The sequence below is a fragment of the Chelonus insularis genome, unplaced genomic scaffold (assembly GCF_013357705.1).
Source record: "Chelonus insularis isolate UGA/USDA-ARS -01 unplaced genomic scaffold, ASM1335770v1 contig_85_pilon, whole genome shotgun sequence".
In the NCBI taxonomy this organism is placed as follows: domain Eukaryota; kingdom Metazoa; phylum Arthropoda; class Insecta; order Hymenoptera; family Braconidae; genus Chelonus; species Chelonus insularis.
The window spans coordinates 902,104-1,172,500 of NW_023276773.1; the positions used below are offsets into that span (position 1 = coordinate 902,104).

A 270,397-nucleotide genomic window follows, 5' to 3' on the forward strand; every position below is an offset into this window, starting at 1 on the left:
CATTTCATCACCGATCCATAATCGGCTTAAGTTCCGCTGAAAAGACATAATAAGTGAGCACTTATATAGCCTGTTGTATGTAAAATATTAAATGGAAAATCAGTGATAGATCATATATATTCCTTACAGAAATTTAGGTCAAAACTATAAAACCTTCTATTACGATGGAACCCAGTTGAATTTATACTGACCCAACGACAGTTTAAGCTTTATAATTTGCTTATCGTTTTTTCCCTTACTACAGCAGTTTCATAAATAATCAACTTCAAACCCTAAGTAATAAGCAATAAAACAAAGTTCCTGCTGAGTTAGATATTTTCTGTATAAAAACTCGGCTCTCATTAGGCATTAAAACCTTTATAATATTCGTGAAAAACAGTAAAGATACAAATATTAGCGTTACATTGTGCTTATTCAGAATGTTATTGTATTGAAGAACTGATTTAAAGTTTCAATGGATTCCATTCAAAAGTTGAAAACCTTTGCATCTATAACAAATCTTTGGAGGCATCAGATGAAAGTGTGTGATATAGACTTAGTAAAGTTTTTTAAGATAGAGTCTAGCAACATAAAATCTGGCAAGACTGAAGACCTTGAGCAACTTTAAGCAAGACTCGAGCCATATGGCTTCGTTTTGCCAAACTCTAAGATTTAACGAGTTGCACTGCCACCCCTTTGAAAAAAAAACCATGTAGACACGCATCGTCTTTGTTTAGAAAAAAGAGGCCATCAGTTTTCTAACTTGAAAAGAGCAGACAAAAGTTAGCTTTTGGTGACGATATGATAAAAAGCAATATGTTGATCTTGAGAACAAAATAGGTTCCGTCGATTAATAAAATACTATTTCTTTATATCTTTGTTGAAAGTTAATCCATTTTTCATATCTTTACTTAAATAATTTCAACTCTGGCTCATAGTTTCCTTACCAACAACACACTTTGGTAACAAATGCCCTATTCTGTTCTTTCAGCTATCAACTTACTATTGTCTTTTCCAGATTTATTTAAAATTTTGTTCAGTAGAAATATCTCTCTGGTGAAATTCTCCGAAATATTCAAATAAACTGATTCGAATGGCTCAGTAAACAGTGCTCTATTTAATCTATCAAGTAACAATATGCTATTGTCGCCTTCACATTTGCTTCATTTTCGACTTGATAACAAAATTTAACACAAATTTTTGTACATGATCGTACATGAGAAATCGGCCTTATATGGTTCATATATAAAATGAATTGAATGTTATACAGATTATGTATGAAAACTACTGAAAGGTCAGATATAAATAAATCCCAGGTAAAACAAACTAAAAAGAAGAAGACTGAGAATGATTTTGCAATCATTCAATAAGAATTAATCAGAATTTATGAAAGTGAAGAAACTTTTGGTTGAATTTATAAGTATATGTAAGAACTAGTAGATTCCTAGGACTTCGTCGACAAATAAGTCAATTCGAAATACCTACTGCTGTGTGATAGTATTAATAGAAAAGTAGTATATTCGTAAGTACTGATGAAAAACAGTAAATAATTCGGATTCTATCGGAAGACTCAATTTCGGCTCACATGATGCATAGATCCCGTTTTCAATTGTTTATAACAAATTCAATTGTTATGAACTATTTACATAACTAAGAAGTAGCCTTTAACCTTCCTAACAACCCCTCCCCCGTGTTTCCAAAGCTGGATAGCAGGCAATTGGATTAACCGAATTGGAGATAGAGGCGGATAATACAATAAGTTTTAACAAGAATTTACAGATCAATAATATTTTTCTATTTCTGAATAAGTTTTATAAGAATATATCAGCAAAATAGTGCGAGATACAATGAGAATTTATTGGTAAAAGAGATAACATTGCCTTCGATTTAAATTTTGCAAAAACTATTGCTATAAGACTTTAGAGGAAGTAATAAGCTAATGATATTTTTTAATTTCTGAATTGATTTATAAGGAGTTATCAGACTGTTTTTTATAAGATCCTATAAGCATCTGTCAACTTCCTCTATATAGATCTACCAACACTTAATTCCATTGTCAACAGCCTAAGAAATCCTTCCATTTCCAGTTCCCTTCCGTTTGTAGTCCCAGTAATTTTTGTAATCTTATTCATATTAGCTACTGGGAGAAATAAAAACTCTACTATTTTGTTGATTCCATTTCCCGTATCCATGTTTTGTTTTCATTTCATCTAAATGCAAAAACAACACAGAAGTTTTTATCTTGATGTTTACCTTGAAAATACATTCATTAATGAATTCATAAATATTATTCAATTTCTCTGGCTGAACTGTACATACTCAAAACTGCACATTGACAAATAATCATAAAACATCGACATAGGTAACATCATAAGCTGCAACTATGAAAGAAAATTACACGTTTTTCAGTGGCTTGATTCGTAAATTGGCCCGAAATAACCAATTTTCCAGTTAAATTAAAGCGGATTAAATGAACCAGTTAAATGTTCACTGATTCAATTACAGAGAGTGAGCCTATTTGAATTCTCCGTTTTCTATTGAAATCTTCTAGAAAGTCTATAGGATTCTGCATATTCTAATAGGATAGTTTAAGCGGGGATGTTCCGACGAAATGTGTTACTAGATGACATATTGATATCTCTATACAAGTTTCATTTAACTTTATGAGGAGTGATGTTGGAGCATTATTGATAAATAACACAAGATTGAAATTACACGATAACGGAAACGTGTCATATACTCGACGTATATATAGGGGTAAATTATATGAACGCTGTGTAGAAAGGGAAGTGAAGAAAATAGAAAATACTTTTGTATATTTTGAAGACAATAAAATTGGAAGAACAATGGACTTTTATTTGGAACATAATAAAGCAGATTTGAGTGTTACAATATTTTTATCGGAACCATATGATGATCTATAAACAGAATAAAAAAAAAGAATAATGAAACGACAGTCTTGCCTATAGAAAACTTAAAAGTAAAGTTGAGGAAAATTAAAACAATTAAGTACTTTTCAAGTCCTATTTTCCTTTTCAATTTACTTATTTTCTGTAAAGACTTTGAAAACTTGAAAAATATTTTCAAAGTTGAATTCTTTTTTGAATTTATTGATTTCCGATAGGAATTGTTCTAATGTTCTTCTTTTAAGGAAAATAAAACCCCATCATGGGACATTCATATCATGAGAAAGTCATGTCTTCATGTTTTAGAATAACGCAGAGACCAGCGTACTGGACTGTGGATCCAAGGATGTCAGGATCGAATCTCACTATTAAATTTATGCTTATGAAGTTTTTTTTCATAAGATTATATTGGAATGTTTAGCTAGGAATATGCAACATATATGACCATACACGTGCCATATAAAATCATAGATGTCCCATATAAAACAAAATATAAGATCATTTATGAACCATATAAGCCCAATTTCCTATATGCGATCACATACAAAAACTTTTTCCGGGTTAGTTGTAGAGCTGTTTGTTGGATTAAAAACTTTAAAAAGTAAAGGTATTTCTTACATAGCACTGAAATTAAGAAAAGTCTTGAACAGGTTAAAAAGGTTCACTAGTTTTCGGGAAAAATGAAAAAGAATACCTTATGATTTCAGTCAGTTCTGAGTGCTTCAATAATTTCATCACTTAATGTTGCCACTTTTCGGCACATAAATACTAATTCCGCTTGAAGTCTTTCTTTATCCTGTTTAAGTTTTATTATATATTGTTGATCTTGCGATGAATGTGTCTTCAAATTATCTACTGCCTGTAAATTTTCCAGCTCCTTCCTTAACTTTATAATTTTCTTAGCAATTTTCGAACGGTACTCGCGCGTATTCATCGAGTCCATCGTAACTTTTACGATTTACTTTCAATAAACGTCTGATCGCGGCTCCTGAACTTTACAAATGTATTACTGCCGATACCATCGTACTATTTTATTTTTTCGTTAGCGCATACTTCTGCGCAGATTCAAATTTTATTGGACTTTAATAGGAAAAGTTTTATATGGTTGCAACAGAAGTTAAAAGTATTTAACGAACTCATATATATGATAAAACAAGCTTGTTTCACCCCAGACAGACGGACAAACATTGTAGTAATGACCATTTACGTTTTAACAGCATGTGAATAACCCTTTGAGCATAATTGAAGGTAGCTTTCTTCACATCACAGACAGATACTTCAACTTTGTTTGTATAGATGATTATTTATGGATACACACGACTGATTTGTCGTTATTTGTTTAGGACTGAGTCCAGTACACAGTAGATGTTATATTTCTTGGTCTAAATAAACTCCCGTCATTTTAATGAACGATGTTTTTGAAATTATCCTTGTTGATTTTTTTTATATTTTGAAATGTATGATGGGAGTAAAGGTTAATAAGTAAGTGCGCTGAATTGATTCATCTGTATTATGTCTACGTTATTGTAAGCCTACAAAGATTCGCATTCAACAAGTTGTTATGAAATTCGTTGGAAATCGTTACATTTCCGTCTTATTTTCTTTGAGAAAATCTACAGATGTATAATCAAAGAAAAATATTAGAGTTTTAAAAATAACTATAAGTCAACAATCTCTTTGAAACAAAGAGTCAACATACAATTCGTAATTTAATCAGTACAAATAAACTAACGAACAAGAAAGAAAAATATTCATTTTAAATCAGATACTTAAATAATCTCGATCATAGTTCGGCAATAAAATGTTATTGAATCGAAATTCGACAGTAGATTCATTAGTTTTAATTACGCGCCGAATCAGTGCTTGGCATTTATATTACTTTTTCAATCTGTAAAATGCATTTTTATAACACCCTCCTATTTCTGCCCAACCGAAAAGCTATTACACACAAAGGCTGTCGGGTTTCGTCTGCAGCTGATTTATGGCCGAATGATTAAGTTGCATTTGCACAAGGGGCAAAATGAAACTGCAGAAAACCTGTGTCAATACAGCTAGCCTCATGAAGAGACCTCGTAATGATCGGTAATCTTAAGACCAAGCCATGCTCGGGTTTTTTTCTGATCCGAAAAACCGAACTGGACTATCGAGGTGATTTTACTATAATTCGGCATTCAATGGTGGTATTCAGGATAACACTAGTCAACATTCAGCATTTGTTGAGTCAACACATTTAGTCTGACCAAAACCGTAGTAAACACATGACAATTAGAGTGATGACTGTGAGGGCGCCACAATTCAAATGAATGAAAATTAACTTGATAGTAAAAGTTGAAATTTAGTTCTGTATCTCATGTCATTAATTATTAATATTAATAAAAAAAAAGGTATTTACTGAATAATTAAAAATAATAATTATTAAGTCGTAGTAAATTCGAAATATAATTATTTCTTACCAAACAATGATTTGAATAGGGTCGGTTGCCAATTTTTTAGAAGTCATCCCTAATTTTTTCAGTCAATTTAAAGCTTTTGAACAACAAATTAATTTCTTTACGGTACTGAAACAGCACGCTCATAGTTCTATGTAACAAAAGAATTTCTTAATTAGAAGTTGGTCGTGTTAATACGAAATCTACCGACACCCATTCTTACATTTCGGCTTCATTTTAAAGATATAATATGCAAGCGTTCAAGATTCTAAAGGAACAATTTGTTTAAGCAATCATTTTTCCTTCAACTACTTTATTGTCTGTGAATGTGTTTTTTAAAATAGACATGGTTTTGTCACATGTTGACTGAAAACTTGACTTTAATTTTCTATGTTTCATTGGCTCAATATTCAGCATAGGAATGGTCCATACTAGAGTGTTGTTAAAGTTGGGCTGCACTTAAAATTATTGCCCTACCAGCGGTAGCAGACTCATTTATAAAAGTTTGGAATAAATACATTGAGAAAAATTTTTTTTACATTTTACTAAGCGACATAGTAAATTTTACTGGCACACCTCAGTAATGCGGGTCCATATGCTCTAACGTAGTAAAATGTACTAGAGAACGTAATAAAAATTCGTACGGTAATTCAATAAAATTCCTACAGAGGGAAAATTCTTTTCACCTAGGAATTTGTACTGCGACGTCCAGTAAAATTTACGACGCGTGCGCATGTAGTCCCACATTATTGGATTATCCCTACAAAATTCACTGGGCTGCTCAGTGGAATTTAAAGAAAAATATTCTTAGTGTATGTGAAATGAGGATTATGAAAGGATTTAATCATTATTTAAATACAATATTGAATGAGCTTAAATAATTATTAATCAATATGATATTAACTCAGAATTTGATTTCAACCAATTTCGGCGATTTAGATTTTTTTTCCAGTTTGCTTACGCAGGAGTGCAGATGTGTCATGTTGCACATGGATGGCTTAAGTCAACTGAGAACATTATTTGTCTCCGATTCTCGAAAAAAACACTCCTGTTATGTCAGATACACTATATTATTTATTTTTTCTCCATCACATCAACAAATTTCCCCGAATTTACTCTTTGCTCTTCATTTATACTCCATTCGATCAAAGTAAGGCTCTATAAAATCACTCGAGAACTTCATTCATGAACAAAACTGTAAAAACCTCTAGAATAATGACAAACTCAAAAAGCTGAAATAATAACGTCTTGTATAACTCTTGATCGTCAGAAACTCCACATCAATTACCGATAAACTTGTGACTGTTATTCGAAGCAACCAACCACATGTAATCTGTATGACATCTACTCGTGTTCAATGTTAAACTCTGTGAACAAAATATAGGCTTAAACACGAAAAGATAAACAACAAGTTTAGTTAGATGAACGAAAGACCAATGTAACACGAAAAATTTCGACAAACTGGATTTCTTTGAAAGTTAAATTCCAGTTTGACTTTCAAGCTAAAATTATCAAGTCATCTCGAAAAATCAATCTAAACGTTAATTTAAGTTTTTCACCTGCAAGAACATTGCAACACTAAAATTGCATTAATTTATCAAATTGAGATCGGCTCTCACAATATGATAATTTACATGGGGATAGAAATATAGCACATTATTAACCACGGGAGAAAAGTATAATGTTCTGACCTCGATGTAAAACTGCATCCTGAGCCAAAGGCGAAGCCGGCAAACATCTAGGGAAGGATATCTTACTTCGTTTCCGTGACTAACATACTATTTTTTTATCATACCATTGTCCAAACTTAAAGTTTGTTGTCAGTTTTGAGGTTGGAAAAGTGGCGTTGTCTCTCTGGTAGAAAAAAGACAACAGCCGCCTGGGCATGCGCACACATATTTTTTTTTCTTTTATGCGGGATAGAAAACGTCGCTTTGAGACTTAAAAACAGGGAGCAAACTTTAACTTTCGGCAGAGGTATGAGAAAAAAGGTATTTTCCCAATAGAATGATTGACAAACAAGATTGTCTAAGGGCGAATGGTTCTAGACATTTCGTAATTTACTTAATAACAAAAGTATGAAGAAGAATAACAAAGAAAAACTAACAAAAACATCTTATACACGTTACTTCAAAGTTACAGAACAGCTTATAAGTTTCTTATAATCCTATGTCTCTAAAGTTATGTAATAGCAATTACTAATATATCTAAAAATGTTAAAATAGAAAATACATGAACGCAACTTAATAAAGTCTTTCGTGAGTGAAGATTGAGTATCGACGTGTGATAATCTGAGAACTCAAACACCTTTATACCGACATGATATCAATGAACCGAGTGCTCAAAAAACTTTCTCCTATTATGCGACTCAAAATGGATCAGACATTGTACCTTACTATTATTTTGTTGTCTGAAAACAATATCGGATTACAAATTCTGATTATCCTTGTACGAGCCGCATGACATTAATCTCGGATCTCCATAAGCGAGTTCTTTGAACGCTTTGAGACCCATATTTAGCAAGTTCATTATAACTTTCAATAGTGATACAGAAAGATGACCTTAATTGATAACCCACGCTTTTATTACCTGTTGGAACAAGAATATATCTAATCAATCGCAGACAGAAGAAAGTAAGACGAAAATTTTCTAAGAAATAAATATTGTTTCTAAGTAGATAAACTATATATTTGCCGACGATTTTTTGTGTCTGTCAGGTTTCTTTGCGTGAGACAGACCGTAATCCTTTACACCTGAAGATTGAAGAAATATTTTAGATGGTTATGAAAGAAACATATAGTTCCACCACATTACCAAAAATTAATAAATAATATTTTTTAGACTATAAATATGATGATCCTAATTGTTATTTATTTTTAGAAGTACACTTCTAAGAAATAAATGATGTAATGAATTACGATAATGTTCAATGAATATAAATACATAAATATTCAGGCCATTCTGAAAAAAATATCGCCCGTCGACCTCAACGAAGGTTGTTGCTTACAGCTTCTACAGTTATACTGACGTCATCATGTCTATCTACTTATTGAACCTAAACTATATATCCAAGTTTGATTTTGTATCTTTCAGTCTACTTCGATTGGATATTATCATGTAATAATTAAGAATGTCCTTAATATCCTACTTCGGAAAGTGTGCGGATTCAGGTCTTGTATGTAATGCCATGTTTTGTAGCAATCAGACGGACAGACAGACAGACACTAGAAATTTCTGTAGTAGTGTAAATTAGTAAACAATTAGTGATTGGCAAAGAATAGTGGAGTGTAATCGGCCATTTAAATCAACTGTACTAAAACGATTTTGAATGTTGATTATACTTGTTGAAATATTCTGTGCGGCGAATTAGTCGGCTTAAGAATTGATCGAATTATGAGACAAAAATTTAAAAAAAATTGAACTCATAATGCTGAAGCCAGACGGTTGATTTTTAGGATTCTTTGAATAAAGATACAAAAGTATAAGGTCGCGATCAGATAAACTAAAAAAAATTCACATCGATCTAAAATTAATCCAGGGCTTAAAGAAAGCCGTGTTGTTGGCACGTCTTTTTTACGCTCAATCATTTTTTATCGTTTGTTTTTAAGGCGAAAATATTGGTTGTTTACTTCTCTTTATCTCATAGTTTGGATCGAATTTGAATTGAGGGATATCATTATTCATTCTGAATCATACTTACGTGATCAAAATCATACGAAAAGACTAGTTCAATTTTAATTGCGCAAAGATATAAAGGATAAAGTTTATTCAAGGAAAGTACACATCTTTTACAAAGATTTAAACGTACACGCCATCACAATCCACACTTCTATAATCTAATCCTACTTACCAAGGAGCCATTAACAATGTGACTCCAAGGTTGCGTCTGCAGCCGACTCACCTTCCCTACCTCCTACCCGAACTGTATCGCATTCGCATTGACTGGCACAGGGAAACTGCAGAAGACCTGTGCCAATACAGCCGGCTCTTCGAAAAGGCCTCCTGCTAACGGTGGCCAGAGAAAAAACCATATTAAATTATTTTGTCCCGACCGGGAATCGAACCCGCTACCCATGGCGCGTCAGGCCGACGCTGTACCCACTAGGTCACCGTGTCGGTAATTACACAAAGATAATATTCTTTTAGCTTGAAAGGAAATACCGTCAGAGCATCGGAGTGGAAACAGATAAAATGTTCTGCAGGAAAGAGGGATTAAGATTGAGATATACATGAGTTTGGGATAGCTACAGTTACAGATTCCTGATTTCAAAGTTCTGGAGTCAGCCAACTATTCATTGGAGCTGGAGGCACTCATAGTGTACGGCAGAACCGAGAGAGATAGTCAATCCGGTTATAGAGATATAGGGAAATAACAACACTAAAGAATAATCCTAGACGAATGTGTCAACATTAACGAGCTTCGACTTTCCCAAAATATTGCAACCTAACGAGTAGTCTGCAAGGCTCTCTTCAAAACTCTAACTTACCTGATATAATTTAAAAAACGTGCATAGGATCAAAACTAACTACAAAATTTTAGAAAAAATCATCAAAAGTTAGCAAACCCTTAGTCAATGGTTCTATAAATTTTTTCAATTGGCCATCTCACCCGAACTCACCTCATAAATGTCAACCATTTTATTATTTCACAATCAACTTACTTGTCATTGCGTTACACACGTAGCATTATTGAAGATTTCCAACGGATTTACGTGAGATAAAATATTTTTTGATGGAAATGTCGAATTATTTATAACAGTCAATCGATTTTGTAAATGTAGTGTCAAGACATTTACATTCTAAGTGGAATTAAGTACTTTTCTATCATTATCGTGAGATGCGACAGAATACATAAATAATATTAGATTCTTTTTCACAAAAATACAACAGTGAATTCATTATGTACATAAGAGAATATTTTAGCTTTAGTAATGAATGAAATAAACAAGTTCGTTCTATTTGTATCAAGTGACGCTGTATTTGAGTATTCCAGGTTTCAAAGACGAACTAATAAACCCTAATGACATTAAATGTGAGAAGAAAATATGAGCATTTATAATAATTTATGTTAATTAAAATTAATTATTACTATGTGGTAATTATGGTTAAAATCATAGAATAGTTTGTGTAAACTTCTAATACCATAGCTAACACAACTTAGTTAATATTGATATGCCTTTGTGTTTGATCAGGTGAACGGTCGAGTAGCCATTCAGATAATTAAATTACTTTGAGATAGTTCAAATAAATAATCGCAAAACTAATGTTTATCTAAAATTCAAATTCCTACCTTTGTTCTTGTGATGTGGATGGACAATAACATTTCACCTGTTCGTTTAGATTACTGTACGACTTCCTATAGAATTAGAGAGAATCATTGTAAATGTTGGCCAATGTTAATGTGTATTACATGACAAATTAGTTGATTGTCAAATCGATAAGTCTAAATGGACCACAATGGAAATTCTACAATACAACTATGTTAACTAAAGTTCTTCAAAGTTATTTCCAATATCATTCAGAGATTTATCTAACCATACCGTAACATTAACCTTTCCTATGATATTTCCCCTTTCTTAATAAAGCCATTCCCTAACCTCCTCTATGCTCTCTTCAACTTTATGAAGAAAACAGGATTTAGCGTTTGGTGTAATTTAAAAACTCATAAGTTCGCGCTTCCGTTAGTTCGGATAATGGCCGCAAAGAGCAATAGCGCTGGCACCTAGAATAGAATTATCTAAACATAAATACCAGTTGAGATGAATTCCAACCTATTGGTTTGTCAAAAGTTTTGAAGATTCTTGATCCCATGTTGCCGATAACTCGATGTCAGGTTCAAACTTATTGCTAAACTTGTTTTTCTCCTGAGACCAAAGGCCACACGGGAATCTGGGAGATTGATTAGGAGATTATAATCATCTGTCCTCAAAGATTTTAAGCTAGATACTTGCTTGCTAGATTTGGTTCCAGGCTGTTTTGATATGTTGCTTATAAGCTAGTAAGATGTGCTGGTAGTTCAACCTCACACGAAGCTTATCTGTTTCCTTTTTGCTCTGCTAGTTCAATAACTGATCCGACGCACAGATGGATGATTGATTAGATCACGTGGTAACAGGCTGCTCTGCAATTGGTTAAGCTCTCGAACTAGTCGACAGCTTTCCATGAAAAGTAGCACTGATTCTATTACAGTTGAAGCTCGTTAGTGTTACACTCGCGTTAGTATTGACAGGATAATTTCACTAGTGGCGCTCGTCTTTCACCCCACTCCGATTTCTCTGATAGCCAATAAAATCTTGTATGAATCTCGCGTATTTTGAATGTCCATAAAAAACTATGTTGGATACAGGTTATGTATGACACGTATGTTTGGTTGATCTATTTCATTTCCTGCGCACTATTATGCGCAATGAAGAGAATAAGTTCACGAATAGTGAAGATTTAGGAGGATGACAACACTAACGAATGATCCTAGACGAACGCGTCAACACTAATGAGCTTCGATTGTACCAAAATATTACAACCTAACGAGTAGCCTGCGAGGTTTCCTTCAAAACTTTAATTAAGCTGGCTTGTTTGAAGTCTGGTACTAAGTGTGGGAGCTTCAAATTCTTTATTTATAATCGTTTAATAATAAAATGATTGTGCATAAATCACGTCAAATTAGATTTAAGTTGATATATGGGGTTCAAGAAATACAAGTCTGGAAATTTATAGGTGATTGAGTCTATAAATATTCAGATTAAATTTGATCTGAACGACCTTTATAACCGTTAGAAGGTGGAATATTAAAAAGCAAAACCAAAGTAGCGGAATCAGATGATCAGATTCCACAACATTTCAGACCCAGACGTCTCGACATTGATTTCTCAATTTCCTAAAGTAGAGTTGAGATAAAGGTTTTTATAAATAGAGTAGTCTACACAGCTTTATCTATGTCGTCGTATCATTTTCAGAAAAGCACTTACTCTTTAATACCTTACCTACGTAAGTTCCAAAATAACTGAAGGAATATTAGAATTGTACATCTCCTAACGAAATTCTAGTCCGAACGTTTTTTATAAATCCAACACCTAGGTTATTATTATGTATTCACTCAGCTCAGATGCTTGTTATCGCAAAAGAAGCTTAGAAGATTAAATTCTGTAGGAATCCAACACTCTAGGAGAATTGGGGTAAAACCGTACACTCAGATATTACACGGATTAGATATCGGAAGACAAACGATATTCAATCTCAAAGCTTCAATTCTTAGAATTTTATGTAAATATTTGCTAGTATGCTTTTTTATTTCACCTTTTACGAACGTCAAAATTTTCTAATTTTGAACAGAGTTGGTCGACTCTCAAAGAGATCCATTATAGAGTATGAGTCCATGTTACCCCGGTTTCCCAAATTGATATTAAGCGATTGGTCATATCAATTCAAAGAGTGTTTTGAACATTAACACAGAACTTCTTTTGTTTTTTCTTTTTTTATCTTCGATTAAGTATTTTTTAGCTAAAGAGTAAGAAATAGTATATTACGAGCCAAGGCCAGAAAGTTGAATTTCCCGGCGTGTGTGATATGATGGCCGAGTTCCAGGACTCATTACAGGAAACTCAAATATTAATCAACAATAATACTATTATACTATGTTTATAATCTTGATATAAAATTATTCTACATATTTAACAAAAAAAAATTGAAATTAAAAGTGGAGTAGGCCACAAAAGTCGTTGTTTCGGGAGCGAAATGCGGCCGGGAAGGCTGTACTTTCGGCCAGGGGATCAAGAAAAGGTATTTTTTCAATTTTTTTTAAAAATGATTCAATAATGCATTACGAAAAATGAAGATACCATATGAGTCTAATTCAATACTTTATTATTGGACAAATGTTGTCTGATGAGTCTCCGTTTCCTCAAAATTTTCGGCTCCACCTAAGAAAGGTTTGACCATAAGCTCCTACTATGAAGGCCTGTCAATTCGATTATAATGGTTACCTGATTGTAGCAGAGTTAACTGCGAAGAGCTTTAGCTGTATTCTTTTTGGGATTTTCTTGAAAAGATTTGAAGAAAAAGGACGATTTATGAGTAGTTGAGTTAACAACGTGTAATATATACCTCTTGACCTTATAAAAATAATTTCTGTCTAGGCTTATATTTGATTTAAACTTACTGGATCTTTGAACATTATATTTTAATAATTAATTCTATTGCCATAAGTTTTATAAGATTGCGAAATGGCATGAAGTTGCCCTTAAGCTCTGAGATAATTTATTAGGGTGAGAGCAGAATTGAAAGTAAAGTTCGATTTCTAAAATTAGTGTCTGTTACAATAGTTTGCAGATTAAGAAGCACTTGCTGAAAGTTTTATAATTATTTCTTTGCGTTTTTGCTTGTCAGTCTCTCATTATTACTTGCTGCAAATTAAAATCAAGAAATTGGAAGCAAAGCGAGTTGAAAGTTTATAACCCTTTGATCAATTAAATCGCAAACCATTATATGGTGAGTATCAAGTTAGTTAAAAGGGTGATCGGGTTCTGAATTTAAATTATGGATATACTCTGTCCATAAATGTCTAGACTATGGGATCCGCCCTCTTTTCACACAATCTGGCTGCCAGTATATTTCTCAGAGGCTCCCAATTGCCGAAATTCCCTAACCGAAATTTTACTTAAAAAGATTTCATATAAATTCATCAATTATCATAATTGCATACAAATCAGAAATGTACATTAAATTAAATTCTATTTTTTCTTCCTGAACATCGAATTTCGGAGCAGCATTTCGGAGTTCGTTGGCTCTATGCATTTTCACCTTTATGCAAATAATTAAATTTACCCTTTAAAGTACAAACAAAGTTAAATACAATCAGAGCAAAGAACGCTACTCAGGTATTAAGTTTAATTTTAAGCACGCTCTATTTACTAAACTCCGAAAAGAATGGAGTTAACTCAGAATTTAATACAAGTCACAGCTGAACTTGTTCCAAACATTTACATACATTATGAAATGACATTGAAAGTGAGTACTTTTCACTTTGGACAATTGAGATAACTCGAGGGTACATAAATGGAAGATCATAAATGAGAACAATACAAATGGTAGCCATACAATACAAGAGTAAAACTGTTATGGTACTGGTTATTACTATACATTGAGACATTCCGAACTAAATTGTGGAAGAAGTCTTCACGCTCATTTTTTCATGTAAATATGTTTCATAATTCTGAGGACTCTTATCCTTGATATCACACTTCAATAAAGGTGGTATAGAAGCAATTTCCTTTTTTGCCGAATCGCATGAAAAGACTATCTTTTAGGAGAAATTTCCTGGAATCGTATGATTTCCATGGAAAAGATTCAAAGTAAATTCCCTATCGTATTGAGTTAATTTATCGTCCATGAACTAATAGTAAATTAAATAGAAAACCATTTTCCTAACGCTTAACTGACTTAGTTATGTTTACTACGTTAAAGTTGTGTGTAAATTTACCTTAACAATGTGATTCTAATAACAAAGTAAATGTTTATCTATTTGTTCTTTTGATTTTTATAGTTCAGAAGTTTATTAAAACATTACCGAAAATTAAATTCTTTCTTGATGCATGAAATTGAGGTTTATGTGAAGAAATGTATTTCAAAGTCTACTTGTAATTAATAAAGTAGTTGAGTAACAAAACGTTAGAAAAATGGAATTTGGAACTTTCTTGTAAGCATTTGATTAGCTTGCCGAAATGTATGGTCCAAAATAGAAACTCTCGAGCTTTTATCTATTTTTTCCTCGGTAATAATTCGAGTCTTGCTGATAAGAAGGAAGTTTTGACAAAAAGCTTCTTATATCGGCTTCATATTCGATCATTATATGTACGAGCCGAAATACCCATTATGCCCGAAAATTATGCCTACCAAGTGGCTTTTCGGCTTTCGTAGACTCATGCAAATTAAAGGAAGAGAAATTATTTCCCTAATACTTCTGGTGAAAATTTAGAAAGCAAATGGGTAAACTGTCTTAATAAGTTACCAGCTGTTACTGATTCGGAAATCGATCATATTATTTGTATAAAATAGACTGAGATTTATTAAGTTCCTTACCGAATAAGCTAGATGAATGGTGTGCCCATATTTTTATTAATAAATATACAGTGTCATTATGTGCATTATTTATTTTTATTGCGAAAAAAATCATTAACTGGACCTGTCATAACTCGTAACTTTGGCTAACCCTGTTAGAGAGCACTATAAAAAGAAATATGGCAGAAAATAGCTTGAGCATCATTATGCAACATAATTAAATGTGAAGTGGCCTTTGAAGTATATTTACTACTTAAAATTTGAAGTGATTTCGTATTTCTAAGAATAAGCTAATTTTAAGGGAATATTATTACAAACTCCTTTAGTCCTTTAAATATTACTTATAAATTTGTAAATTTCAGTAATAAACTATTGATGTACTGGACCATTATTTTCGGCTTTCAAATTAGCAAAAAAATTCCTGACTCGTTCATGATTATTTTTGGACCATTTCCAAATGTTCAGAAACAAATGAATTATAATATTGCACTTAATTTATTGATTTCCGAAATCAAACCAATCATTTTTATTATAAATTTATTCCAAATATCCCTGTATGTTAAACATACTTTGATATAAATTCAATACAATATTACCGCGTAGATTCCGCTGGAGCTTTAATTTTCGGCAATATCCGAAGTTGTGGAGATCATCACATCTGACAATTGAATCTGAAAACAAAAAGGAATGTATCTGGGCATTGCAGGATCAAAGGCATATTAAACCTACTCCATATACCTGAAAACAGGGGATGAAATTCTCAGGGGGTGGTAAAATGTTTCTTCGGTCCAAAACAGAAATGGAAATTTTATCATTCAAATTTTTTCGTCGTTCATTCAATCGTAAAATACAGTGAAATTAGAAATAATGAGGTAGACTTCTTTATAATAAATTCCTTTTTAAGAAATATTCCATTTATCGCTACTTCAATTTTTTTTCAAGGATAAAAAGTTAAGATAGTAAAGGTTACCATAGCAACTATTATCCGAGCAACAGGTAGGTAACAGCTGGTATCGAGATGTTATTGATAATCGTCGGAAAAGGAATTTAAGGTAAGATCTAGCCGAAAACTGTTTTCGGTACGGGACTACCTCAAGGAATACATAGTTATGTCACGTCTCAAGACAATCAGACATATAGTTTTGGAGATCTCGTGTTGAATGAGTAAACGAGTAAGAGTGTAGTATTTCAGCAGCATGTCTGTAGGTTTATGTTGTTAAAAACTGAGGTCAAAATCAATTCGATATGATTACTATTAACTTCATATGACTCTCGGCAATTATGTATTGTTTACAACAAAACAAAACTGAGCTGCCGAAATATGAAAAGTTTTCAACATTGTTATGAACACTCGATTGTTTCGATAAGTTTAGAGAAAAGTTGAAATAAATACCTTTTTATCGTACCACAATGCTTCAACCATTCCTTCACTTAACACTACATCTTTACAACGCATGAATTCCAATTCTCCTTCAAGTTTTTCTTTGAAGTGCTGAAGTTTCTCAACATAAGCATGATCACGAACTAAATGTTTGTTTCTCTTATCAGCTGGCTCGTTGTTTAGTTTCGCAAGTTCCTTCTTCATTTTTGCAAGTTTTTCCGCTAATTTTAGACGAAATTCATGAATTTCCTTAGAATCCATTTTCCTTATTGCCGTCTCTTTTAATAAACGACCGGTGGCGACTCCTGAATGTTTGCTCTGTAGCAGTGCTGATCGTACTGATCTTATACCGTCGTGCGTCTTGGGCATCCATCTGCGCAGACAGAGTCTGAAAGTTCATTTCACCTTAATCGATACTTGGAAATCAAATTTGACAGTTAAATATTGAATCCATTAAACTGCGCATAGAGAAGAACATATACTACATACATCCCGCGGCTTCGTCCACATAAGTATTGCCTTGTGATGGTATTAAGGAACCATCCTTTAGGAAAAGACTGCTTTCGCAGTACTCCAATGTATGGATCCCGTTTTCAATTTTTTTATAACAAATGCAGTCGTTTTAAGCAATTTAGATGAACAAAAAGCAGCATATGTTACTCATGACATCCATCACTTCATGTCTGCAAAGTTTCATACAAATCAGACAGACGACAATTCTAACAGTAGTCATCTACGTTTTCACGGCATGTAAACGACCTTATGAGCAGAGAAAATGTACATGTTCTGAATACGACGACAAATTGATTTATCTGATTTGGAAATATCTAACTTTGGTTTAATGTTTTTAGTTAAATCTGAATAAATATATTCAGATTTATTATGAAACCAATTATTTACATATTCATTCATATTCATATACGTTTAGTGATTCGTTGAACTCATTCATGAAGCCTAAAAATTAATTGTTCATTTTAGTCAACATGTTTGATTTATATTCACTAATTACATAACTTAAAGATGAAATGAAAATCGTTACGAAAATTCGTCAGAGCGTAAAATTTTGATTTTATTGAGAATATTTAAGTCAATAAATGAGTATCTGAATTAATGTCGTAAATTGACATTATAAAATATTATTCGAACTTCAACAATTATTGAATGTCGCATAAATTGATCTAGACTTGAACGATATTAACTTGAGTACCCTTCATGAGATTTCACTGAATTTATGAATAAAGAAAATCTAAATAGGTGTATCCAAGCCAATTTCTAGTTTGATGGTATTTCTAGAGTGGAAAACTCATTTTTCTGGCTCGTCGACCGGACACCACACTCTTCGGCATCAAGACGGAGAAAAAAATTGGTTAAACTTGAAAATCAGTCGAAGAGAAAACAAGATATTCGCAAAAATCAGCACTGCCTGAAAGATATGTGCATAACTTCTATGCTAATGATGGTAGGGGGTTGATCGAGGGCTCATATGAAAGATCTGGACCTGAGTAAAAAATTTTATCCCCCCTATAGGATATCCCCGTCAAAAATGCCGTATCTCTCATAGTTTTCGAGTTATGAGCGTTTAAAGGTTTTTCTATGCTTCACTGTAGCATAACTCAGTTTTCTGCTAATAACTCGGGATCTATGGAGCCTATATAGATAATAAGGATATCAATGAATTCGTGAGAATGTCAGCTTTTTATTGCACTAGTCAAAATTATGATTCGAGCATAATTTATGCTGAAATTCAAGCAATTTCCGGTTTTACCCCATTTTAAGAGTAAAATAATTAATTTTTCAAATGTTTGACCGGATTTCGTATTTCTACGCATTGAGACGAAGAGAATGAGTGGTCAAACTTAAAAATCGGATAACTTTGATTTTTCAACCCCAAAAAATGGCAAGTGGTACCCCTTTCCATTTTTTTAGGCTAAAAAATAAAAGTACTCCGATTTTGATGATCGAGGGCTCATTCTCTTCGTCTTGATGCGTAGAAATGCGGAATCGAGGCCCAGCCCAAGAAAATTCACTTTAACACACTTAAAAAGGGGTAAAACTGGATACAAATTACGAATCATCATCCCCTTAACTTTAAACCCTCATAACTCATGAACGGACAGTCCAATCATCTTTTTTAGGGACGTTTTAGAAACTTTAGAATCTAAGCTACAGATATATATCCATGAAAAACGTGTAAAAAATTTCTTTCACCCTTAAAATCGCTAAAATATAAAAAAAAGTCACATTTTTTTAGGAGTTTGCCAAATGTTTTGGCAATTTTGAGGGTAAAGGAATTATTTTAAACATTTTTTATGGATATAAATGTTTAGCTAAGATTCTGAACTTTCCAAATACCTCCTCAAAATCGTTATTCGGAGCTTCGTACAAAAGTTATGGAGGTTAGAAGTCATAGTAAGGGAAAAAAATCATCCATCTTCTGACTTCTAACCTCCATAACTTTTGTACAAAGCTCCGAATAACGATTTTGAGGAGGTATTTGGAAAGTTCAGAATCTTAGCTAAACATTTATATCCATAAAAAATGTTTAAAATAATTCCTTTACCCTCAAAATTGCCAAAACATTTGGCAAACTCCTAAAAAAATGTGACTTTTTTTTATATTTTAGCGATTTTAAGGGTGAAAGAAATTTTTTACACGTTTTTCATGGATATATATCTGTAGCTTAGATTCTAAAGTTTCTAAAACGTCCCTAAAAAAGATGATTGGACTGTCCGTTCATGAGTTATGAGGGTTTAAAGTTAAGGGGATGATGATTCGTAATTTGTATCCAGTTTTACCCCTTTTTAAGTGTGTTAAAGTGAATTTTCTTGGGCTGGGCCTCGATTCCGCATTTCTACGCATCAAGACGAAGAGAATGAGCCCTCGATCATCAAAATCGGAGTACTTTTATTTTTTAGCCTAAAAAAATGGAAAGGGGTACCACTTGCCATTTTTTGGGGTTGAAAAATCAAAGTTATCCGATTTTTAAGTTTGACCATTCATTCTCTTCGTCTCAATGCGTAGAAATACAAAGTCCGGTCAAACATTTGAAAAATTAATTATTTTACTCTTAAAATGGGGTCAAACCGGAAATTGTTTGAATTTTAGCATAAATTATGCTCGAATCATAATTTTGACTAGTGCAATAAAAAGCTGACATTCTCACGAATTCATTGATATCCTTATTATCTATATAGGCTTCATAGATCCCGAGTTATTAGCAGAAAACTGAGTTATGCTACAGTGAAGCATAGAAAAACCTTTAAACGCTCATAACTCGAAAACTATGAGAGATACGGCATTTTTGACGGGGATATCCTATAGGGGGGATCAAATTTTTTACTCAGGTCCAGATCTTTCATATGAGCCCTCGATCAACCCCCTACCATCATTAGCATAGAAGTTATGCACATATCTTCCAGGCAGTGCTGATTTTTGCGAATATCTTGTTTTCTCTTCGACTGATTTTCAAGTTTAAGCAATTTAAATGAAAATCGCAGTCTTCTTTTCGATAACTTAGACGGAGATTACTAGGTATATTATTTGCTTTGTCTTGCTTGCAGCTAATGATTCGGAAATTTGTTAATTTCTTAATGCTCTGCGGCTCTTCCTTTTCAACTCATTCCTATAAATTGTCAATTTCCGAACGATTTCTCTGTTACCTATTCAATTATCTTCGGCCTTCCGCCGCACAACGCAAGGTCGTGAGGTCAACTTAGCGAAACTTTCTGACTTCAGGCCAACTTTAAACTTACTTTGGTTTCTGTCGGTAAAGTAGGAATGCGTTGAACCATCAACCTCAACAATATTTTTGAAGGTTAGAAAACGAACGTCTTTCTATTAAAAAAAAAGTGCTTCACTCATTACTAAATGAATAAGCAAGAACAAAAAATTGATGGAGAATTTTCTTTGTATGCTCATTGAACTTCAAATATTGCTTTTCTTATTTCAATTAATCGAATTGCTCAAGATAATCCTTAATGCTTTTCGGATGTAGTCTATCACCCATCTATCTTCCATGCAATTTGTACAATTCAATGAGCAGCATGAGCAGGGCTTCAATAGAATCTAAGACTAATCGAGAGAATTTTTAGGTTCTCGGTTCAAATTTCGGCATAAGCAGGAAAAAGGTTACATCTTTATATGTCATGAAAATAGTACATTTCACACCTAGGTAGGAAAAGTAATGAAGCTCAAACCAAGTGATAAATTGCCATCCACACTTTCGGCTCAGGTTATAATTCAATACGTAGTTTCGGCTAATGATATTCCTCCTTAGGGTTGAATATAATTTTTAGTCATACTTGCGTGGGAAATTCAACCTCTCTCGCATGGAAGGGTGAACTTTCCGCACGGTTATGACAGAAAAACAATTATTATTAATGGACCTAGACGATAGGCATGTTTTAGAATTCAAGATAAATGGTACGTAATTTATAATTAATGAGTTCATCAACTGTGACAAATTTATTAATAGATTATGTAAAATGAAAGACGATCTTTTACAGTTTACTGAGTTTTATATAGAAATTACTAATAGCTGTTAATAGCTGTAATAAAATAACTCTTTAGTAAATAGCTAGCCTTTCGTGAATAGTCTATTAGTTGTTCAACTTTAATTTGTAAATTCCAACTGTATCGATCACATATTTAACCCTTTACAAGACAAGGTGTATCTCTGTTAGATATTTTCACTGAAACTGTATGGTTACAAAAGAATTCCATCCATTGTAACTGAAAGGCAGCTTTGATTTCTTTTTTAATTTAAATGAGATACTCTTTGCCAAGAAAAGAAGCTGTTCTTGACTGCGGTAACAAAAGTCTGAATGATTGTTTTGTAAAAAAGATATTATCTAGAAGTTTCGTAATCCGAAGTTTTTGTGTTTGATGTAAAAGAAAATTTTACTTTACTTTTCAATTATAACTACATAGAGTGAAAACCCTAGTTCTTGAGACTATTGATAAATAATGCTGCTCTTAATAGAACTTATTTATCTTTTCATTTAATTTCCCAGGGCCCTATATTTGTCAAATAAATAATAAATAATAAATAAACTACTTAGAAAAAATTAATAGCAATAGTAGTTGAGTGATTTTGAGGCGTTAACCCACAAAATCCTTGTCATGACTTTTCAGGTGAGCTAGAGGTCTTATCAAAAGTCAATCCATGCCAACATTGGTTGTCTGACATTCTGCTACGTCAGAAGACAGGTGGTCTTAGTGAAATAATCTGATGGAATTTGACAAAACTCCATAAAAACTAACACACATTTTATAAGAATGTGTCAGATACATGAGACAACCAAGTAAGAGGTAATGACAATCAAAAAATGATTCAAAAACAAGAATCTAAGGCCGAAAGGAGGAGTACTAACAGGAGCAATCACGATGAATGAATTTACATAACGTTTATGACATTCAGATTATCCAAATTTTTAATATGCATGGATTATATTAGGCAAATACATGAATTTATTCATAACATGATCTCTTTTCCTAGTAATTGTAATATTAAGATTGGTATCTAATAAACATAAGTTAAAAATGAAAATTGAGAATTATGAATCCATGTTTATAAATCAAACATTTAATGCAGATTAATTGAAAAAGTTCAATTTGCTTCAAGTTGAGGTGAATTAAATAGAAATCCAAGAAAATTTAAATTTGTTGTGAAAGAATTTGTTGATAAGCATTATTAATAAAAAGTAAATATTGTTTGTAAATAGTTAAATATGCTATGGTTATTGAATGCTTGCAATTATTAAACGATTCAAAGTAAATTTGACTTAAGACACATTTAGAACAATTGCGCATATCTCATGTGTCGTCAGATGCCTTTACACCAAGTTAATTGGCCCACTTCCTTTGATAAATGTTTCCATGAAACAATTATTTCATCACGGACACAGTTTGTTTTCAGTATTTCAATGATCCGAGGAATAAAACTTTTGACACATGATTGAATCACTGTAGAAATAAGATACAGCCTAAAATTCAATATTAGTCATGAGTATTATCTATTCAATTATATATTCTATTACATTATGTAATGTAACTTTTTTTTTTCAATCAACAGAGACTAATCTCGAGATAATGATATTTGGATACAGTTTCTTTCGGAGAGAACCTCTAATTAAGCCCACATGGACCACTCCATGACTACCTCTGGACAATTCTTAGCGAAAAATATATTCTATCAACACTGGAACTCGAATCTGGACCTTCCAGGTACGTGCTGGCTGCTCTACCAGTCAAGCCATCTTACCAGTCGATATAATTCGGCTCAAATGGTATCCGTGTTCATCGTATGTGGCTCCCTCTTCGTTTTGCGCCATCTCTCGTACGGCCTCAATGAATTTATCCACCATCTAAGTATATTTATAGTTAAGAGATACTAGGGGAAGATAATCCTATTGGGAAAGAATGATAAAAAATCCGTACAATTTAGAGATTCGAGCATGAAAAATAGTGAAGTAATACAGTTAACTTAATGCTCTCATAAATTCTTAAGTATTCAAGCTTTGAAGTCATATATAATCTATTCATTGCCTTTTTATGCCTACAGATCAAAAAATTATTAAATAGATCATTTTGGCTCTAGTTTTGGAATGGCTGGTTTCAATAAGAATTATTTTTCCAAAGAAATCTGATCTTTCAATCTATCTTTCCAATTTCAATTGAAATTCACGAGAGCTTTTGAAGTGACATTAATTAACATGGTTCTATGATTGAACCTACCTAACCACGTCCGAATTACTATTCTTCAATAGAAGGTAACTTACTTTAGACCGTACTTTGTTGGAATTATCAATTTGAAACTATTACAAATGCTTGGCCGTAATGACATGAGCGAAATATTGAGATACTATTAAATAAGAATTACAAATTTGTGCCTAGGTAAGTAGAACGAACAGTCGCTTCAAAGGTTTGAGAACCAATCAAGTGGCAAGTTATAAAAGTCTTCAAATATAACCTAATAAATAATTCAATCGAAATCTAATTCTAATACTTCAGCATTGTAGGGAAAAGAGGGGTAAAATAGGCCTGTGGAATAGGATGGATATGTCAGATTTCGGCAACTTGGTGTTTTGCCCGTAGGATCTGTCAGACATATCGTGATATTATCTAAATAATTTATTCATTTATTCACAAAGCAAAAATTATTTTTATTTTTGAATAGTATAGATAAATTTTCATTACATATTATTTGATAGATTCCCATCAAAACTAATGAAAATATTGGCAATAGGAGAATTGCCGAAAATATATAAGGAAAAATAAAGGAAACGATATCCGAAATTGGCATAAAAAAAGATAACGATTTCCATATTTACTCCGAGATAACTAATTATCTTACAAACGTTAACAATAATTGCGACATTTCTTGCTAATGTAAATATTATATAAATAGAAAGAGAGGAAAAATAACGAATAATCAATAGTAAATAATAAATGTAGAGGAAGAAGTAGGATTATAGTCCAGTTTTAAATATGGTCCATTTGTTTTTTATGCAGGCATCATACGTCTTCTATCAGGTAACCTCCAAAGATAAGAATTCAACGAAGGACAATGAAATTGAATAAACACAAAAAGTGATCTATAGTTCTCCCTTCTCCTCTAACCTTCTTTTGATACCAGCCCTAAGAAGATTATATTGAATGATAAACATAGAATAATTATTTGATAAATTTTTTGCTTATCGATTTTTAGTCATGATTGTTTAACCAAGTGGATCAGGAGGAGGAGGTATGATTGAAGATGTAGCATATAAGCTAACTGTAGACATTGTTGTGTAAACATTATGAAAAAACAAAATTGGATACATAATTTTTTACCTGAAGGGTATAGGGGGTATTTCTAAATTTATCGGAGTCCTTTAGAAACCCTTCAAGGCTATCTTAATACTTCAGACAATACTCGATACTTCGGTCTGTCATAAAGTATTGTTCTTTTAGCCATTTCATTTTACTACTCTTTATCATCTTCACTACTCTATCATCAGAGACGTATCATCTAGGGCAGGCATGGGCGATCTTTTTTGAGTCGAAGTCCCTTTTGTTTTTATAACAATACTGAGTCCCATATTCGTGTCTTGATAATGGAAAAATATTGTAATATAATTAATAAATTAAGTTAAAGAAAAAAAAAAACAACTGGCGAGATTCGAACCTGTCGCCACAAAACTCACAGCCAGAGAATTTAACCTCTGAGCTACGGATCCGTTCTTTATCTGTGAAAGTAAACTAATATTTAAATTGTTCACTGAGATGGGCTTGCCCTACGGAACAAATAGGGACAACTGTTTTATTATTTGTCTCACTTCTACCTACTGTGATAGATGGGACTGCTCGAAGTCCCTATTGTGTATGGGATTAAGACTGCTGGGACAATAGGGGTTCTATTGTCCACAACAAAAGTTAGAAAAAGTCACTTCAGGTACGAAGTCCCGGGGACTTCGAGCAGTCCCAATCGCCCATGCCTGATCTAGGGGCATGTATTTCATTTGAAATTTCTCGGAATTTTTTATTTACATCTCCTTGTAAATATCAAAATTCTTTAGATAATGGAGAATCTTTAATTTAAAATAGAGTTCATCCACATTCGAAGTATAATGATATGAATGCTTCATTAACCCATTAGAGATCAAATAAAAAGTACCGATGTTTATACTAAATTTACTTTATTTTCATATTGTAGTTAGAACATAAAAGGAATAATCAGAAAAAAAATTTAAACAAAAATTCCCTTGTAATTATGTTGAATATACTTGAAAAGTGTTATAATAAAGTCAACTAATTAGGTAACCCAAATAAACTTTTCGAGATCTGTAATTAACACTTAAAAACATAGCTGTACTCGATCGAATACAGTGACTTTTAATGGGTTAAAATGCTTTAATTGATCAACACTAGCTTGAAAGAGAAAATAGGTCTTACAAGGATCAAATATTAAATCTCAGACCAATTACATTAATACTTTTCGGCGTTAAATAGTAAAAAGTTAAAATGGAAATTTTAGAGAATTTCAATCGTTTTATGTCTTTCAGAATTATCTTCAAATCCGATTAGATGTTTTATTTAAGAAGCTCTCTTTAGAGTAGTGATCATTTTCATCCTAGAGAACCGAAATTCAAAATAGTGGAGTCCGAGCTAACAATTCGGTGACATAAACTTCACCAGGGCAAGTCGCTCCTAATCGTAATTTCGACGTTGCTATTGGCTAGATGCAGATGTGTCGCAGCATAATTTTTAGGTACCATTTCCATGAAAGCAATCCAAAATGTATTATATATAGACTGCTGAAAAGATCGTGTAGATCGAGTTTTTATTACTGTTTAATTAATTAGTTGCCGGATAATTCAAAGCGTTTATACTCTTTGCTACTTCAATCTAAGCAATCAATTTGAATCCAATCAAATATTTAATCAAAGTAATCGAGGTGTATGAAAGATTTTCCATACTTGATTTGGTAACGGCTCAAGTCAAGGCTGGTTTAGAAAGAACAGTAATTGTACTTCATTCCGTATCGACTTTCATTAACTGGTTCAATTAATTTAAAAGCCAAAACCACACAAATATTATTCTCTACAATTAAATGAATCAAAATGAGGTTCAAACAATCAATCTTGACTCATTTATTTTTAGAAAGCAAATAAGAACATTCAATGATAAGAAATCAAATGTCAAAACGATATCTATTGAACCTACAACAAGCCTTCAAAAAAAGGTGCTTTTTCGGTTAGAGACTCAGATAATATGATTCAATCATAAAAATAAAAACAGTTCGACCAGCGCCCGGTAGAGGGCAAAGAGCGACTTTCTATCTTCTGGAATATTGAGATATTCAATTAATATCAACAATAGGCAATTCATGGATGATATAGAAGTGGTTAGTTTGTGTATACTAAAATGACAAGTTTTAGACGTTAAGGGACTGTGTCAACATGGGTGACATTGAATCTCAGATTATAATCAATTTATGGAATTGTTTCAGTAAATTGAGACGCAGTCTATATGATTCTAACGAACCACTAAAGGCTTTTCATAACAAAACTGTTTCAGTACTACGTGCCAATCTTACTGAATTCTTGTGGATTATTATAATTAATTTTTAGGTGAAGGCAACTTGAATCATAATTCTAGAAACTACGTGAGACCGAGCTTGAGTGTCTTACATCTTCTGAGGGTGGCATACATTTCCACAGCAATAACTGATCATAATGTGTGGCATAATTTTTCTTATATCTGTGCCGAGTTGTGTAGCTTTGTGTCCCACTCGACCGTTCTATTTAGAGACATAATTAAACACATCCGAATATAGACAAACTTTCGAGCTAGATACAAAGCAATTCAATGTGTAACACAACTAGACACCGTGTTGAGTTGTGTTTCTAAGTGGAAAGTACCCACTATCAATGTTAGGCATATAGTCTGAATGTTAATTGCCGATCGACAAAGGGATGTGGAGCAGACAAACCACACAATAAGAATAAACTGTTTTATATGATATAAACTTATTCACAGTATTTGAGCACAATTTATTAGTAACTAAATAATGATTTCAATATAAGTATCTGATAACATTCCACAATTTTATTATTATGCAAGTGGCTGAACACGAGTGAAGCTGGACATCAGATCTGAAACAAAAACAAACATATATATGAGCCATATTTAACCTCTTTCTTTGTTATCATTACTCAAAAAGTACACTGAAAAAACAGTTTCAGTAGGAAACAGCAGAAATTTTTTCCCTACTATCACAAAACTGGTTTTAGCTTATTGACAAAACCGCAGTTTACAGGTATTCACAAAACTTTTTTATGTAGTAAAATAACAAAGTTTTCTTATAGAGGGTAAAAAGAATAACATAACCTCTGCTGTATTACCTTAAATTTTAAATAACATATATTTATAATTTTACAACGGTGTAGAATGAAAATATCTTTATTTTATAATTTTTAGAGGTACGCAATTATTCTCGACACAAAAAATCATTGAAAATTTGTAAAATATGTTGAGTTTAAAAAGTGATAAGATTAACCTCTAAATTACTTCTTCTGCAAAAACCTCTATGACCCTCTTGCTTTAGACATTCTTTAGCTTCAATATTTGAGATTATTTACAATTTTTTTTTGATCTATTTAGTTTTCAAAAATTATAATTAAACAAAAAAAGTAAATAATAATAAGTGTTGATTAAACAAATTTAAGGGCAATTACTTATTAACTTTATCTTTTCTAAAAAATATTTCAATAGATATTCTTACATAATATAAAAATTGAACATAACATAACTAAATTATTATGAATATGAGTGTAATACAATAAACGATTTGTCCAAATCCGTTATTAAACTAGTAGGACGAGGATAAAATAATTTTTCGTAGCTTATTATATTACTAAATCGAGATATTCGCACGTTTCCGTAAACGGTAGATTTTTTACTATAGTACATGCCAGGCTACTATAGTATCGTAAGTAAGTTTTAGTCATATCACAAAACTAGTGTTTACTGCCGGTAAGGATGCGTATTTCTCTAATCAGGTTACCGACTAAGTTACAAAAAAGTTTTCCGGTCCTACGAAAACAGTTTTTTCAGTGTACGATTAAATTCGCAAACTACTTCTGACACGGATTAAAAATGAAACAACTTTGGTAGTTTCGATACAAACAATGAAAGAACCTTCAAACTAGTAATCCAAGTTTAAGTTGGAGAATGTTAGAATAATATATCCCAGGATTTTCAAGGCAAAAATACCCGAAAAAACATTCGTGGTTATGAGAATATTTATAAACTTATTGCACACTTTGAGAAGAAATTTTTTGAAAACTTTCTAAAGAAAAAAAGGTTTTAAAGCAACGTTGAAAAGTTCATCCAAACAATAAATAATACATTTTAAAAAACACAAATAGTCCGAATATTATATTGAATGTATCGAAAATACATATAAGTTAAAGAATTGGACCAATTTATATAATTAGTGTCCAGAGAGATTTAATGTTCTGACAGGAAATGCCATCAAGAATTAAAATCACTGCATTATAAATGACTTTGTCACTGACTAAAGGATGACAAACTATTATTAAATATACCAATAACTCCAATACAGCTGTTAACTGAAACAGAAGGAATTTGATCCGTTTTGGCGGTTTTCTGTTTATTTGTACTGCGCAGTCTCCAACTTTTGGCAGCATCTTTGAATTTGTACCGCTCTTAAGTTGTAACAACTTCCTGATGGGAAGTTAACAAGTGTATATAACCACTGAACTGTCTCTTCAAACAAGTTATCGTTAGGAATTAATTTTACTTCCAAGAAATGATTTTCACCTGAAACGAAGAAAAACATAGCATTTGGAATTTAACACAATAACATATTTCAGATGGAATAAAATCGGTAATAACAACATTTCTTTGAAGTTATTGGAGCATCTAAATTACTTTAAGCCACTTCTGTCAAAGTTTAAAGAAAGTTTACGAAATTACCGAAATTTTAGGCACTTTACAGAAAAATGAAAATAAATACCTTATAATTTTATTAGGGGCTTAGAGCTGCTATGATTTCGTCGTCCAGCATCACAACCTTGGAACACATATGTCGTAGCTCTGCCTGAAGTCTTTTTTTGTCATTCTGAAGTTTTGTTATGAAGTTACGATCAAGATGTAATTGTCTTTTTTGCTCATCCACTGATACTTTATTTCTTTCTTTAAGTTCTTTATTTATTTTTAAAATTTTCTTTGCTATTTTTGCCCGAGATTCACGCGTGTTCATTGAATCCATCCTACTTTATACGGCTTAATATCGATAGGCGACCGGTCGCGACTCTTGAAGGTTTATTTTGAAACAGTGCCGATTATTTTGCTCTGTTTTCGTAGTCTCCGTCGGCGCACCTCTCTGCGCAGCTGAATAATTAGTCTAACATATAGTTCTTAAGAAAAGTTACTGAAAAGACTTTCGCATCCTCTAGTGGAATCCATCTTTTCGTGTTGTTTCTAAGTAATTTATAACGACTTGTAGTATTTATTTAAAAATCTACAATTTATTTCCTGCCAGCAGCATCAAAGTTTTCTTAAGTCAACGGTGGCAAAACTTTTTCGCGCCAATTTTTTCGTCTTTGAATATCCTACCCTTACATTTCTGCGAAAACCAAGATATTGGGGATTTAACGCCCAGCTTTTTGTTTGAATTAAAGCCAACGCTTGTGTTAATATGTTTAAAAGTGATTACATAAGTTTTGATTATTTAAGTTATTATCAAGAGATCAGAGTTTTGGTTAATTTGAAGCTTCAACGGTGAGGTGACATCAAAGCAATAACTTTCGAGAGTTTATAATCTGTTGAATGTTTAGCCTGTCCAGTAATTAATATTGATAGTTTGGAGCCAATGAGGCAATTTTCTTATATCAAGTTCAATGGCAATATGTTTTCAATTTAATCTGTCAGACCAACTATCACTTGTAATGATAAAGATTGAGGAATGATCAAATAAATTCATGTCCATTCTAACGACTTAAAGTGATTATTTGTATGAAGATGAGATGGGTCTCACTTTAGAACAAACTGTCCAAGTTCATAGTAGCAATGTCCAACCGAACGTATGGTGTGATATCTAAATAGCTACGTAGGTACAGGCGTACTATTTTTCAAATTCAGCAATTCCAGGTTCACATGTTCTGTTTTGCATTAGTATTCGTTCACTCACGATTCCTAAAAAAATGTCTCCCCACTGAAAACCTTCTGAAATAGTAAAGTATTTGCATAAAATATTTATGCAATTTGTCTACCAGTTTTTTAATAAAAAATGCACGTAAGATTACGATTGAAGATTTTTTAACTGTATGTACAAATTATCAATTCGTGTGTAGTTTCAAAGGCTTCTTAATAAAATATTTCAATAAAAGTTGTTATTACCCTCTGCTTAACGTCAATTTCAGGTACTATAGAATTGATAAGAGCCAATTACATGAACCATTAACCTTAGGACTCAATTAATTCTGAATGAAGTAAAAACAATCATACCTGTACTTCAAGTCTAGCTTTGTTTAAAGATATCAGAAACTCTTGAAGTTGTTAAGACTGAGCATCTGAGTTAATATAACTCTCATTGTGATTCTGAAACAAACGTAACTCATGCTTAGTCTAGCTCATTTGGAGGAGCAAAAATAATAAGCGAAGAAATGACGTGTAATTTTCGGTAATCCTGGTTTTAACCGAAATATTATCTAATGGATAAGTGTAGGTAATAACATCGGTTATAATTCTCACCTAGAATATTAATTATAAGCTGCCAGAGAGACGGTTGAACACGTATCGTCTGGTGATCGTGAATATTAGATCGAATTAAAAATTTTTCATGTAAATGAGTTAATGATACGTAGAATAAGTAATTGATTATCAATATGACACTCATTTGATTTGTAATCCCCTTTGGAGATATGTACTTGATAAAAGTTTTTATTGACATCTAGAAGTAATGATTTCAGTGGTTAAGTTTTTTTCCGAAAGTTGTAGATAACTCAAACTCAATTAATCCATGAAATCAATAGGTCTAAACAGAGAAAACTTATTAATGAGCTAAGTTTTCTGTCTCAAGAACTGTTAATTCAATTTGTGAAAAGAGTTAGGGAATTGTTGGATTTTGTTCATATTAACAGAGGATGGTGTGAAGGTGGAAAAACGTAGGCTTTTTACAGCCAAAGTCGCTCCCAAGGTAAAATTCTTAAATCTATTGCTCCCGTGAGTACAAATGGGAGAGCAGAAACAGACGTACATAAGTCTGACGAAAATTCTTACGTCAATACTAGCTAACAAGGTTGGTAGATCCTTTTACTGGTGTTCTGTGAATGTCAAAGCGTGCTCATCACTTCTCAAGCTCATGATTTATTAAATACATAAAAATGATTCCACCTCAATGGATTTTTCGGTAATTTAATTATCTTGATCGGGTTGTGGGTAACCCTTCTTCGCATTTATTGGTTTAGTTACTTCAACAGATGGCGCATCTTTATCGACGTACAGATTGCACAGATCAAGATAATGTTCACTTGGTCTTCTGTGGTAAATCTGTGTGTATATGTGATGTCCCTTTGATCTCGTCTACTTAATTATGTGGGTAGTAAACAGCAGTGTTAGCAGCAATAAAGTGAAATTGTAGACGTTAAATATTATTATACTGATATACCGCCATTACTTCAATTTATCATGCCATAAATTACCCGAAATAATGAGTAAAGTCGAAATATACAAGAAATTTTTCATCCGATAATCTAAACTAGTTGAGGCAATGTATATGAGGCAATCATTTATAAGTTAGACGATATGCACGGGTGTAGTAAGATTTACTGAGCCGCTTAGTGGAATTTGAAGAAAATTTCTCTCAATGTATGTGAAAACAATGAGGACTATCAAAGGCTTTAATCATTATTTGAATACAATATTGAATGAGCTTAAATAATTATTAATCAATATGATATTAACTCAGAATTTGATTTCAACCAATTTCGGCGATTTAGATTTTTTTTCCAGTTTGCTTACGCAGGAGTGCAGATGTGTCATGTTGCACATAGATGGCTAAAGTCAACTGAGAACATTATTTGTCTCCGATTCTCGAAAAAAACACTCCTGTTATGTCAGATACACTATATTATGTATTTTTTCTCTATCACATCAACAAATTTCCCCGAATTTACTATTTGCTCTTCATTTATACTCCATTCGATCAAAGTGAGGCTCTATAAAATCACTCGAGAACTTCATTCATAAACAAAACTGTAAAAACCTCTAGAATAATGACAAACTCAAAAAGCTGAAATAATAACGTCTTGTATAACTCTTGATCGTCAGAAACTCTACATCAATTACCGATAAACTTGTGACTGTCATTCGAAGCAACCAACCGCATGTAACCTATGGCACATACAAAGAAAAGATGAATAATAAGTACAAGTAAATAAAAGCAAGATTTATACAGTCAACAAACTTCATACATACTAGATCTTTTTGATTGGTTCGAATCTCGATTTGACTTGCTAATGATAATTTGATAGTGTCAAGTCACGTCAAAAAAGCTATCTTTATTTTAATTTTTAATATGCAACAATACGGCATCACTTGAAAGTTCATTAACTCATCATGTTGAGATTGGCACAATATGATAATTTATATTTGGATGAAAAGGAAAAATATTTTCATCGTACGCCGATTGAAGCATCACATTGTTTAATACTACGTCTTACTTATTAAAAACAAAAATGGTTGATAGGTAATTCTGACAATGAAATTGCTGTAAGAGATTTGAGATAACTTATTCCAATCAATATTTGGTTAATAGAAAAAGGGTAAATAGACAATCTTCAAACACGAGAGATTCGGAAAACTGGATATTTATCAGACGAACAAATCCTAAGACAACAGAATTCCAAGCAATAGAAAAGATCAGATATGAATAATACGATTAAATGAGGTAGAAAATATGCTTAAATCTAGAATGAAATGCTTTGCAGAACTGACCATAGCAGTAGTGTGGAGTCAACAACGAACCCTTGCTAGCCAACACTTGCTCAGACTTTCACCCTTTCTTGCTTGAAGCCAAAGATAGAACTGAGTAAAACTTGAGGGTAAAAGTTAATTTTGTAACCTGAATACCCAGAAAAGCTTGTAACCAAGAGACCTTTGTAATTGTTTTATCACGATATTTATTCAATCAATACACGTCGTCTGGTATCAGCAAATCAAAATTCAACGTGAGTAATTTCATTTATTTACCGACCTATCTGCTTGTTCTTAAGACGTCGTTTTTGTGTAATATGTGAGAATATATCTCCTATAATAGAAAATCGATATCCTGACCTATCTTACGTACGAGACGTAATGATAAAACGGTTTTAAAGCTGCTAAGATAAATGATTGTTTACAAAGCTTTGAAGTAAAGCTTAAGAGGAATCTTGTTAGGCGAGGAATCTAATAATATTTAAACAACATTGGTATGTCTGAATTGTGTATATAGTTATAATGAATGTAGCAAATATAACAATTACTTACTCATGCCAAATAGGAGCTGCAAAGTAGAAAAACGACATGTAGAACCAGGTGCTTTCGGTTGATTGAGGTTGGACTCGTACCCTAGTAGGGTATGCCAGTCTTGCCAGTAAATGAAGTTATCATCCAGTCATGGCTGAGTACAGAACCATTGCTGGATGATGACTTCCTGCCAGTTCCCATACTGGCCCAATAATGGCTCTGTTATATGTTCCTACTAGGGTAGTGGTGTGTTGTGAGGCCTTGGGCTAGATGGGTGTATCCTCGTGCCTTTTTCAAGGCGCGGGAGTATTACATCCTACTAGTAAGTGATGCTATCGCGAAAAGTAGAACTATTCCCAGAGTTATGTCCTATAAGGCGAGATACTCAAATAAAATGTCCTTTTCAGATCAGGGAACAGATCGTTTCCCAAGTTATCTAGGGTAATTTATCTGAATATTATATATGATGGACCATATATCTTTCTGCCAGAAATGTTTGTCAGAAACTATAAAATTTTATTGCAATGCAGGCTATTTGAATTTATGATGATCCTTCTAAAGCTCAGGCTCCATAAGTTGCTTATCGTTTAATCCTTTGCCACAGTAGGTTCATGAATGATGAAAAATCCTGAATAATAAGCAATGAAACTAGGTTCCTACATAATTAGGAGTTATCAACATAAAAACCCGGCTCTCATAAAGCACTAAAAAAGTTAATATCCTTAAAACATACGTAGGCAAGTGTGGCTCTTCAGAGCCAATGTAGCTCTCTAGGTATAACTTTCAAAGCAATTACTCTTGCGACTAAGAGTGAGAAAGGCATAAAATTTTACCTGATAGACCTGTTTATTGGTATTCTACTAAAGTTAATGTTTGTCCACGCCTACCTTGAAGTAAAAGGAAGTTACGAATATGAACTTTACAGTGTCCACATTTGGTATGTAATTGGATTGAATATCTGGAACCAAGTTTTAATGAATTTCATGTAGCAGTTAAAAACATTTGTTTTATGACAAACCTCTGGAGATATTAGATGAGATTTTATGACGTAGGCTGGACTAGTTATATCGCCATGTGTTTTTAACACTCCATTGGGGAATTTAAAGTTTAGTAATCAACAAAACTAACTCCTCTAGCTTTTCCTATCTCTACGGTTCTCACACCGATAGACTCCTCTTCATTAATCCCTTTTTTCCACATACACTGTGTAACATAAATGGTGTCGGACGGTTTTTTTCGGTAATTGCCGAAAATTGAGGTAGATTTTAATGTTAATATTTCAAGGTTCCTCAATTAAAATCCACCTTTTTTCGATATTCGAGTGCTTTTTTTGGTCTAGAATGTTTTAGAACACACCCATATCAATTTCAAACAACGTTTATTTAGTAAGCGACTTTATATAATGAAAACCTGACAGGGGTTACGAAACATTTTTGTTGTAATATAAAAATTAATTAATTCTCTTCAGAATTGGGTTTTTAAGAGTAATCACATCATTAGAATGATTATTTATATCCATACGGTAAATTTATTTAAGCATTCTCTACACCATACGTACCTGGCTATAACTTGCTCCAAACTGCAAATTACTGCAACACCAAAGCACGCACTTCTAACCATCAATTTTCCTATTAATAATGAAAGCTAGACAAGTAAAAAACTAACAAAACATAATCAATTAGCTTTGAATGAACTCAGGTGAACCTATAGAGTACTAGATGTCTAGAATGTTTGCTCTTGAGTGTGTCTGAATGTGTCCCATGTGCGTCACTCAGCCCACAGGTAATGAACCCTTGATGTTAGGGGCTACTCCTGCGACAAGCGTATCGTTAATTACCTGCATTTTTAATTCCAGAAAATTAGCTTCATTCCTAGGAGTGTCAGTAAGAAACTCACACCGACATGCATAAGTCGGCCGTTCGTTTTACGTTGATTTGGCTACTAAGGGTGTCATGTTTGCATTGTTTGTCATGCTAAAATTTAACTAATATTTAGTTTCAATAATTTGATTTCTTTTAACTTGGAATACACGTTTATTAAAAGATGTGTTGCCAAACTGATTGCGCTTCTTTATTTCTACTTTATTTTTGGACCCATTAGACACTATAAGTATCTTTTGAATGAAGGCTAAGACACTTGAAGGGTTTCAATTCTTATATTTTTATCTAACGAGAAATATTAATTCTCAGTTCTTCGAAAAGTAATAGCTCGATCCTAATGAGTGGAAAAATCATATATTGAGTTGGCAAAAAATAATGAAACACTTTCATTATTAAAATATTCTAACATAAAGAGTATTATAATACTAGCCCTATCTTGTCTTTGCCCTCAAGGCAGATACAAGTCATTGATGGACATGGTGACTGCATTGGAGATTAAAGTTTGCAGACTCTTGAATTAATAATAAAATTGGAAGCTGTTTTAAGTGCTTCAGTATTTTCCTGCCAGTCCAATATCAAGGGTTGTGACAAAATTACTGAGATTCCTTCCTGTCAGTAAGAAAAGACAGGATGACATGATATAAAAATAAAGCCTAGATATTCATTAGTTAAAGACTATTAAATGCTAGTGTTTTAATTGAGAGATTAAATAGCTAATATATCTAAAAGTAAAAAAAAAAAGTGCAATGAAAATTAATGCTAGTCAATCAAGAGAGAATTTGTTTCTCTATTTGAATAGATTATTAAAGACATTATTGCTACGAAAAATGCATCCCCACGGAGCCATAGAACCCGAAAACGCTCTAGCCATTGCCATTAGACGCTCGGGTTATTGCACTCCGATCACTGTAACATTCACTACTGAAAAATAGTTTCAAAGTATAATTAACAATATTGAAACCTACTTAAAGCATGCTTGACAATTGTTACTAAATTTTCCGACGAATTGCTACGAAACAATTAGCTACAGTAGTGCTACAGCACACACTATAGGTACGGCTAGAATGGGCACACTATTTCCGCCGTCCCTCTAGCGGCCTAACATTAAAAACTAGTGATCATAAAACCGACTTCTAAAATGGCTGTAAGTACTAGTCACTAGCTACCGTAAACAATCTCATCTTGTTAAACACCTGTTGGTGACTTAGGGCTGCCTCAATCTTGATTTTCTTCGATAGACGATAACCGAAAATGTCATTGTACTGTTGAAGGCGACAGACGTGAGTAATTTTACATAACAGATTCACAGATCCTTAGAAGAGGTTCTATTTCTATACAAAATACTTATTTCGAGCAAATGAGTGAGATACTTATTTATAGCTAAGAATAGATAAATTTAGCTTGTGCGATAAAAAAAGAAATGTTATAGTATTTACAAATAAATTTAAGCAATCAGATGTCCAAAAATAACACTATTATGTTACACCTAATGACGATCATTTTTTTGTTTGTATTAGCCAAGTTATCAAGATCGGTTCATACATAAACAGCACTCTTTAAATAGAAACGTATTAAAGAGGATAATTGTAGGAGTTAAGGATACGCCCACGTTTCACTTCACGCTAATTAATCATCTTAATGTGACCTGAACTTTATTTCAAAGTCATGTGACAATCGGTTTGACTCAGTCACACAGGTAAACAAAAACTGCAGGATATGCAACATGTTTAATGGGGAAATTCGGCTTTCGAATTTGTTTTAAAAAATATTTTGAGCAAACTGTCACAATATGCTTATAAAAGATATTCAGATTGTTAATGTTAAATGTTGCCTGTCTACGCGGCATTTTAGATTACACAGGGAAATATAGATGCAACATTATGAGGTTGTCGTTGCCGAAAATACGAATGAGGGATAAGTATTGAGTCTTTGCATGATATATGCATTTTCTGAAATAAAAGTTAATTACTGAGTTCTTTGATAGCTGTATCATAATTTCGGACATCATATATATTTCGGCAATCTTGTAAAAATGACGTCGTAAATAGAACTTAGTATATTTAATAATAGCTGCATAGCTCTTTATAGTCTTGGGTCAAAAACCTTTCATCTTACTTTACTATTTGTAACTTCTACATTGTGTCAAAATTCTAATATTTATGATTTATGAAATTAGGCTTTACTCAGCGTCAATTAATTACTATTGTATTTGAGTATATTTTTCGGTAAAAATATCATCTAACAGCTCAGACAGTCTTTTAATTATCTTTCGTAAAACCACAGGCCGCGCAACTGTGTTCTAATCCTTCCAATCACAAAAACTCGTAAAAATCTTGACAATTTTTATTATTTGCGCTATTCAAAGATAGTTGGACATTTTTTCAGTCCAATACTTCAGCTTTTAAGAGCTTTAAGTTAAGAAGTTTTTTCTGTCAAAACGAGTGATTCATTGCGAAAAAGACCACTTCTTTTACACGTTCATGTATTTACCAATGAAAAAAGAAGTCTGGTAAAAATGTTTCTCTATAAACACAAATGATACCAAGGGCAACGACGCTACCCTTACGTATCAACAACCGGATAGCCTTGATTGGCAGACATATCTGTGAATTCGGTTATATGTAAAAATATATTCCAAATTAGCCAATCAAAAGAGTATTCACATTTTGTGTATTCAAATTGAGAAACATACCTCTAATATTTTCATCATTTCATTATTTTGCGCATGCTTAACAACACCAGTGAGACAGGCACCTGGAGTGTTTTATTTTCAGTTCATCAATTTAAGTGTGATTACTAAAGGACTAGGCGCCAAGTGGAAAATTAATAAGCTTATTAAACAATACTTCAATCTCCTTTCAATCTGTTATTGCTTATCGATTTAGAGATTAGGCTAACTAATCTACAGATAGCTATTTAAAATGGTCCAATGCATCGAAACTATGTTTCCAAAGTTGATTTAGAAATAAGCAACGGTAGACAAGCAAGACTTGAAATCAATTAAATGTTTTTTAAAAAAAGAAATGGAGATAAATAGAAGAAATCTGCAGGCAATCTAACGTCTGGTTGAGGTTTTACAGTAGAGTTGTAAGCTAGTCGGATTAATCCGCCAGCATTAGTGCCGAAAAACTGTTTAGATAATCGTTTCTAAGCCTCGTACAATGAAGTGCTTGCGAATGCTTTTAATGAAAGCGAATCTTACCATCTAGCCTTAGTAGAGTCAAAGACAGCAATTAAGATCACTTCTGTTCTTAAAAGAAGAATGTATACATAATTAGAATAAAAGCTCTATAAAGATCCGTAATTGCCGAAAATTGAGTAATTCGGTGAGTCTTTTTCAGATAATCTGAGGACTTAAACATCTTTATATCGAAACTAGATCAATGAACCGAGTAGCTATAGAACCTTTTTCCATCATGCCACTCAAAATGGGCCAGACGTGCCTTACTTTCGGATCATTGTGTGAAAACAATAGCAGACTATGAATTCTGATTGCTGTCCTTCCTCAAAGCTATTATTCTTCTAAGAGCTTTCATGATATTAACATCGGATCTAAATAAGCAAGTTCGTTATATTTTCTAATATTAACAAAGAAGGATGAAGTTTATTTAAATCTATGCTTTTACTACCTGTTGAAACAATAACATGTCTCATCTGTCGCAGGCAGAAGAGACAAATACAAGAATTTTCTAAGAAATGAATATTGTTTCTAAGTTAATAAACTATATATTTGCCGACGATTTTTTGTGTCTGTCAGATTTTTTTGTGTGGGACAAGATGTGATCCTTCGCACCTGAAAATTGCAGGAATACTTTAGATAGTTATGACAGAAACGTATGATTCCACCACGTTACCCAAAATTAATAAATAATATTTCTCAGACAATAAATACTATTATAATAATGAAATACACTGAGAATATTATATGTTGTCTGTCAACTACTAGAGATCGAATTCTATATTTTTATACACTACGCAACATCAATGGTGTCTTTATTTGGTATAGGAGGGTATAGGAAATCGCATGTATAACCTCAAAAAAAACTAACAAAATCGGAAACCATTTATGTCGCGCAGTGTATAATCTCTAATAGACAAATCATTCTAACTGATATTCGTTTTCAAAGATACACTTCTAAAAAATAAATGATGTGATGAATTATGATAATCTTCAATGAATATAAATTATTGAATTATGTAACAAAGTAAAATTTCCTAGCCTACATAAATATTTAAGAACGTCTTAAAAAATATTTCATTTCGACCTTAACAAAGGTTGTTGCTTATAGCTTCTATAGTTATACTGGCATCATCATGTCTATCTACTTATTTTACTTAAACTATACATCCAAGTCTGATTTTGTCTCTTTCAAGCTACTTCGGTTGTATATTATCATATAATAATTAAGAATGTTCTTAATATCCTACTTTGGAAAATGTGCGGATTTAGATCTTGTATTTAATGCCATGTTTTGTTGCAATCAGACAGACAGACAGTTGAAATTTCTGTAGTAGTATAGATTAAGTAAGTAGATTATAGCTCAGTCTATATATAAATACAGGGTCCCAGTAATTTTTATTCTTAGAAAAATTAGCCGAATACGTAAGAATCAGAGGTGTTTGACTGTACTGAAGCGATTTTAAATATAGATCATGTTTGTTGAGCTATTTTGTTTGGCCAATTAGTCGACGTGGAAATTCATCGGATTAACAACAAAATATTGGAAAAAAATTAAAATTTTAATATCGAAGCCAGACGGTGGATTTTAGCATTCTCTGAATTGTAAGAGTACAAAGGTATAAGGTCATGACCATAGATAAACTGTAGTATTTTGGTAAAAGGTAAAGAGTATTTGAAAGTCGATTAAAAAATTGCCGAAATTTGTTTATAATGTTTAACATTGCAAACACTTTAAGTGTTTAGTTTCTAAACACTTCAGTTGACTGTCAAATTGATTGGTTTAAATACGTTACTAAGGAAGTTTTATGATACCCGTTAACTGAAGTCGTTCGAAATCATTCCCGATATCATTCAGACATTTATCTGAACATAAATACCAGTTGAAATAAATTCCGACCGACTGGTCTACCAGAACTTTTGAAGATACATGTTCCCATGCTGCCGATTACTTAATGTCAAGTTCAAACTTATTTCTAAACTTCTTTTTTTCATGAGGTGGAAGGCCACACGGGAATTTTGAGAATCGAGTGAGAGATCATAGTCCTCTGTCCACAAACAATGCATTGGGTAAATTCATCTATGTGTTAGGGTATAAGTGTATTTTAATCTCGTTTTTATGATCTGAATTAAATATTCATTGATGACAACATTACAATAACGACTCAGTTGAGCCGAAATTAATAAATGGAATAATTTCAAGAACTAGTGATTATGATGAACAAAATCCTCTCTTATTTTATTCGTGGTATTGTTTAGGCGGATTTGACAGTCAGGATATTTGTTATACATTACAAATTTATTTATTCAATTTTTTCATAACATTACATTTTCATTAATACTGTCAATGACGCTTAGGATACACCCCTTAAACGTCTTACGCGCCATTGACAGTTTTATGGAACGCCCACTAGTCCAAATTCAGCTTGAATTTGGCGCATGAACGCACTTGAGTGATACAATTGGTGTTAAAATTACTTACTAAGAGCCAAAATGATTTTTATCCAAAGATAGCAGGAAAAGGGAAAACATCGATGTGGAATTAATGCTCTGGCACAAAATACATCACCTGGAAAAATGTGTGGTTAAGTATTTGACTGATGACTATAGCATTTTAGGAGTTTTGAGTTCACTTCAATTACCAACAAATGATGGGTTGCCGCAATATCCCCGGAGGGTGATCGGTCTAAACTTCAGAAACTGTTATAATATAACCTCTATAAAACCGTTTTAAGACTTATGGATCTCAATAGAAGGGCATGCAAATATTTAGTTGATCTATGTTCTACCCGCATGTGTACAAACAGAAAATGGGAATTCTCTTGACACATACTGCTGACTTAATTATCTTTGTTTCTAAATTTCGGTTTAGTAGGGTAATGTTGATTTGGATATTGGAATGAATGTTTGCCTAAAGAACTTTGAGTTTCGTTCTCGTTTCCATACTCCTGAACTGTTATATTTTATTCAGAATATTTCAGCCTATAGGTTTTCTTCTATCTGTTAATTTGTCGCATTTACTAGAGATAATTTCTTGATGGTAAAAATACGAGCGTCCTAAAATTAGGAAGAAACAAAATCGTCCTTTCGGCCACAGAAACTATAGGTCGCTAGATTGAGAAAGCCTTAGTTTTTAACCTAAATTAAATCTGAATCTCACCCCAGGACGTCTAAAGAAACGAATCAGGAGTTCAAGATTAAATGAACTTGTTTTTTCAACTTGAGTGACAGAACAAAGCCTTTTTTAGTTGGTGCTAGAACTTTGTGAATCTCATTTGCAGAATGAAGTTTCACGGTGAAAAATTACATTAAAGAAGTTCCTTTATAAAAATTAAATCAGATGGAAATTTATGCAAATATTCATCAAGCAGTACCACCTGCTCATCAGGTATGCACAGTACACCAAACTTGATTGGAGCTAAAAATTAATTAACCCATCATAAGTTTATCGTTCTGTGTACTATGTGCAGAACAAGTTCATTAAAATAGAGAGAAAACAACCATGAGCTGACCATCATCAGAAATTTCGCTTGAAAACACTTAAAGCCTGCAACCCCATCTAGCGAGCGAGCTGCACTGAGTGCGGGGGTTCAAGTTCTTTATCTAAAAGATTTTTTTTTCATCATTCAATGATAAAATTTTTGCACGTAAATCTCGACAAAAAAGTTAGATAATTAAATTCGACAACACTCAAGGCCCAGACATCTCGATGTTAATTTTTAGATTCTCTAAAGTGGAGTTTAGTGAAAAGTTTTCATTAATATATTAGTTAACAAAGTGCTTTATCGTTATATCAGCTCTAAAAGAGCAGAAAGAAATCTCATATGAATGTCATATCTTTAGTCTAAGGTGCATAGACTGAGATTGTTGTTATGCAAAACGTGCAACTGATGTTTTAAAATAAAAGCGAACGTTTTGTACTTGATACTAACCTTCAAAGATTACTGTCATCAACTCTTTTATTATGGAAATGTTTGTCTGCGGTTTTTTTTTTCGTTAAGAAGTGTCTAGACGTTTATTTTAGAATACCACACCCACGTATATGTCAAAATATTACAGTTGTAATTCTTGAACTTTTTTCTAATCCAACATCCAGACACTATTATCATGTTTATACTAAGCTTAGAATCTTAATTGTGACAAAAGAAACCTACGATATCAACTTGATCAGGAATAAAATAGTTTGGAGGTAACTGGAAAATAATAGAATACTACACAAGATTTTGTGAATCGCTAATTTTGACATATCTCCACGTTTTAAGGTCCCGCGAATCCAATACGACCGTTTTCCAGTGGACGTCTGTGTGTGTGTATGTACGTATGTGCGTACGTACGTTCGGAATTATTTTTCGCCTCGATTATCTCGAGAACAAAAAATGATATCGATGTGGGACCAATTGCATTCGACGCGTAATTACGTAACTTAGAACTGAAAAAGTTTTCAGGAAAATCGGTAGAGCCATTTTTTTGGTAGAATCAAAAAACTGGAAAAAAAGGAAATTACCTGAATTTTGCAATTTATAAATTATACCATTTTTTAGACAAAATTTCAAGATCATTGCAGAAATATGAATATTAAATGATTGGAATACTTGTATGGATATATAATGACAATATTTCATCGAAAAAAAAAAATTTAAAAAACAATATCATCAATGAAAGAATTTTAAACTCGTGTCAGGGTTGAGAAAACAGCATTAAAGACGCTATAATAGTCAATAATAATTGTCAATAATATGGAATTGTGTTTATAACAATTGAACATTGTTACTAACAAGTGATTATTGATCATAGTAATATTTAAATAATAAGTTTTAAATTGTTACAAACAATAAAAATAGGGACCCTTTCGATATATAAGAGTACTTTTAACGCATAATTTTTGCGTTTACTAAAAAAATGTTACCAACCGTATGACATAAATGAAAACATACTTTTTTCGTGTATAACAATGAAATTCGTTGTAAATAATGAAAAAAAAGATCTATGAGGTACATTCGAATCCTTCTAACGCACAGTTTTTTCTTTTACTGAAATAAAGTAACTAACCATATCAAATGAATAAAAACAGACTCATTTCGTTTATAACAATTCCATTTGTTATAAAAAATGGAAACGGGTTTTATTCAAATTGTTTTTTTATTTTTTCCACTGGGAAGTTGGTCGTGTGGACCTTTCGGGTCGCACCCAGACCACTGCAGAGCACTGATATTTAAACTTTGAGATATCCTCATCTACACTCATATTTTTTTTTTCTTAATTTACTCAAGAGTATTTCCCTCTCTTTATTTTATAACGGACAATACCATAAGATATGATTAGGATCCTGCACGTGGAATCCACATTTACAACTTGGAGAGTTTATTAAGTGAATGCAAAAAAGTGAGTCAGCTAAACTGTGGTGGTTGGATCTGAGTCTATTAATTGTCACAATCGTTCTCCTATTAAATTTTTAGGAGTTTGTATGATATTTGTCGTACACTTTTTTATTTTACCTTTTTTCTATACTACAATTTTGCACAGTGTTGATCAACTTTCAAAGAGATCCATCATAGACTGTTAATCCATGCGACCCCGGTTTCCCTAATTCATTTTGATCAATTAGTTACATAAAATTAAAAAATGTTTCAGAAATAAACGTAAAATTTTCCCGTTTTATTTATGATTGAGTATTTTTTAGCTAAAAGTCAGAAAAAAGTCTCTATTTTTAATTTTTATTTTATTTTTGCATTAGCAGCTACATCTGAAAGGTAAGCAATTACGAATAGGATGATTCAATTATAAATACCATTTAATAGAAATAGCGTATGTCTCTAATTTAATGTTTCTTCGTTAGATAAATTTTCGGCTAAGAGGTATTTGCTGCGAACACGTCAAAGAAGGTCTATCTGTTAGCTTCCATTTACGTTGGGCTTCTATGGACGCCTGTCTCCTCTGGTACATCCAATTGATAATTAATCAAGCCATTGGACTTAAAAACTCCATTTAAAGGTGTAATAGATCTTTTTGAATGTTTCAAACGTGCGGGTATCTTTGAGCTTACATCAGAATTACGAGACGCTTCATTTATACAATTCAACCACAAATACATTGATACGAAAATAGATAACTTAATCGAACCTGGAATGAAACCGAAAGTTACCTAATCCAATGTCAGACTACTCTACCAATTAAGCTATCCTATCATTGCGAATTTCCAATGTGAAACGATTTTATTTCAATACACTTAAGTAGTTCCAATAAATTGGTATTCTAACCACTCGTGTGATCAATATTGTGGCGATTCATAAAACACTTTTAAGTATATTAAGAGTAACCACTCCAATGAGTTACGTGGTATTAAAATACATTAAGTGCACTCAAATAAAATACTGCTATTCGTAGTAATGTTGGAGTCCATTTTCTCCACTTTTCTCAATAGCTATGGCTTTAATTCATTAATTAATATGTAGTTAAGAGTTGCCTAAGGTATCGTTACCTTCATCTTAATTACATGGTAATTATTGAGGATTGTTATTTAGCTAATCTATGTTTTCTCGTAGTAATTACTTCATTTCTTTTCAAAAAAAAATCATCCATTTCTTTTCAAAAATATCCTTCAATAGTTGAGTTCAAAATATTATGGCTTTATATTAAAATAAATAGAAAAAATTGTTTTGTTGGAATGTAAATAATTATTCAGAGTCTTTTAAATATTAGAGTTCACTGACTGTATATAAATATTTCTACTCATAACAAATATTCCTCTTCCCCTTGTCTAGACTCATGTCGATAAAATAAATAAAGAGGAATGGTTGGATCCTTGTTTGATATTCCAGCAATATTTGTTGACTGTTGTATTTAATCTCCAAGAAAATGGCATCAACTGTACACAAAATGAATGATGTTATACGAGCGCTTCTTTAATACTTTGTAGTTAACAGGTAAATGATGTTTGATATTTAACTGTATAATTATTGCTTACTTTCCTTTACACGTGTTTCGTCATCCTGAAAACCTACAGCCCTATTTCTTCCTTGTGTAAGCTGCCAACAAATAAATACTTTAATTGAATTTTTCATAGAGCAGTTTAGTTGTAGCGATGAGAACATTGTTTTCTCAATGCAATTAAAAGTCAATTTTTCATTAAGTAAGTAGTTCTGTTCTGCATTAGAAAGATAAAGATGAAAATTTTCGGCGCAGATGAATTCGGCTCCCATCCGGGCCGAAATGATTGCTCTAAAATTGAATATCTCGAGCGATCTCGAATAAATTACTGACTATGTTAGTCTTAATTAAATTGATTAGTTTTGCACAAAAGATCATCACTTTAATCACCGACTCATTATATCAATAATTGAAATTTAGTGCACGGAGAAAGAAGTTTAGGACAAGTGACTTGAATTCTAGTAGTAGTCGTAAGGCAAGCGAGTACAATTAGAGGCAGTCAGTCTGTACAGTAAAATTTACTTCACTTTTCCAATTAAAATATTAACGCGATTTGACTTTAATGTGAAGGATAAATTTCCTTACACGCCAAGTCTATTTTAATTTATGCCAATGGAAAATTATATATTCATATATTCCTAAATTTTACTGACACAGGGAACTAATGGGTTGCAGGAGGATCTTTTCGGAGAACCGATTGTATCAGCACAAGTTCTTTGTAGTTTCCCTGTGTCCTTGTGCACATGCGATACAATGGTTAGGGCGTAAGTCGGCTGCAGACGCAGCTAGGCAAACTATGTGTGGAGCAGGTAGGAAAGTGTTGAGGCAAGTAAAGGGGAAAGGAAGTGGAATTAATCATGGGAGTGATGTGGGATGAAGCAGTGGAAGGAGAGGAAAATGGTAATGCGGGTAATGAAAAAGGGACACTTGGATGGAAGTATTGTAAAAAGCCCCAAATGAGGCATACAATTAAAATAAATAAACAAATAAATATACTCCTCAATTTTTTAATTGTTACATTTTTTAGCGTAAATATAATGATGACATTATAATGATGTTGCATTTATTTATTTCATAATATCAAAAATTCTTTAAAGATGATTATAATTCATATAAAATATTTATTATTAAAAGGCATCTGAATACCTTATTTAGATCACCTTGCAATAATGAAAAAAACCTAAAGGACAGAAAGATTAAGGAAAAATAGATTTTATCTCCATTTCTTTTGGGTGTTCCACCCACATCAACGCGCTATACATTCATACATATAAAAATATCTGCCTTCAGTTTATACAATATCATTCAGAAATAATACACATTCATGTACTAAATATATAGCACACTTATTGATTTCTGATGAAGAGAGGAAAACGTTTTACTTTCCGCCCTTGGGGCAAAACATACTATTTTTCCCATGTTATTGCTGCAAGTCAAAGCTCCTTTTCCTGCTGAGCGAATAAAATTGAAGAATACGTGCCCAGACAGGCACTGATGTTATCTATCAAAAAAATAATATCACGAAAAAAGTCCTAGAAAAGTCAAGGAGAAACCTTTTTTTCGACTCATATTTAAGTTTTGTACCCAAATGTAGAGAAGATACAAGGGTACTCAATATTAGACATGAAAGTAATAAGAGAACTTTCATTCATGCCTCATGATTTAATTATAAATTCATCTATTTTAATTCTTAGAGCGTTCTATACTATAATGAACTTTTAAAAGTAAACTTTTCAGACTGTTAGAAACTTTGCTTATTAATAAAAAAACCATTTTAAGATAATTTTAAATTTTTGGCATCACTAAGTCTTGCATGTACCTCTTCGGTATCTCAGAAAATAAAATCTATGAACCGTCAATATTGCGTAGGTTTAGAACTCCTTTACTTTTCGGCTGCGGGGAAATTTCAGTACAAATTGACCTCTCAGAATATATAAGATGTATATATAAGACATCATATCATTGGATATCTCAGATAGAGTCGCTGACCTGACTGCTGGTTCCTACATTGAGCACCCCCGCAGCCGAAAGTTTAAAGCCGAAAATCTAGTCATTTGTTACTGTTGGATACCGAGTGCATCTCCAAGCAGAGTCTCCTAAGTCGGTGATATCATCCAGTCACAGCTCAATCATTTCCTACTACTGGGTCAATGCTGGTCATAGAGACCACTTTTCTCCAGTTAGCAGTTAGAAGCATATACTTGCCATTCACTTCTCAGTCTTCGGATACTGAAGCATTTTAATTGACTTTTTTAGCCAATTAGGAAATCATGTCAATTAGTGAGATTATCTGGCGAATGATGAAGGATATACGCTTAATTGACTTAATCCCTTTATCCAGCAAATTAAGAGGAAAATTTAATCTTCTTAAGCTTTAAAGTGGGTTTTTACTAGATTGTCAATCAGAGTGAACTGAATATTCGATCATAACTGGAATTAATTAGCTGAGGTTATATGAGGCAAAAGAAGGTAACAATAATATGTGCATTATTTACCAAACCTCGAAATAATTAGATTCATTTATAAAACAAACAAGTATGAATATGAACAAATATTATTGAAGAAAAGAAAACTGCATTCAAAGATAACATTTCTCAGACTGGCTTTGTTTATTCAGAGTGACAATACAAACTGTGTTACTAATTGAAGACTCGATCCTGCAATCTTCAGAAAACTCATCTAATTATAGGACGGAAAATAAAACCAATTCTTACGAATTAAAAATGTATTAATAATGCCACAGACATTTATATTTATAATGATGAAAATACGATCAAGAAAGGTATGCAAATATCAAATTGGTAATTAACATTTCAAATGGAATCGGGAAATGCGCATGTTGTCAAGTCTGGTCATCTCATCTGAAACAAAACAAAATTTACATTAGTTACATTCAGTATTTATCTTAGTTTATGGGAAATCAGCTTAATATTACAGAGTGTTTCTTGACTAACATAAGGCTGGAGTAACTTTAATGATTTCAAGAAGATCCGATAATGGAATCTCCTAATTGATGATAACCCTAGTAGCCAAGATCTGATGTCAAAATTGTCGACAGATTTACATACGTCTATTTCCTTTCTGCGGCAGCACCTGACGTATGAGGTTGATCTTACATTAGGAAGCCAACAGACAGCAACATATGTAAGTCTGACAACCGTCTGTTTCCTAATGACAACAAGGGGGGAGGGGGTTCCGGAGACAAGGTCACATATTAACATGCATATGAAAAACGATCATAAGGTAAGAGTCTCAATATTCGGCTATGCACCGATACTCAATTACTTCATGTAGTTTGTATAAAAAACCTTATGTATACAAATCTGTCTTATGTATTATGTGAGGACAGAGAACTGAAAGGCCTTCCCCTTGATTTCCAAAATTTCGGCGTTTGAAATTTTCTGTAAGAAAAAAATGGAGAGTTGATTACAATGTAACAACACTGTGCCCAAGAAGTATGCAGATTCAATGTAACTTTGAAACATCCTTTAAACTATCGGTTTATTCTCGAACAATGCATTGTATAGAAACAATGTCTTTGTAATGTGCAATAGGTATAAGCATACGAAATTTATGCGTGACAGAGGATTCGTTTTGCACTGAATGTTATGTCCCTTACCTCACGTCAACTTGTCAATGCAAATCCGGAATAAATCAAGTGTTTAGTTTCTAAACACTTGGGTTTGCAGTGATATAAATAGGAATATTTCCTGACCCTCTTCCAACGATTATTTTGGAAATATACTTTTCATTTTCCCGACCTAAGGCTATTTATGATCCAAAAAATAAGCGATAAAGCCAGTAATTAACAAAATAAATGAATAAATTTAAATAAATACATTCCGGAAGTAAATATATTCAGGAAATTATCATATTTTCCTGACAATAGTATAGTCTAAATAAACACATGAAAGTGATTGCCAAAATTACGTCAAGTTTTGGCAGTTTTCTGCCCGTTCGTACTGCGCAGACTCGAAACTTTTCGGGGCAATTTCAATTTGTGTTACTGTCTCAAAGTTCACGAGAAAAAGTCTAAATTCAAAGTTTTTTTTTACGGAAAATTGCACTAAATAGGGAACTATTTTCTTATATGATCGTATATAGGAAATTGGTCTATATGGTTTATAGGGAAATGCTATTTTGAATTTTAACGTGACTTAAACATATAATAATATAATTTAAGTGCTAAGCATATTTTCAACTTAATTTTAACTTCCGTATAAACAGCTTTGAGGGATTTTTTTTGCCTTACTCAGTTACCGAAAATCGAAAAAGCCATCTTGCCCCATGGATCCCATATATGCTTCATAATTGACCCTGTATGTAATTTTCGTTAAGACATAATATTTAGAAAAATTTGAAAAAAAATCTACAGACCTTGTAGCTCTATTGGATACTTAGAGCTTCAATTATTTCATCACTCAGCATCACTACCTTTCGGCACATGAATCGCAACTCTGCTTGAAGTCTATTCTTATCATGATTAAGTTTAATAATGTGGTGATTAGTACGGATTGAATGTTCTCTCCACTTATCCGAGGACTGTTCATCGATTGCATCTAACTCTTTTTTAATATTTATAATTTTCCTAGCTATTTTCGTGCGATACTCGCGAGTGTTTTTCGAATCCATCGTCCTAACTAGGGTTCACTTCCAATAAGCGACCGATCGCGACACCTGAAAAGTTTAACTGTAGTATTGTTTGTACAATCCTTCAGTTTTTATAGGTTCGTTTGCGCACGCTTCTGCGCAGATTGTTGTCATAAGCAAAACATTCATGAAACTTTCGTACGTGTTTGATAAAAGTTGAAAGTTTTGTTGTTTGTTTGTTTGTTTTACTTTTTTGAATGCTAACTGCAGTCGTAGCTTTCACGACCGAGGGCTGAATTTATCTAGTCATGTCACTTTTACTTACTCTGTATCTATAAAAGGTTCAATCGGAACTGCTTGGAACTTTTTGCTTTATGGGTGACTGAACTTTGCATAAATTTCAATCTGTTAACCAAACACAAATGTTTATAGAAAACTTTAATACAATTGCTACACCCTCTGTCTGGCTTTGACATCTGTTTGAATCAACTGCACATAGGTAGATTTATTTTCACATTTCGAAGGGACAATAAGTGTTCATTGTTTACCGGTCATTGACGTGTTTTCAGTGAAGGCTGATGTTAATATTATACGTATGAGACGTATCAGGTATCGAACTGGATACAATAGCGCTTAATGGGCCGAAAAAATAATTAAATGCCACTTTTGGTGAGACTCAATTTCAGTAATAGCTCAATTAATTCATATCGATTTCAGCTTCTTAAAATGACTTATTACTACTTTGTTGATCTGTCTACCAATAATAATTCAATGATAAATGAGTCTTAATTTAATGAAGAAATATTGGCTGCATTGATATCGAACGCATTATCATAATCGTTCGATTCGTATTCGGTGTAGTCAAACCGAAATTGATATGGAAACTCAGTTTCCGAAATGCCCTGCAGAGATATAACTTGAGGTTTAATTTCACTTGAATCACAGACATTTCAAACTAAATAGCGTCTGGGAAGTTCAAATTAACTATTCGTATACTCAGTAAATAACACAAGCCACTTTCGTAGACGGCTTAGCGGGTTTTCCTCTTGTTGGGAAACAATGGGTCAATACTCTCGACCTACTGATCGAAATTTGCGATGAACTGGTTCTCTATTATGATAAAGTTACAAGTTTCTTGGATATAATTTAATCATTAGTTTAATGCGATATTGTATGAGCTGTAAGAATAATATACAAACATGACATTTATTCAGAATTTGTTTAGAAATGAATATTGTTTCCTGACCTACAGTTCCAACAGCAATCTGGCATTTCGCATTTTTCTACAAACTACCTCAGAAACCATAAACATCAAACGCTCATCGATATTCAGAACCATTTGATTATTTGTAGGTCTATTTTAGAGATAAGATAAACATGGAGAAGAAAAATCCCCGAAATTTTTGCGGTCAATTTAATGGTTCTAATAACTTATTAATTCCGTGCAAATAATGTATTTATCAATAATTATTAAAGCTTACACACTAAAGAATTCAACTTGTGATTAAATTCTTTCTAAAAAAGGAAGATAATAGAAGATTACAGAAGAAAAAAATAAATCGAGTTATTCCACGAACTGGTGATCACAGATAAATAGGATCTTTTGTTATTTGCTTTTGTCCTCGATTTTGTTGTGGTACACTTGAAATTCAAAGTATTTGTTTTACACTACAGCTGTGCTCATCCAATTTTCGACAGCATTACTTTTTCATTAATACTGTCAATGACGCTTAGGATACACCCCTTAAACGTCTTACGTGCCATTGACAGTTTTATGGAACGCCCACTAGTCCAAATTCAGCTTGAATTTGGCGCATGAACGCACTTGAGTGATACAATTGGTGTTAAAATTAATTACTAAGAGCCAAAATGATTTTTATCCAAAGATAGCAGGAAAAGGGAAGACATCGATGTGGAATTAATGCTCTGGCACAAAATACATCACCTGGAAAAATGTGTGGTTAAGTATTTGACTGATGACTATAGCATTTTAGGAGTTTTGAGTTCACTTCAATTACCAACAAATGATGGGTTGCCGCAATATCCCCGGAGGGTGATCGGTCTAAACTTCAGAAACTGTTATAATATAACCTCTATAAAACCATTTTAAGACTTATGGATCTCAATAGAATGGCATGCAAATACTTAAGTCAAGTTCCGTTCGAGGGAAATCTTCAAGAATAAATTTCCGTGAAGTTGAGTTTTACCTGCATGTGTACGCACAGAAAATAAATATTCTCTTGCAAAATACTGACAATATAATTGTATTTGTTGGTAGATACTAAATTTCGGTCCACCGAGAAAATTTTGATTTGGATATTGTAATAAGTGTTTGTTTTAAGAATTTCAAGGTAAGTTCATGTTTTCATACCTTTGGATTGTTATGTTTTACTCAAAATATTATGTATGATCTTGCTTCAGTCTATAAACTTTGAGCATAATAAACATCAAAAGTTATTCTGTAATAACGAAATATAAAGGTAATCTCAATTGAGAAAGCCTTAGATGTGTCAGAAGAAAACACACAAGTCAGATGATTGAATTCGATAACATTCAAGATTAAAGTCCATGTAGGTATTTCAAAAAAACTATTCTCACAATTTTCATCTGATCAGATTTAGATCGAGTCAGTTCAGACCTGCTTTTACCGTTAGAAGGTGGAATATTGGGTAGAAAACAAAAAAGTCAGATGATTAAATTCAATAACACTCAATCAACAACAATCTTCCAAAGGCTACATTCATGAAATCTTTCATTATGGAAAGGTTTATCTGCAATTTTTTTTCTATTACGAAGTGTCTAGACATTTAATTTTGGATACCACACCCACACATATGTTAAAATATTACAATTGTAATTTTTTTATGTGAGTCAAGTACATGAGTCACTCCAACATCCAATACTCATAATATCATGATGTGGATATAAAGCTTAGGACCTTGGTCCCGACAAATGAAGCCTATAAAATTAAATTTTTCGGGAATCGAACACTTTCATAGTAATGGAAAAAAATAGAATACTAAAAAATTTTGTGAGTCCATAGAAATACAAGAAGCTAATTAGTGTTATATAAAGTTTCATATTATAATTATGTGGAGTTTATGTAATATGAGGCAGTATGCTTTCTTAATTTGCCTTTTTTCTACTCTACGCTTTTACATAGTGATAATCAACTTACAAAGGGATCCATCGTAGACTATAAATCCATGCGACCGTGGTTTACTTGATTGATTTTAATCATTTAGTGACATCAATTCGAAGAGTGTTTTACAAATAAACGTTAACATTTTTCTATTACATCGTTTTATTTTTGATTAAGTTTTTTTTTGAGCTAAGACTTAGAAAAAGGTCTCTATTTTCAATTTTTATTTCATTATTACATTAGCAGCTTATATTTTAAAGGTTAAAGAACGCGAGAAAAGTGATTTAAATTCAATCTAGAGGGTATTTTTTTTTAATCCTGTCCAATTTATTCCATTCTAGGACTTCAATAAATGATTAAACATCTTAGCCACACGTTTCGTTCGGTTGACCATCACCACTATGAACTCAGACAATTCAATCTAAAATCAAGCTCATTTGATCTTCGTATGAATAATTACTTTGAATCGTTGAAATGAGCATGGATTAATTTGACCATTACTCAATTTTTATCATTGCAAATAATAGCTGGTCTCTTTTTTGTCCTGAGGATTCATGTATGGTTTCAACTAAATGCTGGCCGGTAAATAATGAAAGCTGTTCTTTTTGAGTGTGAAGTATACTACTTGATTTATCTTGTATAACAGACAATTACTCTATCAAACAGCACTAGGATTATTAATATTGTTTATCTGACTTCATCACAAAGAAACTGTTTTATCGACTGGGTTTCAAGATGTGAGTGGTCATACAAAAGATATGGGTCTTTGGATACTTGCCGAAAAAGTTTCAGAAATATTAATCTTAATTGGTAGAAAAGCTGAATTATCAACAGATCATAAATTCTTGAAAGTTATTTCAGGAATATTATCTTAAATTTTAAGTCTTAAATAAACGAAAACTCTCAAATCTCTTTATGAAAGTGCAAATAATCAAAGTCTGTATAATTACTTTGAAGCGTGTGAGCTTTAACTTTCGGTTTAATTCACACGAAAAGTTGGACTTCAACTCCTTAGTACCTTGTTTTTTGTAGACGAGTATGGGCGGGAGAATTCAAAGAACTATCCGATGTTGTAGGAAAGAACAAATGACCTCAAAGTTCTTTGATGTTGGAATAAACCGAAAAGTCTACTTAGGTTATTTAATCAATAGTACGAGTCGTTATAAACTGCTTAGTAACAACTTGACCTAAAAAATTCTATTGGTAAATATGAAAATCTCCTTTATAATTTTTTGGAAAAAATATGTGTTATTATTAGTTACCATCTACTCAACTGCGCAGAAACGTGCGCTGACGAAGAATATGGAAACCGAGCAAAATAATCGGCACTGCTTCAAAATAACTTCTCAAGGGCCGTGATCGGTCGCCTATCGATATTAAGCTGTATAAAGTACGATGGACTCAATGAATACGCGCGAATCTCGTATGAGAATAGCAAAGAAAATTTTAAAAATAAATAAAGAACTTAAAGAAAGAAATAAAGTATCAGTGGATGAGCAAAAAAGACAATTACATCTTGATCGTAACTTCATAACAAAACTTCAGAATGACAAAAGAAGACTTCAGGCAGAGCTACGACATATGTGTTCTAAGATTGTGATGCTGGATGACGAAATCATAGCAGCTCTAAGTCCCTAATAAAATTATAAGGTATTTATTTTCACTTTTCTGTAAAGTGCCTAAAATTTCGGTGTTTTCGTAAACTTTCTTTAAACTTTGACAGAAGTAGCTTAAAGTAATTTAGATGCTCCAATAACTTCAAAGAAATGTTGTTATTACCGATTTTATTCCATCTGAAATATGTTATTGTGTTAAATTTCAAATGCTATGTTTTCCTTCGTTTCAGGTGAAAATCATTTCTTGGAAGTAAAATTAATTCCTAACGATAACTTGTTTGAAGAGACAGTTCAGTGGTTATATACACTTGTTAACTTTCCACAATTGGCTCGATTGGCGAAATTTGAATTCTCACTATTATTGGCGTTTTCGCTATCTTAAAGACGTATTGAGATATTGACTTCGACCAAAATTTATTTGAATAAAATTATTACGAAGAAGTTTTAAGTACATGAATTCAGTAAGCTGTTTTCTTTATAAACAAAAACTCATAAATAAATGAGACGATTAGACATTTAAAATACTATAAAGCTGAACAATAACAGTTTCATTTGAGAATTAAGTCGATATTGACTAGACTTTATTGTTCACAACTAAATAAGACTTTAAAGAATGACATATTGTTTGAAAAAACAGGAATTTTAGTATTAATTATTAAGAATCGTAGGGTTATGTTTCTCTTCAAGGAACCATTTTTCTAAAGCACTTAAAAATGTTTTCTTTCAATGGAATGGTTTAACTGAAAGCCATTCCTAAAGTAAACTTTCCCATATGTTGCTCCGAATCGGTGTAACCTAATTATTGTATTAAACTACAGATGATTTTCGTCCTTGGAGAAGGTTCTCGCTAGATCATATTGATTCTTCTACTTTTAGTCATTCTTTTGTTCCTTTAGCTTCCTGTTGGAAGGGGTTAAAATCCGTTCTTTTGTTCCAAACCTAATCAGTTGTATATTATCATATTTATCTAGATACTATTTCCGTAAGAGAGGTATTAGATTTAGAACGTTATTTCCTCTAGCTTAAGGGTGATACAAATTCAAAGTTATAATAAATCTTTGGAGACTGCGCAGTACCAACAAACAGAAAATCACCAGAATGGATCAAATTTCTTCTTTTTCAGCTAGCAACTGTATTTGTCATATTTGTATACTTAATAATAGGCTGTCACCCTTTCGCTGGTCATGAAAGAGCTTCTTATGCAGTGATTTAAACGCTTGATGGCGTTTTAAATACTGCATGAGAACAGTGATAAATATGATTTTTTTTGTTTCAGATCTTATGCTCAACTTCACTCGTGTTCAGTTATTTGTATAATTATGAAACTATGGAATGATAATATGAGATACTTATATTTAAATGTCGACTATTTTACAAATAAATTGTGCTAGAATTTTGTGAACAAATTTATAATCAAATAAAACAATATATTTTCGTGGTATGGTTTGTCTGCTCCTTACTCTTTTGTTCATTAGTAATACCTCCATCAACAGTGGAATTATACGCCCACCATTTGACCTAACAGATTAAGCTCTGATTCCTTGAAATAATTCCATAAATTAAGTACAAGTTGAGTTTAAATGTCGTTTCCATTGACACAGCTCCTGAACAATTATAACTATTGTTGTGACTACGATCGTGAACTAACTACTTCAATGTCGTTCATAAAATGTTCAATGTTGATTTTGAATAAAATATTTTCAATATTTTATTACGTCTTCTCTTGCTTTCTTTTATGGTGCTGGTCATGTTATTATTATTCTTATAATTGAATCATTTTATATTGAATTTCTAACCAAAAAAAGATTTTTTTTTAAGTGTTAGAAAAAGTTTAAGATGTGGTATTTCTAAATTTCATTTTATTTCGTTGAACAATCTTACTTGATATTTCCATTTACTTGGCTTTAAAATAAATTGGAACATTTAATGAAATTCAATAGGCCATAAATAAAACTACAATAACCCGTCTCTCTTACAGAGGTTCAGTTCACCAAGCTAGTTTTGAATTACAGCTGAATCTCGTTAAAATTGACCGAAAATTGACTCTCTCGATACAATATACTGCGCGACACAAGTGGTGTCTCAATTTGGTATAGGAGAGTAAAGGAAATTACATGTATAACCTCAAAAAAAAAAACCAACAAAATCGAATACCATTTATGTCGCGTAGTGTGGACTTTCCCTATTCTCACCTAATTTTTTGTTCGGCCAATCACGTTTATAATAAGATGGCGCGTATTTTTGAAATTGTAACAACAACTGTCATTATATATTCCAATTCACTATTCCAGTGTTTAATCTCGCACGGATGTCACTAAGGCCCGAGTTCACCATTAGCAAACTGCTAATCATAGCTGCCAACTTTTGCCAGACACTGGTACCAACCCAAATAAATTAAAAATTGAAGAACTTATCTAAATATTAACATCACCTTAATAATTTCTTTAATTTATAATTACCTGTTTACACGAATTGCACAATAACTGTGCATTATTTCTTTATAACAAATTTTAGGTTATGTATGTTATGATCGGGTCCTTTAATTTTTTAATTTATTTGGATTGGTACCAGTGTCTGGCAGAAGTTGGCAGCTGTGATTAGCAATTTGCTAATGGTGAACTTGGGCCTAACTATGGTTAGGTTGTCTACGCGAGTGCCTTAACTTTGATCTGCTTACTAAATTCGATTTAAAACCGCATTTAGTAATGCCTTAACTGCAGTTAAGCAACTAATGTTAAGGCTGTTTACGCGCGCTAACTTCGATGTTAACATCAATGTTAAGGAGTCTAACTTCGATGTTAGACTGCACGTAAACATAGCAATAGACTCGTACACATATTACAATCAAGAGGGCACTTGCGTGCTTGAGCAGGAGTGGGGTTGAAGAAGAGGTTCATTACAATAGATGTTAATCTGCCTGAATGGACAATTATAATGAGATTCAACTATACACTGTGGCCAAATCGAGTGTAAAAAATCTTTTATACACGTTGATTTCTTTGATTAAAAATTTTATTGAATTTAAATAAGTTGCTTAAATAAAATTAAACTTGGAAAGAGTTAAAAAATTTGGAATAGGTTTTAGACTTATCAATTGAATAGTATACAGCTTTTCATCAGTAGAAGAAGATTAATTTGGATTTGGTAAATAAATTAACACGTAATAAAATAAAACTACTTACTCATTTATTTATTGAAGAAACTGAGAAAAGATGTCACTTTTTTTTCTTATTTCTCTAATGATGCCAAATTTGATTCATCTTTTCCTTACCAACACAAATCAATGAGCGTTTTCCATTTAGAAAAAAAAGTCGACACAGTGTCGACCATACTATAGCAAAAACCTAATGCCAACTAAAGCTTGGTAACTTTAATACTTTCATTGGCAACACTACTTTTTCACAACGACCAGCAAATTAATGATTGACTTTTAAAAAAAATAATGGATAATACAGGTAAATTGAGAAAATTATCAGATATAAAAGTTTTTCTTTATGAAATTAAGGTAGTATCTTTTATTATTTACACAATGCAATGCTATGTAACACCCAACACTCAACTTTTATTTCAACTCGCCTCCGGTGGAAACTAAACTATAGAAAATACAACAAGGATTGAAAGTCTATTTTTTTCTCCTAGTAACTTTTATAAGCTGCCCTCTATCGAAACACAATAAAAGTAGATGTTCGATTTATAAAATTAGTCGACACAGTGTCAAACACAGAGAGGTTTTCTTTAAATGGAAAACGCCCAATTTGTATTAAAGTATAGTGTTACTACGCATGCGTATTTTTCTCATTGTACGTCCAACAGCTTATACTTTTAATTGTGTGAACATCCCTGGTAACCGTATTTCACTTTCATTTGTCGAACACCACTCGTCTTCCCCCCCCCCTCATATCTGCCGCCGTGTAAATGGCCTCATTTAAATGTGTAAACCCACATGATTTTCCATTTTGGACATGGTAACAACTGTTTCACGTGGAAAGCTATTTTATTAGCAACAGTTATAATATTGTAAAATATTTGTATGTCGTTAGTCTAATGACTATCAGACTAACAACAGTTTGTTAGTTAACGACGATTGCTTGACGATTAGATTGTTTAGAGCAACGAGGGGGAGTTTGTTTATCTCCAGGTGTTGACTGAGACTTGAGTTGACCGCACGGATTCTTGCATTTTGATTAATTGCTGTCATTCTTAAATAAACTTTTCCTTTATTAATTTATGTTCCGAAGTTGTTATTCGGTCTTATTTTACAATATTAACAAAATCAGCCTGACTGTGTCTGTATCTAAATAATAACACAATTCATTAAAATAAGAATTTAAAGCAACTTTTGTTGGTACATTTTATATCTAAAAATTTTGTAAAAAATTCTGCAAATATTCCAAGTTGTTTTTTACTTTATTAGTGAGACGATTTTTACCGTTTTATAATATCACCTCTAATTGTACCCGTATGTATAGAATAAAATGGCTTCCCTCGTCTACATACGTCTCAAATCAATTATATAAAGCCAAACAATTCATTTTTTTTTTTTTTTTAATTTTCTCCAAATGATAATTCGATGCACTTAATATTTTTATTAATTTCTCTATTTAACAGACTTTTTATTGCTTCTATGACAAAGATGTGTAAAAATTATTCTGCAATATATTTATGATTTGAAACTAAATAAGAAAACTGTAAAAAAAACTTTTTGACAAGGATATTATTTACTAACACCACCCTTTTGTGTCTCGGTTGTTTGAGATGAGAGTGTTCATTACTCTGAAAGGAACTCTTATAATTAAACATCAAATTGAACTAAAAAAAAATCCTCAAGGGTATTGTTGATATTTTTAAAACATCCGATGCAATTGAAGCATTTTTTATCAATACATAAACATTAATATACTTTGCATTTAAATAAATTGCAGTTCAAATCAAAGACTATTCATTCTCCAGGGAATTGAAAGATTTACCGGGAAATTTGAATAATGAATTCAAAGAAATATTAAATAAAATTTATGTCCCACACAAAAACCGATAATTTTTGCTGAACAGAGGTACTTAGTATTGTTCGCAATACTTTTAATGCCTTTAAGGGTTTTAAGACCTTCAATACATTTAAATATACCCTATACGCTTCAGGCAAAGATTTTTCCATTAGAATTTTTTTTCTCGAATGTTTACCGAATAATGTTGCCAGCTGCCTTATGTACACAATCGTCAATCATGTCTCCTCCTCCTCCTCCTCCTTCTGATCCACCTGGCTAGACAGTCTTCAATAAAAATTGATAAACAAAAATGTATTGGATAATTGCATAAATAATTATGTACATTTATTAAAGACTATTGGGAACATATTATTATCTAAGGTCATAGTCCAGTAACGGTGCAATTAAAAATAGGGATAGTATAAGATTAACAAAATCTGAAAAAAATTTCAAATAAAAGTCTTTAATTAACAATAAATAATTTAAGACATATGAAAAAAAGAGAAACGATTTTTTTGCCTGCGAATACTGGACGAAAATGAGTTGGCGACTTAAAGCAATAAATGAAGAAAGAAAAATAATTAGTGTTTATTATTCAAAACAATTGGCTGGTGACCTTAGAATCGAAACAAGGCTAGAGAAGGAGGTAACGAAAATAGATTTCTTAGAATGTTGATTAGACTATAGGTTGTTGAAATACTTATGAAGGATGTCGATACTTAGGAAAAATCCCGAGTAGAAGGATAATAAAAATATTTCAGGGAAACCCCTATATATATATATATCTATAAAATCTGTTTGGGATAATAAATTAATTTTAGTCCTGGTAAACATCTGTGGGCTGTACTTAATATTTTCAGCTAAGATAAGTACTTAAGCACAGATATGGGCAACGTTTTTAAAGTCAAAGTCCCTTTCAAGATTAAAAGTACTCATAAAATAAGACCCACAATAAAAATCGTATTAAGTAATCCAGGTACTTCGAGAAGTCCCACTTTCCCATACCTGCTTCAGCATAATTGTCAGTGAGAAAACCCTTGGACGATTACCTTCCTATAGTTCTGATGAAAATGAAGACTTTTCATTATTTAAAATATTAATCCTGAAATGTTATTTAGTAACCCACTGCCCAACAAAGATAGATAGATAGATTTATTTCAAGAAAGGTACATATCCGATCGAGGGAAATTTTTTTTAATATATTTTCCTTACAACCGCACGTCTCTTCTCTACTACTAATTCCCAACTGCCAAGGAGCTACGACCACTTCTAAGCTATACCCTCTGGACCACCGTATCTGTAATTAAATTCTGAATAGTTTCAAAATTTTCATTCTCAAGAATTAATGTAAGTCGATTAAAGAAATACTCACAATTAATATTAAATTAGGCCTTTTCTTATTCTGAAGATGATGAAAAGATGTGTCTGAAGATTCATTCGCTGAATGACATATTGAACTACTTACATACCATATTGATGTATCATTTATTGACTGTTTTTTTAAAAAACTTAATTTCTTTTGAATTTAAATAAAATTTGCCTTGTTTCGATTGATTTTCGTTAAATTCTGGATCTATAAACATGTATTCACAATTTTCAAGTCGTCATATTAACTTATTCTTCGTGGTATGAATAAATTCATATATTTGCCTAATATAATCCATACATATTATAATTTAGATAATCTAAATGTCATAAACGTTATGTAAATTAATTCATCGTGATTGCTCCTGTTATTACTCCTCCTTTCTACCTAAAATTCTTGTTTTTGAATCATTTTTTGATTGTCATTACCCTTACTTGGTCGTCTCATATATCTGACACAGATTATTTCACTAAGACTACCTGTCTTCTGACGTAGCAGAATGTTAGACAACCAATGTTGGCATGGATTAATTTTTGATAAGACCTCTGGCTCATCCGAAAAGTCATGTCAAGGATTTTGTGGATTAAAGCCTTAAAATCACCCAACTACTATAGCTATTAATTGTTACTAAGTAATTCATTTATTATCTATCATTTATTTTACAAATAAAGGATCCTGGGAAACTCTTTAATGGAAAGATAAATAAGTTCCATTAAAACCAGCATTGTCCTTCATTAATAGTCTAAAGCTTTAGGGTTTCCACTTCGCATATTTAAAATTGAAAAGCAATATGAAACAATTTTTTTTCATCGAATACAAAATATTTCAATCACTAAGTTTTAAGAAAAAGTCTTATTTAAAAAACAATCTCTCAGACTTTTGTTCATGTAGTCAAAGAACGATTTTTGTTCGGCACATAGTATCTTACTTCGAATTTGAAATTTTGAATTTTTAAAAATATATTAGTCCCTATAATTATGTCTGCTGGATGGCGTCAGCTTCTTCAATAAAAGTAAAATTAAAGTTGCCTTTTTGTCGCAATGCACAGAATTCTTTCGTAACCATTCTATCTCAATAGCAATATCTGAAAAAGATAAATCTTGTCTTGTAAACGTGAACATGTGACCAATATAATTGGATGTTACCGACTGATGTTAAACTATAAATAGGTTATTCACAAAAAAACCGTTTATCTACTGAAGAATCATTTTATTACGGAAAGCCTTTTTTATAAAACACATTCCATTTATTTCGAACCTCAGACCACACTACCAGTGCGGAAAGTTTACTTTTCCATTAGAGAAATGTTGAACTTTCCGTGCAGATATGATGAACAATTATACTCAGCCCTAAATAGAACAATTAGATTGGCTTAAATTCAACGTTTATCATTCTTGCCTCCGGCTCGGGTTGTTATTTTACATGTAATTTAAGCTGGACAATTTTCCCTCTCTAGATGTGAAATGTACTATTTTCTTAACAGATAAATACGTTATTATCTTTGTTTTTCTGATGCTGAGATTATAAATCTATCGTATAACAAACTAGGATAATACTTAGAAATAATTAAAAAATTCCTTGGAAAATTCTTCATACAAATTCTCTTCGTTGTTCTCAAATTCTTTCGAGATACTGTTTCGGTTACCCATTCAATTGTGCAAATCATACGAAATGTTTATCGGAATTTAATTTATTTAGGTTAATTAATTGTGCTCCGTTTAATATCGTAAAGTTACAAAATATCCGTATATAGTATCAACGGGCTTGTTTGAGTGTTACAATTAATTACTTATTTATATTAAGCTACATTAATTAAGTCTACGACAGCTGTAGACTTTATCAGCGTAATTACTGATAATAACACCAGAGGGTATTAAGATTCAGACATGAGCGCCAACGAAATCCAATGGTCGCAAAAATAAACATAATTCTATAACAAATTCAAGTCTAATTTTTCCAAAAATTATCTCGGAACTAACCTTTTTATAAATAGACTTGAAATTAAATTTATATTGTGTCACAAACAAAATTAAAAGAGAACTCAAAATTTAAACTTTTCAAAACTTACGCACGCTATTTACATAATGACAAGGAAATAATTCCTAAGGTTCCATAAAATAAAAACACATTCAAAGGAATAACTATTTATTGCGGATGAATGAGCTTAGAAAGGTAAATAACGGTAAACATATTTCATAATATCTAAAAAAATTAAACGAGGTGGCGATATCTTTTTTTGAAACTCTTTCATCATTTTCTACTTCAAAAGCATGCCAGTCGTTTTCTTTTATTTATCTTAAAGCCTTAGAAATACATTTTCAGACTCCTCTTATTAAAATATTAAGTGAAACCTCATGAATGGTATTAGAGTCTGCGAAGAATACTAAGACAGTTATTGTTACTAACAGAAATCTTTACATCTATTATTTACCTTTATTAAACATTCAAAACAGTGAAAATACAAAATTATACTTTATTAATTAAGCTTTTTTGAGGCCCACGGCAGTGGCATACGCAGTAGGCCTTACGTAGACTGAATTTAGGCTTAGATTCGAGCGGACGAATAGCACTTGCTTCAGAAATATGGCAAGACAACGCCATATTGCTTGATTCCTGCCTAAAGTCCCATAAGAACTTAAGAGACTTTAGTTCTGCCTGACCCCATCTTGCCAGACCCTAGCTGTTGAGTTTTGGGTGCGCTCTCTATCGGCTTCTGTCTAAGACCTAAGGAAGGGCACCACAAGTTCAAATCCAGCCTAGTTTATTTGACATTCAAAAAAATTTTAAGGCCTCAATAAAGTTTTATTAGGCCACTTCACGACCTCAATTTCGTAAAAACAAATGTGACGGCGAAATTATCAGCAGAAAAAGTTAGACAAGCGATCATAGCCGATTACAACCGAAGCCTGAATTTAAATGGTATGAATTACCGCATTGAAAATTAGAGGTTAGAATGATGAGACTAATAGTTGATTAAACTTTCAATTGAATAATAGTTATTCTTATAACTATTATTTTAAAATAACTAGTTATACTTAAATAATAAAAATACAGTACTGAGAATAAATGCTGTAAATAAATGATGTATTAGAAATCAATCTTCAAGGAACAGGATCCAAGCCTTTCTACTGAAGAGACTAGGGCAATTGGATTAACTCACTTTGATTTCAAGGTACATTTAACTGCCAATTTCTAAATGATACCTACTAAGTGGTTCATATTAATTTCAATAAATGAGTTATAATATCTAATAAATAATCCAATGGTATTGAAAAGCAATCTTTCAAGCGTACCTTCCTGTTAGAACATGCTCGTGTTGTTTAAGTCAGTATACGCTTTTCTTCCATATTTAATTATATAGAATAGAGTAATCCCTTGAAAAAAAATAATGGCTGATTAACTTAAAACGGTTTTGATTAAGTTTTAGCAAAAGTGAATAATCATGAAATATAGCTGAAATTTGGACCATAAAAGCATGCAAATCATTAAAGAGCTTTTAGCGTGAATATAGACCTTTTTTGAACTCTTCTAATATTCCAAAGTTGATTCAATGTTTGAGAAGTTAGTAAAGACATAACTTTTCATTTGAGTCACGTTAATGAAGTCATCTCCTACCGTAAAATCTCGTTTCAACTAGATACCCAAATTGAGTAAATAAATTAAATTACGATTATGGAGTTAATTTATTCAAATCTATGGAAGCTTAAGCAATGTAATATCACTTGCAAACTATTAACACTGCTGATAAATAGTACCAATTTACCGTGAACTCAATTAAGTTCGCTGATGAACCGAAAATTCTATGTATTCAAATTCATAATCGCAGGAAAATCCCTCTAAAAGGATGTTTGTCTGGCATTTTTTTCTTTACTATCGAAATCAATATTTTTTAAATTAGGTCCATGGAATAGGATTGCATAACTGATAATGCAAATATTTAACTGTACTTGCGACTTATCCAGAAACGTTATTACAGTGCACACAATACAATTGGATTTGTTATAAGTAGAAAGAAGAAATTATTCAAGTGTTGACATTCACTGTGGAAATAGACAAAGCAAGTAAGTCGTCAATTTCATTTTATTGACTTAACAACAACGTGTTCGATACTTAGATATACTTAAGATATTCTTTATTGTGCGAAGTAAATGTTTGCGTACAAAGAAACTCTGCAGTAGAAAGGACACGTTGTATTGATAACTCTATATAGATCAGAAATGAGTGGAAATTTTCACTAACAAAAACAAAAAAATAACGAATGGGTTTAAGACTAGACGACTGAAGTAAAACTTCTTTAGCTCTATTTTGTTTTTTTTTATAAAATGAAGAGAAAGGCATGAGATAGTTTTATAAGTTATTAACGTTGCTTGACGATTAGGGTGTTTATAGTAACGAGAGAAGAGTTCGTTTATCTCTAGTTTATGATCGAGATTGGGATTGACAGGAAGTCTTCCCTTTTTAATTTTAATTTTAATAAATGAGATAAAAAATTAATAAACCAACATTTCATAATGATTTTTTTTTTCAAAATGTTTGTTTTTTTTTGTATAGATTGCCGAAAAAAATATATGTACTTCGTTTGATCCTTTGCAAAAAAGTTATGAACGATTATATCTGAAGAAGTGCGTTTATGATCACATTTAAACTCATAAAACTATATGAAATCTTCAAGTAATATATTTCCTATATTTTTTCCTATAAATCCGCTGTAAAAACGTAGATTTGAAAAAAAAAATCATTGAAATCGGATGATTTTTCGATTTTCTAGAGCCAAAAAACGAGGGGACCGCGAAAGTATACAATTACCAAACGCACTATAAAATTACCGGTATATACTAGCTGATTTCGGCGATTTCGTCCGCTTAATTCGTATAATTACATTCCATAGTAATAGATTTCTTTGTGATATGATTAAAAAAAAAGTAATGAATTTTTAAGTATTATTAATGAACGGAAGGAAAATGGAACTTTCTCGTGAACTTAAATTTCTGCTCGTGTAATGATAAAAGTAAAGTTTTACTTTGAAAATTGTCCCACCCATAATTGTCATAAACCCCAACACTCCTTGTCACTAAATCCGTACATTATGACTAGTAATTTCATCCGACATTACTAAATATTCATTACTCTTAAAGAGATGGTAATGAAACAATGTCTAGACTTAAGTGTTGGGACAAATACGAGAGATGACTGGTAATCAGCTGTCCGTTTTATTTAAGGGTAAAGTTTATCTCATTTCAGAATAATCATTTACAACAACCCAAAATTCACTGTTGAACAGAAATATTTTTAAACCTCTAAAAACGTGAGCTTTTCACTTTCTGCTTACAGTTAGTATGAAAAATTCACATTGTGTAGTTACAATAAGAAGAACGATATTTGTTGTATAGTTGATAAATGAATGATATTAAGTTTTTGATGGTAAATGTATGAATAGAGGGTGAACCACTCTTAAAAGAGTAAATAAACGTTAGAAGATGTATAACAATCCATTACCAAGCTTCTAATCTTTTAAAGTTATTACATCAAGAGAATATTTCACACAGGAATAAATCTGTTTATTTTTCTAGCACAGAATAATTATTTGCACAAAATGAGTGAAACCAAGACATACAATTTCAATTAGATGTTTAGCCATGCATAACTCCTGTTTCAGTGGAACTTTTCGGCTTAGGACCTCCCCAATTATATTTTTTTTCGAACATAATTCTAGTTGTTTGTTAATAGATTTTCAGAATGCCTGGCATTTATCACCTTCAAAATAGAATTTATTATTGGGAACGGATTCGTATTCAATTCTAATATCCTAAACTGAAATAAGATATTAAATAAGGCTCACATCGGGAATGTCACGCTTGTTCCCATTGGGCCTTAGTGACGAAAACCTAATTTAGAAAAGTTAAATATAAAAACTTAGTTGTCTAGTTATCTAATTTTGTATTATTTTATATTAGTAAAATACTTTATTCTTGAACGAAAAATCATATGCTAAAATTTGTTCCTGGGAGGATTCGAACCTACGATCGCTAGATGCACGCATCTTGGACCAGTGCCTTAACTCAGTCGATAATTCATACATTTACTATTCTATAATGCGCTACATTTGAGTATAGTTTAATTAATTCTCAGTTGACCGTAATCAGTCACTCCTCATCAATGCCTAACCTTGGCGTGAAGTTTGGTAAGTTAATAAGCTTATCATTCGGAACTCATTCGGTAAAGTGAAATTGAGCAAAATTTGGGTAATTTTAATTACACCTCTATAACAAATTCATTAAACCTAAGTTGGGTATGCCTAATTTAGGTTTATCTAAATAATACCCAACAAAGGCCTAGTGAAACTTTAGGAATGTCTGAGATAAGCTCGACACAGACTTCGCCTTCGGCTCGGGTTGTAATTTCGCACATGGTTTGAGCTAAACTACTTTCCATCCCTAGGCGTTAAATGTACTTTTATCTCCCGTCTTGCACTTATTGCATTCTTTGTAGACATTCAACCAATTTCCATTCAATATCCTTGGAGATTTCTAGTAAATCCGTTTCTCAGTCTAAAGAAGTAAATACACTAAATTCAATTCGATTTAATTTCAATCCGGCATAAACAAATCTATTAAGATGAAACATCCATCATCAAAATGCACTATTAATCTCATCTAATCTGTTAATCCTCTCTTGATAATTGCGAGAGACAATAGTCTCTTACAGGTGTTCATTTTGTTTAGTCAAATACCAAACTAACACCAAATGTTACATCTGTTGTGTAGGCGCAAGGTGCCCGAAAACTTTATATTTTAAAATTTGTCTGAGTTACTTTTTTATTATTAATCAGTTATTTAAAGTTCATAACATTTTCGAAGCAAATATGCAAATAATAACTTAATTATAATATGAAATATCAACTCTTGTTTGAAAAATCATAGCTTCAAGAAGTATTTATCACTACATTTTCAGTTACAGCCATGTTATTTATTCTCTGAAATAATATATTATTATTTCGGCTTTTAAGATTTTTCAGGTATTGATGGGATTTTTATAAGAAGCTTTACACAGATCATTACTTTATGCAGATGTTAAATAAAATCAAAGTAAGAGTCAGAGAAAAGATTAGATCAGTATGAGCGTGTTTAAGTACGATAAGGTGAGCGATCATTGCCGATTGCACTCAAAGTCCAGATCAGAAGGCCAATAATTACGGTTTTGTTTAATCTGTAGCTTAGATTAAGATACTATTAAAGACGGTAAATTAGCCGAAATTTTAAAAACAATTCTTCGGCACATTATAAAATTTATATTTAAATAATTCGAGTGTTTTTGGATTTGTAATTGAATGTTGGATAGAATAACACTCGAATTATTTAAATATAAATTTTATTATGTGCCGAAGAATTGTCTTTAAAATTTCGGCTAATTTACCGTCTTTAATAGCTCCTTAATACTAAATTATATTTTAAATAGAATAATGAATTACACTATTATGATAAAGGTATGTATATCCGAATAACAGATAAGGTATGCTCTAGTAACATTAATAACCGATTTACATGCTTACTACTATAAATAACTATTGTTAACAAAACACTGTTCAACTGGAACAAACTGGCGTCATCTATTATCGGATCTTTTCGTCTGAATTCAGGAGTATCCGGTCGCCTTAACGTGTTGCCGAAAACATTATATATCAGTCATGTGTGAAAATATTTGTGTTTGATAATCTAACCTAACTTAATACCAATTTCCATATGCCAATAAAACCGAAAATCTCTACAAACACACTGATAATATTCATTGCAAAATCACTAACAAATATATTCCACCAATCAATATTCTTGGTTCGCTTATACAAAACTATAAACGACAGTTGCCGAATTATTTTTAATCGCCGAAATAACTAAACTGGCAAAAGTTTAGTTATAAAACATTCTACAATTTTGTCAATCAATTTACTTTTTACTCATCAATAATTCTTTTTCATTAAAACTCTAACATTATCAATTTTCATCCAATAAATTAAATCTCAAATACAATCGTTTTGTCCTATAGTTGACTCTGAAACCCGATGCACAGTCATTATCGCATCAACTTTAATAATCTGTACTGAACTCAATAACTGAACTTAAATCGCGAAAGCAAACCAAGGGTGAAAGACTAACTGCTTAATATTTTTTTCACCATCCACTTTTTATTATAATGATTCTCAACTCTTCAAACTTACTTGACCTTCTCCTTTACTATTCTGCCCTTATAGCGAGTCTTTGGCACCACACAAATTTAATATGCGATCGCCCAACCGTTCCAACCCTCTCGACACTCTTCAAATCATAAATATAAAGATGATAATAATAATGTTCAATATAAGTTAAGTAAAATATGGAATAAAATAATATTCTAAGTAATGTGATAAAAAGTTATTTAAGTTACGAAAAGTTATTATAATAAATGTTTATACCGTTCTTGGGGGCTCAACATAACCAAAAAGATAGATAAAAGTAGTTAGAACAAACTAAGTGCGCTAGAAGTAGCCTAAATTTTAGAATAAGATATTAAAAATAATCTTAAATGGGACATTAGTTAGAAAATAATGTCACAACATCTAGATTAGTTTCTATGCACCGAGTTCATACCGCATTTAGTTCAGACTTGAGCGCCAAATCGTCTTCTAAAGTATCTGTTGAAGTAAGTCAAACTTTCGGCGTTAAAGTTGAGAAAAGTTTGTTTGTTATTGTTCCGAAGTCTCTCTCTGCGCAGACGGGTGCGCTAAAACATTGAGAGAATATTACGATCAGCATTGCCACAGTGCAAATATACAAGAGTCGCCGCCGGTCGTATTCTGAAAGACACTATCTTAAAGACGATGGATTCGATGAATACTCATGAATATCGTATGAAATTAGCAAGAAAAATTATAAGACTGAAGAAGGAACTAGCGGAACGAAATAGCGAGCCGGTTAATAAGTGGGAGAAACATTCAGTTCCGGATCATGCCTACATTAAAAAACTTCAGCACGATAAAGCAAGACTTCAAGCCGAATTACGTTTCATGTGCCGAAAAATTGTGATGTTGAACGAGGAAATAATTGAGGCGTTGGTTGTCGATTAGGATTATAAGGTATTTATTGTAATGTTTTCCTAAACTTTTTAAAACTATTAGGTTTTATAAACAATAGACAATTGTTTATTTACATAATATTTTATTGATATCAACTTTGTTATAATAACTTCCGTACAGGAAGTTAACTAAAAGTGTTTATTCTGTCAACTAAAAAGTAACAGAGATTGAAATAATTGTTTACTTTCGGAGACTGCGCAGTACGCATGAACAGAAAACTGCCAAAATCTAACAAATTTCTTGCAGTCAAGGCTACTTTTCCCATTTGCATCAGAAATTGATTATTACCATTGAAAATGTCATTGTATTTTCATGACCGAATAATCTGTCGGAAAAAGTTCAACAATAGCTAATAAGCCGACTTTATATCCTACAGAATATTCAATGTAAACAAAAGGTAATTTCGGATGCAATTTCGGTGTTAATAATTACCAACGCTTTGTTTAAAATATATTATAAATATATTGACAACTTTAGCCATGCTTGAATAAAATTTCTATTCGGGTATATTCGTAAAAAATAAATAATACAGTGGATTTGATTGTTTTTAAAATAAGGAACCGGAATTTATAATTGCCATCCTAATATGCCCTAATTCGGTTTTTATAAAAATATAAATAAATAAACCATTTAGATTCAACACTTCATCCACAATTGCCATGCTCTTATATTTACAATTATATTATCGTAACGATGGTAGCGAAAGCGGATTAGCTAATAATCTCTCTCATCTTTTTATGTTATGATAATATTAAATTCCTGCCATTCTTACCTTTTTATATATTCAAATCGAATCAACATCAAATGTTCCGATAATTTTTATTTCAATTTAAGATTTGTTTATTGTGAGTTGAACCTTCGAAAAAGTTGAATTTAAGATGAAATTCGGTTATATATTTCGGTTCAGGCTTGTGTTGTTGGAATATTTAATCAATCCCTTCAAAGCAGTATGTAAAACCCTTATAAAAAGTCTTATTGATAGAAACCTTTCATCATAATATAGAAGTACATATGTGCATATGAATCAATCTGAGTAGAATGGAATTCGCAGGCAATCTTTTAACAGATCATTTTCCTACGAGGATGGAATCCTTAAAAGGACGATTTATAGACAAACAAGATACCTATCCACATGATAATTTTCATTTCTGTTTTGAAACGAGATAAACTTTTCCGTTTAATGAGAATTCCCCCCCCCCTCTTGTTTCACAAATATATGAAAGCGGTATAATATGCCTTCGAATATGGTATACTCATATATATTTTGCTTTGTTTCAGATCCAATTGTCAGTTATGGTGATTCTAATGGCTTTAAGTATTGTCCAAAGTTAAATGTTCCGACGGAATCTACGCGGGAATTTTCTATTGAATTTATATTGCAGTATATGTAATGGGAAGAAACAGGTAAAATAAATTTGTACGACGAAAAATTGGTTTTATTTATCGCCCTGTTAGGCAGGAAAATCATCTATCACATCAATAGTTTATTATTGATATTGACAAGTTTATTGGGAATATTTGAAGGACTGCAGGAGTTGGTAACAACAATTCCCTTAAAACATATTTCAAGGACCACTTGACGTTTACTTATGTTACATAATGATGCTCCAATTATTTTCAGCTTACATGAGTGTTATTGAATAAATCTATGAAGTTCACCTGGCATTTCTTTTTACAGTGCTCTCTAACAGGGTTAGCCAAATTTACGAGTTATGAAAGGTCCAATTAGTATTTTTTTTTCATTAAGAATAAATAATGCACATAATAATACTGTGTATATATTAATAAAAATATGGACACAGTATTTGTCTAGCTTATTCGGTTGGGAACTTAATAAATCTCAGTCTATTTTATACAAATAATATGATCGATTCCCGAACCAGTAACAGCTGGTGACTTATTAAGACAGTTTACCCATCTGCTTTCTAAATTCTCAACAGAAGTATCAGGAAAATCATTTCTCTCCCTTCAATTAGCATGAGTCGACGAACGCCGAAAAGTCACTCGATGAGCATAATTTTCGGGCATGCTGGGATTTCATAAAGTATTAACAGCCATCAAAGTCGGCCTGAATTTGAGCCTTAATTTGTTGCTAGCTAAGCAGATAATATCTACGACTGAGGCTCTGATAGCCTTCAACTCCTTACTCACTTCAGAAGATTAGTCTAGACACAACACTCTGCAGGAATAAGGATTTGAATCTTGGGAAATGTGTTTTGCTGACAAGCGAGAGAATAAATTCAACATCTTATGGATGATAACTCGTGAGAGTGAGAAAATGTAAACAAAGGGTGAAAACAGAAAACATAATTCTAACTTTCGGATATCGTAGAGGTTGAGTTACAGTTCACGGATCTAGAGTACCATCAGAAGCTGATAAACTTTTGTTCGTTAACGGAAATATCAATGCTCCGGTGTATTTCGGAAATGCGGTATGGTTTGCATAATCTTTACATTCGGTTTGACTAAATGTCATGAACTAGTTGTGGTACCATTTATAATAGTAAGAGACTTTGGGATAAAAAATATATAGTAATTTCTACGAAAAATCTTTCAAGGCATTCATTTTCACGTCTACCAATCGAGCCTAAGTGTCGTGGTAGCAACTAATAATAAATTTATGAATACACTTTTATTTCTTATATCAATTTTTCGCCAAAATATAAGTGTGGAAAATCAAAATGAGATTACATTTTTTGAGTCACTAAATTGAGATATAAAAAATTGTTTATTGTCCCTAATTTTTCGGCATTTTTTGAATGTAGCAGCAATGAGAAAATTTGACATAATTCCACAGAATCATTTGAAGTAAGTGCTTATTACTCCGTATATTCGTCAGACTTCATTCGACGTCAAGAACATGCTTGTAATTTTTACGGAAATTTTAATTGTATCGGTATGATGAAAATAGGGAATTCGGATAGATTCCTAATAGCACCAAGTTATACATCCGCCTATCGTTGTTAAGAGCGAGAAGGTATTTCCTCAATATGTTACTAATTGGCTATTGTTTATATTGTGAATAATACGATTATTTTCTTCAGAGAGTATAATCCAATTAAGACTAGAATTATTATTTGTAAATAAATAGACAGAAGCTCTACAGTGCCTATTTTAGGCCTTATATATTTCGGCAAACTAATCAAGTATCAATGAAAAAGTTCCAAATTAGTTCTTATGTTCCGAATTTTTTATTACGCATCTACTTTATTAATTAAAAGAAAACTTTGAGATAAATTTTATTACACAAACCTCAAGATCATTTACTTAGAAACAATTTAGTTTTCGGTAATTCTTTAAAGAACTTCTAGAATAAATTTAAAAATAAAGTAATATGAATAGGAACGAGACTTTTAACTTTAATGGAGAATGAATATTTACTTTGATATTAAACACTTATTGTTCAGACTAATACAAATATGACTTCTGCTTACTAAATGTAATTAGGTTGTTTGAACAATAGATTAGTAATTCGAAACCTTTAAAAAAGAAGTTTATTCTATTAGGATCCTAATTATTGAAAACAACTTGTTTTTCGTGTCGTTTAATACTGTATTCAAATACTTGAAACAAGTTTAACTGTGACATAAATTAAATACTCTGGTTGTTTCATTCTCTTCAAATCTTAAGTGAATAAATCATGCTTGAAATCAATCCAAGTACTTGAGTAGCATTCTTTGCCCCAATTGTAATTAACTTTGTTAATACTTCAAAGCGTAAGTTCAATTAATTACATAACAACAAGAATGTATAAAGTTAATGTGCTTCAGAATGTTACTAACAATTTAGCGTTGAGTTATAGTAGTTAGTCTGATTGGGCGAATTCCGAATTTGGGCATGTCTATACGTTTCAAAATCTATAGAGCCGAAAACGATAATTTCCCAGTAGACGTCTGTGTGTGAACAAGAAATTACATTTACATGGAACCGATTTTATTCGACAGGTAATTACATATCTCAGAGCTAATTAGATTTTCAGCAAATCCGGTTTGGCCATTTTCTATACAGATTCAAAAACCTGAAAAAAATGGCGAACTAAGTTACAACTTAGTTACAACATCCTTTCCACTGGGAAATTAGTCGTGTTGGCCTTTCAGGTCGTACTCAAACCACTGCCGAGCACTAATATCCTATATGAAATCTTTTTAAGCGAAATTTCGGTTGGAGACAAGCCGAATTTTAATCGCCGAAATTTGAAATGGAAATCAATTGGCTTGGTGTCTAGTGGGGAGTGTTGGGAAAAGGGTATTGACTCCTGGCATGACGGAGAGGTTAAAGGGAAAGAAGGTAAGTGATTTAGACCAGAAATGGGATAGTTGACGTATGGAAGAAAGTCACGTTGGTGCTAATCAATCATAAAAAGAAGGAAAATTAATGTAAATACAGTATCACTTCTTTAGAACAATTCATTTCAGACAAAAAACCTCCTATTTGCTAGTATTTCCCAGCTTTATTCCTACGTTACCACGTTATGTTCAATCTTGCAACAGAGAGGGTTATTTCCTTGTTTCAAAATGGTTCCCACTGTAGTGGAGCTTCGTAAGATAGAGGTTATACAACAGCTTAGGACAGAATTCCATAAATACAAAATCGATTCTGATGCCCATCAAATGACCCTCTGCTAACAAATGTTCTTTGGTCAGATTGTATAACAAGAGGCCGGATCCCATAGTCTAGACATAATCACACATCAACAAAAAAAAAAGCAATTGTATAAATATTTTTAGATACGTGTCTGTTAATGTCAGGATTCTAATGCCAGACTTTTTATTACCCTAACAAATTATTCTGTTACTTAGGGTGATAGCGTACTATCGCGCTATTCTATGTTATTTGTAGCACATATAATTATTTTTTTAGGTATTATGTTCAAGTACACAACGAATCTAAATAACGGATAAGACTAGACAAAAATTGTTATCACAGGACCAAGAAGTATAATGACACCTCGTTAAGTGAACAAATGATGGAATGAACCTCTTCAAATATTTCGAAGCAAACTATATACCACTGAGTCTACGATATTTTTTAATCTCGGATATCGAACTTTGGTGTTTACTTTCAGACTCCTTTGGTTATACCTCCAGCTATGCATGACAAGACTTTCATCCTAATCTCTAATTTAATTGAAGTCGGGAATATTTGGTATGCTGCTTCTGACTGCTCATTTAACTGCTTATGCTCAAGAGATATGACTTCAATGAAGTCTTTGCCAAGGGCACTTACCTCTATGAATGACTAACCACAATGTACCTCATGTTTGCTTTATTATTGTTTGACTCTTTTCTTCTATTCATGTAAATATTGTTACTACCTACCTATAGCCCTTGTCTGGCTTTGCTGTTGGACCTATGAAAATGTTTAAATAAATAAACAAATAAATGACACTTAGGAACAGCTGATTGTATTGCACTATTTTTCTGCGGTTTACTTTAGTTTTCTAGGATGCATAGATTACAATTGGAGGTAAGGGCGATAAGATAAGCTATAACTGTAGTAGCCTACTGGTTTAGTAGGCGACAAATACTCTATGAGTAAAGAGTCTGAGCAAACTGTGAATGAAAAAGTCAATTCGGAACGGTATGCAAATATTGTAAGGGAGGCAATATTAATATTAAATACAATTTCAACGGTTCTGCATTTTGCTGTGAATGACAAGAAATTCCGAATAATTTGTTGTCATAATATTTATGAGATTTGCAAGGTTCAAAAATGATTTTTTTCACATCAAATTAGACTCACGTAATCCCATAATTAAAACATGCAGCAAAGGTTCAATAAAGAATGGTCGAGTTTCTTCAGCAGCAAAAACTAAATCAGAATTTAATGAATACAATTACAGAGTTCTTTTAAAAAAATAATCACAGTGTCCCGAGAGGTTTATTGGGATAAAGAGAACAACTACAAACTGCTGGAACTTGCTAAAAAAAAAAACAAAACAAAAAGTATATTCATAAATATTTGAAAGGCAGCTTCAATCTAATCGATCCTACGATGGGACACATGTGCTCTTTAAACACAGATAATTATTCTGTCTGACAATGTCAATATTGACAGACGTAAAATAAAATCTAACTGTGGAGAAATGATGGAGGGCACTTAAATTACTCGAATCTTTTAACCTATATAAACAGTTCTACATTTAGTTTAATACAATTCCATGGCAACAATATTATGATGTCCAAATATAAATCCACCCACAACTATTAGAGCTTTAGGCAACAACCTTGCTTGAGGTTGAAGAATAATATTTTTTATATAATGTTCTTTGATATTTATAGAGACAAATAAATCCTCTCTTAGTCCTTCATCATCTTCACTTTCTATTCTTATAAGAGAGTATTATCCTCACCTCTGTGCGCACGCAGAAAAGCGTTACACGCGATTAGTTCGGTCGAACCTGTTGCGTATAGTTACTTAATATTATTCTAGTTCAATTCAGATGTCTATAATAAACAGAGTGTGTGTCTACTAATGATGGTTAACTCTTTGAGTCATACTCTTTTCTACTGCATATTTGGGTCTGAATTTTTGTACTCGATTGTCCTTTCGTGGTGACTAATTACAAATTTGAGGTTAGATGTACAAATTACAAAATGGTGGATCGAAGATGTGTAGTAAATAGGGCTTTAATTATTTATTGAACTTAAATTACTAAATACAAGAACTAATTGGGACTCACGAACAATGTTATACAACAAAATATTTTCAACTAACCACAAATTTACCCTTAAACTCGTTCAAAGTTAATCCTCAATAACTTACAAGGTCTGCAGAGAGCTTTTGATAAGTAAGCTTTTGTCGAACCTAGTCTAGGTTGCCCTGGACGTCCTTCTTCGTTAATTAACAATCATTTCTGGTCTTTATTGATATATATTTATAGCTTAGATTCTTAAATTTCTAAAACGTCTCTGAAAACGATAATTGGACCATCCGTTTATGAGTCATAAGGGTTTAAAGTCAAGGGGATGATGATTCGTAATTTGTATCCAGTTTTACCCCTTTTTAAGGGTGTTAAAGTGAATTTTCTTGGGCTGTGCCCCGATTCCGTGTTTCTACACATCAAGACGAAGAGAATAAGCCCTCAATCATCAAAATCGGAGTACTTTTATTTTTTGGCCCAAAAAAAATGGAAAGGGGTACCACTTGCCATTTTTTGGGGTTGAAAAATCAAAGTAGTCCGATTTTCAAGTTTGACCACTCATTCTCTTCGTCTCAATGCGTAGAATTCCGAAATCCGGTCAAACATATGAAAAATCAATTATTTCACCCCTAAAGTGGGGTAAAACCGGAACTTGCTTTAATTTTAGCATAAATTATGCTCAAATCATAATTTTAACTAGTGCAATAAAAAGATCATATGTATATAAATATAACATAACCTTATATATCATTATTTCATTATATAAAAATCAAAAAAAAAAAAAAATTTGTTCCCCCAATTTCATTTCTCAATGGAACCAGTATGACTGATCTTCTAGTAAACGTCTACCTGGACTACCTAACTGGATAAAGTTTGGAAACCTTGACTAATCCAATTCTATCTAGTAAAATTAGTTGTGATGTACGTCATGCAGAATCTTTAAAACTCTATGTCTAATATTGTTATTCCCAAGATATTCAAGTACAAGTTAATTTTACAAGTAGATTACGCTTTAAAAGGCTTACGGTAATATTTATTTACATTTCATATTATTTCATCAAAATTTCGTATGAAATTTCTCCTCTATATTTAATATAAATATAAGATTGAATTTTCAAAAAATCCCACAACAATTTTGAATCTTTTGGAAAGTTAAAGCCAACATGACCTTAAATTAACCAAATTATTCTTCAAAATTAATTGAAAATATCATTTTGATAATTAGATACTTCAACTACATATAAAGTCTACTAAAAATAGAATCAAATTATACCACACAAAGTACTTGAAAATGACTTGATGGGAGTAATTAATTCTTGCTTTGGATTTAAACTTTGACTTAGTCCTAAAACTGTGGTATTGATTTAGAGATAATCGGGCACTAAGTATTCGATTAACTGTAATCTCTCTGATCTAATTTTACCCATTAATGTTTTGATAAAGTATTCTCTTATTATTTTATTATTCAGATGTAAATCTTTTGTTTATCAAGTGGGTTTACCCCTAAGCAATTAAACAGTCTTCCCTAAACTTTGATGCCGTATATTCTTACCTTTGAAAACATTTTAATATTAATGATTAATTAGGTAAAAGAACAATCTCCGTATCATATTCATGCATCATTACTGAGAATAAGTTTTAGACTTACAGCCGCAATTTCACTCTTCATATCTCCTCTTGATGGTGTGATAAGTCGAGGGATAAGGGAGAGCTAGTGTCGTTATGCACCTCCCGACACTCAAAGATGTCGTCATTAATGTTACATGATTAGTTCTTTTTTGTTTAGTAAAAGAAAAAATCTCGCATTAAAAGAACTCAAACATCTTGCCTAGATCCCTTTTTTCATTATTTATAACAAATTTAAATGTTATAAACAATTTATATGGACAAAAAGTAACTGATGTTACTTCTGATATCCTTTTCTTCATGCCTGCAAAGTTTCATCAAAATCGGTTCAGCTGTTGCCGAAAATACCCCGGACAGACAGACGGACAAAATTCTAAAAATGGTCATTTATATTTTAACAGCATGAGAACAACCTTCTGAGCGTATTTGCAGGTACATTTTACATCACAAATAAAAATTTTCACTCTATATAAATCAGAACGAGCGTTTGATACTTTTGAAATCAAAGACTTGTGTAGTCGCAACCATATAAAGGTATAAAAACAATTAGCGTAACAAAAAAATTCAAATTCAAAGGAGAAGAATCGACTTTGATATTTAAAATATTTTCAAAACCTTCAAAAAATATTTATGGACACGCTACGTTGCTTAATAACTTGAAAATAGAGAACAGACTTCAACTTTGAGCAGGGTTTGAATGTTTCATTTATTTTATCAGGTGACAATGTATTTCAAAGGTATCAAGCATAAAAAGTATCACAAAAAATTCATAGTAGTTTTTAATAAACAAGAACTTAAGGATCAAATCTCTTTACACAACTAAATGGAAAAGCAAATCTTTTTATGCTCAAAATCCTTTCTTGGATTTATTCATTTACATTAGCAACCATCTTTCTTTAGCTAGCAAGCTGTTTTTTTTTTAGGATGAATATTAATTAAGTAGAGGTCGTGCTTATATTCTTTCATGCCTAATGTATTTAAGTGATTTCCAAAAGTAAGTACTGTTAAAAAACGACTTCTTAGCCATTGGGTAAAATTCGGCAATGAGTTTCATTCATATGCATCCTTAATGGCGTCTTCATTCGGTATAGGGGAGTGTAAGGAAATCGTATGTATAACCTTCAGAAGACAAAACGGCATCAATAACCGTGAATGAACATCAATATATTTGTCTGTCTAACATCACTATTATGGTATCCAAGAACCATCTTCTTGCTGTTTAGCAGAAAAGACATAGATATTCTTGGCCATACTTAGCAGTATTTACATTTATACCCCAAACAATATGAAATCATATTTCGGTTCATCTATCTTAATCTCAACTGTCACGTACATTTTAGGTCTAATCACCATCTGTACCAAAGCAAATGAATTAACATAGAGGTTTAATGTAAATCATAGTTCATAGTCCACTACCCCAACATTTTGAATGGATTTGTCAAACCACTAGCATGATGAAGAAAAAACCATCGTTTTCGGTACAGCCATTTGTTACTTTTAATATTATTAATGCAAAAAGCCTTTCAACTTATCGCTAAAACTACACTAACAATTTCACTTCGAAACAACATTTTAATACATGGATTATGAAGTGTCTAATTCGGTTTGTTTAACAGCCAACGAACTTTTCGTAGACAAAACTTAGGTTGTTTTGGTTTGATTAACCTACACGAAGCCAACCTTTATCAAATTGGAAATTGGATAGAGTTTTCCGGTAATTAATAATTCCGTTATAAATGAAATATTATATTCATTCAAGGAAAGGGATGTTAAATAATTTACGAATGTGAAGAAAAGCTCATCTACATTCTTCGAAACTCCTTTCTACACGTGAAGAGGGTTTGTTTCTTAAATGTTGCCATAGTACTGGATATTGGTGATGTATAATTTAGTAAAAAGTAAAATTGTAATACAATTAAAAATGGTAACTGAAGGGACAACTATTGAATAAACCAGCTCTTTCAAATGAGTCGAACTCCAAAGGATTATTTCTAAAAATAGAAACTCTAACCTTCTCTCGAATTATTTTTCACTAAAATGTGTTTCTGAAAAGAATATCAAAAATAGAACTTTTTGAACCTATGTTTTACACATCAAACTTCAACAAAAGGAATAATATTCCAGACTCTATTTACCTGAAGACTAATCATATTCATCATCTCATCAACATGTTATGATATTTGTTTTCAGAACTACTTTAACATTATTCAAAGTATTCGATGCCCAATTAAACTCAAGAAACTTACTATTATCATAGAAACTCAAATTGCATTGAAGGTTCTGATAGCAACCACAACATGCGGTTTAATACCAAGACGTTCAATCACACTTAGGGATTAGATTTCAGAGCTTGTATAATCTTGGTAATGAAACATATTTCAATCAATATTATATACAAGGTGTAAGATAATCGGTTATAAGAAATCATTCTATAAGAAAAAATAAATAGAAACAAATCAGAAAGATTGCTTTTACTATTTCGGCATTCATAGCCAAATTTTCTCTTCCTTCCTCAAAACGTTAAAACGTGGCAACAAAATTCGTAATCAGCTTTAATCTCTTTTTGATGTATAACCTAAAATGATTTAACATTTATAAAAATATTTCGAATTAGTTTCAAGGTTTTCTGATCCATGCTTAACGTTCAGTTGTCATGTGCATGAGATTGATTGGCCGAAACCCTTACCTTACAAAGAAATGTCAATCCTTCCCAATTTGTGCAAGGGTAGTTTCTATCAATATAATTTGGTGTCTGATGCTATTGATGATTCGATACCCTGTATACATGTTGAGCCTCTATTGAAATTGCTATTAGTGACTCTTAACTTATTTTAATTTATGATACTATTGATGTTCTAGAATATTGAATGTCTCATTAGGCAAAACAATTAGAAGATTATACAAATACTACACCACGACACTAAATACAACAAGAGAATAATCGAAAATGTCTGCACAGTAAGATGATAGTTTGAGAAGCCAATCTTAGATTTCTAGAAATCAAGATTCCAGACAGATTGCTTTGTGATGGTGTCAAAAGAAAAGTAATGAATTCGTAGGTATTGATAATAGACGGAAAGAATTCGAATTTTATCGTGGGATTCAACAATAAACACTCGATCTATTGTCTTAACACTTCCTAGTTGATATAATGGGCAGGCCCATCCTTTCCGGGTCCCGAATTCTTTGTGCACGTGTCGTTGTCTCATTTCTCGCATAATCGTTACGTCGCATGACAAGACATAGACAAGAATATATTCATTTAATTATGGCCGATAAAATGTGGGTTTACAGAAAACATTCATGTTCATTCGAATGAACAAACCTTGAGATAATTTCCTTAATCAAAATATTATAAGCCGAAACCATTCATCAAATCAATTACTTTTCAAGGATTTTCAATAATTATCAGTTCTTCTCATCTTCAATGGTCCATATTTAGATTATTTGGATGTTTGAGTGGTCTTTATGTTGATATTAATTCTTTACCTACATTTGAACTTTATTAAATTAAGGTTATTGAAAAAACAACAAACCTTCTCTTTATTGGAAATTCGGATCATAGCATGTAATATCATCTTACCCGTATATGTATTCATTTATTACTCTATAAAACATATTTTTACTGTAAATTTACCATGTATTACAATACACGTGTACACATGTACACGTAATTCACATTAAATCCCACACATAAATTTTTGATTCCAACGTATAACACGCTAACGTATGTTAATAAAGATCAAAAAGCTTAGTAGTCATACAGTATTAGAGAGCTAATATTCCTGAATAAGAATATATATATACATGTTGAGTACAAAAAATATTCTTTAATATAATTCTGAATTTATTACACGAAGTACATTTGCACTATTTTTTGTTTCCCCTGCACTTAACCACAGGGCCTTTGTACAGGGTCTGTTTGCACAGTAAAGGCGGTCGTCTTATGTCTTAGGCCTGCAGGTTCCCTAGGTTCCCAAGTTGCCTTGGTTCCCTTCTGAGCCCCGAAACAGTCCTTGTCGATTTCCAATATATATATATATTATGGTGGTACGAAAGAACGTTATTTCTGCCTTTGGAGATTCCGCTAAGCCCCATGGGTCCCCCGGTTTCCTCAGCCTTAGGTAGGCAAGATCTATAGGCCTGGTGTCAACCTAAGAGGTCGTCCCAGTTCCACAAGAAATCGTCCTACCCTCGGAGATTCTACCGGTTACCTCAAGGGTCCTGGTTCCAGACTCAGCATCAGCAAGGCTGTACTACAATGGGGTGTCGCCTGGTTCCCCAAGGGCATCGTGGCGGCAATAGCACTTTTTGTACTATTCAGTCATCAGCACGATAGCTTACGCCCTTGACTGCCCTCTGAGAGGCCTCCCGCTCATCGTGGTCAGAGAAAAGACTATATTATAAATGGGTCTTGTCTCAGCCGGGAATCGAACCCGCTACCCATAGTGCGCTAGGCTGGCACCTTACCACTTAGGCCACGATGTCGGTACATTTGCACTATTGGTAAAATACTACATGAATGAATAAATAGATATAGGAGCAATGAGGTTCGCTGGGGCAGAGGGTAATAATTCAAAAGAATATTGGCAAGAAATAAAATACAATTCTTTAGAATAGGTTTTTTGCTTCCATTTCTAATTTATTTTCTCGTCAATAACAGCAAAAAACGATATCTCTCTTTGATTTTTACACCGTGTAAATCGTCAAGGGCACAAACTATTTCATCTTCAAAGGAATCGAAACTGATGGAGTAATACTATATAATTACCCAAAGCTCAATATTTATGTGTATGACATTAAAACTATTCACACTTAAAATGTATTATCTTGACACACTTCAAATTTACAGTGTAACAATTAAGAAAACAAACCTCCATGGTTTAATTAACGTCAGGATTGTTGTGTACATTGTAGTAATCAACAATTAACTTGCTCAATGAGACTTGGCTCAACCAGGTCGGTACTGGATAATTAACTTCCCAGTAGGGAGTTACTTTTTTAGAGTTTGGGATCCAATTCAGAGAACAAGTCTGGCCTACGGCCATCATTACTTGATAATATCTAGGACCGAATTAAGGCTGGATTCCAAGCCATGCCCACATTTGATAAAAATTGGCATTGGTTTAAAGTACGCCGAATTTTAGGTGATTTTATTTAGTGGTCGTAGGAAAAGGTGAAGTATGACACAGTGGTTAAGGTTCGATGATGAAAAAACCCAAGGTTTGTGTTATCAACTTTTGTTTCAATCACTCTTAATAAAGACAAGGAGGTGGACCTAATAATACACGATACACGTGTTGCCCCAAGCGATTTCCGTACAAGGTAACTGTAACAAATGGTATTTTGTTGTCTTGAAACATGAAACTTTTTGATAAAACAATTCATCCTTTCCGAGTCATTAATAAACAAAAAGTACCTGTTTTTGTTTTTCGGATCCTCATTTATTAATAAACCCAAAGTAAACAACCATTTTGGGTGTCATTAATGATATTTATAGCATACATTCGTAGTGGCTGATTTGATTTAGCTTTAATTCCATTACCTTGGAGATACATCTCTACAGACGTTAGTTTATCTTGCTCTACCTTTCCCTAATCAACTTGGAGATGCTTTTTATTCTTTCTCAATCCTAATCTTAAAAAACCAATGCAAGTGTCAGATTTCACCCGAATTTCTTCTTAATTTGATTGCTTTCATGTCTATCAGATATCAACTTATGTACCTACATTTTCTATTTCATAAACAAAATAAATTTCATTGACCTCAGTGCAATCAATTGTAACAAGTGTAGCCTTTCCAAAGTTAATGAATTATGATTAAAGAATAAATACACTATAATTATGTGCTGCGCCATTCCAAGGTTTTTATTAACGCTATCCATCAATTGACTTGTGAATGTTAACAAACACTACATAACAAAAATAGCATCGTCGTAAACGATAAGTATATAACGAGACATCAATTAGTTTCGTTATTTAGTCTTCTATCCAGTCGATGCTCCTATGCAATTATAAAATATATATAGACATAATTTAGTTTGTTTAGACTATCAACTTTTGATTTGGCACTCCAGGCAACCTTATAATAATGGAACCTATTTGTCGGATGCATGAGTTCTCCTCTAATTTAACTATCAGAAATATATTGTAAAAGATCACATCATCAACAGGTGTTATCAAGAATCAACCCAGTTAGATTTTCAACATTGAAAGTCAGAAAGGTTTCATAACAAGAAATCTAAAATCAGTACATTGTTCAACAATTTTCCCATCTTTATTGACCATCAGACTTTTTTATGTGTTTTAGATAAATAAATTTCGTTCAATACCTAAAAGATCACCCAATTACTCGCAAGTTCTCATCACGTGCCATAGCTGTTACGTAGGTGGCTTCATAAGCCTTGTCGTATAGCCTGTCAATTTAACACAGCGTCGATTGGTTTACTTTATACCAAATTACCTTTTTATATGGTCCAAGGGCAAAATATGGACTATTAGCTATTGACACAATTTGATCGTTTTTTTTTAATACGTCGCTATAAGGCCATACTCTCATACTTTTTCATACGTCAAGATTTACGCTGTAGCCTACTTATTTAGTTGCGATGAGAACAACTTTTCGGTGGTGGCGCCGAACACGATGCTACCCATGTGAAGTTTTACCATCGGCTTAGTAATAAGATACTATGTCCCAGTTAGCTATTAATGCCACAATGCTGACAATTATCACTGAGACATTAGAACAAAAGCCTTGGATGATAGATATTGGTTCAATAACTTACAATGAACCCAAAAGGAGGTTAAATACAATACATCGAACATCATTATTGTTATACTTTGACGTTACATGTGTCCTCTTTTGAGATCTGATGCTCCAAAGAACCAATAATCAACTTTGCTGACCAAACATTTCGGCTTAAATCAACTATCCAACTTAATATTTCGGTTACACTCACATTTCTTTCGGCAGATCCTTTCTCAGAATACTATCATTGGACCGCTTTAGTGACAGTAGGTTGTATTATTTGGTCAGTAGCATTTTCTAAATGTTCTAGTTCTTCTGGAATTATTGGAAAATCTTTTTGACGATCATTCGAAGAAGCATGAGATGTTTAAGGCTGCTTTCAACTCCTCTTGCACTTCCTAACATAATTAGCTAGTTATGAGTCACTATCTTTTGCCGGGCTATCATAAAATTTAAAATCCCTTGTGGTAATAAAATGTTTCATAGTTTTCTACATTAATGTTTCTATGAAATGGGGTTTATACCCCTAAACAAAGTTATGCAATGAACCCATCGCATTAAAAAATACCTGCCGCTAGATGATAAGACTCGTTTAACAACCCTAGAGGCTCCGACAATTTTTTAATATTATAATCATAAATTGATTCGTTATTAATATGACGTTTTTTACAATTTTATATTATATTAGACGATATTATTTGCGCTTTTTTAATTTTTCACTATTCTAGAAATTTATCATCATTATTTTTGTTCATAAAATGGTATTGTCAATGGCAATTTGAAAAGGCATTTTCTGATGACTAGAATAATTGAGCGTTGAAGTCTCCGAGTTAGTGTTGTGCTAGAGTCATTTTGAAGACCATCTAGGAAGTAAAAAATAGCAGTGTGGCAAGTTATCGATTTTATTTCTGAACTTTATTACATCAAACCATATCTAAAAATTTGTTGATAAAATGTGAATTTATATCGCTTAAATAATCAATTAATCCGAAATTCTATACGCTTATGTAAAAGGTAATTTGAATAATAAACAAATTTATATTCATAATCTATTGTTTCTAGTAAAATACATTTATTTTCCAAGCTAATAATACACTAATTAAACTCGCTATATTTTCCCGATGAAATATAAGGTAAAATACGGTTAGATTTACAGTCAATTTCTACTTTTAGTTTATTGCTTTTTGTATTGCTGGTCTTTTTTGTAAAGTTTTGGGGTTCTTCTTTTTATTTTTCTACCTAGGATTATAATAACGGATGCATTATTACCAAGTGATTCCAGACTACATCTATTACATACTTGTTATTTATTCAATGGTAGGTGCCTTACTAGATTTTACTCAAGAATAATGGGTGGAGCTTCGGCTGGCCACTTTCCTTGACTTGCCTCTTCATGAAATAAGGTACCGCCTTACTTTCATATACCCTGTAAGAATTTTAATCACTTCCTACTTCGTAGGTATTCATTTGTTTATTATAACAAGAGTTTTGACTCATTATGCGGTAGGCATTAGAAGAGATGATGAGATTAGTAAATTTACAGTGGATTATGAGAACATTGTTTAATAGAATCTAAGATTTAATATTTAGATGATTCCATTTAATCAAAAGTAATGACATTCTGCAAACCACATAGCGGTCAAACGATACCTTGGTAGCTCATGTTGATAAAGACAGCTGATTATTCAACAAGATACTTAAGGTCGGACAAATTGAGAGCGATAAACTAATTATTTACAGAGAGAATCTTTATCACTGTTTATAATTCTTTTGATTAGTGCCAATTAAAAAATAAAGTATGGCACAAATTGGTGGAATTGAGAGAATGTTGATGAAATCTAGGTGATATAAATTCTACATTTTTGAAAAGATATCTATTTTGTACAATACCAAGTTTAATGCGTCTGTGCGCGCATTTTTTATAATATTTGCACTTTCATTTATTACAATTAGCTGTAATTAAAGTTACCCTGAATCATATAGAAAAAAAAAATTTGTCACTGCACACAATTTCAATGCACTGAGATAAAGGTTCACTCACTGGATATGGCACAACACTTAAAAGTCCTTAACGCCGAAAATAAAACGCGTGTCATTATTCGGGTCTTTTCAAAAACACTTGACTGCAATCGCCGAATGTAGCCATTGTTTAACAGCTTAAACAATCTCGTAATTCATTTCTTCCTTGTCTCCGTTGAGTCTGAAAAGAAAATAACATGACATTAGACATCATAGTTTTATGAAAGATTAAAATTGTATGATTATTTTAATTTACAAAAATAAAAAATACTGACCTGCTTCTTTTGACCATTTCGGAGATGAAAGCACACCCTGAGACGATTATGAAAAAAAAAGATCCTACAACCCCGATAAAATACGGGTGTAAATATCCCAGATACTCGATTATATATATTATAAATTGGAACAGTTGCAAGAAAGGCAACATTTGTTGGACTATATGAGTAAATACTTGGAAATACTTGGCTATTTTATGATTTACAGGAGTGTCCATGATGCGCCTTTATGAGCCGACTGATTCCAACACACGATGTTATAGAAAGCACCGTTATAGCATAAATGAATCGGTTTATCCTTTGATGAAGCTTCAATACAGGAGCAAGAGGTAAAAATATTCAAGAAGTCAACAACATTTGGTTAAAATCTATAAGAATATGTTTATTGAATAAAATCAATCACATTGTAAATCTTATAAAAAATATTAGACATATCTTAACAGTCACAATACTCATCTTAACTAACAATTGGCACCATAATGTCTAGAATATGATAGAGATTTCACAGTTTGACTGGAACAAGTCATGGGTATCACTGGTCAACAAATAGATAGACAAAGTTTTATTTTCGCAGAACAGCAGTGAAAAAATCTACATAACAAGGTTTTACACCTTCCTCATTTTCACTCTTAGTAATGGCACCGAAAATTGTACCTTGAAAGCCAGTTCGGCTCTGAAGAGTCACGTCTACCTATTTCCACAATATAGGAATTAAATACAAAACTTTTGGCCTTTTAAATCTTAATCTTTCAAGAGCAAGATACTTTTATAATATTCTTATTTCAAAAAATCCTAATCTAAGTATAAATCTACAATTAAAAACAATTTTTAGCCATTTTTTTATAATTACTGAATAAGTAGATAAGTAAATAAATTATAAAATAATGGACACAGCTCAATAATACCATTGGTTCGGTACCCCTGGTTGCAGGAGTGACCGCTTTATGAAATGCATCGTTTAACAACTGAAGACCTACACTCGATCGAAACGCGTCACCGGTAGAGTTCAACATGGAACCAGATAGCCTGAATAATGAATACACTGAATTCATCATAATATTCATCCAATAGCTGACGTCAAAACTGAATCTTCAAGCCCTGCAAACATGACTGGGACTTGCGGAAAATGATTTAACCATTTAACAATAAATCTAAATAACATCCTAACAAGTCAAAAGTTTTTATAACAATAAAAGATGAATAGTATAAAAATAGACTTTAGAAAACATCATTTGGGATTAATGTAACGCTTATTACTACAGACTTAAGGGATAGTTTTAGACTACTTGTCTTTGGGATGATCAATTCTGAACCTGAAACAAGAAACATTACTTTTAAAATCATAATTACTTAAGGTGTAATTACGTTATTACGGGACCTCTATTAAGTCTGTATGTCCAGCTTTCCTACATCTTTGTTTGAAAGAAAATGTTTCTTTGTTTATAGCAAATTGTTAGATTTAAAATCTTTCCGCCAAATTCGTCACGTCACACTATTATTCTCATTAGTATATTTGATTGATATACTCTATTTATTTTGATACATTTACTATAATTCGACCGGAACTGTTGATTTTCATTCGACTGTGTGATATCCGTGGAGACATGTGGTCACGTTTAGTTTGTTATATTTTTGTATATAGTAATCCTTGTATTTTTAATCAATCATTATGAATAAATTAATTGTTTATTTATAATTAATTACTACTCAATCACCTGCTTCCCTGCGAAAGCATCTTAACACAAATAAAAATAATAAAAAACTTACCACAGCAGTATTAGCTCGACCGCTAGGATACAACAAATCGCCAAAAGTTGAACTTGTTGGATGTACTTATTTGCACATTGATTAGTGACATTTATCACGACTGGTTGAATACGGCACTCCGTGCCTGAATTAAACGGGATCGCCATGGCTGTACTTCACTGCTTGGAAGTAGAAAGAGGAATAGAACGCACGTGCAGATGGAAGGCTTTAATTTTAGGTCACTCAGCCCTTCGGAGGGCTGTTAGAGGGTCGAACAGTGCGACGCAATAGAAGGGTTGCTCTTGTGACAGTTTATGCATAGAATCCTTCGTCTAGGAGGAGCACAAAGGAATGAGATTCAGAGCATAGAACGGGTTCCCTTTGTCTTATGTTCGTTGAAAAATTAAAATACAAGCTTCTCTCGATGGCGCGGATATTACACAAACACGTGTATATCGATTGCACAACATCGATTGAAGTGTATCGTAATGCAGTGCATATTAAAATAAAATGAATCCTGGGGTTGATGCACTCAAAAAACAAGAGGTTAATGCAATTATCAAGCATAATGTGAACTTTATCACACACATTCACATGTTCCTTAATTAAATTAATTTGCATTGCTGATTGTCAATTTATGCCTCATTGTTGTAACATATCGAATTCAATACTTCCACATTATGTTCAGTACTGTATGAAGTTAGATTAAATGATACAGCTTATCAAATGTAAGAATATATAGTTTAACAGAACCGAATGAAAGTTCTAGATCCATCACAATTCACCAGTGTTAAATTTTGAAATTAGCTTGCAGAATTAGATACGGCTGAATACAAAAATACGAATTTTACGTCAAGGTCAATGAACGATCAAAGTCATTCGGCCAATGCACTGACGAGACACACTTACGGGCCCCGTTCATTTCAAAAGTTTTTGTATTGTTCGGAGCGCAAACCCAATTCCATACTTGATTATATTATAGAACTAGGTAGACCTAGGAGCATTGTGTATGTACAAGTCTTTACATTCTGTCACATATTACAGTACAATCTCTCTAAAGTTGACAAGTCGGTACAGGATCTCTCTCTAATGTTAACTTGCCCACTTTTTAAGAGACCCATCTCGCCTCTGCGCAGTAGAATGCGCAGAATTAGAAATTTATATGTCACTCTAGAAATGTGCCCATCTCTCCTCTGCGCAGTAGAATGCGCAGAATTAAAAATTTGAGAAAGAGAAATAGTCCCAGCTATTATATTACATATTGAATAGATTTTAAATACGCGCCACCACGATACCATTCTATTGGTCCGTTAAAATTTAAGGTGGGGAGAAATATTGGTAACATTAGAGAGATTGTACTGTATGTTAATAAAAAAAATTAATTGTTTTATATAACAATAGTTTATGGCACCAATGCAGCTGTTATCTTGTACTACGTCATTTACATCTTGTGGTTTTCCTTCCTACCAGTGCGCTGCACACAGCTGATACTTATACAATACCTCTACCATAGTTATTACCATATTAGGGAAGGATTCCGTGGTGGCGGAAATGAGTCCGCAGGAATCAAACTCACCCACTCCAGTAGGTATCATACTACGTAAATTCCTTTATATCTATTACACACAAGTTTAATTGTTCTACAATTTTAGAAAGGTTCCTAAAAAATTGAAAAACCTCAACCACTTTAATTTGACATCTTATTTGGAACGTTTAGTATGGGAAGAGAGTTCTTATGACTGGTTGCCGAAATGTCTATTTTTTATTCTGAGTAATATTTAGTTAATTATCTATGATAGAATGAGTTTCGAATATCTCTTACTTATTTATTTTATGTAGAATCGTAGCTCGAATTTGTGTTACAAAAAATAACGTTATAACCGAAATTTCGCCATTGTAATTTTGGAACGTTTCTGAAAACGGGCGTATTTGGATATTATTTGGCACGTTGGTTGGTTCGATAACATCACATGAAGGAACCCTCAATGCTGTTGCGTCATGTATTCCTTGTGTGAATCTCTGTGATCAGTCGCTTGTTGCACACCGATTCATTCAGTCTGTGTATTCTAGACCTATAGCACGGTCGTACATAAAGTTATTCGGCAGTTTGTGAAAAATATTCATCATGGCCAAACTTGTAAGTATATTTACATCTAAAATTACTTAACATACATTTAGTGTTAGTATATTTATTGAATTTACGCTCTAACCGGCGGCGATCGTAGTCACGATCGCGCCATCCTGTCTACGGTTTGTCGTAGCAGAATTAGGTTATCTATGATGATGCGGCTGAAATATCTTATCAGAAGTTGTGCTAATGACGGCAATGAAAAGTTTTATCTGTTAATTTACATCTCTAAACCGAATTTATTACCCTGTTGAGATTATAATTACATTTTTTATCTGTAATTTCAGGAGAAAGAAGCCTGCGGCTCTAGTAGCAAAGCTAACACTACGGATGATAAAAATAATACCAGTGCTACGTCGAGTTCCCATTCCAAAGGATTTAACCCTCACAATATGTTCTGGGCTATAAAATATAATAATAACGTGAGTACTTTTTGCATTGTTTTTAAAAACTGCGGACAGACAACTACAGTCATAACAACGTCACGTTTACCATATGCAACACATTTTCAGATGATTCTCTCATTTGAATAACAAAAGACTCAGGAACAAGTTGACAGTCTTTACGGTAAAATATTAGAAAAATATGCAAATTGGTATAGATATTTCGATTTGTTATGGAAATTAAATCATTGTTTCTCTATATTCAAATTTAGCCTTGAAAAGTTTAACGTAGCTCTGAAAACAACAATAAACGCATCTATTCCTGCTAGGAAAATCTAAATTAGACTTCCGGTCTCACGGTCAAATTGTTTTTCCGAAAAGTGAGCCTGTCTGAGTCATTTAAGACTGAAAGAATGAGGGCAGTGGGGTGTATGCCCTCTAACGTACACAACCGAATTATTTATAGAAGATTTGTTATCGGATTTATACCAATCTTTTCTATTATATTTTTTTCTTCAACGGCTCATCACAAACTCGTCACCACCACTGTTAGAGACAGCTCGAAAAAACTTGTTTGCGGATGTCTGTCGGCATTCCTTAATTATCGATCTGTTTCTCATCAACCTCTAGCAATCAGAGTGGTCGAGACTACTAAATTAGATTGATGTAGTTTATGTGACAGCAAATTTTGAGCCTCCACATCAGTTCTCCTAATTATAATTAATGTTAGATGGAAAAAAGTATGTGAATAATCTTTATAGGTTTTGGATAAAATAAATAAAATTTTATTCTCTTGTTTTAGATCCCTGAAAAAATCGTCATCCTGCATTTTGATGAGTTCATAATGGAGGTATTGGAACTAAACCAGAAAGAATCCAAGTAACTATCATAAGATAATTAAGCCAGAGATTTATAAGAATGTGTTTTTCAACGTAAAGTACATAATGCTGGGGGGAGGGAGGGGATTTCGGCACTGAACTGAAAAATTAGATCTCATGTTAAAAATACTCTTTAAATGTCGCAAGTAATAACAAGAGTATTTTTTTTTAAATTTTAGTAATTAAGTTGTCAAAATTGGTATTAAAATTTAAGGCTTGAAAAAAAGATAAGTAATACATAGTGTAAAATATTCTATTATGACTGAAATACGATTGAGGATCTATTTTTGTGTGACCTCTCATTTTCTTTGTCATTAACAGAAAACATTTTGTTAAAGAAATAAAATTTTTGTAAACAACAGAATACATTTTATTGTTACCCAAAATTATAGCAAGGATCGGAATAGTCTAGCAATGAAGCGTGTTGATATAACTAAATAATATTCGTAGCAAGTGAAATAAGTAAGAATTATTCATTCAGTAGTCTCAAGGTTCCTGGAAAAAAATTGGGGCATCTTGAGATGAGGCCCAATGAAATTGTTGCTATGTGCTATCGAATGTATGATTATAACGAAACGAGATGCAAATAGAACCGCGGGCGATAACTCGTCGCACATACTTGTGTATTCAAGGTTAAATTTTTTTTGTCAACATTACTAAAGCAATTGTGTCTTTATAAAATTGAAGTTAAAAAACCAATTGTTAAGAAGCACTGTAAGCTTGGAATCTATACTTGATAAAGTTGTAAGCGATGAAACGGTTACCGTCATAGTTGATAAGGATAACCTTGAAGACCTCTTGTTCCTCTAGTGGCACGTGGAATTCATTATTATTCTTTGTATGTGATAAAAAATAATGAAGTACCGAGCGGTCGATTGATATGACCGATTTTAAAATAGAGGCTCGAATTGGGCCGCATTCGACGCGCTTGGTGTTATGATAAAGACGTCTCGCGACAAACTATTAATTCGAATATTTTTCTCGCGTAATTCCAGTGCTGTTTTTATTTGTTTAAAAATCAGTGAATAAGTTTAAATTACGGTGAGTGTGTGTAGTTCATACAAATGTTGATAAATTCCTAATAGGTATAGTGTGATATAGTGATAAGCATAGATTGACGTGAAGTGCCTATTTGAAGATGCAAGAGTTACCGGGTCAGCGTGAAGGTACTAAGAAATATTTCCATAATGGATACTTCTATCATTTGGATCCACGTTCGGCTGATATTGGAAATGCCTTTATCTGTAGCTATCGCTACCGTCAATGGCAATGTCCAGTGACTGCTCAAAAGAATTATGACGGGGACATCAATGTGAAAGGAGAACATGGTCATACTCCAACTCCTTTTCAAGAATACCAACGGTTTGAGGAATTCAAAAATAAGCTCAAAGAACAAGCACGTAAAAGTACTGATCCACCCAATACTATCGTCCAGAAACTTAAAATCGAGTGAGTACTTTACGTCACTAATGAAATTTTAGTAATATTAATAGTAATTTTCGTCCTAATTTCATAAAATAAAATTGACAAACGCATTTCAGGTATTCGGATGTGGCTCACCTTATCCTACAAAATAGTGCAAAAGTTCACATTATAAGGGAAAGAAATAAATTTCGCCCTAAGCTGCCTGAAAGATTGAGCGATCTGGGAAGTTTGCTTGTAGGGTATGAACCAGCTCAAGCAATTTACCAAGGACAGGTGACAATATGTGAAACCAGCAGTGCAGTCATCTTTGCGAGTAATGCTATGCTGGAGCGCTTAAATGATTGTTCAGAGATTTATGTGGATGGTACTTTCAAGGTATAACTTATATGTTCAAAAATATTTACAATATTCAATATATACTTATTCTCTTGAGTAAATTCCATCTTACTTTTTTTCAGTGTGTACCGAGAGCCATAGGAGCCAAACAGCTGCTTATTTTGCATATGAGGAAAATGGACGTGGTATGTAACTAAAATACTTTTTCCTTGTATAGTACAATGGCATATTTTACATAAATTTCCATTCTTCTACAGGGTATTGCTAGTGTCTTTGTACTCTGTTCGGGTCAAACCGCTGAATTGTACACAGGCATTTGGAATTTCTTGCTTGGGCGGGCTCCCAGACTCAGAGAGAACTTAAAGACTGTTATGATGGATTTCGAAAGAGCTCTTATTAAGTCTGTAAAAGAAACCATGCCATGGGTCACGATCAGAGGTTGCTGGTTCCATTTTACTAGAGTAAGTATTAATACAAACCGAGAATGATATGGAAAAACTAAAAATTTTATTAACATGCGTTTTTTTACTTTCAGGCAATCTCCTTTCATTGGCAAGACTTAGGCCTGAAAAACGTTTCTTCTCCCCTCGTACAAGATATTCTATCTCTAGCGTGGGTTCTTCCTCTGCTTCCAAAAGAAGGTTTCCCGGAAGCCATCGAATTCTATAGAAAGAAAGCTAATCAAGTTGATCCTGAGTACCAAGACAATGTTAATAAATTCATTAACTACTTAGAAAATCAATGGTTACGCATAGCCGAAGTTGTGTCTGTATGGAGGTCACCGAAACGAACTAATAATATTTGCGAGTCGTTTCATAGATGGCTCCCACAACGCCTAGGCGTTCACCCCAATCTGTATGCTTTTATTGGTAAGTTATTTAAGTGAATGTAAAATCACACTTATGTTGTAGAACTTGAGTTTAATAAATAATTTTTACTTTTCAGAAAAATTGGCAACCATAATTACCGAGATAGAGGGTAACTGGCAAGACCTTGAGCGCGATGGGAATGCATTTGGAAAGAAGTGCCGTAAAAAATCTGCTATCGATTCCTACATAAATTATCATCAGATAATGTTGTTTAATAGAAAGTGAGAAGAACTAATTATTGTTATTATTGAGTTACTTTTATAATCTAATGAGTAATAAACTATTGACCATTTCTCGTCTTTTCAGAATCGATGTTGGTGAATTTCTTATGAAAATGAAGACCCAAAGTGTGAAAAATTTTATCACGTTCAAGCTGTACTCACCGCATAGTAAGTATACATCTTTGTACTTCAAGTCTCGTAAATAAGAGAGAACAAGACTGTTTATAACATTCATTGTACGTTTCAGGTGTCAAAAATCTCAATCCAGCAGATATATGTGATCCTGAGGAGCTGGTAAATTTACTGGAGTATTCGCAAACAATCAAATGCATGGATAGTTCCAATATTCAAACAATACAAATTATTATGGAGAAAGAAGAGAAGTTTGAGAATTCTGTAGAAGAATCAGAGGGTATACCAATACCAATGATTGAACTAGAAAAGCAAATATATAAGCGGAGTCCAATCGTACGACGAAAAAAGCCAGTTTGTCTCTGCTGTACTTCCGAAGCCCCTTCTAAAATAACCCCAGAAGAGATAAAAGAAAAGAAGAAGTTACATCGAAAATTGATAAAGAAACACCAGCCTCGGTATAAACTACCTCCATCCGTGAAAAAAGCTCTGAAGAAAGCCGAGAAGAAAAAACCGCGTAACCAGCGAATTACAGAAGATGAGCCTCGCTACAAATTATCTCCATCATTTAGAACTTTTCTAAAAAAAATTAACCGAGTGACTAAACATTAGTACTTAGTTTTAAGATTTTACTAAAATTTTGTAAATACAAAACATTTTAATGATAGAGATGTAAACGATTAAGCTGTGCTTGATAGAGTTGTAACTAACAATGTTTGTTACTTCTCTGAAGGAAAAATTTCTACTTTGCCAGTTACAACTCTATCAGGCACAGCTCAATCGTTTACATCTCTATCAGGCACAGCTCAATCGTTTACATCTCTATCAGAACAATTCTATCATTTGACATTTTTATCCTTACTTAATTTCATATAAAAAAAAACAATTCGAGGGTTTTTTAAATTAGTTTCTTTGTAATAAATGTGCTATTTTGCTATAAGAATTCTACTTTTATTTTTTTTTTTTAATAAATAAAAATTAATCTGAAATTAGTTGTTTTATTATAATTAGCTTGATTATAATCTATAGGACATAGACTTTTCGAATAAATTAAAGGTAGTTCGATCATGGATACGACTACACGCTTGTGCTTGAATCATCCTTTAACACAAAATGAGTACCTCGATATCGCACTTGTCGGCTCGTCAACGATTAAATTGCTATACTTAATAAAAGTAAGTCAGTAATAATTACTTTTGTCATCAGTCCAGGATGTAGGCAAGATGCCTTTAAAAATACCCGCTACCGCATCATAACATTCCTGCGGTTTTATACGTCACAATGCTTTATTTAAAAAAAAAAATCATGGAAATTCCTAATTAATACAATACCCAAGTCCACATTGTTTAAATTCAAACATAAACCTAATAGCTCGTAGTCATAGGGAAAAACGATGGTTAATAAATATATAATCCATAAACAACACTGATTTATATTGCATGGTAATTACGTTGACACCACTAACATGAAATCGAATTATATTTTGTCACGGTCCCGGACTCCGAACAACAGGACTACTGTACAAAATATGTCATAAACCTAAATAGACTCTGTAGAGTCGGCTAGTATTTGACGAAATATTACCCGACATAATTTATTCAAATTAATGGCCTTTGTTCATTCGGAAAAGAAGGAATTAGTTTGTGTTAAAACTCATAACAATCTTTGTTAGACATATGTTACAAATTGCGTCATTTTCTGTGTTAATATAACTAGGCATTGTTTCCATAACGACATTATGGTGAACGCACAAAATATAATGTCACGTTCTATAAATATTTATTGTAACATATTATCCTGTTATTGTGTGACCATATTTATACAAAGCCGTGTTTCGAAGATTGGTGAAAGATTGGAAACCAAGCTTCCGAATGTTAGCGTAGAATTAATATAGATATAATGCTTTACAAATTATCTTTCTATGATGAACAAGTCGTAAATACTATTAGCTTTTTAACTTCGAATAAAAAATATTGATTTAAATATTCACATTATTTAATTAAAACGCATATAAAAAGATTCTTCAGCAGGTTCAAAATACTTTCTGAACCTTTAGCCATACATGCAGAGAAATGTATAGTAAAAATTACCCTAAATTTTATGGTAATTTGGTGACACTGCAGGGTGACGGTAAAAATAACTATACACATTGTAAAAATTACTGTGCACATTGTTGAATTTACTAAACTGCATAGTACCATAAAATTTAGGGTAATTTTTACTATACATTTCTCTGCGTGTACTTCTTTCAAATTGGTAAATAAAAAGTTTCTGAAAAATGGTGGTAAAAAAATTTTTACTTAAAAAATTATCTATAATTATTTTATTTAACTTGGTTGAAACTTTATAATTTTTTGTTTTCTTAAAGCTAAATTGTGCATGTTATTATCATTTTTTTATATTTTATTTACTTCCCTCTTAGTAGAACTAATAGAACCTTTTATTCAATAGAAGTTTTTCATAAGATTTTCAATGGCACATCATAATATTACCAATGACTTATCAATGCATCATAAATTTAATCCAACAGAATCCTTTGGCAAGTCTCCCTGATTACATTCTAATCGCAAAGAGCAATTGCCATCAGAAAGATGTTTCAATTAGTTGAGATAAAGAGGAAATAATAATTATTTTGATTATCATTTAAATACTTCACAGAAGTAGATAGTGATTCGAGAAAAATATCTGTTAAGACTTTTAAGAGAGTAGTCTTGCTTCTGTTTGAGTTAAGGGCTATGAAAGTAACTACTTTTATATTTTTTCAAATGTTTTTTTGCCGAATCTATATCCATTGCCGAGACTTGCTGACGAATAGTGTTCAGTCTACAAACTGACAAATTTTATAACTTGACTAGACTTATGAGAGGCCTTGAGTTTTTTCTTGCGTTTATCGAAGTGTATTTTAATCAAAGCAGTAAGCGGATCAGAAAATTTTGAGAGTATTCCTACAATATTTGAAAGAAGATATACACAAATATCAACACTGGTAATAACTCTTATGTTCTACTGTTTAATAAACCAATGAAAAACTTTTGGAATTATTTACGAGCCATCTGATTGCTATTTAAATTGATGTCTTGCGAACAACTACCGAATTGGAATCATCTTAATATTTAATTCTTATAGCTAATATAATACTCCATTAAACTAACGATCAAATTTATCTTCAAATACATAATACATAAGCAACCTACGAATAACAATTGATCCCAAACTTCTTGGGTTAAAAATAACAACTTTCTTGTGTTTTGAAATAGTTTACATAGTTTTTATACACTCAAAGTGATAAATATCAGTTTTGCATTTATATAAGAATTTCGCTAAAAAAAGTTCGTCCATCTTCATAAATAATTCTAGAATATCAAAATTGGAAACACAGGTGTTCGTAAATTGTCGGGAGCAACGGCCATTGACTGCCGGGAATCTCAACGGAGGAATGACCTTGCAACTGTTCAATGTTCCATTAAATCCGGGGTATTATCGTACCCCATGTGGCATACAGGTCCCAGAGAAGTGCTTTAGAACTTACCAGACAACGATTCGGTTTTAAATACATAAATATTAGCTAGACATCCTAAGCTTAGTAGCCGTCGTAAAGTACACAGTGTAAATAAGGATTACATGTACGTTTAGCTGATTCTGCTGACCAAAATAATGTTTCTTGCGAATAAGGATTCTTAAATTGTGAGGTTGAAAAATATTATTTATAATGTCTGCAACATTTCACATGAAAATCTTTTTCTGTTTCGTTGAGTGTGGTATATTTATATTGGTATGGTTGGCTACAATGAGAGAATGGACCTGTGTGAGAGTGCATTTCGGAGGCTATTGACTCTGTATGTTCAGAGAATAACATTCATAAAGATTTATGTATATTTCTTTTCTTAGAAAAAATAACCGTTTAAATGTTTGAACAATTTTTAATTTATTCACTAATATAAAAATTCAATGCGTTCTCAAAATAAGACGTTTTAATTTTACATGTTTACTTAGAACCAATCATAATACTTTTATACCAGCTAAACAAATATGTAACAAAAATAAAGTCTATCTTTCTACCAATGTGTTTCACGCACGAACACATGTTGAAAATGAAATGCGAAATTTATAATGAAAGTCGTATTTATGTAGCGTATTAACAATGTAAACAATTCTCCTGCTATGTCTTAAACGTCTTTTCAAATATTGTTCAACAAAACGAAAAATACGAAGGTACTTAAAATCACACGATTGAAGTGAAACTTCTTTAGTTCCATCTTCTTCTCAACTTTCGTTCACCTCGCCCGATAATATTTTTCGTAACGCTCTCATCACGTATTCACCAGCTTACTCTCTAAATCAAGCGTAAGTAAAAACGTCTGACTTCAATAGTTACTTTCGACTATAAAAAGAAACTTTTAATCACTTAGCTTTTATGACGATAAAACGGAACTTACTCGATCAATGGAAACTTATTTCCTAATAATAACTTAGATATATTCATGCCCTGATTTGTATGCCGACGTTGTTTATTTTTAGACTTTTATGTCTGTCAGTTCGATAAAGTTTTCTCCACTCAAATTTGGCGGTCTTATTATAATTGGATATACTTTCAAGGTTCTCATAGTTGGTGATATTTTTGACCGGCAGATGGACAAGCAAGTGATCAGGTAAGGGTCCTTTTTTTTTGGAAAGTATAGAACCTTTAAAAAAATTTAATTCATTCACGTTATTACTTCCTGTAATGGCAGGACTATTATGTTAATAGATCTGCTATGAAAATCACTGCAGTAAAAGTCTCTATTATTTTCTATGCTCCATCTCCGCGTCGCCATTTTCACGGTCGGACGTTGCACTCTATGTTCACTCGATTTTCGTGCATTCGTCATGCGTCGATCCTATTATTTATGTGTATGAGTATCCCGTCGGTGCACGCGACAATCCGATTTATTAAAACAATATTCAGTGAAATGTGCCATTTACAATAATTCATCCATGACTGACTAATCTTAATGAATTACCATCTATTGTTTTGCGTTTTCTGTACAGTTTCGGACATAAATGTTGTTCAACATTTTGAAGGTTATACATGCGATTTCCCTATACTGTCCTATAGAAAATCACACAGCATGTCCGGTACTATAGTTTGTGCTCATGACAACTTAGTATTGTTTACCGATACACTGCACGCCATAAATGGTGTTTCAATTTGGTATAGGAAAGTATAGATAACCACATGTATAACCTTAGACAGAATTGGCACCCATGTCGCGAAGAGGGTAGAAATAAAATACTGAACACAAATACTGTTCTGTGGAGTTACTTGGTTCCAACGATGTCATAAATTGCAGAACAAACTTCTGACACAGACGAACACTAAACAGGTTATAAATTCAACCAAGCTGAGATTAATGCCAACCATTACTGTACCAAAAAAAAATGGGTTTTCTTTCCACGACTTTAAGTTTAACTTCAAGCAGAAATTGAAATACTTTAGAAGTTGTTTCGAATTAATATATATTATGAGTTATAAATAGTTGAAAAGAACATGAAAAAACTTGTCCATTACTGAATTGCAATTTTTCTAAGTGTTAACAGATCACTAAGTCACTTTATAGTCCTACTTTTCACTTTACTTTATGTCAATGAATTCTAATATAATATTCGGCAACTTTTCTTGCAAAGTGACTCAAGTGTTTCAACGAATCCAATTACAAGTCACGAACATCAAATAGGTGTAGATTTTCATAGACCGAAGGGACGTAAGATAAATACATTAACTTATCACTTGAGCGGCGAAAATGGATTTGTAAAGTTAACACTTTCATGCACTGTGAAACCGGGAAAAAAAGTTCTTGTTGCTGCGCGTAAACTGTCTGCGCAGATGCGCTAACCATGGCATAAAAGGAGTACCGCAACATTGGAGCTTTGACAGTACAATCTATCAGGAGTCGTGACTGGTAGTCCTTTACGAGTAAACCGTAATAATTCCGATGGATTCGGTAAACTCTCGGGAGTATCGTACGAGACTTGCTAGGAAAATTTTAAAAATAAATAAGGAGCTTAATCAGATGAATGAACAGTCTGTAGGCAAGTGGAAAGGACATTTAAATCGAGATCATAATTATATTATGAAACTTCAGCATGACAAGAAAAAACTTCAAGTGGAGTTGCAATTCATGTGTCGGAAGGTCGTCATGCTGAGTGACGAAATCATTGAAGCACTGGGTTCTGATTGATGGAAAAAGGTACTTTTTCAAACTTTTCGCTAAATCCTTGTATTCACTAAACTTTTTAAAAGTTTAGCAAAGGAAGTTTTTCCTCCCTCAGAGGATATCAAGTATTTCTTTTTTATCTTTAGAGAATTTTTAAATTCTAGTTTCGTAGTTTATTGATATTTACATCTTGTTTGTTTACCACAGTAAAAAGTCCTGCGGCCGGAAATACTTTATTTTCAGCTCGTTTATTTTTCTTACAAATGTTTGGAACGTGGATTGAATATTACTTAATATTAAATAAAACTTGACAATTGGAATTGATTAAATATAAAATTATGAAACTTTGAATCGTTTTGTTTACAAGAAATCTGGATCTATTTCTGCCATTGGGTTTAGTGTTTAACCTAACTTTCAACTGGACTTTATACATTTATTATTGCTAAACTAAACGGTAAAATTTATTAAAAACTTATAATCAAATTCAAGTCTAAACTGGCCTGACATTGGATTTTTTACTGTGATTTATTGTATTATCATAGTAATTTGTCATCCAATTATTTTCCCGGGAAGAATTCCAAGTTTTCACCAAAGTTTGGAGTTTGCGCAGTACGAATTAACAGAAATTCGTCAAAATCGTGTCAAAATCACGATGTTACCGTGTCACTGTTTACGTTGCTGAAAGAGATCAGTTCCATTCACAATAATTTGTACTCGGAAAATTCGTAATTATTTGTAATTCATCCGTATTTAATTAAAGTCTCAAGTGAATAAGTAAAACACTTGATAAGGATTAAAAGGAGATCATTTACCGATTGTTCAATAGAACTTAAGTGTAAAAATAAATAAACCTACGTATCCTGACATTAAAAAAATAGTTATGAAACGAATTAATTTTTCCCTCAGATATTAAAAATGCTTTGCATAGATAATATTTCAATGTGAAATTTAGGTCGTTGCATTTGTTTTACACTGCAAACCCAAGTGTTTCGAAACTAAACACTTAAAGTGTGTACAATTTTAAATGCTATACATAAACTAATGATTTTGTAGTCAAATTTAAAACACTTCTTGCTGCTTGCCCAATGCTATAATTTATTTATGGCATTTAACATTGTAAACATTTAGGTGTTTCGTTATTAAACACTTGAAATGTTTCATTACTATCTCAAACTTGTTTTCTAGAGATAATTTTTATAGAATTAAGATTAGTACTTAATATCACTCATATGTATTTTACTTTGTTTCAGATCTGATGGCCAGTTACATCACACTTATCGATAATCATCGATATTACTCGTTACCACCGATTTTTGCATTACCATTTAAATTATAGCTTTGTGAAATGTATAAAAAATGATAAAAATATTTTTAATAAATTTGTAAGCATAAAAATTTGTTTGATTTCCTGTACCATGAAGTTTACAAAGCATACTTATTGTTAGTTAGAGTATGAGATTTCATTTCCCTACAGTAAAATAATTTTTATCGATCTTCTAGAGATACATAGAAGGAGAATTTAAATAGTTCCTTGTTTTTTTTTTTTAGATAAAATTGTCTTTTGTCCAATAATACTTGTCTATAGTTGTCCTTGTCTTCTTCAAATCTAAGCCTCTCTTTTTAACTCAATCGAGTTAATTGTTGATAAACTTTCTTTTATGTTTCTCAATATATTCAACTTCCTATGACAAAATTATTTGCAATAAGGTCGATTTTTGAAACTCAGGATTTCACGATGTCTCTACACTTCGAAATGTGTAGAAAAATACTGACTATTTTTCAAACAGATGTACTTCTGTATGTAAGCTCGTAGGCAGGTTTATCAGGATTTATTCTAAAAATAGTGTGATAAAGGAGATATAAAAAAGGTTGAAACGAAATCAAGTGGATCTTTTTATTTTAGCAAACAAAAGCCATACAATAGGAACGATGGATATGGAAGGAGAAGCCATGTTTGACAAATGAAAGTATAATTTAAAACGGGATATGTAGATGGGTAAAGGTAGCCCAACTGACAGAAATGCCAGCGCGTAACTGGAAGGTCCCGGGTTCGAATCCTGGTCTCGGCAAAAAATTTTTTCCGCTGGCAATCATTTTAGGTTAGTTGTAATGTCATCTGTATGTCTTAAAAGATTGGAAAAATGGAGGTATCCTCTAATTGAGATCTTAGCTAAAGTTTCCGCTCATTAAATGATTATCGGTTTCAATAACATTTCGGCTTAATGTCAATGAAATATTTGAATACTGTAACAAATAAATAGACATAGTTTTCAACAACAGCATAAGGAACAAATATTTTTTTTTTTTAATTTTTATATAATGAAATAATGATATGTTATATTTACATATATATGTATATGATCTTTTTATTGCACTAGTTAAAATTATGATTCGAGCATAATTTATGCTAAAATTAAAGCAAGTTCCGATTTTACCGGATTTATAGATCCTGAGTTATCAGTAGAAAACTAAGTTATGCTGCAGCAAAGCATAGAAAAAATTTTTAAACTCTCATTTCTCATAAACTATGGGACATTCGAACGATCGTAGAAGCATTCTTCTTCGTACTAAAATGGAATTACTAGAATATTGGTACTTCATTTCTATCGCAATAAGTATTGAAATACCAACTTTGCAATGTGCTCTGTCGATAATACGTTAATAAATGTATCGATTCCCAGTTACGCACAGATGGTTTACTTGTAAAAGCAGTTTACATGTCTTGTATTTCCAATTTTATTGTGAAAATTGAAACTATAATTTATTTTCCTCTAATTTTCTTGGATAAACCTTAATTCATAATTCACCCGTTCAGCAAAATTCTAGCATACGCTGTGCTTTCCCAGAGGAGATTATGATGTTCGGAATTTAGTCTGAATACAAATTTTAGCTTTTAACTAACTGCGCACATTCTCTTCTAATCTAAAAGATTAAGGGCATTTAAATCTCTATTAGTAAGATCAAATGACATCGAACGTTCTGGCTTATGAAGATGAGATTCTTTTTTTGGGGAAAAAAGTTTTGATTGCATGTGTACAATACATGATTAAATCCACCATTGAATGAGATAATTAAGAGTGTAAAGTATGATAAAATACAAATGAAATACTACAAACAGAATTTCTAACTTGAATTATTCACACAATGGAGATGGCGTTGTAGTTTATAAATCTCCAAGGTATCAAAAGTTAACAAATTAGTACTTATCAAGAAAAACACCGATTTTGGTTTACCTTAAAATATTTAACAATTGTTCATTCGAATGAGTTCATTGTTTTAGGATGATAAAAGAGCAGACTTCATGCGAATAGTCTGGAACATAAGTTAAAAGGGGTGGTATTAAGATAACAAAGTTAACTTCACTGAACTGTCATGTTTTGATTTAATTACATATCTTGAAGCGAGTTAGTCTGAAAACTATGAATACGTTTATCATCATTAGAGTCAAGAATTTTTGAGTGCTAAAGGAAATAGAGGACTTCAAAGTTAGTTAATGATGAGCAGTAGATTGAAAACTCGTTGACAGCAGAAGTCAAATATTACTCTGAAACTAAAGTTGAGTTCTAGCTTAAAAATCTCCATCTCTTTGATGTTCCAATTGTCACCTAATTCAATTTTGGAAGTCATTCACCTCATTGAAGATTACGATGTCTTAGACTGATCTAAACAATTGTATTCAAGTCTTTCACGTTATTATAAATTTTGTCAATATTGTTGTGATGGTATTGAAACACTTTCGAGGTACAAAATAAATTTGAAGAAATGTATTTTTAACATCAACTTATAATGATGAACTTGTATTGTCAACTTCAAAGTTTTGATTAGAGACTTTGAAGTTTCGAAAATCTCTAAAATTCTATTTCGCGATGACAGCTGTGTATGAATAACATTAAAAAGGGTGAAGAACGTGTTAGCATAGCCTGAATGTCAACATCAAAATGTAAATAAACGGAAGGAGCAAAGTCTATAAAATCGCTAAAAATTCAACGGACATTTTTGCAAACACTTGTAAGACAATGTTAAATGCTATTTAAATGAACTCTAGATTTTCTACATACTGAATTGTGTTAAAAATATCAAGGTATGACGAAGTGGCAAATATTGGGTGTATCAAAGCAATGCGAAGATTGAAATAAACCAGAAATCGCTTTACAAAAATGATTTCTGCGGGGTACATTTCAGAAACACAAAAATTTGAGGTTAAGCAATTAGGTGCCTCACTCTTTTTCATTTTCTATGGAAATATTTTTCCACAACTAAACGACAATCACAGCACGTGCTCGTATTACAAATGGTGTGATTATTCTGAAGCTAAAAGATTATTGACCAAGCATTAGCAACTATCACTAGAACTGGTCCATTCGTGGAACATCACTAAAAAAATACATTTGGGACTTGATGATGTAAAATGCCCTCAGACTTTTGTGAATAATCAGTAACAATAAAACTCTGGCTGATGTATTACTCATATCAATTATTCAATACAAAACAAAGTTTAAACTAAAATATTTAGAAATTTTATTTAAATACAAAAACAGTTTTAAAACTTTTACTACTGTCTATCATTATTCGGTTAGAAAATGAAAACATAAATTAATAATTGAATTTTCGACATTCCTTCATCAATGCTGTCAACTCATAACTGAAACCTGCAAATAGAAGCATCATGACCTATCAAATAAAGTAAACTTTGCGTTGACCTCTGCCAAACTAAATTGAACAAATTTTATATTTGAAACTCTTCGACATAAAATAATATTACTGACACTGAAATTTTATTGACATTTTTTGTCGTTACTTTTATAAGGATGTTTTTTTATACATGACATTCTATTTATTGCATGATACTATGTCTCATATCTCTACTTATTTTATGATTGAAATACCTACTTTTATCATGCACATACCATGCGATAACAGAGCAGTAAACTCTCTTTAATGACTTTATATTCGACAGTAATTACTTTAAATAAAAATGACCACTTGCATATCTCCACCAAACTATGAATTCTTGCAGGCATACATGTACGGGATTACTTAGAAATTAGCATGAAAGATTCTCAAGGTCATGAAACGCATAACATAGTCATAAATTTTGTTTTCCTTTATCAAATTATTTATCTCTGAGAAGTTGTGTACATAAAACCGTCTTATTGTTATGATCCTGGGATCTTCAGCTATTGTAATTGATGTTTCATTTTTATGATTATACTTATCCTTACCGCACGTCAACAAAATCATTTCTTATTTTTGAGAAAATGTCGAAATTTGACGACGTTGCAAAGTAATTAGGAGTTACCCAAAGCAGTGCATCCCTTCACACAAAATTTGCATGAAAAAATGCTATACTGCAAATCCCAGGATTTCACAAACGTGTTAAAATAACACGCGTAAAGTGTGTTCAATGTAAAATGGCCATTAACAAACTATGCATAATTTGTAGATACTTTTTACACATTCCGTAGCGTGTGAAAAATCTATAGTTTGTTTATGACATTTAACATTGAAGAGGCTTAGCTTTTTAAAAGAGTCTACAACTTGGATTTGCAGTGTTCAGAAAGATACACATTCTGAATAAATTGTGGTAATTATTCCTGTCCATCATTTATAAATTATGTGTTCTCTACATTATGTGTACTCTATGTAACTATTATTAGATTTATAATAAATGAAAATACAAGGAAAAATTTATCATTATACTTATCTTTGAGGCATGTCAAAAAATTAATTTGCTATTGTTCAAAGAAAATTAAACGCCTACAAAATGATTTCTTACTTTATTAAAAAGTTTTCAAAAGGATTTATGAATATGGTCCACTTAATTCCCAAGATGTCTGATGTAATATAACACAAGAGGATGAATTCAGATCCAGGAAGTGGAATAAGAGCGAGGTCTCGAATAAGCAACAGGTAGCTGACCGCAGGAAACGGGAAGAAAGATAGGTTAAGACCGATATAACAATACTCTCATCAGATGGTCCATAATAATACATGACAAGTCCTACAAATAGCTATATTTCATAACCGCTTGAGATAATTAGTTATCAACTTTTCATCGTTTACTTTATTCACAAGTGATCGAAGTTAATAATCTACTATTTTCGCGACTAATTTATGATGCACTTAAATTATTGTCAATTAATCAAATTAGACTCTAGAGTTTTAATTTATTGCGATGTATTTACAAGAGGTCAGAATGTTTATTAGAAAATTCCAAAATTTGCATTTACTGTGTTTTACGATCTTACAATAGATCTCCTCAAATTGTGAATAATGAGCTTTTTATTGCATTGGACAATTTTATAGACGAGACAATAGTTTCATGCTCGTAAAAGCTTGAATGGACCACAATAATACAAAAGCATAAAAATGAAAATAAAAAGTCGAGGTTAGACAGCCATTTCCTTTTAGTGTCACGAACAAAATCTTCAGATTATGAAGGACTCAGCTTTATGGTGACAAAAGAAACCAAATTTTCTGACCGTTGACAAAGTGATTGCTAATTTATTCTGTCACCAGTATGTAAATCAACATAGCACTGACATTAATATATATTAAGATTGAAGTAGCATGAAATTTTTATTTTTGCAAAACGACGTTCATTAAAAATATGTGAGATCGTGTTTGGTCTGTCTGTACAATTAATTCAGAACTGTCATAACCGAAATCTCAGTGAACATGTCATTTTTTTTAGTAAATTGACGTTAGAACAGAAGGAGCTTCAGCTAATTCGTTAAGTTGAAGTAGTTAAATGTCACTTGTATAAGTCGGATTGCTTGATGAATAATCACTTATATGAATTTTCCAATAATTGGCTCTAAATATAAGTTTAATTTTAGTTTGAATAATGGAAGAACTCAAAGTGCGGTGACCGTTAATCCCCGAATGTAAAAAACGATTAGTTCGAAACTGATCAAGCGTGTAATCTCTCAAAGCTTCGCTCTAATACTATTCTTTTGTCGATTGATAATTTCTACACCATGTCTGTAATAAATAGTTGTTTAGACATTGTGTTCCAAATCAAATCGTCTGCTTCACTTATTCTACAAAGTAATCAATTCCAATTGTTATTAGTTATTTAAAGAACTCTTACTTAGTTCTTTGGTTTAATTTTCACAGCTGTACACCTGGCACCGAAAGGTTTATTTATTGTTTTCATTATTAATATAAAATAATCTCGCCGATAGAAAAGAAAAAAAACAATAGAAGTCTGAGTTCATAAATTGTTCATTGAGCATTTTAAAAAAAAGACTTCTTGGCTTTTTAAACTTGGGATAGTGTCCTTTGTCTGTTCGTCAATTACAAAATTTTTCATCCATGTAAATTAGTTGACATGGGTATTAAGAGCAATAGATGGGTACACATTGTAATTAAAAGTAAATTTTAACCATTTAACTTTATGATATTCACGGACTAATAAACAGTGACAGTAATAAACGAACTATTTTGTATTTTGTTTCTTAGCTCTTGTATGTTTTGTGGTAGTCTAGATGTATTTTTTTCCCAGCAGGGGGTGATCATTTGCGAGGAATAAACCATGTTGGAACGGGAAATCACAATCAGATGTTTACCGATACGTACGCTCGGCGTCTTCAATGCCTGGTTCATCAAAAACTTTGATACCATCCGAGCAATTATTGATGAAGTAGTTTTTTTTTCAAATAGAGATTCTACATCTAAATTAATTTAGAAAGTTCATGATTAAATACCCTTTCAGATAGTCCTTATAACAATAGAATATCCCGATTAAAAAAATTTTTAACCTTAATTTAAATAATAACAAGAAAATTCAAATTATGATAATTATAATTTAATTATAAACGTAAGTTTATAATTACTATAATTAAACTAACATTTATAGTCATGACTATTAGTGTGCACGATTATTTCATGATGACTGAAGAAGTAAGTTTAAATTATTATTATTATTTAAATTAAGGTTCAAAAATGTTTTAGTGGGGATATTCCATTGTTATAGGGACTATCTAAAAGGGTATTTAATCATGAACTTTCTTAATTAATTTAGATGTGGAATTTCTATTTGGAAAAAAAAACTACTTCATCGATAATTGCTCGGATGGTATCAAAGTTTTCGATGGACCAGGCATTAATAACACCGAGTGTACATCCCGTTCTTGATGCCCTATTTTCCTTACGACCTCTTCAATTATTTGTTTCTCCGAGTCTAATCCCATTTATTTGGTAACAAATATCGAGAATGTCTCGAGTTTACTACTCTCGCTTTCGGCTTGGTTTTCTTTCCTTTAGAGGGAGGTAGAACCTCCCCCACAGGTATGACGAAAATCATATTCAGCCCAAGGGATGAAAAGTAAATAAGTTTGACCTACGTGGTTACCACCCTCGCCTTCGGTTTGGTGATTTTATCCGTCGTTTGAGCTAAACTACTTTTTCACCCTAGGTAAGAAAAGTACTATTAATACGAAATACCATTATGGAAAATAGAAAGATATCCCGTATTTTGGGAACCATTGGAAATAATGTCCTACATTTAATCACGTTCCTCTATTGAGCGAATCTCAGTTAGACCCGCCAGTCATTGACATGAATAATCTAGGCTATTTATCCCGGTTACACTAGCGTCTGGCAGCCGGCTAGCAGCATGGAGTTTTGCCTGATTGAAACAAAGCTTCGATGCAAAATAAGTTGAATAAATAAAGTCGAGATAGCGGTAGGAGAATGACCTGGCTTGCACCTGTTTTTTCAAATCTTTAATTAGCTATCAAATAAATAAGAATTTTTATCAATCAATTTATCAATATCTGTTAACAATATCTGTGTAGCAATGTTATCCTTCAACTATTATTTTTTTGGCTACGATATACAAATCTTACAATAGCGAGGTTAATTTTCTCATTATAGCAATTCTTGCTATTGACAGGTCTTGAAATAAAAAGAACGCCCTGTGTCAAGTTATGGAGGGCTTGTAATGAAAAAAGAGACGTGAGAGAAATGTAAAAGCCAAAACAGATCAGTTTGATTGTATCTTTACTACAAATTCAAGATTGCACTAACGTGTTTAGGTAGCATGGATGAAGTTTATTTAATTAAAAATGTTTACAAACAACCTACACAACGTTTTAGTGATTGTCTACATGCTTTAACTTTGTGCGAATTGATTAGTGCCTTAACGGCATTCTATTTTTAACAGATTTAGATTTTTTGCAGCCATTTTTATTGCTTAGTTACATGTATATTTTGTTGTCACAACATTCCCGAAAATTGAAATTTCGGCAATTTTTTAGAATTGGGGCTCCAGGCAAAAGTCGCTCCAAAAAATTTTCTATGCATTTGGGGTTATTTCTAAAGGTACAAATAGTGAATTGAAGGCAGGGGAGACACATTTTTTTACATTGTTAAATAATATCTTATGCATCTTTAGCTCTGATTGTTACAGAAAGTACGCAGCCGTTTCATAGAAAAATCGAAGCTGATTAAATAATCTATTCTAGATACGTAGTGATATTTAAATTTCAATTCGGATCTATTGTGCCAAGATTCGGTTACATTAGAAGACAATACTTCAACTTGTACAATAGATTTTTTTCGGCTTGTTCATTAACTTACATTCGTAACGCATAATTTGGGAACAAATGATCGAATCCGAACCGAATTCATTTTAAACCTAATCACATAGCAATGCCTAATAACATTTAACAAATAACATATTCAATTCCAGACCAATTGGATTCAATAAATTCCAAAATAATAAGTCTTTGATCGTATTTAAACAGGACCGTACTGTGAGTCTTGGAAAACATCATAAATCATTCTTAAATGTTGATATGAATTACGGATTAGTAATTTATCCGAATAAATATTTTTTCTCGAGGTGACTAAAGACCATTATTATTCTAATGATCGATTATTAGACTGACATCTAAAAAAAATTGATGACTCAGCCCAATTTTCTACAAATTTCGGGAATACAATATGAAATATGATAACCGTATACTTTTCCACTAAAATATTTGTAAATTTTTTCAAATCATAAATGTTCATGAGGTATTTTAAAAATAGAACGTAATTAAAATTGGGCCAAGTCATCAATTTTTTTAAAAATAAATATTTTTTTTGGTTAATTTAAATCACTTCAAAAATTGCTGTTAATTCTTAAAAATTTATTCGAAGAATATTTTTGTAAATAAGATGAAAATGATTTTTAAAAAGTTCTTAGTTTTTCATCATCAATTGGAAGCAAAAAGAGTCTATTCCATTTAATAAATGACTTGGTGTTCCATGTGATTTCAATTATTTGTGGTATCCAAACATTCCAATAGTCTATCACATATGAAGGTTGTTATATTAGAGTCACTTAGGACGTGGACTTGGCGCAATGTTTTACCGACATCTGGTAAAGTCGGTTTTGGTAGGATCTAAAATACAAAAACTTTACTATCAGCTACTTAATTTTCTATTTCTTGACATTGGTCTTAATTAAACGGCATGTAACTTTCTAATTACTTCTAATGGTTCTTCTTCTCCAATATGTTCTATTTGTTACGGAAAAAATATTGGATAACTCACGGTTCCGATAATAACTCCTATTCGTCTAGTATTTCCAATTCTTCATGTCTGGAGTCATGAAGCGAATAAAATTTGTTCAATAAAGATTTCTTACCTTCAACGTAAATTGCGAACGACACATCCATAAGCTTGTTGACAATTCTATTGTGAAGTACTCCATATTAGATTAGGTTTAGATTACATGAAAAGCTGTAGTCGCTGGGAAAGAAACAGAGAAGCTGTACCTACAGTTTACCTAATGACAACAGACAAGAATTAACATAGTGTAATCGGGCACGTCCGCGACTCTCAATTCTTCTTCAATATCTTTCGAGACTTCCAGTAAATTTATATTATTCTTTAAAGGACAAAATAACCTTAAATCTTGTCGAATAATTACTCTACAGCCACGCAAACGCTACAAACAAACAAACAATTACGAAGAGGCGTTCGCCATCCAATTAATTTCGGCTCATCTAATTCAGAAGAGATAGATTATTATGTTATTTGTAGATTTTAAAGAGAAGGGTTTTTCAAATTCATTAATTCTCTCGTCAGGCTTGAAAGAAATATGCCGAAAAAGAGCGAACAATGGAGAGGATGATTGAATTTCTTTTCATCGTTAGCAACTCAGGTAGCATTTCAAAATGATACTTGGCTCCGCAGATAGTCTAATAAGAACTTAAGAACTATAAAAGAGACCAATTGATGAAAGAACAAAATTTTATAAAACCATTTTGAAACTTTCAACCGAAACAAACTCGGTCTTTTTCAGCTTAAATAAAAAATGAGACGCCGAAAATATATTCGTCTTTTTTTTTTTGTTTTTTAACAAGCAAAAATAGACTTGACATTTTTTATTCAGAAATAAAAGAACAGGCTTTTATCCAAGAACCAATTATTTAGTACTGCTTGATAGCTATTTGAGTAAGATGCATTCCAGGCATGCCTAATTCCCTTTCGAGCTTTTATGAGGAATTGTGTAGATTAACATAAATTGAGCATTTCCAGCTCCATAATCAGATTCAGATGAAACCGAAGATCGGAAAAAAATTGTTACAAATTACTAGTAAACTCAATTTATAGGTTTTATCAGTATCCCAAGTTGAACAAAGTGATGATCAATGGTACTTTAAAGAGAAGCATAAATTGCAGCTTGAGAAAGGTTGTAACTTGGGTCAAATGACGCACATGATACTTGTTGAAACTGCATAAGTAAATATGTACCATTAGCAAAACTAATTTAACTCACAAATTTTCACTCCAAACTGAGTAATTATTTATTCTATTGGCAACATATCGACTTACTATATAATTATTTGTTTGTTTAAGTTTATTTTACTCGTAGACAAATATATCGGCAATGTTCGGCAACATTTTAGAACTACATTTTCATTTAATGACTTGAGAAACGTTCTATTACTCTTCATTACAAAGTTTTGTACAAAATCGTCTAATCCGAATTTGTTAAGAAAAAAAGTTTTAACGATGCAATTGTATGGCTATTTTCCTTTTCTAGCGCATGAACCGAAATAAACAACACATTTGTTTATTTCGGTTCATGCGCTAAAACACACACACCCAGCTAAAAAATTCGGCACGATAACTAGTTGGATGCGTCGAATATGTGAAACAAAAATAAAAAAAGGTTTCGGTGCAAATTGAATAACCTACATTACCATTGTCCTACTACAGTACTTTTATAAAAGCTTTCAGTGGATACATTGTCTTAAAATTTCGTAAAAACTTTGATAAAAAAAAGTAATCTGATGTTTATTATGCAATTCAATTTCCAGTAAATGTGTACCGAGTTCATCTTCTCACTTTTACTGTATTTTAAAGTCGTTGACTTTTCATTCTGTAGCTTATTAGAGCCGGGAATTTACTTATCCAACTAGTTCCAAACTTTGTGGAATCAGGATTCTATTGTTATTACCAGTTCAGGTTTTAAAGTTTGCCGTTTTTTAAAATTCACTGGCGCTTGGGCAAACGATAAAATATCTACGAGACTCCAACTTTCGTAAGGCATAAATTCTAATACTCTTTTTCGGCAATATATTTTGTTAAATAGTTTATTACGTTATTATTCTAGCTTTTTCGATAAAAAAAAAAATGATTCATAACACTAACTTCAACGCATTACATAATCATTAAATCGAGTCAGATATGAACTAACAATAGCTGAAAATTGGCTGACATAATATGAGTTCATATCACTCGAATAACAAATTAATTAAAAATTCTATACGCTTATCTAACAGGTAATTAAAATCATAAACAAATTTATATTTATAGTCGGCTAGAAATAGATAAACTAAATTTAGTTTCAAAGCCGAAAATACATTGAATACATTCGCTATAATTTGGCAATAAAATACAAGGCAAAATACCGTTGATATCTTTTTATTATTATTTATTTTCAAGTGAAAGCGTTTTTAGGTGTATTGAACGATTTAGGTAAGGAAAAACTTGTGTTACAAAACCAAGTGTCACCGACATCGGGCTGCGCCGAAAATATATATACATGTATATATAGTAACTACTATGTACACTCACTTAGCGCATGATTTGTATGCATGTATACGTGTACACAGTACAAGTGCTATCAGTATGACTCAGTGTACAAGACTAACCTTTTATTTATTAATACCCGAACACTTAATGGAGTTTTAAAAAAAAATATATTCACTTATACTTGTGACTTTGTTTATACAATATCCACTTGCTATCTCAAATAAATAACTTTTCTTTAATAATCTAGAATTTTGTTTAACTAGACATGACAATATTATGACAACGTGACAATTAAACGATATCTTAGTATTTTTTTCTCGACAAAATTAAATGTACAGTTAGTGCATGATATACTTAAGGTCAAACTAATAAAAAGATATTAATTGTTTATCTATTAATTTTTATTAAGATATTTTTCATCACTGGTTATTAAAAGATAAGGTATGACACTAATTGGCATAATGCAGTAAATATTGATAAAATCGAGGTGATTTAAATTCTACATTTGTAAACGAATATCTGTTTTGTACAATATAGAGATTAATACATCTGTGCACGCATACACTGTAATGTTTACACTTAAATCCATTACTATTTGTTGTAATCAAGGTTAGTCTGAATTACATTATATAAGAAAAATCGTCACTGAACACAATTTAAATGTAATGAGATAAAGTTTCACTCACTGGGTATGGCACAACATAAACAAAAAACATCCTTAATGCCGAAAATGAAACGTGTGTAATTATTTACTCTCTGCAAGTCCTTTTCAAATACACTTGACCGCAATTGCCAGCTTTCGTCGATTATTAACGGTTCAAATTGCCATGTCATTATTTCGTTTCCCGTTTTCGTTGGGTCTGAAAAAAAGTGACATAACACAATGAATTTACTGTCATAGATTTAACTATCATTGTTCCATGAGGAATGGAAATTTTATGATTATTTTGATGTACAAAGGTAAAAAATACTGACCTGCTATTTTCGGCAATTTCACGGATGAAAGCGCACCATGAGACGATTATGAAAAAAAAAGATCCTATAACTCCTATAAACTGTGGGTGTAAATATCCAAGACTTTCGATTAAGTATACTATAAATCGGAATACATGTAAGAAAGGTAACATTTTTTGGACTAAATGAAGGAATAAATCAAAACGCTTTGCTATTCTATGATTCATAGTAGAGTCCATAGTGCACTTTTGTTGACCGTCCGATTTCAACAAATAATGTTATAGAAATGACAGTTATAACATTATTAAACCAATTTATCCTTCCATAGTTTTAAAAACAGGATCAAGCGGTAAATAATCAGTGCATTAACAACATTCGGTCAGATTTCATTAGAATGTTTTTATTGAACATAATTGATCATGTTGTAAATCTTATAAAAAATATTAGACATATCTTAACAGTCATTATGAGAAAACATTAATCAATAAATTTTAAAGCTTACCTTAATTAACAATCGGCACCTTAATATCTAGAACATGATAACACTAAAGAAAACTAAAAGATGGCCATATGAAAATACGCCCAGACATATCGGTAACATTTTCAAATAAGAAAGTCCATCACTGTGCTTAAATTAATTTAAGTATCAACTTAATGATATAAATGCAAAGGCAATTCAAATTGTCATTAGAGATATTTACATCTAGCGGCTCAAAGTCTACTGAGAAGTGCTGAGTACAATTTACATTTCATTTGTTATCTGCACATGTACAGTCCACGGCATCATATTTCAAAATCTGTTTGTTTTGTCACTATTTAAACAGTGATAAATATGGCAACATTGCTTAACAAATCTTCTATTTACCACATAAGTTCAAAGAACTTAAATGACTAATTGTTTAGAACTAAAATATTAATGAGTCTTTACAATTATTATCCGTACATATCAACAATAAGTCAAACACGGTGATATAATGGTTCACGCGTTAGCTGGCTGTGCCATGGGTAACGAGTTTGATTTTCGGCCGAGCCGAAATGATTTATGTCGCTTTTTTTGGACCACTGGTAGCGGAAGGCCTCTCTGGGGGGTCAGCAGTATTGGTACAGGTTTCCTGTCGTTTTCTTGTACCGATTAATGCAAATACAATACAGTACATGTAAAATACTTGGCGTGTATAATGAATCTTAGTCAATATCTTTCTTAATAAATACAACACTTCAACAATAAATTGCTTAGCCAAACGTTGCCGATTCCCAGTCAAATGGTTAGATTACGGTGTAAAGTTAAATATAATCAATTTAACTATTACAACCATTGGTTGTGTACTTCTGGCTCAGACCACGTAACATTTACCGCTTCGTAACACACCATAAGAAAGAAACACATTATCACAATACGTCACATGAAAACGTCCGTCATCAATACAGTAGGCAATAATATAGCGTTGTTTGTCAGAATTAACTCAATATTACGTCATTAATGTTATATATTGATATTTATGATCTCATTAAATATGTTGCTACGAGGTAAGAGACATAATACGATTGATTTGAAATATTGACAGCCTTATGATCTATAGCCCTACTGTCCTATTATCAACTTGATAAACAAATCAGTCTCTATGATCCACTAATCACTCATTAACGCCCCCAAACAATGTCTGTAAAGATTAGAAGTCTTGATAACAATCCAAGATAAATAGAAATGTATCAATAGAGATTATTAAAAATAGCAGGTTGAACCAATATGACGCCGATTACTTCAGACATAAGACTTAGGTTCATTGTACTCGTATTTGTCATAGTTGATTTTCAACCTGAAAGGAAAGAAGATTATGTTGAAGATCAGGGTTCCAAAAGAAACTCTTCAATCATAGAGAAACTATGGTAGGTTTATTTTTGTAATCTTTCATAAAGCTTTGATTGAAAGAATCGATTTGCTAGTTAGACTAAAGAAAAACAATATGAACTTACCACAGTTGAATAAGCTCGACCACTAGGATACAACAAATTACAAAAAATTGTACTTGTTGGATGCTTTTATTTGGACAGTGATTAGTAACACTTATCACAATTGGCTCATTTGGACACTTTGGGTCGGAAGGAACGGGAATCGCCATGGCTGAACCTTTCTGTTTCGGAGTAAACACGGGAATGGTAAGTTCGTGTGGAACGAAGGCTTTGAATCTCGGTCATCCGGCCCTCCGAAGGAGTGGTAAAGGGTCAAAAAGTGCGACGCAATAAGAGGGTCGCCCCCATTGCAGTTTGCAGATGGAACCCTCCGGCCATAATGAACACAAAGGAATATGATATGAAAAGTTGATTTGTAGCCGAAATCCGGTTATTTTTGTCTAATATTTCTTAAAAGATTTCTTTCAAGCTTTAATAATAGAGTACACCTTATAAAACCACGTGTGAATTGGTTACATCATACCAAATGTGGCACACAGTTGCGTACATTCAACAAATTCAACATGAACTTTTATCACTATGTGCATTTTCTTTAATTTCATTTATTTACATGGATAAAAATACATTAATGACTTATTGTTCCAACGTATTGAGATTTATATTTTGCATCATTATCAATCCACCAAGCAGCTATGTTAATAAATTCAGTTAAAATATAGTCATAATAGTACATAACGAACCACCGTTCTTTGTTCTAGACATTTTACAGTTTTACATTAATGAGGACTTAATTATAATTCTCTCAGCAGACATTTTTAGTCTCTTAGACTTACCTAACGTGAACTTTTTTTAACCATTTTGTATGCCAAAAATTGTAGACAAAATGCAAAGGCGAATGTGGTAAGGAGAGCAATGAACGTTCAAGGATATGTAGTTGGTAGACTGCCGAAACGATTTTCGGTTTACACCACACTTTTCTTAAAATGTTAATTTTATTCACCTCATGTTTAAACTGAAAAAAATATTACTGAAAAATGGCTAATTACAACACAAGTTTATAACCTCATTTATTGTTATAAAATTATGATATTACCTACATTAATGGGGTTACTAATTAAAATAATATTGTAATCACTATCAGTGCACTTCAAATGGTTGACAAATGGCTACGGTGTTAATTTAAATGGTTGACGTCATATAACTATACCGACAGTAGGTATTAAATTTGACTCATACTTTTTTGTCCTGAATGCCATGGTTACAGCCATGTAAGGTGTACAACTCTTGAGAACAACTCGAACATCATAGAGTTAGTGCCGAAATAGGACTCGTATGTACAGGGATCCTGTTCTTGAGCAAACACGTTCAGGTTTTATGAACCGCGTTGATCGGAGCGATAAGAACGTACAGTGTGATGTTAAAACAGTACAACGACTATTATTGCTCTGTCCATGTTCCTGTTTCATACAACGTACAGTTCAATACCGCGTGCACTTCCATTTAGTCTATGGACTCCAAGCCGGTAACGTGGTCGCATACAATCGTTTGTGAAAAAAAAAAATCAATATGGCTAAGTCTGTAAGTACATGCAAATTTTATATAAATAATTCTAAGAATTATATTTATTTATCACAATTATTTCCGGCTCAGTGTCCTAGAAAAATCGTGATGTTCAATCGCGCCACGCTGTCTACCGTTGCGTCTAGAATGTAAACACGTAAAACCCTTGTTGCTATATGGCCGAAATATTTCAATACAAGTTTTATGAGCTAAGCTCGTATTACATTATGTTTATGAACAGTGCTAAACAGTTTTAATCTGTTAATTTACATTAGATAATTAGTTAGATAACTAAAGCCGAAATTATATTTCTTATCTGCATTTTTTAGGATGACACGGGTGGATCAAGTAGCAAAGTTAATACGACAGGTGACAATAAATATGGCAAAAATAAAAAGAGTCCGAAGATTGGAGGATTAAACCCCAGCAATATATACTTAGCTACGAAATACGATGACAATGTGAGTACCTTTTTTTTAATGACCGAAAGTTTGGGTTAGTGATAAAAATCTTAAATTTATGTTAATGTTTTATTTTTAAATTCACGATGACATTTACTTGCCCATCGTATGAGCAAAAAAAAATTGTTTGCGTGGCATTCGAGAATCTTCGTATTAAAGTTTTTATTTTTAGATGTCCTTTAACGGTTTCCTAACGAGATTAAAATAAATTATTATAAGAATCTCTAGAAAAATAAAACAATGACCTCTCTTTTCTGTTACACTGTTGGAATCAACCAACTCTATTTTATTACATATCGACGCTATGTAATATAATAACATGCAACCATACCTAATGTAACAGGAAACAAAGTCAGAATTTTTTTTATTAATTTAGCGGTAATAATAAGATCCTGCTTGAAATTGTGATATCATTATTACTAATTATAAATAAATAATGGATTTACAATATAGTAATTTGCACTGCTTTGATTAAGGATATTTTTTTGGCAAGTGATAATAAAATTTAAATATTTAATCTTGAGACGTATTCCATAGCTAGGAAAGTGAGACTCCAAACCAATTGCCTTAGGAGCTCCATTCTATTGATAGCAAAGAAGCGAAGCTGGTACAGATGTCCAACTGTGGGTTAAACATTCAAGCCAAATTTCGGCTAACAGCTCTAAAAGATCTGTCTGTTGGCGCCTATTTACGTAGGCGTCAGGACCATAGATGGCGCTTCCCGTGCGCAAGAGAAAGATGCCGGGTTCAATTCCCGGTCCCAACAAACGAAGAAAGGAGGTTCAGCCAACCCTATGTCTTTCACAGATAAAAATAAGGTAATAAAAATTACAATGCAACAACAGTTGCTGCATGTTTATCAGCACGTCGTTCAGTACAAAATTAATCCGTTTTCATTGACCTCTAAAAGTCTCATTTGTTTGCGTTATCAGAATAGATTGCAATGTATTTCGTAACTAAGCAGTTTAATCAGCCACATCACAGCTATATCTGCAGTGATAGTCGAGTGCAAGAATGTTCATATCTAAAAAAAAAAAAGATAGTAAGAATTTTTTTCTTTTGTTTAAGGTCCCAGAAGAACTCGTCTGTCTTCATTTTGATGACTTGATTATGAAGGCCTTAAAACTGACTCCGAAAAAACCCAAGTAACTCTCACGTGACCATTTAGTCGGAAATATTTTTACAAATATCAGTCTTGTTAATTATATTTAAAATTCTAAAATCTTTATCTAATGATATTTTGATAAATTTTGGCTTAAACCTAAACGATTTGATCTCTTGTAGTAATACTCGTGATATATTGTGACTGATGGTGCTAGTGATGTTGTTAATTTTTAAGAGTTTTTACGTTAAGTTCTTTACATTACAATTTATATTTCAAAATTGAAATAAAGGATAATTGTGAATAATTACAAATAATTCATTGTATTATAAATATGAAATTTATCCTGTCCTTGAACAAGTACTGATTAGAAATAATTATTTCATTATCAGAATGCAAAAACATTGTGCAATTTTAAAAACACACATTAGGTTAATTAGTATTAGGATCCATCAAATGGGCATACGCCATCTGGCGTCAGAACTTGTAACACAGATAAGGGATAACTTAATACGGAAATAACACATATAAACCGTAAAATTGTTTAAAAAAAAAAATTACGTGATTGGCATTAAAAACACGCTCACCTTCAAGGAATTTTTTTCCGGGAGTTTGCATCAGCCCAATCACACATTGTTCCAATACTTATCGGTTAACTTTAATTTAAAAATTTAGAAATTACACAGTAAATAATAGGAACTATGGTAAATTTACCCTTATCTACACCATTTTTTTAGGCTCCTCCCATTTGATGGATCTCAATCGCATTTGACCAAATATCATAACCGAAATTAGAATAAACTTCTAGTTTAGCAAAAAAAAAAAAAATACTTTAAAATGTAACACAATAGTGAATATTCAATTACCGTCACGTATCACATGCCAATTCAATGTTTGGTCAGTTCCGTCCCGATGTGAGGTAGGTCAGGGAAGTCATGACTAACGTTATTATGATATACCATACACATTTTTGGGTAGTGTATATTGGTTATTTGTTCCTCATTAATGGACGGAATTATATTTCAAATATAAATTGAGGTATTTGGTATTGCACACATACCGTTAACACAAAAACTATGCAAATAAATAACTGTTAGAAGCATTTCACCATTGTATTTTAATTTTCTTCTAAAGCGCCTAGAACAAAAAAATACAGATATATATGTAAATATATGAATCTTGGTGTACTAGTTTCAGGTAAATGAATTAATAAAACGAGGAAAGACCTACAGGTAAAAACCCGGACAGCACCGAATTATGGAGTGTGAAGGGGTGATTAGATAAAGAATAAAGAAAATATCTGAATTTAAAGGTTCAAAGTAATTTGACAGATATTTTCCCGTGGATATTTCCTTATTTTATTTATTTATTTGCCTAAAACTACTGCTCAAAGTTCCATATACTTATACATACCTATATGTTTTCGCTCAAGGCGCTTTGGCTATACCTTCAGCTATAAATGACAAGACTTTTATCTTTATCTCTAATTTAATTGAAACCGGGAATGTTTGGTATGCTGCTTCTGACTGCTTGTGCTCAAGAGATATGACTTTAATGAGATCTTTCCTAAGGGACTCTCCTCTATGAATGACTAATCACAACGTACCTCATGTTTGCTTTAATATTGTTTTACTTTTTTTTTTCTACTCATGTACATATTTTTACTACCTATCTGTGGCCTTAGCTTGACTTTGCCGTTGGGCATATGTAAATTTTTGAATAAATAATATAATTAGTACTAATACTTTGAAGTAATGGAAACAAAAGATCGCATAATAATTAGTAATACAAAGTCACCTTAATCAATTCAATAAACCATAGTTATTTATTGATTAATTGTGCCAATTGTTTGTATAGTGGAGGCGAGACCTTTTTGTATGTAAATTGTCATATTACGTAGCTGATGAAATATTTATTAACTAATACACCTGAGTATTATTTTGACTGCTTAAATTGAGAGAATAATGCGTTCATTCCATGGTTGCCGAATTATTGACGCATTTCACTACGTCATAATTATGAGTTGCAAGATAAATGAAGACATGTAACAGTTTAAAGAATTTCCGTGTTGCTATGCACTCGGCAACATGAAGATACCAAATTAAATATTACGTAGACGAAGTCACGGGCGTTCATTAGCAACGTATATTTTTATATTCAAGGTTGAATGTCGTTAGAACTCGTGTTAGATGTCTAGATTTTTTTTTCTCTACATTATGAGAACCAACATTAGTACGATGTCTACGTTTTTTAAACATCAAAGCCGAAGAGTAATAGTTAATTAGAAATATGACAGCAAACCTAAAAAACGCCTGAGCGTCTAAGACGTATAGCCGAAAAAATTCGGCATAAGAAAATCAATCATAAGACAATAGGTTTTTTAAGAATACAAATAAATCATTCATAGAAACTATAAGTAAGAAAAAAAAGTCTGCTTAGACAAACCGACACTCCGTACATTAATCTGTCAGCGTGTTATTAGAATTATGTTGCGCAATGGATCGTATATTTCATGAACTGAATAATTATTTCTTAGAAAAACCGCAAAGTATGGCTGAGTATTTAAACCGATAAAAGTGTTACTCGTTAGTGTTTACTAACAATGCAGTTGTAACCGATAGAGTAGAAAGCGTTACACATAATAAGGATAATCTTGATAGCTTATCACACATAAACTCACATGGAATATTTATAGTTTTTTTCCCTGTTCGTACAGCTGTTCACAACATGGAGTTGATATTTGTCTAGTGTGAATCAGAGGCCCAAAATGGGAAACGTTCAGTTTGTTGTGTGCTACGCTAGAGACGTCTCGTGGTGAACTAGAAATTTAAATATTTTTTTGCTTAAACCAAGTGCTGTTTTAATTTGTGAAGTTACAAATAACTATATTCGAGTTACGGTAAGTGATTTGTAGTTCATAATAATGTTAATGAGTACCTAACAGGTATAATATCATATAGTTATGAGTATGGATTGACGTTGAATGTCTATTTGTAGATGCAAGAGTTACCGGGTCAGCGAGAAGGTACTAGAAAGTATTTCCACAATGGATATTTCTATCATTTAGATCCACGCTCTGCTGATATTGGAAATGCCTTTATCTGTACTTATCGCTATCGGCAATGGCAATGCCCAGTAACCGCTCAGAAGCATGTAACCAGAGAGATCAATGTGAAAGGAGAGCACGGTCACTCACCAACTTCTTTACAAGAATACAAACGTTTTGAAGAGTTCAAAACGAAGCTTAGAGAGCGAGCACGCGAAAGTACTGATTCACCCAATGTCATCTTCAAAACACTGAAAATCGAGTAAGTAATTCTAAAATCGAGTAGTTAACTACAACTTCTTGTTTTAGAGATTTTTTCAATAGATGACGTATACAGAGTAATTAAGATATTTAATAAACAAATTCTTTGCAGATATTCGGATGTTGCTCACCTTATACAACAAAGTAGTGCCAAAATGCACATAAGAAGGGAAAGGAATAAATATCAGCACAAAATACCCAAAACATTAAACGATCTTGGTAATTTACTTGCAAGGTATGAACCTGTCCAAGGAATTTACCAAGGGCAAGTAGTGGTATCGGAAACAAGCAGTGCTGTTATCTTCGCAAGTAATACTGTGCTAGAACGCCTAAATGATTTCTCAGAGATCTACGTGGATGGTACTTTCAAGGTAACTTTTAGATACCCACAAATATGTATAATACGTGAAATATACTTATTTTAAAAATAACATTCTGTCTTACATATTTCCAGTGTGTGCCGAAAGACGTAGGAGCCAAAAAGCTTCTTATCTTACACATGAGGAAAATGGACGAGGTATATAACTGAAATACTTTTGCCTTATATGGTACAATGCCATCATTAACACTATTTCTTATTTTCTTGCAGGGTATGGCAAGTGTCTTCGTACTTTGTGCAAACCAAACAGCTGAATTATACATAGGTATCTGGAACTTTTTGCTCGAACGAGTTCCCGGACTTAAGACGAGCTTAAAATTCATTATGATGGACTTCGAGCGGGCATTGATAAAGTCTGTAAAAGAGACCATGCCATGGATAACGATCAGAGGTTGCTGGTTTCATTTCACTAGAGTGAGTATTAATACAATTTGAGAATGATATGTAAAAACTAAAAGGTTTTATTAACATGTGTTTTTCTTTATTTTCAGGCAATCTCCTGTCATTGGCAAGATTTAGGTTTGAAGAACGTTTCATCTACTCTTGTCCAGGATATTCTTTCTCTTACCTGGGTACTTCCTCTGCTACCCGTAAAACATTTTTCTACAGCTATTGAAATTTATAAAAAAAAGGCTAACCAAGTTGAGCCAGAATATCAAGATAGTGTCAATGAATTTATTGACTATTTAGAGAAACAGTGGCTACGAATAGCTGAAATAGTGTCTTTATGGGGATCACCTACTCGGACGAATAACATCTGCGAATCATTCAACAGATGTTTATCACAGCGTCTTGGCAGTCATCCCAATGTCTTTGTTTTTATTGGTAAGTTACTGATGTTAATGTAAAAATACTTTTATTTTATAAAAGTTGAGGATGATAAAAAATGCTTATTTTCCAGAAAAATTGATGAACATAATTGCGGAGATAGAAGACAAATTGAAAGACCTCCAGCGCGATGGAAGTGTCCTTGGCAGACAATGTTTCAAAAAGTTGAAAATTGATATGTATATAAAGTATCAGCAAATAGCGTTGCATAATGAAAGGTAAGAAAAACTAAACATTACTATTATTATGTCACGATTATGATCTGATAAGTAATGAATCAATAAACATTTTGTCTTTCAGGATCGATGTTGGTGAGTTTCTGATGAAGATGAAGACCAAGACTGTAAAAGATTTCATTCAGCTCAACTTGTACTCACCACATAGTAAGTATATATATATCTTTGTATATTGAATCAATCGATTTAAAATTCTCTCATTACTTATAATATTTTTTATACATTTCAGATATCAAAGATTTTAATCCAGAAGACATATTGGGTCCCGAGGAGCTCGCGGATTTACTTAGAAACCCGCAAGTAATGGAGGTTGTTGACCATACGACGGTAGAGTCTCCAGAAGTCATGCAAGTGAAGAACTTTACAATCAATCAAAATTTAGAAGTCACACAGGAACCAGAGGCGATGACAAAACCGGAAACAGTAAAAGTCAAGAAACATCGGGTAGTGAGACAAAGAAAGCTAGCTCATCAAACTCATACCCCTGAAGTTCTTACTCGGAACGCAAGAAAAAAGAAACTTAGAGATCGACCAACTACAAAATCTCAGAAGAAGAGTTGTGCAGCAAGCCCTTCCTCTAAAACAACTTCAAAAAAAATATCGAAAAATGAAAAATCACGTAGCCTACTGATTGTCAAACACGAACCTCGCTATAAGATGTCTCCAGCTTTGAAAGCAGCTCTAAAAAAAGCCGAGAAAAATAAGCAACTTCGTATTCAACAATTAGCAGAAAATGAACTTCGCTTCAAGTTTTCTCCATTTTTCAAAAAGTTACTGAAAAGAGAAGAGACAAAGCATCAAACGATTGAATAGAATAAATTGATAGAGATGTAATTATAAAGTTGTAACGATAGAGTTGTCATAATGCATTAGGGTTTCATGCCTTATCTGTATTGACTTAATTAGATTGTGCTTGCTAGGAATTATCAGAAATAATGTGGATTAAATCAAACAAAAACATTATACTGTGATGATAGAGTTGTAACGATAGAGCTGTAATGATAGAGTTGTAATGATAGAGTTGTAATAACAGAGTTGTAATGATAGAGTTGTAACAATAGAGCTGTAATGATAGAGTTGTAATAACAGAGTTGTAATGATAGAGTTGTAACAATAGAGCTGTAATGAATAAAATTCACAGTTTCTCTAAAGGAAAGAAAACTGCTTTGTTAATTACAACTCTATCAAACACTACCCAATGTGTACAACTCTATCAAGCACAGCTCAATCGTGCACAACTCTATCACGCACAGCTCAATCATGTACAATTCTATCTTATATAAACACTTGTATATAGGAAAGGCTACCCTTTAAAGGTATTTACTACTCACTTTATTAAAGTTTTTTTCTCATAATAAAAATTTTACTCTATATTTTTTTGTTTATTTTTTAGAATAAAAATTCGCAAAAATAAACTTTAAGTCTTTAAGTCATCGTATGGACAATATGACTTCGAAAATACTATCTGTTTATTCTATTTTCACATTTTTAATTGAGAAAATTCCATCTCCATCGATCCCTATTTTCCAATTAAAAAATGGTAATTCCTAATTAGAGGAATATTCGATATCGATCTATTGAAATACAAAAATAGACTCAACTCTTTCAGTGGAAAGGAAAAAACAATCATTAAAATACGTAAATTCCCAAAGTTGATTTCCGAATTACGTAAGCGCCATTGTTCTATTTATGTACAACAATAACATACCTGCTACTAAAATAGAATTTTATGATATTTATTTATAGGTCTAAACTCCAAATAACGGCACTATTCAACGAAATGACATCAACCGAAATGGACTCCATGAAATGCACAAATATTTGACACAATATTACCGAAGTTGATTTATCAAGATCCATTTCTTTTATTCATTCAAAAAGAAGGTATTGTAGTTGGCGTCTAAAACTACAATCGATCTTTATTGAGCATATTTTACTGACCACATCATTTTCTGAGGTAAATACAAGAGGACATTGTTCTTTTGACAACAGTTCAGTGAACGATTGAAATGTTATGACACTATCAAGACATAGTTATTTAACATGTTATCCTGTTATTGCATGTTCATATTAATGACAATTATTATTTGCAATAAGTCTTCGCCAGAAAATGGAACCGAAACAATACCCCTGTTAACAATATTTAAGATACGGAAAATTTGCACATGTGCTTCAAAAGTAACAAAAGATTGTAAACCAGGCTTTCAAATATCGGTCATGATTTAAAATAGATCTTTAATTTCTCAACTAGTAGTTTTATGATGAACAAAATAATAATAGTAATAGCTTTCAAGGTTTGAAAGAAAAATAGTAGTTTAAATATTTATGTTTAATAACATCCCATAGCTAAATGATATGTAGAGTATCATTATTGTCTTACATTGTTGTTAAACTTCCTGTTTATCAGACTTATAGAATTCTAAGTTTGATAGCATGCTTTTGTAGTTTTCCCATTAGCACATGATATCTTCACTATTGAGTTGTTCATCCAAAAAAAAAACTGTTACCGAAAAAGAATATTTATTTTAGATTCCGCGTAGAGGGAGTAATAATGATAATAATATTTTTTGATGGACAATAATCCTTCAACTAAACCTTAATCGTTGTAAATGAAGATCTTTTTAACGACTTTTCGGGATGACATCTCTACTGTATAAATCAGAGGTGGGCAAACGTGACTCTTGAGGTATAATTTTCAGAGCTATTACTCTTGGGAGTAAAAGTGAGAAAGATATAAGATGTTACTAGGTAGACCATTTTTATTGATGCTCCCCTGATGAACCCTGTCTTTATCTTATAATCTTATATCTTGTATATCTTTTCAAGTGTTCTATGAGGCATACGAATTGACTTCTAAAAAAAAGTTGCTCCCTGCCTGGTACAATTTTACCTGAACATTGTACAGAGCTATTTCTACTTTTTTCTAATATTATTATTAGACTCTTTTCGCGTTGAACTAATAAAAGTCTTAATCCAATTACAAACTTTTGAGGTTTTTATATTAACACATAGTGTTGTTTCTGAAGGATTCTCAACGTATCTTTATTTTTGTCCAAAGAGATTCTTTGGTAAGTCTTGACAGATCCATTTAAGTAATCGAAAACAGTTGATAATAAAAGAACATTTCTATTAGTTATTATGTGAAGAAAATAATAACAGCTATTATTTATAATACACAGGTTACGGCATAAATCTTGCCGTATGAAAAAATATAGAAGTACGAGTGAATAGCAATGGATTCAAAAAATCACCGATTAGTTTGTGTCAATAGGTAACAGTTTATATTTTGTACTTAGACCGTAGAAAGAGAGTACTTTGTTATGTTCAAGTGCAATACGACAAGTCTTATGCCGTGACCTACGTATATATGATACCACAGTCCATGGACTGTAGCTTAATATTTTTTGAAAAAAGCAACAAGTAATTTTTACTTCATCCTTAATTTTCTCCGAAATGAATATCATTAACTAAGAGTAACAAATATCATATATTCGAAAAGTGTGAACAAAAACTACTAAATTATTCACAAATTTTCCAGAATGACACTTATTAATATCATTATTTACAACTTTATTTAATTTCAAACTATTTAATAATTTCGATAATTCTAGCCGAGTTATGACTTCTTGGGTATCTCTAACGTGGATTCAAGAGAACTAATCTGAACCGCAAAATGTCATGAACTCTGTCACGAATGTCGAACTATCCAGACAAGGGAACATATTGACAGATACATTAATTGGAATAGATATTCCCTATTTCAACCCTAGACTGGTCACCAAATGCAATCTAATCACTTTGGTCAAGTAATAAGGAATTCGTCGAAATGTTTTTCTAGATGCAATGTTGCCTGATCGCAAATCTTCACATGAACATAAGGAATCGAAAAAAAAAGATATGTACGCTCAAAGACGGTAATGCTACTAGCATTTTATGTCTTTAGAATTGTTTTAATATTTCAAAATGTTTGGAGAACAAAATTTTCAAACAACGAACAAAGCCTTAAAGGATTAAGGCTTAGTTTTGGTCTAAAGGTGCTCTTAAGATAGTTAATTATAGGGGCAAGTAAAAGGATTAATTTCTAACCCTTACACATTCATCTTCTTAACCACTTATTAAAATCTACAAAGGCTTAAACGTTAGGGTTTTAAGTAATTTTTACTGTCACACAGCAGTGTCATCAAATTACCATAAAATTCACGGTAATTTTTACTATACATTTCTCTGCGTGTAGTTTATATATGAAACGTACATTATATTCTGACCACTTAAAGTTTCCAACTTGATTTAAATCGGTCAATAGTCGTTCAAAATCGTATTGACCACTAAATCAATTAATGTTGGCGGGGTAATCTAAATTTCAACACATTTCTTTCCAGTCTTGATGTAATTTTAATCGAGAGTCATTACGCTATTTGAATTGGGTCATTTTATTTATAGCAAAATATGCTGATTTTGAACAAATTGTTTCCAGGGGAAAAAGTGTGTGCGTCATAATGATGTTTTGATATTTGATATCAAATATCAATGAAGTCCGAAGCTGTGTTCTGTTCAAGGATCAACCCAGGTCACTCCAACGGCGTTGAACTCCAACTTGGCTCCATCAGAACCCATACTGAATTTTTGGAACACATCGGCCCATTTGAAATAAACTTCTATTCACGTCACTCTTCTCTGCTTATATACGTGAAAACCATTCATTTTAATTGTTATTCCCAATTATTAATAATGCGTATCACATTTTTAGTTGACTCTTTTTTTTAATTGCCCTAGGACTAGACTTTTTCGTTTTTCGGCAATTCTGAGGCTTAAGAAAATTTTCCAAAGCTCTAGATTTTAAATGAATTCAGAATAAGCTAGAATTTTTGATATTCGAAGATCTTCATACTCATATATCACTCCTAGTTAAGCTTGGAAAAATTTATGGCATCGACAACATGCAAGACCAGAATGTTTTTTCGTATCATGGAATCCTCAAATAGTGGCTTGTAATATCCTACATGCCATTTTGAAATTTATCACTTAGCAAAAAATATTAACATAAAAATATCTAGACTTACGTGTTCAATAAGTTTTTAAATAAAATGTTTGATTCTTTCAGCTAAAACTTAGTGTGATAAAATACACTTCTTGATACAATTGTCTTTTATATTATGGTTATAACTTGTTATTAATTCGTCTATCAGATGATAGCTGTCATAATCAGATATTGCTTTGAAAATAACAAAACCTCTTTCTTTAATTTTCTAAATATTACCTTTCATCATTTAATTGACTTGTATCCATAGAAAACTTTATAAAGAAAGAAGAAACAATATGTATTAATTAATTATTTGACAATAACGCCCAAGTCATTGTATCGACTGCGATTTCTGTTTTCAATAAAATTAAGCATTGAATACAAAGAAAATTTTTATTTAAGTGAACAAACCATAAAAGATACGTAATGATGCAGTAATCAGTTGAAATCCTTTAGACATTCTGTGTAAAAAGGATCTTTCCAACTTGAATTGAAACCCGATCTTTTTCGATTGACTGCATTTTAATTAAAATTCTCTATTTCTAACTTATTTTTTCTCTCTAGTATAAAAGCAATGTTAAACAAACATCTTTTGTGAGAAAGAATTAGCAGTTCTTCATTAAAAATAATCTGTTTTTTAAAAGTGATCATTTTCAATCTCAATAATTCAGAGAAAAGTAACATCAAGGGTGTTCTCGTAGACGTAGGGAAGAGAGGATCTAAAGGTTCCGTTTCTAGGTCAACGCAATAATCAGATAAGAAAAATTGGCTGTAACACATTAGCTATGCTAGATCAAAATCTGCAAATATACATAATGTTAAAATCCTAACGATTCTTTGGAATGGTTTTGTAAAAAAAAATTATAATTAATTTTACAAAACCTGAAGCGGATAAGTATCGACCTACCTCAACTCGTGGCATGTTGATATCATTATAAGCTACAACTTGCTTAGTCCTGGTTAACAGGGTGGATCAAGGCTTGGAATAACTAGCCCCGGCTTGAGGCAAGTTATTAACAGGATTAAACATATGCTTACTTTCCAATGCACCAGATGTCACTGGCATAACTAAAATGGCTGCCGATGGTGTGCTGAAACATTCCGTTTTACAACCAATTCACTGGATCGATGTATATTTTTCTTGATGGAGCTATTTTAATCGGAAAAACGAACTCCTAGAAATTTAGCCCTGTTGTTCTAAGATAAGAAATACTGCACCCCACGTTTGATTTCCGAGAATCGAAAGTAAACAAGTTATTACCATTTTGCATAATATACTCGTGGAGTATTGTTATTTTTAACTCTCGTAGAGGAGTTTAACAATGACTCATATTCAAGCCTGTGGCAACCATCAGCTTTCGAATGAATGAATTAGGTCGAATTATTTTGGATAACACAACTTAAAATTCCCAGACATTAATTCATTATACGCGATATTAATATAAAATAGATAAGATTTTCTTTGTAATTACATGTGAGTTTAAGATAATTTATCAGAGAAACTTGAAAGTTAAGAATCATATATTAATTCTATAATATGATTACAATTTTAGTTAAATAATCTTTAATATAATTACTAAATTCTTCGTAACATTAGAAAACGTGCACCAGATATTTAATTTATAAATTTAAGATATTATTTATTATTTTGAGATATCTTATATATTTAAAATGATTCTGCATCGATTGTGATACACAAGTGTTATAATTTTTAAAATAATTTAAAAATTCGCTATTTCTTTTAAAATTTTTACGATTAAAAAACTTATCAGTTATTTAAAAAAAAAAAAATAAAATACAATCGATCACTCCGAATAACAATTGTAAATTTATTATTAATTTATGTTGAATTATTTGTATTCTACTGTTATACAGAAAAGGATTACTTTAGCTTTTTAAATTTTTCCTCCAACCCAGTTAGATATTTCACTATCGACAGGATGTGAAGAACCCTATTGCGACTTAGGATTTTTCACAAAATTCGCAATATTTATTATATACTTTTTAAATAATTTAATTCATGCATTCTTGTTTGAATTCAAAATTTACATTTATCGAATATTGATAACAAAGGTATCTTCAAGATTCACTTTACTACACTCTAGTGTCAAAAATACTAACTAAAGTGCAGATCAGGCAGGTTCTCACTAGATCAAGTAGGACCAAAGAGAAATCTTCTCTGAAGAATCTTGTGTATTATTTTTTAGATCATTTATAATTATCTGTTATATAAAAAAACCAGTAAATAAATTATATTTAGTGGTGGAAAAAATTGAAGGTAAAAATACCCCAATATATACGGCTCAACCATAATGAAATATAAAAGCGCCATCTGGCGTTAAACTTTAACAATAAAATTTGAATAGTATCTAATCAGAAACTTTTTAATATGGCACCTTACTTATAAGCAGTCATCTTTAAATATGGCCCTATCTCTTTTAGTACAGTACCGGACATAAATGCTGTGTGATTTGCTATAGGAGGGTATAGGGAAATCGCATGTATAACCTATAAAAAATTAAACAGCATTTGTGACCGCTACTGTATAATAAGAAAAAGATAGATTACGTTATCGCGTTTAATAACTGCGTTATTTGTGAGGGAAAATATAGCAATAAATTTATCTGTTTTAGTTCTACTGATCATATAGTTTATCAAGCTAAATTTTATCATAAATTCATCAGTTAATTGTCAATCATAAAAATAAAAACATCTAAAATGGTTTACCAGTTTCAATTGAACCTCCAGCAAAGAGCAGCTTTCAGTTTTGCTATTGCATTATGGGAGAAGGAAGAAGTAATAGCAATGATGAAAAAGTTTTTTGAGTTCGGAGGATTCAACAGAAAAACAAACTCTATTTTTGATTGGCAACAATTAATTAATGTAGTGATAAACCTATGGGATAAGTCTGTATTACCTCCAAAGTTAGCAGAAGAAGTGGAGAACATTTTAGAAGCACTTGGAAGAAAAATATATCGTTGGTACCAATATCTTGGGAAGGGTGATCAATTGCATCTTAGAACAGATAAAGAAGTACTGGACTTAATTCTCCCAATATACTGGACACCTCACGGTACAATTGATGAAATAGAAATATTTAAATCATCTTGGTTAAAAAAGAAAACCATTAAACCATCTGCACTGTATAATACTGCATGCAAATTAGCTTTGGAACAATATATTGAAGCTTTGTGGCAAATAGTACCAATAAATATCCAAAAAAATTACTCTCAGATATTATATTTAGAAAATTATTATGATCAGCATCTACTAGCATACTGGAAATATTGTAGAGATGGTAAATTAGAGGAATTGAATGACTATTTTTCTTTCGTCATGCGCAAATCTCAACGAAATGGACAACTAAAATCAAGTCCTCCATTCGTTCCCAGTTATTCTGTGGATGAAAACATGCTTCGTACATCAATATACCTGAAAAATAGTGTTGCGATGACTTATTTTTGGAACAAACTATCTGAAGAGAAAAAAAATGAAAATATTGTTGATTGTGCTCGCACTGCTGTAAGATATTACGTAGCTTATTGTGAACGAAACCCTATTGACGGCTATGAGATAGAAAAGTATATTGAGATGTGCTTATTTCTAGTGAACCAAATGACTACAAGTCAGAAGAAATTATTTTTTAACACATCATCAGTATCATCATCATCATTGTTCTGTGTACCATTTGCAAGAAGTGGTATGAAGAGTGCATTTTTAGCAATGTTAGCATCCAGTTGGCCATGGCAAGAATTTTTTATACCTTTTTTGAATGATATACAGGAATATCTGGAACTTGATAGTCAAGCAGTCTTCGAAATCTTGAGTAGCATTACATGGACAATGGAAATGAGACACGATCAAAAAAAATTAAAAATATATGGTCATGTTGAGCAAAACAATAGCAAGTATCAAAGTCTTTTGCAAGCAGCCTGGGGTAGTATTCCAGGTTCTTCCAAGCAAAAGGTAGAAGATACGATGTTAGATGTCATGTTACGTAATTTGCTAAAAATATGGGACCTAGATAGTATTAAAATGATATTCAATGATCGAGATATTGCACCTGTTAGGATGCAATACCTAGAGTGTGGAAAAGAAATATTCAAAGAGTGGATAATAAACGGTGAATACAAGTTATTTGATCAGTTCATGCAAGAGATAATGATATCTGATGACGAAAAGAAATTCATCAAGGATAGCATGGATCATATCGAACTCGGGAACTATTTTATTAGACGGAGATGTTTTGATTTGTTGGCTAAGTTCTTAAATTGGAAATGCCAAGAAATAGATAAGGAAAAAAAATAAAAAGATATTCTCAAGAGAAAAGAAATGTTCTACTTAGCTTTTGATTTCATCTTTGTGTCATCATCAGTTGGAAAGGTTATAAGTTGAAAGGTTATAAATATTAATTGTTTAGTGAACTGTTAGAAACGTTGATTATATTTTATATTTTACTATTGTAAACACCAAACTTTTAGTCATTTTATTACTCTAATGTTAAATTTCTGTGATAACACCTTCGAGGAATAATTTCTCACGTCTTCAACATGTTTAACTACCAACTGTTTAATTTATTTTACTGTTTATTCCATTTTTATTGTTTACAAGTATTCAAACACGATTGTATATTTTTTAAAGATAATATTTTTATAATTGAAATAATTCTATCACTGATAAAACACTTGATTTCAAGATCTTTTTTAATTGATGCGTCATTTTTAGCACATGCGCAGAATACTTGCCGGCATTTTAAGAAAATTCAATCAGTGACATCTACCGAAATCTTCACGAATTAATGTATATGAAAAGTTAATAATAAAAAACATATATTTTTGTCTAAAATTATAAATAATTAAAAATTAAATGAATAATTGATATTAAAAATATTTCTATTTTATTTTAATTCTAACCTATAACTTATAATTAATCATTCCAACTGTCTTCTCTATTTCTTACTCAATAAAAAGTACAAAATGAATTAACACAAAACATTAAGGTTATGAATTCAAAGTGTTTGTTTACAATCAGAGGAAGAACTGAATTATTTAATTGAACAATCACGAAAAGTGAACGAATAATAATACTCATTGATGAGTTATTATTTTGTTAGATTTTATTATAAAAATGGAAGATTCAGTTTTCAAATGCAGTATCAAAGAAGTCAAATCTGACATTCTCCGGGCAATAACAGACTGTTCTCAACGTGGATTAATGCACACAACAAAATGGTAAATAAAATAAAATAAAATAAAAACTGCAAATCAAACAATATAATTAATAAATATATTACCTATTTAATTAGGCTTGCAGAATTGAATTATTCCTTAAAAGACATCAAAGTAGACATGGAAAATATCACCCAAGAAATGCATGTCGAAGAATCACCACCATCAACAACAGAAAATGACATGTACATTTTAGCTAAAAGTTATTTCGATTTAAAAGAATATGATCGTGCTGCTTATTTTATCAAAGATGGTCTGACTCCAAGATCTAAATTCCTACATTTATATGCCCGGTATTTATCAGGAGAGAAAAAGAAAATTTACGAGATGACAGAAGTGCCTCCAGATCCATTAAAAAATGAAGAATTAGAGATTCTCAGTGTTGATTTACGTAAACAGTATTTACATGGTAACCTTGATGGTTTTTGTCTCTATTTATACGGAGTGACGTTGAAGAAATTATTGCTCACTCGAGAAGCAATTGAAGTTCTAGTGGAGTCTACTCACAAGTATCCAATGCATTGGGGAACGTGGTTAGAGCTTGCACCTTTAATTAATGATCGTGAACAATTAGATAGTCTTGTATTACCGAATCATTGGATAAAACAATTCTTCTTGGCTCATATGTATCTGGAGTTACAACTTTTAGATGAAGGATTAACTTTATATTATGATCTCCAGTCGATGGGATTTGAGAATAATGGTTATGTCCTTGCTCAAACTGCTATAGCAGTGCATTATAAACGAAGTAAATATGAGCCAGGGTTCCAATTATCTCTTTTTCAATCTCTTTTTACTTCAATGCAGTTTTTAATTTCATTTCTCCAATTTCCAGATGTCGAAAACGCGATAGAAACTTTTCAAAAAATCATCAAAGATGATCCTTACTGTCTAGACAACATGGATACTTACTCGAATTTATTGTATGTCAAAGAAATGAGAGTAGAGTTGGCAAACTTGGCATACCGAGCGACAAAAATTGACAAACACAGACTGGAAACATGCTGTATAATTGGTAAAAATATTCACAAACCCATCAGTAGGATAAATTTAAATAAAAATTATGTATTAGAGTCTTTAAATTGGCTTTGCTTTCAGGTAATTATTACAGCTTGAGATCAGACCATCAGAAAGCAGTGATGTACTTCCACCGAGCATTGAAAATGAATCCACAGTATTTATCAGCATGGACTCTGCTGGGTCATGAGTTTATGGAATTAAAGAATACTAATGGAGCTATTCATTGTTATCGTCAAGCAATAGGTAAATAATCATCAAAAAATGAATTAGTTTTATTATCACTGATCATTTTTAACAACTCCAAGATCATTAAATTTTTATTTCCTTTTTAAATCATTTAAAATTATTTTCAGAGGTCAACCGAAGAGATTACCGTGCATGGTATGGCTTAGGACAAACTTATGAGATATTAAAAATGCCTTTTTATGCCTTATATTATTACAAACAAGCCCAACGTCTTCGACCGCACGACAGTCGGATGATTTTAGCACTAGGAGAAGCGTATGAGAAACAAGATCGAATACAAGATGCTTTAAAATGTTATTATAAAGCATGTAATGTTGGTGATATTGAAGGAATGGCATTAATTAAATTAGCCACGTATGTCATTTTATTTATTATTTAACTTCAAAAAAATTTACTTCTCCAAATATCATTGGTATTTATGAATTGTTTTTATTTTAACATTCAGATTATATGAGAATCTTAATGAAGATGAACATGCAGCAGCAGCCTATACTGATTTTGTTATGGATGAATTCCGTAATGCTAATAGAGCTGAGTTAAGTCATGCTTATAAATTTCTAACTCAGTATCATTTAAAACGTGATCAGTTAGACCAAGCTAATCACTATGCTCAGAAATGCTTGGAGTTTGATGAAACCAAAGAGGAAGCTAAAGCATTATTGAGGACTATTGCGCAAAAGAGGATTAAAGTCGAAGACATGGTGATTGTAAGTTGAATTTATTTATATCCAAGTCTTTTAAATCATTTAAATGAATCCTACAGTATTTTCTCTATCTTTAGAAGCTTCATTCAGATCTTTTATTGAAAATAATCCATAATTTTCATAATGCAATACCGATTTCTTGGAGTCCTGATCAATTAAAATGCTCAAAATTCAAGAAGTTATTGCTAATATTTATCATTAAAGTTTTTTTTATACTGATTTTGAATTATATTATACACAAATTATGATCAATTTTCCATTTCAAAGATATTTACTTATTGTATTAATTTGATTTTTTGTTTATTTTATTATTAAAGATCGAAGAGATGAACGAGACAGAGCCTGTTGACAGTTCAAGACTGGATTCAACTCCTAGTGGTAACCAAATGTCTCCAATAAACCTATCATTTACTCCTACACAATAAATATGTATAAAATAACACTCGAAAGGTAAATAAACAATTTTATTAATAATAAAACAATTTGTTATTAATAAATTCTGTGATGAATTATTATTAATTTATGAATGACATGAAATATTTTTTTTATAGTTGATGTTTTTTCTTTTATTCGAAACATAACACGATATAAATAAAACTATTTACAAATATTTTAAAAAATTATAATGATAATTTAATTGGATATTTAACTAATAATCATGATTTGTTAATTTTTTTTCTTCTGTTGATTATCCATCATCGAATCTTGATACTCTTGTATCATTTTTTCTTGAATTTGTGGTGGACATGGAGTGTAACGGCAATATTCCATTGAATATTCACCCTTTCCTTGAGTTGATGATCGAAGTGTTCCAGCAAAGCCGAACATTTCATTGAGAGGTACTTCTGCGTATAAACTTACCCATCCATCATGAGTATCAGTGTCTGTTATTAATCCTTTTCTTTTGGATAAGATACCCATAATGGTTCCCTGTTGATATATAATATTAAAAATGCTATGTTTGTTCCAAGAAAGCAGTGTATAAGGTTAGAAAAAATATTCTCTCTATATTTATTTTTATTAATAAATAAATCCTCTTCTTATTCTGTTTAATCATTGAGTAATTTGAATAAAATAGGAATAAAAACAGTAACATGACCGGTTATTTCGAATGCACATGCGCACAGACAAATTTGTTGTGCGCATGCGCACTTGTAATCTTTCACTCAATCATGGGAAGCCCCTAATTGTCTGGCTTTACAGATATTTATAACCTTTAGAATAATTATTCAAATAAATTACCTGACATTCTTCTGGAACGATTATTTCAACGGTCATAATTGGTTCAAGGATTTGCCAATTTCCATACTGATAAGCTTCTCTCATAGCACCTTGACCTGCCATTTGAAACGCTAGCTCTGAGGAATCAACAATATGATGTGCACCATCAAGAAGTCTGAATTTGATACCAGCCACTTTGTGTCCGGTTAATGGACCTTTTTGACAAACATGGTGAAATCCTTTTTCTACTCCTGGGATAAATTGTTTTGGTACGTTGGTGCCGACAGTCTCGTCAGAGAATATTAATTGAGTATTTAGATGATGTGGTAAAGGCTGTGGAATTATTTACTTATACATTAATTGAAAGATTAATAAACATTAACTACCGTTAATTGATAAACATTTAAAAACAAACAAGTCAGATGTTCAAAAAAATAAAGGTTAAGTTGATGTACCTCTATTACTCCTATGATTCCAGCATACTGTCCATGACCTCCAGTTTGCTTCTTATGTAGATAATTAAATTCATATGGAGAAGTTAGAGTTTCTCGGAAGGATACTTTAGGCTTACCAAGTATTACTGGACAGTTATACTCTCTTTCTAAACGTTGGGCATAAATTTCTAGATGTAATTCACCCATACCAGAGACTAAACTTTCCTAAAAGATGAAAATGATGATTAAAAAATTTAATTACATGAGTTTGCATATAAATAAGATTATTTAGAATTCAATCTAATCATTATCTCACCATTCGTGATGGCTTAATACTAACCTTGTTATCAGAGTCCCAAAAGAACCTGAATGTAGGATCTTCTTTCGTGAACCTAGAGATACCTTTAGCAAAGTTTTCCCGATCCTTGGTGTTCATAGGTTGAATAGACATCGAAATAACTGGATCTGGTACATGAATTGATTCCATAGACAACTTGGATTGATTGTTATCAACAAATGTATCACCAGATGCACAATCAATGCCAAATAGCGCGAAAATATCGCCTGCATAGACTGAATCAACGTCTTCCATTTGATTTGAATGTAAGCGTACCAATCGAGAGGCTCGTACCTGATGATAATTATATTATCATTTAAAAAGAAACTTTATAAAATAGGTTGATGATCATCAGAAGTATTTTAATGTTACCTTTTTTCGTGTCCTAACGTTGTAAATATTATCACCTTTCTTTAATTTACCTTGGTAGCAGCGAAAATAAGTCAGTTGTCCGAATTTTCCAAGCTCCAGTTTGAAAGCTAGACCAAGAAAAGATTTCTTTCCATCACGGCATGAGTCTAAGACAATTTTTTTTGGTTCATCACTGGAATAAATATTAAAAAAATAACATTAGATAATTTAATAATTAATTCGAACAATAAAGTGACAATTACATATAGAAGAAGGATATTTACTCGGCATTTTCCTGAAGAGCATAGTTGGTCACTTCACCAGGATTGGGTAAGTAATCGAGCACAGCATCAAGTAGTGGTTGAATTCCTTTATTTTTCAGAGCAGTTCCTACCATGACAGGTGTAAAAAGTCGCTTTAAACACGCTCGTCTGATGGCATTCTTAATGTCCTGCTCAGTCGGTGTGGTTTCGTTTAGAAATAATTCACCCAAGGTTTCATCAACGTTGCTGACATGTTCTACAAGCTCTTGGCGTCTATCATTGACCTCTGGAATAAGATTAGAATGTCATGCGCTATTAGAACCAGATAAATAAATTTATGATTAACTAAACTAATTCAACTTTTCCAAACAATTCCTTACCTGCTCTCATATTTTGCGGTATCTCATCCTCTCTCACAACTTCACCAAACCTACCCTCGAAATATAAAGCCTTTTGTGTTATCAAATCCACTACACCTTTGCATTGAGTTTCCAAACCAATTGGAAGCTGAATAAATGCTGCATTATGATGCATCTTATTCCGCATCTGTTCAAGCACTTTGACAGGATTAGCAGACATTCGATCTAACTTATTAATGAATGCTAAACACGGTACATCATAACGTTTCATTTGCCGATTGACTGTCAGAGTCTGGGATTGGACACCACCCACTGCACATAGAACTAATATTGCACCATCTAACACTCGTAGTGCTCGCTCCACTTCTACTGTAAAATCCACATGACCTGGAGTATCAATAATGTTGATATTATGGTTCTTCCACATCGTGTATGTTGCTGCTGATTGAATTGTTATGCCTCGTTGTCGTTCTAATTCCATGCTGTCCATTACTGCTCCAACATTGTCTTTACCTTTTACCTGAATTTTTATAATTTAAGGTTAGAATAAAGACATCATAGATGTTTTATAAATAATTTAACAACTATTTTTATTTATACTTCATGCATTTCTGATATTTTTCCAGTGTAAAATAAAATTCGCTCAGTTAATGTCGTTTTGCCGGAGTCTATGTGAGCTGATATACCAATGTTCCGGATCTTTTCCAATGATACGTGCTCAGTTGATGCAAAAAATCTTGCATTTTGCTGTAAATCATTACAAAAATATTAAAAATTTTACAAGAAAGTATTTAAACATCACTATTCAGGAAATGCCATAAAAAGTGGAAAAATGATTCAGTGTTTTAGAGGTTAAAAAATTTTGTTTGCGAATATTACTGGTATTTAAATAATTAGAATTCAATAAATAATGGTAAATAATACATAATTTTCTAGGTAATTTAGTTAATAATATTAACCTATTGAAACAAACTCCAAAAACTTCATAATTTTTTATAAAATAACCTTAAAATCCATGACGCTTTGGAGTATATTTGTTATTTAAAGTTAATAACCTCAATAAATCTGTAATAAACATTTTTTTTTGTTGTTTTAAGTAAAGCCGACAATAAAATAAAGGTTTCAATTGTAAAGTAAATACAATAAATTTAATTATATTACTTCATTGATGTTAAACATCAATATTCTATAATATATTGTAATAAATATAGTAAATTTGTCATTATTTTTTATTTTAACGTTATTTAAGGACCATAGATTTTATTTATACTCATTATTTCATAAAAATGACTCATTTTAAATAAATTCATTTCATCAAAGTACTTAACCTCTCATCGACAAAGCTAAACGATGAAGTACTTACTAAATAATTTCGAAGTAACAATTGTGAAAGTTTATTAAAACTAGTTTGTTTGTTAAGTATCGATGACACAGTCATGATTGTGATTATTTACTATTGTTGATAATACCGTTTTTTTTTAAAAAAATAAATTTTTCTATTCATTCACAATCTTCAATGACTGATCATGCCGCATGTCAGTGACACACTGGTGGGAGCAAAAAAATATGGATATAAACGTTGTCGACTTTATTAACAGAGTAATTGACTTTACTAAGGAATGTTTAAACAAATAAAACAAAAATAAACAATTAAAATTATAATAATAAAAAACAAAGCTTTAATTAATTTACAAATTCATTATTAAAAATCGAACATCTTGAGGTTATTTTATAATTAATTATTTTAATTACGTAAATTTTAATTGTTTTAATGTAAATTTAAATAATTATTCTTACGAAAAAATGCAGATTCAATTTTATCTATCATTTTTGTTAAATAATCAATAACATTAATAATAAATTCTGACATTTATTTGTTTTTTTTTTTTGTTATTAAATGATAGAAACCTTCGTAAGAATAAATTAAACCAGGAAATATTTAATAATAATTATCTAAATTATAAATAAAAACATTAACTTAAGTAATGACAATTAATTTCCTATCTTTTAAAATAATATTTATTAACTTTATTTAAATTAAACTAATTTCTTTTCATCAACTCAATTACCTGATGTTTTCTTCTTACTTCTTTGATTAATAATAATTTTAATCACATGATTAAATGATCAAATGATTTATCGTAAATTAATAATTACCAATATTAGGTTACAACCTAATAATTATTTAAAAGTAAAAAGCGACAAAATAAAAATAAATAAATCATTCGAAGAATGTTGAGAAAGTAATTGTAAAAATTATAATAAAATAAAAAAAAATAATTTAGAATATTTATTAATAATTAGATCAATTGTTTACTCTCAGATTGATCCTGACATTAAAGTTAACATCATGATTAGGTTCATCTATCCTTTGTAACGAATCATCTTCATTACCATCCCAAGATGAACTCCATGATGACCATTCATCAGATTCATCATCAAAATAAGCGGATTCCGGTTGAGTTAAAGATGATGAAGATGATGAAGATGATGATGATGATGAATAGTCTGTATCAAATGGACCGAATGAAGATGAAGATGAGTCTGAATCTGAAGTAAATATATCTGAAAAATCTTCAGTTGATGGATCTGAATCAAAGAATGAATCTCTTTCTGATGAAGAAGAGCTTGATAGTGATAAATAAGAGTCTGATTCTTCTTCATGTGAACTTTCTGGTTCTTCATCTGTCGATGAATCATCGGACTTCAATGAGCATGATTCTGATTTAAATGAATCTTCTGTTGATGATAAATCTTGAGGTAAAACTGGCTCTGGTGGAAGTGAATCTTGTGATAAAAGCAGCTCTGGTGATTGTAAATCTTGTGATGAAAGTGATTCGAATGGTGAATCTTGTGATAACGAGGTCTCTAATGATGATGAATCTCTTGATGATAATTCAAAAGTGTACAAGTTATAATTATCCATCCGTACATCATTAAATATGCAATCCTAGAACAATAGACGAATCTTAATGGATACATTTCTTTTAGTGTACTGATGATTTGTTGGTTTATCTTCCTAGTTTGCAAGATAATTAGAAAAAAAACTGGATTTAAGGTTATTTTTCTGGTAATATTACCCATTGCCTAGCATAAAGGTACTATTTCCATTATTAATTATTTCTTAGAACACTTACTTACATTAACAGCTCCGAAATCCACGAATTTTTTATCTAAATTAAATGAAACCTCGAACTGTAACAAATGAATCAACAAGTAGTCTGAAATAATCACGTGTCTACTTGCTTCATCGATGTTTATTATTATTTATAAACTACCAAAAACTATTTTACACATTCACATGTCACTCCTGGCTTCCTACAATCCTAAGAATTCGAAACAGTTCGTGGTTTCACTGATTATTTATTATTTAATACTAACCCTGACGACATTTTCTAGAATTTCAGAGATATCATCGCCATCGTCATCCATTATTGTTGCCAAATTCTCAATAATCCATCTAAAAATGACTCCACATAGCACTCACAGTGTTTGTTGAATATTCGAAAATGTCTAAGTGCGTAGGTTTAGGCTCCAGTGCCATCAGTTGCTCTAGAGTACTTGCTTCAACATGAAATGATCCAAATGATATTACGCACTTTAATATGTCTCTTGATTGGCAAATTTATATTATCGTGATACAAAAGTACACAAAGCCGAATTAAATCAACAAATAAAGAGACATATTTCGGTGACGTAAAATCGTTTGAAAAACAGCTTCACAAAAACAACTTCTGCGCATGCCTTGGGAATTCGCGCTTTGACGCCATATTGGCGTCACAATTTAGCCGCGAGTTGTTTGTAGTAAATAAATAGCATAAAAAAAGTAAATTAAGTGAATATAAGACAATAAATAACAATAAATAGTATTAGTTTAAGGATTATTGTAAGCAAAAGTGTAATATTTAATGATGAATTTGTTTATAAAAGTGAATTAACTGGTGGATAAAGTGTGTTTATGTGACAAGAAACATGTTTGAAGCTTATGCAGCTGATTTTGATATGGATTAATGTTAAATAGATCACCACCTGTGAGTACAATTACATATAAAACAAATTATTTATCCTTTTTGCAGTATTTTATTCCATTATCTTAACCTGACTTCATAAAAATCATTATCTAAAATAAAGAATAATTGGAAATAGATTAATATTCTAATAAAATAAATAATCAAAACACTAATACATTTGTAATTAATTTTATTATTTCATAATTTTCGAAATAAAATGAATTTTTTGATGATTTTTATAACCTCAACTATATTGTAATCATTTTTATCATATTTTAACCTCAAATTATTGATTATAGGTTAATAATTAACATGAGTATGTAATGTAATGGCTAAAAAAATAGATATCTTGCAATAAATAGACAAAAAAATATTTTTAAGATAAATTTAAGTGATAAAGAATCTGTATAATAATTAATATAATTATTTGTAATCAACTCACACAAACAAATCACTTAACTCCAAGATTTTATTTTGACGTTAGTTTTCATTATAATTATTTTAAAAAGCACTAAGTTTAATAGACATTTGTATTTCTTTAAAATTTTTGTTTTTTTTTCAAATTGATTAGAATTAATATTTTTTAATCAGCAGCCAGTACGTTAAATTTGTTGCTCACAGACATTAATTCGTCATTATCACTTTCATCATCAGAGTCTTCCGCATTAGAACCTTCCTCGCCTTCTGAATCTTCTGGAGTATCTTTAGTACCTGTTTCGTCATCTGAATATAAATGATCTTCACCGTGTAAATCATTTAGTTCTTTACTGCGAGCTTGGATCCAGGTTATAAGTCCAATATCTGGATGTTTTTCCCATTTTTCTGAAAAAATATATATTAATAAATAATAAAATCATCGAAGCTTTAAAAATAGCAGGAAATAATGGAAATAGTGCTGTCACAGCAGGCAAGAGGTAATATTACCGGAAAAATGACTTTGAATACAGTTTTTTAAGATTATTTCGCTAACTCTAAAAGATACGAAAAAAAGTTACGAATAAAAGTTGAAGATTTTTTGATTTTACGCAAAAAAGGTCCTTATAATTTCATCGCTATCTCTTATAGTTTAGCTGTAAAATGACGATAAAGATGAAAATAATTAATTTTTAATCTTTTTCCATCTTTATTAATATTTTTCAGCTAAACTATGAGAGATAAAAAATAAAGTTTAAGAATGTTTTTTGTGTAAAATTAAAATATCTTTAATTTTTGTCTGAAACTTTTTTTTATGTTCCCCATAGTTTACGAGATCATCACAAAAAACTTATTTTAGAGGTAGTTTTTTTCATGATTTCACATGTTGCCGAGAATTTGAGCACTAGTGAAAAAATAGCAGTCTAAAAACTTCTAAAAAATCATTAAGAGCACAACTTTTACACCAAAATGTTATAAACATTTATATTACAAACATTAGTTGTCGATAAAAAGAAATTCATCCACTACCTTTGTTTGATGACCACCCAACTGGATAAATACACAAGCATATCCTTCCTTCAACAGCCATCCTCAAAAGTGAATTAGCAGCACGATAGGTATCCAATCTTCCAGTTCTAGACGTCTTATAATTCCGTTTTACGGCCCACCCATCACAAATATCAATAGCTGACCAAGTGTCATCATCTTCTGGATGTTGAATCCTCAAAATTCGCGGCAGATCTATCCTCTCTGCAATATACAAAACTGCAGTGTAGGGTTCTCTAACTTGAGCCACTGGAAATGAACCCATTAATATCTGTAGCTGTTTGGGAACAGTAGAAGGGAAGACTAGACCTGGACAGTCACAGACACAGACTGTTTTAGTTAGAAAAATAGTCTGGAAATGCTTAGTGTGACCTGGAGTACGAGAGACACTGACAACTTTATTACCAATGATGGCATTCATGAATGATGATTTACCAACATTTGGATACCCAATGCAACCAATTGTTAATATTCCATTCTTAAACTTTTCATGTTTAAAAAATCCTGTGTCTTTATTCTCAACTGTCACATTCTTAACACGATCTAGATCATCTAAATCATATTCCGAGTTTATTTCTTCCTGAATCTTCTTTCTCCATTCACTCAAATCAACTTTATCCTTCACAATCTCCTCACACACCTCCAATAGCTTTTGTGCACCTTCCGCTGCCATCTTCAGCTTCCCCTTTCGTCTAAATTCCTTCAACTCTGATTCATTTTTATTTTTCTTTCTCAAATTGTAGTCGGGGAATGAAGTGAAGAAAAGAATGTGCAGCTGGGGATATTGAGTCTTAAAGTATTCTCGCCATGCTATGACCAGTGATGGTGGTGCCAAGTCTATTTTATTGAATACCAAAATCATCTTTTTTCCTGTCTCACGGGTGATGTAGTCATAGAGGTATGGTGGAAACATTAGGGGTGGGTATCTGATGTCGATTATTGTTAATAAGACATCTGACATCTCTATTACTCGCCATAGTTGACGCCATGTTTCTAAATTCAACTCACAGTAGCCCACGTTACCAAGTGATTGAATTTTTTTCATGTAATCCTAGAAAAATGAAATAAATAAATAATTTATTCTTTCAATAAAAAATTTTTTATGGATTTTAAATAATTTTTTTTTCATTTTTAAATAATTAAAGTGATGAATAAACATCATTTAGATGATAAATAAATTATTAAAGTGCAGTTATTAAATAGAAATTGTTACAATAGTACATTTCACACCTAGGGAGAAAAAGTAGACTTTCTGCATGGGGATGACAAAAATTATATTAATTCCTAGGAAGGACAATAAGACAATTGTAAACCACATCTTTTCTTCACTTGACCTTCGATTCAAGTGGTAATTTTACACTTGGTTTTTATTGAGAAAATCTACTTTTTCTCCCTAGGTGTGAAATGTACTATTTTATTTACATTTAAGTATCATGTTTTTTTTAAACTCTCAAGCATTGGTGTTTCAAATGTTGGGTCAAAGATTCAAGTTAGTATTTATCATCAACTATTGATTTAATTTTTACTCTTAATTAGAGGAGGTAATTGTCGTTAAAATGAATGATAGAAAAACTAATAATGAAGTTTAGTCAGTAAACTTTTCGTTGTTTTGTCAAACCACTCATTATTTTCTAACAATTGATGAATAAATATTGATTTAATACCTCAAAATATGCGTGTTCTCTTGCCTCCAACTCATTTTTACTCATTGAAAAATCCCATGGTGGTCTTTTAGGCATATCTAATCCAGGAGGAAAAAAATTATCCGAAATTTCTTGTTCAATTAACGGTACTGGTTTGATAATTTGCCTTGCTTGCCATTTACGTTGCTCCAATTCCTCTCTGGTTTCCGTCAAGAAATGTAAATTATACCTATTAACACCAGCTTTATCTGTTGGTTGTTTATTTAATTTTCGAATCCTCAACTTATTGCTGTAGGTGCTATCATCATTATCACCACGACTAGCTATAATCATTATATTATTAAGATAATTACAAAATTATCATCGATTTTGTTATCATTATCATTCCTTACCTGCTGCCTGTTGTTTTAATTTTTTATTCTGCATCTGTTGTTTCTTTGCTTTTCCACTAAAGGGCATTTTTCGTCGACCTTGAGGCATGATTGGTTAATTTATTAAGATTCTTTATAAACAATTAATATAATAATTAAGTAATTCACTCATAAAATTCGCCGGAAAAAAACTTCTAGAATGTTAAAATGTTCAGAACTCGTGTAATAATAATTATGTCGATAAATAGGTTAGGTTCACTAAGATGGCGACACTCAATTGTAAAATTTCTTTACCATAAAAAAAATCGACTAAAATATTACTTTTTAATTATTTTATCTAAAATTAAGTGTAATTAATGAATATATTTGAATTAATTACTGTTTACTGCATAAAAAAAGCCTAAATATTAGAAAAATAATGCCAATAAATTCAAACGGTTCGAGAATAGTCACATGCCGCCGCCTGTGAGCGGTGTGACGAACTACAATATCTCTGTCGGTAACAAAAATGCTCCTAATCCCACACATGGAGATCGAAGAGATAAAAATACAATTACACACATGTCATATAGATGTGTTGAAGCCTCGCAGTAAAACTTGGCATATGAATGCAGTAGGATCATAATCAGTGCTTCGTAAAATAATTAAATAAATAAATAAATAGTGTATTGATAATAAATTATAACCAAAAATAATAAAAAGTATAAAATGGATCCTGAAGCATTTTTAGATATGGCCAATCAGGTCATTAAGTTAAAAATGTTTCCATATTTCGATATTGCACATAGTGTGTTGTGTGCTCTACACGTCAGAGAGGATTTAGGACCCGGTAAGTTCAAGCCTACCCAGCTAAATGCTAAATTTAAAACACTCTGAGAATATTTCGAATTATAATAAGATCAACTGACGTTACTTTTACAATTTTTATTTTACTTTAATTTTATTCGAGAATATTAATGTAATAAATTGCTTTATTTTCTTGTAGGTATGAAAATCAATTTAATAAATATGACGTGGTTTATGTTAACATTATTGTTTATTAGAAAACATGAATGGTTTTCATTGTGAAAGAATAAAAAATCATCTTTTTATGATTTATTTATTAATTTTGGCAATTTTCAATCACATTCTTGGCTCATATGAATGTTTTTAGATGCATAATCTCCAATTTGGCCACATAGCTCATCTATTTTTGTCTTTTTTGTGCACTACTTCTATGTTATAACAAATTTTAATCGTAACTATTATTGTTTTATTTAACATATTTAACACAACATATCATTTATTATCTAATATATATATATTTTTTGTTATCATTAGACTATTGTTAAATCATCTTCATTTATTAACTTATTTATTTGGTTATAAATAATTCATTGGCTAATTAATAATTGAAATTTAAACTTGACTAAAAGGGGCACAGGCATTCTCGAGAAAGCATCCAATATCATGTTGGCTGTCAACGATGTTAGTGGTCTTTGCTGGAGGCATGCTATGCAATGGATTATTGGGAGAACCTATTCTAGCACCATTGAAAAATACACCTCAAGTATTAGTAGCAACTATGGTTTGGTAAATCTTATTCCTATCTTCCATTGTTTATCAATAACAATTGTCAGACAATGGTGCTTCATGTCTGAATGTTTGAATATCAAAATTAATGGCCTGTTTATGTTTTTTTGGTTAATTACTTTATTTTTATAGAGACTTTTTGTACGTTGGGAATATTTAAGGTGTATATAGTGAATGCAGTAATTGGCAATAATATTTTTTAGTGTAATTACACAGACCAACAAAAAAAAATTCAGTTTTTTTCTTTTTTTTTTAGGTTACAATTTTTCTTTATAAAAATATTAAATGCTCATTTATTTTTTCGATTTTTTATAACTAAAAATTAATAGTATTTATTTTTTATTCAATATTGAAATGAAAGAAATTGATGAGTAGTACGAATTTTTCGTTATTTTTTTTTTTTTAAACATCAAATTATATAAAAATTAGGTAAAGTTTTTTCATCGTTGGCTTGTGTTATAAATTAGTCAACAAATGACAGTTTAAAAATGTCGATGATGGATTAATGAGTAATCTTTAGATAACAATTTAATAACAGAAGTTAATTAATAAGTCATCAAGATCTTTAAATTTTAGATTTATTGAATATTTGATGATAAAATAATTTTTTTTAATCACTACTTTATATTAAATTCGTCCTTTCTGAAAATGAAATAGCGAAAATAATTTAAAACTACAGTAAAATGATAAATATTCAATAATTTTGCAATTATTGTAATAAAATTGAATAAACATCAGTATTATTATAATTGCAAATTATTCATTATTCACTGATTTTGCAGTGATATTTATTATTTCTATTCAAAATATATTTCTTATCATTTTGAAACACTCATCAATCTATGCCATTTATACCAGCTTAAGAATTATTAATTTAAGAATGACAATTTTTTATTTTTTTTTTGCTAGATATTATTAGTTTGATGGTTGCTAAATAATTAATATAAAATTAGGAATAATTTTTGATTGGTTTTTTTTTAGGTATGTGATATTTTATACACCGTTTGATATTGGTTACAAAATTGCTAAGTTTCTGCCAGTTAAAATAGTCCTGTCTGCCATGAAGGAAATTTATAGGTCAGTAATGAAGGTAATTTTTGAGAGGCATACAAGGTATTGAAAAAAGGCAGAAGACTTAAATATAATAATTATTAACTCAGTACATGATATTTTTTTGTTTTTAACGTAATGATTCATCAAAATATAAAAATTTGAATGGTTAAAAAAAATCTTTGATAAAAAGATTTTTAAAAATAATTATTATAAGAAAAGAATCAATTAATGGATTCTTTTTTGGAACATTTTTATTAAATTTATTAATTGTCTGTTAGAATCATCATAACTTAGAGGCTGAAAAAAATTTTTGTAGATCTTTCTTTAGATATTTTAAATTGATTTGAAGCAAGAATATTTTTTTGGTGATTTATTTACTGAAATATTCCAACCAAATTATCAATTCCTAGGATTATTTTATATTCTTCTTTATCGCGGACATATTTTAAGCAAATTTTTTTTTTTTACCTGAGGTTTATTAACTTAAATACATTAATTTAATTAATTAATTTACTTAACTTTGAAATATCTTGAATTTAATCACACATTCCTGCTAGAATATTTATTTTTAAAATATATATTAAAAATAAACTCATAATTATAACTATCTAATCCAATTAATCAAATTTATTTTAAATAAACTGTTTTTACAATGCATCCATGACAATTATCATTCAAGTGATCTATAATTAATCATGCTGTAAAATATCAATAATTACATTACTTATCAATATCAAGACTTCTTTTGCTCACTTACTAGTAGGGTTTTATTTCATGATATTTTCTTCAAGTTTTTTATTTATTTTGTGATTGTTGATGTTTACAATTTAAGAATCTATTTATTTTCACATTTATTTTTAATATTCTATCAACAAAAAGGTTTACTATTATATTTCTTTTTTTATTTATAAAAATAAATCAATCAAACATATTATTCATAGCTTCAAAATATTGTAAAATAGATAAATAATAATTAATCTATTTATTTTCTTCTAAAGTAAAAATTATTTCAAATAATTTATTATTATGGAACTGAAGTTATGAACGTTACATTAACTAGTAAACCACGTGGGGTAAAATCTCAAGGACTGTTCAAGTATTTAAAAACATCTTAAGTAAAAAAAAAAATTTTTTAAATCATTTTAGACCATCACAATCCTAAAAACCCAAATGTTTTTATAAAAACATGGTAAATTAATGAAAAACAGTATGGAAATAGGCTTTAGACATTTTAAAATTATGTTGTTAAGTGAAGAGACGTGGAAATGAAAATAAAAGTGTAAAAATCACAAACGCTTTTCTTGGACCCCTGCTATGACCTTAAATGCTTAAATCTATCTCTTTGAACACAAGAAATATCTTGATTTGAATGTCTGAAGGCTGATGCTTGGTCAGCCCATGCTAGACAATTTTAATATTTTATTTTAACTATATTTTCAAAGAAGCATTAGCTTTATAGTTTTAGAAAGCTAACATTTATCCACAGAGAAAGCCCTTTTTTCTATCAGCCTTGATTTCTAAAAGTTGAACTTTGGATTCCTCCAACGTTTCCTTGAATAAAAACAGTTACACTAGCCCTAGAAGCTAGGTTTCAACCAATTCCCTGGACCCTTTGGTCAATCTTTCAAATTAGAGACCTTTTCCCTATTCTCCAACACTTGGAATCTATCCTCTGAGCTACTTAGACCTTCTAGATCACTCACCCCATGGGTATTCTGTAACTTGGTGTCCTGTTGATGTATTCAAATACTTAAAAAGACCTTAAGATTGTACCCCACGTGGTGGCTATCATCATCAAGTCTTTCAAAATACTGTATGCCTATCAAGATGTTGAATATTATTAGCATCTTAAGCACAAGTTATTGATAATTAAATACAATTCAGGTGTAAAAAAGTCTACGACGGTGTGACTCACGCCGGAAAATTATATCCCAATGCATATCTCATTATGATCCTGATTGGAACCTTGAAAGGTAATGGTGCAGGCTTTACAAAATTATTCGAACGATTAATCCGAGGGGTTTGGACTCCAACAGCAATGGAATTCATGCAACCTAGTTTGTGAGTAAATTTATCGATCACTAAACAAATAATGAATTAACTAAAACCGTTGAAATAATCGATTAATAAATATTTCATACCAACAGCCCAACCAAAGCCTGTATGGTAGCATCAATTATATTCGTTTTGGACAAAAAGACTGATTTAATATCAGCTCCTCATGCTCTTGTTTACTTTGGAATCGTTATCTTTTTCGTTTACTTTAAGGTAATGATTTATAAACAATTAAATAATAATTATATCAATAGGTTGACCTCATTTTTAATGATTTTGGTTTATTGACATTTTTGATACAATTAAACATAAAACTATCATGTTGGATTTTTTTAAAGAACAATGAAAAAGAAACATGAGATGTTTTATGCTTGAGAATAAGAAGAATAATATGAACAAATATTTATCATATTGTATCTTGAGTCTCTAGTGAAGAGTCTTGAGTCTTGTGGAAAAAAGGAGGATAACTGTTGGAGATGATCATTAAAACTTGGGAGGTTTATGGCTTTCTTTCTGTTGAATTATTAGTCTCAAGTCAAATAAAAGTTGAAAACCTTTGGTTATTTTGGTTTAAATACTCTAGTTGTTGGTTTTTTAAATTATTTCGCAAACTATGCGAGATACGGAAAAAAGTTTTAAACAAAAGTTAAAGATTTTTTGATTTTACACAAAAAAGGTCTTTTGACTTTGTTCATTATCTCTCATAGTTTAGCTGTAAAATGACGGTAAAGTTTGAAAAATGTTAAGAATTCATTATTTCTATCTTTATCGTCATTTTACAGCTAAACTATGAGAAATAATGAATAAAATCAAAGGACCTTTTTTGTGTAAAATCAAAAAATCTTTAACTTTTGTTTAAAACTTTTTTCCGTATCTCGCATAGTTTGCGAAATAATTTAAAAAACAACTGGATTAGGAGTAATTTCTCGATGATTTTACTCTTTTCCCGGGGTAAAAGCATGTTATTTTCATTACAAATTATTTTTAAATAACTTTAATATCATTTCCTAACCACTATAAAATACATAGAACCGTCAAGGTCATAAGAAGTGAAGCCTACCCTCTGTATAATCATCAAACAATAAACCCAATAGTGGCTTCTAATTAATTTTATCCATTTTTTCTAGCTATCATCAATTCTACTTGGAATTCACGATCCTTTCGTACCATTTGAAAATCTTATTTGTGCTCTATTCTTCGGTGGAATCTGGGACTCATTGGCAAAACTTATGGGACGTGGACAGGCTAAAGATGAAAAGTCTGATGCTAAAAAAACTAATTAATTCATTTTAATTAGATTCTTTTTTTTAAACATTAAATTTAAAAAAAAAAAAAAAACAAAAAAACAATATCTCATCACTTCCTCCTCTATTGTGTCTTTATAGAGTTAATTCTAGTCAGCAAGATGAAATTTGAAAAAAAAAAAAAAATATAATATTAATAATTAAGTAATTAAATACTTAATTAATGATATAAGAATAAGAATTATACAATTTTGCCATTTTAAACATTTTTTATTACTAAAAAGAAAAAGAAAAAAAATCAAATGTTGTTGATATGAAAATTTTTCACAGTAATATTTTTATATCGCACGAGTGGGTTTTTATTCACTAGTCTGATCAATCAGGTTTGTTAATTAATTAAAAACATAATAAAACAGTAATTGTTAATTAAGCCTTGCAACATTGTGGATGATAATTATTGATAAATTGTTATTAATATCATGTGATTACAAAAAAGAAAAAAAAAAACAAACAAAAAGAATAAAAAATCAATACCAATAAGTCATTGAGCAATAGATAATGACAACGAAAATGAAAATAAAAATTATCATCATTTGTATTTAATTTTATAAGATAACTAATTAAGTTTGGGATAAATTAAATAATCAGACATTAATTAATTGATTGGAATATAAATAATTAATATTGACAAACTGCTTAATTAGTTAATGAATAAATTAATATATAAGAAATTATGAATTATTAATAGTATGATTGTTTAAAAACACTTGCCAAAGAATGAAGTGCAATATAAATTATCAATTGTGAACGAAAATATTTGATATTTATTAAAATGAATCAAATAATATTTGTGTCTTATTTATATTTATTATATTTTTCTTAACGTTAATTCCTTAATTAATTTAACAAAATTATAAATATATTAAAAATAAAAATTCTAGAGGTTTAATTATCATTTTATCAACTAAATATTGATTTTAAAAATTCTTTACGATTTTCACTAGAGTCATCAGTTTCGTGTACTCCATTTTTGTCCTTATTTTTCATTTTCTTCATTCTTATTTCCTTATCTGTGTCTCGTTGTTTCACTTCAGGCATAATAAATGTCGATGATTGCCCTTCTTTCTGTTTCTTCTCTAACTTCTTACTTCTATCAATATTGTAAGAGTAAAAATTTATTTCTCTCTTTGCTTGAGCTATTTCTGTTTTCAGTCTTTGTTTGTGAACTGCTTTTTCGTATGCTAAACGTTCGCTTAAATGAACCCATTTAAATCTGTAACACAGTTTTTTGTAATATTAAAGTTGAACTAAAGGTAAAATTACTTTAAAACCAGAATAAGGTCTTGACTTTATTCTTTTTAAAGAATAAAGTCAAGACCTTTTTTATGTAAAATTGCAAGACACTAAAACACTTACATGTGCATTTAGGATATTGACAAAGAAACCAATTCTTACCTTGGTAAATATTTGATATTCCAAATGGCATCATAGTTTTTACTACGTTTTCTAGTTGATACTTGACTATTATTCAAAGTTGCAGCAACATATTTTGCTACTCGTTTGCTTTCAAATTCAACCCAGCCTTCAGTAAAATCCCTACCTGGTTTTTTTTTCTTCAAATTTTTTTTATCTGCAAAATTATTACAGAAACAATTAATAATTCTAATCTGTCATCCTTATTAGAGAATTATTAAATATATTATTCTTAAATATTACCTGCAGCAAGTTGGAGATAAACACGTCCTACATCACCGAATTTTGAAAAAGTCTCTCTAATCATCGTTACATTCATATCTTTCGGTATTTTTGATAAATAAATAATCCCTCGTTTCTTTTTCTTCTTTTTCACATCATTTTCAGTATTTAATAAGTTCCCCAGTGGTTTATAATCAGAATTATCCGACTCTTCACTTTGGTTTTCACACTCCATTTTATTTGTTTCATCATCACTGTAATTAAATGATAGGTTAAGTTATAAATTAGACGTATTATTTATATTTTTTTTCATACCTTTCCATTATTTATAACAATAATAAGTATTATCGTTAAATAATTTTCTCCAAAAAGCAAGAAATAAATAAACACATGCACAACAATAACAAATCGTAGAGGTTATAACGCCGTCGGTAACCTAGACATACACGCTAACGACTCTAGTGGCCAATCGGGGAACTAAAAAATTCAAAAACTTGTTGATCATTGATAAGTCAACGGATTTGAAAAAAAAAACGGCTCATTCAAAGAGACACTCCAAAAAGAGAATGTGTGGTTATATTTAATAGAAAAAGCGTGTGCTCAGCATTCTCAGTATTTTCTCTGCATCAATACTGGTTTACATATTTAATTGCCGGCAAATAGTTATGTTAAAGTACGTATAATTATCTAAAATAATTAATTTCTAGTGTTATCTAAAATATTGCATTCTAATATAGATAAAACCGACAAGCCGCATGCATAATAGAAAACCTAGAAAACAGCAAAAAAAAAGGTCATTTAGTTGAACAAATAATATATTCAAGTTTGATTGTTGGAAGTAATTCAGGCATTGATAAATATCTAAGTTGATATAATTATTATCATAACTCTATTCTCATGCCATACTCCAAGGATTATATTCAAGACAAACTAACCAAAGAACTTGATCTAGAACATATTGTAAGTACTATTGTTTATAAATTTATCTATCAATTGTTGATTAAGGAAGTGAAGCATATTTTAAATATGATTATAATGTCTTTAAGACAAACAATTATATCATTTGAACATTAAAATTAATTTACCTTTGTGAAATAATTTTATTGAATTTCATAGATTCTGAGAAAAACACTCAAACTTGTAAGTATTTGATTATTTAATGCCCAATTGTTATTTAAAATTTCATTCAAAATTACATTAAAGTATTTTCTCATTAATAATGTCGTTGAAAAACAATTGACCGAATTGTTTCTTGCATCTAAAAATACGGATTCATTCTGTCAAGCTTTCTGAATGTTGGCATACAGATGAACTTGATGTCTATCATCAACAATTATGTCTTAAATATTTAAAGACTCTTCTTAATTTAATGTTTATTCAATATTTCCGATAAATAAATCAGTGAACATCAGTGTATATTCACTGATTGTTATTTATAAAATTATCATTATTTAAATTAGTGCTATTATTATCACTGAAATTAGTGAATATTCACGAATTCATTTGTAGAAGTAACTTCTTTTTTTTTTTTTTATCTTATCAACATTTAATTATCAAACACACTAGGACTTTTATTTTTTATTTTTTGAGATAAAAAAATTTTATATTTTTTTTACTGATTATTTTGAAGAATCTAATCATTATCATAGTTTGAAATTTTTTTGAAAGGTTATATAATTACTTTGAGTGAAAAGCATTGATTAAAATTAATGAGTAATTATATTTTTTGAGTTAAATAAAAATTAATTACAAAATTAACGAAAGAAAATTTGAAAAAAAAATGTGAGACAATTAGTGGCTTTTTAATTTAAAAAAATAAAAAAAAAATAACTGCTAAGTATTAATTTCTAAGAATCTATGAATTAAATAATTTTATTTCATTAAGGGAAATAAATACTGGGTATTGATTGAAAATTGCTGCATTTCCTAATTAATATTTTTATGATTAAAAATCAAAGTAAAATTAATCAATTAAATTGAAATAAAAGTGAGAAAAAAACAAGTAAAATTTCCGGTTTGATTACAGAAATTAATAACAAAGTAAAATATAATAATAAGAAAGTAAAAAATGGCCGACAAAATAATTAGATTATCTTTAATAATTGGGATGAGTGCCCTGTTAAGATATACCGTTACATTCCATCCGTACAGTGGAGAAAAAAAGCCATCTATGTTTGGAGACTACGAAGCTCAACGTCACTGGCAAGAGATAACCTATAATTTACCGGTCCATGAGTGGTATATCAATAGTACTTATAACGATCTTCAATACTGGGGATTGGATTATCCGCCATTGACAGCATATCACAGTTTGATAATGGGAAAAATAGCTCATTACATCAATCCTAAGTATGTCCAGTTACATGCGTCTAGAGGTTATGAATCGGTTAATCACAAACTATTCATGAGACTGACCGTTTTCGTCATCGATTTGTTGGTATACATCCCAGCAATTTGGTTCTACTTCTACTCTAGTGTCAAAAGTGAGGTTAAAAAAAAATGGCTGGTGCGTAATGATAACGATATTTTCGGCTACAACCGATTTGAATATTACCTTATCATCGCTCTAGTTTATCCAGGCGTTATTTTAATCGATCACGGACACTTTCAATACAATTGTGTCTCTCTAGGTCTCTTTGTGATATCGGTAACCTTTTTTGTCAAAAACCGATTTAAGTTGGGATCACTGTGGTTCGTTCTAGCCCTTAACTACAAACAGATGGAGCTTTATCACGCATTGCCGATTTTTTTCTACATTCTTGGGATATGCAGATCGGCAATAAATCGGCAGAAATCGTATTTATCGGCAGTTATGATTTTGCTAGAAGTTTCTCTAACGGTTATTATAACATTTATTATCATCTGGCTTCCATTTTTACGTAATTATAGCTTTGTTGATGTCTTTACAAGACTCTTTCCCATCTCCAGGGGTGTCTTTGAAGACAAAGTATCCAATGTCTGGTGTGCCATAAATATTGTTATCAAATTAAAAAGTCTGTTCGATAACCATCAACTGGCAGTGATCTGCCTAGCAGTGACAATCATCACTGTTACTCCATCATGCCTTGATATTTATTATCGACCTTCTAAAGATAAATTATTGTTATCTTTTGTCAATGTTGCTCTAGGATTTTACCTATTTTCATTCCAAGTTCATGAAAAAAGTATTCTACTTGTTGCCATTCCTGTTGTCCTTTGTCTCCACAAAGATGTCCTCCCCTGTTTCTGGTTCCTAATTGTTTCTGTCTTCAGTATGTTGCCTTTATTAGTCAAGGATGGACTGATCATAGCTGTTGTTGGATTAATGATGTTTTACATCACCATTGTGTTACTGATAACCGATAATTTATCATCAGAATTCGGCATAAAAAAACCGACAAATGAACCGATTGGCAAAAAATCTAAAAAGAAAAAATCTAGTATTCCAGTTAAACCTAAAGAGGATTTGAATCTTAGTTGGATTAATTATTCTAAAATGTATGGCTTTATTATATCAATGTTAGGAATGATTGTTCTGATGATCGGTATTTTATTTTGTAATCCACCCGATCGGTATCCCGATTTATTTCCCTTACTCATATCATTGTATTCTTGCGGCCATTTTTTACTATTTTTTGTATACTTTAATGTAAAACAAATTTTTCTAACAAAATGGAAACCAGTAAGAAATAAATCATTCAAAAATGAATAATTGTAATTAATGTGAATAAAAGATTTAATTTGTCATAAAAATTATTGGTTCTACTGTAGGAAGTTGTAGATCAGTCTGATGGTTGTGGTAATAAATTTGCAGTTTTGATTGTATCGAAAGAATTCGAAGGCAAAACTCTATTGCAACGGCACAGGTAATTTTATACATTTAATTAAAACATTTTTAAACATTTTGGTTTTTTTAAATCTTCTGTTGCACACGCGATTTATGAATGAACCATTTTTTTTATTGATCACCAATTGATTTCTAAAATTGTTATGAAGAGAATTAAAAGAACAGAAAACGAGAATTTACGTACTTGAGATAGAAATATTGAATTCTGTCCACGCATGCGCCGTGCAACTTGACTGATGCAATAACAGGTTACTTAAATCACTAGGCGCATAATTTACTATTATAACAGTTATATGAATAATTATACATTACTGAGATGAATAATTACGAAAACTATTAAAATTACTTGAATTTATAAGTGTATTAGTGTTAATTATAGCTGAGAAAATTAATAGACACTCGGACTGAAATGTCACGTTTTTCTCCCTAGTGAAAAAATATTCAATTTTATTGCTATGTAATCTTAAGACCTCTGAAATATGTGAGAATCATCATAGAAATTAATCTGCTAGAAATAGCTGTGCAACAAAAGGTTCATTCTTCAATGCCAATTTGTTTTGATTGTAAAATATTTTTCCAGGTTAGTTAATTCAATCTTAAAAGAAGAATTAAAAGAAATCCATGCATTTTCGCAATCAACATTGACACCAGAACAATGGAAAGTTGAATCTGAACATAAAAATAAAGCAACTCAGTGAATAACTGATGTAAAAAAAAAATAACTAATCTCAATATCAATATCAATTATTCCCAATTAATCCTAACATTAGTGAACAATTATTAAACCAAAATATTATAATGGAATTCAAAGTATCAGCACCTGGTAAGCTCATTTTATATGGAGAACATGCAGTAGTTTATCAAAAAACAGCTGTAGCTGGAGCTCTAGATTTACGCACAACATTGACCTTCAAAGAATTACCTCAAAGCGATTCAATGATTCACTTAGACTTACCTACAGTGCAATCAGATTTGTATATTCCACTTTTACAAATTCTTGAATATTTTTCAGTGAAAGAGTGTCCAAAAGCTATTGAAAATCAAGACCAATTTTATCAATATATCAAAGACTTTGTTGATACTCTAGAGAGTAAAAACAATCTTCAAAAATTAGCACTAGAAGCTGTGATGTACGTACTAATATCAATGAGTCAGAATGAAAACCTAGTGATTCAGCCATTTAAGATAACAATCACCACTGAATTAGCAGTGAGTGCTGGTCTAGGAAGTTCAGCATCATTTTCCGTTTGTATATCAGCAGCTTTTCTGAACTGGGCATATCACCAGAATGATAAAAAACTGGTTTTAGATGTTGATACTCTAACTATCATATCACAGTATGCTTTTAAATGTGAAAAAATTATGCATGGATCACCTTCAGGTGTTGATAACTCTGTATGTACTTACGGTTCTATTATTAAATTTAAAAACACGGAATTGACACCACTGATCGGAGTTAAAAGCATGAAAGTCTTGTTGGTTGATACAAAGGTTTCTAGAAGTACGAAAGTGTTGGTAGAAAAAGTAGCATCATTGAAACGAGAACTTCCTATGGTTTATGATCCGATTCTTGATGCTATGGACAGTATTGCTAACAATGCGCTATCAGTTATTGAACAAATACGTGATTTAGATACAGAAGAGTCGGAGGTAGCTGTACGAGGGTGCTATGAACGACTTATGACTTTGATAAATATTAATCAATCATTGCTGAGTGCTTGCCAAGTTTCTCATCCAGCACTAGATGATATCTGTGCTGAAGCTAGAAAACATGGTCTTGCTGCTAAGCTTACTGGTGCTGGAGGCGGTGGATATGCGTATGTTTTATTGTTGCCTGACACTTCTGATGACGTTGTTGATCATCTTGTGCACGTTCTTACGGAGCGTGGGTTTGGCGTCACTTTGACTTATCTAGGTGGCGCTGGAGTACATATTCATGGGTAATTCAAGTAGCTGGGCGGCGCTAGGGTGCAAATTTATGTGGAGGAGTTCTGTTAGATTAAATAAGGCGCACAAATGAAGTGCATTATTGTTGAAATATGGCTGACTGTGTTAAGATCATAAGGGTTTTAGATTGGTGCTGAATCATGGCGTCTAAATGCCGAATTTTTTTTTGAAGGATTTTTAATTTATATTGGGAATTAAACGTACTTGACGATGCTTTATAAGAATTTTAGATTTATTCCACTTTGTTATGATTGTTAATATTAATTTAATCAATTTTTTTATTGATTCCAATTATTTATTACAATATTTTATTTATTAATGACTTAATATATTTTTTTATTAATACATCAATCGGTTCTTATTTTTATCGATATTGGGAATGTTTTAAACAATTGCGGGAATATTGTTATTAACTAACTTAGCTAGAATTTTTGTGATGAATTTTAAAGCTTTGGTGATGTGATACGTCATTTGTTTTGCATAAATAAATAATATATATTTATTTTATAGTTGATATAAATAATTATGAGTTATAAATAATGTTAAATATGATGATTATTTTTCAATAAATAATTTACAATACGTGATTATTATTTTTTTTTAGTAATTTTTCATGTTTACTAATAACAAATTAATTATTTATTATTTACAATTAAAATTACTAATCTAAAAAGTTAATTTTTATCATTAAAAAAATGATGTATTTATCAACAATTTGGTTGGTTCAAAAAAAAAGGTTAAATTTTTGGAATTAGTTCAGTCAAGATGATTGTTAAATCAGAATTTAATAGCATGACGAGGAATTTTAGAAAGTATTAATGGGATTGTTAATAATTAATTAGTGATAGTAGTCTTTTCGAGCACGGGGTAAAATTACCGAAAAAATTACTCTAAAACTGGTTTTTTACGATTATTTTGCAAACTATGAGAAATATAGAAAAAAGTTTCGGATAAAAGTTGAAGATTTTTTGATTTTACACAAAAAAGGTCCTTATAGTCTGACCGTTATTTTTCATAGTTTAGCTGTAAGATGACGGTAAAGTTAAAAATAATCCATTTTCAACCTTTTTGTATCTTTATTGTTATTCTACAGCAAAACTATGAGAGATATAAAGTAAAGTCTAAGGACCTTTTTTGTGTAAAATTAAAAAATCTTCAATTTTTGTCTGAAACTTTTTTCCATATTTCCCATAGTTTTTGAAATAATCGCAAAAAACTGGGCTCAAAGTAACTTTTTTTTTATCTACCCTTTTTTTCCGTAATGGGGACACTTTTCTTATCATTACTTACTATATCCAATAACTCCAAGAATCTCCTGCCATGCTGAAAAATCCTGATTTCACAACTTTGCTGACAATACTACTATCATTCAATTATTATTCAATAGTATAAATTTTGTTATCTATTAAAAAATAGATAAATAAGTCATTTATTTGCTTTTTAATATTAAATAGGGCTGGTCGATACTCTACTTTGGTGATTTCTATTCCGAAGAATATGATCGGCATCAATACTAGAGTCATCAATTTCAATTTCATCAAAATTATTCACTGACTCACTGACAGGATGTTTCTCCTCCAATTTAGCTTCCGTAAGCCAATCGTATATTTCTTGACTGTACATTCTTCGTTGTAGCACTTCACGTGTTCGAGGTCGAGAGCCAATGTACGTCATCGTGTTCTAATAATAATTTTGTTAAATTACTCATATACTTTCTATTTTACAGTTATCATGTAATTTGTCTAAAGAATTTTAAGTAGAAGTAATCATCTCTTAATAATCATTAGAAAATAAATTTTTTAAATTTCATTTTCTATTTTATAATCAAAAAGAAAATCAAAAAAAAACTATCTATTAATTTACCGTTAAATTTTTATACACATAAAGAAAATATTTATTACTCACATGAATCATCAATGTTGGTCTCAATTGTTCCAATATCTGAAAATCTTGAATTATAGATTGTAATTCATCCCATTTTAGTTCAACTTCTTCATGTAGCATTTTTTCCTCTGAAACAAAAGACAAATTTCAATATAAACAAAATACGAAACAATGAAATTATTATTTTTTTATTAAAAATTCTCATAAAAATCTGAATTTCATTTTATAGTTATTTTAAATCAAGGAATTTAAAACTTAGAGACTGATCTAATGGTTATTAACAATCAATAACCAACAATACAATTATATAAATATAAGCAATTTATTATTAACAACTGCATTTTTTTTTAAAGATTTATTAATAAAAAAAAAAAGGCTTTTTGAAGTAATTATGAATGATAAGGAATATTTCAAAAACAGAGTCGTTGAATCACGTTATATGGCAATGTAGATTGTACAACATTCACTGAGATTAATATTTTTACTCTTTTATAATCGCTTTTTTATTATTTTTCATTTATTTAATTATATAATTACGATTCATGCTTATTTGTACACTGCCTGTACAGCTTCTTTATTCTAATAATTCAAATAATAATAATAATGATTATTAAATCTCTAATAAAAATATATCTTTCTCTCTCTATGAAAGCCATAATTGCAGAACCTAATATTGCAGCTCTGCTATTTTATACACTCCTTTTTCTCTCATGTAATATCAATGTTTAAATTAACTTTTAAATGACATTACTCACCACGAATTATTATATTTATAACTGTATGCTATTCTACATTTGCTAGATATTATTTTTGAATATTTGCATAACTAATAAAAGCTTCTTTTGCAGTTTAAAAGCTCAATAGAAAAGAAGTCACAATTGACATAAATAAATTAATCATAATATTATCAAATCAGTAGTGATAAATAATTAATTAGATTGATCTAAAAAAATGATTATTAAAAATAAACTTACCATCACGTTTTGATGTCGAACGTTTGTATTGTATCCTAAATCTAAAAGCTTCCAAAAAGCTTGAGACAACAATTGTTAAAACAATCATAGTAACTAGATAAAAAATCATAAAATAAAATCGAGTATAAAATCCAACTATCACAGCATATGCATTCATCAGTATAAACCAATTATTAACAACCGTTAATTCAAATAATGTCATGGCACTTGCCATTAAATTATCAAATGTATTCAAATAATAATATCCTAAGGCTGTACTGCCATTTACAGAGTATTTATAAAAATCTTCCACTGTTGTATTTCTGCAACAAATAAAAGTTTTTTACAATTTATTTATTAAATATTTTATGTAGATTAATTTTTTATTAAGTTTATTATTATATAAAGAGATACTTACATACAACAATTACGCATGTCATGTCCAGAAAACATTTCCATGCCGATAATAGCAAAGAAATAATACAAAATAAGCATCACAATGGCTGTAGAGCACATTAATGGTGATAGGATAACCAGAGTACCGAAAACATCTCGGTAACGTTTTTTAATTTTAAATATTCTGAGAAGTCGTAGTGGTCGGAATATGACAAAAAAATATGCTTTTGGGAATAATAATAAGCAACAGCCTGCTATTATTGATGTTACTGATGCTCCTAAATCAAAAAGATTCCAACCAGAGCTTAGGTATCTTCTCATTCCTAATCCGAGGACTTTGGTCAAAGCTTCAGTTACAAATACTGAAATAAATATTAGGAATTTAGCTATTAATATTTACTTATGTTGTGTATTTGTTTATTTTTTTTTTTATGATTAATACTTACAACCACCAAACACAAATGTGTCCCAATCAGCAGCAAACCTGTGTGCTGATTCAACTGGATTATTTGATGATTGAAACAATCTGACAACCATTGCTACGCCGTTTAAAAAAATTGTAACATCTGCAAAAAATTTTTTAATTGATTAATTTAAGAAATTAAAGTCTAATCCTTTTTAAGATGAATGTTGAGTTAAGCCCAGTTTTTTGCGATTATTTCAAAAACTATGGGAAATATGGAAAAAAGTTTCAGACAAAAATTGAAGATTTTTTAATTTTACACAAAAAAGGTCCTTAGACTTTACTTTATATCTCTCATAGTTTTGCTGTAGAATAACAATAAAGATACAAAAAGGTTGAAAATGGATTATTTTTAACTTTACCGTCATCTTACAGCTAAACTATGAAAAATAACGGTCAGACTATAAGGACCTTTTTTGTGTAAAATCAAAAAATCTTCAACTTTTATCCGAAACTTTTTTCTATATTTCTCATAGTTTGCAAAATAATCGTAAAAAACCAGTTTTAGAGTAATTTTTTCGGTAATTTTACACCTTGTTTAGAATTCAATTTTTTTTATATTTTAATTAATTTTTTTTTTTACAACCCCTGGAATATTTTCATTAATTCAACAAGAATCTCTTGTATTCAAAAGAGATAAAAAAATCCGGAAATTAGTCCAATTTTTCCTTTTTTATTTTTAGTTTTTATTTGCTTACTTTTTTAATAAGCAAAAAAAAAAAAAACCATAATGAATGAGTCATGAATAACTACGTACAGACAACAGTTTCGAAATACGGCCATGTAATTGCAGCATGTGCACCGGTGCATAACATCTGCAATGGAGGCCACGTTGTCCGATACCAAGGGATTCCTGAGTACTGTGGTTCCCATTCAAGTGTCGTAACATCGTAAACAGATAAAAATTCCTCACAACTTAATGCACCACTTCCTGACGCATTCATATGACGAAACATCAAAATAACATCTAGAGTACCTAAAGATAAATAATAATTAACAAAAATTCATTTTGAACTAAAATCATTTAAAACTTACTTTTCTTTGGAGCATAATAACGCATGAGTCCTTCAAACTGTTTAAATTTCATCTGATCAGGATTTTGTTTTGACACAAGAAGTTTAAAGGCATGCTGGCATGCCCGACGTTTATGTAGGAATAATTTTTTAAATTTATCACGTTCTGCTGATGTAAATGTCTCATTTACAACAGCCAACATAAGATTCATCATCACGTAAAGCATCATACATAAATAAGAAACGAAATAAATAGCATACCATTTGCTTCGTGAAAATGAGGGCATCATAACATCTGGAAAGCTAAAAAAGAAATAATTAGAAAACTCTAGAATTCTAAAAAAAAATTTTATGTAAATTTAAATGACTTGTTTTACTTACTTTGCGGTTGTAAGAAGCACAAAAAGGCTAACAAAGCTGTCTTGCAGCGTAGCAAAATTTCTATTAGTTTCCGAAAACATGAAGTAACCAAGGACCATGTAGACAATGATAAAAAACAGCAGAAGCCCTAGCATGTCCAAGATTGGTGGAAGAGTTTGTAGAATTTGTCTGATAAATCTTCTAACACCACCACAGTACTTGGTATCAACCAAGAAAATAGGTCTTAGTGCTCGGGTGACACGGAAATGTGAAGATTGTCTGATGACAACAATGATAGCTTCTAGGAACATAATAGCAAGGGTGATACATTTCAGCATTGTTCGTTTATGTTTTAAAATAGTTCCCCATCCAATCCATCGTAGTTTCAATGCCAACTCAATGCCAATTGTGATCAAAGCTAATAATTCTATTGATCCATGAGCCCAGACAGGTAGCTAGAACCAAAGCAGTTAGGGTTATCAAGGTATTTAGGGTTTTAATAGCACTTTTAAGGCAGGGAAGGTATCTTTTTCCTATCCCCAACCTTAAAGCACCTTAAAACATTTAATCTGAAGCTCCAATTCTAAATAATTACCACAATTTTAATAGCTAAGCTAATTTATTTTAATTCAATTAACGAATTACCTGGAAGAGAGGAATGGCTGGCTCTTCGACAAAAGCCAGTGCTAAAAGAACTAAGGAAGTTAAGAGATCAAGGCCATAATACCAAGCATTGTGGACTAGAAGATAAGCAGGTAGATCTTCAGGATGACGTGGATGGGAATCGAATTTCTCATTATTTCTTCCTTCCTGAAAAAACAATCTAACATTAATAAAAAAAGTAGTGATAATGTTCAGTGAATAATGGACTCAAAAAGAAAAATTAAAAAGAATAATAATTATTTTATGTTTGTTTTAATTGTTATTGAATAAGAAGGTCTGTTCACAATAGAACATTGTATATAGAACTAGAAAAATAAAGAATTGATTTAATTTTAAAATTTTAAATAAGCTTATAACAATGTTTTATTACTCTATTGTAAATAGAAGCACATCTATCTTAATATCAGACTTAATTTATCAAATAAATAATAACATAAATCAATAATTCTTGTAATTATGACATAATTATTATCAAACATCATAACGAAACGTGAATTTTTGATCTGATAACACTGTCTAATAAAAAATTTATTAACTCATAAATGTCATATAGAGTCTAGTGCCTCCTCAAAGCTCTTTCAATTGTAAATATTTTTATCATAATAATTACCCATAAAAATATCAATCTTTAGAATTTTTCTCAAGTCAACAATCTTATTTAAACTCTCCAATATTCCCTCCAAAATCCCAACTTTCTGAGTAAATCTAAATAGGCTCAAAGGAGGTCTAAAACACATCCGAAATGAAAAAAAAGCCTTATGTAGACCTGATTGAAGGCTAATCTTAAGTTACAGGCAAGTCAAAGGGTTTTTAGCTCGCTCTATTGTCCACAATTTGCATTTCAACAAGACGGCAGGTCTTACCCATGTCTAATACCTAGCAGCTTTTAGGATTTATGTGTTACAGGAGTCACGAGAATCAAGATATCCCCTGGGAGACATTAGTTTATTATCGCAATATATTCTTAAAAGATTAATAAACATAAGCATGTGCCATGTTGTTCAAACTATCAAACAAATAACCTGATCATTACATGAAATAAAGGAATGATGAATTTTGTTCATACTCCAACCAAATATTTTCTTAATTTTTATGCTGATTATTTTCATTGATAAATATTGCTCAATATTAAGCAATAAAAATGGTAAATAAACAATGGATTATATTTATTTTATTTATCAATCTTTTTTTGTTATCATTGACACTGACTATCATCCTTTTCTTTTATAAAAAATAAATCTAAAAAAGAGAGTAAATAATCTTGATAAGGTCTAAAACATCAAAAATAAATTATCTGAAAGCAAAGGAATAATAATAATAATTAAAAAGGAAATTATTATCCAAATGTCTTCACCTCTAAAAATATAGCAGCTTCATGATAATTCATCTCCCAATGCATATCAATATCCATTACCACTGTCTGCCTGGCAAAGGCAGCACTCTCAGTCAAATCATCAATCTCCACATCTCTAAGACTCCTTTGGTATGAATCTGGTGATGTTGTGTTATCCTTCTTCGGTGATGTTCTTGGGTAGTTGTCTAAGGAAGCGCAAGATAATATAGATCCATATTCTAAAAGAAAAAAAAGCCAGTGTGCGAAAATACTAAAGAGAATGAAACGTGCAACCAAGAGTAAGTGCAATAATAGAAGAATGGATTTTAGAAAAAAAAAATTAATAATAGCAGAGTAGTGGAAATAGAAAATAATTTATCATTAAAATTAACACTGATTAAAAGAAGCAAGGACGCAAAAAATGATAAACAAGGGATAGAAAGAATAAAAATAAAGATAGATAATGAAATTACTCATTGTAGATATTAGATAAAAAGGATTACAACATTAATTAAATAACGAAATGGTATAAAAATAAAGTAAATATAAGATTCAGTGATTAATAATGACTTAAATATCACATGTTGATTAATTGTTGTGTTAATGAATAATAATTTAATTGTTGTTTATTGATAAATAACTTACTAGGACTTGTTCCATGATTATCCTGGCCATGATTTGATGGCAGATCATCATCAAATCGTTGATAATTACTACCAGTAAATCCACTTTCATTAATTGAACTCATTTGAATGAATTTTTCAACTTATTTTCTACTACTTTGTTAAGTAGTTATTAGTTATTGTTTGTTTTCAGTTCATACTAGTTTGAGTTGGAACTGATTATGATTTAGTAAATCGGTTTATTAACTCACTGGACGACTCAACATCACCACCCACACACTCATATTAAAATAATATTCATGTACACTATGATGCATAGTTTGCTAAACATTTTTTTAAGGAATAAAAAAATTTTAGTCACACTTATAGACGCTGATGAATTCACACAGTTTGTGTGGGCGTACTATTCTCTGTCTGTGTGGATTTTTTACGTCAGTTTTTCACCTTTGTGTTGATAATGAAGGAACTTTGCTCATTGTTTACCGTGACGGTAGCTTTGTTTTATTTTTTTGTTTTAGTGGTAATTGCGCGCGGCGTTTAAATGTTTTGGAGGTTAGTTTGTTGATTGGAGTAAATGTTTACATATTTTGGCTTTTAAAATTTCTTTTTTTTTCTTTTAATTAATGTAATATAAATTCATGCATGGTTATTTTGAATAAAATATAATTTATAATAGAAATAATAATATTTAAATAATATTGGTTTTTTTAAATAAATATGGCGTGCTTTGGAAATATTCAATATAAAAATTTAAAACAAAAAATAATTATTTATAAAGACGTTATTGTTCGTGAATTAATGCAATTAAATAATAATATAAATTATAAAATATAGTTGTAATTGAAATTATGTTGCTAAGCAATGGGGTTTTGCAAAAATAGAATTTAATTCAGTAAAATACGACTGATTAACAAAAATAAAAGATAAGAATCACTTTGATCATCATGAATAATAGTATCTGTTGACATATTGCTGATATTGAATATCAATTGTTATCTAAAAATTCTAAAAGTAATAAAAAAGTTATTATTAAAACAATAATCATTGTTGAATTAATTGTTCCAATTTCATAATTAAATACAAGAATCTTTTCAAGTTAGATAAAGCTGTCAAATATTTTTTTAGAATTAATTATTTATACTATTTATGCAAAAGATTGTTTTTTATTTTTCTTTTTTTTTTTTTAATAAAAATATTACCTCATATTTTAAAGGTTAGGATGAGCTAGTGATGAATGATAAAAATCTCCAAACAAATATTTTAAAAAATAAATTTATTCAATCAGTGCTGTTTCGTGATGTTGACATTTAACAACAACATGAAATCATATCAGAAAAATTCACCAACAATTGAAATTCGTTGAAGGAAAGGCTGTGATTCACACGACAAGACTTGATAGTCTTCACTCATAGTTTCATTAATAGGATACAAATTTTGATTTTTCAATCTCTCGTGCAAAATATTAGGCAAAAATTCAAAATCATGAACATTTGTTGATTTTTCATATTGAGTATTATTATAATCATTACCAGAATCAACACCTTTATTAACATCTGGTCCTAAAACTCCACCTTCTTTCCTTTCAGTTTCATCAACACTCTCTTTCCTCATCTCCAAAGTGCTATTATCTATCATAATACTCTGATCACTATCCTTTTCATCATCACTTTTCTTTCCAGCATCATCATCACCATCATTTCCAACTCCTTGAGCTTCTTTCTGATCATTTACTACCTTTTTTTTACTTCCCCGAAAGATCTTGATTTTTTGTTTAATATCAGACCGATCTAGCAGCAAACTTTGTTGAGGTCTGCAACAACTAAGAGCTCCAGGATCAATAGGATGAGCTTCGGTGTTAAAAACATACCCTCCAGCATAAATAACACAATCAGTCCAATGTGTTTTGTGTATTTCACCAGCCTGTCCATTCCCATGAATAAAATTATCCGAATCAAAAAGCAGATACAAATACTTGGTCGTCTCCGCGAGGAAGAATGATTCCATTCTATCAGCTTTCCGATGATCCCTAACATCATTGATTGTCGCATACCCACAAGTGGTCTTAGCACTGTGCTGAAGACTACGAAGTATATCAACTCCAACTTGAATTAAATAAGGATCTTTGGTAGCTCTATAAAGATACATCACCGACTCAATGAGCTCCGGTCGCAATGGATACCCTTCTCTATTGGTCCCCGCTTCAGCTTGAGCGATGTTATAGAGCTCCGGAGTGAACCCAAATTGCTTCCAGACTCGGTGATAGTTATGAAGGAATTTCATGGCATCAGCAGTCTCACCAATAAGACTTAAAACACCTGGCCAATAAGCGTCTAATGACTGAAACACTGGTAGTGTAACTTGGCCCTCATTCATTGACACCCAAAGATGCCAATCCTCACGTCGGATGTACTTTTCAATGGCTCTCTTATGCTCGTGGAATATTCCAGCTAGCAGAGGACTTTGGAACAAAAGGGTTCCTTTAGCTAGATATTCAAAATAAGAGTCAACACCAGCACCAATCCCAGAATCTCTAGCGGTCCAATGACCAGTCAAAACATCAACATGATTCCCAACTAAACCGATTTTAGACTTGTAGTATTGGAGGGCTTTGATGGCGTTCATGGCCACCTCTTCATACACGGGATTCCCAGTAAGTCTTGACAGGGTACCAAACTCTAGAATAAATGTTCCTATACCTGCTGTACAAGTTATGCTGGTCTCTCCTGGGGGAACACCGTATTTTAAGTTTACTGTGCCGTAAGGCATACCTGTTGGTGTATCAAACGCCACTAAAAGGCGTTTCGCCATGTCTTCGGCGAGTCTAAGTAGTGGTCCATTACATGGCCAACCTGGAGGTAGATTCATTTTGGCTTTTTTCATTAATAAATGCGCACTTAATAATCCTCCGACTACTCTGATGTTTGTCTCGAAAACAGATACATTTATGTTGGCTTCGAAGTTCTCTCGAGCACTTATTATTTCAGCGACTCGACGGAATTCCGAGAAATTACCCATTACAGCTAATGTGTCTAGGGCGTCTATTAGAGTTAGGGAAAAACTTCCCCAGGTATCAAAACCATCACAACTTAGGGATCGTAGTTCATCATATGGATAAGCATATTTTAAATAACTTGAATAGGCATGATCAAACATCGATCTTACTTCTTCTCGGAGTACTATTAAGTCTTTTTTTTTATACTTCTCCTTTGATTGAGAAAATGATATTAAGAATAATAAAAATATTAACCTGTAGAACATCATGACCTAGAAAACATATTTTTATTATTTACCTGCCTATTGAATTTTTTTTATTTAATTAATTCATATTTTTTGTCAGATCAAATACTCACTGGTTATTAAATTTATACAGTTTTTCATCAATTGTTTATCCTGTAATACCAATAATTAAAATTTTTATCATTATTTGTTGAATGCATGTTATAGTGTATTTGTTGCACTATGTATGCTTAATTTAACCTTATTATTTAAAATACACGTCAATATTGTTGGCATAATAATTAAATCCAACGTGTCAAAATGTGTATACGTAATATATTTTCTTTATTTATTTATTTATTTAAAAAAAAATAAATGTTTAGATAGTATAACAAAAATATTACAAAACCGCCATCTTGTTAGTGTATGACTCTAGTGGTGAAAAGTGTAAACAATATGGCATTTACCGGTAAAAGAAATTAATCAACGATATTTTTTGTTTTAATTGTGATTAAAATTATAGAAATAACCAAAATTAATTATTATTTTAATTAAATGTGATATAATATAAAGAAAGATTGATGAATAGAAATAGTTTTTTGGTTAGGTTTGTGATTTAATTTTAAAAAATTTTATTTTCGCGCTAATTTAAAGATTTTAAGATGGACTTTTATGAACATTTATTCATCCTGAGATGAAAATAGGCCTTAAAAGTGACTCAAAATCAATACAACTTTCTGGATACACCGAGAACAAAGTGCCAGTGCATATTTTTGATAGAACCGTGTGTTTAATAGTTTGATAAATAAATAAAAAATAACTTGCAGATGAAAGCGTTTAAAAAAGTTAAAATTTCATCGAGAAATCGATTGAATTACAGTTAATTACATCAATTATTTGTGGAAAAATTCATCAAAGATAAAAGTTTATTTTTTTCTATTTCGCCAATAATCAAAAAGTGTTTAAAAGAAACTGCGTCAACAGAATAGGTAATAGTGATTAAGCAAAAAAACTAATCAATAAGATGATAAAAAAATAATATATAAAATAATCTAAATTGACATTAACAATGAAAATGATTGTATGATAACAAAAAAAAAAAAAAAGAAAGAAAATAATTAGTAATAAATTAAAATCAATGAATTGATTTAATTGGCACTTGCACACATTTTAAGTAGCTAAAAAAAAAAAAATTTTCATGCTTTTGTGTTCACCTTTAGACGACTTACCAAGCAACTAAACGCTTTTTGGCCTTCAAAAAAATAATTTCACTGGCCTACAACAGGTATCGCACATCACGACCTCTAGCTCTTTGTTCAGATGTCCAGATATTTTTTGTAAGAATTTTTATTTATTTATTTGCACATTTAAATGACTTTTAGATGTTTAAAATACTAAACAATGTTCTATATATATAACTTCACTAATATCATTTAATTGTAAATAATAATTATTCACTTATTATTTATCATTCTCTCTATCACATACTATTCAAGTATTTAAATGTAATTGTATTGGATTTTAGATAATCAGAAATAATTTATTTTATATTTCCACTTGTCAGTTAAAGAAAAACATATGTCTTTTTTTTTTAGTGACGTTACCGGCATGGCGTCAAGTTCCGTCAGCCAAGAGGATTTTGATAATGATTATGAGCTTACGTCACGAAGACCACGTATTAGGACTGCAAGAGCACGTGTTGCACCACCTAGAAGTGGAGATATTGGAACGATTAATTTTCAAAGTAATGTTTTATCAATCATTTATTGAATCCGGCATTAACTATAAAAAAGTTAACATTTAAATTATTCAAAACATTGTCTGCAAGATGGAGGAATATTTATTTTTCAATTATTAAGTAAAAGAATTTTTAAAAAATATCTTTTTGGCAGATTAAAGACACTTTATTGAAGACAATCGAGATCAAGTCATCTCAAAATAGTCAGAATGACATATTTTTTTTAATCTCTATTGGTTGGGTAAATGATCATGCAGGGTATAATGCCTGGTAAACAATCGATGCATAAGATATTATTAATTAAAAATGTCCAAGCTCATCAGTTACTAATTAATAATGCTTTAAATTATAAAAATATCGGTCTAGATGCGACCCCCAAGGTCTGTATGATTAATTTCTCAGTGGAAAGAATAAAAATAAATGTTCTTTTGATGATGATTATTATTATTGTTATTACTGTTTTACTGTAGTTAACAGTATCAGATAATTATTAACAATAAGCCTTTGTTATTAACAATTTTACCAATGCTATTCTCTCAATACTGACACTTCTTTAGAATTGAACAATAAATTATTGTTTTCTTTATTTTTTAAACTATCTTTTTTTATAAGATATCTTTTTATCATATTTAAATAAATCTTTCTAATATGCAAGAATTTTTTTATTATTAAGTCTTTGTTTCTTACCAAAGAATAATGGTCATTTATCGGTCATTTTACCCTGCCTAAATTTTTTTTAATGCACTTAGGGCAAGTAATAAATTCTATAATCGATGAAGACTTGGAAAAAAATTAGCTTTTTTGTTTTTAAATGTCGTTATTAAATATAGAGTTTAAGATGCTATGGGGAATTTTATTTTTTATGTTTATTTTAAATGTTAACGCGGGTTTTAGGTGTTTTAACAATATATTTGCACTTATTTCGAGAAGACTGAAGCCATTTTGGTAGATTGCTTGAAAGAATTTATTTTTAATTAAATAATGTTTTAAAATTATTTTAAATTGGAAATGTTCGATTATGAATCATAAATTATTTCTATGAGTAATCATTTTGCTATAAAATATTTTTTTTTTAAGAAAAATATAGAATATTATTTATTAACCTCTTTTTACATGTGACATGAATTTTTAATTATTGTTGCTTTATTAATTATATATACTAAATTAATTGAAAAGAGATGGAGTTAAAAATACATAAACTTTCCTATTTAAATTATCATTCATAAAATACTCATCGTTATGTAGGTTTTAAGGTTTGTTAAAAAGAGGTTATTATTGTCAATTAATGGAGTGTTTTGAAGTTTAAATCAATAAAAAGCTAATATAAGATACAAATAGATGGAAATAATTTTAAATTTGTTGGGAATTGGAGAAATAAATGATAAATTTATTCCTGGCGTCTATTCATGATGAGATCATACTCAAGACTAAGATCAAAGTAATATGAACTAAGGAATTTTTTGTGATTTACCATTAAAACTCTTCTAAATGATCACATTCACTTGCCAAGTATTTATTTATGATCAGTGATCTTAATAAGGACATTTTTTCCAACAGAAAACCCAGTTGATGCTGATGACGCCCAAGGCATCTGTGAACCAGGTTCCAACCCCGTCATTCCAGCGGAACATGAGAGCCAAACAAAGCCAATAATGAGAAAAGACAAGCGTGTAACAGGGCGGTAAGTGGTAACCCAAACCCTAAAGCCTAAAAGAACAACTATCCCATTTTGAAAGTACAGGTTAGAAAAAAAAAGACAGTTTTTTTGCTGTCAATAGTGATTAAAATATCGAAAGTAAAGAAATGTAGGCGAGATCCTGTTAGATTTTGTAATTAAAGTCGACTCTAGTTCTAGTGTTTTACTCTATTTGCACAGGCCAATTCATATAAACAAAGGAAAACAGCAACGAGACCGGCGGAAACTTCGTGAAAAAAGACGGAGCACTGGAGTGGTTCATTTGCCATCAACTGAGGTATTTTATTTACTTGATAAAATAATTATCTAATTGTTTTTAATAATAAATAACTAATAAAAATAATCTAATATTTTTGTTTACATTCAATTTGTAGATTCTAACCTTAATTAGTTGCACAGAAGTTGACATTTTTTGCATACTTTACCTCTAATTTAAATAATGATGCATGATTTAGATGTTTTTAGGTGATATTTATACTTTAGATAAATTGTTTGTTTGTTTTTTAATTAACATTTTAAATAATAATCTAACATGTTTCGTTAATTATTTGGATACCGTAGAGTACAGGAGGTAGTACTGGAGAAGATGAGGAAGAATTAGGGGGATCTTGTCTCGAAACAAAGCACAATACTCATCATAATGAGTTTCTAGATCATGAACTTATCGAAGTAAGTTTTTTTTGTAAAAAAAATTTTTTTTTTTTCGTTTGTTTCTCTCATCTTGGAATTTATTTCACATGTTGGTCTTTCAGGCGAGGAGATGACTTATTGCTGAATAGAAATCATTAAATCATTATTATACTTTTTTGTCAATTTTGTACAATTTATGTCGATTTAAGTGTCTCTAAATTTAAGTTTTCAGTGAATTTAGAAACAAATTTATATCTGTTGCAGGAACGGACTGCAAAGGTTTATACTCAGAGAAGGAATAAAAGGTAATTAATGCAGTTTTTTTTTTATTTTCTTTTCAATTAGATTTAATAGAGAGAAATGGAAATGAATTGTTCCTTGGTTTATTATTATTTTTTTTTTTTTAGTCATTCAGATTTAGAAGCTGATGATGAAGAGTTCGATTCGTTGAATCAATCAGACAGTGTTAATCAATCAGATCATGGTAATCACACAACACAGTTGAATTCAAGCTCCAATCGGGATCGAGTGCCAACTCCAACCAGTAATAATACCCAAGAAGTAAGCTATTTATTTTATTGATTTAATTAATGTTGTTATTCTGCTTCAGGTTTCAGTTTAATGAAATCAAGATTTTTCAGCATAGCTAAAAAATTCAGATAATGATTCTAGAGTTGTTAAAAGTAATTAATAATTATAAAAATAATTCTCCCACCCCGGACAGAGGAAAAAAGAAGGGATGATTTAATCAAAAAATTACTCCAAAACCAGTTTCTTGCGATTGTCTTATAAACTATGGGAAATACGGAAAAAAGAGTCGAACAAAAATTGAAGATCTTTTAATTTTACACAAAAAAAGTTCTTAGACTTTATCTCCTATCTCTCATAGTTTAGCTAAAAAATTGCGATAAAGATAGAAAAATGTTAGAAATTAGTTATTTCCAACTTTACCGTCATTTTACAGCTAAACTATGAGAGTTAGAGATTAAACGATAATGACCTTTTTTGTTAATCATCAAAAGATCTTTAATTTTTGTTCAACATTTTTTTTCGTATCTTTGATAGTTTACGAAATAATTATACCTGAATCATTATGGCAAGAGACAATTCTGGTATTGTTGAATAAAGAGTGTATATATAGATAGTGACATGTATAGCGAATAATGCAGTGTATTGAACACAGTGTTGCTTCAATTCAAGCTCTGACTCATCCTGAGATTTGTGATCATCATAGAAGGATGATATATTTCAGAATAGATATGATCACCCTATCGAATTAATCATTCATGCTATCTTGGGGGTTGAAAAATGATTGTCTGTGGCTTAAATCGATTATCTTCAGGTTTCTTTTCTATTTTCTAAATTTCTAGGGAACCCCCTAACTCTCCAAGTTTAGTTAGAAATCCTTTTTTCCAATCTTTCAGCAAAATAACTAAATTTAAATAATTAATTAATTAATAATTAGATTTACAAATAAATATTATTTATTTAAAATTAGAATGATAAATAAAATGATAATTATTTCAGTTGATTGAACGAGCTCAGGAGGAGAATCGAAGGCTTTTGGCTCTTCTAGAGGACCAGGATCACAAAATAATGGCATTAGAAGCTCAATTATTACAACAACAACGAGAAATGGCTATAGAACGTGATAGATTACGTGAAGAGAATGCAGCCTTAATTCGAGCAATGGCAGCATTAGCAAGCAATTAATAATATTGAAAATATTATATAAATAATTAACTCGTAACATTCACTTAAGAATGCTTTAAATTGTTAGATTAAAGTATTAAAAAAAAAAAAAAAAAAACGAAAACTCTTTGCTTCAAATATTAACATTTATTTTCTCCAATTTGTCGTTAAAACAAAAAAAAAAAAATTCCAAACTACGCACTAAAAAAAAGAGTTTTATTGTTGCGCTAGAGTAGAATTTGTTCCACGCGCAAATGAATTTTTTTTTTCAATATATTCAAGTTAATAATTATTACTACAAATATGTAGTATATTTATGTTATATATTATAATATTATCTTTTAATTATTTAAAAATATATTCATTGGAATGAATTTTAATAATTATTATCACAATTATATAATTGATAATACTTTAAAAAACCAACCCGGAGACTGAGTGATTAATTAAGTAATAAATATAATTGGAATAATAGTTTTTAAATAGAATTACCGAATAATTTAGAAGAAAAATTATAAAGAAAAGAAAAAAAAAATTAATAATAATGTTAATTTATAATTTACAATTTAATATGCACAACTGATTGTTACTCTTCATTTAGATTAGCTGATATTAATAATGATTTTAATAATTAATTGTTAAAAATTAATTAATATTAATAATAAATAATTGCTAAGTCTATAAATTATATAACAAAAATGCTGATTAAAAATAAATAAATCATTGAAAATTTTATATTAATTCACAAACAACTTCAAATAATCCTTAAAGTATTAAAATTTAATTAATTTTTTAGATTATTCCGAATCTAAAATTGATTGAATCTAAATAGATTTGATTTGATTAGAGTGGATTTAATTGGATCAGAATCGCAATGTTAATCTTAATATCTGATAAGATCTGTTCAGATGGAGCCAGATTTGATTCAATCGAATCCATTTCTAGATCTGAGCAGATTCGAGTTGATTAGATTGGATTAGATTCGATCTGATTTATGATTTTGTAATCTAACTAGATTTAATCGGACACAGAAAAAGTAAAAATGAAACAAAATCAGATCTGAAATATTCTTTTCCAAAAGAAAAACCGTTTTAATATATTTTAATAAATCTAATTAGATCTAACAAGATGGTAAAAAATATTTTTACTTAAAAAAAAAATACTTTTTGATGTTATTTATTAGATTTGCATGAATCCAATTAAATTTAATGATATTGAAAATATCCATGTTGGTGAAAAAACAAAATAAATCTATTCAGATCTATTTTTATAGATGCATTATTTTTCATCATCAAGATCAATAGAGATCTTTGTAGATATATATATTTATTTATAAAAATCATTGTATAGATCTCATAGATAGATTGATAAAAATCGAATCTGCTTTGTAGTGTGTCAGTTCAAAATAGATTTAAAATATAAAAAAAATGTAGATCGATTTTATTTTTTTCCAGGTTGACATTTAATGCAATCGACTGAAAATAAAACGTCGTTAGATCTGAATAGATCTGAGTAGATAGAGCTAGATCGAATCTTGACTAACGAAAGTCGATTACAGATCTATCTAGATGTGATTAAATCTTCCAGAATCCAATGGAATTCAAAATTAGATTAAATTCAACTCGAGATCACTGAATTTTTAAAATCTAAATCTAATCAAATCCAATCACGCGTCTTACAATTTAAGATAAATTAATTTAAATCTAATTAGATTTGATTAATTCCTAAATATTCCTATTTAAATAAATAAAAACTCCATTTATTTATATGATTCGTAATGAAATTTATTTATCTTTTTATACAACATATACAAGACAGTATTTTATACTTATATATTTTCTCTCTCTCTCTCTCTTTCTCTCTCTTGCAATACACTTAATTATTTAATTAGTTAATGATTACAACATTTAATCATCAATCAATTGATAATAATTAAGCAAAAAATGTATAATACTCTTACACGAATCTAAAATAATTTTCTTTTATAATAATTATTTAATAATTCTTTTTTTTTTTTTTTCCTTCACAATTTTACAAACTTTTATGTCTAATTAACTTCTATGCCCTGAATATTTATATATATATATATTTATTTTTTTTTTGAAAAGGCGACATACTTTGATATGTAATAAGTATTCGGATATATTGATTTCTTAATGTTTGTTTTTCATAAAATAAATGTATTTATTTATTTAGTTTTTTTTTTATTGATTATTTCATCTTATTAATGTAATTATTGTCAGTAATTCACTGAGGAACTGTATATATTTCGCTTAAGTTTATGTTTCTTATTATTTTTTCTTCTTTTCTTTATGTAGGCCACATTTTTCTTTATTTTGATATATAAATATTGATTATAGAATACGAGAAAAAAAAAAAAATTTGGTCTTACAAATTACTACAAATATTTTGTTTCTTAGAAACACCTTTCATTAACTCATCAAATAATTATACTAATAATTTTCACACACTATTATTTATTTTATTTATATTCGAACAAACCTTATTATCTTTTTTTTTTTCCTTTTAAACTCTTAATTTACTTACTTTTTTGGTACGTTTATTTAATTTCTTCAATCAAAGCTACCCCAAGTTAAAATACTGAATTCAAACTGATTTTTCATGTTGAATAATAAAAGTAAATTAAAAGTGTCATTAATAATTGAACTAATAAAAATTATTTTTAAATAAAATGTACTATACAATTATTTCATTATTGATCTTTTAATAATTGATATAACATGAAAAATCGTCTTAATATGATCAAAAAAAAAAAATAATCATGATAGTTTTTTGTTATAATTAAACATTACTCAAAAATAAAAGTAAACAGCGTATGTACATTCACAACTATTCCCAACAAACGACTAGATCACGATGATTTTGGATCATAAATGAGATCCTTAAATGCTAAAGAGGGAAGAGCTTAGATACTAAAATTCTAGTACTTAATAGTTTCATTAATAAATGATTCTTCGTGTTAAATAATGTTATATAAACCACCATGAGACATTGAAAATAATTTTAAATTAACTGAGAAAATGTACGAAACATTTTACTTAATTACCACCAGTCATGTTTTCTTTTTTTTTTCTTTTTTCTTTAGGTACATCAATCGCTCGTTTTGCATTTTATTTGTTAACTCATTATTATTATTCGTTGTTAAGTTTAATTAAATTAATCAGTTGATCAATTGGCTTTGATGACAATAATCATTTAAAATGCAACTTTTATTTGCAAAATGAATAAAATCAAATTATTTGTTTTGTTTTTTCCATCCAACAACACTATATTAAACTTATAAATCGTTAAAATTAAATTCAAGTCGCATATTTTAAATTATTCATTTTTTTTTATCTTTTATCTTTTAAAAACAAATTACCTAAGTACAACGTTTCTTAAAAACTCTCATTTATTCATTATATATTTTTATAGTCTTGTGCATTCGATTGATCCTCGTCTAAACCTCGCAGTCTTAATTTATGATTAATTTATACAAGATTTTATGCATCAGCCTTTTTATATATTGCGAGGTTCACTGACAAAGGCACATATCGAGTATAACGAGAGATTTTTTTTAAAATTTTTCATTAAAGACACCTTAGATATGTACTATTTGCATTGGTGATGATTTTTAAATCAATATTTATCGTTTCTTTTTTTTTCGTGATAAATTAATATTTACATGCATTCAAAATGAACGGCTTTTTTTTCTTTAGACACTACACCCAGACGTGACTTCTTCATTGTTCTGTTGCGGATGACTCCACAGACATGTATGGCAATTTTTCGGTTCCTCTTGTGACTCAACTTCATTGCTAGCTGCCTTTAAACCTTGCTCCAATTCCAACAATTGACCCATAAAGTTTAAATTCGGACTAATTATTGGACGTGCATTCTTGACAAGTTTGTAAGCATCCACCATCGACAACCCCTTGTGTCGCATTATATAAGCTATTGCTATTGTGGCGCTTCTTGATACTCCAGCTTGACAATGAACCAATACACTGCTTCCAGCTTTCCTTGCTTCTTCTGTAAAAACAATTAAATTAATTATTTTCTGTTTTCTTTGTGGTAAAGAAATAAATAATAAGAAATAATGGTGTTTAAATAAGCGGTTAAGTAACTTTATAACTGGGGAAGCTATCGTATCACCAGTGAGTCATGCCCGGATCCTATGTATATGATTACAAAATTCTCGAGTATTTATTGTTTATCTTAAAATTGTTTAAAGACCTTGCATAAATTCATTCCTTTTTCCTTTTAATACTTTAGAATATATTTAATAAATTAAACAGAAATAATTTTATCTAAAACACAAGATAATTTTTTGGTTATCTTTAAATGATTTATCAAAAAATGACTGATTCATAGGTTAGCGTCTTTTTGAATTAAATATTTTTTAATGCTTTTATTAATCGTACCAAAAAAAAACAACAACCTTATAGACTGTATAAAATAGTGTGCCAAGTATAAATGACAAGAACGATAATATTTGTTCATAAAATTTAAATTAATTTGGAAAATTACAAAAAGTCATAGGTTAGCGTCTTTTTTTAATAAACATTTTTTTTTAAAAGTCTTTTTGTTGATTAATAAAATAATTTTTTATCAATTTTATGATATTAATAGACTCTACTGATACCCTGATTGTTGAGTCACAAGCAATAAATAGTAAAAACAATAGGTTAAGTTGAAAAAAAATTCCATCAACTTTTAACATTCTTTTGTCATTCATCATTAACTGAATTAAAAAAGAAAAATAAAAAAAAAAAGGTAAAATTATAAAAGCACATCCTCATGTAAATGATCCATATCCTATTGTTCATAGTCATGAATGATCATCGTTATTTTCCGGTCTAATTCTCGTTTGCATTATGACGTAAAATGTAAGTTTTATCAACAGTGTAAGATAAATAGAGTGTTGTGTGTAAACGGTTGGATTCCACCAGTTGCACATTTGAGGAACTCCCTTACTTTTTTTTTTTTTCTTTCTTTCTTCCTTCATTGTATCTCTTTTACTCATAGGGTGTATTAACGTGTTGGAAAAAGAACACAAAATAAAATAGAAATAAAGGAAGGGCGCACATGAGAAAGAACCCCTCGTTCAGCTGCACTGTGAGTCATAGTTTTATGAATGGAAGCCTTTCGTCTTGTGCAGTCAATGGTCCACCGGATACGGCTGATTATGTCTCGTTTCCGTTATACCCAACTGCTAAGCATCACACATAATTGTCCGTTATCTTGTTCTATTTTTATAATATTCTATTTACCACGTTTGTTTTGGAATACAAAGACCTGAATTTCCAGCTATTTCACATCATTAAAATAGTCCCAGACCATTAGATATGCTCTCAATTATGAAAATATTTAAATTCAAACTCATTTAGACTAGACCATCAGCAAAATAAAAATTATGTCACTAGAGTTTAATGAACTTTATCAAAAATATAACGGTTTTCTAATAATAATCATCATCATCATCAATTGGTAATGCTTTAAATTTTATTATTTTTTGTTAAAAAAAAAAAAAGAAAACAGCTGGAAGTCTCTTTGTGTTGATCAGTTGATTTTATTGTATTTTTATGATGAATCCTGAGAAAAGACTTCCTAAAGTTGAAAAATTAGGATTTCACTTCTAGGAAACAAGGTAAAATCTTTCGAAAAAGCATGGAAAATCGACGAAAATGATTCAGAGGGACAGACTGTCTGCTGTATATAAGCTTTTTATATTTCCCCAGTGTTATTGCTGTGACTCATACCAAGCATACCAGATGCTTATAAGCAAGTGTATAGTATTACTATTTAAAACAAAACTATTCTAGTGATTACACAACCACTCTTTTAGTATTAAAATGCGAATTGAAAATGCTGAATAAATATTACTATTTTATAATTGACTAAGGAAATAAATGTTAATATTTTATCAAATATCCAGGCATGAACAAAGGTGATTTGTGACAATTTAAAAAAACTATATCAACTTCTAGATTGTTTTGATGAAGATCAGAAAATTAACTAATCAATAGCAACAAAATAGAAAGAGATTAATTAAATAAGATATTGATATACTAACCAATAAAATCGAAAGCTTCTTCAAAGTATTGTTTAAGATTCTGATGACCAGAATCTGTGGCAGGTATTTGTCTGTAAGTGATTCCTCTTGATTCGTGATAACCAGGTAACTGTGATGTGACATTGAGTACTCTAGTGGCACCAAGTGCTTGAAGTAATTGAAGATCAGCAGCATCTCTACCATTACCGAGATAGAGAAAAGGTAAAACCTTTGATGCTGGATGATTATCAATATCAGCTGGTTGTGGTGTTGGAGGTCCCATATGCATAACTGGACATCCTGGTCCAGGACTCATACATCCACTTGGAGAATTAAGTCCAGAGGTTGTTGACTCAGAATTACCACTTGGAAGTAATGTATCCTCACAAAGATCTCGGTGCCGCCTTTGAAATTCTTTGTGTCCTCCTGAAAGCATCAAACATCATCAATAAGTAATTCATTATTATTAATATGATAAAGAAATACATCTTCGATTATTTTGTAATAAATCAAGTGTGAATAAGCAAATGATAAATGATGTGAAATTGATGAAATTAAGGAAAGAGGAACAAAATGTAGACTAAAAGTGTCTCTTGACCTGTGGTCCCGGGCCCTGACTCTAGGTCTGAGCTTTCTCGTGATGACTCACACACTACGTCTCTTTCTTTTCCTCTCGCTCTTCATCCATCATTCTAACCACCAACGACCTTCTCTTATATTATATTATTTCTCATACATTTGACGTTTGTTTATCAATCACCTTTTTTTGTTCAACATTTTTTATATCAAATATAAGCTATTTTTCATGGTAATAAACATTATTTATATCATTTCTATTATATTTAACAACTCATTCGTGTGTCATCGATTCTTGTAAAGGCATTGATGACATCACAAATGTTTATCCTCTACTCTGAGTAATTTATTTATTAATAATTAATCAAATTTTAATTTCAATTAATAATTATATATTTATGTTATAATTGGATTTTATTAAACATACCCCAATGATCAAGATTCTCCACTGGTCCAAGTCTCAATACAAGACAAGGAGCTCCTTTTCTGAGTCTCATTTTGAATAAATATGTGTTGAAATGAATTTATTTAAGACAATTAAATCAAATATCACACAATTTTATTGTCATATATGAGAAAGTTATTTAGAAGACACACAAAATCAATAAATAATAAATAATTTTAGGTTATAAAAAAATTCTGTAAATAATGTTGAGAAATAAACTTGGTTATGTTTAAAATTTATTTATAAAATGATATATTAATTTATTTAAATATAAAATTAATCTTTATAACTTGAAAAACTAGTTGTGATCTAACACACTTGAAGTTTAACTGAACACTGAAGCATGCCAATGCTAAGAAAAACGAACTGAGTTCACACGAGACCCCGAATTCGATGACTCACCAACACGATTTGTGATTGGTTGAAGGTCCGAAGCTTCTACCGAGAACTTCCGAGAGACTTCGCGCGTCTTTCGAACGCCATACTTTATCCTTCTTTCACTTTTGCCATTCTCTCTCACACTTAGTTTTCATACTGGACTTATTTTTCGCATTTTATTGAAAGACGAGACACGCAACTACGCGACCTTGCCACGGAAGTCTACAAATGACGTTCTATATTAGAATGACAATCTTTACCGTACGTGGATTAAGGAATTAAAATATTTAATTGAATGTTGTTTTGTTTACATTTGTTTCTTTTTTTTTTAACAACCAATTTAATGCTGAGTATCTTTTTAGTACTGACATACCAACACGTGTGATGTTTTATGAATTTTGACTGATGTTTTACACGTTCTGAGTGATAAAATTGATATTTCTTACATTTTTTAACATTAAAAGAACATTTTTTATTAATAATTTTACTTAAAAGATGAAAAAAAAAAATAATGACATTGTTGAGGTTATTTTTTTGTATTATCAATAATTATGTGACTTTAATTGGAAAAAATTAATTTTTATTGGTAACAATTCATAGTGTATGTTTTTTTTTTGATATAAAACTAATTAAGAATGGTATTTAAAGGTAAATAAAATCAGTATATTTATGATATAATCATTAAAAAATTCATTTAAGGTCTTAAGTATTTCTTTTCAATAATCCAACAGGTGAGTAAAACAGTAAAAGACTTTATCAGATATGACTAAGGTATGACGCAGAGAAAAATGTCCAAAAATGGATCAACAAGAGACAATAGAAAATGATTCAACCTATTCGGCCAATGGGAATTCCTTCATCCATGAGTAATGGATTAAGAAGAAGAAAAAATGAGGATTATATTCATCAATTCAAGGACTTTTCTGGTTATTATAATGACCTGACAATCATCCATAAGTAAGTTTGCATCAATTTCTTTAGAATTTATCATCACAAATCCGCTAATGACGCATGTTTAATATTTTCAGACGTGGTCTTTGCCTGGAGCAAGGTTATTGCTCACGTCGATGGGTCATTCAGTACAATATTCATATAAAAGAGATAATAAATGATGTAATTAATTGGATTCTATTGAATTATCAGATGTATGGATTATATCGTAATAATTGGTAAAGAGATTATGCTATTAATTATACCTAATACTTAAAAATTGTGATTTTTCAATTTTAGGTTATAATAAATCATTTGAATCTTTAATTATTATTTAAGGTAAAGTATCTAATGTTTAAATTCTTTAAAAATATATCCTACACACGAATTAATTGTCGTGTTTTTAATATGCTACGTTTTTTACTAATAATCAAGATTATCCAAGTATTGGGTACTTAACCTTTTTTTATTTATGACCAACAAATTAGAGCAGCTTTGCTGCAAGAATTACATTGGAAATATATTAATAAAGTCTTCAAATTATTCTGGTTAATTGTCTCGTATTTATTCCTAAATAAAGCCATCCTTAACCATTTTTTCTAAAATTATTAATATTATTTATATAAAAAACAGTTTAATTTGGTTACAATAGGTTAGAACTGACCATCAATTAAATACTCGTCATGATAGATTTTAATTAATAAATTACTACAAAAAAGAGGTTATAATCGTCACCCAAAATGTGCTGAATCAATCAAACATTGAGAAGCTTGAATGAAGAAAAAGTTAAGATGGAGAAAAATATTGAGGTTATTGAATGAATATTGGCTTCAAGACATGAGTGTCAAAAAAAAATTGATATATCGATTATAATCGAATTAATTACTTAACAATGAAGTTGTGAACAATCAATATTGTGATCCAATACTAACAATATCATCAACACTAAAGTAATGAAACCTCCTTAGGACAAGGAATGAATCACAGTAATAATTAAATTGAATTTTGTTGATGATTAAATGTTATAATTTTATGACCTACAAAGTAGTTCATTAAAAGTATTTAAGTGTTGATAAATTCATGTTAATTAGTGATTTAAAATTAAAACAATAATAAAATAGATTTGAAGTATGAATCATCACCAGAAATTGATTTGATAATTTTGATATTTTATGTTTTAAATATCGTACAATAGTTTGTTATCATACTTTGTTACTAATCATTTTCTCATACTAGAGTTCACTAGGGTTTAAACATCATTGTAAATAATAGCATTGACTCATACCCTTTTTTTTGTTATTTTCCCCCTCATCATCCAAAAACACCCTCCATACTTTATTCTTCCATCATCGTCATCATGGTGGATGACGAATTGTGTCGTGCTTTGTAGACGTTTAATTGTACTCACAATAGGTTCTCATCATCATCAAATAATGTCTTGCATTGCTACTTTTCTATTGAAAATTGATGCAGTTCATTTTTTTATTTTATTTTATTTATTCAAGTAATTTTTTTTGCTAACCTAACCTATGCAATAAATCATTCAAAATTAAATAAAAGATGATTAATAATTAAATAATAGAAATTTTTCTATACTTTTTGTTTATTATTGCACACAATAGATGAATATAATTAAATTAACTCCTAATCATTGCATCAATTTTTGCTCCAACTCAAAGCAAGATGACAATCATAACCAATAAAAAAAAAATGTAATTATTTAAAACAATTTTCTGGTGTTATTAAATATTTTAAATGTATTCTATTAGTTAAATTTAATTTTATCAAAGATAAAAGAAAAAGTTTCCATGACAATGTCAAAAATAAATTCCAAATAAAAGCTTCTACTAAATGTATTTATCCAAGGTTAGACATTTCCACCCTTATGTTACGCACGTGGTGGGTGTTACCACGAATAGCAATGGACTCACGCAGAGAATGCCGAATGAGTCATCTTCTCAGGAGAGTATTATGAAAATTTCCTAATAATTATCCAAGTTATATCCAAAAATATAAACCAACAACAAAAACTAACCTATAAATAACAACAAATAACATGAAATAAATCACTTAAATTTTATTTCAGGAATATTAAACAGGATTTAGTGAATATAAATTACCATATTCTGATGAAAAATGAAAAGGTTAATAAACGACAAAGGAACAGAAAGTTGAAGGCAATTGAGTATAGACTTGAGGACGTCGGCAAGGCCGATGGCGTCGACGAATGACTGCGCCTTGAGGAATGTTGTCCAGGCAACATTAAAAATCAAAAGCCAGTTTTAACTTTAGTTCATAGCATAGATAGATCAAATAGATAAGGAAATAATTAACGATACAAGTTAGTATATCAACTTAAGTATACATATTGAAATACTTTTAACATTGATTTCTCCAATTCTATCAACAAACTTCATTGATAGGTTTAATATATTCAACAACATTCATTCTATTAACTTATAGAAAGCTGATATTTTCAAGTTTTGTTGATAAAATTCATTCATCAATGAAGAAACTTCAAATTAACCAAGAGAAAATTCTTCTTTTTTTTCAGTTGATTGATATTTGTAGAAGCCTAGAATATCTAGCTTTACTGCTCTGTACAGCATAATTATCACCAACTCTTGCTTAACTTGTTTTTATAGAAGAACTTGGAACAGGTATTTATTATTAAATCTACCACACCTTGCCTACATTATTTTATACTACTTAAGAACACAATTACTACACGTTCCGCTCCGATTCTCCAGCTTTCGCTGACAATCGTGAAAGGCATCGATCGTGAAATGATTTTTAAATTATTTTTTGTTGACATTCTTTATTATCTTGTGCTATCAAATTTTACTATTGAATTTCTTCAACGTTATTTTCAGGTTTAATTAGTAAGAAAAGAAGCAGAAAATAATGAAGAAAAATTGAAAAGAAATTTTTTTATGATCATTAGGGAATTAATAGTTGAGTTATGGATCTACTGAGGAAGCAAGTGAATCGTAAAAGAGATTGGCAATGAGTCAGGGAGAAAGTGAGTGAAGGTATTTGTTGCTTCTGTTTTATTAGCTTCTAGGAGTGTCTTTAAGTCTCCTAGCATGGTTTATTTTATTTTACATTCACTTATGTGTCCTTGCTTATGTCAAAACTTTCCAGGACGTTGGAGCAACAGTTTTTAGGTTCAACTAGGAAGCTTGGTGATTTAGAAAATCAGTTTGCAACAATATTTAATGAATAACTCGACGAAAAAAATTGGTAAAGAATGATTAAAATAAGAAGAAATGTTTTATATTAAGTCTGCCTTCCAATACATTGATACTCTTGGAAAATGGATAGATAAAAATGGCATTCATTTATTCAGTGAGTTATAATTTGACTGGAAAATGAGTTATTTCGGATCTGTTGACTGATTGAATCAGCAAAAATGATGAAGGATTATTTTAGAAACTCACGATGTCACTCATGTCGATATTTTGTTTATTTATCATCATCTAGCACACAGTGAGCATCAAGTGAAACAAGTCAATATATTTTTAAAATGAAAATAAAACCAAAAAGCATCGTTTCATCTTGACTTGTGTCAATATTCCAAGTGTCTAATTAACTCAATAGTTTATGATTCATCAATTGTTCTCACTTACTCAATAGAATAGATACTTTTTTGTTCAAAAACTGGTGACCAGGTCTTGATATCAGTCCAATAAGTATGAATACTTGACTGAATGTCTCTTCATAATATGTTTACTCAAATCTCCAACTGCTTCCACTTTTAGAACAATTCAATAAATATGAATAAATTGATGAAAACTTCCATTAGCTCATCTGATGAATTTGATTGCTCACCAGTTCAATCAGTACATCTGACAATCATTCCACTGCTTCAACCAGTAAAATCCAACTCACTTCCATTGGTATACTTGGAAATGTTTCAATTAGTAAAAATTCACTGAAAATTAGTCAATATTTACAACCTCATTCTTATCAATGCCTTGATAAAGCTTTGACAGTTTTCTAACCTCATTCTTGCTTCAAGCATACTCGTATATGAACGAAAGATGCCGAGATATTTGAGCAGTAAAGGTTAGTAATTATTTCTTTGTTGTGATATGAATATTTACCATCATAGAACACGTCATACACATGTTGGATGAGTGAATAAGCTCTTGAATTGAAATAAGGGACGGGGAGTTTCATCCCTAAAACTTTTCCTACGCTCTTTTGGAATCAAAGGGGACATGCGTTAGTCATTGATACACTTTAAACCAAACTGGTGACTCATATAATAATCGTAATCGACAAGCAATCCAGATGTGGTCTGCATATACATAATAGTTCAAGAAGGTCTGACAGAAAAAAGCTTTTCCATTTATTTTCAAAAGGGGAGATGACATTTTTTTTTTAATAATATAATAGAACGTACTAGGATAGATTTCATTTTCTGATCACGATCTTCCATGGTGACTAATATGTCTAAGAAAATTAATTAAACAAACTTGTGATTCACTTTCTAGAAAAACTATTGAATTTTATCCTTTGTTGTGTACACTGTTTATATGCTGGTAGGTGAAACACCTTTTCCATTTAATCATTAAATGTTTCTTTAATATCAGATTATAAAAGTTTTTGTTATGTAAACGATCATTATGACATCATTAGATACTTTGTTATGCATAAACTATACTTTGAAGAAGTTTTATTGCAACGGGCTGTTGATTATAATGAAAGATAAATTCAAAATGTCCTTTTTTTCTCTGATAATTAATTTTAATCAAATTTTTCTAACAATGATGAAGTTTTTTTTATAATATTATTAAAAAATTTAATTTACTGAGAAAAAAACTTAACCTTAAATTATAACCTTTTATCCGAAACGTTTTTTTATATTTTAAAGTTTATTTTTAAACAATGATAAAATAACCTCAAATAAATTTGTTGACAATTTTTATAAATTTAATATGTCGATTATAATATAGTAATTTTTTAAAATTCTTTCTTCAATAAATAATAAATTTCAAATTTTTTAAATTTTTTGCACTAAATGGTTGTTTGAAAAAATCTCAACAATCGCCATATTGTGTCCGCCATATTGGATTTTATTAAAACTGTCAACAAATTCATTAGATGTTATTTTATCACTGTTTAAAAATGAATTTTAAAGTATAAATAATCTTTTTTAATAGAAGGTTATAATTTAGAAGAATTAAAGTTATTTTTTTAAATAATCTAAGTATTCAGTTGGACAATAATAAGTGTATAAAAATGAGTTTATAGTGAGGTTAAAGAATGAACCGAATGACCCAAATGAATTGGAGTATTTTCTAACCAAAGTAATTAAAATTTCTACAACTTTATAAACAGTGTATTTAGATTATAAAATTATATTAAAAAAAATAATAGTTTTTATTCAACTAAATCAATTATTCTAACCTAAGTTTTGGTTAAACTCAATAAACAATTGTTACAAAATAACCTCAAATAAAACCAATTCATAAAAAATGTAACCAACAAAGGCTGAAACAATGAAAGTATTGAAGTGTAGCTTAACATTGACCTTTAAAAAAATGAATTAGAAACTATTTATAATGTGTTAGAGTTTAACAAGTCTTCTTGACTCGAAAAAAGAAAAATCAGTGACGAAATAGACTCCAAAAAGGTTAGAAAGTTAAAAGATGACGAAAAAGCAAGAATAATAAATCCAAAACAAAGAAATTGATTGCATGTATAATAATTTTCATAGTGAAAGTAATGAATGGTATGAGAATAACTTGAATGAATAGGTCTTCGATGTCTATGAAGTATCAAGCGGGCGGACGTAATATCATTTGCATGAATTAAACGCAGTCGACCTTTGGATTGTTATAAGTAGGCTGTGGCACGCGTTGAAGAGAAGACTTATGGTGTTAACAGTGCAGAACGATCAAGACAGTCCCTATGATACATTTATTTGGCCTCGTTAACGTCATCCATTTTTTTTACTCTCTCCTAACTCTTTTTTATTACCAATAAAAACTCAACTATCATCAACATGTTGGATTAAAATCCACTCCAAGAAGATACGACACCAATTTTTTTTATTTAAACCAAATTCCACCATTATTTTACTCTCCAAACAGAAGTGAGTCATTTAAAAGGAATTTTAACCTAAAAAAATTGCCAAGCAATTTACCAAAATGTGCTAATGATTATTGATGGGGATGAGGGAGGGATTAGATGAGTCATTTTACATTATTTCCTGTTATCAAGTAAACAGGTGGTTAGATTATCAGGAAAAACATCAATGATTTATGGCTTTTAAAAGTGTCTGAATGATGAATAAGCAAAAAGTGAATTACAATCAATGCACTTATCCTAGAATTTCACCAAAACTATCAGGTAGAAACAGACAAAAATGTGTGTCCCAGACAAGCTTTTCAATTTTTAGAAGTGACTCATATATTCTGGCGACACTGCCAGACATAACTAAATCCCTAAATCCAAACCTTAAATGATTCTTGACAATGCTTGCCAACTGTTCAACATTACTTTGAAGATTGCATTGAAAAATACCAATCTAGACGATTAAACTTATTACGTAACTTACATTAGTATATAACTAATCGTAAGTTTATCTTGTATATTAATATCTGCGTAGTAGAATAAAATATTTTGCTCATCAATAAAATTAGATTTGTTTTGATTTGACAGTTAGAAATGATAATTGAATTGACAAGAATTAGGTTATGGTGATGATTTAATGATGAACAACAACAAAAGAAAAACCTCCCTTGGGATTTGATGTTTTAAAAAATTGGAAAATAATAATTAATGATAGATATTACACATAAGGAATCAACGATGATGATGATGATGATATAAAAAAAGAAAAAAATTGTATGTGCGCAAATTCAACTGGGCTATTCACGTCGTCATCTCAACAATGAGTCATTCCTATGAATAGAGTTTCCCTCCCCAGATATCCCCCCTCTGCTTCTTATCTCTCTCATTCTCTCTCTCTCTTTTACAAACTCTACTGACTTGATCATCACTCTACTCTCTGACTGCTATATGCCTTCTATTTCTCCATCATTCTCTCCCACTTTACATTCACTCCCACCTTCTTTATGTCCTTCATCGTACGCTTCTGTTCCGGACCACCCAATCTAGTGTCATTGATATAAAAATTAATTTTTTTGCATCTTTTCTAACCTAACTTTAATATTAATTTTTTTCTTCTTTTTTTCATTTACAGAATAATTAAAGTTTCTTATGATTGTTTATCATGGATTTAATGTTTATAAACTATTTGATGATAATTATCTAATCTATATTCGCTGATTAGATTAAGAAATAAATAACGAGATAAAAAGATGCGTTTTTTGAAAGGAAAAATGACTTAAAGAGAATAGTATTTATTTGAAAGATGTAAAATGGAGTAAATTTCCACAGTCAAAAAGTGGGAGAAGGATAGGAAGAAGAAGAAGAAGAAGTGTGAAACGGGAATGTTGAACATCATTGCTATTTCTAAATGACATTCATGTCAGCAGTTATAAATGATTCTAAGTAATTTTCATATTTTACTTTATGATTAATAGCATTTCTTTTACGTATTAAAGACATTGAATATTGTCATTTTGAGAAGAGAATTAAAAATTTAAAAAACTTACCAAGAAGTAAAGCTGGCTCTTTATCATCTTCAACAAGTGCCGTAAGAACAAGAAAAAGTGGATGTTGTGTTGGTAAGTGTTCTAGATCAGTAGTACAATCATCATAAAGAACAACTTCCGTGTAGTTTTTACGTTTCAAGATATCTTTTCCTTCCCTGGCGGTAACGAGATCAGCAAGTTTAGCTTTTCCAAGTGCAAGACGTCGTCGATTAAAACGATCAGAACAATTGACATTAATAGCGCCACGTATATGATTAACATTGTAAACAATAAAAGGCCGGCAGTCTAGTAGGACTAAGCTATCAGGTTGCTGACGAATGCGATGGGCCAATTGATCCGGGTCAATAGTCCGTGAGTGATTTAAAATAAGTTGACGTTGGAGACCGGAAGTCTCAGAATTTGGACTGGCAGGCAGACTAGTGGTCTCCAGTTTGCTTCGTTTTGGAGAACCACAAGATAAAGCACCGGTAATGACACCACGAAGATGCTGGATATGATGGAGATGATGATGAAATGATTCAGACAATGTATCATCACCTAGATCTATTGAATTTGTACTACCACCACTTGCACTAGTGGATGATGTATCTTGGGCACTACTTTCGGTGCTAGTGGAAATTGATGATAACGTTGGTGATGTTGGTGTTGGTATAAAAAATCGATGATGATCTGATGGTGGGCCTGGTTCACTTAAACTGCGGTTTAATGCTAACTTCAAATTGTCACGCGGCCGCGCCGCCGCGACAGGTTCACAACAAATCAGGGTCGACATCGGTGTGATGTCTGCTCGAGATATATTCAGACGAGACGCCGTGGCCGCTTGTGCTGACGACACTGAAAGTACACAAAAATATGTAAATAAAAGAATGTTCAGGTTGTTGATGGGTGATGAAAAAAATAGGGAATTTTTAGACTTTTTTATCCTAATTAGGTATTTATTTTTATAGGGAAATTTTCCTTGATTGATATAAGCTGACTGATTGTATATTTAATAAAATCTAAAGAGTGGACTATTTCCTTTAATTAATTGTGTTGTATAATCGGCTTTACAATTGCAACAAAAGAGAACTGTTCACGTGATACAACGTCAAACAGCAAATTTAAATTATTATTGACTTCATCTACTCTATTGTTAACCAACTATTTCAAGGCAATGAGTGTTATCATAACTAAGAGATGATATTTTTTCATCATTATGCGAGGAAATTAATTTGGTGATTTTTTATTTTAAAAAAAAAAAAGTCTTTTGTTTATTGTATTATAAGAGTATTTGGAGAGAAACTAGTGTAAAATTCTTATTTTAGTGATTTTTTCTAGAGATTTTTTTTTGTAATAAAAATGCAAAAAAACCTCAAAAAACTTAGGGAAATAAAAATGTTGGGGGAAATTTTCCACTGCTTTAAAATTTAAAGAATTTTTTTTTATCAAATCTAGTACTAAATAGTTATTTTAGTGACTTTTTCTGAAGACTCAATATTTTACTTAGTAATAAAATTGGAAGTATCCCTAGACCGTCTAGTAGAATAGAATAGAAATTTTCTAATGCATTTTATTTTATGTAAAACTTAAAAAAAAAAAAAATAGAACTATTCTAACAAAATTTAATGTAAAATAATTCTATTGATGTTTTTTTCTAGGGGAAATTTTTTGTAGAAGTAACAAAAGTAACATCCCTAAAAAATGTAGTAAAATAGAAACATTCCGGTCAATTTTCAAAAAGAATGATGGTTTTTTTTGTTGGGTCTAAAATTAAAAAATAGGGTTTTATTCGACAAAATCTAGTGTATTATAATTTTTTTCAGTATTTTTTTTCTAGTAACAAAGATAGAAATATCTCTATAAAATAATTTTTTTAGTAATTTTTTCTAGGGAATTTTTTTAATTCTAGTTTTAAAATAAAACTAGGGATATCTCAATAAAAACCTGATAAAATTTACAACAATTCTAGCCTAATTTATAACAATTTAAATTCATCATCAAACTCTACCAAAAGTACTTCAACTCTAATCACAATAAATAAAATATTTCTAATGATATTTTATCAAATTTTATGACTACTAATACTTATAAATAGTCTCGAAATTACATTAAAAACTGATTATTTAAAAATCTGATAATCAAGATATATTTTTTTTTATCTTGACTTTTCTTGTCATGATATTTAATCATAAGTTAAATATTGCGATACTCTTGTTATTTCTATTAAACAACAAGTAAATAAATTACAACGACTGATTGAAGTAGCTCGTATCGTAGCTGATGACGAATAAGCGCTGTGTATTATTCCAGGACCCAGAATGAGTCAGACCCTAATATTAGAAGGTGAGGCTGTCGTTATAAAGTATGGCATATAGAAGCAGCAGTTGTGGGTTGATTTTTTTTATTCTTTCGTTTTCACTCTCATTTACAAAACCACATTGAACGTCACTACACAGCTTCAAAAGCTGCTACACAATATATACTTTAAAACTTCTTCTTCTTCTACATCATCTTCGTCTTTTTATTTTTTTTCTCGCGGGTTCGTTGTTTCGAATGAGTAAACGCCGAGGAATTCGACTGGCTCGGGTTTTCAGACAGGTGTAGTACTAGCACCTGCTTCTTTCTCTTCAATACTTGTCGAGCAACTTATTCACGTAACCATCTTTGGGATTTCATTATTTACAATGTTTTAACAGCAGTTGAAAAATCCATACCAATAAGAAAAATATCCTTTATTTATTTTAACCTCAAAACTTTTATCAATTGAACTTACCCAACTATGTTATATCTGCTATCCAATTGGTGATATGACTTTTGGGTCTGGTACTCCAATAAATTGAGGCTCCAACTACCTCATCAATGATATCAATAAAATATGCCAATAGGTCTTTTAGACCTGACAAAACTCCGAAATTTTATTTTCATCATTTTTGTATTATTTTTAAATTATTATCACACTCCCGCCAAAAATTTTATCCCGCCTTTTTTCCTTTCTTTTCTTTAGAAGATAAAATAAAAAAAACCGGAAATCTACGCGTGGACGTGAAGTAACTGATTTGTTAATCAACAGAAAACCGTTCTCTACCACTGTCGAGCAGTGACTGAGTTTCATCTATTGCTCATTGGGTCTCTTACTGTGTGTGCTCAGGCAAAAGTAAAGATGGAGAACAACTAGACGCAGATGGAGACACCATTTACCTGTGTGAGTTGGTTTTATAAACGTGATCACGTGGAGTTTACGACATTTGTTAAGTATATTCGTGTTTAAACTGACGTTCGTAAGTATGTGTATGTGTGTGTGTGTTCAATATACTTCCTCTTGGTGTTTTACTAACACAGTCATGTTTTCTAGAATCCCAAAGCGGCCGATGAGTCATCCTAACTTGTGAACGCTATCGTCTTTTTGCCAAGTATTATGTGTGTATATGTTGGTGGATGATGGTGGGGATGAAAATTATTTCTTTTTCAGATAACGAATTCCATACGAGGACGTTGGAGTTCATGAATCTTGGAAGAAAATAAAATTATTATGGTTATGTTTGGCCTATGAAATTTTGAATGGAGATATTTTTTTCCTTTAAAAATTAGAAAGTATGAAAGAATTGATGAAATAAAATAATAAATAATATTTTTAAGTATCCAAAAATAATACAATGATTCAAAAAAAAAATAATATCGAAAAATAAATAAATAGTAATGAAGAATAAATTAATTAACCTCACTTTTTTTTCTTAAAAGAAAAATTAAAAGAGAGAAAAAATGATAATTTACCAATGAAGTATTGAATAAATTAATTAATTATATTTCTTCAAGGTAAATTGTTTATTGGATGGAATATTTTTTGTATTTATTGAGTTTAAATAGTGAGAAAAAAAAAAATGAAATCAATCTGAAAAGTTCCCGTTTATCTGATGACGTAGTTCAAGAGCAACTCATCGATTATTTATATAATTTTTTGTTAATTTTATATATAATTCAGTGAATAGATGATTGAAAAAAGAACCTGATGGGACTTGAAATTGATTAAAGTGTTGTTGACGAATACGTGATAACAAAACGTGCGTATTGAATGTTAGGAAAACGTCAGATCTGATAAACAATATGATAAAAGTGTGACATGATGACGTCAAGAAAAGAGGAAAAAGTTGATATATATATAAAATTTGATGTATTTTGTAAAAACCTATTTTTCTAATCAAATTGATATGTGTGAAGGAAATGTGTACTGAATCAGCAGAAATGAAACCTCAAGTAATGTAATATTGAGGAAAGTTTGTAATTAATTGTTAAATTTCATTTCTTTCTTCATTAATATTTCGATTTTTTGAGGCATCGTTGGATACCTAAACCTTTTTTCTGATTACTGAAGAGAAAAATAAAAGAGGAACCATGAAGATGGAAAAGATATCTACAGTTAGAAAAATATCTAGTTAGAAAACTATCAACTATCTGTAATTGATGTTTTTTTGAAGGTCAATAACATGTGATGACACAGCTATTTGAATCCTTTTCAAGATAACAATAAATATTAATTGAAGATGTTTTGCTATTGATGATAAGAGTATGATGGAGAAATTGTTGGTTAAATTTTGTATCTAAAGCAAATGATATATGGGCACGACTACGGTTTCCGTGGCGCCACGAAATGATAATGAATTTCGATAGAACAGTCCAAAATAAGACGAAAATGAAGAATAAAATTTTTTCATATCTCACTTAGTTTTCGAGATATTGATACTTTAAATTTTGGGTTTATATGGGCTTATACATGGGCATAATTTTGGACTACAGAATTAGAGGGTTCTCTCCGGTGGCGGCCTTCGGCCGCACCGTTTAATGAAAAAAAATCACCCTGCAAGTACATTGTACCAAGTTACAACAATTTTGCGAGGCAAAAAAAAATCGCGGCGCCACGGAAACCGTAGTCTCCCCGATATATGACTGATTCCAAGATTTTAGAAATTAAATATAAAAAAAGGAATGATTTTTTTCCTGGTATGTTTCAGTTCATGATGGTCTTCGGCGTAGAGCTTACCATCCTGAATGTGTGTTGCGCTCTGGTGACGTTGGTAATTGGTGCAATAGTTGGTCTAGGTATTCTTTTGTATCTATTTGTCTACTTCACTACCGGCGTGTGTAAAAGCCAGAAGAGGATGGAGGGAAAAACAGTGATAGTGACCGGGTGCATATCAGGAATTGGGAAAGAAACAGCTCGAGACTTAGCCAAAAGAGGCGCCCGGGTTATTATGGCATGCCGCAATGTCGAAGCTGCCAATAAGTTGAAAGGTAATGATAGATTTGATTGACGATGCTCTGCTGTTAGTGATGATATGAGGATAAATAAATTTCCATTTTTGATACAATTCTATCAACAGTGATGTTGTGACATCAAGACAATTTGAGATCTTCTCAACGATTTATTACAAGAGAAAGATCCATTTTAAAATCAAGTTTTTTCACGACGATAGACGTATGAGGTCTTAACTGAAGAACAATATATACCATTGAGAATAGTTGTAGAGTAGATAAAAAATTTTTGAAAGTTTTTTTCCAGAAAAATAAATACTGAGTTTGGAATTAGAGTTGTTATATCTGGTGTTTAATGATTATTTATCAGAAATATTTTGTTTTAGAATTGATAAAATATCGAAATAGTTGGTCCTAGGTGGATGATAAAGTGACGCAACGTGAACAAAATGATGATTAAAGATATAAAAGTTATTAAAATGACATCATTTTCTTAGATTTTAAGAATGATTCAATATATATGAATCATTTCTGAAATACTCTGATAGAAATTCTTTCTATTTTATTATCATAATAATAATATTAATTGATAATGGCTTCAAAACACTGCAGTAAAAAAACTTTCTTCAATAAACAACACTCTTAACAAACCGAAAAAAATGGATTATATTTAAAATAGCTTCAAGAAATTGAGTTCATATCAGAGTCAAAAAGTTTGTGCTATTCTCGTACTAAATTCTTTTTTTACTTCGATTTTATTCTTATCTAAAGCATCAATATCTAAAAAAAACTCTTCACTATTTCATAAGTTTCAAATCTGAACAAAATAAATCAATTTCCAAATCTTTTCAGGGACTCTTCAAGATGATTCATAATACTTTTGGAGCAATGATCCATAAGGAAAGCCTTTTACAGTATTTCTTACTGCTTACAATACGATTCAAATGTGACCATAATCTTGCATAGGTTTATTGTCTCACATTGAGCAACATTTAGTGTTATTCAATCACCTAACCTTCTTCAAACCAAGCGTTCTGCATGCTTATCATTGATGTATTCAATTTATTATTCAATATTAAGCAACATCAAGAGTAAATTCTATCAACTTTATATTCAATATCTAGCCAGTGGGATAGTATCGATTGGAATATTTACCCGAATTTGAATATATTTAGAATAACACTAGGATAAGTGATGGTAAATAATTTTTAGCTAATCTTTTTTAGATTTTCTTCGAAAAAAATTCATGTTTATTCTCCTGTATGGAGAATATTTTATAGTAATTTTTACTTGTTAATTTCCAGTAAAAGTTACTAGAAAAAAAAATTAAAAATTACTAGGTTTTTTTTTTGGTGAAAATAGTTGAATAACTTCGTAAAAAGTACTGTTATAGTTGGTAAATATTGCAAAAAAAAAGAATAGTTAAAAGTCCTATTTTTATTGGTAAAAAGTTTTAGAATGATTTTTAGGATAATTAGTAGTAAAAAGGTCCTGATTGGTTAAAATTGCCAAAATAGGAATATTTACGATTTTTCTAGTAATTTTTACCAATCAAAATAGGGCTTTTAAATTTTTTCAGCTATTTTTACTAACAAAAACTTCTAGTAATTTTTGTTAGCTAGTAATTTTTACGAGAAATCGACCAGTAAAAATTACTATAAAATTTTTTCTATACAGTAGTTGATCTTAATTAATTAAAAATCTCATAATGTCCTTGAAAATTAAATTATATCCTGATTTATATTAAAAAACCTTTCGTAACAGTATCCAACAATCAGAAGGATTAAAAATAAGGTAACACTTTAAAACGAATACTTGCATTTTCCTTTTTTCTTTTATTCCAATTCATAACGTTTTTTTTTCTTTTCTTTTCTCTAAATAAAAACGAAAGCTGGTTATATTTACCTTTAAACCGTTGGAAATTCAACCGTTTGATCCTAGGAAGGGTTGATGAGCATGTTCGTGTCAAAGAAGGCATAACTGGTTCTTTAATATCTTCAGTAGCAGCAGTTGTAAAGAAATTTTTTGGCGGTGCTTCTAGACTTATTTGAAAGCTTGATGGTCGTTTGCGAGCTTTTTTCACGCCTTCACTTGGACTGTCACAATTTTCTGTTATGACTGAAAGAAGAAAAAAGAAAAAGTAATACAATTAGATAAAATATCAGAAAAGGAGAGAAAATAAACATTAAATAGAGCACTCATTTCATCATCATGTAAAAAATAACTGAGTCATTACAAACGATCGTGATTTATCATTGTTCAAGTATTTATGTTACAACATATCGAATCATTTACTAAACAATTAAAATTCGAGAACTGATTTAAAATTATTTAAAGGAAATGACTAATTCAAAAGCACCTTTTGTTAATGAAGATTGTTGGTTTAATTGTTTATAAGGTATTTAATTATTTAAGTAGGTCACTAGAAATAAATATAAATTAATAATTGTCATGGTATTGCACTTGATATAATTGTTTAATTATTATTTTAGATACTGACCAGAAATATCTGCTGATGGCTTTGGTGAAAGAATCGTTGATCTTGCGTGGTTCACAGCAGACTGAACGTCCGTGCGTCGAGCATGTGATATCTTTGCACTCATCTTTGTATTTGGCGTTGAAATAAAAGCCGATCCTGAGTCACGAACTCGGAAATTAACTGAGAAAACGAAGGTCAGGGCATTGAAGGCTTAATGCTGTCTGCAAAAATACAAAGTACAGATATAAATAAAAAATGCTTATTTTTTAAAATTTATTTTTATTAATAGTTATAAACTGTTAGAGTTTAGTCTTCATATTGGACAATTTCCCTTTGATAAGTTTTTTTTTTTTTTTTAATTTTTTCCAATGAAAATTATAGTGTGCTGTTTAGTGTCGAGATAAATTGGTGGAGATAATGAATGTAAAATTACTTGGAGCAATATTTATAAGTTTGATAATTTATTTTTAATATTATTGGATGAATCTTGAAAGAAGCTTTTATAATGTAAGGTAATAATGATGATAATAATAATAATTATGTGTTGATAAAGTTTGGCTTCTTTTGTCTTCTAGTTCTAAGCAACCTGACGACATATGACCTATTGATTTTGGTTGTCAATCACTGATAATCATCTAATATAATTAATTCTCCCTAAATTATATTTTCAAATAAATTATTTTATTGAAGAATTCTTTTTTTTTAATCAATCACTTGATTTTCAAAGGAAATTATTGTAATTAGAAAGCTTAATTAAAGTAATTTAAAATTAATTGTGAATTTATTAATTTATTTTTAACAAAATTTATTATTATTAATAGAAAAAAAATTTAGTAGAATTATTGCACCCTTCTTTCAGGTCCTAAAGTGACGTATTTCAACCCGTATAAGACGGATACATGCGCAGACGAATTTTGTTTTTCACAATGAGTGAGGAAATGTCACTTTTCCAATCTCGAATCAGACAGAACTTTAATTCTGGACGATAATATGATAAAAAAATAGTATATTGGCTATGAAAACAGAGTAAAATATATTTATATAGGTGTTTGCCACCCTCTCCTTCGGCTCAGAATACAGGTTAAATATCATACTTTGCTCCTTTGATTAATAATGTACTATTAATAGGTTATGTTCATACTTTATTCCCTTTTATTTAATTAAATCTTGAGTTTTCCATCACTTAAGGGTACTCTATTCCATACCTGGTATTTTAAATTACTAATAAATTTATAATAATTTTATAGTTAGTAAAAAAAAAATGTAAAAATTATCATGTTTGTCATAACAATATAAGAAACGTCAGCTTTTATTCAACAACAGACGATAAAAATTACTATTAGTCCAGCACGTTGACTTCTTGAGTCATACTAGTACGCAAGTCCTTGAGAAAAAAGCAGGAACTGTTAGTAAATCCAAGGCAAACGACAATATTCATTTACCATGGCTCCTTTTGTCTTACATTGTCATTTACTAATCGCCTTATTTGTATAAATTATTTTTTCTTAACTTTTACTTCCATCCAAATTACTTATTCATTTAATATCATGAGATGTACATATTATAACAAAAGAGCTCTTGAACTGTCCTTGAATGTAAATAGTTTTTGAAATTAATTCATCAGCAGTAAATTTCAACGAAACATTTAAATAAGTTTGAAAGTAATGTTAGACAAGTCACGGAAGAGTACAGAATATTTTTTACTTTTTTATAAATAACGATTTTGATGGTAATAAATAAAAGGCGAATAGTAAATTTAGTTATCTGTATCACATAAAATGCATTGAAAGTATAACTATAGTTTACTTTGAGCTTTATCGTGACTTATTTCCACCCACCAACTCACCCCTGGCATCCTCAGAACATATAAATACCACCACGATCGTTATTGTATTGATTATATATACATGTATGTATTATTTATGTATGAGCTCATTTCTTCACTTTTATCATGAACCAATTATCTGATATCCTAGAAGTCGTCATTGTACGTTTTTAGATCTAGGGAATAAAAATAAAACTGTCAAAGCTTTATCAAGGCATTGATAACAATGAGGTTGTAAATATTGACTAATTTTCAGTGAATTTTTACTAATTGAAACATTTCCAAGTATACCAATGGAAGTGAGTTGGATTTTACTGGTTGAAGCAGTGGAATGATTGTCAGATGTACTGATTGAACTGGTGAGCAATCAAATTCATCAGATGAGCTAATGGAAGTTTTCATCAATTTATTCATATTTATTGAATTGTTCTAAAAGTGGAAGCAGTTGGAGATTTGAGTAAACATATTATGAAGAGACATTCAGTCAAGTATTCATACTTATTGGACTGATATCAAGACCTGGTCACCAGTCTTTGAACAAAAAAGTATCTATTCTATTGAGTAAGTGAGAACAATTGATGAATCATAAACTATTGAGTTAATTAGACACTTGGAATATTGACACAAGTCAAGATGAAACGATGCTTTTTGGTTTTATTTTCATTTTAAAAATATATCGACTTGTTTCACTTGATGCTCACTGTGTGCTGGATGATGATAAATAAACAAAATATCGACATGAGTGACATCGTGAGTCTCTAAAATAATCCTTCATCATTTTTGCTGATTCAATCAGTCAACAGATCCGAAATAACTCATTTTCCAGTCAAATTATAACTCACTGAATAAAGGAATGCCATTTTTATCTATCCATTTTCTAAGGGTATCAATGTATTGGAGGGCAGACTCAAATATTAGAGACTAAGAAATCAGTTAAATTTATATGAAAGGGCGACAAGATAGGGAATAATTAGCGTAATATGGGGAGTGTGTTACTTGAGTAATTAAATCACATGGGTCCTCGAGAGCAGTCGTTTTGCAACACCCCAAGAAGGGTTACAACCCTCAATACTTTTCTAGCTTTTTTGTGCTCTTTAATTCTCTTGACACTCAAAACCATGTCGATTTGATCAATTGCTAATTATAAATCATAATAAATGCCTATGTCTCCATTTATAACACCATTTAACCTTCAAAAAAATAATTATAAGATATTTAACCTTCATAACCTAGCCAACTTAATATTAAACAAATTAAAATACTTTAAATTACAGACAATTAAATAATGTATAATAATAAAAACAAATTATCTTTATTCTAAAAAATGTTTAGTTGATAAAAATACTTACGTTTATGGTGGCAAGAAAGCTCAGCAGCACCAACGAAAAGGCAAACACCAAAAGCTGAACGAATACTGAAGCTCGTCGTCATTCGAAAGGGTGAGGAATACCAACGATGGCATCACCGTGTCCCAGGCAACGCAGTCTCACTAAGTTGATCGTCACAACCGTACTATCTTCCACCCCTAGATCTTCCTCCACCCCTCTCTCCTATCAGATATACTACGTATATTCCATCAATTTTCGTTCTGCGCGAGCGCATTCGATTAACTTCCGTGTGTTGATGATGCTGTTTTTTTTTGTTTTTACGTCATTCATACACCAATCGATATGAAATGCAAGAAAGTCACTTGGTTATAAAAATAATATATAAACCATCAATTATGTCTACTGTTTGAGATAAAAGTGGACATTTTGGTTATTTTTAATCGATATATATTCTAGGCCAATAAGTATCGATTGTCAACAAACGATAAAGTCCTCCTATTTGTTAAGGTTAATTAATTATTTATACAAATTTCCCTAGAGAGGTTATCTAATAATTGTTGGGGTGTTTTATTATTGGATATTTTTAAGCTACATTTATGTCATTGATATGCAACAATCGATTACTTTTTGAGAAGATGTCATATGAAAAGTAATCGATACGATTCTGCGCGATCAGTTGTCTTGCAGGAGAGGTATTTTTCTTGGTCCAGTTGAGCTTTCAGCATCCATTGAAATGTGTTGATATTACGAGAAGCTAATATTTATTTATTTATTTATGGTTACTATTAACAAACAATGGAATACGTAATTTGATTTAATGTTAATGAAAAACAAACAAAAAAAAATGATTGTGTGGTGCTGATAAAAAACAAAATCCAACAACTTGAGCATAAATACCTGCAAAATGGGCACTAGATCAGCTGGCTGTAAGTAAACATTCCTTTCTTATACACGTGGTATTTATTTTCATGATAATAAATGATGTTTTGATGATTGTTGTTCTAGATACATTGAAATTAACGAATTTGCATGATTATTATCAACGGCTTCTACATGGGACTCAACCAGTTCCATCAGGATTTGACATGGCAAATACGATCAAGTATTTTTCTCAAGCATTACTTTGTGAGTTTATTCATATAAAAGTCAATGATAATTATTTTTTATTAATTAATCTTGGATGTGAATGATTTTTTTTTGTTTTTTGGTTAGCTTTGTTGAAAGAAGTGAGAGATTCGCCATTGGAAATGATCAAATCTCAACAATTCGATGCAGACCGCATGGCTCTGTACCCTAATTTGGATTACAAACAGTTATATAACGCGTTGAGTCAATTACTGGATGTGGTTTCACTTGTACACATTGGATTAGCTGGTAAGTATCATTCTAAATTAATTTTAAATAAGAAATGGTAAGTAAAGATATCTTTTTTTCTAGCATTTGGACAAGCACTGCTGCAATGTCTAGCGTGCCTGATGCCATTCTTGGATCATGACCTCTTAGATAATGTGGCATACTTAACGGCCAGTTCAATCTCCATTCTTCCACCAGAACTTCATCAGGAAGTCGTTAATCATCTTTGCTTTTACATTCTTCCATTTACAATAAGTAAGTTGAGGATTTTTTGGTGGAATTAGACACTCAGTGTGTCATTTTAATATCATTTTCATCAATATTATTTTATTTTTTTTTATTCTTATGGCGACCCAGAATTAAAGCTGGGTTGTACTAACCTCAAATCACTTGAAATTGTTTTCGGCACATTATAAAATATGTATTCGTTCTTAGCACGTGAAAATTGCTTATATATACACAAAAAAGTAGCACACAGGGTGGAAAATGAAGTTTCATAGTACAAGTGCAGTAGGTATTGCATAATAAATCATTTTTCACTGGCCAGCTGATGACAAGTACATCCGCCATGACACCTCAAAACTTTATGAGTGCTTTTTTTTTTTTTTAAACCAATATAAATTAATTATATCAACAATATTTATGGTTTTTATCCTGGAATATGAATCTAGCTTTCAATTAAAAGCTTAATTGAGAAAAAACATTCTTTTTTGACTACGTAATAAGCTTTAAATACACTTTAAGATGTGTAATTTTAGGTTAGTTGAACTCTCTTATTTTTTGGCACCCCGTAGCGGCTAAAATATCGAAGATACATAAAAATCTTTGAGAACTTTTTTTATAGAAAATTTAATTCTCTACAACTTTTATTTCAACCTTTTTTTGATTTTTTTCGCTTTTTTCAAGATATTATCAATTTTTTGCAAACTTTGTCTAGCTTAATGGAAAAAAGTCTGTATAAATACTCGGTAAAATTACCGAAAATTTAATTTCTCCAGTGAATACATTCTAGAATTATATAGTAGATATAAAAGATAAAATTTTTTTCATTTTAGCAAGAAAAACTCTTGAAGAAACAGAAAACCATGCAAGCCAATCAATTTCTGCTGTTATAATGATGATTTTTCAATACTCCACCAACCCTGCTCATCACTGTCAACTTCTTGAGTGTCTAATGGCTCTAAAAACAGGAGTAGTTAAAGATATACTTTGTGTAGTGGCTTATGGAACAGCTCCAGCACGTGCAAGTGCTGCAAAACTGCTGTTTTACTACTGGCCTACTTTTAATCAGAACTTGTTCGATCGTCGTGCTGTTCTAATGAAATTTGCAAGTAATTACTTCACCTTTTATCCATTTATTTGGTTTAAAAAAAAAACAACTAATCGTTCGAAATAACAAAACCAATAAGTATTCCAACAATAATCTTTAACAAATATTTATTATCTTGATATTTCTTTTTGTAATTCTATTTTATAATTTAATAAATATCATTTCAGATGATTTAGCACCTTTCGTGTGTAAAAGAGACTCCTGTCCGAATGCTGGTAATGCTGAAGCTGGAAAGGTCTGTTATGATCATCGAATTTCAATTAAATTCGCCGCAGATTCTCCACCACCACTGTATTTGTGTATTGAATGTGCTAATGAGATTCATAGAGAACATCCTAATCAGATGTTTTACGATATCCTTCATCCTATGCAACAGGTGTCAATGGTTTGTGAAAATAAGGTAAGTTAGGATTAAAAACAAATATTATTAAAGATTATTTTCAGTGTTATCAAATTTATGGCTACGGATTTTTACTTTTTTTGTGTAAAATTCTTGCCAATACAACTTTTGTCCGAAATATTTTTCCATATCTCCCATAGTTCTCAAAAAAAAAAGAGAAAATATTGGATAAAATGCTATAAAAGCAGCGTTTAAAGAGTGATTTCAATCCTTGCTTGGTGTTGGAGCACATTTATTCCTAATGGAATGTTATTTCACATCCCCTGAAAATGTTCTTGAAAGTTTTATCTGCTTAAAGATCTTCAAGTTTCAGCAGGATTATGACTGGGCTATAAAAAGTGTAGTTTTGTTCATTCAAAACACACTGTTGGATATGAGTATTAAAACTTAATTAAGAAAAAAGACATTATCATTAATGAGTGTAAAGTATTATACGCTGTACAATGTATAGGTTAAGTAATAAGCAGTATGATTTGCAGTATTTAGTCTCCAAGGTTTCAAATGAAAAATTAGAACCGTGAGTCATACCAGTTACATCCAGTCTCTTTAATTATATCTAATCTTTATAAATTTATGACAGTATTCCAAACATAATTTACATTTAATACTCTTTTTGAACTTAACCTTAATTTTAATACAAGTAATTATTTTTGTTAATATTATGACCTTTTTTTATTCATTTCTTATTTTTTGATTCAAGAATTGCAGATCAACTGACAAAGCAGCCATTAGCGTTTGTTTTTCAATAGAATGTGCCAGCTATAATGGCAACCATCCAATCCGGTATTGTCAACAATGTCACAACATTAGACACAACAATCGTCGTGGTGGTGATCATGTCTACCACATGGCATTGCCACATTTCTCTGAAATGGATCCGCAAAGTCAAGCTTACCTTGTTCAAGCAATTGTCAGGTAATATGTCGATTTAGTTTTGATCAAGAAGTTTAACAAAATCGACATAACCTAAAAAAAATTATGTTAATTTTATTTTATTCGTTAAATCATAAACAAGTCATTTTACCTTTAGTCTTTTGAAGGAAGCTGAACCTCTAAGTTTAGATAGCAATAGAGATACATCAGAGAGTTCTAACAAAAGTGGAATGGGTGGTGTTATGAGTGGTGGCGGTGGTGGTGGAAGATCAGGATTTAGCGATCCATCGACTTTGGAAGAACGACAATTACTTGGTCGATATGGAGTTTGGCTACTTGTTGGTTTATGTACACCTAATGAAGATACACCCGTTGAAATACTTGGGCGTTTATTATCAATGCTATTTCATTGGTTTCATGTCACCGCGTACTCTTTCGATGGTACTAAAAAAAGTCTTATGCACCTTATCTTTTCTGTTGGTAATTTAAACACTATTATTCTACTTGAAGTAGAAGTAGAAGCGTAGCCTAGCAGCGATCGTAGGCGATTTCTAACTTTTATTTAAGTGTTTACAGTAAAAGTACAGATTAAATAGTTATTCCATCATTTTTAAATCTGCGCATGCGCGATTGCCTAGTAAATCTTCGACCAGCGATTACGCATGCGCAGAAACATGTAGAGACCCTTGATTGAGCATTTAATATAACTTAACAAGTTTTATTGTCTCATAGAAGTTTTTTTACAATGTTTTAAAAAGCTTCGAAAGCTTGAGAATTATTTTTACAATTTATTTAACAATAATATAAAAAAAAGATGCTAATCAGCGTGCCTTCCTTTCATAAGGTGATCAATCTAGGGTAAAAATGGTGGAATAAAAATTATATCTTTGTGTGTTTCTATTAATGTGTTATCAGAACAATCTTTCTGCATTAAAATTAAGTGAAAAAAAAACCTCTAAGTGGACGAAAAGTGACTCCATCAAAAAAATTTTGATTATAACATTTAAATTTTGTGGAATTCATGCGCAGTCGAAATTCAAAATTTACGAGTGCGCATGGACAGTTAGTATTTAAGCATTTGGGCATGCGCAGTTGCTATTTTACAATCAACAATGTATTCACATATCTACAAAACTAATTAAAATGTAAAATTGATGACTTTTTATTCTATGTGATTGTATTTTCGGTCATACGGAGGTTTTAACTATTTGAATTATAAAAATTACGGCTAAATTGTTGTTAAAAGACGCCTGCATCGCAAATAATTGGTTAAGTATTTTTATCTTAGTGCTTTTTCGATGCCTAGAATATAAAAATGTATTATCTGTGCAGCTTGTAAACGTGTATCTTTTCAAACAATCTTCTATTACTAACTTTTGATTTTTTTGTGTAATATTTTCTAAAAGTAATCAATTTATTCTCTTTTCGTATTTTTCTATGCATCGATGTGTTAGCGAATTTTACTATAAAATAAATACATCAAACAATTTGTTGCATTTTCTATTTACAAGAATGATTGTAGAATTAATTATTGCAATTTTAATTAATTGTTTGTATTTTTTTTTTAGGTCAAGCAGAAAGCACATTGGAGAAATTGAAAACAGAGTATGTGTGTGGTTGGCTATCAGAGATCATGAAAACTCATTATCAAGTATTTATTTCATGCCTCCTACCTCATCCAGCTGATTATGTTCGAGTTGGTGGTCATTGGTATGATGTTGACATTAAAAAAAAATCACACTGGCTTTGATATAGCTTTTAAACTAAGATTTAAATGCTAAGAGAACATTTCGAGGAATGTTGAAACCAATTGTCATTTTCAATAAGATTGATGTAATATACAATGGACCCTCAATAAGTGTATACAATTACAGCTGAGGTACTTGTAGATTCTTGGAAATGTACAGCCTATTGGAAATCCCCACTCTTGAGACTTGAGTCCCAAGAACTTTAAATGGACAAGTCTTTTTTCCTATTTCCTATTAATTCAAACATTATATTTTTATTGCTATAAGATCATGAGAACAAGGATTGAGTTGGTTCATGCGAATGATCACGTCTCTCTGATGAAAAATCACGTGATCTCCATCAATATAAATACACAAAGATTTGCTTTCATTGTTAATAACGAAAAATGTAAACCCAAGTGGTAGTTTTTCACAGTTTTCTTGGAAACCATAAAAGATACGGAAAAAAGGGTCAAACAAAGTTTGTAGTGGACAAAATTTTACACAAAAAAGGTCATTACACTTAGCTCTTTATCTCTTATAGTTGAGCTGCAAAATGACATTGATGTTAATGATTTTGCTACAATAAAAAATCTTGGTTTGAAAACTATATTGATTGTTCCTAATAGTTACAAATCGATAATATTTATGAAATTCAATTATTGTGTAGGGAAACATTGGCACCAAGGACATCACATTTAAAAGACGGCCTCAATAGACTTTTCTGTCTAGTTCCTTATGAAGTGATCACTTCAGAAGTGTGGGATTATGTTATGCCACATTGGATGGAAGCTATGGTGAATGATGTACCTGAGAATGAACTTCATGAACTAAAAATGATCCTGTGGTACATATTTTACTTTTATAATTTTGTTCTAAAATCATTTAACATCAGTGTAATAATTACTGTTGTGATTTCAGCAAAATTTTGGATCCAGAAATGAGTCCATTGGGTTTCAATGCTAAAAAAATGTATAACTTCGTTGCAAAGCGATTTATCAACACTAGTGCTAAGGTTCAAGAGCAAGCTCTCAATTGGTTACAAACTCTTACCATGTTAGAGATCACTATTCCATTAAGTCAGTTGTTCTCCATGTTCAGTGATGGTGTGGCGGTGATGAGCACCACTAATTCTGCTGATTTTGATGAAAAGGCCTACAAGTCGAACCGAAATACTGGAGATAAAGGATCTGGAGCGATATGTAATTGAATTTAATAGAGTCTGCCATGTTTTTTTATTTTCTTTTATTTAAAATTAACCAAAAAATTCTTCTAGCATGGCATCTTTGCTTTATAACAAAGGTGTTCAAGGGTTTGAAAGCAAACCAAAAGCTTTATTTGAGCAATAGATCTTTTTATTTATATACAATGATAGAAATAATAATCATTTGTAAATTAATTGATCTAATTTAAATTCTTTTGACATCATTTTATTTTTAATTAATCATTTAGCGATGTTTCAGTGAAGCTTATCACTATTATTTACATAAGAATTGATTTTTTTATCACCAATCCGTAGGTCCAGTGGTAGAAAATGACTCCGGACAATCATCTCCACTATCAGACGACATCGCACCGATACCAAGACACATGGAATTCACGACCAACGCTGAACTAAATCTTTCCTGTTGCATTTTGATGTTGGATATACTACTGAAGCAGGTAAACTCTTGGTTTCTTTAATCCAAAAAATTTGTTTCACCATCAATATTGATGGAATAATTTTTCTTTTAATCAAAGATGGAGCTCCAGGATATTGAAAAACACACGGGAATTAATACTTGGGTATGCAAAGATGCTTGCAACTTGATGAAATCCATAGTAGCAGCAAACTGGAATGATTGTCATATCTGTAAAGACGATCAGGAGTGTTCCTACTGCGAATCGAGGGTCATTTGGCATCAATTATGTTTCCAGTTGATTATTTATTTATGTCCTGAACAACCGGCTCATCCTCCAGATGTAAGAACATTCTTTCATGGACTTTCAATTTCAAAAGCATATTGATTGCACATTTATCATCATTTTTAATCATTTTAAACCACCTCTGGTTTCAGTTAACCATTGGTTCTTTTCATAAAGTTGCTCTTGATAATAGGAAATAATTTAAAAATAATTATTTCTCGCTTTATTTTAACTTTTTATCAATAACTGTGTATTTCAGGTAATCGTTGATGAATCTGTTGATGATCATGGCCGCAAAAGTCCTCCAGAATCATCAAAAAAATCAGAATCAAAGCCAGATGTTGTTATAAACATGCCTGTCCCTGATTTACATTCAGTTGGAGGTGTTTTAGTTCATATGCCTCATGTAAGTATTGATACTTAATAATTAGTTACTGCTTATTAATTAAATAATACCTCATGTTAATGATGTTTTTTGGCTCTACACAATTGTACACAAACATGGTTCACATTTATTGTCTTTGATGTGTTCACATTGATGTTCAGTGTTATTCTAGCAATAAGATTTAACATCAGTTTCATCCACAATGCGGTGATATACGGTAGGATTGATGTATTTGTGATTCATTGTTTTTATTTTGAATGTTGAAACTAGTTCTTCGAACAGATTATGACAGCAACTGTAGAAACAGTGTCGGAGCAATTGGATCTTGCTGCTATATTACCTACTGAAAAGATCATGTCAGCTGTCGCACGAGCTGTTACACTATCAGAAAGTGATGTTGGTGAGTCAAATTTCTCTTCTCTTCTACATTTTAATTTATTTATCATCTTTTAAATCAGATAATTAAATTAAATGATTCTTTATTGCAACAGCAACGGCAACAGTGAGTATTGCTAAACCTAATATCATTGGAGAAAATGATCAACCTCTTAGTCCAAGTCCTGAAAATGATGCCGATGATTTTTGGCACACGACAATGGGAAAATTCCGCTTCAATATTGATGAACTTCCTGAACAACTTCAATATATTCATAAATTACTCAAAGAAATTATGACTGTCGACAAGCCTGATATTCTTTATTACATGCTGCAGAGTTTAAATATTTTATGTCTTCATGGTGATGCTTTCACTTTAGCAGTTAAAGATCATCAAGGATTTTTTATCTGGTGTCAAGAAAATTTACTTATTAAAAAGTAAGTGTCATTATTAATAACTTGTTTATCCATGTCTGACTCAATGTTTATTTATACTACTTCCTTCAAATGAATTATTAACTTTAGAATGATTGAATAAATATCGAATTATTTGACATTATTTTTATATGTAATCTAGTTTATGGGAGCTATTGAATTCAGAACATTCACACATCGCTCAAGTAACTGTTCCTCTTCTTCTTCATTGCATCACCTTACCCTGTGGAACAGACACCTTCTGGAGATTAGTTCAGGAAGAATTTCATAATTCTGATTGGCGTGTTAGATTTGTAGCAGTAGAAAGAGTCACACTGATAGCAAGATTTATGGATTCAACACCACTGAGAAATGTTTTGTCATTACAAGCAGCATTGGCAAATGCTTTCTGCTACATCATCAGCAGTATGGATGATAGCAATGTCTATGTAGCACAAAGAGCTACGTTGAATCTTGGAACTATTCATGATACAGCGATAAGAGTAAATTTAATCCTTTTGTTTTATATATATATTTATTATAAATAAATTATATATTAAATTTATTCCTTTATTTATTTGCAGTCTTTAATTATGTGCTTGGAAACTCAATTCGATTCTGTAATCGTCGATCGTCCAATGGTTCTCCAATCGCTTTATCAACTCCATAACAGCCTTAGTGATCGAAAGATTCTTACTTGGGACTTTTTTCTCAACCGCTTTGATGCTTTGTTCCTAGAAGCTCAAATTAATTTGGAAAAAACTGGAGATATTTCATGCCTTCGAGGTAATTATCAATCCTCATATATTTCTTCTTTCTTTTAAACATCTGTTTAATTAATAAATTTTTACAACCTTGTAGATCTTCGTAACACTGATATGAATACTGACGCTTTCATGAAAAAGCTTCACCGTGCACAGGAAGCTCTTTCAGCACAATCTGATGGCAGTGGTACTAGTTCAGTGAAGACTCTCAGTGCTTCATTTGGCACTAAATGGCCTTATAAAAGAACCATGTCGGCACCAGCATCAATGATCCCACGTCAGGATACTAAACAAGGTATGAGCAAAGTAGTATAAGTCAATAAATAGTCAGGCATTATTAATTTATCCTCAATATTGACACTTATTTTGTTATTATTAGATTTTTTTTTTATTTTAAGTAATATACATTATGATTGTTTATTATTTATTTTGTGTTATAGAGAAAGAAAAAATTTATAGTCGACAGTATTCAGCGCCAATTCTCAAGCGAAAAAGCTCCAAATTTGGACTGGGTCAGTTGTTGGGGTCCACCCCACCTAATAACAGTTTGCAAGGTAGTGTAGCGATGTAATGCTTGCTTAGATGATTGATGGACATGATGTATATCCTCCAATAAATGTGCCTTTTTTGTTAAAATGTTTAAAAAATTACCAACCTAAGCATCAGTTTATTGATAAGTCTTGGATATTATACGTATTCCAAATATATTAAGGTAAGTTTTAATATTTGAAATGAAGAACAAAAATGATTAATCATCAGTAATTAATCGAATTACTGTTAATTAGTTTCTAAACAAAATCACTAACACTTTTGCATGAGCTTGAATATTTTATGCATGAAATAAACCCAGCAGTTTTAGTGAAAGTGAATGCTTTGGTGTTGAAACTCTTGGATTATTTTTAACTTTTACGTCATTTTATAGATGGAAATGTTCATTCACTTACGATGGTGGAAGAGGGAGGAGCGTATCCAGGTCTTACACATAAAATTGTAGAGCTTGAAGAGGCTGATAAGGAAACGATGCATCTACTAGTGTTTTTATTTATCCAGTTTTTATCTCGACAAGATCAAGTAAGCTTGTTATCCTTTATTTAATACCTAAGTTTGATACTATTGGAGAAACTGCTTCCAGGCCTACCCTACAGATGAAAAGCCGCTTTCCAAAACCCAAGGAATTGTCTTAAGACATGTGTACCTACTTCTGGGTTACAATCAGACTGAAAGGTCATTTCATCTGTCACCTCAACGTCTAAGGTTCATTGAGACTTAGATATTATCATTCTTCATTTGCTTATAGATGTTTAGATAAAATTAATTGATTGCTTTTAGAGTTTCATCAGTATTCAATGTTTTTATATCCAACTTGCCTCAATTGCTCGACCAAAACCACGTGATGGGCTGGGTCATGATGCCACCAGTTTTGTCTATTCTCCAATACTGTCCTTATCCACCTCAAAAGCTTCCCATGATGGACAATCAGTCACCGAATTATAGCCTTTGGTATCTTGAACCAAACATTCGGAGATCTTGGCTTATGTCATTGCTCGTGGTTCTCTATAAAGTAAGTCTAATTTACTGAATTGGTTATCACTAGTTTAATATATTTGACTGTTTGTAGTATCAATATGGACAACAACCTTGGTGTACTCAACTCCAGGCATTGATCAAAATAGTCCTGAATACTCTAGATGCTCAGCATCATCAATGCAAGCGGATTCCACCAACTGTTGTCATGGCACCACCGTCTTCTAGATCTCGAGGTATGTTTCAGGAGAATAATAGGTTATTAACTATCACTTATAATTAGCATCCTTCAATTACTCTACCTAATTAAATGTGTTATGTAGATATTTCCCAGCCATCTCTTGGTGATCATGAGCTAATGACAAACTTCCCTGGAGAAATAGACATCGAAAGTCCTCCAATGAGATCCCAAATGATCAACATTCATCAAAAAGGCACTGGACCTTTCGTAAGTACATCCCACACGATGGAAACTCATTGGGAAGAAAGTGGACCAATTTATCATCATAATAAATTTACAAGGTTATTATTTGCTTAGTTTGTTGATATGATTTTGTTTGTTGTGGATATTTTTATTTTATTTATGCTTTGAATTGTAACCTTTCGTTACAATTGTTTGCTATGACAAATGCTTGTCACAAAGTTATTCAATGAATATGGACATCCTGGAGTCCGAATTGTCAGCAATACCTGAAAGTCCAATATCCGATACAACTTTGCACGATAGTAGTGGCGGATCACTTGGAGAATTGGAGGATAGTTCGGCATTGGCTGGAAGAAGTGCTTCTATGATGATGATGATGACTAGGACATCGATCCCTGGTGGCTTCTTGTCGAAAAGTGATCATCCCAAAGCCGAAAGTAGCTCCAATCGGCCTATTTGGTTTTTGGGAAGTGAAGATGATTCACATCAAGTAAGTTACGATAATTATTTATCAATATTCTTCATAGTATCATTGGTATCTTGTTGTTTTGCTATAGGATGCTTCTAGCACGACGCAAAAGAAGTGGAGCGTTCATGAAGGCATGAAGATGATGGTTGCTAATACTTTCTTTTCTGGGCAACCAGATTTGATGACAAAACAAGTAACATCGAAACTTCAATCATCAGTGATACCTGAGAAGCCTTTGGAGATTAAAGCAACAAAGGCTGTTACTCCAACCACATCAACAGCTCCTATAGCACAGCCGCCAATTCTGAAGTGAGTTTAAATTAACTTTCTATGTTTTCATTGATTATAAAAAAAGAAAGCTTCACATGGGACTATAAATGCTGATGATTTGATTATATTTAGGCCTGAAAAGTCAACAAAAGACCGAACATCAACACTCAGCTTTCACCTGGATCATCTGGAATCATCAAGTTCTAAACAACTAGGCCGACAGAAGCATGTTGAATCAGCTCCACCAACAATATCATCACCACTATCACCATCTCAGCTACTTCCTATTATGAGCGATGACTCTAGCTCTCCAGCAGTCAGTAGCATATCATCTCAGATGACTAGCACAGAAAACGGGCAATGTTCCAGCAACTGTACTGGATCCAACAACTCGAATATTCCAACACTATCAGCACCAACGATGGAACGATTACTTCCCATTGGTCGATCAGTACTTCCTCGATCAGCACAACGTATCAAAGGTGATGATGCTTATGCTTCACCTGAATCTCCACTTTCCCGAATGGATGTGTTGCCTATCAACTCGTCATTTGAGCAAGACAGTGAGACTTGTGTGTCTAGTGATGTTACCAGTCCTCGTAGCATGAGTCAACTTGAATTTCCGATGCTCGAAAGGCTGTTGCCTATCGGAATCCAAAATCAAAGTGTAGTAGGGTTAGTTGAGAAGGTGCGGGAAGCTCTAGGTGTGACTGATATTGAGGATTCGACTGAAGCTACTAGTGTTGTTGATCTTAAAGAGTTGAAGACAATGAATAATAGAGACATTTGTAAAGCAGATATCGAAAAACAAGGCAGCCTAGATTCTATAGCACTTCCTGGTGTTCTAGCACCAAGCACAGATATACCATCAAGTAGATCACCAAGTCCTAGACGATTAATTAAACAAGTAGCATTGGAATCACCGCCACCAATAGAGACTGATGAATTTTCATACCAAGCTCTCGAGCATGAAAGAAAAGCTAAATTAAGAGATTACGGGAGGTTAAAGGACAAAGAAAGACGTGAACGACGAGGGTATATTGGTTCGAATATCAATTACAATCATCATCATGTCATTGGGCATACCAAAAGAATGGACTCCTGGACGGCAATGCAAAGTCAAAGCAACACAGATGTATCAATGCAACAAGCTTGCCATGCAGATTTTTCTTTGAAACAAAGCTTATTCAGGATTGGAGATGATTGTATCTATGATCGTTGCTCAGAATGTGGGACAATAAAGGAAGAATATTCCGATGAAGAGCTAGGTCTTTGTATAATTATTCTAGGGACTTTTATACATCGAGAGCCAGCGCTAGCTGCACCCTTATTACCAGAAATTCTCGGAATTGTCACTAAGTAAGTGATTTAAATTATTTCAGTCAAAAATTAGCACGTGAATATTTATTTTTAGAATAATTCTTGACTGTATTACTTTCAGGGTTGCTCTTAATGCAATGTATCCTTGGCAAAGTGAAACCAACATGCATCTTCCTGGTGGTGCTGTGAGTGTTGCTCACCAATTTCTCCGATGTGTTTTACACCAACTAGCACCCAACGGCATTTTTGTACAAATGTTTCAGACTCACATCAACGGTATATCAGTTTGAAATAAGATGTTAAAAAATAATAACTACTGCTAAAATTGTTATTAAAATGATCTTTTTTTTATTTTAGAGCTTACGAGGAAGCAATTTTTCAAAAGCGTTGCTCAAGCCTTGGTTGATTTTAACGAACTAAATCCTATAGCACCTCTTCAGATGCTTTTGGAAACTTTGAACGGCAAGAAATCCCTACCGGTTGATCATCTACCAATAATTCTACATAACATCGCATGCTACTTGGATTGTTTACCGTTGGAGGCTGGATTGGGTCCAGGGGCTACAACTTGGAGTGGACTGTTGACCCAATTTGATGGATTCTTTCGAAGACTTATTCTCTTGCTTTCATCTATCGATGACACAACACCACTGTTGAGGATAATGATATCAATATTGAAGGTTCCTGGTATTCAACAATCAAAGGTAAATGTAATTAACACTTCCATGCCAGACAGAAACTAGATTGATAAAAGTATTAAACATAAAATCTACTTTGCATAACAATTCGTTGATTTAAATAATTTATTTCAGAGTATTTTGGATCCATTCTCCAAAGTCCTTAGCTACGCAATTCAAAATTCAAATCTTAAATATTCCTATCTGACTGACTTGTGCTACCTTTGTCATCGAGGTTACCTGAGAGAGCGAGATAAACATTTCTTGGGTAGAACTGTTGTGTTTGAACTGGTCCAAGCGATGAAATTCAAAACAACCATTCCTGATAATAATTTCATACTACTGCTTCAGTTTGTCTTGCAAGACATTGGTGGAACCTTGCCGAGTACTGTCACCATAGACAATATACACAATTCCGAAATGTCTTCAGTTTATAATACCAATTCTTCAGAGTCTCTGAGAAATCAGATCTCCGATATCCTAGACTTTCTAGCTGATTTCCATACCCTGAGCAAAATAAAGAGCTACAGCAAAGGCATGCAAGCAGGTTTAAATGAAGATACTTTAGGAGGGATTATAAAATGTGGCTTTGCACAATATTTAGCATTGGAAATAACCCGAGGGAATAATAGAGAAAATCGTGCTGTTGCTAGATATCTTCCTTGGCTGTCTAGTGCACCATCGATGCTTCCTCAAGGAGCTCGTGAATATGTGGAATGTATTGGACATATTAGACTATTGTCTTGGATCCTACTAGGTTCACTGACCCACTCTGCGATGAACTTGGGCGTCAATGCCGCCCATACACATGCACCACCCGTTCCAGTTGCTCAACCAATTCCTCAAGAAGTTTCATGCCATGTTGCTGATCATATCCAGGTCATCTTTTCGGGATTTCCGGAACAATCTAAGGCTTCAGTTCTTCATATGTCTTCCCTATTTCATGCATTCATTCTATGCCAGGTTAGCTTAATCATTGTAATTATTTAATTTATATTGATGACCAACTCAACCAGACATCAACCTTTACATCAACGTAAAGATTAGTCCTAATGCTTTGTACACCTTTATTACTTGCTCAAATAAAGTAATTCGAGGCTGCTGTGTTAATTTTGTTTCTTTGCGACAGCTTTGGACGATTTACCTGGAAGAGTTGTCTAAAAACAACCCCTCAAACCTTGAGAGCTACAATGTTACCATGAACATTTTGGTAGAATTCTGGGCAAAAGTGACACCGTCTATCTTACAACTGGTTTCAACATCTAGAGCTTTAGCTGAAATGGTTAATTTACATTTTTTAAGTCTTCTAGAAGCTCTACTTGAAGTACAATCCGTTGTCTTGAGTAAACTTCTTCCTTTGTGGAGTCCAATCCTGTTTTCTCATCACATTCAGGTCAGTCATTTTCAAATAATACCATTTGATGATAAGACCTTTTTTTAATTACAGACTTTGAACATTTCATCTTCTTTGGTACAGCTTTCAGGTCATTTACAAATGAGATTACAGAATTGCAGAAATTTTCCACCACCAAGAATGGCTGATCAGTATATATCTAGTCGTCGAGAATCAAATGCAGTTCTATTGCGATGGCTGCATAGATTACAATTTAAGATGGGACAAATTGAAATGCAATCATCAACAGTTACCACCCAATTTTATTCAATATAAAATGATTGTAGAGCATGTGATTACCTGGTTACTGGATTTTAAACTTCTCTATCTACCTTTGATGGTATTTGATGCCATTTAAAGATCATTGGTGGTACAAGTTGCAGTATTTCACAATGATAGAAAGAGAAAAGAAGATGGTAATACTAGGAATTATTGTTAATACTGAATGTCAATAGTGCATTGTATGCATCTTTATTCAAAATGGAGCTTGTAAGGAGGAACCGGAAACTTCCTAGAAGACACTGACTGTAATGGGACATTCAGAATGTCATATGTTTTCAAATGAACCTTATTGGTCCAGAATCAAAAGGAATGATATAATGTTTGTGTTATAAAAGAAATAAATTATTGTTAAGTTTTGTCACAAAAAAGAAAATGATGAAAAAAAAATTAAAACTGAGTAAACTATAAATAAATTTTGTTTGTCTTTTTTTTTATCTCAATCTTCATTTTGTGCTTTTAGACTTGACAGAAGCGTAAAAACTGTTCTCGTTTCATTTTCATTCCACAGTAGTTTATTTACTCGGGTGATTCAGATAAATTTATTATATATTTTAAATATTTTTTATCATATTTATCTTATTGAAATCTATTTTTTATTCCAAATATTGCATTGTTGGTTTCAAAAAACAACTTGACTTTACTCAGAGACAAAAAAAAAACATGACTGAGTGTTATGCTACACAATAACCTCTCAATTTAAACATTTATTTATAAAAATAAATCTTCATAAATAAATTAATGATTGTTCTGCCATTATTGTTTATAATCCTTATGTTATTTATTTAATTATTTTTATTTAAATACCGAAAAAAAAAGGTCTAGATGAAAATGAAGTCAAAATATATCCACGCATTTTTATTCACATGACGCCATCTGTCTACAACAATAGAAATGTAGCTTTAAAAATCCTAGGGAATTTTCTTCTCCACTAAATTTTATTCATGTTGGCATCATTTGCACCTGAGTTCGGTCGTCTCTCATGGCATTCATAATTTCTTCCTTCACAGCAGTATATTTGAGGTTACAATTGAGTGCCATTGAGTGTCATTGCTAAATGAGGATGTGATCAAGCAATTTTTTTCCATCAACAATAATTATTGCAATATCGTTATCACTACCAATAGGTTAGTAATTACATATACCATAAAAATTTCAATGCCAATGTTTTTATATGACTACAATACCTTAGTGATAATAACCAGATGTAAATATTTAACTAATCCAAGTCATAACTTGTCTTTCATTTTGATTAAAACTCGAATAAATTCATTCAGTTATCATTATTTATATTATTCAATAATTTTACACAAAAATTCTGTTTATATTTTTAGTTACTTTTGTTAACAATGAATCAGCAATGCATTAAATATTCATTGAATGATAAATATAACGTCGTAATATAACCTTTCAAAAAATTGACTTTCCATTTACAGATTTATTATAACGTAGTTTATTATTATTTTACCTAATTGATTATATTTATGTATCAACTATTTTAACCTTATAGATTATTTTTACTTCATTATTATTATTTTTATTGATTTTATCAAATACACTAGTAGGCTAATCACCTAGTAATCATTAACGACTTCATTATTTACTTCAAAAATACTTCATTTTTCGAAGCATAAAATAAAACTGTTGGTAACTTTTAAGAGGTTATTGTCATATTGATAACATTTCTGCAATATTCATATACACTGATAAGCAATAACAAATATAATAAAATAAACAATTGGCATTTATTATAGATAATTAGCTTAAAATAATGAAATAATTAATATGATTGTTTTGATGCTAGATTTTAGGTCGTGTTCACAATTGGTGATGAAGCAGTCAAATCAATTTTGTTTACCAAGAGCTTAAGAAAAAGTAGATAAAACATTTCAAGCTATTGATAAGCAACATAATAATTATCAGGAATTGGAAGTCATTAAGAAGCTACGAAAAATGGATTTGATAGCCAGAGATAGATTGATGGATTTTGCCAACATTGTGATGAGAGTTCCACCTTTGTTTATTATTGATGAGTTACTGCGAATAGGTGTGGGTGTTGCTGAAGAGAATATTGTGCTAAATGAGACGCATATTTTGAAATATGTAGGGTTTCAGAATTCAATAGTGGGATCACTAGCATCAATGGCATCAGAACCATCAGTGATATCATCATTGAACATCAATTCATTCTTCTATCAAGCTTATGTTTTGATAATCATGAAATTTCTTGCTTGTTGTCTAGGTAAATATTTATTAAAAAATATTTTTATAAGGTAGATATTCTGCTGAAGTATTATTAATTTGAAGGTTCAAGTCTCGGGTGACCTTGACCTTGCAATATGTTGTAGAGTTTGTTATTCTGATCAAATATATGTACATGTGTGTAGAGTATTTCTCTAACAATTTTTTTAGAACTGTATTATAACTGTAGAGGGAATAGAGTTAATTTTTTTGCTCTTATGAGCAAAGAAGATCTGATGACGTCTAGGAATGAAGATAATTGCAATGAAACTTTTACGGTTTTACTGCGTGAAGTGATGGCGAATGGTACATGCAATAGCTCTCAGATGAACACTCCAAAATGGAATTGACGGTTTCTTTGGAAAAAATTCAGATGGTTGATGAATACATGGAGAATACTCTGACACTATTTTTGGTCCATTCTAACATCTACTTGTTCAACTGAATAATCTTAAAGTTTATTTTTCCGAAAGTTATGGGCCAGCACACTTGTATCCGATAAACAGCAGCATATAAAGTCGAGCCCGGGCAACCAATTCTTCCGAATTTAAAAAGAAAATGCATACTCAACAATAAAGCCCATATAGGACCAACCATTTCGATATTTTATCAATTCTAAAACAAAATATTTCTGATCAATAATCATTAAACACTAACTTTAAGCAGAATGACTACCTTGAAAACCCTTGGATCTATTTCTAAAATTAATCATCATCATTTTTCCAGGTATCATCGTATCTCTCTACATCTTCATGCTCTGGACAGAACACTTATTAGTCGTCTACATGTACCTGATATCAGTAGGCACGATATTCGTGTCCTATTGGTCTAATGTCACCATGATCCAAGCAATTATAAGTTACGCTAATTCAACTAATTCATCATCAAGTGTATTAGATGACATAATGGATCTAAAATTCACCCATCTATTTGTTGATGGCCCTGGTGTAACTATGGTCCAGAACACAATTCTCCAAATGATTCTAGCATGCGTCTTTTGCTGTACACACTTAGCTCCCCGTTTTCCAGCAATGGATGAATTGTTGCTTCTCAACTTCTTGATACCTTCTTGGATAGTTTTTTGTCTACAAGTATTTGAATTGCCGGTAAGTAAAAAAAAAACAAAAGGAAAAATCAAACAATACTGGTCAATAGTTGCCTTAGAGATGTTTTCATTGAATATATTAAGGTTGCTTACCTTGAAAGTTGGTATTTCATTCAAAAGTTAGTAGAAAATGGGGTCGAAATAATTTTTATAATTCTCAGTTATGATGTTAATTACCTAGAAAAGTTGATCTAGAACTATTGACTAATATTTTAAACATATAATACAAGTTGGAATAAAATTTAACGAAATGTTTTTTAATCCAGATAAACTTGTTGTATCACTCGCCAGTGATTGCGACACTGCTTCCATTGCTGCTCTGCAAATTTGTACTCTGGTATAACAGTATCAACATGTTGAATGTCATATATGCTGGTTATGAAGATGCAAAAAATTTTATCTGTAATTATGGTCTATCAGCATTAGCAGAATTTGAATGGACACGTCTAAATGTTCCGAATGTATTGCGAACATTTTGGATGTTACGTGTTGGGGAACAAGTAATCCAAATTCTTGGTAGATATTATGGAAATGAGACATTTTGTTTTTATAAAATGATACGTACATTGCTGGTGAATGGTTGTGAAACCTTGACCGCCTTATTAGGAATGACTTCAATTATTTCATCAATATGCCATTATATTGGTTGCTTTTTCCGTTGGGTTCTTCTAACAGAAGCTGATGATGAAAAAAGCATCGGAACTGTGTCTGCTATTTTATTTTATATCCTAGCACTTCAAACAGGTTTAACAAGCCTAGATCGTGATAAAAGATTGACTAGACTCTTTAAGAATTTCTGTCTTCTATCAACAGCTGTACTTCACTTTATTCATAACATTGTTAATCCAGTCTTGATGTCATTAAGTGCGTCACACAATCCAGCATTACAACGTCATCTACGTGCACTAGCAGTTTGTGTATTCCTGATAGTCTTCCCTGTGTCATTGCTGGTCTTCCTATGGTCCAACTTCACCATGAGCACTTGGCTCTTGGCCGTGTCAATCTTCAGCATCGAAGTCATTGTCAAAGTAATGGTATCACTGGCTGTTTACTCGCTATTCCTGTTTGATGCTTACCGTAGCACATTTTGGGAACCATTGGACGACTGTTTATACATCATTAGATCATTTGGCAATACTGTAGAATTCACCTTTGGTGTTATTCTCTTCTTCAACGGCATTTGGATCCTAGTCTTCGAATCAGGTGGTGCTATACGTGCTGTTATGATGGCAATTCATGCTTACTTCAACATCTGGCATGAAGCTAAAGCTGGTTGGAGTGTTTTTATGAAACGTAGAACAGCTGTGAATAAAATTAATTCACTTCCAGAAGCTAATGAAGAACAATTAAAATGTTTAGATGATGTTTGTGCTATTTGCTATCAAGAAATGAAAACAGCTAAAAAAACAAGATGCAATCATTTCTTCCATGGTGTTTGTTTACGTAAATGGTTATATGTTCAAGACAGGTGTCCATTGTGTCATGATATTTTATATAAAGTTGAATCAAATGAAAAGAAAAATGATACAGAAGTGTTAGATGATAGGAGACATAATGTTGATGAAAGAAATGATGATGGTAATTTAAACGTACTTAGGACTGGACATAATATTAATCAACAAGGACATACAGTTAATGATAGGTGAAGATTTTAATGATTAGAATTTAATAATTATCTGACAATGTGATAAAAATGGCTTTTTCTTATTATCATTTGGATTATTTATTATTAAATCACAAGAGATCAATTTTTATTTTCTTATTTTTGATTTTTGATGAACATTCTATCAAAAACAGTCGACATTTTGAATCATATAACGTATATATCGATATGTATCGATAATATAGTTTGATATATTCGATATAATGATTATTTATTGCAATATATAAGCAAACATTAGTCATTTATCGATTAAATAGGCCAATTAATCCATTCAATATATCACAAGGTATTCGAATATTTTTATTTATTCAATTTTCTTGGTTAGAAATACGTAAAAAATGCTGTAGAATAGATTAAAAGTGAATTATTTCAATATTTTAATTGATTATGTGAATCAATTCGTTATAATTAAGAAGATTCTTCCATCATAACAACTTGAAAAATGTTAATTTATTCATTTATAATGATATTTTATGATTTTTCAAGGAATTATTTACAAAATTTCAATTCTCATAATATGTGAGGTTAATTAAAGAACCTTTTAAAGCACAAATAGATGTAAATTTTTTCCAATAATAATAAGTAATAAATAGAAGTCTTGAAATTTTGGAAATAATAAAAATTTGAGGTTAGTTATGATTATTAATGTAATTAATGTCGAATATTGGAGAATCTTTTTAAGTATTTTTCTGACTTTTGTTTATTTTATTATTGTATTGATGCTGTATAATACATTTCGTACAAGTTCTTTTAAATTTGGTAAATGAAGTGAGGTTATTTTACATTTTTTGATGGATTGGAAATTTAAAGACTGTTTATACTAAAAAATTACACACATTAGAGTGTTTATAAATTATCAATTAATTCATAATTGTATAATTAATACTCAGAAGAATTGATAATCGAATTTAATTCCTTTTTTAAATATCTCTAACTTGAAAATTTCATCAAATTTTGCAAGAGTCATTTTCGCTTTAAAATTGATAAAAATGTTTGTAAAAAAAATGTGTGACGACCCAGAAGATCCATACGAGCAACTTCTTAGAGAAGAGTAACAAAATATTGATAAAATATTAAATTATCGTCGAAAAAAAAATATTCATGAACAAACAGCTGGACTGATTTTGCATAAAATTTAAATAGGTTTCAGTTACACTCTAAATCCAAGTGTGTTATTCTTGTAGACACTTTTAACACACTAAAAATCTTCAATATTAAGTACCACAAACAAAGTACAGATTTTTTACACACTATAAAACGTTTAAAAATGTCTATAAATCATGTATAGTTCATTTATAGACATTTTACGGTGGACACACTTTAAGCGTGTTATTTTAAGACATTGGTGAAATCTGGATGGAACATAATTATACATCCAGTACCGGAAATTAATGCTGTGTTATGGAGTATGTGCCAAAATTTGAAATTTGCAAAATTGGGTTCATTACAATAACTTTCCCACTGTCAATAAAAATCATTGACTATAAATAATTAATTAACCAATTAAATGAGGCAGTTGTCAATGGGCTGAAGAAAAATCTTACTTCATTTACCAAGATTAAAATTACAACAAATAATACAGCTTCTATAATAATGAATGAATTATTACAAATATATTGTGAATATTGTTATTTATATCATTTTTTTTTTTTATTAAATTAGATAAATAATAGAGAAAGATAAAAATTCTATATTTAATATTGGATAAATATTAATTATTAACTGAAATAATTGATGTCGAAAGAAAAAGCCGCCTCATTTTTAATTATAAGTGAAAATCGAGCTTCAATCGCTTTTTACGCTCTGGTCGTTTCTTTTACCACTGTATGTTTATGAATAAAATTAGAACAATAAAGATACTTATTTAATATACCATTTAAATACATTGTTTAATTATTTCAACATTCTTTATATTTGTTTTTTTTTGCAATAAAATTTCCTGTTTTGGTAAAATATTTTCTTCCTTATTTGTTTAGGTGATTTAAATAATTAACAATTATTGTTGTAATTTTAATTTTGTTTTTTTTTTGTTTTTTTGCTGATTAAAAATGGTTTTTCTTTAGATAGATCGTTAAATTGTAGTTAAGTTTTATATTTAAATTATTGCTTTACAGTTAACTCCATTGAATGGATCTTCAATGCCTGAGCTATCAAGGCCATGGTTACGCTCAAGGAATTTCTCTATCAGAGAGAGTTTGGAAGTGGGGATCAATGTCTGACGAGTACCGCAAAGTCCAGTTCGTCTTGAGTAATATTCGAGAACGGATGGAAAGTTGATGGTCCATTTAAAGAATTTTTGATAAATATTTTAACCAGAAGTTTTTAAAATCAATTTGTAAGTATTTAAATTATTTTATTATCATTTTTAATTCAATAATCATCACAGTTTTGATGGTAAATTTGATTTTAAAAAGCAGAGAAAATTAGATTTAATATTTAATTATTTAAAAAGCGAATTTTTTTATTAAACTATAAAGGTTAAGAATAATTGTTGGCAATCGGTGAAAAAGAGGACTTTGTATATGTTTTTACTTATTTCACAATTACAAGTTACTTTGTTTTATTGTAAATTACCCATCACCGATGATGAAACTTTGTTGTTTACCTTGGATGGATAATTATTGTTCAACTTTGTATCCAAAGCAAATGATATATGACTGATTCCAAGATTTTAGAAATTAAATATAGAAAAAGGAATGATTTTTTTCCTGGTATGTTTCAGTTCATGATGGTCTTCGGCGTAGAGCTTACCATCCTGAATGTGTGTTGCGCTCTGGTGACGTTGGTAATTGGTGCAATAGTTGGTCTAGGTATTCTTTTGTATCTATTTGTCTACTTCACTACCGGCGTGTGTAAAAGCCAGAAGAGGATGGAGGGAAAAACAGTGATAGTGACCGGATGCACATCAGGAATTGGGAAAGAAACAGCTCGAGACTTGGCCAAAAGAGGCGCCCGGGTTATTATGGCATGCCGCAATGTCGAAGCTGCCAATAAGTTGAAAGGTAATGATAGATTTGATTGACAATGCTCTGCTGTTAGTGATGATATGAGGATAAATAAATTTCCATTTTTGATACAATTCTATCAACAGTGATGTTGTGACATCAAGACAATTTGAGATCTTCTCAACGATTTATTACAAGAGAAAGATCCATTTTAAAATCAAGTTTTTTCACGACGATAGACGTATGAGGTCTTAACTGAAGAACAATATATACCATTGAGAATAGTTGTAGAGTAGATAAAAAATTTTTGAAAGTTTTTTTCCAGAAAAATGAATACTGAGTTTGGAATTAGAGTTGTTATATCTGGTGTTTAATGATTATTGATCAGAAATATTTTGTTTTAGAATTGATAAAATATCGAAATGGTTGGTCCTATATGGGCTTTATTGTTGAGTATGCATTTTCTTTTTAAATTCGGAAGAATTGGTTGCCCGGGCTCGACTTTATATGCTGCTGTTTATCGGATACAAGTGTGCTGGCCCATAACTTTCGGAAAAATAAACTTTAAGATTATTCAGTTGAACAAGTAGATGTTAGAATGGACCAAAAATAGTGTCAGAGTATTCTCCATGTATTCATCAACCATCTGAATTTTTTCCAAAGAAACCGTCAATTCCATTTTGGAGTGTTCATCTGAGAGCTATTGCATGTACCATTCGCCATCACTTCACGCAGTAAAACCGTAAAAGTTTCATTGCAATTATCTTCATTCCTAGACGTCATCAGATCTTCTTTGCTCATAAGAGCAAAAAAATTAACTCTATTCCCTCTACAGTTATAATACAGTTCTAAAAAAATTGTTAGAGAAATACTCTACACACATGTACATATATTTGATCAGAATAACAAACTCTACAACATATTGCAAGGTCAAGGTCACCCGAGACTTGAACCTTCAAATTAATAATACTTCAGCAGAATATCTACCTTATAAAAATACTTAACAATTCATTGCAAATCATTTTTCTGCACGTGCTCTGTCACAATCCATCCTAGTGCAACGACTTTTAAGCTCATGAATACTCTCAATATGCTTATCAAATCCGGTTTCAATAATCAAACAACCTGGTGACTTAATCAAGCTAATTATCATCTTCCTTTTGCTAGACGAGTTCGTGAAAGAGTCCGGAAACAACAACATTGTCGTGAGAAAATTGGACCTGGCGTCTTTCAAATCCATCAGAGAGTTTGCAGCACAAATTAATAAAGAGGAACAACGGTTAGATGTCCTGATCCATAATGCCGGAACTGCTGAACTTTGGAGAAAAGCCGTTACTGAAGATGGATTAGAAATGACCATGGGTACCAACATGTACGGTCCATTCTTGCTCACGCATCTTCTGATCGGTAAGTAGATACTTAACGACTTGAAAGTGACTCATTGACACCTATTTGCATAATCTGCAATTTGAGGTCAAAGAGTAAAGATGATTTCAATTTGAATAGAAAGCTATGATTAATGGAATATTTAGCAACTTGGAAAAGTAATGTATTTCAATGTGCATGGTAGATTATCTTTTGAAGAATAAAAAAGAATTGGTAAGTTGGTAGAACTGATGTTCTTGAAAAAGATTATTTGGCTAACGGTTTGGGATTCCCATTAAGCATAGCCATTACTCTTGGAAGGTGAAAAGCTCATTTATTGAAGAAGTTACGTATCTTAATGACGTGTGAGTCCATTAAGCATACCCGAGAAAAAATAGCAATGTTGTGTCTTCATATAATACTTTGTATATAACCTCAAAGTCCAACATTATATTAAAAGAGGTGCGAGACTTTTCTTCATGGCGATGACTCTGAAGGGCTATTTATCTTCATAAAATTTAGATCTCGTCATTAATTCACAAAGATAACAAATGTATCTTATAAAATATTAATTGTTTTTGCGTCAATCATACAAAATGTTTGCATTTTCTATTCCAATTAGCGGTTAGAAAGTGATGTTTTCTGATATATAGAAAAGAAAGTTATTGTACGCATGCGTGCAAGACAAATTAATTGTTTTCTGCTTAAGATAAATGGTACTTTCATAATTTTTATATTAGGAAATAAATTTAAACTTCCTTGTTGACTTTCCAGGATATCGAAGATAATTAAAAGTGATCAAAGTATTTAAATTAAAGAAAAAGGTTACACTAATGTAAGGAATAAGGTTCTAAGTATTGAATATTGATCGGCAACAAGGCAGGGTTATGAATCATTTTTTCTTCGGCATGCAAGGTGTGTGATGCTACAATTCAGGAATGAGTCCTGGTACGATCAAGGGAGTTGAATGGTGTGGTAACCTTCTATCTCTCGTCCATGAAGAAGGTTCCAGTTTCTACCTGGAGAGCATGCTTTTGAAGATATAAAGACTGGAATTCTTGCCTCTAAGAAATTTCTAGAACAGTTCAAGACATTCAAGAATATTCTAGATCATTGTTTTATAGTTGATCTTTTATTCCAACTACCACACAATCTCATATCAACTCCCTCAGTGAAACCAGGTATCCCTGCTAGTTTTTGAACAAAACTTACCAATAAATCATGTAATAGCAGATGTTTGGAGCCAGCAAGTGAATAACAGAGCCAACTTATGATAACAAACCTAAGATAATTTTTTATCATTTTAGATAAAATGAATTTCACTGAAATAATTGGCAAGATTAATAAAGTTAGCTCTGTACAATAGATAGAGAGAATAACTGTTCTATCATTTTATATGCAATAAATTGATTCTTATCAACATGATATATTAATGACACTTATTATATTATTCAACAGTTATCATTATATTTTTCCAAGTTAATGCACAGATAAAAATTATTACATTGTACAGTCTCTGAATTATGAAATTTCATGGTGATGTATTAGAGTGATGACAGAAGGTTAAAAGAAATTGCTCATCCATTTGAATAGTTCTCCAACATTCAGGTTCATGAGTAGTAATAAATATCCCGTTAAAGTAGGTGCTTTGATTTTTATTGCTTATTATAAACATTCAACTTACCTTATAAATATTTATTGTCGTATTCTATGTGCCCTACATAGAGTTTAAGCATAACGATTGGATCCATCCCAAGCACTGGTCAAAGTCGAATTTACTACTAGTTTGCTATTCTTAGAATGCAAATGATAAAAATTTCAATGTTTCCAACTATGGACCTTGACTGTTTCAGTGTCATGATGAGAACGGTAATTTTTATGTAGACTTTCTATTAAAGGATATAAGAATATTCTCTCTGTATCCAAAGTTCATCAACCCTTTTCTAGGTAGCGGTATCATATGTGCTGCTGAATGAATCATTTTATTTAAAGCTGGAATATTGATGATACTTTTATGTTCTGCTAATTGCCACTAGTGAAAAATAGAAGCAATACAATTATTATTTCTTGTAAGAAAGTTATTTAAGGTTAAAAACAGATAAAAATAGCTTATTTCAAAAGCTAGCAACAAATATGGCAAAGTTGCTGATGTGGAGTTCCAGGATTATATTCATTCTACAGCTTTTTAATTTCTTTATTATTCCAGATCTACTCAAGCGATCTGCACCATCACGAATCGTCGTAGTGGCTTCAGAGTTCTATCATCTTGGTTCACTGAACCTCAACAATCCCAATCCCATCAACTCTCTACCAGGATACCTTTACTATGTTTCCAAGTATGCTAATATTGTCCACACCCTGGAATTAGCAAGAAGATTGGAAGGAACTAATGTTACTGCTAATTGTCTACATCCTGGAGTCATTGACAGTGGTATTTGGAAGAGTGTTCCTATTCCATTGTCATGGGGTTTGAAGCTGTTGATGGCAATGTTTGCTAAAACACCAGAACAAGGTGCTCAAACTACTCTGCATGTTGCTGTTTCTGAAGAAGTTGAAGGAGTCACTGGAAAATATTTCCTGGATTGCAGAGTAAGTTTAATTATTTTATATAATGGAGGAGGTTATCAAGAACTTAACCTCTCGTCACTAGCGTTATGAGTGAAGTACGATTAGCAGTGTTGCCATTTTAACTATTCCTATTTGAACCTGACTAAACTGCTGTCCGTTGATTTTGCAACGCCGCACATAGTTTAACATGGTGGCGCTGCAGTCACCACCAAATAAATGACGCATCATAGCTTCAAATTTATTTGAATATAATATGATGAAATAAATATGTATTGACAGTAATTATTAACAATAATTTTTGATGTAATTTTATAGCCATATGGACTCACAAGAGGCGTCAAAGATCCATCAAAAGGCAAAAAGTATTGGGAAATCTGCGAAGAACTTGTCAAACTACAACCGACAGATCCAAAGATCTAAATCAAAATAATGACCATCTTCATTACTTGTCTGTGAATGATTTAATCCATTAATATGATTTTATCCTCATGCACCTCAATTATACATAGACTTGAATTAAATATATATATATATATATTTATACAGAAATCAATTCAATCTGAAACATGGTTTTATAGAAATAAATTCATATTTATTTAAATTTCCAATTTAAAAAACCATAACCGAAAGCGAAATCTTATGGTACGTACGAGTTTTTGTTTATGACATTTTTTACCTTTTAATTCAGGTAAATCTGAAGTGTGTTATTTTAGTATGTTCAATGTTTAATTGCTATACACAAACTATAGAACCTTGTGGTTATTTTATACACACTTTAGAGTGTGTTGAAAAGTTTGCATAACTACTTGGCTTCAAAAAACATAAGAGGGACGCCAAGGTAGAGGGCGCCACTTTAAGATGATCGAGTTGGATGAAACTAATCCGGAAATGTAGCCGTAGGAATGTTAGTGCCGAAATTAGGGCTTTAAATTTAAGGGGATGTTTGCAAAAAAATTGCGAACAAGTGCAAAAATGACTTTTTATTAAATATCTCGAGAACGGCTGGAAATATAAAAAAAAGTTTCGAGTAAAAGTTGTAGAAAATTTAATTCTCTTTTTCATATCTCTGATCGTTTTTCTGTTGAATGCGTTAAAAAGGTATACAGAGTATTAACTTATTTGAAAAATCATTTATTATTTTAAAAATTTGTAAATCTTTTGGGTAGCCCTGGTTAATTAGTCTGCCACTGTATTTTTAATTATTCTTTACATTAATTAACTTTGCAAACAAATTTAATGATTATTAATTTTTTTTTCATGTTATTAAAATGATTGATTTGATATTGAATTTTTTTTAATTGTAAAAAAACTTTTAAAGTCGGCATAAAAATCTTCTGAAAGACTACAAGTTATCTAAATGCAATAAACAATATTAATTAGTATATCATAAATATGGATTTATAAATGTTTATACATTTTTCGTCAACAAAAACTTGTACGTATCATAAATTTCCGATGATCAATGAATATTAAAAATAATAAAAAATGTTAATAATATCTTATAAATGTTACGTAGCTATAAAAATTATACCTTTTTTTCTACTGGAAATTGACCTTCTAATTTTATCCGAAGGAGTGGAAGACTAAAGATGGCGCTGAAATGAATGATTAGCTTCTCCTTAAAGATATAAGTTTTACTTTCACAATTACGGTATTAGTTTACTTTTACTCTCAACGCAGTTTAAAGCTAAATAGTGAGTGTTATTGATCTCTAATTCATTCAATAGCAAGAATTTATAGTTCTTTGTTGTCATTCATTACTTTATAATCCTTCATTTCTTTTTAATTATCTCTTATGTAGCACAATTGAAAATTTTTCTTTATTCATTTATTTTGTTTTAACACTTGTTAAATACTTGTTATCAATAAATATTTTCTGTACAATATTTTTTTTTTTCTCATCATTAATAATTAATTACGTAATTTTTAAGTAACAAATTTAATGTATTAATTGATAAAAAAAATTAGGTATAATATCAGAACCATGGAAATTGGTATTTTCAATGTCACCGATGTCTTGAAAACACTACTAGGAATATTACTGATAATAATAATAATACTGAAATTGTTTGCACATTTCACGATGGGTGTTTGTAAAAGTAAAAAAAAAATGACTGGAAAAACAGTGCTTTTAACTGGGTGTGTGACAGGAATTGGTAAAGAAATAGCTCGAGATTTAGCTGGCCGTGGTGCACGACTCATCATGGCTGATGTTAATTATGAAGGTGCTTTAAAAGTCAAAGGTAATGCGGAGAAAATATTTTTAAATAATTTAAAAAAAAAATAAAGTTTCTGTGTACATTAGTCAAGTGGAAACAAAGTTTCTAAGATAAAAAATATAGGAGTAATGAACTGCGCATGTGCAGTCCAAAAATTTCAAGTGTCAAAAAACGATCGCGCAAGCGCAGTCGAAATTTTTCTAACTAAAATATAATTAAATCTACCTGATTAGGATTTAATTCAGATGAATAATATTCCACGTAATATGTTGACGCATGCGCTGTAGCCTTTTAAAGTTATGTGCGTGCATGCATATAAAATTCTATCATCTCATTTTTTTGATAGAGATCTACAAAGAGCAATTATATAAAATTTTAAAATATAGTCTTATAAAATTATATCCCACTATATTTGATCGAGCGCACAATGATGTGTGTGGCTAGAACGCATGCGTCTACACATTACTTTCAAGACCTTTTTTTACCGTTGACCTCAGTTCTTCCAGTTTTGAATATAAATTATGCTAATAATTGACTGAGCAATTTTTTTTCAGAACAAATATCAGCAGAGTCTGGTAACAAAAATATAGTAGTAAAATATGTGGACATGTCATCCTTCAAATCAATTCGCTCATTTGCTGAGGAAATCAACAAGGAAGAGACGCAGCTAGACGTTTTAATCCATAATGCAGGAACTGTTACAGTATTTGATAGAAAATTATCTGAAGATGGAATTGAATATACAATGGCTGTGAATTTTTATGGACCTTTTTTACTCACTCATTTATTGATAGGTAATTAAAAAGATCTTTTTTATGCTACAAGCTCTAAAACAAAGTGCAAGTAAGTAGTGATGACGTCTAGCTGAGCTGATGGTGAGGAAAGGAAAATTTATGGCCCAAGGTTATGAAGCATCCTTAATATTTAAAATAATTCCGATGTATTCCAATGTAACACATTTGCATAAGAACGCAAAAAAACGATGTCGACATAGCCGCCTTCATGAATAAACCTCTCGATTATTGGAGATCTTTAGAAAAATCATGTCCTGTTTTGTTTCCCCGGTCCGAGAATCGAACCCACGACCTGCGACTCGCCAAGCTAGTACGTTGTCCATTCAATCACTGAGTCGGTTTAATTTACTTTTACTGTAAAATGGAGACAGAGGGTTGAAATTCCTTCTTTAGATTCTCAATTCCAGTGCAGCCTTCGGTTACACTATTTTATAAAAATTAATTATGCAAGTATGATCAACCAGTTTGGTAATTTTCGGTTATAAATAATTAAACATTGTAAAGAAATCTTAAAAATACTGAGATAAGTTAACTTATCGACTTCATGTTTAATGATTTAGATTTGCTAAAACGGTCAGCGCCATCAAGAATAGTGATAACAGCGTCGCTCTTCCATCATTTGGGGTGGCTTGATTTAAATGATCCATGTCCTAAGGATATCTGGTTCCCGGCATGGGCTTACATGAATTCCAAATTGGCTTCTGTGATTTGGACTCTAGAGTTGGCTAAAAGATTAAAAGGAACTGGTGTGACAGTTAATTGTTTACATCCTGGATTAGTTGACACTCCTATTTGGCATCATTGTCCAACAGCGCTGTTGTTGATCATCAATGCAATCTTGAGCCTTTATGCTAAAACTCCTCAACAAGGTGCACAAACAACAATACATTTAGCCGTTGCTGAAGAGCTTAAAGATGTTAGTGGAAAATATTTTATGGATTGCAAAGTAAGTTGATGATTGATAAAAAATTTTCGTCGTACCCGTGTGGAAAGTTCACTTTTCCATTAGAAAGAGGTTGAATTTTCCACACGGGTATGACAAAATAGTACATTTCACGCCTAGGGAGGAAAAGTAGACTTTAATCACGTGTTTACCATCCTTGCCTTCGGCTCAGGGTGTAATTTTACACGTAGTTTGAGATTGTCTACTTTTCCTCCCTAGGTGTGAAATGTACTAATTTTTGTTTATCAATATTCAATATGAGCTGAAATGAGTTTGTTTTTTTTTCTTTCTTTCAGGAATATGGTCTGCTGACAAAGAAAGTGACAGATCCATCCAAAGGCAAAAAATTCTGGGAAATCTGTGAAAAAATAACTCAACTGCAACCATCAGATCCAAAAATATCTAGTCAATCTTAAGTGTGATTTTTATTATAAATTGGAACTAAGGCTATATAATTTGTAGTACTATTAATATTTTAGGCAAATAATTTTTATGTCTCAACACTTTGATACTGTGAACTGAAGTGACATTATATATTTAATTAAATAGTCCATTTGGATTGGTTATTAAATGTTTGTTGATGTAAATCAACTGTCTGAATGATAAGATAAATTTATTGTAAATAAATTGAGTTATTTAATAGTTTTAAGAATTTCAAATCAATTTCTTTGACATAAATTTAAATAAAAGAAGAAAGGAAAAAAAAATTGTGAAAGAATATTTTACAATAGATTCATACTGTTGATAATTCAATCCAATAATCCATGACATAAGATAAAGTTTCTCTTAATAATAAAGTTTCTGAATTATTTAATTTCCTGGTAATCTATTAAATTGATTCCTCGAAAATCAAAGAAATTACCTATCTATTAGAATAGTTTTCATAAATTTTATTTTAAAAGTAATATCATTAGCTAAAATTTTTGATTAATTCAATTTGATATGTTTAAACATTTTTTACTAGTGTTCACGTCTAAATCACATTTCAAAAATTGCTTTACCGACTAATGGTAATATGGAGTAATATTCTGTTTTATCGGTTGATGATAAAATCTATTAGTGATAAATTGAGCATGTTATTTTTTATAAACAATGAATAGGAACTCTTCGTATTTTCAAAAATTCTTTATCTATTTAGGTTTCAAAAGAATTTTGTAATAAAACGGCAAAAGAATAACATAAATTTGTCTCCTTTACTTTAATACCTAGCTTTGAACTCAACACTCTAAATCATCTCTTTAATGAAGTTCAATATTTAGCTATGTTTCTTCAACAAACAGAAGAAATTAACATAAATAAATTAAACAACATTATAAGGTCGACAGATTTTTTATTTCTTTCATTGATTTTGATTATACTTTCGATAAATAAGTCGCTTCATATTGACTCTATCAAGAAGACGGAATTAATAATAAAGATTATCTTTTGAACCCTCAAGATAAAAATGCCCTCTATTAATACTTTGTATCCAACAAATGTGCATAATTGAATCAGTATTTATATGAATGACTGTGCGCTAAATTGTTCAAATAATGTTTTATAAATTGTAAAACTTATCTGACTGGTGAATTATAAGTAGTAGGGATACAAGACCTAACATGCATTTAATGTCCTGCAAAGACCATAAAGCAGTTATTTATTGGATGTAGTGTTGGATAGTCCAGGAGATTCAAAACCTCGGAAAGGATCCAGTTCTGATCAAGCTCCAATTAATCGTAAGTATACTCCAAGTACTTTCAATGTTTAGAATAGGTATCATCATGATCATCAACATAAAATATCATTTTCAGATCAACTAGACTCCAATCAATATCTAGATAATCCAGCAACATGGCTGAAATTGGTGCTGCTGAAGTCTCTGGTGGTGATCTAACCATCTACTACCTGATACCAGTCTTCATTTTTGGAACACTATTGGCCCTCTACGTGTTAGTTAGACTATTCAATTTCGTTACCTTAGGCATCTGCACCAGCACCAAAAGGCTCGATGGCAAGACAGTAATTCTAACCGGATGCACATCAGGAATTGGGAAAGAAACAGCACGAGATTTGGCCAAAAGAGGAGCCCGACTTATAATGGCATGCCGCAATGTCGAAGCTGCTACAAAGTTGAAAGGTAAAGATGGATTTATTTAAAGACACTCAACAAATCACTGCAATTCATTGTTTTGCGTGTGGTCTGTTACAATCCACACTGGTGCAACGACTCATCAACTCATGAATATTCCAAGTGTGCTTATAAAGTCTGGTATCAATAATCAAACAACTTGATGATTTAATCAAGCTAATTATCATCTTCTTTTTGCTAGACGAGTTCGTGGAAGAGTCCGGAAACAATGATATTGTCGTGAGAAAGTTAGACCTGGCATCTTTTAAATCTATCAGAGAGTTTGCTGAGCAAATTATTAAAGAAGAACAGAGGTTGGATGTTTTGATTCATAATGCGGGTATTGCTCATGTCTGGACGAGAAAACTGACTGAAGATGGGCTTGAATTGTCCATGGGAACCAACATGTATGGTCCTTTTCTCCTAACTAATCTACTTATTGGTAAGTTGTTGATTTTTTTAATATCCATGTCAGTTCGAAGATATGTTATCTTTTTTGGATGTTCCAAGTGCTGATGAAGTTTTTTAATGTTTTAGATCTGTTGAAGAAATCAGCTCCATCAAGAATAGTTCTAGTGGGTTCAGAATCCTATCTCCTAGGATGGTTAGACTTGGACAACCCGAACCCAACGAATCTCTACATTCCAGGCTGGTCTTATTTCATCTCCAAGTATGCATTGATAGTATTCATGTTGGAACTAGCACGCAGACTGGAAGGAACCAAAGTTACAGTCAACTCTCTTCATCCTGGTGCCATTTTTACAGAAATTTGGTATCGATCTGGACGTCTGACTGCCATGTTTTTCTACATCTTCATCAAACCGCTGTGCAAAAGTGTCGTTGAAGGAATCCAAACTACTATTTATCTTGCAGTGTCGGAGGAAGTTGAAGGAGTTTCCGGGAAACATTTCTTAGACTGTAGGGTAAGTCTCTAATTTATTTTTTGCTAAACTTTAGATAATTTATTTAATACTGACATTTTATTTTAATCAAGAAATTTAAAAGATTAAAATCAAAATGAAAAGACGACTTTATTTTATGAACGAAAAAAAGTGATAAAAAAAAAATTAACATAAATGTTGCAAGCAAATTACTTGAATGATAGCTTGCAATTTAAATTGATGGTAATTTCAACGTTTTTGTGTACTAAGTAGCAACACTGTTGCAATTATTTCAAACCATCATAACGAAATAAACTGCAGTGACGATGCAGAGAAACTTTTTTTAATATTGAAGTTCATGAAAATGATTACTTCTGTTGATAATAAATAGATAAAATAAGTTAGATATGTAATTTTAGAAATACTATTTAGTTATTAAACTTGATACTTAATAAATGGGTTTAAAATTACGGTCATTCTTTAGAAAAAAAAGAAACAAATAAAATCAATGTCATCTTGTACAAACTAAAGAACTATTCGATGATTATTGAATGCAGTAATTAATGAGTAATTATGTTTCAGAAACGAAAATTGTACCGAGGAGTTACCGATCGATTGAAGGGGATAAAATACTGGCAAATCTGTAAAAACTTAACGAAAATGCAACCATCCGATCCTCAAATTTGACGTAAAGAAGAAGCTTTACGATTATTATGTTTAATTATTATTGATAATAAATTATTACTTATTATTATTAAGTGATGGACAGGGATACTGGCCATTATACTACCGAAGAATTAAATTAAATATCACTTTTAATTTATTGTGTAAAAAAAAATATTGTAAGATATTTAAATTTGTATGCTCGACAGTCAACTGATTAGCTTTTCATCAAGTTATATTTAATTTGAAACAAAAACTAGAGTTGACAAGGTATATTATTTATTCACTATCTTCTAACATCTTTGTTTATAAACAATGTGCCAAGCATAAAATGCCCCCAACAAGTGGGGATCAAAAAATTATATTTTGGCAAGGCTTTGAGTCCTGATGAGATTCACTATTTCTTGTTTGCTCTGAATAAATTTTTACAACAGTCCTACAGAATTAATTTTAGAAACCTATTTTACCAACAGCTCTGTCGATAAGCCAACTGTACACAAAAGTTCGTTCTTGACTGCGGTTGGTAATAGAGCAAATTGTTTTACCGATTAAATATTTAAAAAATTGCGTAAGTCGTTCTTTTCGATCTGACATTCAATTGTTTCTTTCATTTCTAAAATATTTTATTCATTAATATTATTCGTCGATGTTATCCTCGCACATTTTACCATCTAAAATGTATTTATTATTATGCAATATGCTAATGTAATTCAAATAAGTTTTTCATCATTCCATTACTCATATTAATTTAATTCAATCGCATATTTTTGAAAAAATGTATTTACATTTATACGTGTCTCTATTGTCATATTTTAGCATATTTACTTACATAAAAATTTGATGGACTGAGTAGATGTATTTTTAAAAGAAACATGGAATATATGGGCAGAATGTTTAGAGTAATGGAATTGAATGCATAAAAATATTCGCAAATGTGTTACGTTAAATGAAGTGATGAAGACGCAAAGCATTAATATGCTAAGTTAATAAAGTTGAATAGAATATTAAATAATTATCTAAAAATAATTGATGAATGATCTGATATTAGTGCGGCTGGTGTGAAAAATAAAAATATCTTACTAAACAATAATTAGTCAGATGCTGAATTTAATTAAGCATAAATTTAAATATATACCATTTAATTATCACTTGTCTATAAATATTGAAATAGAGTTTTTTTTCATGGTAACAGTCAATCACCCTAGTTTAATAATTGTTTACACATTTTTTTTCGACTTATTAATGTCACGTTTAATTGAGATGATAATGACTGTAAAAATGTACAGACAAGAATGAAAGTATTTGTTGTAGATAAAATGTTAAATGATCCAATGAAAAGGTCAATCTACGTGACATAGTGACATGTACGGATGTTTACATTATACTGCTTTTATTTTCATAATTTTACACACTTTGAACTCGAATTTTTTTTGTTCGGACTGTAAAGAAGGGGTACCAACACACAAAAACAAAGCAATCTTGAGGTCCAGTTTTTTACAATTTTCTCATAAACTATAAGAGATACGGAAAAAAGTTTCAAACAAAAATTGTAGAGAATAAAATTTTCTATAAAAAAGGTCCTTTGACATTAGCCTCTAACTCACATAGTTTAGCTACAAAATGGCGTTAAAGATGAAACAGATGTACAAACATGCTTTCTGTTATTTTTAATTTCAAAATGGATATTATTTTAAATTAATTTAGGCTAAATATTCTATCTCTTCAATTACACTTACTAATTATACTGTCTAATAATAGTTAATTATTTGAAGTGACCTCTGTGGTCAACTTTAATTCCAATCACTATAAATAATCGAAATATTTAAATTCAATTAACAAAAAAAAAGTTAATAATAAAACAAGAAAAAAAAGGATTCTATAAATGTTATATCATTAAGCATTGTTTAAAAAAATATTAAAAAAGTTTATTACCATTGTATAAATATTTCATTTAAAAATTAGTCATCTTTATATGTATACATCTGTATGTTATCAATGCACGTGTATGTATGATGCTAAGTGTCAAATGCATGTGCTGATAAAAAAGTATCAACGACTGTACGGTAAATGAGAAGAACAAATAAAGGATATAAAATAAGTCTTACTTCACGTGCTTGTTCGTCATCACTTGTCATTCAATGCATAAATTGTACAGTTGCAGCATTCTCTTTAATTGTCTTATCTAATTATCCAAATATTTCACACTTTATGTACACACTTTTCGATGTTTACTCATTTTTTTAATAATTGAAGAAAAAAAAAAAAAGAGATATAAGTAAATATTTTTCTTTTATAATAAATCATTTTTTTTTTTTTTTTACAACTGTAATGATATTTATATGGGATTTGTTTAATTAACAATTAACATTAAATTATTAACAACTGTTAGCACCTTATCATATATAATTCTCATTACCTTCAGACTACTTATCGATATCATCGTAAAATACTGCAATTTGTATAATAATTCTTATTTTATTATTATCATATTGATTAATGCGAATTTAAGCTGATAATAGAATATTGTTAAATACTTATATCGACACTCGTTGATATTAATAATCGATCATTAATTTATTAATTGACTCATTAGTTCATTATTAAATTAATCCTTATAATATAAAATTAATTATTATAAACAATAAAATTATTGAATAATTATTTTTTAGAAATATTAAATGAAATTTCTATTTGCTCCATCATTCGAAAACAAAGAAAAAAAAAAAGAATTGAACAAAAATTATCCTGAAATAAAGAAATCATTAGGAAATAAAAGGTAAATAAATCATATTTATTGAGGGAATTTTAAATACCAAAAATAAAGACCATGAAATTGCAGTACAGTAGGATAATTTTGGTTTACAAATAATAATGACCAGTTACTACCAAAAGGACAAAGACTGTAAGAGGTCAGGTACTAACCTTCCTAAGATCAATGGTCATTACGACCCTTATTCCTCTGAGCACATAAGTTAAAATGAAGTCTAAGTACTTCGGGGAATATTTAATCGTAGGGTATAGTAACAAAGGTAAGAAATATTTCAGGTAAATGAGTATTTACTTATATACAATACAATTATTATTCATAAAAGAAATATAATTCTTTTCAATTTCGTCCTCTTTTCAATTTCAAAAATCAATTTTACTCGAATCACATCAGAAATATATTCAAAAAGGCCCAATATGCCTTTAAATAAGGCCCAAAAAATTTTAGGCCCAACTCAATATGTGCCTAATCAAGGCCCAGAAAGATTCACGAAAATTTTTTTTGGGTTACAAAAATATTTGGGCCTTAATCAGGTATGTTTGGGCCTGGTTAATATACTTCTGGGCTTGAATTGAATTTTTTATGGGCCTTGAGAAATATATTGTAGGTGTTAAGAAGGCTATATTTAGGCACGCCCAAAAGTAGATTGTTTTTGCTCGAGATGTTTATCATAAAATGTTGCAATATTTGTGCAATGTTTGTGTGCGAAAATTAATTTATTAGAATCATGAGTCGTCTTTTGCAAACCTAATGAGTATTAAATTATATCTCAAGGAATTTAATTATTATTAATAAAAGAAAAATTTTTATAGAAATCTGAGAAGGATAATTTTTACTTTTCTCCATATTTAAAATTCGTTTCTTTTATTGTGTTAATATTTATTAAATTAAATATTGTATTTTTTATGGTTTAAAAATTTTTATTTTTATTAAAATGTATTATTTCAAAATTAACTAATTTTTTCTCACCATTTCAATGCTTAAAAATCCAAATTTTTTCTATTTTTTTTTATTTTTAAAAAAGAACTTTTTTGCCTCCATTTTCTTTACAATCTTTTAGTGTAACATAACCCCAAAAATTAATCTCTTTATCTATCAATAAGTATAATAAACAATTCATCGCTTATCATTATATATTATTATCCTTAAATCATCCTTCTGATGTATTTATAAAATAATACGAAGTCACTTGATGTTGTTTGTATTATGACAAGGTGATATGTATTTTCGGCAACTTATATTTTTAGCTTTTCTTCATTTTGTTTACTTTCTTTTTCTCGCTGGATAATAATGCATTAATGCTTTTGCGCTGCTGGATTTATTTTTAGGAATTTTAAATTCATTTAAAATTACACATTAACGTGAGAAAATGTCATTAACACTGTTTTTTTTTCGAGGTTATATCAAACATTATTTATAAGACAATTAGAATGTTTATAATAATATCATTATAACTCCAGGTCATATGTTTTAAAAAAAATTATTGAATTAAAATAAACTGTTACAATTAATTTTACATCGTAATTATTTAATTAGGGGGTTTTAATGACAGTTTTTTGTTTATATCTCTGAAGAAATACATTTTATTGTCACATTATGTTTGAAAAAAATTTTAGGAATAAAATATAAATTTGTTTAAATAAAAAAAAATATATATTAAAACCATTTAAATATTTTCGTTAATTAAATTTGAATATTTCATTCATTTATATTAACAAAAAATTATTTTTAATCATCAATTAATTATTAACAACGATCCAAATGATAACCATACCAATTTTGAACTTAACATTATTTTAATAAGTTACTTATTTAATTCTTTAAAACATCAAATAAATACAATTCCTCATTACCATACTATCATCGTCATACTCAATCACCTTAAAACAATTGAAAAAATAAAAACTTACACACCTCAAACAATTGATCATCATATTTACTCCAGCTCCTCCTCACCATTTTTACCTCCAATAATAAATAAAATAAAATAATCCTCCGTCTTTTTATTTCCCTGAATTTTTCAGGCATGAAAAGAGTAAAAAAAGGAGACTGTTGATCTGAAAATAGAAAAGAAAAAAAAAATTATGAGAAGAAAGAATATTTAAAAAGTTGATTAACAAATAAGTAAAAGAGTGTGTAATGTTGACGACACGCCACTGGAATAATGGAGTCATGTGATGGGGACGACGCAAGTGGACGCATCATACTACTATACATCAGTGTGATTTGAAATAATAATAATAATATAAACTGAGTGTACATCATGCTATGTGCGAGTGTGTATATGGTATGGGTACCGGGTTGGATAGTAAGGGAAACCGGTCGGTTGGTTTATTGGTTGGTTGGTGTGTTCTACATATACTCGATTCTCTCAAGACTCAGTTATTCTTCGTCAGTTCTTCGGCACACTTGTCCGCGATCTCAACACTCAGTATTTACAATAACACGGTTCAGTTGACATCGTCGAGTCTTGTTTATACTGTCGATAATTCTACGAAAACGTCAAACATTCGTAGTTAAGAAGTGTTTTTAATTTTCAGTATTGTAAAGAAAGAATATCTGTTGTTTAATAAAGTTTTGTTTTTTGGTCTTGTGCGATTATATGATAATTTGTGAGGAGAATATTTAATGGTTGAGATCCAGGAAAATTGAAGTTACGTTGAATTTTACATACAACTGTTTCATTAAATTCGTCAAAACGAGCGGGAGCGGACTGTACTCGGATCGTAATTTTGCGGACCTCAATTTTTTCGTGTAACGTTTTAGGTTTTTTGTACCACCCGCGATGGCACGCTGGGATGAATGGGATTATACACGCAATGGTCAGTAGAAACTTTTTTATCATCTGAGTAATTAATTATTATATTTTTAGCACAGACTCTACACCTCTTTTTTAATCTTTCTAACAACATCATTCACTCGTCGTTTTGTTTATTTTATTTACCCAGAAAGTGTTGTTCCTTTTTTTCTTTAAACGAGAAGAATTTTTTCTTTATTGTAAAAATGAAGAATGACATCAGAGATAAAAAAGAAAATTATCATTGGATTAAAATTTTTGTAATATTATGAAAAATAATGCAATTTTAATAAATTAACGCACATTTTGTAGTTCATTGTCTCTATTTTTATGATTGGTTCGTGGAAAATAGTTTTTATGGACAAATTTGTTCCGTAGAAATTGCAAAAAGAATGCACAGTTGTGTTTCGAGTTGATCATTTGAGATAGAATTGTTTGAACCAGAGTATTATTTAGTATTATTTACCATCAGTAAATTTCTGTAATAAAACCGATTTTTTTTTAATTTGGCAACAATGTATTGCTGTGATGTGAAATTTTCTTGTAACAAACTCAACAGTTTACTGTGTTATGGAGTTGTTGAATTTACTGCAATGGACCATCACAAAACAACACAAGCAGTTTTACCATAAATGGCTGTGCAGTATTTTTTGTATAATTTCAATATGGTCGTCATCAATGTTGTGCAGACTCGGTAATTTTGTATGTAATCGGTTCATCGTAAGAAATACTTATTCCCAAGTTTATAGAAATTAAATTTAAAATAATAACTCCAAAGATTGATTAAATAGATATTTTTAGAATAAATGTATGACCGCCATTAAGAATTTCTGAGGTAAAAATTACGGTTAAATATAAGAGGGTAATATCAAAAATATGCAACTACTTTTGCATGTAATGTCAGTCATATTTCAATATCATTGAATAAATCATATTTTACCTGTTCATGTATTGGAAACTTCTGGGGTAAAATTACTTTATTGTTGTTGGTAAATTATAGGTAAATTTAAAGTAGTAATTTACCATCATAAATTTTACTCCATTGTACAAACTTAGGGCAAAATTTATTTAGTAATATACATAAAGTGTAATTAAATTAATTATGTGGAAAGAATTATTTTATTCGAGGTAAAAAGTAGTGTAAAAATGTAACCTCAAATAACCTATTTCTAGATCATACTTTACCCTATTGGTACAATTGATTGGTTTTAAATGGGGTAAAAATTGAAAGATTTTTCTTTTTATTAATTCAAATCCTTTCTATTCTCCACCATTAATCATTAATAAATTTTTTACTTAATGAAAAATGTTTAATTTTTTTCTTGATGATATTAAATTGAATTATTAATACTTCTATGTCACGTAAATAAAAAATAAAAGTAACGAAATGAATTAAATTACTTTGTCTACGGGAAAACAAAGGGAAATATAATAAAAATAAATACCTTTTATTAAAATGAATATTTTATTTTCTAATATATCTAGATAAGTAAACATTGATAATAAATGAACTATAAGTTAATGATATAGGGTTAAAAGTTGAACATGTAAATTAGATTGAAATAAAATTGATCGGAGTAAGGAGTATTTTCTTTGTCATTGTTTTATCAAACTATCGACTGTCGAGTCTTATATCCTACATTACTATTACACGACTTTATTTTTTTTTTTATCCTCCATCGTGATATAAATTATAAAACACAATGAAGTTACTTTCAAGTTACACTCAATTTTACATTAAATATTCAGAACTAAATCACCAAGTATTGATTTAATTATTTTTTCAAACTTATAATTATAATTATATTTATTAACATTTAATTATTTGTAGAAAAAAATTATTTTTCTTTTATTTTTAAATTTCATTTTTACTCTTGTTACTTTATAAATAATTACATACATCTATCATAATTATGTATTGAGGCTACTTGCCATGCAATGACAACGATATCATCATTACTTAGAATTGACCAATTTTCTATCACTAGATATTACTGAATTAAAAAAAAAAAAAAGAAAAAAAAATTACATGCTCGGTTTTTTTTTTTCATCGATAAACCTACATATACCCTCTAGATGACATTACAATACAAAAAAGACACAGTAATTGTGGTTTAGACAAAATAAAAATGGCTTTTTTTTCTCAGAAATTTCGCTCTAGATGATTAATTCTTCGAATTATAGGCTTGAAAATGGGCATGCGATGAAAGAAGGTTGAATTCGTTGATTTCTAAGAAATTATGTTAAATCGGAATGTTTACAATTCTTATTTCTTGTATTCTAAGTTAAACAGAAATCAATATACTATAGATTGATTGTATAATTTATTCATTGTTTTTACGTTTGCAACTAGCACGAAAGTTGTAAAGAGAAATCGAGTAAAGAAAAGGAGGGGAGGGAGGGGAGAAAAATACCAAAAAAAATTTTACCTGCAATTTTCAACAAGAAAATTTCTTTTTTATCGATACTATTTTTGTAAGGCTTGGAAAATAATAAAGCATTTATTACTCTTGGGGTAAATTTTTTTTTTTTAGGTTAAAAATTATTGAGTTAAAATTAAATTGATTGAGTGTATAAAAAGTGTGTGAAAAAAGTATTCAGTGATTATAAGGTTGATTAGTACGAATAGATACAAGTGGAAAAATGCATCATGTGACGGTAAAAAGTAGAAAGTTGATGGTAATAATAATAATAATAATAACAGTTGGAGTGAAGAAGATAATAATAATAGTATAAAAATTGCATATAGAAAGGTTGCCGGAAATAAGATGAATGCTTTTATCGTATTGATTCACGACTGTTGACTGGTCAATTTTGTTTATAATTAATTCATTGATTGAATAAAATATTAGAAGCTTCATAAAAATTTAATTGATTTCGTGAGTATATTCTTTTTTTTTTATTAAAAATGTCATGAAATGATTAAATTGAATGCATTTTACAAATTAAAAGTCGATTAATGAGTCTGTTAATAAATAATACGAAATATTCAGTTAATGGAACGTTACTTCTTGCATTAATTATTCAATTGTAATCTTAATTGATGATCAATTTTAGTTGATATTAATGAATTTTAGTTTAATAGCGAAATAAAAAAATGGGGCTCAACAATCTTCGAAGTGCCCACACGATAAACATTTTATTATAGGATTACTATTAATGGTATGAGTGTAATATTTATTAATTGTTTAAAACAAATTTTTATTGTTGTAAACAATATGCTATTGTCGAAAGACATGTACAGTCGTTTATAACAATAATTCATTGATAATGGCTAAATTTATTAATGACATTCATCATTCATTCAGTAGAAACAATTTTAAATTGTTTATAACAATTTTCATAAACAATAACATTTTGATAAGAACTCGATAATGAAATTTTTTTTAAATAAATAAATTATAAAATAATGGCGAAATGAATAAAAAATACTGATGACAAATAAATTTTTACCGAAACGGTAATATAAATAGTTGGCCAATAAAAATTCTATCCAAATTCTAAAAGGGTAAAAATTTTCCTTGTATTTATTTTACCTTAATCTACACCGGAAGGTAGTAAAAAATCAAAATTATCCTATACAGAGAGAAGAATTGAGTAAGAATGATATATTACAGAGGAGGAAAATTTTACTACTTTGCGGGGTAAATTTTACTTTTTTTTGTAAAGTATACTAGAATAATTATTTTACTGCACAGAAGAGTAATTTTTACTCATTCTCTTCTGTGTATATTGAAAAGTGAAATAAGCATTACACTAGGGGTAAAATTTTACCCCCATTCATAAATCTAGATTTTAAAGTTTATTGAGTCACAGTCAATCAAAATTGTGTATTTTACCTAATTTTTTGGCCTTCATTTCGGAGTAAATTTTTACCCCAAACTGCTTGAGTAGATAATACAATTTTAAAAGGATCTCTGGAATGATTCATCTGAATGTAACCAATTTTTTATCATCAGTAAAAAGGTCACTGTTTCCTTTTATGTAATTCATGTCTTCTAGTATATTTATGCACTATATTATTATTGTTATGTTAACTATTACACCATCACTTATCATAATCAGATCATAAAATATAACCTAATTTTATTTACTTATCTTTGCAACCTCAGATCCGTAATAACTATTTATTTACCGTGGATGATGAATCATGGATATGAAATTGTTTAAAATATCACGTACTTTTTTTCAAGACAATTTATACCAAGGACTTAAATGCAATAGCAGCAAAACTATTTATAGAAAAAAAATGACCAGAAGTAATCAATCTTGAATGAGATATTAAAAAGAAAAAGTAAACAAAAAAAATTAGATCAACATATTTGGAACAGTGATGGTCTTAATATAATGATATGTACTGTTGAAAATTAATGACAAGACTTACCTGAATTTTATTGTCGTGAATTCTATTGATAGTTACCAGACAAACATACTTATTAATGCAACTCATTTTGCTTCATAATAATCTGCACCATCGTAATCATCACTGTAGTATCAATACCTTCAAGACAAATATTGAATGTTTTCAAACAAAATAAATATACGCTGACATCAAAAAGATTTTATCGATTAGATGATCGATAAAGTAGAATAAATAAACAACCATCTTTATTGACACTATTATTTTTATCTTTATACATTTAATATTTTAAACTTTGAATTGAAATAAATAGAAATATTTCTTTGATCAACATTTCTGCACGGCGTGAGAAAAGTGGTACTTTTCCATCTCCTAATTAAGAGTGGTATTATATTTTAAACAGTCAATGAAATCAGTTTAAATCAAATGATTGCCTCAATTTTACTCACAGTTAAAGTTGGTTAACTTTTCCCTCCTAGGTAGGAAATGTACCACTTTCCATACACCTTCAGGAAAAATTTACTCTTTCATACGAGATAAATGGAACTTTCTAGACAAGTATATCAATAAAGAATATTCAGCTATGAATAAAACAATTGACGTTTTTCTTTTATCAATTGCAATGATTGATTTATTTCCTAGATGGCATCAATTCGTTTGTTTATTTATATTACCTAGCAGACCCTTCACATAGATTTATCGTGAAATCTAGGATAATGTTTACCCTTTAATTTTGGCTCTCTAATTACATACTTCACATCTATCAATTTCAACCAACCTATTCATTTTTACGAAACTTCTTATCTTATTTTGATCACTTCATTGACTCACGACTATCATCTATATCTATATCATAATATTACATAATCACGAAGTGATTAATTATCAAACATGACAAAGTAATACTAAATCACAGGGTAAAAAAAAAAAAAATTAGCCTAAAGAAAGCAAACTCACGCAGTGCTATACATTTAAAACTCAAAACTGATCATACAATTTGATATAAAAAGAGGTAATGACACATATTGTAGGTCGAATTGATTAGGATCATTGACGTAATCAGTTCAGGACGTTACTAATGTTATTGGTGTAGCACATATTTTGATACGCTTTTATCACCAAAGATAAATAAATGATTCAATAAAAATAATACTAGGAGATTCCATACATCTATCACATGTTAGTAAAAAATAAAAAAAAAAAAAAATAGTTTGTATTAAATAATTAAAAACTTCTATCTCTGATTGACTAAGTCTTGATTAAAGATAACGTTAAATTCAACACTAGAGGGCAGACCTTGAACATTCTAGATAGCTTGTCCTTAAAAGTAGAATATGCGAGAAAAAAAATGCCTTAACGAAAAAGTGATTTAAACAATAATTACTTTAGATTTATTAATGTTTATAAAGCCTTGTCCTTAGCTATTCATCACGCTTCACTAAACGACCTCAACTTCTAGGTAATACCGACTTATACTGATATGAAACATTGTCTATGTAATTAATATTTATTTAATGTTTATGTTTAACCGTGATATTAATTCAGCCATTACACTCTAGTATTTCCGTTTTCCTTAAGAGTTAACAGGTAATTAATTAGTGAGTTTATTGATTAAAGTAGGAAAATGTCTAGTTTTTTTTTTCTTTTATCTATTATACGGATATTGTTGGAAAGTATTATATAAAAATAATTTTTAAAATGAATATTCGTGATTTTTATTACGTATATTAAGTGAAAATAAATTGTCCATCATTGGCAATGAATTTTTTTAATTACTAATTTTTTTTTTATCAAGCAAAAAAAATTTTTTTGTTTATTGAATAGAATTAAATACAATCTGTTTCTATTTAACAATAAGTAATTTTTTATAAAGGACATAAAAGGAGTTCTTAGGAGGAACTTCTTCATTGGGTCACTCAATCAAATAATAATAATAATATAAAGAGTAACAATAGAGCTAAATAAAAATAAATAACTAATAAAAAAAGTATGCATCAGTCAAAAACTAACGGCGTTTGAAGTGAAACTTTTTATGTAATACAAAATAAATAATTAATAATTTTGTTAATAATTGTTAGCAATAATTATCATTAATAACTAATAACAAATTTTCACTTCTGTGTTCGATAACTATTCTCGACGTCTCTTCTTTGTTCAAATCTTCATATGTATACTTTTTCTGTCTCTCATATTTCATAGTCGAATAGCAGGGAATTAAAAAAGGACAACAGATTTTAGTTAGCTCGATGAGTTTACTGTCAATCTCAAACCTAGCGTAGCATCTCATAAAAAAGAAACGTACGAATAAAACACAAAGAAGAGAATATGCCATTCTATCTGTTGAAATGACTAATAAGGTCAGCTGGTTTGAATTTTTTCACTCTTCAGATAATTTGGTCCTCGTTGAATAGCAGTAAAGATTGCTTAAAAAAAATGTATATCCCTAGGATAATATCAAACATAACTCCTCTGATTCATCACTTAAGTATAATAAAAGGCTCAATGAATTACCGCAATATATTTCAAGATGTACAACGAGCAATTTTCAAATTAGGAAAATTGAATTGAGTTGACAAATAATAAGACTAAAAACATTATCGTGTTGCATATAAATGAAAGCAGTTTAAATTTCTCCTTCATCATAACCACTTGTTGCTCTCATGAATATTCTTATCACATGTTGCCCCCACTTGTGGCATAATAAACAAGTGCATCATAAAATTAACAATAAAATTTATGTGTCCAGGCCCAAGCAAATGGGTTGAGATGTTTCCAATGGCAGCTGGATCAAGACAAAGTCCAGTAAATATTGAGACAAGTCGTGCTGAGTCTGACCATGAAGCTCTAAGCAGCAAACCACTGCGTTGGAAATATGCATCAACTGCTTCCAAAACATTAATTAATCCTGGATATTGTTGGAGAGTGGATTGTGATGGTGATGGAACTTGTAAGTATATCTTTTGAAATTCATTATATCTTCACTGCAAATCTTACATTTAAAAGTGTTTTATTTTAATGTTTAATTAATAAAGCCAAGATATGTCTCAGTATAAAATTGATTGTACATTAAATTGTAAATTTTTGACGGATTGACTCTGCCTGGTGCTCAATCATTGTCTTCTTTTTGTTTATTTATGAGAAAGTTAATTACTCATTAATTATAAATTTACAATAAAATCCCTAGTAATAATTGCCTATGTCTAAGACCTGTTAGCTTGTGGCACAACAGGCAGACTAGCACAGTTTTGTTGTTGCAACTTAAGGTGTTTAAAATGATTGATATTGATTAACATTGAAGTCATTTTTTAAACACTTTTTCCATTTGAAAAAACACACTGGTATGCTCCAGGGAATGTCTTGGATTTGCGAGCACCTAAAGCTCAAAAAACCCAAGGACCACGACGTGTTAGACATGGGTGAGGTCCACTGTCTTGTAGACGATGTGCTACTGTTTAAAAATGACTAAATCACTGAAATGGCTTTGTTTAATTCTGGTTTCTTCAATGCATGACCACTGGCTCCTTTGATTATGATTATTTACAGACTCACTCTGTATGACTCTTAAGTATTTTTGCTCGGAATATCACTGAATTCTCTGTAATATTCATTCAAGTACCAGGTGTAGTTTACCTCCACACCCATTGAAGAATAGCATTTATGACTGGTACTGTCGTATTATCAGGCAAAATTATCAATTAATTTTATAATGGATAATTTAAAAAATGAAAATATCAATTACTGAATAATCATTAATATGCAGAATTAAATTATCAATTAATAAAGTAATTTGTCATTTTATAAATCAAATTACATTATGCCTGGTTCTAGAAAAATGTTAATCAATTTCTTCAGGTAGTTTGTATTAATTTTATTATTAGCAATACAATTAAATGATAAAAATTAATATATATATATTTAATGTTGATATAGAAAAATTTCCGTGACTCATTATGTTACATAGTGACAATAGTAAACAATTTTTATGATAGTTAATTATTTTTTCTCTCAATATCAGTAATTATTTTTTTAATATCACCGGAAATAATAAAAGAAAAAAAAAAGAATCCAGTTATTTTATCAGTCATCCATTGTTCTTTCATCACAATTTTTAACATTACTATTGATGTAATAATATTTAAATTATTCATTAATTTAATTAATCAAAGATAATAAAAATATTCATAATCATTGATAATATCTATTTTAGTCTTGACTGGTGGTCCATTAGTAGACGACGTTTATAAATTGGAACAATATCATTGTCACTGGGGTTGCAGTGATTCTAGAGGCTCTGAACACACTGTTGATGGTCAAGCATTTGCTGGCGAGGTATCTATAACATCATTTTTTATTACTACTTTTTTACCTTTAATTACCATCAACTTGATATTTTTCGGTCAAATTTCCACTTTAAAAATAAATAGTAAATTTTAAGAAATTATTTAAATACTTTTATTTATTACAAACATTTTACTGTTAATTAAAAATAAATTTATACCTTTTATTCTTAGTTACATTTAGTACATTGGAACACAACGAAATATCGGACATTTGCAGAAGCAGCTAAAGCACCAGATGGTCTAGCAGTATTAGGAGTTTTTCTCAAGGTTAGTCTATTAAATATTGCACATAGGTCTATACATGACATGTTATCATATTATTAATAATACCTGAAAATAGAAACAATGAATTTAAAAACACTTGGTTAGATAAAAATACATTATTTCATTATTATTAAATAATAAAATGATTCTCGGTTTTTATTTTTTTTCATGTTACTAATTTTTTTTCGTCAATTTATTTAACTCACAACTTTGATGCATTTACGTAATGAACTAGAAGGTATAATTTCATCTCAAATACCGATTCACTTGAAAAACATAAAATTACGAAATTTTTTTTCATTACATAAGACATGGATATTTTTCACATAACTTATACGGATTGTTGTGGTCGGTAATAAATTCTGCCGGACACACAATGTTACATATTAACATTGAAAAGATATTTAAAGAATAAAAAAAGAAAAAAGTATTTAAGATTAAGTTATTTATTTTTTTTTTTACGATTAATAAATGCATGTACATGCGTGCATACCTGATTCAACTCAAGCAATAATATATTCTAAATAACAAAAAACTTAATTTTTTCTCCCATAAATAATGTAATTATATCAATTTTTTGATAACCGTATGCGAACCGTACGGTTCGCATTTATCCGAAATCAGCGCCACCTAAATAATTTTCCCAATGTATCCTCAGACAATGATTTCATATTATAAATGGTTCTTTAGTGTGCTCAAATCGTAATGATATTAAATTGTTTGATTTGTTTTAAGGTGGGTAAGACTCATGATGAACTCGACAAAATATGCCGTCTATTACCGTACGTTTCGCACAAAGATGAGGTTGTTGGAATAGTGGATTCAATTGATCCTAATAAACTTCTTCCAGGTAACACTTTCATTATATCTTACTAATTATTATTATTATATTATAATAATTTTCAAAAATTTTAAAAAATCAGCTTAACAATTTCTTCCTTATCGACCTTAATAAGAATAATTTATTTATAAAATTAAAATTCCTTTGTTTCTATTTGGCACTTTGAAGTTACTATTGATTAACTAAAACCTTAAAACATCGATTTCTTCACTACTTCATTACTGAATAATTTAAAAATGAAAGGTCAATGACCCCACCATGACCTTCTAACGATGAACTAATAATTGTCCTTCACAAAACAGATATTTTTGTGTTATATTCAATAATACTTATGACCACAATTTATATGAAATTAACGCTACACCCATTGTCTTTTAAATATGTTCACATTAATAATAATAATGACTAAATAAATGATAACAAACTAACAGTACGTGGTGGACGTGCGGGTCGGTGTGTGAATCCATGCATGCGATGGACCGTCAAAATAATACGAGAAGCTAGCAATAAAACTAGTTTTCAAGGTTGGTAACATGAAATCACGAGATTCAGCAATGAATGAAAATTACCGATTATAACGTTTGCACTTGTGTACATATTTGCACTCATTAATGTCTTTGATTTTTAATTAAATCACATTTTCTATTCTGATTATAAAGAAAATATATTTGCATAAAAAGTTAGTGCACTTTGATCATAAAATTACTTAAGAATTATTTACAATTGCATTTATTGCTACCTGTTAAGCTAGTAAAAAATGTTATCATTTCATTTTTGTTCTGAATCAGATTAACAAGTATAGTATAATATTCATCATTTTACTAATGCAAATATTCAAGCTTATTTATAAATTAACTTTAGAAAGTAAATTTGCAATAAAAAAAAATTGATTTCATGAATATTTCAACGATTCACATCAAGTGGTAATGTAGAAAATTGCTTAACCGGCTCACAATAGCACCTTATCGGCTGTAGTAATGTAAATCACTGCACAGAATGATAATTCTAGGTATATTATCGATATATGGTAATGCAGGTTGCTGCATACATCGATAATTGGATTCAAATAGAATGCAGAAGTAGATAATATTTTTTTTTTACTCTTTTTTTTAATGTAGTTAATAATTTTAATTTTTTTTTCAATGAATCTAGATGATAATGGCTATTGGACTTATTTGGGTTCCTTGACTACTCCACCATGCAATGAAAGTGTAACTTGGGTTCTTTTTAAAAAATATATTGAGGTCTCCCATCATCAACTTAACATCTTCCGTAATTTAAGAAAGTTTCCACGTGGTGCTGAATGTCCATGTCATGAAAATCATGGAGTGGTAAGTCAATTAAATTTAAATTTAGCGGTAAAATGACGGTAAAGATGAAAGAATTATTTTAGACATTCTTTAATCTTTATTTGCAATTATCTCGTAAACTATAAGAGCTACGAAAAAAAGTTTCAGACAAAAGTTGAAGATTATTCAATTTTACACAAAAAAGGTCCCTATACTTTATTCTGTATCTTTAATTGTTTAGCTGAAAAATAATTATAAAGATCAAAAATTGATGTTATGCAGAGTATCTTAATTTTACGACTTTCTAGACTGGTTTTTTATTAAGTTTAATTAAATATTTATATTTATAATAACTGTTACAGGTCATCAATAATTTCCGTCCACCATTGCCACTAGGAAATCGTGTACTTCGTGAATGCGGCAGTTTTTGAATTTTTTTTTTTACTATTAAAAGAAGGAATGGAAAACTGATGGAAGAAGCCATCGCGGGGGGAAGAGGATTTATATACGATATATATCTATACATATACACATTTATGAATTTATATAAAATAACAAATTATTTAACTAATATAATATTAATAATGGATTAACAAATTTTATGAAAATATATTTATATAAAATGATAAACTTTTAATAATTATATTTTAAATGCATATTATGTAAGCAGCTAAGCTTTTGCAAGATCAAATATGTCAAAAATGATGTAATTGTTATTATAAGTTTGAAAGAAAAGTTTAATGAATGTCTGTATAACTGCACTATTTATCTATAATTATTATATACATAAAAAAGAAAAATATATATATACTTACATACACTCTATAAATTTATATTTATGATTGATGGTATATAATAAATTTATACAACATTTAAATTGTGAAAACATTGATATTAACTGTGATAGAAAAAAACTAAAAAAAATTAGGTAGAAACATTCATAATTGTATTAAATGAAATAAATTTATACATATGATTATATAATTTTCTAAAAAATAAAATTTACGAATTTATTAAATTATTTTAATTGAATATTTAAATAATAATTGAAGCAAAAATGTATTTTATTTTGTCGATATGAGTATTAAATAATTTATTATCTTATTGAAGAAGAAAAAAAAAAATGGAAAATAAATTTTCTTTCTATCTTTGAAGAAAAATAACACGTTGTTATATATTTTTTAAACTTGAAAATGTCGTAGTTTATTTTTGTTTTAAGTGTTATTACTAAAACTTGACAGTTAATTGGCTTTAAAATTAATTTAAAAATTGGTAGTCTTTATTACTTTTCATTTTTTTAAGAATAAATGATTAATTTAAAAGAGGAATTATTTATTGAACTAAAAAAAGATGAGGTTTGTGATGAATAAATTTGTTTAAATTCTTTTGTAAATGGATGACAATTGTCTATTGGTAAAATATTGATTTCTAAAAACAATGGATATTGCAAAATAAACTGAATAAATTAAATAATAAATTTTTCTTTCGATTTTACAACAATATTTCAAAAGTTTTCAAAGTTGAAAATGTAAATAATTTTCAATAAAATATCGTCAAGTCTGAAGACTTTGCAATGTTTTTTTTTATCATTAATTTATTTTTTAAAAGAGTGGACTCTAAGGTTAAACCTATGCCACATTTATCACCACTTACCTCTATTCGTCATTTTTTTTCCTTTTCTAGTTTTTCTGTGGTTGGCTTTATTCCATAAAATTTCTAGAACTTCAGCTTTATTAATCTACTATAAATGTATTCTTATTATAATTAAAACCATGATAACAACATAATTGATCATAATTACTAATCTATCAATTTTAGGTTAATATAAAATCATATATTTGAGTCTTTAAATATATAACTTTAGCTTCAGAGTTTATTAAACTTAAACTTTAATATGTGGTGATACATAAACAATTACCAAATAATTGTTCACAGTAGCTATTAAATATTTTATCAGAGAAGCATGAAGAATTAAAAAAAAAATGTTGTTGTTTCATAGAGACAAACAATGGTTTTAATTACAAAAGATAAATTTAAAAAGCTTGATAAGTAGTCCAAAATTGTGCCAAAAAAGTTTATCCTTTATTTTCGTCTTATTTTGGTCTTTTTTATCCAAATTTATTGCCATTTTACGGTGCCACAAAAACTGTAATCGTACCCTTGGATTTTTGTTCCAATTATTAGGTTATTTATACTTAAAATATCGCAATATTATTGAATAACTAATTTTCATCTTCACATTCTAGTCAAATTTTCATAATAAAATTGTATAAAAGTCATCAAGTGACTTAAATTAATTAAAAATTATTATTTAAAAAAACAATACTTAACCTAACAATTAACTATTATGTTTCCAATTAATCAACACCATTGTCCAATTACTTCAATAATCAATCAATACCTCAATAAATCCTAATAAACATCTCATAAACAATTTTTCCAATCAAGAAACAAAAATGTTCATCCTCTTAATAAACCGTTGGACATTTTTTTTCCATCCAAGAGTCATCACTATTAACAAACTACTCACTCACAAAAAAATTGCAATTAAAATTACACTTTAATAATCCGATTATTAATCTTTAATACTATTATTATCGTCATTCGCATTATTAGTCGATGATTCATTTGTTATAAAAAATAATTACTTAACAAACGTACAAACTCCGGCGCATGCGCGGTGTTCTCAGAACTCACAACTACATCAACATTCTTGTGTACATATACAACACTTTTACAGCCGGCATTACCGGCAGTTGAGACTGATTCTCCACAAGACGGTTCCCTACAAGTCAGTGTTCTGCGTGGATCCAACTTCGTACCAGTGATCTAATCATCTCAGTGTAATTCAAACTATCGTCCAGTTAACTTGATACCACTTCTTGGAACTAACAATCAACAACAACAACATGGCTATCTGTAAGTATAACCTTTTTATATCATTCATAAATTCATTCTTCTTCTTCTCCAGCACCTTTCAAATGATTACCTCCATTATTTATTCCAAACAATCACCAATAAATGATTGTTTTTACCTCGAAAACCATTTTTCTGACTTTAAAATGAGGTTATAATGGTCTTTAAGGACAACAATATTAGCACTAGACAATTGTCAACATCATCATCATCATAACAGATTTTCATTTACACTTTGAATGATGTAAGATAATATTATTAGATGTGGTTTGAGTTACATTGGAGATGAAATGAATTGGAATTTAATTATCAAAATTATGAATAATATAAATAGTGTGTAATATTTTTGGTTAGAAGATGCTAAAACGATTGAAAATAATTTGATGTATGAAGAAGGAAGTTGATGATAAATGTCTAAAAATAATCATGGGTGTGGTTATTATTGGTTTGACAAACTAACGATTTGAATATCCAGTTTAGTGTCTTGATACATCTACTTATAAATAGTAATCTCTAATGCATTGAATAAATATCAATGCAAAAAAAAAATATGCCGGTTAATTAACTCGTGGGATTATTTCAAGATTATCTTTGGATTCTAAAGGTATTATTTTTTATTTTCTTTCTTTAAACATAATTTATTCAGTTAGTTTGATGTTTTTAAATGATTATTGATATTCTTTTTTTTTAGCTAATTTATCTTGCATTTTAATTGCTACATTGTTGAACGATCACGTCACATACCGAATACAAATCTGTCCTTGTGGTAATATAATGTAATATCCAGATTATTTCGCAATAACAACTAGTCAAATAATTCTTGAAATTCCTCCTTTTTATTCAATTTGACATTTCGTCTGCTGTAACTATTATTCATGTCGTCATCTTGTTTTACATTTTATCGACGTTATTTTGGATGTTTTAGAAGTATTCTTCAATACATAATCATAACAAAAGGTGTTTAAAGACTGATAATAACTTATTTTTGAACAAAAGTATTCTATATAATTCTTTAAATATTAATGACGATAATGAATCATCATAATTCCATTGGAATTTATTTTTTAAACATTTAATATATTCGATGAAATAAAGTTATAGATAATAATTAAAAATCAAATCTTAATATGGTTGAAAACAACTGACCTAAGACATCTCCAGTCTGCAGTCATGCTGATGACGTAAACAAAATTCAATCATGTAATTCTATTATATCTATAGATCCTAGTGTATCCTAGAAAACTGGGTTAACTAAGGATTGTGATTCTGAAGAAGTGTGTGTGTGTGTGAATAACATGTTCCGATTGACCTCCAACTTTTACTGCTTTTCCGGTACTAACATTGTTATGAGCAGTGAAAATGAAGATTTATGCTTTGCATGTTAAATTGATGTTAGTAGTTTTTGTCGACGACATAAAAAGTATTCAGCTTGCTCTAATTTTCTGATGAGATAAGGATATTGATCATGAATGAATTCTTTTTTTTTTCAATGAAATACATTTATTTTGTTTTTTAACACAGTTGGAGTTTTAAAGAAAAAAGAAATCGTAAATAATTTTAAAGGAATAGTTTGAAAGATGTTTGAAATAATTTAAAAGCCTAGAAATTAAAAAATTTTTGACATTATTCCTATTTATGAATCTACATGGACGTTTCTTCACTGGTTAAAAAATTCTAATCATTTTAAGGTGTCATGGCGGAATTTAATTATCATTTGTCATGAGTCTTTTATTGAAAAATTATTTATTTTACGATTGTTATTACACTTGTATCATAAATCTTTGTTTTCCGATGTGTATACCACTTTTCTAAATATTCCTAGATATTTTTCATGTGGAAATAACAAATAAAAAATGCACAGTTTGATGAGAAAAATTTGAGGTGATTTGAGGTTAGTAAAGCTCAGCTCAAATCAGCTTAAAAATTATGCCAATGTTTATAGCAGACTTATGTCTGTTTCTAGTTGGGTAAAAGTCATAATAATTCTTTCTATTTAATAAATTAATAACAATCAATATCATTTATTCAAAAATACTAGTTAATTTCAATCTCCCTCTGTTGGAACCCCTTAAATAAATTCGTACTTTAGTTTTATGGATACTTTTGGAGGACTAGAATTTCATTTGAAGACTTTAATTTGAAGTAAAGGAAGACTTATGTCCAATTGTACAATTATTTATTGTAAAATATTTGGTCAGACTTATTGTTAAATTATTATTGAATAGAATGATTATAGAACTTCCGGTCAATTTTACATACGGAATAAAAAACACTGAGACATGGACTTATTCTGATTATGATATGATCGATGATGATAAAAACTGACAAGACTAATGATTAGGTCATTCATATTAAGCCATGACAACTCATCTTGCCTACCAACTAGACTTGGTCATCAGAAAGATTTAAATGATTGCTTCATAGCTATTAAAATACAGTTTGAATTCATTACAAAATTGTAATCATTATTGCTTATTAAGTCTTGAGACATTGTCTTTATTTTATTTAATAATCATTTTTATCTATAAAAGTGAACTAATAATTTAATTTTAATTTATTATCATTTTATTTAATATCTATTATTAAATATAATTAAAGTCAATGTCCCAATTTATTCTTGTTAAATGCATTCTACTTTTTTAATTAAAAAATATTTCACAGAAATGTTTATTACCAATTTCTTTTCGATTAAAAATTTGCAGTAAATTATAAAATTGGGTTGGAAAGTTTTAACAAATTTTTCGTACATATCTTCAAGGATTTTTCGCTTCAAAATCAGATTAATTATAAATATTATTAATTATTATTAATTACTTCATTACATTATTAATTAATTATTATTAATCACTGATCATCATTAATGACTTCAAACAAACTAAACTTATTATGATTTATTCATCAATTTATTTGATGATGTATATTCAATAGAAATAATGCTTTGATATTTTTTATAATTACATAAGTAATTAATTAGTTAAAATTTGATTTTGTTCAGAAAGTTATCATCTTTATCATCTACCAAGCACCAAACACACTTAGAGATTTTTTTCTGAATTACTTATTTGTTTCCATGTTCGTCTATATTGTTTTCATCAACATTAGAATCACTTCCGTATGATATCATAATAGTTTATCAATGAAGACAATGCTGATGTTTGATGACGTTCATCAACATGTTACTTCCTTTTGCTAATTATATTTCATGTAGCGTTACATTCTACGTGGCAGTATTTTCTAAGTATAGATGTACTTGGTGTATTGTGTAGTTGCTAGGTGCAGTGGTCTAGAGTACAGGTCAATGACAGTCTCATGGTGTAACAGTTGAAGCAGCTGAAGAAGTTTCAAATAAAAAAGGTACTAAGCCAACTGCCGATGAAAATGAAGATAATTGAATTTTGTAGAACTTTTTTACCCCTGTCTGTTTTGTTGAATATAATCTCTGTAATTTTGTGCTATTTAGTTGATGTCATGTACAAGTAAATTGACTGCTGCACTGGTTTTTAGGTTCTCATGATTAGCAGATGATTCAGTTGTTACCAAGTGACGAGCTGTAATATACCCCACATGTATAGGTTATGTTGTAAAAATTACAGCTATCCAATTAGATTAGCATAAATTTAATGTTGTGATAAATAACGTATGTAGATCATGGAGATAATGATTAGCAACCTTGGAGGGAACTATTATTTTTTTTTTTAGTTTGGTCATCATGTAATGTCATTGAATGCCATTAGACTCTAACGAAAAAATAACATTTATCACCTAGGGTTTAATTACCGTCATTTTCATAACCTTATTTATCTATTATAATTAAGAGTTCAATTACTGCAAATATTTTATCGTAGAGATGAATATTTAGTAATTGAATTTGTGATAAAAATAAAAATTATTGTATGCATAGAATAGAAAATGGCTTGGAAGGAAGTCTTTCAATACACAGAAATGTGAAGGAAAGTAATCTAAGGGGCAAGCGGAAGAGAGGGAGTGAAAGAGAGACTTGCTGGAAACTTATTCATTCTTTGCCATTATCTATGTTTCTGTGTATTTAGATTCTAGACCAGAACACATTTTTCAAATACCAAAGACTATTTTCTGGGGTAAAAATAGATATTTTGAAGTAGGGGAGATACTTTTGATTATATTTTACACAGTAGAGGAATAGAAGAATGAATTTTTTAATTTAATTAATTTTAAAACATTACTGAAATTTCAGGTAGAGTTCCGTTCTAGAGACACCTTCAAAAATAAATTCTTTGTGCTGGGATACACTTAAATAGTTAATAAATTTATGGTCTTGACAGAATGAGTAGTCTATATGTGTTTAATTGGATAAAGTGGAGGTGCACACCTAGAAAGGAACTTCTTCCGAAATTTCTTTATCCTCAAATAAATTGAATTGTTTAATGAGTCATGTGTTTTTTTTTTCTTTTATGATTTAGCTTTATCAACGGAAGACAAATTGGAGTATCAATTCTACCCAGTATCAGGTGGACAAATTCAATTTCGTGTACGTGCACCAAATGATGTCCATGTTGCTCTCACTTATGGCCCACAAGAGGGTGAACCAATGTATGAGGTAAATATGTTTTTCTTATACCCCCGTTCAAAGTTAAAGTTTTCTCCCTGCGCATGCGCAGACGAATTTTTGTCTTTCTGTACGAGTGAGAAAAATCCACTTTTCCTACCACATAAACATTTTTCTATCGAATTATTTTATAATTAATTTTCAAGTTATTATTCATTCATATTTTAATAATGTTTCTTTACATGATTACATATATAAGTTACCGTTAAACGATTAATCATAAATTAAATTTAATGATGAAATCGTGTATTTATTATCTTAAAAGTAATATTGTAATAAATATGGTAATATTCGTGTCATTATTCAGGTTTTTATTGGAGGTTGGAGTAACAGTAAATCTGTGATCCGTAAGAACCGTGCAAAACCGGAAGTCGTTGAAGTTGAAACTCCTGGAATATTAAGTAATGATGAACTGCGTGGCTTTTGGATTAGGTAAGCTATCAAAAGCAATTGAAAAGTTTTACTTTTAATTTAATTGATAATAAATAATTTATGGATCAGATGGCAACCAGGAGTTATCACTGTCGGTAAAGAAGGCGAACCCTCTCCATTTTTGACAGCTGAAGATTACGAAATTTCTCCCTTCACCTATTTCGGTATTTGTACTGGCTGGGGAGCAACAGGAGAATGGCTTATTGAAGGTATTTATTTATATTCTTAATAAACTTATTATTAATTAAACGAATAATTTTATTTGATTCGATTAAAAAGTGTAGCTTTAGTTCTTTATCGACTCTATTGCTTTTTTTTTTGTATTAAAAGGAATAATTTAGAAATATTTCTATTATTAAATGGTGAAACATGATTAATAATAATGGTGACTTAAATTCTTCTTCTGTTTAACTAATTTAATCTGGGATATATACCAACACTCTTCAACTATTCAGCAAGATGTATTTCGGGTTATGGTGGAGACAGTACGTAATAAAAATATTTAGAGCCATTAGGGCTTTTAGATGTTCACCTGTGACATGATTTATTAATCACGAATATTAATGTAAATAATTTTTTTCATAATAAAATTTTGAGTTCTCTTGATAATTTTACAATCAATTATCAAGACAATTCAAGGTATCATTTTAATAATGATGATTACTTTTTAATAATATTAATTTTAATAACAAAAACATTCACTGATTTTCATCTTTAACTTACGGTTTGATTATTATTGCTTGTATATTTTATGTATTAATAATTCTTTTTATGTAACTAAAATATTTTAATATTGTAACTGTTTGACTTTTATTTCCATGTGATTATTTTTAATGGTATCATTCAATCTGACTGATTATGTGTAGTCCATGGAAAGTAAAATATTATATCACTTCTCAGATCCTCATGCGAATGTAACACCATCAGCTCCCCTCCAAATGGGTGGTGGAGGAGGTGATGGTAGCGTTTGCTGGTGCGATGCATCAGGTGGTATAATACCACCCAATGCAGTAGAAGGTGGTCGAGATGATGAGCCCCTATTTGTAGGAAGGGCTAATCATGCAGGTGCTCTGATTCCTGGTAAAGTTAAAGCAAGCCATGGAGTATGTTATGTAGCATGGGGTGGTGAAGAACATGGGAAACCTGACTATCAAGTAAGTTAATTAAATTCTTTTTCTTATAGCTTTCAACCATTTGATCCTATAATTCATTTTAAAACCCAAGTATTTGTTGATTCTAAAAAGTAATGTTCAATATTTTAGGTTCTTTGTGGATGCCATCCTCAATGGGTTCCCACTAGTGGCGGAAATGTACCACCAAATGCAATTCCAGCTGGAGAAACAGAAGACGGTGAACCACTATTTGTCGGTCGCGTTAACCATGAGGGAACTGTGACCATTGGCAAAGTTCAAGCATCTCATAATGTCTGTTACATCCCATACGGAGGATCTGAAGTTGCATTTCCTGACTATGAGATTCTAGTTGGACAATAAAATATTCTATGAAGAAAGAGAAAGAGAGAAAGAAAAAAATGAAAATTCTACTGCATTAGATTAGCTTGCATTAAATGAAAGATCTGAAAAACAGGAGATTATATATTACAATAAATGTGATTGATTTACAATTAACAGGGAATATGCCTTTAAAAGGTAGATTGCTTTTGCACTGGCAGTTAATAAAAGTTATATTAGATGGCTTTTGCCAATATTTATAAATAATGTTATTAAACATGTTAGAAAAATATTTATATTACAAATGCCTATTTTTTTAACTCACATTTTTTGGCTTCTGTCAATAAATTAAATGATCATAAAATTGATTAACTATGAGAAATAATTTATCATATAAATGTTTACCAAATTTCATGATTAAATAAATAATTGTTCAACAATAAAACGTTGAATTATTGTTTAATTCACTTGAAGACATGAAAAATGATTCTTTATTGAGATTCTTTTATTTATTTCGTCAGATTAAATAGAAAAATATTGAATTTCTTGCTATTGCTCATCTATTTGAGACTAAAAATTCATTATGTTACGTTTGGTATTGCTCTCGGAGCAATAAATACAAATAAAAACGAAGACTATTATTAAAATTTCAAACTATATACAATTATATAGCATTAAAAAAAAATTTTGTCATTTCTTTTTATTCAAAATGCTGATCAATATTCTTTTTTTTCTCATTGATTTATATTCTTTAATTGAAAAAAAAAAAATGTCAACAACACGTGGTGTTCCCAAGCGGTCACCCATCCAAGTACTAACCACGCTCAATGCTGCTTGACTTCAGTGATCAGACGAGAACTGGTATTTTCAGCATGATATGTCGTTGACGATAGTTTGAAAAATTTTTTGCTTTAACCACTAAAACGTACTCAACTCCATGTGTAGGCACTAACTGCTATCTACTTTCTGTTTTATCGATATCCACCTATTCAGATATTGCTCAATATCTAGATAAAATGTACATGTACTTTTATCATGGTATTGAAAATATCTGAATAGGTGGATATCGATAAAACAGAAAGTAGATATGCAGTTAGTGCCTGACACATGGAAGTTGAAGTACGTTTTAGTTGGTTATAAGCAAAAAATTTTTCAATACTATCGTCAACGACCATATCATGCTGAAAATACCAGTTCTCGTCTGATCACTGAAGTCAAGCAGCATTGAGCGTGGTTAGTACTTGGATGGGTGACCGCTTGGGAACACCACGTGTTGTTGACATTTTTTTTTTCAATTAAAGAATATAAATCAATGAGAAAAAAAAGAATATTGATCAGCATTAACGGCTTATCCGATTGGGAATAAATTTTGTCCACATGTAGCGGGCGTTGTCAGAAGGGTTATGTAAATTGATTATAACAATTAAATTTGTTATAAAAAATTAAAAATGAGTTCTACGCAATATATTTGAATTCTTCCAACGCATAATTTTTTCTTCCACTAAAACAAAGTTACAAAGTGTGTAGTATGAATAAAAACCTACTTTTGTTACTTATTAATCGGCTTAAATATTTTCAAAATTTCATGCTTCTATAAAATCTTAAGAGTCACGCCAAGTTTTTGGTTGTTATGTTTATTGTGTCATTAACCGTACTAAATTTATTTTCAAAATAAAAACCGAAGAAAATAATTCATTTTAAATATTGTTAATATTTAGATTTCAGAACTTGGACGAAGTCGCGGGAATTTGCTAGTCTGAGTAAATAAATGTTTTTTTTTGTTCTGCATTACCATTCATAGTTTGTTTAACAAAATTGCCATAAAGATAAGTATATATATTATGAATATAACGTAGTAGTAAGGTTTTCCTCCAACTATATTGCTGCGTAGTTGATGCAGTGACGCTTTCTCGAGTGCGGAGTGGAGGGGGGTAGTCGGTCGTCGTGCTGCGATCAGCTCTCTTACGCTGCACGTTACTAACATGAAAATAGTCGAGTTGAAACAGTTGAAAAGCAAAAACATCTGAAAACTACAAACAGATGAAAATCGCAAACAGTTGAACGTCTGAGCAGTTGAAAATCTCAAACAGTTGAGTGTCTTTTAACAGTTGAATGTCTTTAAACAGTTGAATGTCGTACGAATATAATAGTTGAGCATAACAATATATACTAACGTAACATAGCCACGAGTCGATGTCATAGACTGAATGACTCTTATGTGGTGAATCGTCGGAAGGCGTTTATAATTGTTATATGTATACTTTTAGTTGCATATAACTAAAAACAACAGAAATGTTATACTCACTTCAGTCCTAGTACGAATAGTAAAAATTTTTTTACTACGTATACGAAATACAACCAAGTCGCTAACAGTAATAGCTAGCGAGAGTAAATTTTTAATAAATTTAGAAAAAGAGAGTGTTTGAACTTTTCAGTTTTACATTCATATCAATGAATGTTTTAATTTTTAAAGTATAAAAGTGTTGATGGAAACACCAGTTTTCACCTACAACACAAAATATGTGTTACATAGTAAGACTTCAATATAATACATGTTTTACTATATGACGCATATTTTTGAGAACGATATGTGTGTATAAACACATTACAAAGTTCCCTGGTTGATCCTGCCAGTAGTGATATGCTTGTCTCAAAGATTAAGCCATGCATGTTTAAGTACATACCGAATTACGGTGAAACCGCGAATGGCTCATTAAATCAGTTATGGTTCCTTAGATTGTACCCACATTTACTTGGATAACTGTGGTAATTCTAGAGCTAATACATGCAAACTAGAGTTCCAACCAGAGATGGAAGGAACGCTTTTATTAGATCAAAACCAATCGGTGGTCTCGGCCATCGTTTACTTTGGTGACTCTGAATAACTTTTAGCTGATCGTATGGTCTCGTACCGACGACAAATCTTTCAAATGTCTGCCTTATCAACTGTCGATGGTAGGTTCTGCGCCTACCATGGTTGTAACGGGTAACGGGGAATCAGGGTTCGATTCCGGAGAGGGAGCCTGAGAAACGGCTACCACATCCAAGGAAGGCAGCAGGCGCGCAAATTACCCACTCCCGGCACGGGGAGGTAGTGACGAAAAATAACGATACGGGACTCATCCGAGGCCTCGTAATCGGAATGAGTACACTTTAAATCCTTTAACGAGGAACAATTGGAGGGCAAGTCTGGTGCCAGCAGCCGCGGTAATTCCAGCTCCAATAGCGTATATTAAAGTTGTTGCGGTTAAAAAGCTCGTAGTTGAATCTGTGTGCCACACTGTCGGTTCACCGCTCGCGGTGTAAACTGGCATGCTTGTGGGACGTCCTACCGGTGGATTTAGCTTTAGTGTAAAAACTAAAGCGGTCCAATAATCCTGTCGCGGTGCTCTTAATTGAGTGTCGAGATGGGCCGGTACGTTTACTTTGAACAAATT

The 270,397-nt window shown here is 30.7% G+C and overlaps 23 protein-coding genes, 3 long non-coding RNA genes, 3 other non-coding genes and 2 pseudogenes across 43 annotated transcripts in view; 21 read left to right on the forward strand and 10 right to left on the reverse strand.

Moving 5' to 3' along the window:
* The first annotated feature begins 54,753 nt into the window (after positions 1 to 54,753).
* On the forward strand, positions 54,754 to 56,217 carry LOC118071498 (uncharacterized). Its single transcript, NM_001409507.1, has 2 exons — positions 54,754 to 55,131; positions 55,328 to 56,217. Exon 1 carries the CDS (start codon positions 54,877 to 54,879, stop codon positions 55,117 to 55,119), a length of 243 nt encoding a protein of 80 aa, NP_001396436.1. The 5' UTR covers positions 54,754 to 54,876; the 3' UTR covers positions 55,120 to 55,131; positions 55,328 to 56,217.
* A 37,712-nt stretch (positions 56,218 to 93,929) lies between these two features.
* Positions 93,930 to 96,623, forward strand: LOC118071461 (uncharacterized). Its single transcript, NM_001414594.1, has 8 exons — positions 93,930 to 94,445; positions 94,538 to 94,796; positions 94,880 to 94,942; positions 95,015 to 95,218; positions 95,293 to 95,626; positions 95,703 to 95,847; positions 95,933 to 96,015; positions 96,095 to 96,623. Exons 1-8 carry the CDS (start codon positions 94,135 to 94,137, stop codon positions 96,589 to 96,591), a joined length of 1,896 nt encoding a protein of 631 aa, NP_001401523.1. The 5' UTR covers positions 93,930 to 94,134; the 3' UTR covers positions 96,592 to 96,623.
* A 20,044-nt stretch (positions 96,624 to 116,667) lies between these two features.
* LOC118071486 (uncharacterized) lies at positions 116,668 to 118,399 on the reverse strand (annotated as a pseudogene).
* A 1,233-nt stretch (positions 118,400 to 119,632) lies between these two features.
* LOC118071487 (uncharacterized) lies at positions 119,633 to 121,476 on the forward strand (annotated as a pseudogene).
* A 3,169-nt stretch (positions 121,477 to 124,645) lies between these two features.
* LOC118071483 (uncharacterized) lies at positions 124,646 to 127,007 on the forward strand. Its single transcript, NM_001414563.1, has 7 exons — positions 124,646 to 124,877; positions 124,961 to 125,023; positions 125,096 to 125,299; positions 125,377 to 125,710; positions 125,787 to 125,931; positions 126,014 to 126,096; positions 126,179 to 127,007. Exons 1-7 carry the CDS (start codon positions 124,662 to 124,664, stop codon positions 126,760 to 126,762), a joined length of 1,629 nt encoding a protein of 542 aa, NP_001401492.1. The 5' UTR covers positions 124,646 to 124,661; the 3' UTR covers positions 126,763 to 127,007.
* A 6,201-nt stretch (positions 127,008 to 133,208) lies between these two features.
* On the forward strand, positions 133,209 to 135,755 carry LOC118071511 (uncharacterized). The gene has a single exon (XM_035090703.1). It carries the CDS (start codon positions 133,688 to 133,690, stop codon positions 135,275 to 135,277), a length of 1,590 nt encoding a protein of 529 aa, XP_034946594.1. The 5' UTR covers positions 133,209 to 133,687; the 3' UTR covers positions 135,278 to 135,755.
* Positions 135,756 to 135,795: 40 nt separating this feature from the next.
* Positions 135,796 to 138,636, forward strand: Cdc23 (cell division cycle protein 23). 2 transcript variants are annotated; one of them, XM_035090620.1, is made up of 7 exons: positions 135,798 to 136,200; positions 136,275 to 136,945; positions 137,033 to 137,212; positions 137,296 to 137,460; positions 137,571 to 137,817; positions 137,909 to 138,170; positions 138,485 to 138,636. In XM_035090620.1, exons 1-7 carry the CDS (start codon positions 136,097 to 136,099, stop codon positions 138,590 to 138,592), a joined length of 1,737 nt encoding a protein of 578 aa, XP_034946511.1. In that variant the 5' UTR covers positions 135,798 to 136,096; the 3' UTR covers positions 138,593 to 138,636. The 2 variants fall into 2 exon arrangements, with proteins under 2 accessions (XP_034946510.1, XP_034946511.1); XM_035090619.1 differs by having other exon boundaries at positions 135,796 to 136,200; positions 136,275 to 137,212.
* A 141-nt stretch (positions 138,637 to 138,777) lies between these two features.
* Positions 138,778 to 142,668, reverse strand: mEFG1 (mitochondrial translation elongation factor G 1). Its single transcript, XM_035090688.1, has 9 exons — positions 142,496 to 142,668; positions 141,733 to 141,879; positions 141,154 to 141,652; positions 140,795 to 141,059; positions 140,532 to 140,703; positions 140,163 to 140,453; positions 139,844 to 140,047; positions 139,410 to 139,721; positions 138,778 to 139,097 (listed from the first exon to the last, which is right to left on the reverse strand). Exons 1-9 carry the CDS (start codon positions 142,568 to 142,570, stop codon positions 138,834 to 138,836), a joined length of 2,229 nt encoding a protein of 742 aa, XP_034946579.1. The 5' UTR covers positions 142,571 to 142,668; the 3' UTR covers positions 138,778 to 138,833.
* A 669-nt stretch (positions 142,669 to 143,337) lies between these two features.
* On the reverse strand, positions 143,338 to 144,810 carry LOC118071475 (lisH domain-containing protein C1711.05-like). The gene is made up of 2 exons (XM_035090647.1): positions 144,514 to 144,810; positions 143,338 to 144,082 (listed from the first exon to the last, which is right to left on the reverse strand). Exons 1-2 carry the CDS (start codon positions 144,562 to 144,564, stop codon positions 143,438 to 143,440), a joined length of 696 nt encoding a protein of 231 aa, XP_034946538.1. The 5' UTR covers positions 144,565 to 144,810; the 3' UTR covers positions 143,338 to 143,437.
* A 671-nt stretch (positions 144,811 to 145,481) lies between these two features.
* On the reverse strand, positions 145,482 to 148,859 carry Ns4 (Nucleostemin 4). Its single transcript, XM_035090656.1, has 4 exons — positions 148,639 to 148,859; positions 148,268 to 148,569; positions 146,586 to 147,654; positions 145,482 to 145,964 (listed from the first exon to the last, which is right to left on the reverse strand). Exons 1-4 carry the CDS (start codon positions 148,724 to 148,726, stop codon positions 145,726 to 145,728), a joined length of 1,698 nt encoding a protein of 565 aa, XP_034946547.1. The 5' UTR covers positions 148,727 to 148,859; the 3' UTR covers positions 145,482 to 145,725.
* A 329-nt stretch (positions 148,860 to 149,188) lies between these two features.
* On the forward strand, positions 149,189 to 154,635 carry LOC118071485 (trimeric intracellular cation channel type 1B.1). The gene is made up of 6 exons (XM_035090657.1): positions 149,189 to 149,446; positions 150,033 to 150,189; positions 151,171 to 151,266; positions 153,127 to 153,303; positions 153,390 to 153,510; positions 154,425 to 154,635. The coding sequence occupies exons 1-6, from the start codon at positions 149,326 to 149,328 to the stop codon at positions 154,578 to 154,580; spliced, it is 828 nt and encodes a 275-aa protein (XP_034946548.1). The 5' UTR covers positions 149,189 to 149,325; the 3' UTR covers positions 154,581 to 154,635.
* Positions 154,636 to 155,410: 775 nt separating this feature from the next.
* On the reverse strand, positions 155,411 to 156,613 carry LOC118071474 (activator of basal transcription 1-like). The gene is made up of 4 exons (XM_035090646.1): positions 156,552 to 156,613; positions 156,258 to 156,490; positions 155,997 to 156,171; positions 155,411 to 155,814 (listed from the first exon to the last, which is right to left on the reverse strand). Exons 1-4 carry the CDS (start codon positions 156,557 to 156,559, stop codon positions 155,502 to 155,504), a joined length of 729 nt encoding a protein of 242 aa, XP_034946537.1. The 5' UTR covers positions 156,560 to 156,613; the 3' UTR covers positions 155,411 to 155,501.
* Positions 156,614 to 157,055: 442 nt separating this feature from the next.
* Positions 157,056 to 159,956, forward strand: gny (garnysstan). Its single transcript, XM_035090666.1, has 2 exons — positions 157,056 to 157,196; positions 158,263 to 159,956. The coding sequence occupies exon 2, from the start codon at positions 158,305 to 158,307 to the stop codon at positions 159,925 to 159,927; it is 1,623 nt and encodes a 540-aa protein (XP_034946557.1). The 5' UTR covers positions 157,056 to 157,196; positions 158,263 to 158,304; the 3' UTR covers positions 159,928 to 159,956.
* Positions 157,068 to 160,784, forward strand: LOC118071495 (bolA-like protein 2). The gene is made up of 3 exons (XM_035090669.1): positions 157,068 to 157,196; positions 159,987 to 160,081; positions 160,643 to 160,784. Exons 1-3 carry the CDS (start codon positions 157,134 to 157,136, stop codon positions 160,758 to 160,760), a joined length of 276 nt encoding a protein of 91 aa, XP_034946560.1. The 5' UTR covers positions 157,068 to 157,133; the 3' UTR covers positions 160,761 to 160,784.
* Positions 160,774 to 162,470, forward strand: Mvk (Mevalonate kinase). 2 transcript variants are annotated; one of them, XM_035090668.1, is made up of 2 exons: positions 160,774 to 160,885; positions 161,075 to 162,470. In XM_035090668.1, the coding sequence occupies exons 1-2, from the start codon at positions 160,861 to 160,863 to the stop codon at positions 162,004 to 162,006; spliced, it is 957 nt and encodes a 318-aa protein (XP_034946559.1). In that variant the 5' UTR covers positions 160,774 to 160,860; the 3' UTR covers positions 162,007 to 162,470. The 2 variants fall into 2 exon arrangements, with proteins under 2 accessions (XP_034946559.1, XP_034946558.1); XM_035090667.1 differs by having other exon boundaries at positions 160,838 to 162,470.
* A 262-nt stretch (positions 162,471 to 162,732) lies between these two features.
* On the reverse strand, positions 162,733 to 170,217 carry LOC118071499 (two pore calcium channel protein 1-like). 2 transcript variants are annotated; one of them, XM_035090677.1, is made up of 12 exons: positions 169,720 to 170,217; positions 169,096 to 169,313; positions 167,724 to 167,888; positions 167,100 to 167,533; positions 166,741 to 167,021; positions 166,463 to 166,681; positions 165,689 to 165,808; positions 165,265 to 165,604; positions 164,868 to 165,169; positions 163,915 to 164,021; positions 163,482 to 163,689; positions 162,733 to 163,411 (listed from the first exon to the last, which is right to left on the reverse strand). In XM_035090677.1, the coding sequence occupies exons 1-12, from the start codon at positions 169,820 to 169,822 to the stop codon at positions 163,386 to 163,388; spliced, it is 2,523 nt and encodes an 840-aa protein (XP_034946568.1). In that variant the 5' UTR covers positions 169,823 to 170,217; the 3' UTR covers positions 162,733 to 163,385. The 2 variants fall into 2 exon arrangements, with proteins under 2 accessions (XP_034946568.1, XP_034946569.1); XM_035090678.1 differs by having other exon boundaries at positions 162,733 to 163,689; positions 169,096 to 169,280; positions 169,720 to 170,214.
* A 736-nt stretch (positions 170,218 to 170,953) lies between these two features.
* Positions 170,954 to 174,275, reverse strand: Edem1 (ER degradation-enhancing alpha-mannosidase-like protein 2). Its single transcript, XM_035090625.1, has 3 exons — positions 174,143 to 174,275; positions 173,048 to 173,087; positions 170,954 to 172,961 (listed from the first exon to the last, which is right to left on the reverse strand). The coding sequence occupies exon 3, from the start codon at positions 172,956 to 172,958 to the stop codon at positions 171,027 to 171,029; it is 1,932 nt and encodes a 643-aa protein (XP_034946516.1). The 5' UTR covers positions 172,959 to 172,961; positions 173,048 to 173,087; positions 174,143 to 174,275; the 3' UTR covers positions 170,954 to 171,026.
* LOC118071458 (PRKC apoptosis WT1 regulator protein-like) lies at positions 173,627 to 178,963 on the forward strand. 3 transcript variants are annotated; one of them, XM_035090627.1, is made up of 8 exons: positions 173,627 to 173,902; positions 174,509 to 174,657; positions 176,209 to 176,332; positions 176,528 to 176,624; positions 176,909 to 177,016; positions 177,242 to 177,282; positions 177,385 to 177,538; positions 178,505 to 178,963. In XM_035090627.1, the coding sequence occupies exons 2-8, from the start codon at positions 174,522 to 174,524 to the stop codon at positions 178,688 to 178,690; spliced, it is 846 nt and encodes a 281-aa protein (XP_034946518.1). In that variant the 5' UTR covers positions 173,627 to 173,902; positions 174,509 to 174,521; the 3' UTR covers positions 178,691 to 178,963. The 3 variants fall into 3 exon arrangements, with proteins under 3 accessions (XP_034946518.1, XP_034946517.1, XP_034946519.1); XM_035090626.1 differs by lacking the exon at positions 173,627 to 173,902 and adding an exon at positions 174,128 to 174,250; XM_035090628.1 differs by lacking the exons at positions 173,627 to 173,902; positions 176,909 to 177,016 and adding an exon at positions 174,128 to 174,250.
* Positions 178,964 to 182,015: 3,052 nt separating this feature from the next.
* Positions 182,016 to 202,543, reverse strand: puc (puckered). The gene is made up of 5 exons (XM_035090722.1): positions 202,411 to 202,543; positions 201,816 to 202,028; positions 194,685 to 195,518; positions 184,746 to 185,150; positions 182,016 to 182,701 (listed from the first exon to the last, which is right to left on the reverse strand). Exons 1-5 carry the CDS (start codon positions 202,511 to 202,513, stop codon positions 182,385 to 182,387), a joined length of 1,872 nt encoding a protein of 623 aa, XP_034946613.1. The 5' UTR covers positions 202,514 to 202,543; the 3' UTR covers positions 182,016 to 182,384.
* Positions 189,154 to 190,944, forward strand: LOC118071532 (uncharacterized). Its single transcript, XR_004690901.1, has 4 exons — positions 189,154 to 189,394; positions 189,608 to 189,713; positions 189,927 to 190,085; positions 190,198 to 190,944. It is a non-coding gene; the product is annotated as an uncharacterized lncRNA (long non-coding RNA).
* On the reverse strand, positions 197,048 to 197,821 carry LOC118071531 (uncharacterized). Its single transcript, XR_004690900.1, has 2 exons — positions 197,437 to 197,821; positions 197,048 to 197,325 (listed from the first exon to the last, which is right to left on the reverse strand). It is a non-coding gene; the product is annotated as an uncharacterized lncRNA (long non-coding RNA).
* Positions 199,676 to 202,528, forward strand: LOC118071530 (uncharacterized). Its single transcript, XR_004690899.1, has 5 exons — positions 199,676 to 199,949; positions 200,763 to 201,107; positions 201,675 to 201,704; positions 201,802 to 202,308; positions 202,403 to 202,528. It is a non-coding gene; the product is annotated as an uncharacterized lncRNA (long non-coding RNA).
* Positions 202,544 to 206,263: 3,720 nt separating the features above from the next.
* On the forward strand, positions 206,264 to 221,829 carry unc79 (UNC-79 domain-containing protein). Of its 6 annotated transcripts, none has more exons than XM_035090675.1 (33): positions 206,264 to 206,468; positions 206,548 to 206,667; positions 206,755 to 206,916; positions 206,980 to 207,150; positions 207,951 to 208,226; positions 208,393 to 208,625; positions 209,326 to 209,540; positions 209,656 to 209,978; positions 211,067 to 211,208; positions 211,896 to 212,072; positions 212,147 to 212,427; positions 212,745 to 212,887; positions 212,966 to 213,187; positions 213,390 to 213,536; positions 213,786 to 213,915; positions 214,007 to 214,328; positions 214,468 to 214,807; positions 214,889 to 215,090; positions 215,166 to 215,363; positions 215,509 to 215,622; positions 215,991 to 216,139; positions 216,201 to 216,322; positions 216,398 to 216,629; positions 216,687 to 216,828; positions 216,916 to 217,114; positions 217,320 to 217,506; positions 217,574 to 217,794; positions 217,888 to 219,114; positions 219,197 to 219,351; positions 219,433 to 219,779; positions 219,888 to 220,715; positions 220,882 to 221,145; positions 221,230 to 221,829. In XM_035090675.1, the coding sequence occupies exons 1-33, from the start codon at positions 206,447 to 206,449 to the stop codon at positions 221,419 to 221,421; spliced, it is 8,205 nt and encodes a 2,734-aa protein (XP_034946566.1). In that variant the 5' UTR covers positions 206,264 to 206,446; the 3' UTR covers positions 221,422 to 221,829. The 6 variants fall into 6 exon arrangements, with proteins under 6 accessions (XP_034946566.1, XP_034946567.1, XP_034946563.1 ...); XM_035090676.1 differs by having other exon boundaries at positions 217,323 to 217,506; XM_035090672.1 differs by having other exon boundaries at positions 215,509 to 215,580; positions 217,236 to 217,506.
* A 568-nt stretch (positions 221,830 to 222,397) lies between these two features.
* On the forward strand, positions 222,398 to 234,503 carry LOC118071533 (retinol dehydrogenase 14-like). 3 transcript variants are annotated; one of them, XM_035090724.1, is made up of 6 exons: positions 226,422 to 226,719; positions 228,548 to 228,768; positions 229,156 to 229,435; positions 230,546 to 230,785; positions 232,950 to 233,332; positions 233,627 to 234,503. In XM_035090724.1, the coding sequence occupies exons 3-6, from the start codon at positions 229,159 to 229,161 to the stop codon at positions 233,729 to 233,731; spliced, it is 1,005 nt and encodes a 334-aa protein (XP_034946615.1). In that variant the 5' UTR covers positions 226,422 to 226,719; positions 228,548 to 228,768; positions 229,156 to 229,158; the 3' UTR covers positions 233,732 to 234,503. The 3 variants fall into 3 exon arrangements, 2 of the variants coding, with proteins under 2 accessions (XP_034946615.1, XP_034946616.1); XM_035090725.1 differs by lacking the exon at positions 226,422 to 226,719 and adding an exon at positions 226,958 to 227,061; XR_004690902.1 differs by lacking the exons at positions 229,156 to 229,435; positions 230,546 to 230,785; positions 232,950 to 233,332; positions 233,627 to 234,503 and adding exons at positions 222,398 to 222,551; positions 223,229 to 223,666; positions 224,392 to 224,771 and having other exon boundaries at positions 225,037 to 226,719; positions 228,548 to 228,760.
* A 92-nt stretch (positions 234,504 to 234,595) lies between these two features.
* On the forward strand, positions 234,596 to 238,024 carry LOC118071536 (retinol dehydrogenase 12-like). The gene is made up of 5 exons (XM_035090728.1): positions 234,596 to 235,005; positions 235,280 to 235,554; positions 236,085 to 236,324; positions 236,885 to 237,270; positions 237,564 to 238,024. The coding sequence occupies exons 2-5, from the start codon at positions 235,296 to 235,298 to the stop codon at positions 237,681 to 237,683; spliced, it is 1,005 nt and encodes a 334-aa protein (XP_034946619.1). The 5' UTR covers positions 234,596 to 235,005; positions 235,280 to 235,295; the 3' UTR covers positions 237,684 to 238,024.
* A 773-nt stretch (positions 238,025 to 238,797) lies between these two features.
* On the forward strand, positions 238,798 to 241,362 carry LOC118071535 (retinol dehydrogenase 13-like). Its single transcript, XM_035090727.1, has 5 exons — positions 238,798 to 238,982; positions 239,058 to 239,383; positions 239,577 to 239,816; positions 239,912 to 240,297; positions 240,838 to 241,362. Exons 2-5 carry the CDS (start codon positions 239,098 to 239,100, stop codon positions 240,940 to 240,942), a joined length of 1,017 nt encoding a protein of 338 aa, XP_034946618.1. The 5' UTR covers positions 238,798 to 238,982; positions 239,058 to 239,097; the 3' UTR covers positions 240,943 to 241,362.
* Positions 241,363 to 246,015: 4,653 nt separating this feature from the next.
* On the forward strand, positions 246,016 to 258,390 carry CAH1 (carbonic anhydrase 1). 2 transcript variants are annotated; one of them, XM_035090731.1, is made up of 8 exons: positions 246,016 to 246,507; positions 253,589 to 253,789; positions 255,050 to 255,171; positions 255,354 to 255,449; positions 256,182 to 256,296; positions 256,719 to 256,811; positions 257,440 to 257,618; positions 257,939 to 258,390. In XM_035090731.1, the coding sequence occupies exons 1-8, from the start codon at positions 246,471 to 246,473 to the stop codon at positions 258,005 to 258,007; spliced, it is 912 nt and encodes a 303-aa protein (XP_034946622.1). In that variant the 5' UTR covers positions 246,016 to 246,470; the 3' UTR covers positions 258,008 to 258,390. The 2 variants fall into 2 exon arrangements, with proteins under 2 accessions (XP_034946622.1, XP_034946623.1); XM_035090732.1 differs by lacking the exon at positions 256,719 to 256,811 and having other exon boundaries at positions 246,021 to 246,507.
* Positions 258,391 to 260,324: 1,934 nt separating this feature from the next.
* On the forward strand, positions 260,325 to 267,261 carry LOC118071537 (uncharacterized). Of its 2 annotated transcripts, XM_035090729.1 has the most exons (7): positions 260,325 to 260,495; positions 264,932 to 265,068; positions 265,385 to 265,509; positions 265,579 to 265,718; positions 265,965 to 265,994; positions 266,410 to 266,663; positions 266,772 to 267,261. In XM_035090729.1, exons 1-7 carry the CDS (start codon positions 260,486 to 260,488, stop codon positions 267,000 to 267,002), a joined length of 927 nt encoding a protein of 308 aa, XP_034946620.1. In that variant the 5' UTR covers positions 260,325 to 260,485; the 3' UTR covers positions 267,003 to 267,261. The 2 variants fall into 2 exon arrangements, with proteins under 2 accessions (XP_034946620.1, XP_034946621.1); XM_035090730.1 differs by lacking the exon at positions 265,965 to 265,994 and having other exon boundaries at positions 260,326 to 260,495.
* A 469-nt stretch (positions 267,262 to 267,730) lies between these two features.
* On the reverse strand, positions 267,731 to 267,848 carry LOC118071556 (5S ribosomal RNA). Its single transcript, XR_004690913.1, has one exon. It is a non-coding gene; the product is annotated as a 5S ribosomal RNA (ribosomal RNA).
* A 275-nt stretch (positions 267,849 to 268,123) lies between these two features.
* On the forward strand, positions 268,124 to 268,242 carry LOC118071550 (5S ribosomal RNA). Its single transcript, XR_004690907.1, has one exon. It is a non-coding gene; the product is annotated as a 5S ribosomal RNA (ribosomal RNA).
* Positions 268,243 to 269,574: 1,332 nt separating this feature from the next.
* Positions 269,575 to 270,397, forward strand: part of LOC118071551 (small subunit ribosomal RNA) — a 1,912-nt gene continuing 1,089 nt past the window's right edge. The window contains exon 1 of the ribosomal RNA XR_004690908.1: positions 269,575 to 270,397. This exon is cut by the window's right edge and continues 1,089 nt beyond it. This is a non-coding gene — a ribosomal RNA (small subunit ribosomal RNA).

Bases quoted from the DNA above. Each gene is read 5' to 3' on its own strand.
- gny (XM_035090666.1), top strand. From the start codon at position 158,305: ATGGCCGACAAAATAATTAGATTATCTTTAATAATTGGGATGAGTGCC.
- LOC118071458 (XM_035090626.1), top strand. The intron at 174,658-176,208 runs GTAATGTTTTAT...TTTTTCCAACAG, and splicing joins TGGAACGATTAATTTTCAAA to AAAACCCAGTTGATGCTGAT. The intron at 177,539-178,504 runs GTAAGCTATTTA...TAATTATTTCAG, and splicing joins CCAGTAATAATACCCAAGAA to TTGATTGAACGAGCTCAGGA.
- Cdc23 (XM_035090619.1), top strand. From the start codon at position 136,097: ATGGAAGATTCAGTTTTCAAATGCAGTATCAAAGAAGTCAAATCTGAC. The intron at 137,213-137,295 runs GTAAAAATATTC...CTTTGCTTTCAG, and splicing joins GGAAACATGCTGTATAATTG to GTAATTATTACAGCTTGAGA. The intron at 138,171-138,484 runs GTAAGTTGAATT...TTATTATTAAAG, and splicing joins AAGTCGAAGACATGGTGATT to ATCGAAGAGATGAACGAGAC.
- LOC118071474 (XM_035090646.1), bottom strand. The intron at 156,172-156,257 runs GTAATATTTAAG...ATAATTTTGCAG, and splicing joins TTATCTCCAACTTGCTGCAG to ATAAAAAAAATTTGAAGAAA. The intron at 155,815-155,996 runs GTAAGAATTGGT...ACTGTGTTACAG, and splicing joins AATATCAAATATTTACCAAG to ATTTAAATGGGTTCATTTAA.
- LOC118071535 (XM_035090727.1), top strand. From the start codon at position 239,098: ATGGCTGAAATTGGTGCTGCTGAAGTCTCTGGTGGTGATCTAACCATC. The intron at 239,384-239,576 runs GTAAAGATGGAT...TCTTTTTGCTAG, and splicing joins AGCTGCTACAAAGTTGAAAG to ACGAGTTCGTGGAAGAGTCC. The intron at 239,817-239,911 runs GTAAGTTGTTGA...TTAATGTTTTAG, and splicing joins CCTAACTAATCTACTTATTG to ATCTGTTGAAGAAATCAGCT.
- LOC118071511 (XM_035090703.1), top strand. From the start codon at position 133,688: ATGGTTTACCAGTTTCAATTGAACCTCCAGCAAAGAGCAGCTTTCAGT.
- LOC118071537 (XM_035090729.1), top strand. The intron at 265,069-265,384 runs GTAAATATGTTT...GTCATTATTCAG, and splicing joins AGGGTGAACCAATGTATGAG to GTTTTTATTGGAGGTTGGAG. The intron at 265,719-265,964 runs GTATTTATTTAT...TCAACTATTCAG, and splicing joins AGGAGAATGGCTTATTGAAG to CAAGATGTATTTCGGGTTAT.
- Edem1 (XM_035090625.1), bottom strand. From the start codon at position 172,958: ATGATGTTCTACAGGTTAATATTTTTATTATTCTTAATATCATTTTCT.
- LOC118071475 (XM_035090647.1), bottom strand. From the start codon at position 144,564: ATGGATGACGATGGCGATGATATCTCTGAAATTCTAGAAAATGTCGTC. The intron at 144,083-144,513 runs GTTAGTATTAAA...CTATTGTTCTAG, and splicing joins TTCTAGAAAATGTCGTCAGG to GATTGCATATTTAATGATGT.
- LOC118071498 (NM_001409507.1), top strand. From the start codon at position 54,877: ATGGACTCAATGAATACGCGCGAATCTCGTATGAGAATAGCAAAGAAA.
- LOC118071483 (NM_001414563.1), top strand. From the start codon at position 124,662: ATGCACATAAGAAGGGAAAGGAATAAATATCAGCACAAAATACCCAAA. The intron at 125,024-125,095 runs GTATATAACTGA...ATTTTCTTGCAG, and splicing joins ACATGAGGAAAATGGACGAG to GGTATGGCAAGTGTCTTCGT. The intron at 125,300-125,376 runs GTGAGTATTAAT...CTTTATTTTCAG, and splicing joins GCTGGTTTCATTTCACTAGA to GCAATCTCCTGTCATTGGCA.
- Ns4 (XM_035090656.1), bottom strand. From the start codon at position 148,726: ATGCCTCAAGGTCGACGAAAAATGCCCTTTAGTGGAAAAGCAAAGAAA. The intron at 148,570-148,638 runs GTAAGGAATGAT...TAATGATTATAG, and splicing joins ATTAAAACAACAGGCAGCAG to CTAGTCGTGGTGATAATGAT. The intron at 145,965-146,585 runs GTAGTGGATGAA...ATATTTTTTCAG, and splicing joins TGGGTGGTCATCAAACAAAG to AAAAATGGGAAAAACATCCA.
- LOC118071499 (XM_035090677.1), bottom strand. From the start codon at position 169,822: ATGAGTTCAATTAATGAAAGTGGATTTACTGGTAGTAATTATCAACGA. The intron at 165,605-165,688 runs GTAAGTATTAAT...TATTTATTTCAG, and splicing joins CACATTTGTGTTTGGTGGTT to TATTTGTAACTGAAGCTTTG. The intron at 164,022-164,867 runs GTAAGTTTATTT...CTTTTGTTTCAG, and splicing joins TTCGACATCAAAACGTGATG to AGGAAAAAATGCTACATGAA.
- CAH1 (XM_035090731.1), top strand. From the start codon at position 246,471: ATGGCACGCTGGGATGAATGGGATTATACACGCAATG. The intron at 255,172-255,353 runs GTATCTATAACA...TTTTATTCTTAG, and splicing joins GTCAAGCATTTGCTGGCGAG to TTACATTTAGTACATTGGAA. The intron at 257,619-257,938 runs GTAAGTCAATTA...TAACTGTTACAG, and splicing joins GTCATGAAAATCATGGAGTG to GTCATCAATAATTTCCGTCC.
- LOC118071536 (XM_035090728.1), top strand. From the start codon at position 235,296: ATGGAAATTGGTATTTTCAATGTCACCGATGTCTTGAAAACACTACTA. The intron at 236,325-236,884 runs GTAATTAAAAAG...TTAATGATTTAG, and splicing joins ACTCACTCATTTATTGATAG to ATTTGCTAAAACGGTCAGCG. The intron at 237,271-237,563 runs GTAAGTTGATGA...TCTTTCTTTCAG, and splicing joins AATATTTTATGGATTGCAAA to GAATATGGTCTGCTGACAAA.
- unc79 (XM_035090670.1), top strand. From the start codon at position 206,447: ATGGGCACTAGATCAGCTGGCT. The intron at 216,630-216,686 runs GTAAGTCTAATT...GACTGTTTGTAG, and splicing joins TGCTCGTGGTTCTCTATAAA to TATCAATATGGACAACAACC. The intron at 216,829-216,915 runs GTATGTTTCAGG...TGTGTTATGTAG, and splicing joins ACCGTCTTCTAGATCTCGAG to ATATTTCCCAGCCATCTCTT.
- LOC118071461 (NM_001414594.1), top strand. From the start codon at position 94,135: ATGCAAGAGTTACCGGGTCAGCGTGAAGGTACTAAGAAATATTTCCAT. The intron at 94,446-94,537 runs GTGAGTACTTTA...AACGCATTTCAG, and splicing joins GTCCAGAAACTTAAAATCGA to GTATTCGGATGTGGCTCACC. The intron at 94,943-95,014 runs GTATGTAACTAA...ATTCTTCTACAG, and splicing joins ATATGAGGAAAATGGACGTG to GGTATTGCTAGTGTCTTTGT.
- LOC118071533 (XM_035090724.1), top strand. From the start codon at position 229,159: ATGATGGTCTTCGGCGTAGAGCTTACCATCCTGAATGTGTGTTGCGCT. The intron at 229,436-230,545 runs GTAATGATAGAT...TCCTTTTGCTAG, and splicing joins AGCTGCCAATAAGTTGAAAG to ACGAGTTCGTGAAAGAGTCC. The intron at 230,786-232,949 runs GTAAGTAGATAC...TTATTATTCCAG, and splicing joins GCTCACGCATCTTCTGATCG to ATCTACTCAAGCGATCTGCA.
- puc (XM_035090722.1), bottom strand. From the start codon at position 202,513: ATGAGTGCAAAGATATCACATGCTCGACGCACGGACGTTCAGTCTGCT. The intron at 195,519-201,815 runs GTAAATATAACC...GTGTACTTTCAG, and splicing joins GAATTTCCAACGGTTTAAAG to TGTCGTCAGCACAAGCGGCC. The intron at 185,151-194,684 runs GTAAGTTTTTTA...TGATGCTTTCAG, and splicing joins AGAGCCAGCTTTACTTCTTG to GAGGACACAAAGAATTTCAA.
- Mvk (XM_035090667.1), top strand. From the start codon at position 160,861: ATGGAATTCAAAGTATCAGCACCTGGTAAGCTCATTTTATATGGAGAA.
- LOC118071495 (XM_035090669.1), top strand. From the start codon at position 157,134: ATGCCATACTCCAAGGATTATATTCAAGACAAACTAACCAAAGAACTT. The intron at 157,197-159,986 runs GTAAGTACTATT...GTTCTACTGTAG, and splicing joins AACTTGATCTAGAACATATT to GAAGTTGTAGATCAGTCTGA. The intron at 160,082-160,642 runs GTAATTTTATAC...ATATTTTTCCAG, and splicing joins ACTCTATTGCAACGGCACAG to GTTAGTTAATTCAATCTTAA.
- mEFG1 (XM_035090688.1), bottom strand. From the start codon at position 142,570: ATGACTGTGTCATCGATACTTAACAAACAAACTAGTTTTAATAAACTT. The intron at 140,704-140,794 runs GTAAATATCCTT...TATTTATTCCAG, and splicing joins GCTCTTCAGGAAAATGCCGA to TGATGAACCAAAAAAAATTG. The intron at 140,048-140,162 runs GTTAGTATTAAG...TTCATCTTTTAG, and splicing joins TTTGGGACTCTGATAACAAG to GAAAGTTTAGTCTCTGGTAT.
- LOC118071485 (XM_035090657.1), top strand. From the start codon at position 149,326: ATGGATCCTGAAGCATTTTTAGATATGGCCAATCAGGTCATTAAGTTA. The intron at 149,447-150,032 runs GTAAGTTCAAGC...CTTGACTAAAAG, and splicing joins CAGAGAGGATTTAGGACCCG to GGGCACAGGCATTCTCGAGA. The intron at 153,304-153,389 runs GTGAGTAAATTT...TCATACCAACAG, and splicing joins GAATTCATGCAACCTAGTTT to CCCAACCAAAGCCTGTATGG.